The 250,399-nt window shown below is 42.5% G+C and overlaps 6 protein-coding genes and 1 pseudogene across 6 annotated transcripts in view; 3 read left to right on the top strand and 4 right to left on the bottom strand.

Annotated features, from left to right (window-relative positions):
* DND1 (DND microRNA-mediated repression inhibitor 1) overlaps positions 1-12,401 on the top strand; it is a 33,011-nt gene extending 20,610 nt beyond the window's left edge. The window contains exons 3-5 of the mRNA XM_089666972.1: positions 6,217-6,672; positions 7,605-7,982; positions 12,385-12,401. Of these exons, the coding sequence (XP_089523098.1) occupies positions 6,217-6,672; positions 7,605-7,982; positions 12,385-12,401 (851 nt within the window). The remainder of the gene's footprint in view (positions 1-6,216; positions 6,673-7,604; positions 7,983-12,384) is intronic.
* A 13,213-nt stretch (positions 12,402-25,614) lies between these two features.
* WDR55 (WD repeat domain 55) lies at positions 25,615-50,873 on the bottom strand. Its single transcript, XM_089661167.1, has 9 exons — positions 50,774-50,873; positions 44,212-44,262; positions 41,199-41,356; positions 40,418-40,518; positions 36,614-36,701; positions 35,959-36,138; positions 33,740-33,839; positions 30,619-30,788; positions 25,615-28,974 (listed from the first exon to the last, which is right to left on the bottom strand). The coding sequence occupies exons 1-9, from the start codon at positions 50,789-50,791 to the stop codon at positions 28,659-28,661; spliced, it is 1,182 nt and encodes a 393-aa protein (XP_089517293.1). The 5' UTR covers positions 50,792-50,873; the 3' UTR covers positions 25,615-28,658.
* Positions 50,874-59,022: 8,149 nt separating this feature from the next.
* Positions 59,023-115,277, bottom strand: IK (IK cytokine). The gene is made up of 20 exons (XM_089661244.1): positions 115,156-115,277; positions 107,903-107,966; positions 106,795-106,887; positions 106,602-106,661; positions 105,252-105,419; positions 104,359-104,473; positions 103,542-103,612; positions 101,435-101,481; positions 101,153-101,316; positions 98,473-98,581; positions 96,132-96,171; positions 95,573-95,816; positions 93,958-93,976; positions 90,969-91,045; positions 85,794-85,873; positions 82,124-82,181; positions 74,439-74,527; positions 73,594-73,702; positions 70,587-70,621; positions 59,023-60,070 (listed from the first exon to the last, which is right to left on the bottom strand). The coding sequence occupies exons 1-20, from the start codon at positions 115,169-115,171 to the stop codon at positions 60,043-60,045; spliced, it is 1,686 nt and encodes a 561-aa protein (XP_089517370.1). The 5' UTR covers positions 115,172-115,277; the 3' UTR covers positions 59,023-60,042.
* An 86-nt stretch (positions 115,278-115,363) lies between these two features.
* NDUFA2 (NADH:ubiquinone oxidoreductase subunit A2) lies at positions 115,364-131,664 on the top strand. Its single transcript, XM_089661547.1, has 3 exons — positions 115,364-115,523; positions 128,035-128,141; positions 131,379-131,664. The coding sequence occupies exons 1-3, from the start codon at positions 115,420-115,422 to the stop codon at positions 131,468-131,470; spliced, it is 303 nt and encodes a 100-aa protein (XP_089517673.1). The 5' UTR covers positions 115,364-115,419; the 3' UTR covers positions 131,471-131,664.
* Positions 131,583-189,921, bottom strand: TMCO6 (transmembrane and coiled-coil domains 6). The gene is made up of 14 exons (XM_089661443.1): positions 189,833-189,921; positions 186,443-186,557; positions 183,806-183,924; positions 181,911-182,020; positions 161,948-162,131; positions 149,344-149,448; positions 149,157-149,242; positions 146,170-146,286; positions 144,187-144,298; positions 143,378-143,561; positions 137,954-138,048; positions 136,273-136,440; positions 134,111-134,221; positions 131,583-131,717 (listed from the first exon to the last, which is right to left on the bottom strand). Exons 2-14 carry the CDS (start codon positions 186,522-186,524, stop codon positions 131,676-131,678), a joined length of 1,515 nt encoding a protein of 504 aa, XP_089517569.1. The 5' UTR covers positions 186,525-186,557; positions 189,833-189,921; the 3' UTR covers positions 131,583-131,675.
* Positions 168,027-168,142, bottom strand: LOC149474350 (U2 spliceosomal RNA; annotated as a pseudogene).
* Positions 189,922-197,741: 7,820 nt separating the features above from the next.
* CD14 (CD14 molecule) lies at positions 197,742-216,091 on the top strand. Its single transcript, XM_089661610.1, has 2 exons — positions 197,742-197,905; positions 207,455-216,091. Exon 2 carries the CDS (start codon positions 207,468-207,470, stop codon positions 208,860-208,862), a length of 1,395 nt encoding a protein of 464 aa, XP_089517736.1. The 5' UTR covers positions 197,742-197,905; positions 207,455-207,467; the 3' UTR covers positions 208,863-216,091.
* Positions 216,092-250,399: the final 34,308 nt, after the last annotated feature.

Below are 250,399 nucleotides of genomic sequence, written 5' to 3' on the forward strand. Positions count from 1 at the left end.
CTGTCACGTACCTGATTGGAGACTGAAATGATGAGGTCAGCCTCACTTTTGTCACTAGCCCTGACCCCACTGGAAGTGGAACAGAGGGTGTTCCACTGGAAGTGGAACAGCTGGGATGGGAGACAGGAGCAATGTCATAGGAATAGCTGGGGTCATCAATGGGCGAACAGCGAGGTACCAAATCATAAGCAAGCCAAAGTCGGGAGCAGAGCCAAAGTCAGGAACACGTATCAAGCAGGAGAGTAATCGAAGTCAGGTCAGCAACAAGAAAATCACACAGGAATGAGCAGGAAACGGGGAACAGCTGAAGACCAGTCAGCACAGGCAGAGACACCTTTTAAATAGTCAGTCTGGCGCCAATCTTCACCGTGCGAGTGCGCGATCCCGCATTTCTGTGTGCATGCGCACGTCTATTCGCCAGCCATCTCACGAGAATTCCCTTACAGCCTCGGTTTATGAAATTTTTTAATGAATTTTTTTGCAATACGAAGTGTATGTTGGTGTCTATTTTTTAAATGCAATTGCCGGCTTTTTTTTTTTTTTTTTTTTTCTTTACAATAGCTCAGAGCTGTCACTTTCCCTGGAGTTAAAGGAACCTCTGTTTCTTTTAAGAAGCTAAAAGGAAACCTTGTTTTAACTTGGGGGAAATAAACTAAAAAATTTTTAAGCTGGGGGCTGAACCTGAGCTATAGTGGAGAAAAACAAAAAGTGGTATTTACATTTAAATACCGGCACCATAATAAATGAATGAACATGGGGTCCCTCCTCCCATCTATATCAAGCTCTTCAGGTCTGGTATGGATTTTGAGGTTCACTCCCATGCCAAAATTAAAAAAAAAAAAAAAAAAAAAAAAAAATCCATGCCAGACCCTTATCTGAGCATGCAGGTCAGGAAAGGGGGGAGGGAACAAAGCAAGCAAGCGCCCCTCCTGAACCATACCAGGCCTCATGCCCTCATATGCCGCCAAAGCCAGCCCCCCCTCTCCCAAGCACCTTGTCCCAATGATGATGGGGACAAGGGCCTCTTCCCCACAACCCTGGCTGGTGGTTGTGGGGGTCTGTGGACTGGGGGCTTATCAGAATCTGGAAGCCCCCTTTAACAAGGGGGCCCCCAGATCCCACTCCCCCCCCCATATGAACATGGTACATGGTCCCGATACTCATTCATAAAGTGTAGTGTGAAAAAGAGAGGACACAGTCTTTGACAAGTCAAAAAAAAAAAAAAAAAAAGCTCTGCTTTCAGCCGTCTACCTGCCCCGGTGGTTTGACAGTTCTTAAATAGGTAATGGACAGGGCCACCCGGGGACATCACGCATGTGACCCCTACCTCATGTGACATCAACTGCTGAGTGGAAGGGGTTGTCCTAACAACTTGGGAGTCCTTACCTGAAGGTGGAAGCATGTAACATTAGTTAAGACTTAAAGGGACTTGAGTTCTGTACTTCTCTTTACCCGTTTACCATGCTTTTTGAAGCTGCAAGATTAACTTAAGTCACATGGCTAATTATCTATAATTTGTGTGTGTGGGTTTCTTCACAGCCACATATTTCAAATTAGTTGCACCTTAGACACTGCAGATGTTTCCATATGTGCAGAAATCTGTGCATCTACAAGTGTTGGCTGAATGCCCATATGAGCCTTGAGAGGCTGTTTTTGAGAATGCTTGTTTGATCACTTCTTGAAAAAGGCATCAAGAAGATCAGGGGGTTAGGTTACTCTCCTTACCCTGAAAGAGGGCTCACGCTTCTATCAGTAGGTTTTCCACTCTGGCTTTTATTGGTCTCTGGCTTTCAGCATCAAGTCCAAGACTTAAAATATTGTTCTGTAAGACATGGCTTTCCAAACCAGCCAAGTTAGGTGCCAGGGCCTATTCCCAGTTACAGGGTGCCCCATGTTGAGGGGTGAAACTAATGGCTGCTGTGCAGCAGGTTTTGTCACTGGGTTGTCACCCAGTTCTGGCAGCGAGGATGCTTTCAAAGGTTTTATTCAAACCTCTTATGGTCCTGAAGCCCAATGGGGATGTCTATCAAAATCTGGACTTGTTCTTGTGGGTACAACTATTGTAGAGAATGCAATGATGGTCACTGCCTCCCTTCTGGGGGTTTTCCTGTCCTCTGTAGAAATGAAGAATGCCTGCCTACTCATTCTCTTTTCCTCAGCTCCATATTATCTGCATTTTCGGTGGGTGACCAGGACTTTCAATTTGTCACTCTTCCTTTTCTTGCCTGTTCCCTTGAGTTTTGAAGGTGTTTGTCAGTGTTTGCTCAGCTCTGCTTTTAAGGGGGTTCAAGTTATGAAGTATCTGGGTGAAAGGATCAGTCTGTCCTTGAGACCATATTTGCCAAACCATGCCAACTACTGTTGTTTGGATCCACAATTTGAGCCTTATTCTACACATGGCACTGTCCAGAACATTCTCGCCCTGGGACATACTTCCATTCCTCTGTGCTCTCGTCTGGGATCTTGGAGCCAGAAGGATGCTCTGCTCATGCCTGCATGAGGATGCTGGATCTCTTGGTTGCCTTATTCGAAGTAATACTGTATGACCATTTTTATTCCAGACCAATGCAATTCCAACATCTGGCAGGGTGGAGCAAGTTGGGCGGCACAGCGGCCTAATGGTTAGCACGTCTGCCTTGCAGTAAATGGGTCATGAGTTTGATTCCCGACCATGGCGCCTCCTGCATGGAGCTTGCATGTTCTCCCTGTGCTTGCGTGGGTTTCCTCCTGGTGCTCCGGTTTTCTCCTACACTCCAAAGACATGCTGGTAGGTTAATTGGATCCTGTCTAAATTGGCCCTAATATGTGTATGTATGAATGTGAGTTAGGGACCTTAGATTGTACACCCCTTGAGGGTTAGGGACTGATGTGAATGTTAAATATATATGTGTAAAGGGCTGTGTAAATTGACAGCGCTATATAAGTACCTGAAATAAATAAGTGTCCTTGGAGCATCCTATGCATCTGACTCCCAGTGCCAAACTCTCCTTAGCATGGTGAATTTACAACACAGCATTGAAGTTAGGGAAGCCTTTTTCTCTGTATCCTGGAAGGCTCTCATGACCAATGCCAGGGCTAAGAGATGGTCCTGTACACTCTCGAAGTGTTGTGGACATGGTTGGTGGAGGGTCCCCTTCCCCTAGGGTCCCAGGCAAAGTGGTTATACTTCCATTGTTAGATTCCTTTCCTGCAAAGTCACTCAACAAATCTAGTTGACAATACCATAGCCATGGCCTACAGGAAACATCAAGGGGGCACCAACAGCCAATGCCGCCCAAAAGGAAGCTAATCTACTCCTCTTGTACATAACGTCATGTTCCAGCTCTGTTCACATTCCTGATGTGGAAACATTGGTAAGGTAATTTTCGCAGTCTTCAGCATGTGGGTCTGGAGATATGGCCCTCCATCCGGAGGCATTTTAAGCCCTTTACTGTTGGTGAGGGACACCGGATGTGGATCCCAGATTGTCCTGGTTCAACCACAAACTGGACAGGTTTGTCACCAGGAACAGGAACCCTCACTGGCATTCTTGGTAGATGTCTGACTCCTTGGTATCAGTTTAGTCCTGATCTATGCAGTTCTGCTGCCCTAAAATACTCCTCTGCTTTGTAGGGTTGAGAAAGAGGTTGTCCCGGTGACCAAAGCAAACCAAAGTGGTCCCAGGAGAACTTGATTCTGACATTCTCAGACTATAGCAGATGCTCTGTGGGTACATCCAGGGCATCCAGATCTCCTCCCATCCCAAGGATTAGTGTTTCCATCCTCTTCTCCATCACTGGCTTTGACAGCATGCCTGTTGCAGCCATGGTCTTGAGTGGCAGGGGGCTCTCAGGATCTTTCATCCCTACCCTTTTTGAAGGCTAGGAAGTTTTTCTCGGGTTTCTCATCACACCTGTAAGCCATGCTCTTGTGAAGCAAGGACTTTCATCTTAGGAACTACTCCATGAGCCATATTCTGTTTTTCCTCCAGTCAGGGCTGGATCAGCACCTAGCCTTGCAGTACTATCAAGGGAAAAATTTCAGCCTGGTTGTTCTATTTCAGTAACATTTTGGCTACTTTCTCATGAAAGCTTTTGTTCAGGATGTAGCTCGCATTACTATCCTTGGGAACTCACCCTTGCTACATAATTCAGTTGTAAAGCCGCAGGTGTGCGTGTGTCACATCAGATCTCAATGGGAAAAAAAGATCATGCTGGATATCTATACTGATATGGACTGGGTAACTTGTTAGAAATGTAAGGATGCCTCATTGTTTGATGAAAATAATCACCCTACAGAGGACTGAATTCAAAGACTCCCCGAAAATCAAAGTGAAAAAATTATGCAGCAGGCTAGTCCATTTTGCTGAAATTTCATCTGAAAATAGTACTCGGTAATTTGTATGGCCCCCACATGCTTGTATGCATGCCTGACCACATCAGGGCATGCTCCTAATGAGACGGATGGTGTCCTGGGGTATTTCCTCCGAGATCTGGACCAGGGTGTTACTGAGCTCCTGGACAGTCTGGGGTGCACTGGTGTCAGATGGACCGAAACATGATATCCCAGAGGTGTTCTATTGCATTTAGGGCAGGCGAGCATGGGGGCCCTTCAATGTGGTATCAATTCCTTCATCCTCTGGGAACTGCCTGCATACTCGCGCCTTGAGGGTGGGCATTGTTGTGCACCAGGAGGAACCCAGGACCCACTGCACCAGTGTAGGGTTTGACAATGGTCCAAGGATTTCATCATGATACCTAATGGCAGTCAGGGTGCCATTGTCTAGCCTGTTGAGGTCTCTGCATCCCTCCCAATATGCCTCCCCAGACCATCACTGACCCACCACCAAAATGGTCATGCTGAATAATGTTGCAGGCAGCATAATGTTCTCCGCAACAATGTTCTGGTGTTCAAAGGCAAATGCTAATCAAGCTCTATGGTGCCAGGCAGTGAGCACAGGGCCCACTAGAGGATGTTGTTGGTTTTACATAGTCTCCACAATGGGGACACATACAGCATAGCAGTAATCCCAACACAATCCAATCAAATTACAATTTTTGGCTGGAGTTCTGCTTTCTTTTAACAATTAACATTGCACACAGCTCATATTTTGAGGCGCCTCTTGTGTATGCTATGGTTTTGACATGTCCCTCTCCACATACACCAATTTATTTCTAGATTAGGCTGCTGTTGATTAAATCTGGTATGGCAGTGTAGATATACTGTAGATTCAGTGCTGCTCTGAACAGTTTGTTTTATTTTGTCAGATCCCTGCATATGAGCCACACATCGCAATGCCATCTGCCAGCTCTTAAATCACTACAGGTCACTGTGATGACATTGGGGCTGGCAGAGGAGGTGATGACCCAGGCATCCAAAACACCTGGACGTGTTAAGGCTCATGTACACTGCAGCTGCTAAACTGACGTTCAGGAGCTGTTCAGCGGTTTTTTTCAGCAGCCCCTGAACTCTCCCTAATTTTTTCATGTGTCCATGTACACAATAGTTTACAGGCCGTTAAGTTTTAGTGGTTTTTTTTTTTTTTTTTTTTGTTCCATATCCAGATGCTGTCCAGAGCCTTTTCATCATCAGAAATGCATGCAAAGCATTTTCCATGTATTCAAATAGACCCGGTACACCAGCAAAGTCAGTTCCAGGTTTCACGTGAAGCAAAAAATGGTAGAAAGTGCTGCATTATGCTCATGATGGGATCCATAGTGAACACAACCAGAAAAGACAGGTCATCTCAACACATACTGCTCTCTGCTTCTGCTCTCTTCCTCTCAAAATGTCTGAAAGTAAATTTTTTACGATTTTTCAGTGCATTCTGGGCATTTGGGAAGGGCTCCTGAGGTTCTTTTTTTTTTTTTTTTTTTTTTTTTTAAACTCTTCTAAACGCAAACGCGGCTAAAGTGACATTTTTTTTTACCTATGTTTTTTCCAGCAGTCAGTTTCCAGCATTCAGAAGAGTTTTGCAAACGCCCTGTGTACATGAGCCCTTAAATGCTAAAAAGTTTGCGATCTATAAAGTTCTTGAAGACAGCAAAGTTTATCTCCCAGACCTCCCTCCCTAATCTACCTCTCACCCCTCAAGCAACAGTTGCTTTGATTGGTAATTTTCCTTTTATCCTAAATTGATTTTGCATTCAACTAGTAAAAATGGAGTAGTTTGGTCAGCAAAATGTATCTGGTCATATACGTTATGTTTTTTTTATAATAACGCTTTTATATTTGCAGGCTGGGTTGGAGAAGATCCTCCACTTGGGACAGAAATCTTTATTAACAATCTCCCTCAAGAAATCTATGAAGATAAAATAATTCCCCTTTTTCAGACTGCTGGAGCATTGTACGAGTTTCGTCTTATGATGACTTTTAGTGGACTTAATCGAGGGTTTGGCTTTGCCCGATATACCAAAGTGCACCATGCAGAGCTAGCAGTCTCCATGTTTCATGGATATGAGATTCTACCTGGCTGCAAGATTGGTGTCTGCAAAAGCATTGAAAAATGTCACCTGGAGCTGGATGGCCTGCCATGTGTCCTGGACAAAGTCACCCTTGCCAAGGTCCTGAGGGAAATGACCGCTGACCTGGAGAAAGTTTCTCTTTTTGCTAGTCAAAACGTGGAAATGAAAAATCTTGCCATCTTGAAATACAGTTCCCACAGAGCTGCCACCATGGCAAAAAGAATCCTGTGTAAGGATTTTTTTTTTTTTTTTTTTTTAGATGCAATCCATCTATGGGCAGGCTGGTTGTGCCCAAGTCGATCTATCAATTGACTTGGGTACAGCCAGCCTGTTAATTATTTTTTTTTTTTTTTTTACATGCAATTACTGCTGCTGGCTATAGCTACTAGCAGTAATAGTGTTCTACTGGCAGGGAAGGTTCCCGTCAGCAGAATGCAATAGCGCTGTGGGAGGGTTTCCTATGTATTAGAGAAGTTCAGATTAAACAGGGAATTTTTAGCTTTCCTAAAAACTTTCAATTGGGGACATGGTCTAATCAATATTTGAATTTTTAAGGCTTTACCAGTCAACCACAATCATGCTCTTTAAGCAGTACAGTTGATTGAAGCCCTGGACAGAGGGTGTGAGACCACTAGAGACTGTAAACTGAGGTTCTGCTATATTAACCCTTGCTGATGCTGCCAACAATATTAAAGAATAAAAGTCCATATCCATTGTAGCCTGACTGTATAAAGTTGCATCATTGGTGGGAGTCTTGTGGCTTGGATATAGCGCTGTGGGTGGCAAAGCAACAGCAGGATCACTGAAGGGTAGCACAGTAGCAAGTGCGTTTTTACCTAAGTTTGCTGTGCATAATTACACATTATGTCAGGAGCTTAAAGTAGAACTGTACCAGTTTTGGGTCAGGTTTGTTAACATATATTTTTTTTTTTTATACAATCTCACTGCATTGTATGAAAAGCTTCCTAAAACTCCACCTGCTGAGTGGTTAGATCACATCATGTAATATTTCATATTTACCTGGCTTGGTTTTTTTAATTGAGCATTTCTAAAAGAAAATATGCATAACACCACTATACATTCCCTTTAACATGGCCAAAATGTGTAATTTCGACACTTTTGTTGCAATGTTTGCTGACTTCAGTTTTAATTTCTTTGCAGGTTCCCATTCACTTTTTGGTTATCGCTTCCAGGTGAAATGGATGAAGAACTCCATAAAGAAAAAACTGTACTTCAGGGCTCTTCTAAAGCCTCATTCCAGTGTCCCTCAAATGAGCTTAAATGTGGAACCTGCACCCAGTGGTGTGGAATGTCTTCGCCTCATCTGTGACCATCTCGGCCTGGGTCAGCCAGTATACCATGTCAAGTTCCTTAGACTTGGCTCATGTGGATGGTTGCGGTTTTGGTATCATGTAATCATACCAAACTATTGTGATCCATTTACTGGATATGCCTGGTTGATTGGTGACCAACTCATTCCCACTGACAAGTATGAGCAATCAAAAGAAATTGCAGCATTAAGGATACTGGCAAAACTAGGTGAGTGGTAGGTGAAAACCCAAAAAACACATAAAAAGAATAGTGTTTTTTGATTATATAGCCGATAAAAATGTTTTAGGTTTTCATCTTTCTGCCCTACCTAAAAGCAAACCCATTATATTGGAGCTTAGCAATTTTTAGATGTGGTATGTGCATTCATTTTCTTTAAGTGATCCAGCCAGTAAATCTGTCAAAAGAACAAGCTTTTACAGTTACAGGGATGAGACAAACAATTTAACAGTGATGTGGTGCTTACAATGATCAGCTTTTTATGTAAATCTTGATCCCAAAAAAGAAACAAAAATTGCTGTAGCTGCTTAAGTGTGAGCTGAAGTTTAGCTTCAATGTAACTAAATCTGCTAGTCCATCTAACACTCCCCTCTCGACTAACGAGGCTTCTTGCCAAACATGTCCCTATGCTCCTTCAACCAGAGTGGCGGCATTCTAAAACAAGAGATTTTACTGGCCAGATCACCAGAGGGGAAAAGCCTGCAAAAGAAAACTAATGTAGCCACCACGATCTAAATATGAGCTGCAATATTTAAAATTTTTGGGTTTGCCACTTTAGGAATGAAATGAAAACCCTTAATACATAACTTTTTTCCAAAAGTGTTCTCAGTCTCGTCACATGACGTATAGGGCCTCAACATCGACATCATCTGTGTTTGCAGATGCAACCATTACTATGAATTCTATAATTCAGATTTTAGTTGGGCGGTAAAATGTTGGGGAAAATGCTATTTCCAGTAATTTTACAAGAAAGCATAACCCAGGTTACTCATAAAAGCCAATGTTTTCATACAGCAAGACTAAAATGGCTGTATGTTATGGAAAAAGTATAATATTGGGATGTATCTGGGCTACACACCAGTGGTTCTGGATGCACAGTTGACCAATGGGTGAAAAGGAATGATTTTGTATGGCTCTACCCACTAAAGGTATAATCCCTTATTTTAAAGATGGGTGAAAGAATAAGACATGGGAATACCTTCTGTTCTAAGAACTTTACTGTGCTACACTTCAGTAATTTTGCCCAACACTGTTACTGGCTCAACCAAAGATATATTCACCTTGAAATACAAACCTCAAGTGTTAGGATACCCAGTAAGTGTTATCTTTTTGGTGGTGCTTTTTTTTTTTTTTTTTTTTTTTGGACCTTATTTATATATACATATATATTTTTATATATATATATATATATGATAAACATGAGTGAACAGAAATGTTTGCGTGAATGGTTGAACAAAAATTACCACAACAAAAATTAGCTGGATTCCTGCATATGGGATTGGGTTGACTGCATTATATTTTACAGGCTTGTGATCACACAAATACAGCACTGAACAACATTGCACATGCTTGCATAAGGATCAAATGTTGATGCAATAAGCACAAATGTTATGCAGCCCATCCTATGTCTTGGCAGTATTAAAGACAGTCACAATTAAGCCCAAGCAAGAATCTTTACAAATATTTTGGAATACACGTTCAGGTTTACATGAGAAATTTGGTATTTGCCAGTTTAGCTTAACTCCTTCACGCTGGCCGCATGCAAATGTGCGGCCTCCCGGCGTCTGGGCCTAGACGCCGAGCGGCCACACATGTGCGTTCATGTAAGAAAAAACATATGTGCTGAGAGCACGCACCTTGCGCGCTCCCAGCACACATGTGAGGTACTCACGTAAAGGTCCCGGTCCGCTCTTTCGATCATGTGACGTGACGTCACGGCGGCCACATGACACAAAGCCCCGTCCCTCCTGGCGCAGGAGGAACGCTTCACGCCGGGACTATCCGGCGTGAAGGGGTTAATAGATTCTAAGTGCTACAGTTTTAGCAAATCTCCCCCAGAGTGCTCTGGATTGAAACAAGTATACAATATGGGATATGCTTTGTTCACATTACATCCCAGAGGTTTTCAACCACGTAAAGATGAATCAAAAATAGTTTGATGCAATTCAAAATTCTGCACAGAATCTACCTTACCCCCTGCATGACTGCACAGGATATACTCTACTATCCCTGCTGATTGTTAGTGTGCGGCAGCCTCGGTGAACTTTATCCACATTTTGTTACCTCCTTATTCAAGTTTTCTGGACATGCGTCACAGCCTTTGTTGCCTCTGAGTACTATAAAAGTACCACTGATGGATGTGTGTGCGCTGAGGCTGGTGGATACTCTGGTGTTTCAAAGGGCTTCCAGGCTTATTACGGTTTTACGCAAGGAAAGCAATTGTACTCAAATGGAAATCTTCCGCTCACTCAACTTTTGGAAACTGTTAACATGGCTTCCCACTCTGTATGGTTATCCATTTATCTAGACCAGGGGTCCTCAAACTTTTTAAACGGGGCCAGTTCACTGTCCCTCAGACCGTTGGAGGGCTGGACTATAGTTTTAAAAAAAAAAAACTATGAACAAATGCGGACACAGTACAGGAGATGACCAGAGACTGCGGACATACATCGGCGGCGGGAATACTGGGCCGGCCGCTCCATAAGACACAGACATTTCCCCCCAAGTGTGTCTTATGGAGCGAAATAGTGCCCCATCATTGGTGTCAGTGGGAGGAATAGTGCCCCATCATTGGTGTCAGTGGGAGGAATCGTGCCCCATCATTGGTGTCAGTGGGAGGAATCGTGCCCCATCATTGGTATCAGTGGGAGGAATAGTGCCCCATCATTGGTGTCAGTGGGAGGAATCGTGCCCCATTAGTGTCAGTGGGAAGAAAGTGCCCAATCATTGGTGTCAGTTTGAGGAATAGTGCCCCATCATTGGTGTCGGTGGGAGGAATAGTGCCCCATCATTTGTGTCGGTGGGAAGAATCGTGCCCCATCAATGGTGTCAGTGGGAGAAATAGTACCCCATCATTGGTGTCAGTTCGAGGAATAGTGCCCCATCATTAGTGTCAGTGGGGGGGAGGAATAGTGCCCCATTATTGGTGTCAGTGGGGGGAGGAATAGTGCCCCATCGTTGGTGTCAGTGTGTGGGGGGGGGGGGGGGGGGGAAATAGTACCCTGTCAGTGGGGGAAGGGGATAGTGTCTGTGGGGGGGAATAGTGCCCCATCATTGGTGTCTGTGGGGGGGAATAGTGCCCCATCATTGGTGTCTGTGGGGGGGAATAGTGCCCCATCATTGGTGTCTGTGGGGGGGAATAGTGCCCCATCATTGGTGTCTGTGGGGGGGAATAGTGCCCCATCATTGGTGTCTGTGGGGGGGAATAGTGCCCCATCATTGGTGTCTGTGGGGGGGAATAGTGCCCCATCATTGGTGTCAGTAAGAGGAATAGTACGTCATTGTGTCAATGGAGGGGAATAGTGCCCCGTTATTAGTGTCAGTGGGGGGGAGGAATAGCGCCCCATCGTTGGTGTCAGTGGGGGGAGGAATAGCACCCCATCGTTGGTATTGGTGACACCAATGATGGGGCACTATTCCTCCCACTGACACCAATGACACGCAACTTGCTGACCCCTGCTCCAGCCTAGGTGCTACTGCAGCCAGCATACCTGGTTGCAGCAGCACCATAAGCACGGCACACTTACCTGTCAGCTGTCCTTCACTCCAGCCTCACTCGATGTTCGCAGGGCCGCTCGGCTCCGCCTCCTTGCAGGTGATTGGCCGCCTGTGTGCCTTTCCTGAGCTACAGTTCTGGCGCCCAATCACCGGTGAGGAGGCGGAGCCGAGCGGCAGGAGTAAGGGAGTGGCTGAAGTGAATGAAGGAGCAGCGCTTCCTGGACTGGATCGTCGTGGGACTGGGACCGGAGCCAGGTAAGGTACAGCAGCCCCCTTCCCGCCCCTGTACTTAGTGTCCCGCCCCTGCCGGCGGGCTGGATAAATGGCCTCGGCAGGCCGCATGTGGCCCGCGTGCCGTAGTTTGAGGACCCCTGATCTAGACTGTCCCAAAAATTCCATAAGGTTTGGGATATCTGGGTAGAATTCCCATCCCCTAATACTGCCTCTGATTGACCTGTTAGTAACTAAGAGTATGTTTTGATGTGACCCCTGTTCCACCTGGGTTGCCATTGCTCCATGATGTGGAGTGTATGTATTTTTTAATCCTTCCTGGCTATGAATCCTGGGTCTTTTGATTATTGCTCCTGTGAGTGTCCTTACGGGGTGGTTGAGTGCAACCTTTTGTGTAGTGTTGGGTAATTGAGTAGAGTGGTTAAGTTGAATCAAGCCTGGGAATGCCCAAAAGGTTCTGTTTAGAAATTCCATTTTAAATGTCAATAGAATTAAAAAAAAAAAATATCAAGGTCCCATGGGCTAGATGACTGCCTAGAAAATATTGTGTTCTGCTTTGTGGTTCATGCATGTGTGTATATATGTATATATAATAAACTTTTTTTTTAAGTGGCTTTTTCTTTGCACAATCCCTACATAGTCAATTTTTTTTTTTGTATTGCAGGGTACGTCGATGACTAGTGACAATCGCCTTTTCAGGATCTGGATTTTATGGTTTTTATAGCGTTGCGCAAATATCTGTTTAATCACTGTAGAGGTACTTGTATCTAAATTGTTCTTGTTGCACTTGAAGCACAAATGGCACATAACTACTTAAACTGGACTAAATTTCATGACACTACCTTTGGTAGGAGGTAGTGACTAGTCATGGAGAATAGACTTTTTGAAAGCCATTTTTTCAGTTTTTGCACTTTTGTTAAAACAGTGTTTATCACATTTTGTTTTGCACCTGGCACTTATATTTTTCAGCTTGAAGTTTATCAGTTTTTATAATCACTTTTTTTTTTTTCTTTTGCATCTTAATGTTTTAAGACTTGTTATGTAAATTTTATAAAATATGTAATACTAGATAAAATGTAGTAAATGTGTTTTTCTTACTGTTAAGACCATGGTATTTGGTATAGGAGATGGTATCTAACAGACCTCACAATGGAAACCTGACTGGGTAGTGGTTCTAGAGTTGATTAACTAAAAGTAACCTATACATTTTGGGTTCCTTCTTCAGTTTAAGTGGTTCTAAAGGCTTAAGTTTTTTTTACCTTCATCCATTCTATGCATAACCTATGTAGCAGCCCCCCAACACTTACCTAAGCCCCATCATGATCCAGCAATGTCTGAGAGCCTCAGTTCTCAGTGCACTCACTGCTGATAAGCTAAGGCAGCAGTGGGAGTCATTGGCCTCATGCTACCAGTAGTTACTGACCCTAGCCAAATGCAGAACTACTGAAAAACAGTCGGAGTAGGAAAAAAGTCAGCCTCCACCTGTAAAAACCATTCCCATTTTGGTAGTTCTCATTGTTGCCCATCTAGTGCACCTGTTAATTTCATTAACACCAAAGCAGCTGAAACTGATTAAAAACCCCCTCTGCTACTTAACTGACCAGATCAAAATCCCAGGCGTTTAATTGACTTGATGCTATACTCTGATTAAAAAGTGTTCCTTTAATTTTTTGAGCAGTGTATGTTAAAGTACCACCTTGCTGCTGGTCATTTTTTTTCATAATTAGTTTGCTTTTATTTTTAGGGTAACAAATGCCTGCCTTTTATCAAAGCCTTTCACCTACAATATTGATACAAAACTGATGCTGGTCAATTTTCCTTAAGGGTAGGAGATATTCTTACATTTCTGATGTAGCAAAACACGTGCACACTTGTGTTTCCACATTTTAGCCTATTTAACAGTTGCATTTATTGAAGATGTACAGTGGTACCATAAACCTAATCTAGCGGGCCCAAGCAAGCTATTCAAATAGGAACCTGGTGTGAGGGTAGGATTGGGGTGAGGGAAGAGGGAAAGACAGAGGGTATGGGAGGAGATTAGGCGGTACATATAGCAGCACTCTGAGGAAGTCACGTGGATCGTGATGTAAACGCGTTAAGGTACGCACTGACATCTTTTTCCGGTGGCGCGGTGACGTCGGCGCCATTTCTGGAGGGAGTGTGGAGCAAGTGGAGCTGCATGCATTTCTTAGCATGAAAACCATGGAAACACACCCATGATATAGGAAAAAGCTGATCTTTGTCATTTTACATGTGAGTGGGCATTTTATTTATATTCATGTTGTTATTAAAACTGGATTACACTATGGAGGATCTTCTTTGTTTTTAATGGTATCTTAAACGGTTTTGTGGAATCGAGTACCTAGGAGAAGATATTGGAGGGATCTATCCATACGTTCCATCCTTTGATGATACCTTGTTGGGTGTATAAGGTCACCTACATAACTGTTTGGCCCAGTGGGTCGCATCAAGGAGGTGAGGGGCCATCTTGGCCATCTGTGGATTGACCGCTCACTGAGTGGCACTGTGATCACCTCACGGAGTTTTGTTGTGATTTTTCACCATCATTGGCATTTATGGACTGCTGCCCATAGTATTCATTTTATGCGCACCTAACACTGAATATTTATTGTGCATTCTATATGTGATATTTCCATTTATCTCATTTGTATTTTAGTATAGGTTGTTAGCGCTGCACTATTTTTTGTGTTTTTACAGATAGCAGCACGTTGTTCAGGTGCTACAAAAATCTGTGCCTACATCCACCCAGCCCAGATTTTATCAAACTTTTCTGGACAGTTGTGGCTTATGTACACAAGTTTATAGAGAAGAGGCGCACCATTAATTGCTACCTTCCAACCAGAGACCATGGGTGGGGTTGGCAACTTCCCCTTGTCTAGCGTAATAAGTTGAGAAGATGACAAACAGCTTACTATGCTTGGGTGCCTCCACAAGATTAGTAACTCCCAACAGCGGTATCAGCAGGTCCATTGTAACAGACAGGTTACCAACTGCATTGATAATGTCCAATACCCCAGTCCAAAAGGGATGCAGCCTCAAACATATGGTTAAACGTGCTCTCAGCCATATCACAGCAGGGATATGCCGCTATTCTGCAAGGATAAATTGCAGCCAGTAGCTGAGTATAGTATACTCCAGGGGTGGGTAACACTGGCCCTCCAACTGTTGTAGAACTAAAAGTCCCATGAGGCATTGCAAAACTGACTGTTACAAGCATGACTCCCAAAGGCAGAGGCATGGTGGGACTTGTAGTTCACCAACAGCTGGAGGACCACAGTTGCCCACCCCTGGTATACTCTATGGATACATTTCAATTGTATCCCTCCTGTGATCTATGCCACAGATCGCTTTATATGTTGCAAAAGGCAGTTCTTCCAGTCATCCGTCAGGGATGGATGCTCCGCTTGCCATTTACTATAGCGTGACTCCAAGGAGTAGTCAGAGGGTACAGCAAAGAGTGGAGGGAGGACAAAGGTTTAGGCAGGTCTTACTTTTATCAAACTTTCTAAGGGGTCAGTTTGTTTAGTAGGGGAAGATGAAAATGTAGCTGTTGCATGGCGCAATTGTAGAAACTGTAAAAATATCTGCTTAGGCAGGCTGTAAGCGTGTTTGAGCTCGTCAAAGGAGAAACACCCTGAGGCATGTCACAGTATTTTATTGCCATACCAAGCCCACACAGCAGGATCCGGCACCATGTGCGGATGAGTAAGTGTAGGGTTGCCCCAGAGTGTGTGAGTAGGTGGTATTTATGCCATATTGAACACTAGGCTGCCTCCATACTGTCAGGTTTGTCTGCATAGGGTAGTAATGGCAGAGTTAGACTTCCCCCTATAAAAGCCCAACCGCCGTGTTCCCAGGCTGGGAGAACCACCAGCACACTGTAACGAAGACAGCTGCCCAGTAGTACAGTAGGAGCTTGGGCAGTGCCAGGCCACCGATTGACTGGTAAATGTAAGGTAGATCAAGAAAGTCTAGGAGTTGCAGGTTAGAGTAGTTTAGGGGAAAGAGGCGTCCGGTGGCAAATGTGTTCAAATAAAGATAATTGTGTGGTCAGGTCTTTATCGATGGGGGTTGATACCCAGTGCTTAATTTGTAAGTATTGGAAAATTTCTGAGGGAGGGACTTGATGTTTGTCTCAGAGCTCTGCTCAAGTGTAAACTGAGCGGCCTGTAAGAAACGAATGAATACAGTGAAAGTTGTGAGATCCACCCCTGGAATGCGGTAGGTGATTTGAGGCCAGGTGGGAACATAAGATTACCTACGAGAAGAAGGAGAGGTAAGTGATGGGAGATTAAGCTGCTAGTGTATTTTGTGGAGTCCAATATTTGCAATGAATGGGCCATCAGGGGGCTGATAGATGTGGGTCTGGATTTTCGGGGGAGCCACAAAAGTGAAGTTGATGAAACTGGGTGGCAGGAGAGCACTTCCAAAGTAACCCATACAGGGACCAATTGCGCTGTGGACAATGAGGATAAAGGTGCGATTTGAGCTTCTATGTAGAAAGAAGTTAGGAACTCCCAGGCCTCCGTGTTTTCGATGTGTGAGCATAGTGCTTTTAGTGATCCGATCTTTTATTGGCCCATATAAAATGTAAGATGTGGTTTTGGAAGGATTTCAGCGCATAAGAAGGGGACTTAAACAGGTAGAGTGCGGAATAAATATAGTAGTTTGGGAAAAAGTCCTTTTCACCGCATTCATCTTGCCCATCCACGAAATGGGTTGGTGTGCCCAGGTGGGTTTTTGGGGAACTAAAAATTGTGGGGTATAATTGGCTTCGTAGTGAGTATGGTATGAGTTTGTAAGATTAATCCCCAAGTATTCCAGATGTTTAAGGGGCCAGGCAAAATTTTAATTGTAATTTTTGTTTCAGCAACTTCACATCTGCTGCGGGGAGGGAAACGTTAAGTGCTGAAGATATACCTTCATTTACTATTAAACCCGATATGGTGGAAAATTTGGTTAGAATGGGGGGAAAAAAGTGTGGGTAGGGAGGTGTGTGGTTGGGTCAGCGTCAAAATTGGGTAATCTGCGAATGCACGAACTTGAAAAGATTGGATGAATGTGACGCCTTTTCACATCTGGGTTGGTTCTGATAAGGCAAAGGTTCCAGGGCTAAAACAAAAAGTATTGGAGACAGAGGGCATCCCTGGCGTGTTCCTCTTTGGATAGGAAAGAGGGAGGATTGTCTGGCGACGTAACGAACTGTAGCAGAGGGTCCACGATAGAGGGCTTGCACCCAGGATATAAAAATAGGTGGGAAGCCCCATTTTTTAAGGCATAGTACATATATTCCCAAGAAAGGGAATCAAATGCTTTGTGTATGTCCAGATTCAGAATCATGCCAGGTGATTTGTATTGTAACAAATGGATAACTTTGTGGGCGTTTTCTGAAGCCTGTCGGAGGGGGGACAGTCTGCTTGATCTTTGAGAATGAGATGATGCAAGAGTTAATTTGGGTAGCGAGTATCTTCGCAAAAATATTGATATCAATATTTAGTAATGAAATTGGGCTGAAGGTATGGGGATCATGGGGGTCTTTTCCATGTTTTCAAAGCATCACTATTTGAGCCACAGTGGATAACTGATGAAAATCCATATGAGCGTAGATGGTTAAAAAAAAAAAAAAGTTGGTTAAGTGAGAATCAGCAAATTTTTATATATATATATATATATATATATATATATATATATATATATATATATATATATATATATATATATATATATATATATATATATCTCGATCGAAAAGCCGTTTGGGTCCAGGGGTTTTTTGTCTTAAGTGGTTTTTTTTTTTTTTTGTTTTTTGGCCGTGTGGACCTTTTTTAGGGCGGTGATATCTGCTTTCAACGTAGCCACCATGGAGGTGGAGATGCACATTCCGGAAGAGATCCACAAACTCCGTGTGGAGGCTGCAGGGACTGGTATAAATTGGAAAGGACTGTGGTGAAAAGTGTCCATGATTTTGGAGGGATTAGCTGTGGTGATTTTGTTAGGGAGGTGTAATCTAATCGGGTTGGTGTTGTGTGCGCTTTGAGAAGATTAGCTAGCATTGGTCCCGGTTTGTTAGCGCAAGTGTTAAATTTGTGTCTTGACCATCTGAGTTGTTTCTCGGCTTTATCGTGGAGAAGGTTAAGTTCAACCTTGGTAGCTTCTAACTGTTTGCGTAAGGAAGTAGTACAGGATTGTTTAAATTGGGCTTCTAGATGTGTTAAGCAAGAGGATAGAAGTGATACTCTAGATCAGTGGTTCTCAACCTGTGGGTCGCGACCCCTTTGGGGGTCGAACGACCCATTCACAGGGGTCCCCTAAGACCATCAGAAATCACATTTCCAATGTGTAAAGAGCAGCTACTGTGTAGAAAGCAGCTGCTGTGTTGAAAGCAGCTACTCTGTTAAAAGCAGCTACTGTGTTGAAAGCAGCAGTATTGGAGGTAAAACGACACTCATGAATTATAATTACTGGGTAAATAATTTTATGGTTGGGGGTCACCACAACATGAGGAACTATATTAAAGGGTCACGGCATTAGGAAGGTTGAGAACCACTGCTCTAGATTCTTTCTACAAGAGGCGATTTGTATCAGTTTCTCTGTGTGGCTTTGTGGGCTTCCCATAGAATTGTAGGAGTTGAAGCTGAGGTGAGGTTGTCTTTGAAGTAGGTTGGAGATGGTCTTGTATGGTCCCCTGCACCTCGTGGAAGGGCAATATGGAATCCTTAAGACACCAGGAATAGTGTTGAGTGGAGGCCCAAGAGGTGAATGGTCAGATCATGGGGTGGACAATATCTTAACGTTGAGGACATTGGGGAGGAGAGCCGGGGGAATGAGTGATATATATGCGGTAAAGGCAATTGTGGGGTGCCGAATAATAAGTGAAGTCCCGCAGGCGGGGGTTGAATTCCCTCCAAGCATCTACTAAATTGTGGTCAGATAGTAGGTCTGTGAATTTTGATTGTGAAGTAGCTTCAGATTGGTTGGCAAGGAGCAATCTGTCTATTCAGCACCAGGTTGTTGTCACCCATCATGATTAGGGCACCCTTCCAATGATGGGAGAGTACCTTCAGTGAGAAGTGAGGTTGGTGGGTGTTTGGGGCATAGTTGACTATAGTCACTTCCACGTCAAAAATTGACCCCTGTAGTATTAGATATCGACCTGTAGGGTCTACAATTTAAAGCACACATGTGAAGGGGGGGGTTTTTATGGAATGCCACAAGGACGCCTCTCCGCTTCTCAAATGTTGCCTGTATACCTGGAGGTAATTTTTATGGAGGTACTTAGGGCAATAGGAGATGGGAAATCTAGTTTCCTGGAGCTCTATAATGTGGGCTCGAAGGGAAGTATAATAGGTTAAGGCACTTTGCATTTCCTGAGGGAGTTAAGCACTGTACTTTGTGGGGAAACTTAAATTCGGATGTAGCCATCATGGTGGGTGTAAAGTAAGAGAGTGACGGGATCCAGCAATAAACCATCTTATGTTGAATGTAATATGTACAGGTGCCTCAGTGTCCTGAAATGAGAGGGAAAGTTAAAAAAAAGAATAGTGAAGTAAGACAGAGGAAGCTAGACCACAGGGCTGCCAAACAGAAGATTTTCTAAACAATCAAGGGCAGCGTTTACACAGGCTGCCATGGATGGAGGGGTCACTGGTAACCCAGGCACACATTTTGTATTCATAGAGCCTCTACCCTCCCCCCAGTAAATAAGTGTTCAGGTGCCAGACGTGAAAAAAAAGGAAATAGAGGGGGGAGAAAAGGAGGATGTAAGAAGTGATATAATATCATTACTGTAGAGAGGCAGGGAGTAATCTGCCACATGGCCTGGACCATGAAAAGCCACAAACCACCAGGGTGGTGTAGAGACCATTAGACCAGGACAGTTGAAGATGGGAGGTATGAGGTAGATGTGATGAGGTCCCACTGCCCACAGTACTTTTTTTGAGCACAAGGCCGTATGGGTCACACCCAGCTCTGGGCCGTGGCGAGGAGCCCCCAGTCTTAACCAAAAGGGGAAGAAACAAAAGAACCTGAAAGGCAAACAAAAGTATGTTTTGAGTTCAGAGGTTCAGTCGGAGACATTCCGTCTAAGGGTGTATCGGTTCTAAGTCGGATGAGACCATTCGAACTTAAGGTGTTCCAAGAAGGGAGTATCGTCCAGTATCAGTCCTCTTACAGGACCTCTGGTTGAGGAGCTTGCTTGAACTGTCTAGGTGACGGTCGTCGTCTGCGATGGAGTGGCTCCCAAAGAGGAGTAAGGAGAGGTTTGTGGGGTGAGATCTGCGAAGCTCATGATCTGGTGGCAGAGGGAAGCATGAGTTGTAATCTAGTGAAAACTTCCTGAGCTTCTTACGAGGTATGGGAAGCTCCAACGGTATTTAATGCGTTGGCTTTGTAGTACCTAGACACGACTTCAGTTCTCTGTGCCTCTGAAGCGTTTGTGGGGTGAAGTCAGAAAATATTTGCGATTTTTAGGATTGGAAGGTCAAGTCCCTCTTAGACCAGGCTGCTTGCATAACAGCCTCCTTAGTTTTGTAGAAGGCTTGATGATATCCCATGGAGGACCTTCAGGTTTTTAATGGGCCAGAGCTCTGTGAATTCTAGTCGTTCAATTGGGGTACCAAGAATGAGTTCCTGTACCAGTGACTGTTGAATTTAAATCCTCTACAAATTCCGGAAGGCCTCTGATTGGAAAATTGCCTCCCTTCTTGCGGTTCTCGAAGTCTTCAAGTTTTTGTAAAGCAGAGGAGAGGTCTAGTTTCATCATGTCGAGATCTTGTTCATAGTTATCAATTACTAGAATGGCATTGTCCATTTTGTGTTCGAGGTTGTCAATTCGGGAACCTATATCTCTGATTTCACGTGTAATCTTAGTGGTAAGTTGTTCTGTGGCTGTATTCAGTTCCTTTTGAAGGAGTTTGAATTTTGCAATTAGGGCTAAGTCACGGAGTGCCATAGCCTTAGGTTCTTCTTTCTGTACTGTTAAGAGTTCATCATTAGACGAATCTAATAGAGAGCCGGTCTCTTGGGAAAGACAAGGGTATTCAGGCGAAGATTGCGGCAAGGCCATTTTGGAGTGACATCTTTTAGTAGGGTTAGCCTAAGTGGAGGCAACTGTAGATTTGGTCGCCTTGGCCAGGGTAGCTAGAGAGTTCTTCCCCATGGGGTCACCTCCCGGTGGCCAATGTGGGATAGTGTAAGCAGCTGCTCAGTATTGCCTTTCTGAGGACCCAAAACTACAGGTTCAGGAAGGGGCCTTCAGTGGGCAGAGTTATGGACCACCAGATGTGTGGGGGTGTGTAATAAAAGGTAGGCTGTGGTGAAATGTACACTACCCCCTAATGGTGCTGCCAGGGGTTCAGAAAGTGTTCAGGGTTGCTGTAGTGGCCCAGTAATGGGGACTGGGGCTAATTTGGGGGAGTGTCCAGGAGGGCCTGTGTAGATCTACCTCCTCCTCTGACTGCAGCAGGATCCTGCTTGAAGGTTGTGGCCTTCTTGATTTTCGTACGGTCTACCAGGCCTCTAGGAGTCAGGAGGCCTGGGACTGGCATAGGAGCTCTTGCCTGGAGTGTGGGACGGGGGCGGCCAACAGTGGTGAGCGGCTGCAGGGGACAGTCCAGTATGGCGGGGCCGATGTGTGTAGCTCTGGGTTAGAGGGCCGGGTGCTGGTTGTGGGAAGACAGCAGCCACCGCCTCCTTATGGGACTGGAGCAGCTCCCTTGGACTGATTCGTGTAGCTCCATCTCCACTCTCCGCCCAGTCCAGCAGATTCCAGGGGGGTTTTATGTGGAGATGAGGGGGAAGCCAGTGGGCAGGCTTGTTTCAGGCCAGTGTAGAGGCTGTGGTGTGCCTGGTGCATGAGGAGCTGGGTTAAGGAGTGGCCATCATGCCCAACTGCTCCCCTGCTGGTAAAAAATTATTTTAAAAAGCTTTAGCCAGTGGTGCTAAAAGGTAGGGAGAACCAGGCACTACATTTAGTCTACAAATGTTGCAAAAGGGAAGGAGATTTGCTGTCTAAAACATGGGTCACATTGAACCTCCCCACCTAAATATTTAAATTTGGAGACTGATTTTATAGGGACAAAAAAGGAATAGGGTAGGGTTCCTGACATGAGAGAAAAGGTTTTTTTTTGTTTGTTTTTTTTGGCTGCTGGATCTCTTCCAAAGAAATAGGGGCCTCCAATTTTTCCTTCTGGCAAGCAGAGAAAAGGTAGATTAACAAGATCCAGATACTGAGACAACTGTGAGGTATAGATAACGTTAAAGGAATATAAGGCTGCATAGTATTCATCAAAACAGTGGTTAATTGAGACTGGGTCAAGGATCACAGATTCATCTGCAATATGAATGAGTGCAAAGTTACTCATAGGAATCTGTTCTCTAGTCAACCAAGCCAGTAGATGCCTAGATTTGTCCTTGTTCAAAAATGCATTGCTTCTGATGGAGCAATGCCTTTCTAGTTGCCACTGTGTTGAAAAGGGCTTCCCTAATGGACCAGCTGCAAGTTATGATGGTTAACTGAGTCAGGGTTGGCCACATCTAGCTTCAGAAGATTCTTGCACCTGTCCACTATCTCCACCTCCTACCTTTCTTTTGGCCTGCAGACCTCATATCTGGGTGCGATACCAGGCCTTAAGGGTATTGGAGGCCCAGTATTGTTTCAAGGCCTCCCCTATGGGGGATTTAACCTCCGGATCAGTAATCCAGAAGCAGGAGAGTCTCCAGAGCTTGTTGGGGTTGGAAATTAAGTGGAGAAGTTTAAGGCACTTAAAGGCATATGACAGTCATGTGAAACATGACAGAAACCCTCTTGAGTTGGGTGTATAGTAATGCTAGGTTTTAGCAGGGATATAAAGGTGTTTCCTGTAAATAAATCTGTACCTAGCCAGCCTTTGCTACCAAGATTTAGTGGAAAGATGAAGTGTATTGGTATCTACTATGCTGAAAGGCATTGGAATGGGTCTGATTTGGAGGTGAGACTGAGGTAGTGTAGAGTTTTCCAGGCAGTAAGATGACTGTATCGAGAGGGAAGGGCTTTAGACATAGAGGTCCCCAGTGATCATGAAGTAGGCAGGCAGTGCTTTAAAAGTATAAACACTAATATGCTCAATAATAAATAATATTAAACCTATACCCTAATTTGTGAAAAATAAAGTCCCATAAAGCAATCAAAAGCTCTCAATAAAAGTCATATGTCCCTTTGAAAAATAAGTCCAAGTGTCCAAAATTATTTTGTGTCCAAAAAAAATATGTTCAAATCCTCAGCCTCTTGTAGCAACTTGATTTACCTCAAAGAAAAAAACATAAGAGCCACATAGTGCATTATCCTTAGTAAATATAAATTATATAAAGCTCCTCCAGTGATAATTCACCCAAGTGAAAAAAAAGTGTAAGCAAAAAGATGTATATATATATAAACACATGTGCAAACACAAGATGTAGTGCAAAACTGTGCAAGTGAACCACTCTTTTTATGTGCTCCAAACACACGACAGAGTACACTTCTACTAGAGTAAGGAGTCAATACCCTTACCAATGTTCCAAAACCACTTTTGCCTTAGAAACACACATCAAGAGGGCTGTATGATGGGATGAATTTTTCCTCCTGCCAGTATCCTCGATTTTCACTTCCACCTCCTAACACCATGTGGATCCATCCACACTAGTGTCTCAGACCACTCTCCGACATATCCGTCATCCACATACCCAAATATAAAGCAAAATATAGTGTAATACCGCCACACACTAGATTTCAAAAGCTTTAATGGTACTGCTTACAATGTTAAAATCTTGTTTATCGCATAGTATACATAGCTTTGTTTGCCGTCACCAATCCAGGAGAGTCCAACCGCCTGTAACAGTCCGTATTCCCCTCTCCGAGATGGCCGCCACTCAACTTCCGGTTTCTCGTTTGCGTCTGACGTCACTTCCCTCTGACGCGTTTCGTCATAGGACGTATTCATAAAGGGTACGATCGTCAGACTAAGACGCTTCACTTATACTCCTTCGTATATGATATTAATGATTGAAGAATATAGGGTTAAACCTTTTTGGAATTGTATAAAGGGTCAGTATGGATAAGTGGTTGAAGTAAATCCGGAATGATGTGGGCATTGCCCTCCTCCAAGATGGAGTTGTATATCGGCACTGTTGGATTGTGGTTTTGTCGGTATACGTTATGTCTATGGACTTCCGTCGGAAGTAGGGCATTGCCCCTCTTAAAGATGGAGGTTGCGCTAGTAATATCATATACGAAGGAGTATAAGTGAAGCGTCTTAGTCTGACGATCGTACCCTTTATGAATACGTCCTATGACGAAACGCGTCAGAGGGAAGTGACGTCAGACGCAAGTGACGTCAGACGCAAACGAGAAACCGGAAGTTGAGTGGCGGCCATCTCGGAGAGGGGAATACGGACTGTTACAGGCGGTTGGACTCTCCTGGATTGGTGACGGCAAACAAAGCTATGTATACTATGCGATAAACAAGATTTTAACATTGTAAGCAGTACCATTAAAGCTTTTGAAATCTAGTGTGTGGCGGTATTACACTATATTTTGCTTTATATTTGGGTATGTGGATGACGGATATGTCGGAGAGTGGTCTGAGACACTAGTGTGGATGGATCCACATGGTGTTAGGAGGTGGAAGTGAAAATCGAGGATACTGGCAGGAGGAAAAATTCATCCCATCATACAGCCCTCTTGATGTGTGTTTCTAAGGCAAAAGTGGTTTTGGAACATTGGTAAGGGTATTGACTCCTTACTCTAGTAGAAGTGTACTCTGTCGTGTGTTTGGAGCACATAAAGAGTGGTTCACTTGCACAGTTTTGCACTACATCTTGTGTTTGCACATGTGTGTGTATATATATATATATATATATATATATATATATATCTTTTTGCTTACACTTTTTTTTCACTTGGGTGAATTATCACTGGAGGAGCTTTATATAATTTATATTTACTAAGGATAATGCACTATGTGGCTCTTATGTTTTTTTCTTTGAGGTAAATCAAGTTGCTACAAGAGGCTGAGGATTTGAACATATTTTTTTTTGGACACAAAATAATTTTGGACACTTGGACTTATTTTTCAAAGGGACATATGACTTTTATTGAGAGCTTTTGATTGCTTTATGGGACTTTATTTTTCACAAATTAGGGTATAGGTTTAATATTATTTATTATTGAGCATATTAGTGTTTATATTTGTACGCCTCTAAGGGTAGAGGTGAAGTGTGCTTATATAGAAAATTGGGGATTCATTGTGATTATTTTATAATAGTGCTTTAAAAGGATTTCTAAGTGTACTGATCTATACACAGGCATAATCCATAGGAAAATGTAACCTAGCAATGCAATTCAAATAATTCTAGCTTTGTTTTCTGAAATAGCTGTAAACCCAACCACTAAAATCTCATACATTTTAATGTGATAATCACTTGGAAAAGTGAAGAAAACTATTGCCCTTCCCTGTATAAAAATGATCTATACTTCTATTTTTAATCCACTCTGGTCACATGATCCTACAGTTCTGACTTCCCTGTGTCAGTGAGTAGCTACTGCAAGGGAGAAGAGGGAGTGCTGACAATGGCTCAGTCATCACAGATGTGAGAATTCAAAGCCCTTGTTGACCACTCTTGCAAGAGAGTCAGAGCTGCAGAAACATGTGACTGGAGCAGGTTAGGTGGAAGGAGGTGGATGTTAAGTTCTAGTTAAGTGTTTTTTTTTTTTTCCTTTCCTTGCACTGTAATGTAATTAGCAACCACATGCTGTCTGATTAACATTTCAATAATGGTATCTAATGTCCCTAGTCACAGAATTGAGAAATAAGAAAAATGGCTGTTTTTAGCATTTGTAATGAAGGACTAAAGACACTTATCAGAATTAAAATGAAAAATGTTTATTAAATAAGGACACTTGTCTTGTAATAACTAAACTCTTTTGAGCTTTCCACCAGCTAGAATATAAATGTTTGAGGACTTGCTCATATTGTCCTTATTCTTGCACAACCTTTTGCTTTTGCTATTTCCAGCAAATAATTCCTTAGAAAATAAACAAAGGGTAACTTGACAGGTATAGAACTAGACATTAAACAGATCAGATGTCATGGTACATCACAAACCAACAAATGTTTAATCTGTATTCCATGGGAGATGCACACATTCTATAAAACACAGTATGCATGAATGCCTTGTACAAAGCAGTTTAGACATTATATGCCAATATATCCAAAGGCTGCACCTTAACCCTTTAAACTTTCACCTAATCAAACAAACAAACAAAATCTGCAGCGTGATGGATATTTCTTACCTCCCACTATCAAGTCCAGTTCTTAGGAGAAAGTTTTTTTTTTTTTTTAACTGTTGGTATTCTTGTGGGGCAGTGTTGTAAGCCCACTACAGGCACGGGGGAGCTGCCTGCAGTTCTGGTGCAACTACCAGGTCATTTTTAGTACTTGCTAAGCATTGTGAAAGCATTTTAGTATAAAAAAAAATTCAATTTTTGGATGAAAGATAAAATCTTTTTTTGTGCTTATCCATTGAGGGACACAAGAAAGCTTTGATCTGGACAATACAAAAAACAATTACTAACGGAGCAAAACAAAAGAGAACTACCTGCACCTCAAAGAGCTACCTAACAAATAGTCAAAGCTGATATGAGATGCAGCTGAAATGTTCATGTGGTAGAACTAAGAGAATGTGTGACTAGAAGGCCAGGTGCCAGCCTTGGAAATCTGGAAACCAGTTGCTTGAGATTGAAAAGCCTGAGAAGCACTCAAAAATAGTAAAGTGCAACATGACATGGAAGGGGGGAAAACACTCTCCTTGCGACTATATAGGCTTTGTAATGGGAAGCTGGTGCAGTAGGGATGACAAAAAAGGAATCCATCATCCCAAAAGAAGCAGTGATTGAGAAACTGGTACAGCCTGAACTATATACTGGAAAATTTTTTTAGTCAACTGGGGCAGGAGAAAAAAAAGATAGGAAATGTCTGAATTGAGGTGGAAGGCAGAAACTATCTTAAGGCCCAACATCTACCTTGTCCCTATGGAAAACCAGAAAAGGGTTCCCTGTTAGGATACTGCTGCCATTTCAAATGCTTTTCAGAGGTGATGGCTACAACACCCATCATGGGGTGTGAATAAGGAAAGGAGGATGGGGTTCACAGGTTTTTTTTAAATATATAAACCTGATCGCTGCCATTGACGCATGTTGTCAGCAGCAAGGCTTTTACATACACTCCTGACTGCTGTAACTAGGTGTAAGTCAACTATTTGCTTTCAAATGGAAGTGATCACTTCACAAACCCCAGTTAGTAACCCCCCCCCGATGTTGCCTGGGCTGTGTTGTCCCACCTGCAGGACCTGGGCCAGCATGGCTGGTGTCACTGGGTAGAAGGGAGGGGGGACCAGTGAATGTCCATTCTATGATCTTCCCTAGGAGGTAAGAACCTGAAAGCAATGAAGATTGTTGCACAGTCTGTGATCCAGTAGCGTCATCAACACATGTTGTGGGATCTACATACCAAGCACAGATTGTGCTGCATGTTACATATTTCCAAAAGATTCTAGGGTCATTCACAGTTAATGTTAAACTGTTAATCTTTAGAAGCTTTTAAAGCATCATCTATTAAATATTTGAATACCAAAGTTTATCACCATCGCTGGCTTGACTATGTTGGGTTTCTATTTATTTGGCACAACCACATCTTTTATATTTTCTTTGAAATATACGTGCACTAAATTTAACTTTGGTGTATTTTTTACTAAAATTTGTGCTTGAAAAATTAGTTGCTGTAATATTGTGTGATTCCAAAAATTGAAAGTGCCACCATTGTATCATTTATTAAAATAAAAAAAAACTGTTTAACCTCTGGGTTATACTGCTGCAATGGAAAATACTTTCTGGGACCCTCAAAGGATGAGAAAAAAAAAAAGATCTGTTTAAGTATTTATAATTCCTGTTCAAAGAATGTTAACAGTTCAATCAAAAGGGACTTTATAATTTTGCTGTTGATCAGATAAGCCTGCATAAACATAATGGTATGTGTTAGGTAAATACCTGTTGCATATTCAGTGGTCTAATGAAACATAGCAATCTTTAAAGTAATTGCAAACTGTAAAGTTGAATTCTAAGATTAATTTCACTTTAAATGGTTTGTTTTGGCCAAGTTGCCCCAAAAAAAACTATTTCCATTACAGAAGAATGTAGCCACTGTGTGTGCTGCAATGGACTGTAGTAGCATTAGCTACATCCAGTAAGCAGCGCTTTATGCCAGCAGCAATACAGGTGACTTCCTGTCTGCTGTAAGAAATAGAGAGTTGGACTGAGTGCTTCCTTGCCATTCAGGAGAAGCCTTGTATTTTTATCAATGAATACAAGGCTTTTTCTTTCAGCTGAGGTGGAAAGACAGGCAGACACTATCACGATTTCCACATCGGGCTCACCTGACTCCTGGACCACTTTGCACGGTGTTTGTAACAAGTCTTGTATTAGTGCCATTTGGAAAATTCCTTCAATAGCTGTAACAAGAGCCTATGTAATAAGATCTTTGACACTCAGAGACAGTGTTCTGTGCTAAAGAATTGTTCACTGTATATACATATGAATCCAGTACAGCTGTTGTCTGACATATTTTATCTATCAGTGCCTAAAATATGTCACGTTATTGAAGGTCCATAAAGATAAAATTTCTTTAGAACGCCACACAATGGGCACTTATGACTGCTCTGATATGGAGTTTTACTGATCACACAGTGGCACTGCTGTACAATAACAATGAGGCCCTTCTTGCATTTATATGATATAGATCATTTCCATTTTTTCCAGCTGGTATAGAGAAGTCCAATTGTGTGAAATAAAATAAAGAACATTACAGATCTAATAAAGGTCCATAAAGTATCTTAATAGAGACTGCTTTAGTCACTGTCGGTGTCACTGTCCTCATCGTCATCTTTGTTTTCTGATGTCTCTTCCTTTAAGTCGGCAAAAAAGTCATCCGCTCCCCCAAATGCCTTCTTACTCAAAGCTGGCAGCTGCTTGTTCTTCTTCCGCTTCCTGTAAACATCCACTTCGATGGACCCAATTGATGAAACGTCCCAAAACTTTACTTTCTGGTCATGGCCACAGCTTGCCAAGAACTTACCATCATAGGACTTTGCCAACTGCTCTATAGGTTCACCTGGATGTTGGCCCACAGTACCAATGACTCGGTTAGGTAAGATGTTAATTGCCCTGTAAAGAAAATGTAAAACATTTCTCAATTTTGCATTACATTATTGTGCAAACATTTTTTACCTGCACTTTTTATTCCATGAATGCTGAATAATTTCTCCTAACCTGATGCATTAGAAATCTTGTGTATTGAAATAAGGAATTGCACTTTTACTCATAGCTTAATAAAGGAAAGAAGCTTTTGTCAGTCCATGATAATAATATTCGTCATATCATCTATACATCATATAGGCTTCTATTAGAAAAACAAAATCTAGAATTGTTCTAAAAATCTGTAAAATTTATATGAAATTCACATCAACCTCTTCACACCAGCAAAATCTCAGACCAGAGTCACAGTGGTGGAGGAAGGAGTAAATAACATTTCAATGACTCTATATGCTATATTTACAGCACTACCCTCACATCTCAGGTAATCGAGGGAAGAAGGTTATATGGTGCAAAGGCAGACAAATATAATTCAAGTACATACATGCATTACAGCTGCAGAGTAATGCAGTTGTGAAGAAATAGGGGCAGTGATGAACCACAGTACTGGTTTTATAAAGAACAAATGTTTTAACAGTAAAGATAGGCCAATATAACAACTTGTTTACATTTTAATCTTTGATTTTTATATTTCTATCCTCTTGTGCTTTTACATGCCACAGTTACCATGATTCACAAAAAAATTTTACTTTTCATAAAGACATCACTGTACACCATTTAATACTCAGGCAAAATGCATGCCAAATTACTCAATTATCAGGATTCACCCGCAGTGAATGTCGGATTTACTGCTATACACGCCTAAAATATATATTATACTACATCAAATTTGTTCCATATTTCCTTCTAGCATTCCTCCATTCTGTTGTACATTATCCTCGTTCTAGAGCACGGGTACTCAACCTGTGGCCCACAGAGGCCTCTGATGTGGCCTCAGACCAGAGAAGCACAAGTCCATGCTCTGGGATGGCAGGTTGGGAAGTCCAAATCCCAAAGCATCAGAGGGTATGGAGCCAGTGCTGGGGGCTGAGCAAGGGAACAGGAGCATTAGCTGATGCTTCCTTTGTAGTGCTGACTCCTACCCAGGCAGAGTGGTACCAAGTATACTTTGCCTGGGACTTTTCTAGTAGCCTGGAGATTGCTGCCAGCAGAAGCTGGAAGAGGAAAAGATTGCTGTATTAAGCATCACATACACTGCACTTCTGTAATGGGCATATTAGCACTTATAATAAAGAGTTATTAGGCTGCTTTCACACTGATCTGCAGGTGAAATGCAGGGCAGCTATAGCTTTTCTGTGGGTTAGCTGCACTGAAACAGACTTGTGTTTATATCCTGTGGGTTTGGTGTGCTTTCTGAAGGTGCACCACACCTGCAAGCTGTAATAGAAGTCTATGGTTCAGTGCAGCTAAGCCGCAGGGAAGACAGGGTCACTGCACTGCACCTTTGGTGCAGGTAAACCACAGCACATCAGTGTGAAAGCAGCTTTATAGGGAGCTCAAGACCGAGGGCTCATCTAAATTTGTGGTTTGGTGGGGGGGCAGTAAAACCCATTAGTTCATTGTGGCCTGTGACCGGTTACCAAATCACTTAAAAAGGCTGAGCACCACTGTTCTAGAGGGAATTTTCTTAACAGGCTTAGAAAAAGTTTTACTGACCTGATGACACCGTCCATGGATCCTGTACACACAATATTATCATTAATTGGGATCATGCAGTCAATAGACTCTGCCTTCACTGCAAAACGATCACTTGTTGCTCCAAAGCCATTCCAATTAAACAGGTAGATTGTCCCCTCACTTGATCCACAAGCCACTTTTTTGCCTCTCTAAAGCAAAGGAAAAACACATAAAACAGTTCCATTTCATCAAAGAGTTACATTGGTTGTAACCTGACATGAAATACGAACAAAGCATATCCCTCTACAGCGGGGGTCTGCCACCAATAGATCATGATCTACCAGTAGATCTCGGCCATGTGACTCGTAGATCACGATCTGGGCTTGTTGACCCGCCATCCCAGAGCATCAGAGTGCAATGTAGAGGGACTACTTGTAAAGTTGGAGCTGTAGTAGGGAGCAAGAGCCACATAAGCCGATGCCTCCTCCGTGGTGCTGGCTCCTGTACCATGTGGAATGATACCAACTGTATTTCACCTCTTATCCCGGCTAGTGGTCTCTAGTGCAGGAGAGATCTTCAGGTCAGTGTGGAGCAATACACTGTGCATAATAGTACAGGGCTGCTTTCACACTGATGCGCTGTGATTTACCAACACCGTGGGTGCAGTGCATTGTACCTGCAACTATCCTGCAGGTTTGCTGTGCTTAGCCATAGACTTCTATTATATCCTGAGGGTTTGGTGCACTTTCTGATAACACACCAAAACTCCTGAATGCAGTTTTGTTGCGCTTTCAGAAAGTGCACCACACCTGCATGATATAATAGAAGTCTATGGTAAAGCTAACCCAGGAAAGAAACAGATGCACTGTGAGGCACCCACAGTGCAGATAAACCGCAGCACATCAGTGTGAAAGCAGCCTTATAAAGGGGCTCAGAATGGTTAGGATTCATTTGCAATTTGGGGGTGGTAAAACCTCATTGTTAACGTGTTTTTAACCACCCCAACCACACCCCTTTAGCTGCACTGGCCACTGGTTTTATACATGTCGCAGCCTCAGCAGGAGTTATACGACCTGTCATGGTCGTGGATTTAGCATCTGCCAAGCATGACTCGTTCAAGTCAATAAAGGCCACTTTGCAAATGCCCTGCAACCTAGTGCAGTACAGCATACAAGAGGTTAAAGCAGGCAGTGTTGTGTTACTTTTTTACCACCTGCTTTAAACCCTTGAACCCTGTAGAAGCATACAGTTGCAGGGTGCTTGCAGAGTGGCCTCAATTACTTGAATGGGTCTCGATTGGCAAGCGGTTGCACCCATCAAAAGCAACAGGGGGTTTAAATTCCTGCTACGGCATGTGTAAACCTTTGGCTGCTAAGAAGGGTAGGGATTGAAGGCCCAACTTTACATGTGAATGAGCCCTAAAGGTGCCACTGTAGAATCCAACTAAGGGCTCATTCATAAGTGCAGCAGGTACTGCTGCTCCTCTGGAAATCGATCCAAGTATGTTTCACAGGTGGTGAGGAGGCGATATGTTGCATCCTCACCACTTGATTTAAACCCATAATTGCTGTGCAATGCATGCGATTGTGTCATGGTAGTACGGTAATTAGAAGTTTAAAATCAGGTGTGAGGAGGAAACACTGGGGGCCACTGTGCCCAGTGATCTTTGACTTCTCCCATATTGTTCAGGTAGATCTCCACCTCTTTAAGGTTTCCTACCCCTGCTCTACAGTGTGTATTTGTCTCAATTAAGAGCACGAAGTGTCATTTCTGTCTGCTACCTCGGTTGCTCTATCAGCATAAATCACTTCTGACAAGTTTGCCTGACAACAAGAAAAAAATGTGGTATAAATGCCTGAGAGCGCCTTCTCTTATAGTGAATATATGTGAAAATTTTGTGCCAGAAATACTCTTCTAGTGCTTGGTATATATCTTCTTCCACCTTCCTCCACCACCAAGGGCCAATATATTGCACTCACCAACCCTCCATGACCGGTTTAATAAAATTGGTTTCCATATAAACATCAAGAATGCGCTCACATTTGTTAGTGCCCAATTCTTGGCACTGATACACTCAGCTTTTCTGCGCTAACCGCCGCTCCTCACTCTGGAGCCAACGTGCGCTCCAATAGCCGGAAACGGAAGTGACATCAATGGACTTGGATGTAGCGGAGGCAGATTGTCACATCTAGCTACCTCTGGGTCCGTTGACGTTACTTCTGCTGCTGGCTTTTGGAGCGCAAGCTTGCTCTAGAGTGAGGAGCGGCGGTTAGCGCAGAAAAGCTGAGTGTATCAGTGCCGAGAATTGGGCACTAACAAATGTGAGCGCATTCTTGAGGTTTATATAGAAACAAATTTTATTAACCACTTGCCCCCCTGGAAATGCAAATCATATTTTACACACACACACACACTACAGGGTGGCAGTATATATATATATGTGATTTGCATTTCCAGGTAGCCCCGCATGTGAATGATCAAACCTTCAAAATATTTTATTTTATTCTTGGCAAGCAGTGCATGTTGATCAGCATTAGCAGTGAACCATGATGGTGCTTTACCCCATTATTAACAGGAAATAATATGGATCAGAATGGCAGTCCTGAAAGCCACTGCCCATTTGCTGCTGCATGCTTGCCCTTAAAGTATATGTAAACCCCTACTTTTAGTAGGTTTGCTATGATGATTGACTATATACAGATCTCCTAAGCAAATTATTTCTTGTAAGTCTGTTGCAAAGTTTCTTACCTGGAGACCTTCCTGTTTCAGGCTGACAACTCTGCTTTGCAATTAGCAGCAATGTTGTCAGACTGCCATCTGTGCTTCTCAGTTGGCACTTGGACAGCTTATTAACTATCAGATAGGCAGCCCAATGGCAAACTGAAGGAGCACACATGACAGGGTGCTGCTGCTAACGGTTAAGCAATGGTTTAGCACTATAAGCCTCCAACATGAAGTGCTGTTATTGGCAGGATTGCCATGTAGGTAACTTTACGTCAAATTAAAAAAAAATTATTTCCTTTAGAAAATTGTATACAGTGAGAAAAACAGTGAGAAAAATGCTACGGGCCACTGCACCTTGCTACTCATCTTGTAAAATAGGTCTATCCGCACTTTTAAATTGGGTTATCCTTTATGTACATCACATCACTGTACCAACCTTTACTACGGAAATAGATGTCAAGTCTCCATTCTGGTATTCAGACAGTAGCTCAAACCTTCGTCTCTTAATGTTGAACACGCCCATGGTTCCATCTCCACTACAGAAAAAAAAAAAAGCATGTCAACTTATAGCGGTAGTGAAGGCTGCGGGGAAAAAAAAAAAAAAAAAAAACACAATCTTCTCCCTGCAGGACAATGTCAAATAGTGCTAGTAGCTCTCCAGTGGCGTGTTGTCACCACTGACAGGGCTTCCATCTTCACTCGAGTCTTCTTTGCGGGTTCACGGGCTCAAGTCACAGCCATGGTCACAGCACAGAGCTCTGAAGGGATGCATACTCATGCTGTCCCTTCAGAGCTCTGTACCGAGCGCATGCGCTGGTGACATCACCGGCTGCAGAAACAGAGAATATCTCCTAAACAGTTTAGGAGATATTCCTTGTACCTATAGGTAAGCTTTATTATAAGATTACCTGTATGTACAAGTGTCCAAGCAGTGTTTGCTACCGCTTTAACGATCAAATCAAGAAGAATATCAAAATTTATGCTGATCACAAAACTAGGATTTGACTCAAACTGGGGATGATGAATACAAACTGAAGCAAAAGTGGAGTTGTTATTCACAGCAACCAAATTCTTTGTATTAATTGACTGATAAATCCACATCAGTTGTTAAACTTTCTATCAACCAAAACCACAACAGCTGCAGAAACAGTCCTCACATTTGGCAACTTGTTCCTTGCCTCCAAGTCCCATAGAATGTCACACAGGGGAAAGGCAGCCGTGGCAGGCAGAGAGCAAAGTGCGCTGTTTTTGCCTATAGCAGTTATTTCCTACAAGTCCCTGCAATTTTACCAGGAATCCTGGCTATTATTAAATAAAAAAATAAAAAAAAAAAACAACAACAAAACCCCCCACAACTTTAGGTTTTCTTTAGGAAAATACAATATATATATTATGTACAGGGGTTGGACAAAATTATGGAAACATTACATGATTTGCAGGTGTAAAATGACATGTTTCACAGTGAAAGCGGAAGTGATATAATACTTTTTTATTTCTTCTGTGTGATGAGACACCAAACTAACAGGTGGGAAGCCTCACTTTCACCATTCTCTGCATGCGCTGCTAGCAATACGGAATCACATCAGAGCTTACTGAGCAAATTATTGGTTCCCGCTTGGCTGGTACCTCTGTGACTGAAGTTACTAATTTATTTTCCATGTCATGGAGGTACAGTATCAAAGGTTATGATGGCATATACAGTTTCTGGGAAAATAACTGTCTGATAAGCATAAGCACAGTCAACATACCGAAAGAGACAAAAAGGACATTGCACAGGATTTTAAGAAAACAACTTCTGAAAAGTTACTGCAGAGCTCAATCTCAGTCTTCCAAAGCCCATGTCCACAAAAACTGTGCGGAAGGAACTCAATAAGCAAAACAGTCTGTAAGCTGCAAACCACTAGTGACCAATATTACTGCTCAGAAAAGGGGAGAGTGTGCAACACCCATAAATTGTGGCCTTTTGATCAATGGAAGACTGTAATATGGTCCAATGAATCGAGCTTCACACTGTTCCCAACCACCGGACATGTTTACGGGTGGCGTCCCAAACATACGACAAGAACTATCTTCTGCCAACATAAAGCATAGTGGCAGCACAATCATGGTTTGGGCAGCCATATCTTGGTATTCTGCAGGCCCCATCATCACACTATGTACAAATTTTGGCCAACCATTTGCACCCCATGGTGCAAACATTGTTTCTCCAAGACAGCGCCATTTACCAAGACGATAATGCTTTGAATCACACAGCTCGTGTTGTCAAATCGTGGATTGACGAGCATGCGGATGAAGTCTCACACCTACCCTGGGCGCCTCAGTCACCGGACCTCAATATCATATAGCCATTATGGTCAATTTTGAGAACAAGGTTCAGGCTCGTTTTCCGCTTCTGGCATCTCTGCGAGAACTGGAACAATTTTTGCATGAAGAATGGTATCAGATTCCATTATCCATCTTCCAAGACTTACATTTGTCAATTGCCAGGAGAATTCAGGCTTGGATGCCAAAGATGGTCCAACACCATATTAGGTAATAATTTTCTTTTATCTGCTGTTTCCATAATTTTGTCCAACCCCTGTATATTAAGGTAACCTAAAGAGAAAAGCAATATTGTCTGTATATAAAGTGCAGAAAATGACACGGTTGAAGTACCTGGCAGTAAGTAACAGCTTTTTGTTTTGGTCAATGACCATGTCACTGATGTATTCTTCATGATTTTTCATCTCCATAAAAGCCGTACCTCTCCGGAGGTCCCACACTTTCAGCATTCCGCTCTCATCACCAGTGGCAAAGAGGTTTTCATCAATCAAAAGGAGGCTGTTCAGGGCGCAGCTGTATGTATGAAAGATTGTTTCAGAAATGTAGACTTTACAGTTCCCAGCTTCAGAAATCTGGAACAAGGCATGAGACTAGCTAGTTGTAGTATGTCACATTCAACATCTGTTCCATAATGATGAGGACACGTTGCCACTAATCCACGCAGCTTCCTCACTTCTGATGGGCATCAGGAAGTTACCGCAGCATTTCCAGCCACAAAGGTAACTCAAATATTAAAGGATGAGAGGTGAAACATCTTTAACAGAACAGAACATATCCAGTTGAATGTGACAAACTACTTCTATCTATACCAAGACCTTGATTAAAGAGAACCTGCACAGACACAACACATCTGACTTAGTACTGTCTACAAAGTCTTTCCTTGCCTTGTTTTCGGAAAAAAACAGACCCAGATGGTGCATGTAAGAGAACCATCCGAAAATGGCTTAAAACCCTGGTGACCCTGTAAAGTACTCAGAAATATTCTTACTCATGAGCTGTAGTAATGCGCTTGACCAGTTTTCCCTCCTCCACATTTAGAATGTGAATAGACTTGTCTTTGGAAACAGTAAAAAGCTCTGAAAAACAAAGAAAATCAGTTCAGGTTAATTTAGAAACAGTGTTTAAATTAAAAAATAGCCCCAAAACAAGTTACCTCCAGGATTTATAGGATCTTTATGGCTATTAAAGGAACTGATCCCCTGGGGTTCTTGGAACAATGGGAAAAGGAGCTTGGAACAGAATTGAATGCACAACAAAGGAATAACATTTTTAAATTAACACATGAGGTGACAAATATGAGCACAGTGGAAATGAATTATAAATGTTTAGCTAGATGGTATATTACACCAAACGTAGCTCACAATCAACAAGTAGATACCTCACGTTTGTGCTGGAGAGGATGAGGATAAAGGGGTACAATGGCACATATATGGTGGGATTGCACGAAAATACAGGATTACTGGAGGAAAAGAATCCAATGCATTCAGGAAATATGTGGAATGACTGTATAGAGAGACCCGTGGAGGTGTTTATTTTATCATTTTGAGCCTTCAATGAAATTATACAAAAATAGGGTACTTTATCACTTAATCAGTGTGGCTAAGGGTCCGATTCCCAAGTTTTGGCAGGTTCCTGAAGCACCAAGAATTAACGAATGGATAAATAGAGTTGAAAATATCTATAGGATTAAAGAACTATATCACATGGAGGATAAAATGGAAAAATGTAAGAAAATGTGGTGTAGTTGGTTAAAATTTAAAACCTCTGAAAGATACACGGAACTGGTTGGAGTTGAGGGGAAAGTTACAAGTCAGGAAAGAGCTCTAATGGAGAATCTGAGAGAGAGTAGTGTCAGATATAGATAGATAATTATGAGAGAAAATATAGGTTAGGAAGGAGGATGTGGATGGGGAAAATGGAAATAAGTATATGTGAAATATTTTTGCAACTGAGTTTTTTGTTCTTTTTGTTTTGGAAAATCAAATAAAAGTTTAAATTAAAAAAAAAAAGAAAAGTGTTTACAATTATTCAAGCCCACGTGCACAGGGCTCACAATGGTGTGTGTTGTGGTTGATGAGCCATTTAAAGCAGCACAGTGTGCTGTGCGATATTTTCAGTTTCAGTGTGTCTTGAAAGTCATACCTCTAAGGCTGCCTTCGCAATTCTTATCGAGGATTTCCAGTTCAAAAAGGTAAATTCTCTTAACCTTTCACTTAACCTAAAAAGAAATCTCTCCCCTACACAGCATCTAGCTTTTTACCAGGATTGGAGGCTATGCTTACTATGGTTTTCTTCTTCGGTATTACCTGTTTGTGAAGCCTGTTAATGTAGCACAGACATAAAATACACTATTCACTATAAAGACCACTGTCCCTGTAAACTGGACTTTATTCCATCAAGCACTTTAAATAATAGCAGAATAATGGCTCTGCTATTGCTTAAAAATGTTAGCATTCCACCTCTCCTGCAGTTACCTGTATTTTTCAGGACTGGGAGCCACAGTGTTTGGTTTACATGCAGTAGCATCTGACAATCTGTTCTTGTACTTCACACATTTATTTAGAAAGAATATACCTAAAGTGGACTTGGTCTGACCTTCCCCCCAACCACCCCCCTTCTAGTGCCTGTGTCCCTTCACCCCCCCCCCCCCCTTCTCATCCTGTAGCGGCCCTTTGAAGCCGGGCCACACAGGATGAGAAGTGTTACTTCTCACCCCTGCCGCGGTCCCCTTCCTCCCATCCCGCGCAGCTGGGTGGGAGGAAGATGACCCCCTGCGGCGAGATTCACACCGCTCCTGGCCATACGGCCCAGAGAGGGGTGACCTCCCGCCGGGAGGTTCCGGGACAGGGCCGCCGGCTTGACGCCGCGCACCTTCCCCAGTGGGTGCAGCGTCCCACATGGTTTTAAAAAAACTGGTACAGGAAGCAGCTCTCTCTCTTTGTTCCTGTGCACACTCCTGGAATCATCTTGCTCCCTCCACTGAATGTCCCAGGGTGGGAGTCTCTGCAGCTCTGCATGAGCCCCCTCTTCCAAGGTCAGACCCCGCGGGCCATGCTACCCCTGCTGCGGTTCCTGGCCGCTGTGAGGGCCCCTGCCTGCTGGTCACAGCCCTGGAGAAGCCGGCCGCTGTGAGGGCCCCTGCCTTCTGATCGCTGGGCCCCTGGAGAAGCTGGCTGCTGTGAGGGCCCCTGCTGCTGATCGCTGGGCCCCTGGCCGCTGTGAGGGCCCCTGCCTGCTGGTCGCTGGGCCCCTGGAGAAGCCGGCCGCTGTGAGGGCCCCTGCCTTCTGATCGCTGGCCCCTGGAGGAGCCAGCTGCCGTGACAGCCCCTGCTGCGGATTGCTAGGCCCCTGGAAGAGTCGGCTGCTGTGAGGGTCCCTGGAAGCTGCCTGCCGCTAAACGTCCACAAGACGCCCACCTCCCTGGAATCCGCCTGCTGCTGAGCGTCTGCAAGTCACCTACCCTGAGTGTCCCTAGAAGCCATGAACTGCCCGTGGTTGTGCGCACAGACTACCCGTGTCCTGCACTGTCCCTGATGTGCGCACCGACCACCTGTGTTTTCAACTGTCCCTGCTGTGTGCACCGACCACCCGTGTTTTGAACTGTCCCTGCTGTGTGCACCGACCACCCGTGTTTTGAACTGTCCCTGATGTGTGCACCGACCACCCGTGTTTTGAACTGTCCCTGCTGTGTGCACAGACCACCCGTGTTCTGAACTCTCCCTGGTGTGCGCACCGACCACCTGTGGTTTTGAACTGTCCCTGCTGTGTGCACCGGACACCCGTGTCCTGAACTGTCCCTAGTGTGCACACCGACCCCCCCCTCCCCGTGACCCCGATGTCCCTAGAAAGCTGGGTGGGAGCTGTGCTAGGCCAGACTCCACAGCTAGAGTCCCGTTGAGTCCCCGAGACCCCTGCCCAGGGGTAGGTTGCCCGCCTGTTGCCTGAGACTCCAATCCGCTGTGCAGTCACGGAGGGAGCTCAGCTGAGGCGGGACCCCCCAAGTCAAGGGGGGAGATCGCCAAAGGGGGGAGACCGCACAAGCCACCCTGCCTGGGAAGACCCCCTGTGCCTGGAATCGTCCCTAGTTTGCACACACATCACCCTCCCTGCCATTTCCTCATTGAGTGTCTGTCATCTTGTGGTCTCAATAAAGCTTTGTGTGTTCCCCATCTTCTCCGTGTGCTCTGTCCTGCCTACGCTTCCGTTACACTGCTGTTCAAGTGATCACTGATTGGTCTTGGTGTTCTGCTGTGTCTGGAGGACACAGCGGCATCGGATCGCGGTGCCGCGCATTCCCAGGGAGCATGCACAGGCAGTGAAAGTGGGGGCCGTTTATTAACCACGACCCACTTCAGCACTGCTCCCGTCCGGCCATTTATGTACATGGGCAAAGTGATTTAAAATGGCACTGTATATTGCCAATTCTTCAAGGGTATGCAAACGTTTGAGCACAATTGTGTATACATACATACACACACCTACACATGCACTATGCATCAACCCACAGACATACCAACTCTCATAAGCAAACACTGACCTATTCAGAACATTATTTTATATCAAAGCAAATCTAAAGCACTATATACAGAATACTTTGCATATCAAGATTAATCTGTTCAGGCCACATTGGAATCACAATTGTGATAAAAAAAAATTCAGGTTTACTTCCTGTCATTTTTTTTACTCCACTTCTAGTGGAGACTGCTACTACCTCCATTCATCTCAAGTTAAATCAGAACTATCCCCAAATTCTAGTGTACACATTTAAGACTTGAAAAGAAGAAATGCTTACGTTGGCCATCAGTGGAAAATGCTGAATCTCGACATGATTTGAGGTGATGTCCAGACGACCATAGTTCTTTGTTTCCATCTTCTACACAGGCATATGAATACCTGAAACAACACACTATGAATAACTGCATCAGAAGGCATGTAAGTGCCCGAACGTAAAGGTTTATGTGGGTAATTCTTAGTAGTTTATGAATGATTTTATTAAAGTGTATCCAATCACTGCAGATATTTCAATGAAAGTCTGAAATCAATAAACTGTCGCATAACAGCTCACATTTCTTCTACTTTACATTGTCCTAATGGCAGAAGAGAAAGTAGCATTTGCAGCTTGAAAAGCCAAGATAATTTCCACTAAAGTCTTCATTCATTATTAAAAATTTCAGTTATATCCATATATGCATACAAATAACAGTACTATTCTATTGGGCGATTCCATATTTCCATTTGTGTAGCTGCTACTCTGTCTCAGCACACCAGTGCTGAGGAAAGGTCTTCCATAACATCTTGGGAAACAGTAGAAACACCAGATGATGTCATCTAAAGCTTTGAAATTGAAAAACTGGCTTTGTAATGTGTTTAACTAAGATACTGTATGTTGGGCTCACTTTATTGTTAACAACAGGAGATAACCAGTTGACTTCTATAAAACAGTAAATCTGTCTAAAATCTGAGCTGTGCTTTTGCTCAGCACTTTGGAGGTCTTCTTTAAGCAAAGTAATAATTATACAGAAGCATGAAAAAATAAAGCAAACAATAATTCTTTAAAATGAATGAACACTTACACAAAAACATCTCCGTCTACATCTCCTGCAGCAAGAATGTCCCGGGTAGGGTGAAAGGAAACTGTGTTGACAGCAGCCTCAAATGTTATGTCTCCTGGTGTGTCCTTCACCCTTGGTTCTGCAGGGCCTGGACTATCATCCAACTCTTCGGTCTCACCCTGCAGAATGTGAGATTATATCTTGTTATTTATTGAATCTGCCCTCTCTATGTTCATAACTTTTCAAATTCTGATACAAACAAGGAGCAAACAAGTAAACAGGTTTAGTGATCCCTGCCAGAATAAGCATACACTTCTATAAAGAAGTGTATTTCTTAAGGCCTGTACTGTATACTGTCCTTTATTACTGCTCCCTGCATTAAAAGGCATATAGTTCAAAATATTTTAGTACCTCCAGTGCTTACACTTGGCTCTTTGTGTGCGACAGCAGCAAAGCAGGGTGTTTCAGCATCACTAAGATATGTTCCAGATTCCAAACAAAAAGAGAGTGGGATGCGATGTTGGAATGAGCTATGCTACCTGCATGCATCTCAAGTTATATTTGCAATTTGAACAGGCATGTACCATTAATAAGAGTATATTCATAGACTATAAAAGTGGGATCTTGTATAAATTTACAAACTGGACTTAGAAGACTGAGTATCTCAATTCAGTAATTACTTATTTATTTTATTTATTATAGGTATTTATATACCAAACAATATCACATAGCTCTTTTCATATACTGTATATTGTACATTCACATCAGTCCCTGTCCTCAGGGAGCTTACAATCCCTAACTTACATTCATACATACACACACTAAGGCGTATTTAGACAGCAGCCAATTATACCACCACCATGAGTTTGGACCATGGGAGGAAACCTGAATACCCAGAGGAAACCCATGCAGGCACAGGGAGAACATGCAAAAACATAAAAAACATAAGGTGCACCAGCCTAACGCATTACCTCAATATTACCTTTATTTGAATAAAAAGCAGATGTGTACTCACAAAGGACATGAAATAAATGGCATGTTGATCCGACAATACATGAGAGCGACCTCAACCCCTGGGCAAGTCCTTTTTGGGAATAGATGATCCAAAAGGCTGACACGTTTCGAGGGGCGATTCCCCTGTTCATCAGAGCCATCAGAGATTTCGGCCCTGATGAAGAGGGGATAGCCCCTTGAAACTCGTCAGCCTTTTTGGATCATCTATTCCCAAAAAGGACTTGTCCAGGGGGTGCGGTCACTCTCATGTATTGGATCGACATGCCATTTATTTAATGTCCTTTGTGAGTACAAATCTGCTTTTTATTCACATAAAGATAATACTGAGGTAATGCGCTAGGCTGGTGCGCCTTCTGATTTTTGTTTTTACAGTTGCATCTCTGGTTTCCCCTGACCTGTTGGAGGGCAGCAAAGCTGGTGCCATCTTTGATCTACTCAAAGGCCATTCACTTTGTTAATAGTCCTATGGTGCCAACACATTGCTCTTGAGCGCAGGAGGTGTTTTTCTTTGTCTGGAACATGCAAACTCCATGCAGGTAGGGCCTGGGATTCAAAACAACAACCCTAGGGCTGCCAGGTTGAAGCGTTAACCACTTAAGCCACTGTGTGACCCACAGTACGACTTGCAGAGTTCCTGCTGATTGTTGAGTTAATCATGTATCTATATACCAGAGAGTGTTAGCAACATGTTTATGAATTACTATTGAAGAAAGCTATAAATTAGCTGTTCACAATACTCAGCAGAAGCTGCCTATAAATAGAGAGTTCTATCATTCTCAGAGATCTAATCCATGGCCATTTTAATTCTGGCTCAAGCCTTCCTTCTAACTTATGCTGGTGAGATCTGGTAGTGCAGGGTTCCCCATGTGCACCATCATTTGGCTGGTTTACTGGTCCGCTATGTCCACACTGACTCAGACATAGGGCTTTTACATTAACAGGGAAAACAAGCTTTGCTGATTGCAAAGCTATAGCTCTTACATGGCAGGCGGTGAGTTCGAGCTTTATGGAGACCACTCCGTTTACATAAATTACAAGGGTCCTTCTCTGCAGTATGCTGGAAGAAGACAGGTTTTTCTGTGGCAAGAAGCTTCAGAATCTTGTGGCTGATATCGCAGGTGGTCCTGGAAAGCTGAGGTTGCTCAGCCTGTACAAAACAATGATAGGCTGACAGGTGGCGCAACTGTCTGTTGATCTTCACATGAATCCACAGCAAGTTACCTATAGCTAAGGACAGATTACCAGCCCTCGGCACAATCTGTCTGTGTCCAAGGACAGATGACTGGCCTGGATTGCACCCAGAGTTTGTCTTTTTTCCCTTGCCACAGGTAACTACTGGATGTACAACTCTCGGAATTGCTAATGTGCTTATTTTCGTTCTCAACTGAATTTTCAAGCCCTCAAATGGCTGGTGTCATAGATGATCTCCCATGCAGCATCAGGACAACTGCAAATCCAAACGGAAGCCAAATGTCTCTGTACTCAGCTGTAGAGAATAGGAGGGCTGAAGTAGAACTATAGGCAAAACTTTATTGTTCATTTTGTAGGGAGGGTTGCAACTCTTGTCAGATTGTTTTTACCATCTGTGTCTTATTGTGGAGATTTACCTTCACTGCTTGTCCCATAGCCAAACAGGAAGTGAGAGGAAATCCCTGCAAATTAAGGGAATTCCTTGGGGACCCCCAGGTCACCAGAACTAGTGTCCCCACTGTAACATTTCCCCCTCTATTACTTTTCTGGGGACAACCCGAAATTTGAGATTTTCTTTTACTTTCACATTCAATGATAATGGTAAACAGGACGAATAGAGAAGGTGAATCTCCTTAACGGATACACAGACAGCAGTAAAAACTGACAAGCGATCCAATCCCTCCGCACTCTATCCATATATAAAAATGTTTGTTTACTTTAGTTATACTTTGAGTTCTACTTTACACTGGATTTAATTTAGTTTTACATGTACTGTTTTCTACAGAAAAATAGTACTGGTCTTTTTACGAAAAACAAAATGTATTATAACCTGTTGGCTCTGCTCTTCGTTTTCCTCCTCTTCTTTGTTGAGTGGTGCAGCCTACAATAAAATAATAATTATTACGAACAACACAACCAATAATAAGCTCAGACTAAAAAAACAGCTAAAGCTGAAGCCTAGATTTGGTGATATTTGCAGTTACATTGGTCCAGCTTAATCCAATGTAAGTATGTATGTGTCATGCTTGTGGAAGCTGGAAATCACTGGAGTGGGCACCACTACTATAGTGATCTTCACTAGCTTCAACAGGGTTAAATTCACTGAGCTGTGACATCACCTGCCAGTTTTCAGTGTGCTATTTATTGTCAAGGGGGGAGAGAATAGCCTCCCACCAGCAGTAGCAAGCCTTTCACTGACACACAGCAAACAGAACTGTGCATTCACACGACTGTTCCAAGGAAGTGAAAAAAAAAAAGGTATTTACACAGATATATCACAAACATTCTGAATGGCACCCAAATGCACTTTGCCAGCAGATGTGCATTGTAGTGCACCACAATGCATGGTGATGCAGCACTGTGCATTGTAGTTCACTGTGCTGCACAAAATAGTACATGCACCTTTTCTGCTGTGTTCGACAGTCTATTTTAGTGAAAGAGATGCATTACTACATGCACTAATGCAGCATGACAGCATGAATGGGCCCTAGTAGAAATAACTTGCAGCTACTTTGGCTGAGACTTACTCTTCTCTGTCTGCCTCTCCAAATACATGAGATGCAGTAACATCCAGCCCCGAGGATGAGGAATGGTGGGCTCCTCAGTAGTTAAATCTTGCTCCATTCAAATCTCCCAGCACGGCCCTCCACATGTAGTGACAGGTCAGCTGATTACTGCTTTCACTTGTACACAAAGAGCTGGCACAGTAAGGGATCCACTAATTGCTTATTCAGCTTGGCTCTGAGGACATCATCTAATGCAGAGCCCAATAGAGATCTTTTCATCTGCTGGCTCTTTGCTTATCAGCTGAGCGATCACTGCTTCTGTGGGTCCACACTTATGGAGGTCTGAATGGGAAATGATTTAACTGTAGCATTGCCCTCCTCTCCTCATCCCTGGAGCCCAGACCATTCCCTCAGGTCACATAGCAGCCATGTAGGGTGCTCGGGAGGTAGCTCAGCCTTTGCCACTGAACCACATTTGCATACCTCAAAGATTAGACTGGGAAAGAGGGGAACCATTTGGGCCCCTTTCACATGAGCAATGTAAGGCAGCAAAACCAGGCAGTTAAGGTAAAATTTAACCTGACCTCAGCTGCCTGTCGAATGGCTGTCAGTCAGCCATATAAACATTGTTGTGCTTCGCAGCATGGCAAAAAAAAATGATGCAGAGGAGGACTGGTTGAAAGTGTTGTGGTCAGATGAGACCAAAATCAAGCTCTTTGGCATCAACTCAACTCGCCGTGTTTGGAGGAGGAGGAATGCTGCCTATGACCCCAAGAACACCATCCCAACTGTCAAACTTGTTGGTGGAAACATTCTTTGGGGATGTTTTTCTGCTAAGGGGACAGGACAACTGCACCACATCAAAGGGACGATGGACGGGGCAATGTACCATCAAATCTTGTGTGAGAACCTTCTTCCCTCAGCGAGGGCATTGAAAATGGGTCGTGGATGGGTGTTCCAGCATGACAATGAGCCAAAACACACGGCCACGGCAACAAAGGAGCGGCTCAAGAAGAAGCACATTAAGGTCCTGGACTGGTCTAGCCAGTCTCCAGACCTTAATCCGATTGAAAATCTGTGGAGGGAGCTGAAAGTTCAAGTTGCCAAATGTCAGTCACCAAACCTTAATGACTTGGAGAGGATCTGCCAAGAGGAGTGGGCCAAAATCCCTCCCGAGATGTGTGCAAACCTGGTGGCCAACTCCAGGAAACGTCTGACCTCTGTGATTGCCAACAAGGGATTTGCACAAAGTTCTAAGTCGTGTTTTGTGAAGGGGATCAAATACTTATTTCCCTCATGAACATGCAAATCAGTGCATAATTTGTTAGACATGCATTTCTTTTGAAATTTTGTGTTGCTATTCTGTCTCTCAGTGTTACAATACACCTACCATTCGATTTTTAGACTGATCATTTCTTTGTGAGTGAGCAAACATTCAAAATCAGCAGGGGATCAAATACTTATTTCCTTCACTGTATATTTGAGCAGCCCTGCCGCCCTGTAGCAGTACTTCTGGTTAACTGGTTAAAAAAGGGCTGGATATATTTTTAAATGCACAATATGTAACTGGATACTAATATGTACAGGTAATAACGACAGGAGTAGTTGATTCAGGGAATATACGATTGCCTCCTGGAGAATCATGAAGGAATTTATTTCCCCCAGTGGAGAGAATTGGATCAAGCTTTATTGGGTTTTTTTACCTTCTCTGGATCAACTATGAATATAGCATTGTATATATGGAGGTTTTCCATTTGTGTGTGTTTTTATTTTTTTTTTATTAGTTCAACTAGATGGACTAATGTCTTTTTTTTAAATCTAACTATAACTATGATTGCCCACTATTTGTGTGCCAGATGCTGCTGACAACGTGATCCACTGAGAAGCAGAGTCAGTAACTAGGCCTATGTGAATGAGGTCTAACTAACAATTATTTTAGGGGAACCTTGTCAGGTAAATAAGGGTAAAAAAGCTGTCCCCACAAAAGAAGGGAGCAAATACCTCTCTGCGTCACAGTACTCTGTAGAAGAGAAATCTCCTTCTGGGGGTCTGTTGAAAAACCCAACACTTCTGAAAATTTAGATCTGTGTCCCATTTTGAACTTAGTGGTTCCTCCTGCCAACATCTACATTACTGCACAAGTAGGGACATCCCTAGAGTTGCCACCTCATCCCTTTAGAACGGAACCCATGTTAATTACACAGGTTCTGTGGCCGAATAACGGCTTTCCTGCCACCCTATAGCAGAAATACTGCTACAGGGCACCACCGCCATTGGCGGCCTCAGCTGTTGATCACTGGGTTCCGGCTGGTGATTCCCCGCCAGCACCCGGCAATTGCTGAGTATCACTGACGGGGAAGAGACCTGTATGTAAACAATACAGATCTCTGCCCCGTTAGCTCCTGCACATTGCTTTGTATTACTCTTCATAGCAGAGCCATACAAAGCAATGTGCTGCCACAGTAAAGCACACACACAACACACAGTAAAACAGCACACAGCACACAGTTAACCCTTTGATCACCCCAGATGTTAACCCCTTCCCGCCCAATGCCATTAGTACAGTGTCAGTGCTTTTTATTAGCACTGATCACTGTATTAGTGTCACTGAAGATGTCAGTGACAGTCAGTTCCCCCCACTGTCAGAATGTCCGCCGCAGTCCCGCAATAAGTCGCTAATTGCTGCCATTACTAGTAAAAAAAAAAACAGTATATATACCGCCATTAGTAGACGCTAAAACTTTCATGTAAACCAATTAATTTACACATATTGGGATTTTTTTTCAGCAGACATGTAGCACAATACATTCTGGCCTAAATTTATGACGAAATTTGATTTAATTTTTTTTACTGGACATGTTTAATAGCAAAAAGTAAAAAATATTTTTTCTCTAAATTGTTGGCCTTTTTCTGTTTATAGTGCAAAAAATAGAAAAAAATGCACAGGCGATCAAATAACACCGAAAAAAGCTCCATTTGGGGGGAAAAAAGGGACATACATTTCAATTGGGTGCAGCGTTGCATGACCGCTCAATTGTCAGTTCAAGTAACAGCGCAGTAATGCAAAAAATGGCCGGGTCAGGAAGGGGGGTAAATCCTCAGGACAAGTGGTTAAGGTGGTGATTATAATCACTTATGCCAGCCATACATGGGTCAAATTCCAAAATAATTTTCTTTCAAAAAATTTTGTTTAAGAATTTTTGTTCGAATTTCGCACCATTAGTGGGTCACAGAAACAGATGATTTTCTTGTGACCATTGAATTTGATTGATCGGGCATGTTGGAAATTTTTTAAAAAACAAATGAATTTCGAATCAATAATGGCAGAATCGTGCAAGAAATATAAATCTGTGACCTGGAAAGAAAAGAAAATTCTTGGCTACGAAATTCTTTTCTGTAGGAACTTGGACAGCACAGTGGCTAAATGGTTAGAAATGTCCACCTGGCAATGTTAGGGTTGTTGGTTCGAATCCCAGCCATGGCACCACCTGTCTGGAGTTTGCATGTTCTCCCTGTGCCTGCGTGGGTTTTCTACGGGTATTCCTCCGACACTCCAAAGACATGCTGGTATGTGAATCCTGTCTAAATTGTCCCTAGTATATGTATGTATGAATGTGAGTTAGGGACCTTAGATTGCCCACCCCTTGAGGGTTAGGGACTGATGTGAATGTACAATATATATGTAAGGTGCTGCGTAAATTGATGGCGCTATATAAGTACCTAAAATAAATAAACATGGAGAAATTGAAGGCTTGATTGATTGAATTTCGAAATCAATGGTGGCACAATCGGATTACAAAACTTACTAAATTTCAGATTTTCTAAAGAAAATTCGACCCAAGCCTTAACTGCATTAAATTAGCCTCGAACCTGTGTAATTATTAAGTGTTTTAAAAGGATGAAGTGACAACCCTACACATCCCTGAGGTCAGAAGGAAGAACTACTGAGCACAACGTGGGACACAGGAGATCTACACTGCTGGAAGTGTCAGCCTTTCTGCAGATTTCATTCTAAATGGCACCCTAGTGTACCTTCCTAGCAAACCTTCTTTGCAGTACACCGTAGCATGCTGTAACTCACTATCATGCATTTTGCTGCGCTGCCGAAAATGCTGCAGCAACATGACATAAATCGCCTGCATTAAACGCACCACTGCAGACCTGGCTGGAGCGAATGGGTCGTTAGGCCGGCCATACATTATAACATTTTCTTGAGATTTGTGCTTTAGATGTACCAAAAACCATATAATATGAGGTCAAACCCAAACAACACTTTCAGTTGTATCCAATTAGGAAGGCCCTTGTACTACATAGTTGAAGGTAAATCTAAAGGAAATTGAGCAGAAAATTGTATAGTGTATGGCCAGCCTTATGCAGGCCATAGACGGGTCGATTATCGACTGAATTTTTGCCCACACGAAAAATCGGCCGATAATCACGCCATTAGTGGGGCCAGCCCGTCGGCCATTTTTCATGGATCTCCTCATTTATTTTTATCGGTCATGCTGGGAAATCCGTCGAAAAACAGCCGTTTTTAGCGGACATGGGCGGCAGCATCGGCAACGGGGCCGACCAATAAATGGCCCGTCTATGGCCTGTAGAACTCTCTTTTACAGGGTTGTCTTCGTAGGCTGGGACACACCCTCAGTCACAAGCACCACAAAGAAGGTCCTTCTCCTTTAGGACTCATGTACACTGCAGCTGATAAACTGACGTTCAGGAGCTGTTCAGCGGTTTTTTCAGCAGCCCCTGAACTCTCCCTAATGTTTTCCTATGTGTCCATCTACACGTAGTAGTTTACAGGCAGTTGAGTTTACAGTCGTTTTTTTTAATGCACCGAAACTGCGTTCAGGAGTAGATTTTACCGACGTTTCAAATGCTAAACGCTTGTAAATGCGGTTAACCGCATTTACGTTTAGACGCATTTTTTGACAGGTCCATATCCAGATGCTGTCCAGAGCCTTTTTTCCTCATCAGAAATGCATGCAAAGCCTTTTCAATGTATTCAAATGGACCCGGTACACCAGCACAGTCAGTTCCAGGTTTTGCGTGAGGAAAAAAATGGTAGAACGTGCTGCATTATGCTCATGATGGGATCAGGGGCGGACTGACAACTCATGGGGCCCCCGGGCAATAGGGGATCATGGGGCCCGTGTCCTTGCCCAAACTCAAAAAAGCCTATGAAAAAGGTACCAGGGGCATCTCATGGGGCCCCCTACTGACCCCGGACCCTCGGGCAGTGCCCAAGTTTCCAAATGGTCAGTCCGCCCCTGAATGGGATCCATAGAGAATACAACCAGAAAAGGTAATCTCAACACATACTGCTCTCTCTATTCCTCTCAAAATGCCTTAAATAGTTATTTACTATTTTTTTATCACTGCATTCTGGGCATTTGGGAAGGTCTCCTGAGATTATCTTTTAAAAACGCTTCTAAACACAAATGCGCATAAATGCAGCATGCAAACGCAGCTAAACTGTCATTTTTTTTAACCTACGTTTTCCAGCAGTCGGTTTCTATCGTTCAGAAGAGTTTTCCAAACGCCCCGTGTACATGGAGCCCTTATTTAATAAATAACTGACAAGTTTCTGGTCTAGATGGAATGTTCGTTCAAAATAAACACGTGTAGTTAAAGAAAAATACATGAAATTGTTTAAAACTGCATAAAAGAACACTGAAGATGAAAGGACACCAACAGAGATGGTTCCAGATGAGGGTCAGTTTGGGACTCTTGTGGTATTAGTATATCGTGTAAACAGCATACAATACACTGTGCAGCATGACTAGACAGGAATCTAAAGAACAACTCAATGATTTATTTCATAAAAGAGCTGCATCTATCCTGCTAAATACAAGAATAACAATCGCCCACAGCACTCACGCTTACCTCCATGGGCGCCGCCATCTTTACAGAGAGACACAAAGGTCCTAGCAGCTCTGTAGAGCACAGAAAACCCGTACCCGAGCGTCGCGTTTGTAGAAGATTATTCCAAAAATGCTGCTTGTATTATATGGAGTGCTCATAAACAAGCTTGTTCAGTAACAGAGCAACACGGTTTTTATTGAAGTTTTCCGATTTGTTCGGGTTCACTGCAAAGACCTTGCGGTATACATCCGGGCCAGTATTGTTCGTGCAGCGCAGGCGCACACTGATGTTTTGTGTTTTTATTTGCTACAAGATATTGTAGAGCGTTGCAGCGATTATACAGTTTGTACTGATTGTGACGTTTTAGAAAGGATTGTAGTTCAACCATGGGCGGACTGCCCAAGGGCCCGGGGTCAGTAGGGGGCCCCATGAGATGCCCCTGGTACCTTTTTCATTGGCTTTTTTGAGTTTGGGCAAGGACACAGGGGCCCCATGATCCCCTATTGCCCAGGGGCCCCATGAGGTGTCACTCCGCCCATGAGTTCAACTAAATATTATTGCAGTACCATCTGAAAGGTAGACAAAATGTAGGACACCTAACAGACCATGGAAAACAGGGCAAGGCCTGGGCGTGGAAAGGGGCACATGAGGCATCATGCACACTAGATATTTAGCCCCTGTGTCTGAGATGCTGCAATTTTTGTCTAACGTTCTTTCTTTGGGTTCTACTGAGGGACGTCACCATAGCACAGCTCACAATTTTTTGTAAAGCATTTTAGTATTTTCTAATCTATTCTATTCTTTTTTTATTATTTATGTTCTAATGTATTCTGTTCAAATTCATTCTATTCAACATTCGAATTTTGGAAGGCAGTTATATTCTATTGTATTCTGTTCTATTGTTTTTCTATACTATTCTATATTTTGATTCTCTATTCTAATCTTTTCTATTCTAGTCTTTGATTTTCTATTCTAATCTTTTCTATTCAATTCTACTCTATTCTAATTAATTCTATTCTTTTCCTTTATTTTCTGCTCTGTTGTGCTCTGCTTTATTTTCTATTCTATTCTTTGATTTCTATTCGAATGTTTTCTATTCTAATTGATTTTATTCTTTGCTATTCCTTTATTTTCTATTCTATTTTGTTCTGTTTTACTCTTTTTTTCTACTTTATTCTGTTCCTATTTTTTTATTTTCTATTCTAGCCTTTCTCAACCAGGGTGCCATTAGGTTTCTTCAGGGGTGCCTTAGCAAAATGTCTGAAAATTGGCCAAAACTTGTATACAAGCCAGCGGGTGGAATAAGCCTACCATTTCGTTACACAACGCTACAGGTTTTCATTGTGCACCATTACAACCTTCTAGCCGCCGCCATCCTGACAACCAATGACATCAGTTGATAAGGAGGATGTTGGCTGCCTGTACAGCATCCTAGTTTGACCCTCCCCTGCCCCTCTCTATTAGTGCTGGGGTCACATTAGCTCAGTAATGGAGGGAGAGGAGAAACATCGGTATACTAGTCAGTACCAGTGTGCAACAGTGTATTTGCTTTGGAAGAATAAACGCCTCTAATGTTGGGTGTCCTGCGTGTGTGGATGCTCCTGCGTTATATAAAACTATTAGAATAGTTTTTTACATTTTAGAATGGGGTGCCTCAAGACTGTTTATAATTTTAAAGGGGGCCTTGACTGAAAAGAGGTTGAGAAACACTGTTCTACTCCATTCTTATTTCCTCCATTCTTTTCTATTCTATTATTTTGTCTATTCTAATCTTTTATATTTCTTTATTTTCTGTTCTACTTTATTCTATTCTTGTTTTCAAATTTGAATTGGTTTTCAAATGTGTTTCGAATTCAAATCGATTAAAATTTTGGCCGAATTTCGTTTCGTTATTTCAGAATCATTTCAATTAGTTAATATTGTAATTCGGATACATCCAAATCTCTGAATAATGGAAAATGTGTCCAATTTTCAATTCGGAACAAAACGAACTGCGTTCCCCCGCGTTCCCACTGGAAAAAGCCCTGGTGCTTCTACCTTGTATGGGCAAGCAGATACACTCTGACAGGAAGAATCAATGCATTACCACAGCACCGTGGCAGTTCATTGAGATCTGCAAGCCTACTACAGAATATTGTGAATGAGCTGCCTTTTTTTTTTTTTAAATTGTAACAGCTAGCGGGGAGAAGATCCCCGCTAGCTGTCAAAACAAGGGGAGCAGGAGCTGGTCCTTTCGTAATATGTTACATGTTACACCCTGAATATGGGTGAAACGTTACAAAATGTGAACTTATCCTTTTAACAATTAGATTTTACTGCTACCCACAGGAGGAACAAACAAAAAGAATGTATGCCAGCCCAGGATAACCCCTCTTACTACTATCATGCCTCAGTTTTGTAGCAAGCAGTATCAGGAGCATGACCATTGACACAGAGTGGTGGGACTTCTGTACATTGATGGACCCCTAGAAAAGAGATCTTACGTGAATATAAAAATTGTATTTTCTTTTTCAACCATTGAGAGACACAGGAAGTCATTCACCTTCAGGGCATCCAAAAGCAGTCCAACTGAGGGATGGACAACAGCAAACAACCACTAACGGGTCTAATGTGAGCAAGATAACTGACTGACTGCCTGCAGTTCAAGAGTCGCCAAAAGGACCAGTACCTTAAGCTGGCACCAGATGAGCCTGAACCCTCCACCTTGTAAGGGAAACTTGAAAAAAAAAACAAGACCAGGTGTTAAATTAGCATAGGAATCTGAAATATCTGGACATGAGAGGGAAAACAGCAAACTGAACATAAGTGTGTAAACTGGTCTACCTGATCCAGCCAGAAGGGTGGAACAAAAAACAAATTCCCTACAAGGAAATAAACCATGGTCTGAACCGTAGTCAACAAGGAGAAAGAGTTTTGCTCTAAGAACTGGGATTGAACAGAGGAATTTGTGAAAGATGTCCTAGTAGCAGAAAAACCAGAAGCGCCTTAATTTGGAGAAGACCCTAAGCCTCAAATGACCTAACCCCATAAGGTTTGAAGGAAAAGTGATTACTACCAGGGAAGCCAATACTACCAGGGAAGATTACGTAGGTCTGAAGTACTCCCAAAGAGTGCAACAGGAAGGGAATAAAAGGTAGATTTATCTGAAGAAACCTGGCATACACAGGCAAGGCTCAAGAGTCAAAGCCGTGGGAGGATGGTACTCAGTAAGTACAGTACATGTCTTAGCTGACCACAAAGACCAGAAGGTCCCTTAAGGGAGTGACAGGGATGGTAGACCTAAGGGATACCTTGCATAACTGCTGGACTTCCATGTCCAGAGGAGACAAACGGTGTGTAAGAGGACAGTGGCCATTGGGATACAGTTTCTGAGACCAAACTAGCACAGGAGCTAAAACAAGGCTCTCAAGGTCCAGAAGACCCCATGGAGCAGAAGGTCTGCTACTTGGTGTGGTGACAGGTTGAAGATGTAGGTTGAAGATGACAAGCTGAGAACATATTTGGTGGCAAGCTGTCACGGTCTAGCCTGCAGATTTCTGTTTGTGAAATTCTTACCTCTTTATTGCAGTGTTCTGCTAGATCTGTGCCTCCATTTCACATGTGCTGCTGGATTCTCTGTTCGTCTATGGGCAATGCCTTATCTACTGTGGTTTTATATCCTTTTCTCTTCTACCAGTTTCTGGGTCACCTCCCAGTCTGCTTCCCTATATACTGTATATATGAAAACTGATCAATCCTGATGTACTGACTCATTTCCCAAGGCCCTAATATGCCAGGACAGTACAAATACTCCCAAATGACCCCTTTTTGGAAAGTAGACACCCTAAGGGATTTAGTAAGAGGCATGTTGAATTTTTTTAAATTGTAATTTTTTCCCTCAATTCATTGTAAAATGAAAAAAATAAAATTTTTCCCCTGACAAAATTGTCATTTTAACAAGTTTTTTGTCACACACAGCATAGGCATACTTACAAGTACACCCAAAAACACATTCTGCTACCCCTCCCAAGTAAGGGGATACCATGTATGTTTTTTTTCACAGTCTAGCCAAGGCCCAAAATCCAAGAAGCACCTTTGGGCTTTCATGGAGCATAAATTGCGCATCTAATTTCCTGACTACCTATCACATTTTTGAAGGCCCTGGAGCAGCAGGACAATGGAAATACCAAAAAAATGACCATATTTTTTGGAAAGCAAACACCCCTACGCATTTTCTATGAGGCATAATGAGTCTTTTGAACATTTTGTTTTTTGCCACAAGTGTTTTGAAAATGTGATTTTTTTTTTTTGTACACAAAGTTGTAAATCTACAACATATTTCTAACACACAGTATTGACATACCATGAAATACATCTCAAAATACATTCTGCTACTCCTCCTGAGCATGTCATCAGATTACCTGAAGCTCTTTATTGAGACCCCTACCTCCTCTGAATCAGTTACTGTCCCACTGACAGTTGATGTTGCAGTGGGACACTATTGCAGATGATAATGGTGCACTGGGACACTGTGGGAGGTGTTGATGGTCCACTGGTACAGATGTTGATGTTTATTGGAACACTATTGCAGATGTCCTACACAAGGACACCGACAGATGTTGATGTTGCACTGGGATACTATTGCAGACCTTGTGCACTGGGACACTGACATGTTGACACTGCACTGGGAACACTATTACAGATGTCCTACACAAGGACACCGACAGATGTTGATGTTGCACTGGGATACTATTGCAGACCTTGTGCACTGGGACACTGACATGTTGACACTGCACTGGGAACACTATTACAGATGTTGTACAATGGGGCACTTAACAGATGTTGATGTGCATTGTTACATGGTGACAGATCTTGATGGGACACTGGTACATATGTTGTTGTGCACTTGGACACTGTGACAGATGGTTGCAATGTGTGGAACTGCACAGTAAAACCAGCAGTTACATACAGATCCCTGACCGGCTGCAGGCCTCCACTCTCTCAGTGAGAAGGAGAGCTTATTGGTGGGCAACCAAGCATATTTTTGGTTGTGCGTCTTGTTGAGGTGCAAATACAGCTTTGTGACTGGGCGATACATTTAAAGGGGCATTAATTTTTTTTTCTCATTCTATTCCTAAAAAGGAAGATGCCTGGAGTTTAGAAGTGCACATTGTTAGAAGCCAAAGTCCCCTTTTAAAAAAAAAATAATTTTTATAATAAAAATCCACTTTAAGCCAACATCATGCAGTACAAAAATACATAATTACATCCTCCATCCCTGTGTTTACCCCCCCCCCCCCTCCCCTTATCTTCTAGGTCTTTCCATTTACTTGTTCTTCATTTGTTCTGTCTTACTATTTCCCCTCCTATCTTTTTCCTATCATTCCCAAATGTATTCATTTTCTTTTTCCACTACACTCCAACTTTTCGATTTTTTGAAATCATACCATCCTTCTCAGGCTTTCTTAAATTTTTCCACTTTGTCCTCATCTATGTGATATAATTCTTCCATCTTGTACATATACTCAACTCTATCCATCCAACCTTTTATTTTTGGGGACTTTGTTTGCCAATATTTAGGAATGACTTTTGGCCACATTTAAAAGATGGAACAGCATCATATTCTTATATTGCTTCACCGAAAGCTCTGATTTATAAAATAGGCAAACTCACGGGTCTGTCGGTACACTAATCTTCTGAATCTCTTGTATATATTACATTATCTCCCTCCAAAACTCCTGTATTTTAGGACAATCCCACCAGATATGTGTCATTGTGCCCTTACTCCCGCATCTCCTCCAACACTGGGGTGAGGCCTCTGGCCTTAATTTATCCAAAGCCCCCTTTTAATTCAAATCATGTTAATAAATAATTTGTTTACAATACCTTTTAATTAAGTTTATGTATGACAGCGTAATCATATGGACATCTGTTCTTATTTTGGTAAGTTGTTCAAATCTATGTGCAGTAAAAGGAGTAATATATGGGACGCACTGGTGTGGATGGCAAAGTGCTTTTTACAGCGGCCATTTTAAAACCTGGAAGGTGAATTAAGGCTAGGGCGATCAAAGCAATTACATGTACACTTTATTGCCAAAAGTATTGGGATACCCCTCCAAATCATTGGATTCAGGTGTTCCAATCACCTCCACGACCACAAGTGTATAAAATCAAACACATAGGCATATGCTTCTACAAACATTTGTGAAAGAAGGGGTCGCTCTCTCAGGAGCTCAGTGAATTGAAGCGTGGTACCATGATAGGTTGCCACCTGTGCATAAAGTCCATCCATGAACTTTCTTTGCTACTAAATATTCCATGGTCAACTGTTAGTGGTATTATAACAAGATGGAAGCAACTGGGAACAACAGCACGACATGGTAGACCACGTAAAAAAGACAGAGCGGGGTCAGCGTATGCTGAAGCGCACAGAAGTTGCCAACTGTCTACAGAGTCAAAAAACCAAAGACCTCCAAACTTCCTGTGGCCTTCAGATTAGCACAACAGTGCGCAGAGAGCTTCATGGAATGGGTTTCCATGGCCGAGCTGCATCTAAGCCTTACATCACCAAGTGCAGTGCAAAGCGTCAGATGCAACTCTAGAGCAGTGGAGATGTGTTCTCGGTTTGGCAATCCAATAGCTATGTCTGGGTTTGGCATTTGCCAGAAGGATACTTACCTGACTGTATTGTACCAAGTGTTTAAATTTGGTAGAGGGGGGATTATGGTGTGGGGTTGTTTTTCAGGGGTTGGGCTTGGCCCCTTAGTTCTAGTGAAGGGAACTCTTAAGGCATCAGCATACCAAGACATTTTGGACAATTTCATGCTCCCAACTTTGTGGGAATAGTTTGGGTATGGCCCCTTCCTGTTCCAACATGACTGCACACCAATGCATAAAGCAAGGTCCATAAAGACATGGATGAGCGATTTTGGGGTGGAGAAACTTGAGTGGCCTGCACAGAGTCCTGGCCTCAACCCGCTATAACACCTTTGGGATGAATTAGAGCGGAGACTGCGATCCAGGCCTTCTCGTCTAATATCAGGGCCTGACTTCACAATGCACTTCTGGAAGAATGGTCAAACATTCCCATAGACACACTCCTAAACCTTGTGGACAGCCTTCCCAGAAGAGTTGAAGCGGTTATAGCTGCAAAGGGTGAGCCAAATCAATATTGAACCCTACAGACTAAAACTGGGATGCCATTAAAGTTCATGTGCGTGTAAAGGCAGGCGTCCCAATAGTTTTGGCAATATAGTGTATTTGCTATTGAAAGCTACAATATAACTACTTGTTGACAGTTCTCAATATCATCACATTGATGAAAATGTGCTAAAATGAGAAAACTGCCAGCAAGTGAGTAAAGTGTATGTAAACTCTAGCATTTTTTCTCATTTGCCCCCCTTTGGTCAATTAAGAATACCACTGAAAATGTTTTATTACAGCTATTCAACAGGCATAAAAATAAAATAGCTGTTTATCCCACTAGAAATATTGTGAGCTGATAACTTCCTGCACTCTCTTCCTCTGGACCGATGGCATTGTCCCCTGCTATCTTTGTGAACTACAAAACACCTTCCCCTGTTATGGAAAAGAAAGGGGAGTGTTATATAGTCCTAACACACTTCATGTTCATGGTGACAGTGCTGCTCAGCACTGGTTGTTGCCTAGTACAGGAAGTGAGTTAATAGCAGAATTACCAGGTTAAAATAAAGGGGAAAAAAAAGTGTCAAAGAAAAATAATGTTGACCTCACATAGATGAACTGATATTTAAGGGGAAGACTGTACATTCCCTCAACTCTCACAATTAATTTCCCTGTGCACGAGGGGCCAATTGCTAGGTTTATGCATGGTAGGGAGGGGAGGGTTGATTAGCCCTAGGCAAATAGCGATCTCCAGAAAGTCTGAATTTGCATACATTTTTCATGGAGCTCCAGAAATAGACTGGGCAGCATGTGAAGAGCAGGCACACTATGGTTTATACCCAAAGCACCTCCCCCACCAACCTATTTTCTCATTTAGTGTCAGCCTTGTTCCATACCTTCCCTTTAATTTATTATTGTGAAAGAGAGAGATAGACTAAAAAAATAAAAAAAAAAAAAACAACAAGACTGCAATCTAGCTTTTTTGGTCTCAACGCATACTTTTACTAGATAGTGAACATTAAAGAAGAGAAGGGTAAGAGAGAGCAAGTGAAAGAAAGAAAATGAAAATCTCTAATGCCTGCTGAAATGTCTGCTGAATTTTTGTTAAAGGTAATATCGCAAAGATTTAAAAAAAAAGAAACAAGAGACACTGTTGTTAAATATTTAATACAACACAAAGTTACTAATAATACTAATCTAATAAACACTTTTATACAGCTCAGGGAATTTTTATGAGTATGGAGAATTCTGCAGAGTATGAGGCCGCATGCAGCATTTTTAGATAACATATAGCAAGATTAATATACAGCAGACTTATGAAATTATCCATTAGACAAATATATACACATTACTTGCTGGTAAGATTTTTTTTAGACACATATTCAATCAATTAAATTTCTAGTAAGCTCACTAGGCTAGAATTCATTAAAAGATTGCCATACATACACATGCGGCCTTCTGGTCCTTCCACCCCAGCTAATCAAAATGGCTGTTTAGCCTGTTTACTAGAGATGGCATAAATGGTTTAGGCTTTATTCACATGGGGGAAGATGTACTAAAACTGCTGCAGTTGTGCATAGTAACCAGTTTCTAGCTTTAGCTTGTTCAGTTAAGCTTTGACAATAAAACCAAGAATCTGATTGGTTACTTTGCACAGTTGTACCAGATTCCGTGTGCACCAGGTTTAGTAAATCTCCTCCATGGTGTTGGATGTAGAAGAGCATCTGTGTGCAGGGGTTTATATGGTCATCACTCTATCTGTGGATTGACCTGCTAGAAGCAGCTTTAAAAAACTAAATATATATTATGGTCCAAATGCTGCAAACAGCGTTAGGGCTTGCTACAACAACCACATGATGTGATGTGTGGACTGAGGCATTCAGCTCAGTTCTCACTTTTAGGCTTGGTATTTGCTGAGCTTTAGGCTGGTGTCAGAGATGAAACAAACTTTCAGATCATCTGAAAGACAAAAAAACCCCCAAAAACATCCATTCCATACCAATCATATTATTGCATTCATGTTCTGAAGCAGTTTAGAAAAAGAAGCCATCTGTTTGCCAAGGTCAGTCGGGTTCAGTTACTATTGTCTGGCAGCTGTCCACAATGGACTAATATTAAAAGTAAAGCAAAACTCAATAAGACATAAAACAAATAGTACATGTATATTTTCAGTATTTAGGCCTCTTCACTTCGACCCTGTAAATAAAAGAGAGAAAATGATTAAATGGCAAGCAGGTACATTTTTTCTTCAAATACATCCTCGCTGTTTATTAACCACTTCAATACCTGGCACTTTTACCCCCTTCCTGCCCAGGCCAATTTTCAGCTTTTAGTGTTGTTGCACTTTGAATGACAATTGCGCGGTCATGCAACACTGTAACCATAAAAGTCTTTTAGCATTTTGATGTACAGACGGTCAATATCATTTCTTGAGGCCTGAAAATGCCAGGATAGTACAAATACCCACAAATGGACCCATGGTGAGTTTTTTGAAGTTCTAATTTTTTGTTACAATTTTTTGGAAAATGAATAATAATTAAAAATAATTTTTTACATATTGTCACCGGTCCTGTACAGTGTTATTGTATAACTGGTGTGGCGGTGATCAGGGACACTGACTGGTATCAGCATGTAATTTTTTTTTTAATACATTTTTTTTCCAACACACTATGACCACAGCAATACAATGTAACCATAGTACTATGGGCAAGTGATCGTTTTTTTTTTTTACACATTATGATAGCTAATACCAATGTATTTAATTGATATTAGCAACCATTGTTCCTGAATGAAACGGACTCAATCAGTCTTTTGTTGTGATTAGCTGTGATTGGGCAAAGCTCATCATATGATACTGATGGGCAATGATTGGCATTGTCTGTACCATGTGACCATGCTTTGACCAATCACAACTGTATACAATGGATGGCATGAAAAGAACATCCATTGTTTACAACGGTCATGTGATCTGCTGTGATTTGTCACAGCAGTCACATGACACTGGCAACGAGCTGATGTAGTCATCTGCGTGAACAGCACCTTCTGACAGGATGTCATATGACATCCACTCAGGAGGAGTGTCCCCGCCCAGCCGCCAGTCTGCTATAGGCCAGGTGGGAATGTGTTCAACATACTACTTGAACTCCTGTACACTGGTTGCATGATTAATGCTCTGGAGGAGAAAACATCCTTGTACTCTGATGTCATACTTCTTTATCTGGCAGATTCTAATTCCTCTCTTACTACAGGTTCTCACTCAATCTGGGAAATTTTCAGGATTTAAGATGAACTGGCATAAATCCAGAATTTTTCCATTTAATCCCACTCAAATTCCTGTGCTTCTGCAGACAATCCCACCCTTCAGGTGGTCCTCCGGTTCCACTATCTTGGGATTCAGATCTAATTACCCCTCTAGCAATATATACCTAATAATGTTTCAGTGCTGGCGCAGTGACTGAAGGATAGCTTAGGGACGTGGGCTACACTACCACTAACTCTACTGGGAAAGATACATTTATTCAAAATTATTTTTCTCCCCAGATTCTTGTATGTGTTTTGGCATGCTCCAGTTTATATCTCTAAAAAAAAAACCTTCACGGAAATTGATGAGTTACTAACTTCTTGTTTTACGGAGGTCTAGCCATCTTAGAATCTCCTTGGCAACTCTGAAGTTGCCTGTTCGGGGGTGGGTGTTAGCATTACCTAACCTACTGTTACTGCTTAGCGGCCCAATTGACTCATATACATGGGTGGTTTTCCCCTGATCTTAATAATGCGGTGGCGAAGTCTCAGGCAGCTCTAGTGAGGCCTTAATCAGTGTGTTGTATCAGAATGGTCTGTACCCTTCCATAGGGGCTGACCTCTTAAAATATTCCTATAAAATTTTCCATCTGTGTAACTGCAGAATGAAGGGCACCCTATTAATGCAATCCCCTAATGCTCTGCTGTGGTTCAACCCTACCTTATCAGAACTGGACAGGATCCCTAACGTACAATGTTGGGCTTAGTATGGACTCAAGTATGTTCATCAATTATTTTCCCCACGGGCATTCAAATCATTTCCCACCTTAAGGGCTGAACTTGGTATACCTAATACATACTATTATTTCTATCTTCAACTCTGTCATCCAGTTGCACCCTAATTCGGACTGCAGGAAGTTTCTCTCCAGCCATCTGCACTTGAAACTGCTCTGATAGGGAAGGATGATTCTTAGTTAATATCTACATACTATCATTTATAGTAACCCCTTCATACACCTTGTGTGGATAAACCTATATTGCAGTGACAAACTGATCTTATGGCACTATGGGGAGACTCCTGGGATGAGGTGGCGGGAAGTCAGGTAATTGCTGCAAGGGATAGGGTAATCCAAATTAAATATTTACATAGGATCTATTATATAACATGAGTAGATTGCTTTCCCTAGTGTCATAGATTTCATACTGCTACTGGAGACTTATTTCATATGACATGGTCCTGCCCTAGGGTGGGATCCTTCTGGTCTTCTATTACTAAATCTATGTTAGAAAAACTAGCTTTATCTAATATTTGTTATCCTAACAGGTGTTTACTTGGAGACTTTGGGGATGAGGACCTCCATTATTATTATTATTATTATACAGTATTTATAAAGCGCCATTAGTTCGCTCAGCGCTGTACATTACAAAGGGGGACAGAACATGTGACAGAACAATACCAATACAATGTGATACATGAGGGGTTCGAGGGCCCTGCTCTTTCGAGCTTACAATCTAGGAGGGAGGGGGTGGTGGCACAGGAGGAGATAGCTGTGGGGGATGGAGTGGTCCATGAACCCCAAAAGTTCCTGATCAAGTTTCCTCTTTTTTTATTGCCAACAACTGTATTGCACTGCATTGGAGAAAAACTTACATTTCTAGTGTGGATTAGATTGGTCAATGGGACCTTACTTACTGTATGTATAAATTGACCTATATTGCTAGAGGTTGTCCACGTAAATTTGGTCTACCTGGACTTCCTCCATATCTGGGGTTATTGAGGTTTAGATATTGACGTACATATCTGGGGATATTGACAACGATTTCCCAAAGCACATACGTTAGCTAACAAGACAACACAGCTGAGGAAGATCTGATAAAACCTCATACTGAGCTGTTTGTTCATTGATGAGTCACTGCTGTGATCACACACGAAGGTTTAATTTATTAATTAATTTAGGGCCAGTTCACACTACATGTGTTTCAGTTGTGTTTTTTTCTGCATCCAAAATGCACAGAAAGTAGGTTATATGGTTGTCAATGTCATAGTTCGCACCAGTCCATGTAGTTCCAGTTGCAGAAAAAAAAAAAAAGTAGAACAGGCTGCATTTTTCCTGCACAGAACTGTACTGGAATGCGGTAAAACACATTAAAAAATGCACCAGAACGCACATGTCCCTATTTAAATTGAAGAAAGAGAGAGGGGAAAAATTGAACCAGAAAGCATTAAAAACACAGCGGAATGCACCAAAAATGCGCATGCAGAAGCGCGTCTGGACCGGTCCTTAAAGTGGAAGAGACAACTCTTTACAAATTACCTTAGTAAATAAGGTGAAGTTGTGTTCACTTTAACCATTCAGCCGATATCAAACGTCGCCTTCCCTCTTCACATTCAGGCGCTCCCTCAAAACCCATCTCTTCAGGGAAGCCTACCCCACCCTCACCTAACGGCCATTCTCCCTCTTTCCTCCCACCCCTCATTCCCCTCAGCCACTTCCTACTGTACCTTTACCCCCTCCCTCCTAGATTGTAAGCTCGAAAGAGTAGGGCCCTCTTACCCCTCGTACGTTGTTTGTTGTTGCTGTACTGTTTCATGTATTGTCCCCCCCTCTATTGTACAGCGCTGAGCAAACCCTTTGGCGCTATATAAACTCGATGTAATAATAATAATATCAAGAATCCTGTTTTTTTTTTCGTTTTTTTAATAGTTTCTCCCTCACATGATTCGGTAATCAAAATGAGCAGTTTCACTTTCTGTACTAATAGCTTTGCAATGTGAACTGCCTCTGCCCCTCTATTATTTATTATTTATTTATTTATCGAGTTTATATAGCGCCAAAGGGTTTGCTCAGCGCTGTACAATAGAGGGGGGGACAATACATGAAACAGTACAGTAACATCAAACAGCACACAAAGGGTAAGAGGGCCCTACTCTTTCGAGCTTACAATCTAGGAGGGAGGGGGTAGAGGTACAGGAGGAAATGGCTGTGGGGGATGGAGTGGTAGGAGGAGGGAAGGGCAGCGGCTGTTAGGTGAGGGTGGGGTAGGCTTCCCTGAACAGGTGGGTTTTCAGGGAGCGCCTGAAGGTGAGGAGGGAAGGTGACAGTCTGATGGATTGGGGTAGTGAGTTCCAGAGGATGGGGGAGGACCTGGAGAAGTCTTGCAGTCGTGCGTGGGAGGAGGAGACCAGGGAGCAAGATAGAAGGAGGTTCTGTGAAGAGCGAAGGGTACGGGTATGGTGGTACCTGGGAATCAGGTCGGTGAGGTAGTTAGGGGCAGTGTTGTGAATGGCCTTATAGGTCAGAGTGAGCAGTTTGAATTTAATGCGTTGGGCAATGGGGAGCCAGTGGAGGGAGAGGCAGAGGGGGGTGGCAGAGGTGGAGCGGCTGGTGAGGTGGATGAGTCTGGCAGCTGAGTTCAGGATGGTCTGAAGCGGGGAGAGTTTGCACTGGGGTAGGCCGGTGAGGAGGGAGTTGCAGTAGTCAAGGCGTGAGATAATCAGGGAGTGTACGAGTAGTTTAGTGGTGTCTGGGGTAAGGAAGGAGCGTATCTTGGCGATGTTCCGGAGGTGGAGCCTGCATGTATTTGTAAGTGATTTGACATGAGGTTGAAAGGAAAGGTTTGAGTCCAGAATGACGCCAAGGACCTTGGCTTGCTGGGCGGGATTGATGGTGGTGTTGTTGGTAGTGATGGAAAGGATTGGGGGGGGGGGGGGCACGGGAAGGGGGAAAGACGAGAAGCTCGGTTTTGGAGAGGTTGAGCTTGAGGAAATGGAGCGACATCCAGTCAGAGATGTCGTTTAGGAGGTGAGTGATGCGGGCGGAGAATGTGGGGGTGAGGTGAGGGGTGGATAGGTAGATTTGAGTATCATCAGCGTAGAGGTGGTAGTTGAAGCCGTGGGAGTGTATGAGTTTGCCAAGGGAGGAGGTGTAGATGGAGAAGAGAAGGGGTCCAAGGACAGAGCCCTGGGGGACCCCAACAGAGAGGGGGAGGGAAGAGGAGGTGGCGCCGTTGTAGGAAACGCTGAAGGAGCGTTGGGATAGATAGGACGAGAACCAGGAGAGAGCGGTGTCTCTGATGCCAAGGGAGAGTAGTTTATTAAGGAGGAGGGGGTGGTCGACTGTGTCAAAGGCTGCGGAGAGGTCTAGGAGGAGGACAGAGTAGTCGCCTTTGGCTTTGGCGGTTAGTAGATCGTTGGTGATTTTGAGGAGGGCAGTTTCGGTGGAGTGTAGGGGACGGAAGCCGGACTGTAGTGGGTCAAGGAGGTTGTTGTCAGTTAGGTGGGCGCTTAGGTGATCGTAGACCAAGCGCTCAAGGAGCTTGGACGTGAGTGGCAGCAGGGAAATTGGTCTGAGGTTGTTGAGGTCAGTGGGGTCCAGGGAGGGCTTTTTGAGTATGGGGGTGATGTGCGCATGTTTTAGGGGGGAGGGGAAGATGCCAGTAGAGAGGGAGAGATTGAAGATGTGGGTAATGGAGCGGATGAGGGAAGAGGGGGGTGACCGGAGGAGTTGAGAGGGGATAGGGTCCAGGGGGCACGTAGTGAGGCGGGCTTCTGAGAAGACTCTGGTGACTTCCTCAGTGGTATTAGGGCTGAAGGAGTGCAGTGATGGGGGGGTTACGGTAGGCAGGGCCTTGGGTGTGGTGGGGGGCAGTGCCGTTGCGAGGTCAGAGGAGGGGAGAGATGAGGGGGTGATGGAAGGGGGGAGGCTAGATGGGGAGGTAGATTGCAAGTTGACTATGTCCTTGCGGATTGCGTCAATCTTGTTGTGGAGATGAGTGGCAATCTCGTGGGCGGTGAGGTACTGAGTGGAGGAGGAGGGGGAGAGAGCAGGGAGTTGAAGGTGGCGAAGAGTCGGCGAGGGCAGATGGAGAGGGTGTTGATCAGGTCAACGAAGTAGGCCTGCTTGGCGGCGTGGAGGGAGGAGGTGTAGGTGAGGAAGGCAGATTTGTAGAGGGAGAATGCATGAGGGGACCTGGTTTTGCGCCATAGTCTCTCCAGCGCACGACTGCGACGTTTGAGGCATTTAGTATGGTCGTTCTGCCATGGTTGGAGCGGTCTGGGTTTGATGTTGCGTGTGGTTAGGGGTGCCAGAGAGTCTAGGGTAGCTGATAGTGAGTCGTTGTACGCGGTGGTGGCTAGGTCAGGACATGACAGTGGAAGGATGCTGTCGTGTAAGCGGTCGGCAGCCGAGTGGAGGGGGGCCGGGTGCAGGTTGCGGCTGGTGATGGTTTGGCGCACTAAGGGGGGGGGGAGTTAGGGGAAGGGGAGATGGAGAACGTGAGGAGGTGGTGGTCGGAGAGAGGAAAGGGGGTGTTAGTGAAGTGGTTAAGGGTACAGAGGTGGGAGAAGACGAGGTCCAGGATGTTCCCATTGATGTGGGTGGAGGATTGAGTGTATTGTGTGAGCGCGAAGGAGGTGGTTAGGTGGAGGAGTTGGGAGGTAGCTGGGGTGCTGTCGTTGATGGGGATGTTGAAGTCCCCGAGGATGATGGTCGGTAGCTCAGAGGAGAGGAAGAAGGGAAGCCAGGCAGCGAAGTCATCCAGGAAGCGGGCTATGGATCCGGGGGGCCTGTAGATCACTGCGATCCTTAGGGGGGTGGGTGAGAAGAGCCGGATGCAGTGAGCCTCGAAGGAGGAGAAGGTTAGGGAGGGAGGGGTTAGGGAGGACCTGGAAGGTGCTCAGCGGTGATAGGAGCAGGCCGACACCACCACCTTTGTGACCGCCCAGTCTTGGTGAATGGGACCAGATGAGACCTCCATGGGAGAGTGCCGCAGGGGAGGTAGAGTCGGTGGCCTGTACCCAGGTTTCGGTGATGGCTAGGAGGTTGAGGGAGCGGGAGATAAAGAGGTCATGGATGGCAGTTAGTTTGTTGCAAACCGAACGGGCGTTCAGAAGTGCAACCGAGAGAGGGGGGATGGATGCGGGGAGGAGGTGCACAGGTATGAGGTTGAGGGGGTTGCGGCGGCTGGCGGGAGCAGGGGGGTCCCTGGAGGGGGGGTTCTTGGAGGGGGGGAGAGGTGGTGAGGGGCCAGGGTTCGGGGAGATGTCCCCAGTGGATAGGAGAAGGAGAAGGGTGAGGAGGGTGGCATGGGAATGGGAGGTGCAGGAGCGTGTGGGTCTGGTAGTGGTGGCACGTGGGTCGACCAGGGAGTGGAGTACCAGGAGGAGGTGGTGAGTGCTGTAGTGGGGAGAGGGCAGAAGTGAAGGGGCAATGTAGAGCTGTTTTGGGGGGGTGGGCGGGTAGAGGGAGGCGATTTTTGGGATGGAGGAGAGGAAAACGAGGAGGAGAAGTGCAGGTGGCATGCTGGGGTGAGTGCAGTGCTGTTCGGGTCAAGGGAGGTGAAGGGATACGGGTCAGGGCGAGGTGATGTAGAGAGTCTGTATCACCGTGGAGGAGTCCACTAGAGTCCTTCTGTAGGGGGAGAGTGGGAGTAAAGTCCAGCAGCTGGCTGGCTGCAATCTGTGGGTGCAGTATGCTGGCGTCTGAGGGGTCTTCAGTGGGTCCGGTGGATCGGCGAGTGGAGGGGACGTAGGGTGCGATTTCTGGGGGCGTTGGTAGGCACGGCGCCTGGTGATGCTAACGGCTCGGTGACTGGAGATTCGCTGGGTGGTCCGGGAGATTCGCTGGGCGACGTCTCGATTCGCTGGGTGGTCCGGGTGTTGGGTGTCCAGAGGTGGTAGCTGGGTGTCCAGGGGTGGTAGATGGGAGCCTGGTAGCTGGGTGCTGGGTGTCCAGGGGTGGTAGTTGGGTGCCCGGTAGCTGGGTGCTGGGTGTCCAGGGGTGTTAGCTGGGAGCTTAGACTTCGAGTTGCCAAGCAAAAGCCAAGAAACGGGAAGGACGGGAGAATCCTCATCAACAATGCATTGCAATATCTGGAACGGCATTAAAGACCCATGGTTTTTCGGAATCCCCTCGATGCAGGTAGCAAAGGTGCGGCGTTGTCCTGGAAAGGTCCCTGGTCTGGGGCTGGCTGGTGCAGGGCGGCCCGCAGGGTGCTGGGAGGCCTGAAGCAGTTCCCAGGCAGGGTCGCCGGGTGCGAGCAGCTGGGTGCCCCGCGGTGGCGGCTGGGTGCCTGCGGCTGGACGCGGGCGGTCTGGGGTGGTCCCAGAGCTAGTAGGGAGGGCTCCAGGGAGACCGTGAGTCTGTGCCGGTTCCTGGTGGTCCAGGGTGATCAGCGAGGACCCAGGGCTGATGGGGAGGGCCCTGGGCAGGCAGGCAGGTTGGCGGGACCCGGTGGGCAGAGTGGTGACGGTCCGGGTAGATGTCCGGCGATCCAGTCCGATCACGGCTCGGCCAAAATCGAGGCCGCGGCTTCGGGTGCGCGGGTAGGCCGCGATTCCCGGAGCTCCGGGAAAAGGTCCAGAAGTGGTCCCTGGTGGTCAGGCTGGGCCGGGAGTGTCTTAGGGGCCCCGCTGGGGTCCGCTGCGGCCCGGATGGCAGCGGATTGGGGCTAGGAGCGCAGGAGCTCCTAAAGCATGTCTGCTCCCACCGCCATCTTGTCTGGATATTAACCTGGTTTACACTGTGCGGGCTGGTTGCGGGTATCACATCTGTTCCAGAACCGGAATCAAACTGCTCTTACGAGATGTTTAGGGTTGCCATTCATTCTGAATGGCAATCCTACACATCTCAGTACACAGCGTGTTTGCGGGTACAGGAACCACAGGGAAATCGCATCATCAAAAAGATCATGTGATTTCCCTGTGGCCACATTTTTAAAAAGGTGCAAGCACCTTTTTTTTGCCAAAAACGCAGGCTCGGCAGCCCATTCAAATGAAAGGGCTGCCGTGCCCACGCAAAGGCAGGCAGCATGGCCCACACAAGTGTGAAAAAAGCCTTAAAACAACCTTACTGAGTAAACAGTCTTCTTTCAGCACATCAGAGATACTGGTTCCCATTAAAAAAAAAAAACAAGAACTATCATTTCACCTGCAGCCTGGACAGAAGGCTACATAATCTCACTAAAAAAAATATTTTATATTTACCAGACTAAAAAAAATATTTTAGCTCTGACCATAGTAAAGAAAATATGTAAAAAACTACTAAATACTACCAATAAAATGAGGCCTGCATGTATATAAGAAATGTTTAGCAAAGCAGTGTATTCCTGTTCATTGGCGATCAGACCATATTCCCACCGTGCGTGAGTGGATTCTTAGGATCAATAGGATCGCGGAAATGGAGGAGCTGATCTCAGTGGCAAAAGAACACCCCGAGCGATTCAGGAAGACTTGGGCTTGTTGGACTCATTTCCAATCTACTGATACTTATCATGGCTTAATGAAGGAATGAGCGAGAAAGATTTGGAGACACGGAAAGCCTCTAGCACTTTCACCTCAGGAATAACTCCATTAATGGACTTTCACTGAATTTTATTCCTAATTATAGATAGAATCTGTTACAGCTTGGCCGATGCCAATTGATGTGCTTGGTTTGGTTATGCCTATTTAATTCTAAACCTCATCCTCCCCACCCCCCCCTTTTTTTTTTTTTTCTCCCCATCTTCCCTATCTATTTGTCCTCTATGTTCCGCCCCACCTCATTATGATATTACCTTTCATATTCTTCCTCCATTCCCACGCTCGTCTCTTTCTTTTCTTTTCTTTCTCTCTTTTGCACCCCCCTTTCTCATATTCTAAATAGCTATATTTTTCATAAGGTACGGAACACTCATAGATGTACAGGTGAAACAATAATCCACAAAACTAACCCACACTTTTCGGATATGGAAACATAGGACATATATGCCTTGAGATGATACTTTTGTCTTACACTTCATAGTCCTGTTATTTGAGCTCTCCCTACATAGAGACTTGTGTATACCGTATTTATCTAAATTACATATTGTTATCAGTTGTGCTATGGTTATACATTTTGCATCTGCCTTACTGTGGGACTTCGTTTCATGATGATATACAATTTAATCGAATGTCCTGATCCCGTCTGCGTTACGGGAGAACATGTAAGAGGATGTGCACGGACTGCGATCCGTATCTGTCTATGACTTGTTTTGCCTTTCTTACTTCAATAAAACTTTTTTGGGAAAAAAAAAAAAAAATAAGAAATGTTTAATTTTTTAAAAAAAAAAGCGTTTTTAGTTTAGTTTTCTAGAAAAGTCTGAAAAGTGAAGAATATAAAAGCTTAACCCCTTCCCGCTGTCGCCTCCCATCCTTTAACAGGATCTAAATGCAGAGGCAGACATTCTGATCACTTAACTGTTGTGACTGGAAGTCACAACGCTCCCAATCTTAAGTATGCATCTGAAGCTTTCTGTCATCCAATCTTTACTGTGCTGCAAGCGTGCTCTCAGCACAGAAACGCGTTTACCTAGGGATGCATATCTGTGGCTGCTCTGCATTAAAGCCCACCCACCAAGAGGCCGCAGATATGCGCCAGGTCAGCAAGAAGTGGTTAATTACAAAAAACAAGTAAGCCTGTGATATATTAGTATAATTGATCCTGGGTTAACTTACCCATCAGCCTCCAACTTCTTTCGTTTTTCAATGATCTAAAGAACATAAAAATTAAAAAGTGTATAAATGTTAGATGTGAACAATTTGAAACTCTTAAGCTGGCCATACATGTATAGATTTTCGTTCCAGAATTTTTGTTTCAAGAATATTCTTTTGATTTTCCGTGGGGTCAAATCGATTTTTGTTTTCAACAGCAGTGACGGGAAAATTCGAAGGGGTAGGAAGGAAAACTTTTCTTGATCAAATTAATTTTCGGCCTGTATATGTGGTTATCATTCAGAAATTACATTCATTTTAAACGTGAATGTTAAAAGCAAGATAATTTTTGAACAACATTCGTCCATTCACAGAATGTTCAAAGAATTTTCGTACGACTTTTTGTACGAATATTCTCGTCCAAAAATCTACACGTGTATTGCCAGCTTTAGGCTGGCTTCACTTGGGTGCTGCATACATATCAGCCTATGTTTTCAGGGCAGTGTTCTGCTGTCAATCAAATCACTCTTCTGGCATTGGAGTCTGCCATGGGAAGCAATGTAATGCATAATTTTGAATAATGAATAAAACAAACCTTTACTGCAGGCAGGCCATTACAAATAGGGTAAATAAAAAAAATGAGGAATATTTTGAGGCTAAAAATTACATACATTTGTGAAATGAAGAAAAAAAACAAACAAAAAACCCCAAAATATTCTCTTACCTCAGGCATGTGTGGGGATATGCAATTCATAATCTGCTTTTAAGTATGCATGTGTGTCTTGACTAGGTTTACAAGTATGTGTGTTTCTTGATTTTTTTCCCCCTTCTTCGAATAATAATGTTTACTAGTTTGTTTTCCATTTACTAATATTGCAAGGATGCCAAAAAGCACTTCTGGATTAATTCTTTGCATAAGGGGAGCCGAGTCAGGAATGAACATTCATGATCTGCTCCCCTTGGCCAACCTGGATGGTTCCACAATGGGCCCAGGCTTACCTAGGAGAGCCCAGGGACAAGGAAGCCCACAAAGCCACCCAGCCATTCACAGGCAGAAGTGATCATATGACTGCACAGGGTTTGTTTTTATGCTTTCACTGCACTGCCATTACACAGGTACACCAGTGGCTATGCATAGATTATTCAGGCCTATGGTTTTATCAGTAACCACTCAAAGTAGTAGGAAGAATTGAAAGTGGTTCTAAAAGCTGAAAGTTTTTTTTTTCATCTTAACTACTTCCTCTCCGCTCTATAGCAGAAATACTACTAAGGGGTGGCAAGGGTGCACAAAATCATGTACATATACACGTGATTTTGCAGTTCTGGTTAAGGGGCACACGCGAGCCACGCGCCCTACCTGTGTCGCCAATCAAGGCCTCGGCTATCAATTACCAAGTTCTGGACGGTGATTGCCGAGTATCCCCCACGGAGGAGAGACCTATATGTAAACAATACAGTTCTCTCCCCTGTCAACTCCAGCACACTACTTTGTATGGCTCTGCATAGAGAGCCATACAAAGCAGTGTGCTTACAATGAAACACAGACACAGCCCACATAGTAAAACTGCAAACAGTTAACCCTTTGATCGCTTCACATTAACCCCTTCCTGCCCAGTGCCATTAGTATTGTGTCAGCGCTTTTTATTAGCACTGATCACTGTATTGGTATCAATGGACATGTCAGTGACACCAAGTCAGTTCCCCCCAGTGTCAGAATGCCCGCCGCAGTCCCGCTATAAGTTGCTGATCGCCGCCATTAGTTGTAACAAAAAAAAAAAATTCCAGTATCTATACCGCCATTTGTAAACGCTTTAACTTTCATGTAAACCAATTAATATACACGTATTGGGATTTTGTTTTAGCAAAGACATGTTAAAAATCGAATTTTGTCATAAATTTAGGCCAAAATGTATTCTGCTACATTTTTTTACTGGACATGTTTAATAGCAAAAAGTCAAAAATATTGTTTTTTCTCAAAATTGTTGGCCTTTTTTTGTTTATAGCGGAAAAATAAAAAACCGCACACACGCGATCAAATACCACCGAAAGAAAGCTCTATTTGTGGGAAAAAAAGGACCTAAATTTCATTTAACTGCAGCGTTGCATGACTGCGCAATTGTCAATTAAAGTAATGTGGCGCCGTATCGCAAAAAATGGCCTGGTTAGGAAGGGGGGTAAATCCTCTGGCAAGCGGTTAATGCATTCTGTGCATTAAAGTATAAGTAAAACATTTTTTTTAAGTTTTGAACAGAGTGCAGAGATTAGAACACCTGTTTTTATTGCTGTCTGTGCCTGCGTTAGGGAGCTTCACCCTCTCTATTTGTCCAGTTTCCCATTACCATTGAAAGTAAAAGAAAAACCCAAGGTTTGTGTTGTCCCAAGAAACCTTCCAATATGGACACTAGTTCTGGTGACCTAGGGGGTCCCCCCAAGGAATTACCTAAATTTGCATAGATTTCCTCTCAATTCTTGTCTCTGAGACAGCAAGTGAAGGGAAATCTCTGCAATGATACACAGATGGCAAAAAAAGCTGACAGGGGATATAACCCTCATTGGCTCTATCCAAAATGGGAAAAAAAAACGTTTTGCCTATAATTCCACTTTAAGGTAAGAACCTGCATGCAGCCCCCCTTAATCTTATCTGAGCCTGATCTCAATCCAGCACTGTGCACAAGAGCAGACGCTCTCTCTGCTCTCTCCCTCCTCACTGGCTCAGAGACAGCAGTGAGAGCCACTGGAGCCAGGAGCACCAGTAGGGGACCTAAGAGGAGGAGGATCAGAGCTGCTGTGTGCAAAACCGTTGCACAGAGCAGGTCAGTATGACATGTTTGTTATTAGAAAAAAAAAAATTAAAATTTGAGCTTTTATAAAGACTTTAAACGCATAGTCCTCTAGAAAGCAGATTTGAATTAGCTACAAATAAAATCAATATGAATTCTGCTTGCAGTGTATTTGTGTGCAATAGTATGTCTGTGTTTTTACAACACGAATAAGCACAAGCATTCAGAATTAGAAGCAGCATTAGTCTTACCGCACTGATCTTTTTCCACTGTCTGTCAAGTTCTGCTTTCTCATTAGTCTCCTTGAATCTTCGTGTTTTACGCCCCTCTGACATTTTAATACCATACTGAAAAGCAGCTCTGTGTAAAATAATGTGCAAAATGTAAAATCGGTGACTACAGCAAACCATAGTACCAACTCTCTCCTCAACTATTCAGTGATATTCCCCTTCAAGGCCATATACTGGGACAGAAACTCTGATTTCATTTTGAGTTGCCCACTGCATACATGCTCCAGGTCACGGATTCTGAAAGTATTAAAGCCAGAGACAGCAATGCAACCAATATACTGTATTTTAGCAATAATGCAAACAGGCCAAGCTCAGTCTTTCCTTACCTTTCCAATTTTGCCTGCTTAATGGGGTTATATATATTTTCCTATGAGCAGTCCACTAGATAGATCAGGACACAGAAACCTGTCATATGACCTCTAGTTCAGACATGTTGGATAGCTCTGTAGCATTTGGCTAGTTTAAAGGAGAAGTTTACACTTCTGGAGAATGTTAAACATTACACCCATATTTAGAGTGTAACGTGCTCTAGCACATGTCATGCTCAACCCCCAAATTGCCCCAGTGACAGTGGGTGGGGGATCCTCTCCACGCATAGTTGTCACAATTTAAAAACAAGAATCTGTGAATGAGAGAACTACAAGTCCCATCTGCCACCGTGGCAGACAGCTTGTTGTTTTGAATGAACTGTGAGAGCTTTGATGAGTGCCCTTGTAGTTCATTCACAAGCCCTGCAGCTTGCAAAGTGACAAAAACCTGAGTCCAGTTCTATAATGCATTCACAGTTTTAAAACTTATATACTTACTTGGGAAGAGCTTCTTTGTTGTTCATATATTCACTGTATTCTTCTTGTGTATCAAAGTCCCACCGTCCCAAAGGACCCTTCTTATTACCCTGAACCAAGGATATAATGATAGAGTTTGAGTACAGTGTCATATCATATGCACCATTGTATCCAACACAATATTAAAAAAAATTGAACAGATAGACTTTCCACAAAGTTTAGATCAGGGGTAGGCAACCTTTGAGAGGTGGAGCTACCGGAACAACATCAAAGAGAACAAAGATCACTGGGGTTCGACTGGCTTTTTCTTTTTTTCTAATTAACTAGCAAGGCCTAACTAAATAGTAAAGACGACACAAGGAAAATGTATAATAAAACTAATGTCACTGTAAAAATATAAACTTAGCCTTAAAACTTAGGGAGGATGGGGACAGTCAGTACGGCAGAGGATGGTGACAGTTAGAAGGGCAGAAGATGGTGACAGTTAGAAGGGCAGAAGATGGTGACAGTTAGAAGGGCAGAAGATGGTGACAGTTAGTAGGGCTGTAGATAAGGTCAGTTAGTAGGGCAGTGGATGGTGACAATTAGTAGTGCAGATGATGATGAAACGCAATAGTGCAGAGGATAAGGTCAGTCAGTAGGGCAAAGGATGGCGACAGTTAGAAGGGCAGAGGATGGCGACAGTTAGAAGGGCAGAGGATGGCGACAGTTAGAAGGGCAGAGGATGGCGACAGTTAGAAGGGCAGAGGATGGCGACAGTTAGAAGGGCAGAGGATGGCGACAGTTAGAAGGGCAGAGGATGGCGACAGTTAGAAGGGCAGAGGATGGCGACAGTTAGAAGGGCAGAGGATGGCGACAGTTAGAAGGGCAGAGGATGGCGACAGTTAGAAGGGCAGAGGATGGCGACAGTTAGAAGGGCAGAGGATGGCGACAGTTAGAAGGGCAGAGGATGGCGACAGTTAGAAGGGCAGAGGATGGCGACAGTTAGAAGGGCAGAGGATGGCGACAGTTAGAAGGGCAGAGGATGGCGACAGTTAGAAGGGCAGAGGATGGCGACAGTTAGAAGGGCAGAGGATGGTGACAGTTAGTAGGGCAGAGGATAGTGACAGTTAGAAGGGCAGAAGATGGTGACAGTTAGTAGGGCTGTAGATAAGGTCAGTTAGTAGGGCAGTTGATGGTGACAATTAGTACTGCAGACGATGATGAAACGCAATAATGCAGAGGATAAGGTCAGTCAGTAGGGCAGAGGATGGTGACAGTTAGTAGGGCAGAGGATGGTGACAGTTAGTAGGGCTGTAGATAAGGTCAGTAAGTAGGGCAGTGGATGGTGACAATTAGTAGTGCAGATGATGATGAAACGCAATAGTGCAGAGAATAAGGTCATAGGGCAGAGGATGGTGACAGTTAGAAGGGCAGAGGATGGTGACAGTTAGAAGAGCAGAGGATGGTGACAGTTAGAAGAGCAGAGGATGGTGACAGTTAGAAGGGCAGAAGATGGTGACAGTTAGTAGGGCTGTAGATAAGGTCAGTTAGTAGGGCAGTTGATGGTGACAATTAGTAGTGCAGACGATGATGAAACGCAATAGTGCAGAGGATAAGGTCAGTCAGTAGGGCAGAAGATGGTGACAGTTAGTAGGGCTGAGGATGGTGACAGTTAGTAGGGCTGTAGATAAGGTCAGTAAGTAGGGCAGTGGATGGTGACAATTAGTAGTGCAGACGATGATGAAACGCAATAGTGCAGAGGATAAGGTCAGTCAGTAGGGCAGAGGATGGTGACAGTTAGTAGGACAGAGAATGGCGACAGTTAGAAGGGCAGAGGATGGCGACAGTTAGAAGGGCAGAGGATGGCGACAGTTAGAAGGGCAGAGGATGGCGACAGTTAGAAGGGCAGAGGATGGCGACAGTTAGAAGGGCAGAGGATGGCGACAGTTAGAAGGGCAGAGGATGGCGACAGTTAGAAGGGCAGAGGATGGCGACAGTTAGAAGGGCAGAGGATGGCGACAGTTAGAAGGGCAGAGGATGGCGACAGTTAGAAGGGCAGAGGATGGCGACAGTTAGAAGGGCAGAGGATGGCGACAGTTAGAAGGGCAGAGGATGGCGACAGTTAGAAGGGCAGAGGATGGCGACAGTTAGAAGGGCAGAGGATGGCGACAGTTAGAAGGGCAGAGGATGGCGACAGTTAGAAGGGCAGAGGATGGCGACAGTTAGAAGGGCAGAGGATGGCGACAGTTAGAAGGGCAGAGGATGGCGACAGTTAGAAGGGCAGAGGATGGCGACAGTTAGAAGGGCAGAGGATGGCGACAGTTAGAAGGGCAGAGGATGGCGACAGTTAGAAGGGCAGAGGATGGCGACAGTTAGAAGGGCAGAGGATGGCGACAGTTAGAAGGGCAGAGGATGGCGACAGTTAGAAGGGCAGAGGATGGCGACAGTTAGAAGGGCAGAGGATGGCGACAGTTAGTAGGGCAGAGGATGGCGACAGTTAGTAGGGCAGAGGATAGTGACAGTTAGAAGGGCAGAAGATGGTGACAGTTAGTAGGGCTGTAGATAAGGTCAGTTAGTAGGGCAGTTGATGGTGACAATTAGTACTGCAGACGATGATGAAACGCAATAATGCAGAGGATAAGGTCAGTCAGTAGGGCAGAGGATGGTGACAGTTAGTAGGGCTGTAGATAAGGTCAGTAAGTAGGGCAGTGGATGGTGACAATTAGTAGTGCAGATGATGATGAAACGCAATAGTGCAGAGAATAAGGTCATAGGGCAGAGGATGGTGACAGTTAGAAGGGCAGAGGATGGTGACAGTTAGAAGAGCAGCAAGGATGGTGACAGTTAGAAGAGCAGAGGATGGTGACAGTTAGAAGGGCAGAAGATAGTGACAGTTAGTAGGGCTGTAGATAAGGTCAGTTAGTAGGGCAGTTGATGGTGACAATTAGTAGTGCAGACGATGATGAAACGCAATAGTGCAGAGGATAAGGTCAGTCAGTAGGGCAGAAGATGGTGACAGTTAGTAGGGCTGTAGATAAGGTCAGTTAGTAGGGCAGTGGATGGTGACAATTAGTAGTGCAGACGATGATGAAACGCAATAGTGCAGACGATGATGAAACGCAATAGTGCAGAGGATAAGGTCAGTCAGTAGGGCAGAGGATGGTGACAGTTAGAAGGGCAGAGGATGGTGACAGTTAGAAGGGCAGAGGATGGTGACAGTTAGAAGGGCAGAGGATGGTGACAGTTAGAAGGGCAGAGGATGGTGACAGTTAGAAGGGCAGAGGATGGTGACAGTTAGAAGGGCAGAGGATGGCGACAGTTAGTAGGGCTGTAGATAAGGTCAGTTAGTAGGGCAGAGGATGGTGACAGTTAGTAGGGCAGAGGATGGTGACAGTTAGTAGGGCAGAGGATGGTGACAGTTAGTAGGGCAGAGGATGGTGACAGTTAGTAGGGCAGAGGATGGTGACAGTTAGTAGGGCAGAGGATGGTGACAGTTAGTAGGGCAGAGGATGGTGACAGTTAGTAGGGCAGAGGATGGTGACAGTTAGTAGGGCAGAGGATGGTGACAGTTAGTAGGGCAGAGGATGGTGACAGTTAGTAGGGCAGAGGATGGTGACAGTTAGTAGGGCAGAGGATGGTGACAGTTAGTAGGGCAGAGGATGGTGACAGTTAGTAGGGCAGAGGATGGTGACAGTTAGTAGGGCAGAGGATGGTGACAGTTAGTAGGGCAGAGGATGGTGACAGTTAGTAGGGCAGAGGTTGGTGACAGTTAGAAGGGCAGAGGATGGTGACAGTTAGAAGGGCAGAGGATGGTGACAGTTAGAAGGGCAGAGGATGGTGACAGTTAGAAGGGCAGAGGATGGAGACAGTTAGAAGGGCAGAGGATGGTTACAGTTAGAAGGGCAGAGGATGGTGACAGTTAGAAGGGCAGAGGATGGTGACAGTTAGAAGGGCAGAGGATGGTGACAGTTAGAAGGGCAGAGGATGGTGACAGTTAGTAGGGCAGAGGATGGTGACAGTTAGAAGGGCAGAGGATGGTGACAGTTAGAAGGGCAGAGGATGGTGACAGTTAGAAGGGCAGAGGATGGTGACAGTTAGAAGGGCAGTTGATGGTGACAATTAGTAGTGCAGACGATGATGAAACACAATAGTGCAGAGGATAAGGTCAGTCAGTAGGGCAGAGGATGGCGGCAGTCAGTAGGGCAGAGGATGGCGACAGTTAGAAGGGCAGAGGATGGCGACAGTTAGAAGGGCAGAGGATGGCGACAGTTAGAAGGGCAGAGGATGGCGACAGTTAGAAGGGCAGAGGATGGCGACAGTTAGAAGGGCAGAGGATGGCGACAGTTAGAAGGGCAGAGGATGGCGACAGTTAGAAGGGCAGAGGATGGCGACAGTTAGAAGGGCAGAGGATGGCGACAGTTAGAAGGGCAGAGGATGGCGACAGTTAGAAGGGCAGAGGATGGCGACAGTTAGAAGGGCAGAGGATGGCGACAGTTAGAAGGGCAGAGGATGGTGACAGTTAGAAGGGCAGAGGATGGTGACAGTTAGAAGGGCAGAGGATGGTGACAGACAGAAAGGCAGAGGATGGTGACAGACAGAAAGGCAGAGGATAAGGTCAGTCAGTAAGGCAGTGGATGTTGACAGTAGCGCAGAGGATGGTGACAGTTAGTAGGGCAGAGGATGGTGACAGTTAGTAGGGCTGTAGATAAGGTCAGTTAGTAGGGCAGTGGATGGTGACAATTAGTAGTGCAGACGATGGTGACAGTCAGTAGTGCAGACGATGGTGACAGTCAGTAGGGCAGTGGATGCTGACAGTTAGTAAGGCAGTGGATGCTGACAGTTAGTAAGGCAGTGGATGCTGACAGTTAGTAAGGCAGTGGATGCTGACAGTTAGTAAGGCAGTGGATGCAGACAGTTAGTAAGGCAGTGGATGCAGACAGTTAGTAAGGCAGTGGATGCAGACAGTTAGTAAGGCAGTGGATGCAGACAGTTAGTAAGGCAGTGGATGCAGACAGTTAGTAAGGCAGTGGATGCAGACAGTTAGTAAGGCAGTGGATGCTGACAGTAAGGCAGAGGATGGTGACAGTTAGTAGGGCAGGGAACGGTGACAGTCAGTAGTGCAGAGGATAAGTTCAGTCAATAGGGCAGTGGATGCTGACAGTTAGTAGGGCAGTGGATGCTGACAGTTAGTAGGGCAGTGGATGCTGACAGTTAGTAGGGCAGAGGATGCTGAGAGTCAGCAGGGCAGAGGATGCTGAGAGTCAGCAGGGCAGAGGATGGTGACAGTCAGCAGGGCAGAGGATGGTGACAGTCAGCAGGGCAGAGGATGGTGACAGTCAGCAGGGCAGAGGATGGTGACAGGCAGCAGGGCAGAGGATGGTGACAGGCAGCAGGGCAGAGGATGGTGACAGGCAGCAGGGCAGAGGATGGTGACAGGCAGCAGGGCAGAGGATGGTGACAGGCAGCAGGGCAGAGGATGGTGACAGGCAGCAGGGCAGAGGATGGTGACAGGCAGCAGGGCAGAGGATGGTGACAGGCAGCAGGGCAGAGGATGGTGACAGGCAGCAGGGCAGAGGATGGTGACAGGCAGCAGGGCAGAGGATGGTGACAGGCAGCAGGGCAGAGGATGGTGACAGGCAGCAGGGCAGAGGATGGTGACAGGCAGCAGGGCAGAGGATGGTGACAGGCAGCAGGGCAGAGGATGGTGACAGGCAGCAGGGCAGAGGATGGTGACAGGCAGCAGGGCAGAGGATGGTGACAGGCAGCAGGGCAGAGGATGGTGACAGGCAGCAGGGCAGAGGATGGTGACAGGCAGCAGGGCAGAGGATGGTGACAGGCAGCAGGGCAGAGGATGGTGACAGGCAGCAGGGCAGAGGATGGTGACAGGCAGCAGGGCAGAGGATGGTGACAGTCAGCAGGGCAGAGGATGGTGACAGTCAGCAGGGCAGAGGATGGTGACAGTCAGCAGGGCAGAGGATGGTGACAGTCAGTAGGGCAGAGGATGGTGACAGTCAGTAGGGCAGAGGATGGTGACAGTCAGTAGAGCAGAGGATGGTTACAGTCAGCAGCGCAGAGGATGGTAATAGCCAGTAGCGCAGAGGATAGTGACAGTCAGTAGGGCAGAGGATGGTGACAGTCAGTAGGGCAGTGGATAAGGCCAGTCCACAGGGCAGTGGATAAGATCAGTCAGCAGGGCAGTGGATAAGGCCAGTCAGCAGGGCAGTGGATGGTGAGTCAGTAGGGCTGTGGATGGTGACAGTCAGTAGGGCTGTGGATAGTGACAGTTAGTAGGGCAGAGGAAGAAGTCAGTCAGTAGAGCAGTATTGTGTGTACAGGGGCTCAAAGAAGAGTAGAACCTTTCCTCAAAGAGAAGAGAAGCGCTGGCAGAGAAGGGAAGAGCTAGTGACACAAGACTCTTCTTTCTCCTGGCGTGCTGACCCCAGCCAGCTATCCTCCCTCATCCATACCATGTGATGTCACACATAGGTGCCTGGGGTGGATGTGAGAGAAGAAGAAAGAACAAACAGAGGGCGCACAGGCCTAGTGCATTACCATAAAAAAAGTTTATTAAAAAATAAAGTATGTGTTGTACTCAAACACGAGTACAACACATACTTTATTTTTTATTAAACATTTTTTATGGTAATGCACTAGGCCTGTGCGCCCTCTGTTTGTTCTTTCCTCATTCAGTATATTTGGATTTTCCCGGTCCATTTGAGGGCAGCAAGGTGTGCATGTTCCAGGACATTCCTAATGTGGTTGTAGCCTGCATCGAGTCCATTCCCAAGTGCAGGAGCATTTGTGTTTGCTGGATGTGAGAGAAGGGCTGGCTGTGTTCAGCGCAGCATACAAGGTAGTTCCTCCCTGCGCCGCTCTGCAATGTGGGAGAAGCAGTTTGGGGGGCCGACAAAGCAGGATTGCTGATCTACCTGTCACCTGCACATGATCGACGGATAGATTACAAACGATGGGTTGCCGACACCTGATATAGATGCTGTTGTGCATCTATATGGGCACAATAGCATCTTTATGCTATTACGCTCATATAGATGCTATTGTGCATATAAATGCTACGGTGTCTTGTTGCCAAGTATAAGACACTGCCCTTGCACCACTGCTACTGTTGTGGATCCCACAGCTATCAGGGATAAGGGAAAAGAGCTATTGGTATCACTCCGCCTGACCATCCTGCTGGAACTTTAGACCAGGAATCAGCTCATGCAGCTGGCTGAGGCTTCTACAAAACTGCTGCCTTGGTGGTCCTGGTCCCTCCACATCCAGCATGGTGCCTGGAAGTAGTTCCTCAGCTTTCCATGCATCTTCATCCATGCTCATCATCCATCCACATGACAGAAGGTCGTCAAACCGAGCAAATCTACCAGTCACCTGGCTGCGTTTGACTATTAGATTGCGGTCCACGGGTTGCCAACCCGGGGTTTAGATATATTTAACATAACCAAAAGGAAAGAAATTTTAGTGCATCAAAACACACAATGACCCTTTGCATTTAAACAGAAGTTTGGACATTATAGCACTCACTGGCTTGTTATTTATCTCCAGCAACTATGATGCATTTGGTAAATTATCATGCAACAGCAATAATGCAACAAGCATCGAATGCTAGCCACCTTCACCTTTTCCTATGGGCAGTCCACTAGACAGCAAGCTATGGAATATTTCAGCTTCATGTGCCCGCTAGCGAACACAAAGCAGTTAAAACACACCTGATCCATTTTACTGTAATCCACTTCTTCATCACTGTCAACTGCCATATCATCCATGCTGAGGAGATACAAAATTGAAGCATGTTGTTAATCATTTTATATAAAAGAACATGAACTCAGAAGCAAAACTACCTTCAGAAACTTAGCACGCGACAGGTTATTTTGAAAAGCAACAGGTTGTTGTAAACTAGATGACATATGATAGATCTATTTCTAAAGACTATGGGGGAGATTTACTAATACAGGAGAATGCAAGATCTGGTGCAGCTCTGCATAGAAACCAATCAGTTTCCAGGTTTTATTACCAAAGCTTAAATGAACAACATGAAGTAAGAAGCTGATTGGCCACCATGCACAGCTGCACCAGATTCTCAGTTCTCCAGTTTTGATAAATCCCTCCCTATATTTTCAATCTACTGAGCAAGCCAATAAATGGCATCATAGGCTTACACATAACAATACTCTGCAGCTTTTGTTTTAAATGTAGAATATGTAAACCTAACCCTCCACCACACACGTCTGCTCTCTTCCCCTTCTTGTTCCTGACCCGGAAAGTGACCTGTATGACGTCACTTCCAGGTCCCCACTAACAGGGGAGGCCACCGAGACCAGGAAAGAATGTAATGCAGTGCAATCTGCACTGCATTACATTCAGAGGAGCACAGGGGAAACTTGTAAGGTTTCATTAACCACTTCAATACCAGGCACTTTTACCCCTTTCCCGGCCAGGCCAATTTTCAGGTTTCAGCGCTTTCACATTTTGAATGGCAATTGCGGTCATGCAACACTGTACCCAAACTAAAATTTTATCATTTTGTTCACACAACTAGAGCTTTCTTTTGGTGGTATTTAATCACCACTGGGGTTTTTAGTGTTTGCTAAAATAACAAAAAAAGACCGAAAATTTAAAAAACAAAAACTTTTTCTTTGTTTCTGTTATAAAAGTTTGCAAATAAATAATTGTTCTTCATAAATTTAGGCCGAGATGTATTCTGCTACATTTCTTTGGTGAAAATAACCTAAATCAGTATTTATTTAGTCTGTGGGAAAGTTATAGAGTTCACAAACTATGGGATATATCTGAAAATTGATCAATCCTGAAGTACTTGCAGCCAATCTAATTTCTTGAGGCCCAAAGATGTCAAAACAGAACAGATATCCCCCAAATGACCCCTTTTTGTAAGTAGACAGTCCCACTTATTTTATAAGAGGCATGGCGAGTTTTTTGAAGTTGTAATTTTTTTGTCATAATTTTTTTAAAAATGAATTAAAAAAAATTATTATTTTTTTTTACATACTGTCACCAGTGCAGTACAGCATCAGCATATAACTGGTGTGGCGGTGATCAGGGACACTGACTGGTGACAGTACGAAAAAAATAAATAAATAATAATTTACTACATTTTTTCTCTTTAAAGATTTTTTTTTTTCATATTGCACTATGACCAAAGTAGTATAATGTTACCGTAGTAACATTGTACTACTTTGGGGAAGTGATCAGTATTCATTTATTTATTTTACACAATTTGATTGCTTATAGCAATACCACTGCGCTGTTGAGAGCTCTGGTAGATCATTGAATCTGTCAGTGTGAAACTGCCTGCCCGTATTATGAACAAGCAGACAGAATACAATGACAGACTGCAGGAGTCCTGCATTACCCCCACAATCTGCTAATCGCTGATGCAATGCTTTCTAGTAATAGTAAAAAAAAAAAGTGAATGCACACTTTTTTACCTGCAAAAGATTTGCATTTATTTTTTTAAAGCTGAACGTATCCTTTAACAGAGCAGACACTGGAGGTTGGTTTAGCTGCTCAGCATGTGCTTGTACTGAACACCCAAGTACTTCCCTGTGCAAAGGTAACCTGAAGAAATAAAGTTTTTTTTTTTTTGTTTCTTTTTTCCGTCATTGGGGCTGGCGCCGCATTTACTTGCTCAGCAGATGCACTTCTGCTGAGCGTTAAAAAGCCCGATATCCCCCTTTCCTGATGAGCACCCAATTGGTGCTCATTACACTGCAAGCTCTTCCCCTCCCTGCTAGTCCCCGGGTGCAGGCAGGGAGGGGAAGAGGAGATAAAAAACACAATGTTAAAAATATTAAAAGTTGAAGTCGCCAAAAAGCCCTTTTCATCTTTAAAAGCGCCATATGTTCCTAAAAGCACCTCAGATTTAAACACACTTTTAGTTAAAATTATTATTTTCTTTATCAGGACAAGTAGATTGGGACCCCGAACCAGACCCTTGGACAAGTAGTTATTTTTTTTAAATTTCCACACCCCTGTGATGTGTGCCTACTGTACCATGTACTTGTACAAAAAGTATCCTGTTCTCTTTGTATTGCTTCCTTTGTGTGAAATCTCTGGTGTTCCTGACAGTCGTTCTGCTTTCCTATTAAAAACTGAACACACCAAGCAGGAGAACATACCGCGGTCAGTTATCTAGTTGTGCTGGGAACACACTGTGCTCTCCTTCGATGATCAGATTTGTCTTGGCACACCCCAGTGTCTGCTGTTTCTCCTCCCCTAGCTCCTGCTGCAGCTGAGTACATAGTTAATGTGATCACTTATAAAAAAGGGAAAAATGTTTTGTTTCTTATATCTATAACACAATTGTTTTGCCTTTAATTTCTATTTTAAACTGAATGGGTTGTTTTACAAGGTAAGCATTTACAATCACTTTAAGTGTCTGAAAGAAAGGATGATGTGGATCCAGTTGAGATGTGATTCCAACAAGGAAAGATTTTCATTCTCAACCACTTTCCAACTGCGCTATGGCTGAATGACGGCTACAGCGTGGTTGTCTAGTCCTGGGACGGCGTCATATGACATCCTCCCAGAACACACCCTCCTGCCCGCCGCCGGGTGCGCTCACCCGGCAATCTCCGTGATCGCTGTGTCCTACAGACACAGCTGATCACGTGATGTAGTAAAAGGCCAACCAGAGCGGCTTTCTACCTTGTAATCAGCTGTGTCCAATGACACAGCAGATCACCGGTAAATGCAGTGCCGGTTATTGGCTGCACTTTCCTCATGCTGTCACAGCGTGAGAACATTACTGCCGATAACAGGCAATTGTCAGAGGACAGATCGGCACCAATCATCAGGGCACTGATGATCAGTGCCCAGCAGTGCCACCCACCAGCGCCGCCCATAAGTGCCCAGCAGTGCCACCAGTCAGTGCCCAGCATTGCTCCATATCAGAGCTACCTATCCGTACCACCTCATCAATGCCGCCTATCAGTGCTTATCAGTGCAGCCTCATCAACGCCCTTCAGTGAAGGAGAAAAAATTACCTGTTTGCAATATTTTATAATAGAAAAAAAACTTTTTTTTTTTGCTCTTTTTTTGTTTATAGTGCAAAAAATAAAACACCCAGTGGCGAAAAAAAATTTCATATGGGTACAGTGTTGCACGAACGTGCAATTGTCAAAGTGTGACAGTGCTGAAAGCTAAAAATTGGCCTGGGCAGGAAGGGGGTATAAGTGCCCAGCAGGCAAGTGGTTTTATTAGAGGACATCCCATGTTAGAAGTCTAAATATCTACAGACCATTTTATAGCCAGCAAACATTGTATATGTTGTCTGTGCAGCATAAAAATTTATTTCTGTGATGAATTACAGTAACATTTACCAAATCACCAGGATCCTATGATGAAATAGGTAGTACTTACGTTGCAGGATAACACTCTGCATAGCTATTCCACATGCCAAAGAAATCCCCAACCTGCTTCTTATCTTCATGTTTCTTTACTGTTTTCAGCTGTTAAGGACTTTTTTGTAAAACGTTCTTTCACTTTACCCATCAAAAAATGTTATTGCAACTCATAATATGCTATAGCAAATTGACGACTTCTTAAAAAAATTACATCTATTCCATAAAGTTAGTACTCAAGTTAGTCATTACATGTATTTTAAATTCAGCTTGCAAATAAAAGTGCATAAATAAAACTGCATAAATATATTAACTTCCCCTACACACCAGGACTCAGACAGAGAGGAGCAGCAGCACAGGGTGCCAAGCTAACTCTGGAATATTTTAGACAAAGATAAGAGTGGCATGCACATCAGTGCAGTGACATTTCCTTCTTAATTCCACAAAACTCTGCAATGTGTTTGTGGTACCATTCACACAGCATATCTAAAAAAACTGTATTAATTATGTTTTAGTGGTTTCTTAGGAGAAGGTGTCATGGTTGCCTACATACATCTCTGAACAAGTAAAAGGAAAAAATTACTTTTTTTTTTATTGTGGAATATGTAACATGTTCCAGCTCCTGCATCTTCTCTGCTCAATCCCCCTCTCTGATGACAGCAGGTGGGGAATCTTCTCCCTGCACCGTCTGTCACAATTTAACCACTTGCCATCCTGAGGATTTACCCCCCTTAATGACCAGGCCTCTTTTTGCTATTCAGCGCTACACTATTTCAACTGATAATTGTACGGTCATGCAATGCTCCACCCAAACAAAATTTACGCTCTTTTTTTCACAGAAATAGAGCTTTCTTTCGGTGGTATTTGATCACCTGTGCGCTTTTTATTTTCCGCTCTATGAACAAAAAAAGACCGACAATTTTGAAGAAAAACGATATTTTTTACTTTCTGCTATAAAAAATATATAGTAAACTCAAAGTTATTCATAAATTTAGGCTAAAATGTATTCTGCTACATGTTTTTGGTAAAAAAAATCCCAATACGTGTATATTGATTTGTGTGAAAGTTATAGTGTCTACAAAACTATGGTATAGATACTGCAATTTACGCCATTATTTTTTGCTATACAGCGCTGCACTAATTTAACTGACAATTGCGCAGTCATGCAATATGGTACATAAATGAAATTTATGTCCTTTTTTCACACAAATAGAGCTTTCTTTTGGTGGTACTAGATCACCTGTGCGCTTTTTATTTTTGGCGCTATAAACAAACCTTTTTGAAAAAAAAAACAAAAAAATTACATTTTCTCATTTCTGGCATAAAAAATATCCAAAAAAACCCGAAAATTTCATCATAAGTTTAGGTCAAAATGTATTTTGCTACATGTTTTTGATTAAATAAATCCCAATAAGTGCATATTGATTGTTTTTTGTGTGAAAGTTATAGCGTCTACAAACTATGGTATAGATCAGTGGTTCTTAACCTTTTTGGAGGTACTGAACCCCACCAGTTTCATATGCGCATTCACCGAACCCTTCTTAATTGGAAAAATAAAATATGATTTTTAAAATTCAAAACATAGGTATATATTTATACATAGGTGCACAAAATGAACAAAACCATTAAGAACAAAGAACAAAACCATTAAAACATGATTTTCACACAAAAACAAAATAATTAATATTTACCGCAAATCAGTGTGACTTCTGCTGTTGTCTTTCAGAGGCCAGTTCAGAAATGCGCGGCATTACCTTGGCAAGTGCCACTCTCATGTCATTTTCGCAACAAAGTCTGTTCCTTTTCTTCGTCTTTATGTCCAGCATCCTCGAAAAGGATTGCTCGCAAAGATATGTTGTAACAAACGGTATGAAAATTCATCCCCCATAGTAATTCATCCCCCATATAGTAATTCATCCCCCATATAGTAATTCATCCCCCATATAGTAATTCATCCGCCATATAGTAATTCATCCCCCATATAGTAATTCATCCCCCATATAGTAATTCATCCCCCCATATAGTAATTCATCCCCCCTATAGTAATTCCTTCCCCATATAGTAATTCCTTCCCCATATAGTAATTCATCCCCCATATAGTAATTCATCCCCCATATAGTAATACATCCCCCATATAGTAATACATCCCCCATATAGTAATACATCCCCCATATAGTAATACATCCCCCATATAGTAATTCATCCCCCATATAATAATTCATCCCCCATATAATAATTCATCCCCCATATAGTAATTCATCCCCCATAGTAATACATCCCCCATATAGTAATTCATCCCCCATATAGTAATTCATCCCCCATATAGTAATACATCCCCCATATAGTAATACATCCCCCATATAATAATTCATCCCCCATATAGTAATTCATCCCCCCTATAGTAATTCATTCCCCATATTAATTCATCCCCCATATTAAGTCCCCAAGTCCCCCCTGTGTCAATTCACTTACCTTTGCTCCACGCGTTCCTCTCGCTGTATTCCCGCGCCGTTCCGGTCTTCAGGGCGGACTGTGAGAGGAGCCTAGCTCCTCTCACGTTCGTCACGCTGCCCCGCCTACACACATCCTGACAGCCAATCACTGGCAATCAGGATGTGAGTGGCAGCGAGACTGGCCAATCATTGCATTTGAGTCCCTGCCGCCCGAGAGGAGGAAGGGGAGCGGGCGCCCGGCACACAAGAGCCGCGGCTTGCCGACCACTGGGCTAAGCGATGTTGCGTGACCACCTGCAGCCAATGATGGACAAGCGGGGCATGTCATCACAAATCATATGAGTCGGGTGTGGGTCACCTCCGCCGAACCCCCGAGACTGACTCACCGAACCCCTGGGGTTCGATCGAACCCAGGTTAAGAACCACTGGTATAGATAATGGAATTTACACAGCTTTTACTTGTTTGTTTCTTGAGGTGCTAAAATACCAGAACAGTACAAACACCCCCAAATGAACCCTTTTCGGAAAGTAGACACCCTAAGCTATCTGCTGAAAGTTATATTGAGCCCATGGAAGATTTATTGTTTTTCCACAATTTTTGGGAAATTTTTTTTTTTTTTTTTTTAAACAAAGTTGTCATTTAAATTATATGTTTCTCACACATGCCATGGGTATATGTGGAATTACACCCCAAAATACATTCAGCTACTTCTTCCGAGTATGGGGATTCCACGTGTTAGACTTTTTGGGAGCCTAGCCACATACAGAAGCCTGAAATCCAATGACCACTTTGAAAGCCTGAAGGTGCCTAACTACCTAATTTCACTCCCCCACTACCTATCACAGTTTCGGAGGCCCTGAAATGCCAGGATAGCACCAAACCCCCCCTCCCCCCAAATGACCCCTTTTTGTAAAGTAGAAACCCCAAGAAATTTAAAAAGAGGCATGGTGAGTATTTTGAAGTGGGTGAATTTGAAGTGAGTGAATCCACCTGAATACCGGGTTGGATAGTGAATGGGAATGCGAACACTGCGGTTTTGTGTGCAATGTATCAAGTGACAGTGACCTACTGACAGTGCACTTGCTGGGGGAGAAGGAGAGGGGGTAAGTGTAGGGGCTAAACGCAGGTGCCGGAGCTGATCCTGCTAACGCTGCACTTTTGGGGATACTATACTAATGTGAACGCTGGTATGGTGCTGATATGATCGAAGATATTGATCAGTTTAGACACAATACTAGCAATGGAGGTTTATTGTGCATGAGCGTGTTCCTGGTAATGAAGGAGTTACATATGATTACTGGTGTACTGACGGGCAATCTGACGCTATCTGGGACTACGGGAGCGGGAAACACACACACACACACACGTGATTTTGCGCACCCGTGCCGCCCTGTAGCAGTATTTCTGCTATAGGGCGGTCACAAAGCAGTTACAGAAGCGGTTTGCATTACAGCGCTGCGGTACTTTAACAATTGCAAGATCATGCAATGCTGCACCCAACTGAAATTGGACGGGGCCCCGTACTTCTTTTAACTGCTTAACGCCCGCCCACAGTACGTTTACTGTGGCAGAGCGGACCCGCTGCGCAAAATACGTATATATACATGTGTGATTTTGCATTTCCGGGTAGGGGGAGCGTGCGAGGCATGTGACCACCCTACCTGCGCGGCCGATCGCAGCCCCGGGAGTCAGTCACCTGGTCCCGGCCGGTGATTACCCGCCAGTGCCCAGTGATTGCCAGCAAACACCAATAGGGAGGAGTCACACAGTCACACTCCCGTCACACAGTTAACCCTTTGATTGCCTCAAATTGTTAACCCCTTCCTCCCCAGTCTCATTAGTACAGTGCTTTTTTTTTGTTGCACTGATCACTGTATTGGTGTCACTGGGGATGTCAGTGACACCAAGCCAGTTCCACCCCAGCGTCAGAATGTCTGCCGCAGTCCCGCCATAAGTCGCTGATCGCCGCCATTATTAGTATAAAAAAAAAAACACAATTAATTTACACGTATTGGGATTTTTTTTTAGCAAAGACATGTCGCAGAATACATTTTGGCCTAAATTTATGATGAAATTTGATTTTTAAATTTTTTTACTGGATATATTTAATAGCAAAAAGTCAAAATTATTGTTTTTTTTTCTCAAAATTGTCAGGCTTTTTTTATAGCGCAAAAATTAAAAAAAAACTGCACAGGCGATCAAATACCTCCGAAAAAAAGCTCAATTCGTGGGTAAAAAAAAAAAATGGACGTAAATTTAATTTGGGTGCAGCATTGCATGACTGCGCAATTGTCAGTTACAGGAATGCAGCTCCGTAACAAAAAAAATTACCTGGTCAGGAAGGGGGGTAAATCCACAGGAGGGCAAGTGGTTAAATAAGTTCACCTTTTGAACATGTTACACTACCCCCCCCCCCTTCCCAATGACAGCAGGTGGGGGTTCTTCTACCCCCGCACCACAATGTGAAATCAGCACAACTGCACAGTGCTCTGCTTTCAGAACCATATCATTTATTTACAGTGATCTGTGAATGAATGAACTACAAGTCCCTTCTGCCACTGTTCCAGTTGAAAGCCTGATCCATTGATCGCATGTGCAATTTTTTGCAGGTTTCTTTAAAAAACTAAATAATAAATGAACATTTTACAACATCTCCCCAATCCATTCCCAACCAATTTTTGTCTTTTAAATGTTGCTTTAGTGTGTAGCTCTGAAAACATATGTATTGAGAAAAAGGATATTCCATTCCATCCCATCCTTGTGTTCCAGCAAAGTTATCATTGATCGATTTCAGCAAGTCCTTTGTGGATCCTGGACCTAGGAAAAGAATATACAGAATCTAATCTCACAGACAAACTGATTTGCAACCATGATCAATAGTATTCAAAGACATGAAAGCGTGAAAAGGATAAAATCACATAAAAGATCTGCGCAAGAAAGACAGATTGACAAGATTTTTTGAGTTTACTATTTTTTCTACAATGCACTCACCGCTTCCTCCTCTAACATTTGCTTAAACTTGTACAATGCTGAATTCACCATCCCTATTCCGAAACCATCGAATATCATATATTCACAGCATTTTTTTATTTTCTTTCAACTTTCTTTAACCCTTTGGTGCCGGCGCCTTTAAGGGTTTCAGAAGCCGGGAGGCAGGGCGGTGTTTAGGGTCATGTGACTGCCGTGACACGCGGTCACGATCAGGAAAGGTTCCAATCCAAATAGGAGATCGGGACCTTTCCGTGAGTACCGGACATGTGTGCTGGGAGCGCGCAGGGTGCGCGCTCTCAGCACATGGTTTTTTTTAATAGAACGCAAATGTGCGGCCACTTGGCGTCTAGGCCCAGATGCCGGGAGGCCGCACATTTGCATTCGGCCGGTGCCAAGAGCTTAACGTCCATATTGGAAAGCACTGGGTTTTTCAGAAGGTCTATATTTCAGTGCAGTGGTAGGATTTCAAGAGTCTTTAACATATGCTGGGCGCAGTGAAAATGAATATTTCCCATCCCATAATGAAGATATCTACACTTTTCATACATAGGAGGTGTACCTCGGTTTACGAACGCCTCAGTTAACGTAATATTTGGTTTACGAATGAAAATCAATTGAAAATAATGCCTTAGTTTATGGATTTGTTTTGCAATATGAAGTGTATGTCGGTACTGCTTTTTAAATGCAATTGCTGGCTTTTTTTTCTCTTCACTATAGCTCACAGAATTATCTGTCACTTTTCCTGGAGTTAAATGAAATATTGTTTCTTTTAACTTGGAAAATAAACTAACAGGAAACTTTCTTTCTTGTAGCTGGGGGGAAAATGACAGCTGACTCTCTGAGCTAAGAAAAAAAAAAAAAGTGTTAATTACATTTAAAAACCAGCACCACAATAAATCAACGTCGTGAGGTCCCCCCCTCCATTCATATCAAGCCCTTCGGGTCTGGTATTGGTTTGGAGGGGAACCCTCATGTCTAAATTAAAAAAAAAAAAAAATGGCATGGAGGTCCACCCCAAGATCCATACCAAACTCTTATCTGAGCATGCAGCCTGGCAGGTCAGGTAAGGAGGGTGGAGGGGGCGAGAGCAAGCGAGCAAGGGACCCCCCCCCCCCAGAAACAAACCAGGCCACATGCCCTCAACATGGGGGGGTGCTTTGGGGCCCCCTAAAGTACCTTGTCCCCATGTTGATTGGGACAAGGGACTCTTCCCCACAACTCTGGCCTGTGGTTGAGGGGGTCTGCAGGCAGGGGGCTTATCGGAATCTGGAAGCCCCCTTTAGCCCCCAGATCACGCCCCCCCCCCACCACGTGAATGAGTACAAAAAGGTACATGGTACCGTTACCCATCCACAAGCAAAAAAAAAAAAAAAGTGTAGTGCGAAAAAAAAAGACAGGAGACGGTCTTTGACATGTCCTTTATTAAACGAAGAAAAATAACAGAATGTCCCCAGAAGTAGATCCAGCATCGATCACGATATTCGCCGCTACCCGAAGAAAGAAGGAAAAAAAAGGCTATGCTCCTGACGCTGCCTCCTGGCCCTCTGCCTGTTCCGCTGGCTTGACAGTTCTTAAATATGTAAGGAGGAGGGGCACCCAGTGACATCATGCATGTGGCCCCACCTCCTTGTGGCATCATCAACCGGGGCATACTGGGTCAATGTCACAAGGAGGTGGGGCCACACGTGTGATGTCACTGGGTGGCCCGCCCCTTCCATATTAAAGAACTGTCAAGCCAGCTCAGAGGCAGACGGCCAGGAGCCATCGTCGGAAGCGTAGCTTTTTTTTTTTTTTTTTTTTTAATTCTTTTTTCGGGTCGGTGGCGGACATCGTGATTGACGTTGGATCTACTGCAGGGGAAATTCTTTTAGTCTTTACTTTTAATAAAGGACTTGTCAAAGACCATGTCCTGTCTTTTTTCACACTACACTTTTTGTTTTTTTCTGAATGAGTAGCAGGACCATGTACCCCATACTCATTTACATGGGGGGCAGCCCCCCTGCTCCAAATCACCCCCCCATGTTGTTGCTATGGCTCAGGAGGGGAAGGGGAGGGGGGGGGCGCTCGCTAGTCCCCCCCCTTTTCTGACCTGCCGGACTGCATGCTTGGATAGGGGTCTGGTATGGATTTTGGGGGGAGCCCCATGCCATTTTTTTTTTTTTTTTTTTTTTTTTAATTTTGGCGTGGGAGTTCCGAACGGGCTTGGTATGGATGGGAGGGGGGAATCCCATGCCAATAATTTTTTTAATTGCCAGTAATTCTTTCTTTTACATTCAGCTGTCAGTGGGGAACCCCGCTGACAGCTGAAACATTAACGCATGGTTGTCACTACTAAAATACCGCATGATTTGATAAAATAACTCATGTGATATTTTAGTAGCATTTACATTTTTCTGACCTCCGGAACGGATTAATTGGTTTTCAATGCATTCCTATGGAACACAGTGTTTCGGTTTACGAATTTTTCGCTATATGAAAAGTCCTGCAGAACGAATTAAATTCGTAAACCGAGGTATGCCTATACATACATACATACACACACCAGAACATATCGGGGTGCACATGCATCACAAGCAAACGAGAAAATCAAACCAGAGAAAAGTATTTTGTGATCAGAAAGATAAAGCGATCCTAAAATAGAGGATTCTCATTATGCATTAAAAGAAATGTAAAAAAGTAGCAATTATACATGCTTTAAAACAGAATACTTTAGGACACTTGAAGAAAAAAAAAATTACCTTTTTCGGCATCAATAGCCTGAAAGAAATTAAATAAAAGTTAAAATAAATAAATTTTTTGAAAACTTCCAATTTGACAAACAACCATCACATAGAACAGTGGTCTCCAAACTGCGGCACAAGAGTAAGCTGAGACCGTTTATTTGCATTTAAATCGGCCCCTGGGACACCATTTCATCCACAGATGTCAATGACGGGGTCCCATTCCTCCCACAGACCCCAGGACGGGGCCCCATTCCTGCCACAGACCCAATGACGGGGCCCCACTCCTCCCACAGACCCAATGACGGGGCCCCACTCCTCCCACAGACCCAATGACGGGGCCCCACGCCTCCCACAGACCCAATGACGGGGCCCCACGCCTCCCACAGACCCAATGACGGGGCCCCACGCCTCCCACAGACCCAATGACGGGGCCCCACGCCTCCCACAGACCCAATGACGGGGCCCCACGCCTCCCACAGACCCAATGACGGGGCCCCACGCCTCCCACAGACCCAATGACGGGGCCCCACGCCTCCCACAGACCCAATGACGGGGCCCCACGCCTCCCACAGACCCAATGACGGGGCCCCACGCCTCCCACAGACCCAATGACGGGGCCCCACGCCTCCCACAGACCCAATGACGGGGCCCCACGCCTCCCACAGACCCAATGACGGGGCCCCACGCCTCCCACAGACCCAATGACGGGGCCCCACGCCTCCCACAGACCCAATGACGGGGCCCCACGCCTCCCACAGACCCAATGACGGGGCCCCACGCCTCCCACAGACCCAATGACGGGGCCCCACGCCTCCCACAGACCCAATGACGGGGCCCCACGCCTCCCACAGACCCAATGACGGGGCCCCACGCCTCCCACAGACCCAATGACGGGGCCCCACGCCTCCCACAGACCCAATGACGGGGCCCCACGCCTCCCACAGACCCAATGACGGGGCCCCACGCCTCCCACAGACCCAATGACGGGGCCCCACGCCTCCCACAGACCCAATGACGGGGCCCCACGCCTCCCACAGACCCAATGACGGGGCCCCAATCCTCCCACAGACCCAATGACGGGGCCCCAATCCTCCCACAGACCCAATGACGGGGCCCCAATCCTCCCACAGACCCAATGACGGGGCCCCAATCCTCCCACAGACCCACTGACGGGGCCCCATTCCTCCCACAGACCCACTGACGGGGCCCCATTCCTCCCACAGACCCAATGACAGGGCCCCATTCCTCCCACAGACCCAATGACAGGATCCCATTCCTCTCATAGACCCAATGATGGGGCACCATTCCTCCGACACATATAGGGCACCAGATAAAAACAGTGGGGCACTATTCCTCCCACTAAAACCATTGATGCGGCATTGTTTACTCCCAGTGACGCCGGGGTGTTTTCTACTGCAACTGGCCACAGTTCGGCACCTAAAGCCCGAAGGACAGTAAACCGGCCCTTTCTTTAGAAAGTTTGGAGACCGCTGACATAGGACAACATGTTCAAGGAGCATAGAAACTATTTGTCTACCTTTGTTGCACTACAGAAGTGATTTTTTGTCAACTATAAACGGTGGTTGAAAATGAACAGCATTATACAAAATGTAGAGAATATAGCACTTACCTCATCATCAGCCTTTGGTTTCTCAAAATAGCTGTGCCTCCTCTTGTCCTCATCCCTGTCCCTTTCTCTATCCCGTGGCCTGTCCCTGTCTCTCTCTCTTTCCCTTTCATGATCTCGTTCCCTCTCTCTTTCCCGTGGACGTTCTCTTTCTCTATCTCGCTCCTTCTCCTTGTGTTTTTCTCTCTCCTTCTCACGAGGTGCTTTAGCTGTGGTTGGAACATAGTCTCCAATATCGTCAAAGATGCTGCAAGAGAGAAAAAAAAAAAAAATTAAAATCCTCTGTAAACTCACAGACTGGCAGGCTTCTTCTGAAACCTAATCAACAATACTCTGTATTAAAACACGCCTGGAAGCGGTTTCTTGTTGCTCAGAGTAACCATATATTCCTTTCATTTTCTAAAATGTACAAAAATCAGAAGGAAGGTTCTGGTTGTTGCAACTTTTTTTCACTTTCTTTGTACATGACTGGTCCATTTATACATAAAGATATTATTCTATTTCAGAAAAGGCAGTAATAAGCAGCTCATGGATAAATGATACATAAGGCATAACAACTTACTTCATATCTGCCTCTGGAGGCTTCTTTTCATCCAGTTTGCCTGCAAATATTAAAATGTAAAATCCTTTGATCAGTTTGGTTGTTTCTGTGATGAAAAGCTAGATGATAGTGGTTGTCATTGCCTGATAATTGCCACTGCAACCATTTTTTGACATAAAACATTTATATTATATATTATTTTCCACATATTTTGAAAAGGGAAAGAACATCCATCAGGTTTTTATTACTGATAAGGAGAAATTCCTTAAAAAGAGACATCCCTTGGGGTCATCGTGGGGGGAGATTGCAGAAGGGTATAAATGGAAAATTTGGCTTGAGGCTGCATCATTAGCTCTTTACATCTGACAACTTATGGCGTTTTTTTAAACATTGTCCATGAAAATATAACTACTTTCATTCTAAAACATTTTCTGGTTAAATGCATTAGGGCTGTTGGTTTGAATCCCAACCACCTGCCTGGAGTTTGCATGTTCTCCCTGTGCCTGCGTGGGTTTCCTCCGGGTACTCCGGTTTCCACGCACACTCAAAAGACATGCTGGTAGGTTAATTGGATCCTGTCTAAATTGGCCCTAGTATGTGTATGTATGAATGAAAGCTAGGGATCTTAGATTGTACGTCCCTTGAGGGTTAGGGACTGATGTGAATGTACAATATATATGTAAAGTGCTGCGTAAAGTGATGGCGCTATATAAGCACCTGAAATAAATATACACTCACTCTATACAGTAGAATCTTACTGTATTTACTAATTTTTATTGTTTCTGACAGTTAAAAAAATATTTAATACAGGTCTCTAATCTTTGCTTTCTTGCAGAGCTACACCCGCAGCAAGGATGTTCTGTGCCTGGCACTTTCTGGTTTAACTTGCTGGCTTCTACATCATTGTGTGTCCCTGCAGCCTTTTGTAGCAACATATTGGAGTAACTGCAGTTTATCCTTTGTACTGTCTGTAGTCATAAACTTACAAAGGAAACAGAGTGGGGCACCATTAGTGCATGGTTAAAAACAACACTTTAATAGCAGCTTGAAAAAGGAGGCAGGGCCTCCGAAACAAGTTGCAGCCGCCCCCCCCCCCCCTTACAGCCTGTCATGTTCCCGTCTGCCTTCCTGCTAGTGCCATGAGTGAGAGGAGAGACGCCTCCAATCTATCATCTTGCAGTGGGTCCTTGATTGTGCCCTGCAGCCCTATCAGTCCATCTAGATTGCTGTGCTCTGGCACCACCACTCTGACACCTGGAGCAGTCTACAGGTCTTTCAGATGTTAAGTGAGAAATGGAATTAAAGTGTTATTTTTAACAACACACTGCTGTTTCCTTTGTATGCTTGTGAGGGATTACCCAGATCCATTGGCTAAGAGCTGCTGGACAGGTGCATTTCTCTCATCCACCTTTCTAGCCACCCATCCATCTGCTTTGTGAACTCTGTGGATTATTCACTGTGGACTTGAGCACCGATTGTGCTTGTTTAATTACAGGTTGTACTGGTTACCACTGTAGTCATAAACTTAACTTTTTTAGGCTGCATTCACATCTGAAAGACATGTAGCGTATTTTGTGTGTTTTTGATGCAACATGTAGCTCTTGTACTCTTTTTTTGGTTTTGTTTTTAGCCAATTATAGCATGTTTTTGAATAACGCCTTTGTGCTGGTTTCTTTAGCACGTCTGGGGTGCCATTAAAGTAGTTGTAAAGGCAATACATTTTTACCTTAATGCATTCCCTGTATACCATCCTATCTTGATCCAGAGGTGTGCCCATCTGCAGCAACGTCCTCCTCTCTCTCTACTCACAGAACATAAAGGCAGCAATGGAATCCATTGGCTCCTGCTGCTGTTAAATCCTGTGAGGAGGGAGTGAGGGGAAGGGTTGAGCCATGCTGTGTGTGTGTGTGTCTATGTATGTACACAGCCCAGCTTGGGAATGTGCCTGCAGGTGCGTCCCCAAAGGAGGTGGCTTCCTATGGTGGTGGACAAAGAAAAGAAGGAGGTGAACACACCGAGCTGAACACACCGGTGGGGGACACCAAAAGAGCAGGTTTGGGGCAAGTATAACATGTTTATTATTTAAAATAAAAAAAATTGTTTACAATGCTTTAACAATGAAAAGCACCCAAACGTGCATTCCGGAATTGATGGCAAAATCACATGAATCTGATACACTGAGATGTCAACGGAACCCTAGTCAAATACAATTTATTTCCTGCAAATGTGTATATTTTAAGGATGTAAAATATGTAAACAGTAATTTGAAATAAAGGGAACAAAATAGCTGATACGCATCAGTGAATGAGGAGACTATGGAAACTTACAGTAAGGCTGCTATTTACAGTTAACAAGTAACTACCTTTGTCCTTCTTCTTCAGTTTCTTGTTACGTGTTCCTTGCCTCAGGTAAGACAAGATCTGAGTCAATTTGCTGATGACTATGTCATTTGTTGTGAGAGTTGTTTGAGCCTGAAAAAATGAGAATCACTGTAAAAAAATCTTCAATTCATACTGTTAGACAAGTATAAAGCAACCACAGAATACAGAGTATCCCTTGGTCTCTTTTGGACATCACACCAGCTTTACAACAGGTGAACCTAGGCCATCCTTTCTATGGGTTATATACAGTCAGGTCCATAAATATTGGGACATCTACACAATTCTAACATTTTTGGCTCTATACACCACCACAATGGATTTGAAATGAAATGAACAAGATGTGCTTTAACTGCAGACTGTGGGCTTAAATTTGAGGGTATTTACATCCAAATCAGGTGAACGGTGTAGGAATTACAACAGTTTGCATAAGTGCCTTCCAAAATGGGACAGAATAATAATCAGAAATCAAACTTTCACTTTTAATACTTGGTTGCAAATCCTTTGCAGTCAATTACAGCCTGAAGTCTGGAATGCATAGACATCACTAGATGCTGGGTTTCATCCCTGGTGATGCTCTGCCAGGCCTCTACTGCAACTGTCTTCAGTTCCTGCTTGTTCTTGGGGCATTTTCCCTTCAGTTTTTCTTCAGCAAGTGAAATGCATGCTCAATCGGATTCAGGTCAGGTGACTGACTTGGCCATTGCATAACATTCCACTTCTTTCCCTTAAAAAACTCTTTGGTTGCTTTGGCAGTATGCTTTGGGTCATTGTCCATCTGCACTGTGGAGCGGCGTCCAATGAGTTGTGAAGCATTTGGCTGAATATGAGCAGATAATATTGCCCGAAACACTTCAGAATTCATCCTGCTGCTTTTGTCAGCAGTCACATCATCAATAAATACAAGAGAACCAGTTCCATTGGCAGCCATACATGCCCACGCCATGACACTACCACCACCATGCTTCACTGATGAGGTGGTATGCTTAGGATCATGAGCAGTTCCTTTCCTTCTCCATACTCTTCTCTTCCCATCACTCTGGTACAAGTTGATCTCGGTCTCATCTGCCCATAGGATGTTGTTCCAGAACTGTGAAGGCTTTTTTAGATGTCGTTTGGCAAACTCTAATCTGGCCTTCCTGTTTTTGAGGCTCACCAATGGTTTACATCTTGTGGTGAACCCTCTGTATTCACTCTGGTGAAGTCTTCTCTTGATTGTTTACTTTGACACACATACACCTACCTCCTGGAGAGTGTTCTTGATCTGGCCAACTGTTGTGAAGGGTGTTTTCTTCACCAGGGAAAGAATTCTTCGGTCATCCACCACAGTTGTTTTCCGTGGTCTTCCGGTTCTTTTTGTGTTGCTGAGCTCACCGGTGCGTTCCTTCTTTTTAAGGATGTTCCAAACAGTTGTCTTGGCCACGCCTAATGTTTTTGCTATCTTTCTGATGGGTTGGTTTTGTTTTTTCAGCCTAATGATAGCTTGCTTCACTGATAGTGACAGCTCTTTGGATCTCATCTTGACAACAGATTCTAAATAGCACACTTGAAATGAACTCTGGATCTTTTATCTGCTCATTGTAATTGGGATAATGAGGGAATAACACACACCTGGCTATGAAACAGCTGAGAAACCAACTGTCCCATTACTTTTGGTCCCTTAACAAGTGGGAGGCATATATGCAAACTGTTGTAATTCCTACATAGTTCACCTGATTTGGATGTAAATGTCGTCAAATTAAAGCGGACAGTCTGCAGTTAAAGCACATCTTGTTTGTTTCATTTCAAATCCATTGTGGTGGTGTATAGAGCCAAAAATGTTAGAATTGTGTCGATGTCCCAATATTTATGGACCTGACTGTACTATAGCTAGTAAACTGCCTAGTGTGATGATTTAATCTCCCCATTATGGAGAAATTCAACTACTTGCTGCCCATCATCCTATAAGCAGCAAATCGCTTAAAATTAATCCCAACTGTGAATACTGTCAATGAATAGTTACATTTTGCACTTTTAAAAACGAACACTAATTTTTCCAATGACACATACATATCCTTCACTCTCCTTCCACTTCATTCAGTGCCAGGGGCCAAAAGCAATACCCAGGGCTTCAGGGTATGGAAGAGCCTGTGACAAAGTAAAGAGAGTGACAAGGGAGCAAAAGGAATGTTGACACATGCTGCTGAAGAAGCCTGCACTGAAGTAAATCTGTTGCTTTACCCTGTGTAGGTAAAGCACTGGTTCACTTTAACCACGTTGACTGTGTGTAGGCTAGCTGTAAGAAATGGCCTTTGTTTCATTTGCCAGTTCAGAACTGCACAGATTTTAAATCATTGTGTAGTAGAGTCATCATCCCATTTCATAAGCATGCAAAAGAGATGATCTATTAAAGGTTCAGTCAACTAAATGGAGTCAATATATAGCTAGATAGCTGGCCCATCAATCTGCCATTTTAGCATTTTAGTGTAAAATGTAGAAAATGACAAGGCATTTTTTATTGCAATATTTTAAAAGTGTAAAACAGCTTTATCTGCCCTAGACAATGTGCAGACATTTACTTTAATTTCAAACATGCTCATTAATGATTCACAGTGAATAAATATGGGACATAATGCTTTGCTACCCCGCCTATGGGACTGCCAAATTTTAGGTATAACATATTACCTCCATGGTTGGACAGTCAGCCTTGCTTCGAATGAGTGTGGTTGGAATATCTGTGTCCGCGTACTCATCATCTAAATCGACTACATAAGCCATTCGACCTGGCAGAAAGAGTTCATTGCGCTCATATGCCTTGCCTTTAAATAGGTTACGGTAGACATTTCGACCTGTTGGCAGAAAAATACATTTAGCTAAAATATATATATATATATATATTTATATTATAAGCCTTAAATAAGGCTTTAAAAAAAAAAAAAAAAAAAAAAAAAAAAAAAAAAAACTTACCTAGCCGGGTTTTAAATTCAATTTTTATCTCAGGATCCTCATCTTTCCTAGTGATAAAACAACAAAAATGTGAGGAACTAAAGTAAGACCTTTTATACAGCACATTCTAACTATAATGTGTAGAAATTAAAACCTGTAGGAAAGGAGTAATTTCCATCTATTAGCACAATTTTTATCTCCCAATCCCCCAAATCGTCTGCTGTGCATTGCAGTTAACAATGAAAAGACTATTTCAGTATTCGGTGTATAACATGACCTAAAGTGCAACCCAATGTACTTTTCATGATGTTTGGAATCAGGATTGTCACTGTGTACCAATTTGTTATGCAAATTTTTGAAGCCTCTGTAAGTTTCTCTTTTGTTGCAGGCTAATAACACTAGTCACTAGCTCTCAATTAGTAACAGTGTTGTCACTCTACCACACATTTGGGCTACCCGATCAACAAGCTACAGAAGCATTCTGTATTCCTTCTAGAGGAGTCCCTCTCTCTAAATGCAATCTGGCAGCAATAAATTTGGTTAAGGGAACACACCATTAAGCCTTCTCTAAGCTAACTGGTGGAGCAGGTGAGAGGGCTGTAATGTGTAGGTTGGTTTAAGGGACATGAAAAACCATGCAAAATATATCAACATGTTGTAAAGTCATCGATAGATGCTGTGTCTATGTATTGGTTATAACTGTATATGTACAAGGGGCAGTTTAATTCACTGATTACCTATCCTGACTCTAAATTCTACTCTGAAGGCAAAACACAATCTCTGTGCTCTTTTGCTCCTTTACTTCTTGCAAACCTCAGAGCAGACCAAATCACTGAACTCGACAAACTCCATATGTAGCCAATATCCTAATATGGATCTTGCAGTAAAATGGGTCTAGGCCACTTCCTCTTTATAATTCACTGCATGATAGCACTTCAAAAATGTAACCCGTAAAAAAAAAAAAAAAGTTTGATGATATACCTACCTTACCCATATCTTCTACTTTGCAGGGTGTAAAATTGCTTTCTTTTGGGAGAAATCCCTAAGGAATGCAAAGCAGCTCAAATCTTGTGAAAGACCACTTCAGTTTGTTTCAGGAGCATCTCTGAACAAGATTTGAGATGCCCTGAATTCCCCAGGATCTCACTAGAAGGAAAGTAACCTCACCACTGCCTAGACACGGAAGGATGCAGTGTCAATACAGATTACAGAGCTCCCTTGCTAGCCACGAATTTAAAAAACTCTAAAAGCAGTAACAGCTGTATGGAAAAGAAAGCATGTAATAGTGAAAGTAACATCAAAAATTATTTTTTTTACTGTAAACACAGAGCTAATAGCTAAAAATGTGTGCTCACTGAACACAAATAGAAAGTGCAGTTTAAGACACTTTTGGTTCAGACAAACCTTTTACTGAATACAATGAAAACGTGTGAGCTGCTATGCCAAATTCTACGTGCCAAAAATGTGATCGCTTGCACCATACACATACTCATAAAAAATGTGCCAATAGTGATAAGATATCATAAATGTGCCGCACTCCACTCAAAATTACAGCAAACTAAAAGCATACGTGCAAATAATAAATTAATCAAACACAAATATAACAAAATGTCTGTATTAACTCCTTGATTCTCTTCGATCACTGTAGTGAAATATATCAAGTGCTTCTAAGTCCACCTTTGGTGTCTATTATCAATTCAACACTTGTGCATCCCCACTAATGGCTGGACTTTACTGGCTTCACGATGTCTATGGTGAATTGTCAACATCCAAACCAGAAAAGGGTTACAATCAACAAATCATTAATGTGGCTTGAGCATGGAATTCAGAAAAGTGGAAGGGAATGGGGATGAACCTAACAAGTTAAAGCCATCTCACCCTCCCCCCAGCAATACGTTTTGAGAAAGACAACCCTGCACCATGGCCATAGCCTACAGTGGGGTCACTCCACTCACCCATTCAGTTTTTGTCCATTTTGCTTTCAGCAGAAAACTGGTTGCTGCTTTGCTGAATCTTTTCAAAGACAGCTGACAAGGGTCACTTTTTGCCTAGCAATGACCGTAATTTCACACAGACACATAATAAACATTTTATGATTCCATAAAACCAAACCATTAACACTACTCACTTGGTTTCTTTTTGAGGCTTTTCCATCAAATCTTCCTCCTCTTTTTCCTTGCTGGCAATTTCAGCACGGACCTGAAAAAAGGCACAAAACATAAAAAAGATAATAAATACAAAATAATTTAAACATGAAATGATAGCACTAAATTAAAGGAAAGAACAATGTAACCATTCTAAAAATAAAAAAAGAACCTAGAACGGTTATTGTTAGAAATCACGTTTTGAAGGTTTTTGATTTTGTTTTTTTTTTCTTTACTAAGTACTAAGACAGCTTTTATCAAAGCACATGTGCACTGTTTACTGTACTTGGAACTCTTTTTGCCTTATTACTCCAATCTGTGGTGTTCATGAACAAATCCACATACAGTAGAGTTTACATCCTTATTTTTTTGTAAAGAAACATTAACAGTGCATTCCCCCCAGCTTCCAGGTACGAGCACAAACTATCAATCCTCTTGTCCTCATGCATAAAAACGTTAGGTGTTGTCATCAGCACTTTACACAGACTCTACTACTCTAATATTGTAGAACACCTCATACATGTTTGTAACTCTGCACTGCCTAGGACTTACACACTGAAGCTACACTTCAATACCTAAAAATGTGGTACCTGACACACTGGACAGCATTACATGAATGCTCAGAACTCAAACCACCTTTAAACTCCATTACTTCTTATTGATGTGTCACCACTGGTATGAATGGTTGTCCCATCAGATACATAAAAGGGACAAGTGGTGTTCCTACCACCTGTCAGTACAAACACCAGTTCACACATGTGTACTCTAGAGGCAGCTAATTACAATTAACATCAGTGTTACCTTTTGCAGCAGGGCAAAATCCAGACCTTTCACCAAGTGAGTGTGCTCCATGTCACCACCCAAGAACTTGGACTCCTGGATCAACTGACGCCTCTTTTCTGCTGCTGATTTGTCACTGAATAGAAAAGAAAGAAGTGTTACTAATTAATCTTTTAACAATTAGAAACTGTCACTTTGCCCATTCAAGGCAAAGCAACCAATTCTTTTGAAAGAGGAGCCCTCAACCCATTTAGACTTGCCTTCCCCATAACTTTATTCCTCTCTGTCTTAGCCAGGAGTTCAAACCCTGTGTCAGATAGTTTTGTACCTCACATCAAGTTCATATGCTGCTCCCCTTCCTGATATGACAGTGCTCAGGCCTTATAATTGGCCACAAAGGCTTAAACAATGCACTCTGAGAACTCCAAAGCAGTAATAAAGTAGAAGGGGAATGTGGCAATTCTGTTTTAAGATTGCAGTTTGTGTGCTAGCTAGGGAGATTTTTCCTCCCTTCTTGTTCAAGTAATAGTATGGATTGAAGGGATTCATTGGATTAAGTGAGGAGGAAATCTTCCCAACTGGGGTACAAAGAGCAAACCTTTTCCTAATCTATATGAATGCAAAGTAACAATTCTGGTTGGAGTTTGGCTTTTGTAATTTCGTTCAAAATACAAACTACCACAGCTGTATTGCAGCAAAACAACTTAAACTGCTGCTTTTGAGTCCACTCACAGAGAATGTACTTCAATACACTTGTGGACTACCCAGTGCTGAATTAACAGCTGTATGGAGTCATCATTTGTGTAATAAATTCTGCTACTTCAGATTAGCAGGATTCATTTTATTGATTTCAAATTGTAAAGGAACTTTACATTCATGAAGCAAAAATGTACAAACTGTTCTTAGCAACTTACGCTTCAGCTGTAGGGCCTACAGCTCGGTAATTGGCTGTTGTGCTGATAAGTTCTGTTTCTTCATAGTCCTTGTTGACTCCATCACGTCGTTCCTTGGCTCTGTCTCTGTATTTCTCTGCCAGTTCCCTCTCCCGCTCAATTTCCTGCTGCCGCAACTTCGCATAGTAGCTGTGTATAAGAGAACAGGGATGTCAGAGCTGCATGACAAAAATGACTACCTGGAACTCTGCATAATAAATACATCTACCAACAACTGAGCTAGAAATTGTATTTTGTGACACAAGTAGAAAAACTGTTTTATATGATATTCTTTAGCATAACCAAATTTTCATGATCTGTATTTGAAAACTGGTAATACTGCCATCTTGAAATTTTTTTTTAATATGTTCAAAGTGTAATAAAATCAAAATATACCTTCATAATGTGGGGTGGCATTAAATTAGTGACTGCATACAAAAGAATCTATATATAAAAGACTGGTATGAAAAAGTACCTGTAACTGATGTTTTGATTAGCACAATTAAAATAAATACTAGGACCTACTTCCTTCTATTACTTTTTATTTATTAAAAACACAAGAGTAATGGAATTTTTCCTCAGGACACTTCACATTACTCTTGCCTATATTTGTCTCCCTATTCATTATAGAACCTCATTTTGCTGGGAGGTATATTCGTATATCTTATAGAAAGCAACACACTATGACTGTTGATCCCTCTCTGCTCTCATGAAATGGGTAAAAGTATAAGGCATCATGCACACTGGATGTTTTTACAGCTGCTCCTAGGGGCATCTGGTGTTTTTTCCTCCTGCCCCTAAACCCCACTATATGTTAGCCTATGTGTCCATGCACACAAACTTTTAGAGGTGTTTAGTGGTGAGAGAATTTACAGGCAGGAAAAAAAAAAAACAACATCGCCAGTGCATATAAGAGTAGCAGAGTTTTGGCATAAAAAAAACACGGCGCTGCCAAAACATATGCAAATGCGTCTAAACACCCGTTAATGCTAGGCACGTTTAGCGCTTGAGCATTCATTTCAATGGCCAGAATTATTTATTCTGGCCAATGAACTGAATTAATGTCCAAACGCTTGATGCGACTAAACGCGCCTCAACATGTTACACTCTTTTACAAGCGTCAAGCTTTATTTTGGCAAAAAAGCTGCTGCCAGGTGGAAAGGCTTCTAGGACAGCTAAGAAAATGTCCTGTGTGCATGAGGCCCAAGACCTTTTACATAGACTGTATTAAGTGATAATAATATGCAAGATAATTAAATCATGTTGCTGCACCTAGCAAGTACCAACCTATTTCAACTGATCTGTAGAAAGACAACAAATCTTAAACTTTACCTTTTTTTCTTCCTTCTACGGGCAGCTGGATCTTCATCCTCATTATATTCACGTGGCATTCTAAAAATGATAAAATATGCTGACAGGTTAATACTAGTTAAACAGCATAAAAAGTCTTAAAATAATCTGTTTTCCAAGCGAGGTCAAATTAAATAGGCAGTTTATGACCTTTCACAACTAAGAAAATACTTACTCATGATGGCGAGATTTAGTAGGGGGCGCAGAAGATGGAGTAGACCGAGGGGTCATAAGAAGTTTACGGAAATCTTCATTTGTAAGTTTTGACCTACAAGAAACAAAAGAATATGTGAAAAAAAGGGACATGAAAACTCAAAAGGAATTATATGTTGGCCAACCTCTAATTTTTTATGTTTTAGAGGAGAAAACAGGGGAATAGTGGGATAAGGCTGCAAAAACACACTAAGCCTGGGTTCACGCTATGTGGTGCGGGTCGCCACATGTAAGTCGCACAGGAATCGCAGCACATTCCTATGCAAATTACATGCAAATGCATGTGCAGTGCGATTTGAGCAATACACTTTGTATGGCTCAAATCATATCGCATCCGCACCAAAAAGGTGCAGGACCCTTTTTTAAATCCACACCTGAATCACATTGCATGGGTGTTCTCACATCGCCTTTTGCGATCCATTTCGGGGTTTCATTCATTTATCACTGACAACCACACCAGATCGCATTAACTCGATGCGATTGCAATGCGATACAGGAAACGGACAGAATTCCCAGCATCTCCGTCACCATATTGGTGTAAACCAGGTCTTAAGCAATTTTTTTTTTTTTAGTGTGAGCAGAGTGGAGAATAGTTGAAATTTCTAGCATGTTATATTTGTGCCTGTAATCAATTGGGAAGAATTTCCCCTCTCCTTATGATGCTTGTACAAGAAATGGTGGGATGCAGACATTACCAGATCAGGAAGGCACAGGTAACAATACAAATATTGTCAGTAGTTCTAACCCTTTCCCCTCTATACTAAAAAGGTGGTTTTGTCTGTTTATCTATTGAGCAAAATAAAGAGGCCAAACTGAGCCTACAACTCTATCAAACCTAAATTCTGTCATATTGTAAAATTAAAATATATAGTCAGTATAACCTAACACTCTGTTCCCGTGCCAATGTATGTTTCCTTTAGATTCATTCCGAACACGAGACACACTGCTGCATCATGTTAGGTGCTATCTCAAGGTTCCTGGGCAAACTGACTAATAGCTTTACAAGAGTTTCCAGTGCTGGAATAAGTATTAGTGAAGACAAATCACCCTATACTTGGTCTAATACTTACTGGAATGAATGCAAATCTTCCACATCATGGCCATCAGGAGCCAGAGGATTGGAGAACAGCTCACCTGGAATTTTAAGAAAGAAATGTAGTCATTAAACATACAGTAATAAAGAGAGATCACATACATAGATCCTTCTGAAAAAAAACCCATCTCCTACATATTGGGGTTTGTCTACTAAAGCAGGGGAGTGCAAAATCAAGTGCACTTCTATATAGAAACCAATCAGTTTCCAGGTTTTATTGTCAAAGCTTAATTGAACAAGCTGAGGTTAGAAGCTGATTGGCTACCATGCACCGCTCCACAGATTCTGAGTCCTCCAGTTTTAGTAAATCACCCCCTTGTCTTTCAGGGAAGATCATCCCAGGAGTCTATAACTTTTGTAAATATTTATTTTAAATATACATTAAAAAGGTGTTTTAAAAATGTTGATTCTGTGGACAGTTTGTAAATTTATAGTTACATGGAGGTCAGCTATACTTTATTAGATAAGTGGACTAGTCAAAAAAACAGGTGCACCATATGAAGTTTATACTTTTTGTCACATCATTTCCCTGCCGACTCAACTTATAAAAAAACAGGTGCGGGGGAGCACAAAACATTCTTTCCTGCTCCCCACGGAGTAACGCTCAGTGTATGATTGGCCAATCACCCCATCCCATCTGCTGTCACATGAGGTGTGGGTTGCATACATCGCCTTGTGCAAGTTTAACTTCATGATCACCACACAGCAGATTGCAGTGGTGAGCATGGGTATGTAAAGGTTGCTATCAAGTGACTCTTGCTTTGTCAAGTTATAAAAAAAAAAAAAAAAAAAAAAAAAAAACAGAATAGCTTTAAAGGTTTTTCTTTTTTTCTTAGTTTGGTATACATTAGGGAGGAATCATAATATGTGGCAGGCTTAATGTCCATCATGGAAATGAACTAAATAAAAAGGGACATTAAATGTGGAATTAGGCTTTAACAATCATTTAAACCAGAGTTCAGCTTAAAGGAAAACATTTTGTTTTCACCTGTATGTAAACCTAAAATCTATTCTTCAGCACGCTCAGCTGAGTACAGTTCTTGTAAGCAAATCATTTTCTGTGATTCTGTCGCAAAGGTTCTTACCTGGAGATCCTACCTCGAACAGCACTTTTCTGTTTCAGGCTTACAACATTATGCCACTGCCTCTAGCAGCGACTTTAGCAGCCTAACATGCACACTTCCTTCATGTGCCAATTTGGCAGGCAGCTCAAAGGCCAACAGAAGTAGTGTGCACGACACATTACAGGAGATCAGTTGTTCTGTGGCATCAGCACTTAAAAATTTTGTGGTGGATGTAGGTGAGGCCATATGTATGTTGCCATGATTTAGCACCAGAAAATTAAAAGGTAAGCATGATACATTTCCCGTTATTAAACCCCCAAAAAGTAATAGTTACAGCAGCTGACCTCAATACTTACCTTGTCCAAAGATTCCCACCTCAGGTTGCCCGCTCCCAGTGTGGCTCCACTACCCTGCAGGGTCTCATGGAGACTCCAAAGAGACACTATGATGCTGCCTGTGCCAACATACATGGGAAGAAAATAGCAAAAAAACTGGTCTTGTGTAAAGAAAACAAAAAATGTGCTACAAAAAATATAGTAGAGCTGCGGCTCTACTATATTTTTCACAGTCTAATAAAATTACACTGTGTCAAGCCGCACTATAACTTCTTTTAAAACACAACTTATGCTTATAGACTTTATTCATTAAGAATAAGCTGTGTTTAGAAGAAGTTATAGTGCAATTTGACACAATATAACATACATGGGCAGACAGGGAAAATTTGACTGGGCACACAAGCGTGGTGGTGCGTGGAAATATGGGATATGTATTCCCAAGGAAGGGGATCATGGAGGAATTCTTTAAAGCAGGGCTTGACAAATTTGCTTTGAATCTAGGAGCCACCTAAAAAAGTTAGGAGCCAGTTTTTTTTAACCACTTGCCTACTGGTTACTTTCGCCCCCCTTCCTGTCCAGACCAATTTTCACCTTTCAGCGCTGTCACACTTTAAGCCCTTGTTCACATCTGTGCAGTCGAGAGCCCATTCATTTGAATAGACTCCAGTACACCGGGACATGCAGAGAAGTCCCTGTACTACTTTACAGCCCGCACGGGAACCGAGGTTCCCAGTACAGTTGCGATTTTCAGTGCGGGTGGTGTGCTATTAGAAATAATGGCACCCACCTGCTGGTCCCACATTCCTCTGTGTGGGTGGTGCGGCTGCAGGTATTTGTGCTGGTCCCACAGCGGCACCACCTGCACAGATGTGAACCAGGGGTAAAGGACAATTGTGTGGTCATGCAATACTGTACCCAAATTAAATTTTTATCCTTTTTGTGAGACAGACAGAGCTTTCTTTTAGTTGTAATTAATCACCACCGAGTTTTTTATTTGTACTAAATACATGAAGACTAAACCCTCCCCCCCAAAAAAAAACACCTTTTCCTTCAAATAAATAATTTTTCTTTACTCGTGTGCAGTGATGGGGCTGCACTGATGAGGCAGCACCGATGAGGCGGCACTGTTTGGATTGCACGGATAGGTGGCCACACTGGCTTTCATGCCCCAAGGTAAGGCTGAGAGTCTCCCCAGAGCAGCAAATGTCACTAAGAGCCGCACAGGGGACACTTCCTGCCAGCTCCGCCTCTGACCCGCCACTTTTAATAATGTACAGCCCCGCATCTCCCCTAAGTCGCCCTTCGCATTCCCGCAGCTCCCTGCCCTTACAGCGGTGCTCCTCCCTACTCCTCAGCCTCACACAGCAGTGACACCTGCAGGCTGCCCAGCAATATTGCACCTGGCTGTGCTCTCTTATGCTACACCACTGGGGCTGACAACAGCCTAAGCGTCAGGCCATATTTTCTAGTCGCCATGGCGACATGGTGCCCGAGGCTTGTCAAGCCCTGCTTTAAAGTGAGGAGTGTGCCCTCCCCAACTTGAAGTACAGAGAAGCAGCACATAGGGACCAAGAGGCTGCAGTGGCAAAGACAACAAACTGAAAGGGTTTTTGCACTTTTCTTTAAGGTAGCATGTATTGTCATCAACTCAGTTGGTTAACAGAAATGTAATTATGTTAAAAAAGAAAAAAAAAAAAAAAGTGTGAAGCTTTAGTACTACTCTAAAGTAATAGTAAAGGGGACAATTTTTTTTTTTAATAAAAAATTTGTTGCACAGAGCAGTTGCTTAGCTACACTTTTTCAGTCCCCTGCCAGCACTGTCCGCTTCTCCTTCCTCAGGGTGCACCCTCAGCAATTCATGTACTATGGAAGCACTTGTGCGAGCGCACTCCCGAACCAGGCTGTGTTTATCCATAGACACGCGAAGCACCAATAAACCTCAATCCTACTCTTCTCCATAAGAGCTTGACCTATGGCTTCTGCTGCTTTCAGTGTTTCCTGTGAGACCAGGAACGGAGAACAGTAGCACTGCAGCCGGGACAATGCTGGATCGATGACTCAATCAGCTAAGTGTTTAGGAATGGGGGTGGGTAGATTAGGTAATGGAAAGTGCAGATGATGCATTAAAGTGGTTATAAAGTCAAAATGTGTTTTACTTTAAAAAGGAGACGTACAGCCAAGGCTTTTTTGGCTCTACTTCTCTTGTGGATCACAGGAGTACAGCACTCCTGTGACCCGTTTTCAGCTGACAGCGGACTGAAGTCCGCTGCCGGCTGACGTCACACAGCTGGTCCAGGCTGGGGAAAGATCCCGACTTCAAGGTCAGGATCCACCCCAGAGTCTGCAGCATCACCTAGCTCAGCCTCTCAGAGCTTCAGCCTCTAAAGAGCACAGCCATGCAAAGCAGAGTGATTCACAGACACAGGACATAGTGAAGCAGCACACAGTTAACCCTTTGACTACCCCTAATGTTAACCCGTTCCTGCCCAGTGCCATTACTACAGAGTCAGTGCTTTTTTTTTTTTTTTTTTTTTTTTTTTTTTTAAGCACTGAGCACTGTATTGGTGTCACTAGGGATGTCAGTGACACCAAGTCAGATCCCTCCAGTGTCAAAATACCCACCACAGTCCAGATATAAAGTCGCTGATCGCCGCCACTACTAGTAAAAATATTTAAAAAAAAAAAAAAAAAGGCACAGTATATATTCCACCATTTGTAAACGCTATAACTTTCACATAAACCAATGAATTTACACGTATTGAGATTTTTTTTTTTTTTTTTTTTAGCAAAGACATGTAGCAGAATATATTTTGGCTTAAATTTATGCCAAAATTTGATCTTTTAAAAAATTTTTACTGGACATGTTTAATAGCAAAAAGTAAAAAATAATTTTTTTTTTCTGCAAAATTTTTATAGCGCAACAAATAAAAAAAAGCTGCACAGGCGATCAAACATCAAAAGAAAGCTCAATTCGTGGGAAAAAAAGGCCGTAAATTTAATTTGGGTGCAGCGCTGCATGACCGCGCAGTTTTCAGTTAAAATAACGTAGCGCCATAATGCAAAAAATGGCCTGGTCATGAAGGGGGGGGGGGGAAATCCTCAGGAGGGCAAGTGGTTGAAAAATAAAAATTTTAAAAAAAAAAAATCACCCCTGACCCCCTTCCCGTGTACAAAGGTGAATGCAAGTGTTGGTTCCGTGTCAGTATGTAAACAGAGATTGCACCATGCATGTGAGGTATCACCATGAATGTCAGATCGAGGGCAGTAATTGTAGCACTAGAACTCCTGTGTATATCTAAATTGGTGACCTGTAAAAGGCTTCTAAAGCATCACCTATCGATATTACAAATGTATGTACTTTGTCACCATTGCACGGGCATGTGCAATTTTAAATCATGTCATGTTTGGTATCCATTTACTAGGCGTAACATCAACTTTTATATTTTGTCAAACAATTAGGCAATATATTGTTTTTTTGTGTGTCAAAATTCTAAAAAGTGTATTTTTCCCAAAAGATTTGCATTTGAAAAAAATTGTGTGGAAGGGGCATGTAAGGGAGGAAATATTATAAGCTCTGTATTGGATAGATTCATTTTTAGAAAGTGGTGTGACATCCAGGCTGATATGTCTGTTAGTAGATTAGTGATGCATGATGAGACTGATGGAATGAGATGAGGGGTAAAGAGACAGATGTGGGTGTCATCAGCATAGAAATGGTATTGAAAGCTATGGAAGGCAATCAACCTGACCAAGAGAAGCGGTGTAGAGTGATAATAGGAGGGGTGCCAGAATAGAACCTTGAGCAACCCCAATGGAGAAAGGTAGAGGAAGTCGAGTTGTAAGTGACACTGGTAGGATGAGAACCAATGAAGAGCACAGTCACTGAGACCAAAGGAGTAGAGTTTTTTGAGGAGAAGAGATCGGTCCACTGTGTCAAAGGCAGCAGAGAGGTCCAGGAGTACAGAATAGCGTCCATTGGTTTTAGCTGTTAGTAGATTGTTTGTAAGTTTGAGGAGAGCAGTTGTCGTGGAGTGCTGGGAGCAAAATCCAAACTGAAGGGGATCAAGAAGGTTATTCTCAGTGAGACAGTTGCTCAGCTGGTTGTAGACCAGGCATTCAAAGAGTTTGGAGGAAAAGGGGAGTAAGGAGATGGATCGTAGGTTAAGATTGGTGGGGTCTAGTGAGGGCTTTTTAAGTATGGGGGTCACTAGTGCATGTTTTAGAGAATTGGGGAAGATGCAAGAAGAGTGGGAGAGACTGAAGGTTGAGTTAGAGTGTAGGATAGAACCAGAGGGTGACTTTAGCATTTGCGACAGAACAGGGTCCAGGGGGCACGTGGTTAGGTGGGCATTAGAAAAATGTTTAGCAACCTTGTCTATAGTAGTGGGGTTGAATGCGGGAAGTAGCGATTGTCCCTGTGGACGTGGAGTGTTAAGTAGGGGAGGTATCTGTGCATCAGAGATCTCCTCACGAATTGTATCGATTTTCTTTTTGATAAGATTGGCAATCTCCTGAGCAGTGAGTTAGTGGGTGGAGGCAGTGGAGGATGAAGAAGAGAGTTGAAGGTAGAGAAGAGTTGATGGGGATTGGATGAGAAGGTGTTAATGAGAGTAATCAAATAGGTCTGCTTGGTAGTTCGGAGGCAGGAATAGTATTTCTGGAGGGCAGATTTATATTGGTTGAAGTCTTTCTGAGACTTAGTCTTACGCCACAGATGCTCAAGAGCGAGGCTATGTTTTTTTTAAACCTCTGGTGTCATCTATTTGCCAAGGTTGTAGGGGTCTGGGACTGACTGTGTGTGTAGTGTGGGGGGCGAGCTTGTCTAGGGAGGATGATATTGAACTGTTTTAGACACAAGTGACTAGATCTGGGCAGGACAGAGATGATATTTTGTCATAGAGGTGGTCAGTAGAAGAGAAGGGTTGAGGTGGCGAAGGTTTCTATAGGTAACTGTTAGGTGGTTGGAGGAAGAGGAGGTGGAAGACAGAGAGAGAGAGTGAAGCTAATAAAGTGGTGATCAGAGAGTGGGAGAGGGTCGTTAGAGAGGTTGCATGAAGTGCATAGATAGGAGAATACAAGGTCAAGGGTGTTGCCATTGGAGTGAGAAGTCTATATCCATTGCTTCAGGCTAAAAGAAGAGTCTAGATATATAAATATAAACTGCTAAATACCTTTTCTTATCAACAGTATATAGCAGTCTTGTGACTTCTATCAGTGTCCAGCAGAGCACTGGTTAAAGCCTGAAGGAGGACTTTTCATTCTCCCCAGATTGTCCTATGAGGCTGCATGACCCCTGACTCTCTGTCTGGACAGTGCTCATTGGCCCTGTGCTGATCACATGCACCCTCCCAAAGGAAAATAAACTCTAGTAATTCTCAAATTGAGCATGTGCAGCTTACCCCCAAGGCTCTGTTCTGTAAGCACATGGTTGGGGACAGTAAAAGGGGGAGGATCAGAGAAGTCAGGATTAAACAGCCTTTTTGCACAATGCGGAGGATTAACCCCTTAGTGGCTTCACAGTGAGTATAACAAGCATGCTTTGTTGCATATACAGACTGGTTTTACTGTTGAGTGTTTAGGAACACTGTATACCACGAGGTTTTGATGCCAAACACACTGAGCCATAGATGTTAGGCTTACATAGACTTTAAGGCAGAGGAATGAAGTAAAGGAGGGTAACGCTATGCATATACGTGTGTTATACTTCAATGCACACACTCCGATACCGAGCACCCTTGTTTACTGTATGGAGAGCTCCCCTGTCCTCTACACACCCACAACACAGTATACCGCTCCGTTCAATAACATTAGCACTCATATTTACTACTTACTGTCCCTCTCAGGCATCTTTGCAGTCGTATCAACAGCAAACCGGAAACAGGAAGTACCACAGCGTTTCCCAAGATTCCCCGAACACGGACACGACCACCTGCAAGCACGTGACCTGCAAAAAGCTTCCTATTGGGGCAATCGGTGAATGAGGGGGAAGTACTGCAATTGGGCATCGTAGAATTGCGATTGACTGAGTTCGCTGTCAGTCACAGCTCTGTAAAAGTTTTGATTGGAGGAGAGCTGGGCATGTGTGTAGAGTGAAAATGGCGGCTACCATAGTGAGAAACATCGGGTCAAAGCTAGGACGGAACCTGAGGGAGGTCAGGATCCTTCTGTGCCAGAGGTCTTCGGAGAGTCAGGGGGTCAGGTGAGGCTGGTGGGGTGTAGGCTTTCAGGACTGGGCTGAGGTACTGCAAGGACAGCTGTGTCACCTTCCTGGCAATGTCATATAGACACAGGCAGACTTGTTATTGATAAAGATGTGAGGGGAGAGGGACCTGTACCCACATGCATGACATCGGAAGTGTAGAATGATCCAGACTTGCAGCATGCTTTGTAATAAAGACATCCTAGGACTCAGGAATACAGATGCAGAAGAGCAATGTGTTTATCAAAAGAAACCAAAACTGAACGCAGATCCTTTTTGTTTTCTGTCAGCCCATACTGAGATCAGAATCAAGATCAGTGCAATATATATGTGTGTACATATACTACATACTGTACATGTGATTGCATGGATGGTTATGTGTCTGTCCACTGATCCCATGCTGAGCAGAGGGTGGATGACAGCTCTTTGGCCATTCAGTTTCTGCAGAACGAACACAGACCGCCCGCTCTGCTCTATGGGTGGTCAGTTGGTAGGGTTACCACCTCATCCCTTTAAAACCGAACACATATTATTTACACAGCTTCTGGGTCTGATTAACCACTTGCCTACTGGGCACTTTTGCCCCCTTCATGCCAAGGCCAATGTTCAGATTTCAGCGCTGTCGCCCTTTGAATGACAATTGTACGGTCATGCAACACTGTACCCATATATGACATTTTTATCTTTTTTTTTCACACAGAGCTTTCTTTTGGTGGTATTTAATCACCGTTGGGTGTTTTATTTGTTGCACTATAAACAAAAAAAGAGCAAAACATTTGAAAGAAAAATGTTTTTCTTTGTTTCCCTTATAAAATATTGCAAACGGATAATTTTTCTCCTTCACTGATGTGAGTTGATGAGGCTGCACTGATAGGCAGCACTGATGAGGTGGCACTGGTGGGCATTGATGATACTGCACTGATGATTCTGCACTGATATGTAGCACTGATGGGCATTGCTGGGTGGCATTGACTGGTGGAACTGCTGGATAGCACTGCTGGGTGGCACTGGTCATCTGGACACTGATCATCAGTGCCGATCTGCTTTGTGACAGCTGCCGATTATCATTAGTACTTTCCTCACACTGTGACAGCAACTGTATTTACTCAGTGATCTGCTGTGTCATTGGACACAGCTGATCACGTGGTAAAAGGCCACTGTGATTGGCCTTTTACCACATCACATGATCAGCTATATCCGTACGACACAGCAATCACGGAGATCGCCAGGTGCGTGCCGCTGGGCACTTTCTGGGAGGACGTTATATGATGCCTTCCCAGAATTAGACAACTGCGCTGTAGCTGTCATTCGGATATAGCATGGTAAGGATGTGATTTAAGGAGGTAGTTAAACTCACTAGATGTCTTATCTACATTAAATTAACCTCAGAACATGTGTAATTAATATGTGTTCAGTTTTAAAGGGATGATGTGGCAACCCTAGCGGTCGGGTATAAACGGACTGTGCTGTGCTGTCCATTTACACACAATTGTCCTCCAATATCAGGGGTGTCCAGCTCACGGGCATAATGCAGGAGATTTATTTCAGGTACTTATATAGCACCATCAATTTACGTAGCACTACATATATATATTTTATTTTAGTACATTCACATCAGTGAAAGGGTTAGTCACCTTAGGCTGGCCATACATTATACAATTTTCTTGAGAATTTTGCTTTAGATTTACCAAAAACCATATAATATGAGGTAAAACCTAAACTACACTTTCAATTATATCCAATTAGGCAGGCCCTTGCACTACATAGTTGAAGGTAAATCTAAAGAAAATTGGACAGAAAATTTTATAGTGTATGGCCAGCCTAACCCTCGAGCTTACAATCTAAGGTCCCTACTTCACATTTATACATACACATACTAGGGCCAATTTAGACAGGATCCAATTAAGCTACTAGCATATCTTTGGAGTGTGGGGGGAAGCCGGAGTACCTAGAGGAAACCCACACAGGCACAGTGAGAACATACAAACTCCAGGCAGGTGGTGCCGTGGTTGGGATTTGAATTAATGACCTTAGTACTGCCAGGCAGAAGTGCTAACCATTTAGCCTCTGTGCTGCCCTGGGAGATTTCAGCATGCGGTCCAGGGCATATCTGGAAGAACCCCATGCAAGAAAAGCCACGGCAGCTAGCACATATGGAGCGTTGCAGGGGATACCGTGTATACCCATTTGCATAGAAGCCACAGCAGCACAGAGAATGCAGGAATGAGCAAAGCTAAAGGGATGCCAGGGGTGCCCTCTTTGTAAAAGCAACAACTAAAGCAGGGACTCTACATAGCACCAGGCAAGTCAATGCCGCTGTATTGTGTGTGTGTGCCTACCACCTCCCCTCACATTTGTCAACTGTTATTAAATTCACAGTTTGTAAAATACATGATTTTTACATCTATCCATGAATGTCTATTACGGATAGTCACAGACAGATGTAAAAATCACAGATTTTTACAAGTTCACACTGCTGCGAGTTTTGTGATGATCAGATACAGTGTAGGTACAGATAAAGTGCTTTAAGATATGACTGGCAGCCCTGCACATCTGTAAAGAGCAGCGTGTTTTGGTTGCAGGTGTGGGATCAGCTGAGATACTTGCACCCAAAACACGCTGCTCTTTACCGATGTGCAGGGTTGCCAGTCATTCTTAAAGGGGATCTACACTGTAGCTGAACACCACAAAACAAAAACACTATTTAATTAGTTTTTAGTATTCAAAGCAAAATCCCTCATCCATCCATGTCTCCATGTGTTATTTTGCTGAGAAATCACTTTGAAAAACACTCCCCAGAATTTTTGGCTGTGGCCATCTTGACTAAGGGCAGATGATTCATGTAGCATTTACTTTCTTGAATCCATCTGTGCTTAGCTCAGGTATGCAGGCAGGAGGGTGTGCTTAGCTGAGAAAACTGCTCCTCCCCTCCTGAAGACTCCTGGGATGTATGACCAGCATAAGAACTAGGAAGTAACTGAAGAAATAGATAAAAAAAGTTTAAGGGCTAGTTCAAATTAGATGCAGAGAAAAAAAAAAACCCTCGCTAGACTGCATCAAAAATGCATGCTTAGGGTTTTCCATGTATTCCAATGGCCTTCGTTCACACTAGTGCAGTCAGTTCCAGACAGTTTCTGGTGCAGAAAAAAAGTAGAACGTGCTGCAGTTTTTCTGCACAGAATTGTACTGGAACATGGCAAACTGCATCAAAACTGCACAGCAACGGAGTGCGGTGTGAACTGTTAGCAAAAACATATCCGGAATGCATCCAGAGTGCATTTTTGTGGTGTGAACTGGCCCTAAAACAAGTAAATAGAATATACCTTCCTATCTATTTACTAATGCTAGCAGCATGATTAGAAATCGTCAATTTTCATTGAGAGAGTGAAGTTCCGCTTTAATGGCATATAAAAATGCAGCACATTTTCAGGTGCGGGAAACAACTGGAAATTTCATGGTGGAAAAGCACCATGCAACTTCAGCGCATCTTCTGTCTGATCTAAATGCAGCCCGTTGTCTTTAATGGGCCTGTGTACACAGGCATGTAAACTTGTAGATCAGTATAAAAAAAAAAAATCTCCATTGCTGGGCACTATTGTACATTCAAATACACATGTATGAAACAACCCAAGAAAAGCTAGAATAATTTTTACATGCATGTACGCTTGCACGTTTAATGTACAGGCCATCCTCTCGTTTTTATGCAGGAAGTTCCTGCCATGAATTGGATGTTCATTTCATATATCAGTACCGTGTGCAAGTCCTTCTTTTTTTTTTTTTTTTTTTGCAGGATCTTTCTACCAGCACAATCCTTCTTTGATTATCAATTTTATGGTTCTGTGTGCATGTACAGTTGTCATTTACCAATCCCTAAATGTGGTGTCATTAGTTTTCTTTTTTCTTTCCTTTATTTTTGCCTGGTGATCCAGCAAATAACACGCTTCCTGTTTAAGGGTGTCTCCTGTTTAAGGGTGTCACCCTATGACAGAAGCATTGTCAGTCTGGGGAGAAGGTAGAGTTAGATGTATTAGCAGATGTAGAGGTGTAGATGAACTTGATTAACACATTACAGTGTAATTCCAGGCTAGAATGAACTAAATTTAAAGATGAGCTCACCTTCCCTAACATCTTGTATTCAGGGTGTAACATGTAAGCACTCATGCCCAGTGGGTCTGATCATGGGCACAATGCGTTCTAGGCTCCTAGTAAAAAAATAATAAATTAATGCTTTTTTTTTATTTGCAAGAGGATGTGGATTTATTCTTTTTTTTGTACAAAGGTGAACTTATCCTTTAAAACTATTTCCACCCTCCATGACCAATTTCCCCCCCCCCCATTCTTCCTTTAACATCTATATTTATTATCCTGTGGAAGAAAGATGCTTATACTTACCAATTTTTAGGGTTCTCTGGTCTGGTCTGGTCAGGTCAGGCAATCGGTTCCCAGCAACCGGCTTCAGGAGAGGAGAGATCACCGACAGCTATGGAATGCATGGACGGTGTTGCCACCCATAGGCTTACTATGGGGTATTCATTGTTGGCTGGCCCTCCTCTTTCTTGAACCGGCTGCTGGGAGCCAATCATGAGACTGGAACGGAGGTCCCTGAGAATAGGTAAGTATACACATCTTTTGTCAACAGCAGGGGTCTCCAAACTTTCCAAAGGGCCAGTTTACTGTCCTTCAGACTTTAGGGGGGCCGGATTGTGGCCAGCGGGGGTAGAAAAAGTCTCAGGGCCAACATCAGTGAGAGTAAACAAGGTCTCAGGTGTGTTCAGTTGCATAATGCATGTGGTTAGTAAGGGTAGTGCCCCATCATTGCTATCACTGGAAGGAATATTAGCCCATCACTGATGTTAGTGGATGGAATAGGGCCCCATGATTGATATTAGTGGGCAGAATAGTGTCCCATTGCTGGTGTCAGTTGGGGTAATAATGTCCCACTTTTAGTGTCAGTGTTATGCAGGCCATAGACGGGTTGTTTATCGTCCGATTTTTCGTCCACGGAAAAATCGCCCGATAATCATGGCATTAGTGGGACCAGCCCGTTTTTCGCAGATCTCCTCATTTATTTTTATGGGTCATGCTGGAAAATCCGCGAAAAACTGCCGTTTTCCGTGGACGTGGGTGGCAGCATCAGCAACGGGGCTGACCGATTTTTCGTTTATCGGCCGATAATTCGGCCCGTCTATGGCCTGCCTTAGGAATAGTGCTCCAAGGGCCAGATAAAGGCTAGCAAAGGGCTGCAGTTTGGAGACCACTGGTCTACAGGGTAGTTAGTAAAGGTGTTAGAAGGGGGGTAGGGTGGGACTAGTTTTAAGCTTAGTTATAGCCTGAAATTCCATTTAAAGCTGAATTGTTCAGCTAAAACTTTTTAAACCGTTGCAGCAAACAGTTTTTTGTTTCCTTTTGTGATAAAGGTTTATGAAAATCAAACCAATCTAACTATTGTAAGCACCCCATCACTGTTAAAGTGGAACTAAAGTCCGCAGTACTTACATCTGTTTTAACAGTCCTCACTGGCACCAGCATCTTTACCTCCGCTTCTTCTTGGCGCCAGTCTTTGCTGTCTTGATTGGTCATCCCACGATGACATTACTCCTGCACATACGCAATGAGCCAGGATGTAAACTGAGCTCAGTGTACATTCTACAGATAACTGAGCAGGCAGGCAGCTTTATTTTATTGTAGAAAAGACATTGTGCATGTCTTCTGCAATAAAGAGCTTGCCTGCTGAATGTTTTTTTTTTTTTTTTTTTTTTTTTTTTTAAATTTAAGACTTTAGTTCCACATTAAAGTGGAAGCTAAGCCCTCCTATCCTTTTCAGCCAAGGAAGCTGCCATGTTAGCTTCTGTTTGATCTGCAACTGCCATGATGCTGCACATGTGATCAGTTATGACTCCAGATATTTGATGGTTTGACAGTTTGGTTGAGAGCAGAAGCAGCTGTGACAGTTACAATACTGTGCAAAAATGACAGGCAGGTGTGAAGAAATTATGTAAAGTGAGAATGATTTAAAAAATATATATTTTAATAGTTTATTTTGATCAATTTGAAAAATCTAAATCAAATCAATAGTTGGCGAGACTACCCTTTTTGGCTTCAAACCAGCATCAATTCAATTCATCAAGCTTTTTTGAAGAAGCAGAAAGAAATGGGCAATGTTGAGGACTGTAGATGCAGTGATCAGCCAAGGAAACAATGCAGCAGATTACTTCCCTTTGACAACAGAAGATGTCCAGCAGTGCCATCAGCACAGAACTGGTGCAAACCAGTGGGACCCAGGTACACCCATCTACTGTCTGGAGAGGTCTGGCCCAAAGTGGTCTTCATGGAAGAATTGTGACCAAAAAGCCATACCTTTTGATGTGGAACAAGGGTAAGCGACTCAACTATGCTCGAAAACATAGAAACTGGGGTGCAGAGAAATGGCAGCAGGTGCTCTGGACTGAGTCAAATCTTGGAATACTAGGCTGTAGCAGAAAGCATTTTGTTCACAAAGGGCTGGAGAGAGGTACAATAGTGAGTGTCTGCAGGCAACAGTAAAGCGTGGTAGATGTTTCTTGCAAGTCTCGGTCTGCATTTCTGCAAATGAAATTTCGGCCACCGAAACATATCAGCCGAAAATAGCTCTGTCGGCATTTTGCCATTAGGAAAAATTTAGCCAATACAGGGGACTGTGTGTACTGCAGATGTGGGGGGTGGCGGTGAAAGGAAGGAGAGGAGCAGTGTATACAGTGACTGGCTGTCACTATTTGTCGGTGCCGGTTTTTAAATGCAGTTGCCGGGGGTTTTTTTCTTCACTATAGCTCAGAGAATCAGCTGTCGCTTTCCCCGAGCTAGAAGAAACAAAGTTTCTTTTTAGTTTCTTTCCCAAGCTAAAAGAAACCGTTTCCTTTAGCTCCGGGGAAAGTGACAGCTATGTAAAGAAAATAAACAATCTGGCATTTATGTTTAAAAACCAGCACTGACATATAGTGACAGTCAGTGAGGGAGCCTGTCTGTATACACTGCTCCTTTCCTGCCCCCTCCTTGCACACACTGCCCCCTTAGAAAGAGGACCTGTCACTTATATGCTATCACAGAGGGTACTATTGGACCCCTATGTGATAGCAATAAAATGATCAGTTAAAGAAAAAAAAATATATACATGAAAATAGAAAAAAAAAATTGGAGCCTCCCCCCCCCCCCCCAACATACACAGACGTTTCGGTTTTCGGCAACATGCATTCTGAATTTTCGGTATCGGTTTCGGCACCAGAATTTCCATTTCGGTGCACCACTACTTTAAATGATGGCAGGTGTAAACTGACTCCTATTTAACATGATTTTGAATGTGATTGATTAAGGCTGCTTTCACACTGGTTCGCCTCAAAAACGCTTGAAAAATGACTACCCTTTTTTTAAGGGCGATTTTCAAGCATTTTTCAAGCGTAACATCCTGGACATGTTACTTACTTTTGTAGCTCAAAGTGGGCAGATTTGCACATTTTAATTCACTAAAAAACGCTGCTAAAATACCGCATGAGTTATTTTATCAAGTCATGATAGTGAAAATCATGCGTTAATGTTTCAGCTCTCAGCGGGGTTCCCCACTGACAGCTGAATGTAAAAGAAAGAATTGCTGTCAATATGTAAAGGGTGGGGCCATCACGTATGTGAGCCTGCCCCCATGTGACATCATTGACCCAATATGCCCCGGTCGATGATGTTGTACGGGGCGGGGTCACGTGAATGATGTCACTGGGTGGCCCCGCCCCTTACTTATTTAAGAACTATTAAGCCAGCGGAGCAGTCATCGGCTGCAGGCATCGTGATTGACGTTGCATCTACTTTGGGGGACATTCTTTTATTTTCCTTCTTTTAATAGAACACTCGCTCATTTTCCTGACCTGCTGGCCTGCATGCTTGGATAAGGGTCTGGTATGGATTTTGGGGGGACCCCATGCCATTTTTTTTTTCTATGATGGGGGTTCCTCTCAAAATCCATACCAGACCCAAAGAGCTTGGTATGGATGGAGGGGGGGACCCCATGCCAGTTTTTAATTTTTATTTGCCGACAGTTCTTTCTTTTACATTTCAGCTGTCAGTGGCGAACCCTGCTGACAGCTGAAACAGCCAGATCTTCCACATGTGCGGTGTGTTTTTGGGGCGCTTACTATGTATTTCAATGGGAAGATGTGTTTTTGAGGCTTTTTTTTTTTTTTTTTGCAACTCCCCAAACATGCCTCAAAGATGTTTTTACACCACAAGTGCATCGCCTCAGTGTGAAAACTTGCATAGATATACATTCACATACACAAGGAAGCAGTTTTCTTGAGCTTTTCAGGGTTTTTTTTGTTTGTTTTTTTTACGCAAAAATGCTTCAAAAACTCCTCACTGTGAAAGCAGCCTACATCCCCTGTTATAAGAGGGTGTGCACACTTATGCAACCACATTATTTTAGTTGTTTTATGTTTACTCCACCCCCCCCCCCCCAAAAGATTTTAGATTGTTTTTCAATTGATTTGTACAGTTTATAGGTCACATTAAAGGTGGAAAAAGTTATGAAATTATTTGTCTTTTCTACATCACAGAAACCAGACATTTTAACAGGGGCATGTAGACTTTTTATACCACTGTACCTGCTAAGTTCCTTGAAAAACCGTGTGTGTGTACCTAGAAGAATTGATGCTGTCTTTGAAGGCAAAGGGTAGTCACACCAAATATGGATTTGATATCTGTTCATTTAGTTAACTGATAAAAATAAACTATTAAAACTTCTATTTCTGAAAGCATTCTTCATTTACAGCATTTTTTTCATAACTTCCTATAACTTTTGCACAGTACTTTACATTCCGGGAATGTAACTGTTTTTTGAAACTGTTCAATCAGTGGGTTCAGTCCTTCCTTAATTTGTGTCTCAACCCTCTAGCTTCTACTTTGTCTGGACAGCTTGGTCTGTTAAAAGAATTTGAAAAATAACAGACTTACTTGCTGTGTCACCAGGTGAATATAAAGGAAAAAAGCCTTCGCCTGGGTTCACACTATGCGGTGTGGGACATTGCATGTAATTTCCACAGGAATCGCACCACTTTCCTGTGCAAATTACATGCAAATGTCTGTGCGGTGTGATTTGAGCCATACATTTTGTATGGCTCAATTTACATCGCATCCACACCAAAAAAGGTGCAGGACTTTTTTTTTTTTTTTCTTAAATCTGAGCCTGACTTGTCAGGGCTGCAACTATGGGAACATGTTACATGTTCCCAAAGGTGAACTTATCCTTTAACCATTTACTGTACAAGTAGGTTATACTGCCATTTACAGGAGTATGTGCACCAAAAACGAACCCAGGCAGCTCAGTTGGTTGGCTTAAAGCCCAACTCCAGGTAGTTATGTTTACATTTTTTAAATGTTGCGATTTTTTTTAAAAAACCTCATTTTATAGTAATGAAGTAGAGGTGTGTAAACCCCACTGAGCAGCTACTGGCCACATTGGCATAGTGTCTATTACATAAAATAGAAATGGTGTTGTGCCTCTTCCTCTTCTATGATATTCACACAGACTGTGTTTAGCCTGTGAATAGTTTTAACAAATATGCTCTTTGCTGGTGGTCATCTCTTTAGTGCAACACTGGATGACATTTTTAAGAATTACTCTTCCTACATATGCCTTGAAATAGGAGAAAGAACTTGGTCAGCATCTAGAAGTGGAAGACTGGATCCCAAATTTAGCGAATGACAAAATTTCATCTCCCTCAATAGAATCATACTTTAAATTGCTCTCGGCAGTTATTTTCCTAAAATCTTTCCCCCCTCCCTACAATGTTTCCTGGAATGTGATGAAATTGGCACATTTTAACAGATTTGGTGGACATACCTGCTGGCGTGCGCTTTGTCTGAATTCCTAGAGCAGCCATTCTCAATCAGGTTTTGTGGAACCCTAGAGGTGACTTGAGTTGTGGTCAATTGACTTCCCATTTGATAGCGCTTGCATAATATCAGGATCAGTGCCAATTGGCAAAGCCAGCAGCATGACATAAATTCTCTTTTTAGCTATCTGTAAGGATTGTATTCTGCCTACCACTCTAAGTGTTGCATTCTTCCAACTAACCATCTGAATTGGTTTTAGTTGGGGTTCCCTGAGAACTGAAAGGTATTTTATGGGTTCCTCTGGGGTAAAAGGGTTAAGAGAGGCTGACCTAGGGTATGCCAAATATGCTTTTCCAACAACATTTCAATGAGTACCCACAGACGCATTACACCTTAAGCAACATTCGGAATCCAGCATTCTCAGTTTAAACTAATGACATTCTTCATGGCAAAACTGGAACTCCTATAACTTAGATCCACAAGAGCTTATATCCAGAGAAACATGGATTATGTGCAATGTTTCTGAATGATGAAAAATGACCCTTTGTGAAGGTGTGGTCCCCCTCAATCGAATGTTACCTCCCCCAAATTTTGACTGCTGCCTCTTGAACTTTAGACTGTGCTAAAAATCCCCCTACCCCTCACCTATTTTTCCTCACTTCTATGCTTTCCTTCTGTCCATGGATACTTTTGCGCACTACTTCACAATAATACAAAAGAGCTAATTGATATTGTGCATATCTACGTTACATTGGATGGCATTATATCTGGTATACCGTAACCCTGTCTATGTTCTCTTTTATTCCTTGTGTTTTAACTTAAAACGTCAGTAAAAATAATTAAACAAAGGCTTCTGTCTTACACTGACTTCTGGGTCAGTTATATTTACATCTCCTGGGTTCAAAATTTGTTTTGTCAGTCTTTTCAAATATAATCTCAGTCCATTCCTGGGGAATCAAATGAAAAGAAACACCACTTCAAGTTAGGCACTATAAGCCCTTCACAGTCCTCCCATGCAGGTGCTCACCAAAGTACACACTGGAACAAGGTAGATAAATGGCTGCACACCACCATCGGACTGTTCATTAATTTATTCCATAAAATATCAAAAAGACAGCACACCAACACCAAGGATACAGAATAGCTGTTGACGCGTTTCACACATTGCTGTGCTTACTCATAAACAGTTATTAGTAAGCAAGGCATTGTGTGAAACACACCAACAGCTACTTTGTATCCTCTTTGTCAGTGTGCTGTCTTTTTGATATTTGATGGAATAAATTAACAGTCAGACGGTGGTGTGTAACCATTTCTCTACCTTGTTTCATTCCCAGGTAGCAGAATGTCTCACAATGAATTCAGAGAAAATAAGTACAAAAATGGTATTATCAAAGCTAACCATTACTTTCCTCACCCACTTTCTACTATTGACCCCTACCCACCTCATTTCATACAATTGCACATTTATTTTATTTAAAATACTCCCTCTCCGCACTTCCAGGAATCTAGTTTAGGTGAGATCGCAGCCTCCTGGGATGCTTGCATCACGTATCCCAGGAGGCCTCACGGTAGACTACAGGGCCTGCACTACTGTGCATCATCGGGGGGACCCGGCTGCAAGAACCAGGAAGAGGCAGCTGGCTCCTGAGCTTAAAGTTCACCTTTGGGAACACGTTACATGTTCCACCCGTTTTTACATGTTCCTATAGCCGCGTCTGCCGCCCATACTATGTCAGATTTGAAAACAGCGTAGCCCCAACCACATAGCCATGTCACTCATCCAGAGTTCTCTGAATTAATGCCTACAAGTCCCAGCAGCCTTAGCGGCTGTCGGCTTGTAGTTTTCAATGAACTACAACAGCACTGTGGAGCGCCGTAGTAGTTCATTGAAGCTTCCTGTCAATATCTGCTTGCTTGTATATACCGTATGGCAAGCAGATATTCTGACAGGTCTGCAGGAGACCTGCATAGCATCAGCAATCTACTGATCGCTGGTGCAATGCTTTACAGGCTGCTTTGGACAAAAATAATAAATGCACATTTTTTTACCTGCAAAAAAGTGCATTTATTATTTTTGTCCAAAAGGTGAACTTATCCTTTTAATTGAACAAGCTGAAGTTAGAAATGGATTGGCTATTATACACCGTTACAACAGATTGTGAGTGCTCCAGGGTTAGTAAATCTCTCCCATAGTATGAAGGGGCCATAAATACATTTTTACTTGTAGAGTTTGCAGAGTATCCTTGAAAATGTGATTGTTTTCCTGTCTTACCAAAATAATTTGTTTTCTCATTCGTAAGATAGTTCTGGCCCTTGTAAGACTTGTGCATGTTTCCTCCTTTTCTAGGCATAGCTGACATGTCTGCTGTACACATGTGTTCAAAGCATATTTATTTTTAAAACCTTTTTTCTTCGTCACATTTGAACCAGTGAGTACTGTTGGTTGCAGTCAGTACAGGTATGCATTTGACTTGGCGCAGGAACAGCAACCTTTGTAATAACAGGAACATTAGGGGTTTGCATTAACACACATAAAATACACATAACTTATTCAGCCATAGTACTGTTTTGCTTTTTCAGCATTTTTTTTTAAAGTTATATTTTTTGTGTTACCAGAGATTCGATATCCTTGAACTGAAATGCTCCTTTCTTTCTTCAGAGACTTTATTGAACAGAACTATGTGGAGCTGAAAAAGGCTAATCCAGACTTTCCCATATTAATCAGAGAATGCTCAGAGGTTCAGCCTAAACTATGGGCACGATATGGTAAGTGTTTGATAACTTTAAACACTGAGTAATTCTACAAGTTCTGCTTTCCATAGAAAACCCTTATGCTTTTCCTTTTTTAAAGGGACTAAACGCTTTTATCATCTAATTACACGTTTACAGATTGTCAAAATAATTTGCATATAGTGCCATTCAATGATTGAGAAATATTGGATAAAAGTGCTCATGTGGCCCAATATCTACAAGTATTTGATTGTGAACATGGTTTGTGATGGTTTTGTGCCATAGGAGTTTATTGATCATTCCTTCCTATGTGAAGGAAAAGGGCTAGCGAGATCTAGAGAAATATTAAGAATACTTTTTAAACGAATGCTACTTTTTATGTTGGCTTTACAGGCCTACTTATGAAGGATTATAGTTCCTGCTTATTTAGCTGCAGTTTCAAAACAATTGCTGCCATTCATTAGGCTGACATCATGGACTGCAAGAAAAAAATGAAAGACGCTGGGATTTGTTTACTACAGGGGTTCAAAATCTTCTCTCAATAAATTGTAACTCTGTAACTCTGTTCACTTTTAAAACCTATCCACATGCAAATGAAATGAACAGGAATTTGCTTTATGAAGTGAAGTGAACACAGTTTAAAGTGAGCCTTCACTCATAATATGGACTTCTTTTCATAATACCTTTTAATTTGTTGCATCCCACTGCCTCCTGATTCCTAACCTAGGCAATGGTGGAAAAAGATCGCCCCTTCCTAGGTTTAGTGTTTCACTCAAGACTGAAGTATCGTTCAGATTCGATCTTGCTCAGACATGCAGAAGGTCTCTGCCATGTACAGGGGTTGGACAAAAAAATAGAAACACAGGATTTGCAGGTGTGAATGCAATATGTTTTGCTGTGAAAGCGAAAAAGATGTAACATTCTTTTGCTACCACTGTGTGATGACACCTAGCTGTCGCTAGGTACAGTATCAAAGGTTGTGATGGCATATAGTTTCTGGAAAAATGTTGTCTGATAAGCATATGTGTGGTCGACATGGTCAACTGATCAAAAGAGACCAAAGAAAAGAACTGCTGCAAAAGTGACTGGAGAGCTCATATCATCTCAAGTGAGATGATTGCTGTCTTCTCAGTCATGACTAGGCAACAACCTTTTGGCTTTGGGCACTGACAGAGGCTGTCAACTGGGATAAATAACGACCAGAAAGGTCATAAAATATTTCCCAGCTCCTGCTGTGTCCCAGAGATTTCCTGGCCTTTAATAAAAAAAAAAACAAAAAAAAAACAGCCCTGATTGTAAGAAAATAGGTGCAGGAACTCGCGCCCCCCTTCTGAGTTACTTGTCTCCGCCCCCTACCCACCTCCAAGCACTGTCCCTTGGTTTCACCCTCTACCCATCTCCCATTACCATCCCTTTTAGAGAATACAGAGCCAAGTATAATTTTGTAGTGTTAAGTAATTTGTATGGAATTTGTTATTGCTAACAAAAGCAGTAAAATAGATCTACCGTGGCCAGCAGCAATAGGCCCCCCTTCCCAGCAACAATAGATTCTCCCAGTAATAATGAACCTCTGCAACAAAATACCACCCCAGCAATAACAGACCCCCAGCAGCCAACATCAATAGACTCTCCAGCAGCCAGCAACAACAGACGTATTTACCACAAGGTACACAAGGAATTTGCCTAGGGTGGCATTTTTCAGGGGGGGCAGCAATGCACCCTGGAAAAATGAACACACACCGCATGGGGACCAGGTGGGATCCAAGAGATCCTGTGCGCTGCTTGACGGTGTATGCAGAGCCTGACTTTCATTCCCAGGGATGTCCGGAGCTGTGAAGGTGAGTCTCTATGAGTTTCTCCCTCTTGCCAAGGATGGGTGGGGGGTGGCAGCGGGTGTATGGGGGAGGTGGTGGTAGTGGAAGGCTCTCTTTAGCTGGGGGGGTTGGTGTTGGTTAGTGTCAGGCTCTCTCCTTTGGGGGGGATGGGTTGCAGGTTGGGGGGGGGAGGGGTGTTGTATTGGTCAGTGTCAGACTCTCTCCTTTTGGGGGGGGGGGGGGGTGTTATTGGTCAGTGTTATGCTCTCTCCATAGTGGGGGGTGTTGGTCAGTGTCAGGCTCTCTCCGCGGTAAAGGTTTGGGCGGCCGATTTGTGTTGCCTAGGGCAGTACAAAACCTAGATGCAACAACAGATCCCCCACTAGCAACAATGGACTTCCCAGCAACAACAGACCACCATGCAAAAATAGATCCTCTCCAATAACAATAGATCCCCCAGAAGCCAGCATCAATAGACCACCTAGCACATCCCAGCACCCTCCTTGCCATTACATACATTCAGTGCTGGAACTGCGTTCCTGCTGGAAAAAAAAAAAAGCCCTGGTTAGAATTATCAACATGTCTCCTTCATTACACCATAGCATCAACAAACCCTTAGGCATGCTAACAGTTTAAATTTATGTGTAATTCTTGAGCAAAACACTTTCAGAAATCTAGCTCATGCCTATATTTCTAGTAAACATGTGATTTTTTTTTTTTTTTTTTGGCTAGCATTAATCCAATGAAGCTAAATGGAGGTGCTACAATTCCACATTTAACCGGCAGATGGCGCTGCTAGAAGCTGGAATTACAGTTCTCAGGCCGGGGGGGGGGGGAATAAGCTCAGTAGCTACTAAAGGGTTTTACAAAATAGTATGGTTACTAGAGTTTGGACCTCTTATTCATTGTATTTTTTGAAGGACTAAAGCGGTTTTATAAATATCACAGCCTTTGTAATTATATATGGCAGGATATTTTTGTTGTATGGTCAGCATTAGAGTAACTGCATACTGGATTTGCATTCATGTGGTCAAAAATGCACAATGCATCAACATATACTTTAAACATCCTTAGTTGCTATAACACCTGTATTTATCAGTCCCATTCATAATACTGGAAATGATACCAGTTGATAAATTTTCATGGCTGTTCAAGGAAAATCTGTTTGCAATCAGTTATGTTTTGGTTCTGCATGTATGGTCTTTTACAGTGTACTGTCTCAACAGCACTACATTGTGTTTAATACAGAATCAAGTTCCCTCCGTGCTGCCGATTTCACTAAACTCCATGGGCATTGTCTCTGCCAGTTTAGTGGGTACTTTTGAGCCATCAGTAGAAAAAGCGTTATCCTTCTGAATGGCACTGGGTACTGTCTGTGCACACCGTGACATCATATTCTAATTGTAGTGTAAGCAATTTAATGCTTTTTGGTATAACATATACAATTTTCTATTTGCAGAATTTGGAAAGGAGGTGAGCGTCTCCCTTAATAATCTAAAGGCTGAACAAGTAGCCAAAGCCTTAGAGTCTGTTGCGAACAGCAAGCCATAAAGCATCCCATTTAATCATACTAATGGATACAGTTTACCCTGATGGACTCCATGGTAAAAATACTTTGCATTTTGGACTGTATTATATCAATCACATCACAGAAATCAAACGCTGCATTGAACCATCTTTAACTTTATTAGAAAAATATAAATGCATCTTGAACAAATGACAATAATAAAAAATATTCTAAAGTCCTCCTTTTTGTTCACTCCATAGCTTTATGTCCTTCTGCACTGTGTTCTTTGATCTGCAGGGAAGAAAATTTCACACAAATATATTTCAAATGTCTAACTGACTTGTGGCAATTTCTTTTGAATATATGTTTCTTCTCTGTAAGAAGATAAAGTATGGCAAAATGCATCTTTTAAAGGCATTGAAAATACTTTGTGGTTAAAGCAGAATTCCACCTGAAAAGGAAAAAAAATAAGTCAGCAGCTACAAAAACTGTAGCTGCTGACTTTTAAAATACAGACACTTACCTGTCCCTCGGTCCAGCACTGGTTTCACCGGACGTCTTCTCTCCCTGGCGCCAGCATCTTCAGTGTGGGCACCCGGCTGTGACCGCTTGCAGCTTCACAGCCAGGTGCCCACTGCGCATGCCCGAGAAGTGCTGCACTTTGTGAATGGCCCCGTAGGTTTCTGGGACCTGTCACGTGTCCCAGAAGACTACGGGGAGCGAGGGGGGAGGAAAACTTCCGATCGCCTAGGCGATCGCAGTGGAGGTGGGTAGCTCCCCAACTTCCCCCCCGCTTCCCAAAAGTGCCAATCCTTATTTATTTCAGGTACTTATATAGCACCGTCAATTTACGCAGCGCTTTTACATAGATATATTGTACATTCACATCATTCCCTAACCCTCAAGGGGTGTACAATCTAAGGTTCCTAACTTACATTCATACATACTAGGGCCAATTTAGACAGGAGCCAATTAGCCTACCAGCATGTCTTTGGAGTGTGGGGGGAAACCGGAGTACCTGGAGGAAACCCACGCAGACACAGGGAGAACATACAAACTCCAGGCAGGTGGTGCCATGGCTGGGATTCGAACCAACGACCCTATTACTGCCAGGCGGAAGTGCTAACCATTTAGCCACTGTGCTATCCTAATCCTTAGTGGGGAGCGGGGGATGAAGGCTTAAAGCAGAACTTCCCCTTTTGGGTGGAGCTCCACTTTAATCTACAAGCTCTTTCCTACATTTTCACTAGACTGAAATTTAATGTGGATTACTATACAAAAAAAAAGCATAGATAGATCTCTCAATTGTCTGGGATACATCAATGTAGCAAAACAAAAGGATTCTCTCCTACCACAGTTGCTTGTCTTCATGTCCTATTATTTTGCCTGTGATTGGTGGATTGGAGTACGACAAATAAGGGGGGGGAAGGTTCACAGAGAATTGCGAGAATTTGGAGTTGTTATGCGTGGCAACCAATCAGCTTGTTTAGTTAAGCTTTGACAATGAAAGAAGCCGATCTGTTGTCACACAACTGCTCCAGTTTGATTAATTCTACTCAATAGCTTCAAATTATTGGAAATCCTAGTAGTAAAAAAAAAAAACCCTCTGTGATAATGCCTGGAGTGGTCACAATCATGTTTGCATCTTTCTAAAATCCTGTAATGATAGAAATATCATAGACAAATATCAAAAGTGTTCATATTTTGAGGTTGCACTATGATCTATTCTCTTTATATTTGATCATATACACCTTAATTCCATTGGATATCTGAGAGCATGTTCCCTTAAAGGGCCAGAACTAATGAAGTAGCCACTAAGTATCGGCAGTGGATAAGCAGAATTTGGTTTCATCCCTAAGCATGTATGACCTATTGGTTAGGTCAGGGAAGAAGGTGAGTGCATGGTGCACCTACCCGCTGATGGGAAACATCACAATATAGTCGGCACGGTGGAGTAAAGCATATATGTTCACTATAATTCGGAGTTACATATTTGTTTAATGTGCGTGGATAACGTAACACGTTTTAATTTTTGGTTATATAAACCGGTGTTGCACTATGGTATGTTTTTGTTTTATTTTGCACGGATCTGGAGTTTAAAGAAGCATAAGACGTGGAAGGAACACGTCACCTATCAGAAATTTGGAGACACATTTTCCTTATAAAGTGAGTTTTTGGCTTATTAATCGGTAGGTCAGTGGTCAATGTGAGCAGGGAGTGGGGCCACAAGTTAATCATGGTGTTGATTATTGCTGGATGATAACACAACATATATTGGACATTTTATTATTGGAAAAAAAAATTTTCTTGGACTATCACTTTGTGTTTCTAAAGCTTACGTTTCTATTTATGATAAGATCATGCACCACATTTTTTTTTCATTTACAGAAATATACTTACTCCACTGACCTGGAACAAGCATGCGCTAAAGAGGAATTGAGGCAGCCGACCCGATACTTGCTCCAGAGCAGTGAGAGACTTTAATACTCTGACCTGGCATAAGCATGCAGAACTCCTCTCCTGCATACTTATTTCAGATCAGTAACTTAGAAAAAACTGAAGCCACTGCATCAACATGACAGCCAATAAAATAGTATTGTTGGAAGAATAAATCAACAATGCTTCCTTTAAAAACACATGAAGAGGTGCAGCAGAGTTATGTTGCTGGAAAACTACACACTCACCGCTGAATTGCAGTAGTTCCAGACTGCTTGTATATGTTGATTAGTTTCAGGATGATCTTTATAGGCTTCTAGAATTTGTAATCCAGAAAGCATCTGGGAGTCTTTTGCCACCTTAAAGAAAACAAGTTATTTAGGCAAATTTTGGAATTATCAGACTTCAGTAACTTTCATTAGCAAACCATGTCTTTAATGGTCATGAAAGCAATCTAGTTGAGGAAGCCCATAAGGTTGAAGAGAATGAAGGAGCATCCAGCACTTTTTGTAAAGCCATTTATGCCTGACTGTGTGTTTAAGGTGGAAGAAAAACTTAACACTTAAACCAGTCCAATCAAGTGTACCTGCAGCTCTAGCTCCCCTGTGTCAGTAAGCAGCTGCTGCAAGGGAGCGCTGACAACTGGGTCATGGAAACCTATGGGTGATATCACGGCTCCTAGAATTAACAACCATTATTAAGCACTCACTTACACAGAAGAGCCAGTGTTGCAGAATCATGAAACTGAACCAGATTTAAAAAAAAAAAGTAAGTACACAGGTTAAGCACAATAGGTGAAGGTGTGGGAGAGAACATTTTTAGGAATAGTTACTGTTAGACTTTTCTTCTATGCGGAAAGTGCTATACCAGTAAGATCTTAAAACTGATTGGAGACTGCAGTAAACATTCCCAGTCCTGCCTAAAACTCATATAATTAGTGAACCACTTGGCAAAATCAAGTGTACACCATGGCCAATTTGCTGCATCTTACTGCTACATTTTGGAGTTTTTTGTACAAACCCTCCAGAGACTCTCTGGTCTGACAGAAATATACAGAGGGGCCGATTTACTAAGACTGGAGAGTGCAAAATCTGGTGCAGCTCTGCATATAAACCAATCAACTTCTAGTGTGTGTGTTTTTTGTTTTTTTTCTTCTTCCAAAGCTTAATTGAACAAGCTGAATGGCTACCATGGACAGCTGCACCAGATTTTGCACTCTCCAGGTTTAATAAATTCAACCCCAGAGACTTGCACATGCAACTGGTACAACCTATTGGCAGCAGTTACAAAGATACATACAGCATCTCTTTTGTACAGCAGAGAAAAAAAATGGATAAGGAAAACAGGGAGACTCTTAGACCACTGACAGGCCAATAGTTCTAGCAGCCAAATAGCCAGGAAGAGGAAAATATGGGAGATGAGAGAGGCACACTGACAGACTTCTCCAGCACAGATTCTCCCAGTCTTGCCCCCTTGGGCAAAAGAGAGGTCTCGGCAGGCCAGGGTCCAGAGTAGCTATACAGGGGAAAACAGTCAAACACAGTGCTAATCGCGAAAAGTGGTTAACAGGGTAGGCCCATTAGTCATTTGTATGTGGAGCCAGCAGCTCAAGGTGGGTGTAAATTTAGAGGGGAAGTCATGTGAAATGCAGATTCATTTTTTCCATCTCTGCAAATTTTAAGTAGGCAGACAAACCATTCTGACACGGATGGCATGTGGGTCAGGCCTGATTGCACTGTGATGCACAGTTTGGCGGCATTTACCGTCTGCATTACTAATGATTTAAAATAGACATTATTGGGAAGGGAAGAGTGATGCAGCTTTTTTTTTTCTTGCTATTTGTGCATTTTGTGTGCTTTCATTATCCTTTGCATCAATTTCTAATAAAATTCTTCTCTAATGTACACATCATTTATAAGTGTGTACTTACTGTGAAATGTGAGAATAATAAAGGACGTTGCTCCGTCAGTACTTGTACATGTAAATCTCCCCAACTGACCCAAATACTGAATTTCACAAAAACATGAGCATACCAATAAGTATCTAATTACCTCTGCAAAGTGAAACAAAAAACAAGAAGCGCACCAACCTTGCGCATTACCTCAGTAACAGAATTTATTAATAAAAGATAGGTACTCACAAACAGCGAATACAATCAGGCATGTAGTCCTCAAAGGGACTTCAAAGATAAGAAGCCAGCGCGAATCCCATCATGCGGGTAGACACTCAGTATACACTGATGGTTGGTGCGCTTCTTGTTTTTTGTTTCACTTTGCAGTATTGATCGGGCTTCCCCAGCCCTGTTTTGGAGCTGCACAACCTTGAAATATACTGGTGGTCGCTTGCTCTGGTGTTGGTTCCATCTATTTGGGCCCTAGAGCGCAGGAGAAATCGCAGCTGGTCTAATTACCTCTGGACAGTGCTGTAGAAGAATGATCATTAGCTCCAAGCAGCAAAGTATCACCTGGACATCAGCTGTCTCAAGTAATGGGATTACCCTGGAGAGAATGGCTTTCTCTTGAAGACTTTGGCAGTAGGCAGGTCCAAGGTCAGCTACGTTACATAATACTGTGAGAACCTGCACAGGGATAGTATTAAGTCTTGTTAGGAAGAAAAATCTTATAAGCAAATAGCATAAAAAACACATACTGTATATTTAATAAACTACATAAAGATTTATAACACTTGGCAGACATACTCAATAAATCAGAGCCAGAACTTCTTTAGTCCTTTAAAAGAAGGTACCAAAGAATGTAGTAAAAACAATGCCTTAGCTCTGTTTTCGTCTCATGGGCCTGTGTAAGGCCACCTTCACATTTAGGGAACGCACACAGAAATGTGCATTTCTGCATGAGTTTCTAAAAATGCACATTGTGCTTGCGGTGCCATTATTTCTTAATAGCACCCCAAACGCGGCTAGCAGACACACATTTTGTCACACACAGAGCATGCAAGGCTCACTGCCAAAAAATGATGCAGAAGCTACTTTAACGTTTGTTCACGTGAATGTGTTACCTTATGCCAATTCCCAAAAAGCCTATCGAACAGGCATGAATGGGACCCAAACAGTTACTTGTTTGCACTGCAACCGGAGAGCAGGCAAATAAGGCAGGCACCTGCTCTAGCTACCTGTTTGATTCAATGCTTTTAAAGCCATGAGCCACCGATGATGATTTCTCTGCTTCACTGCACTCAAGTAATCAATGGAGGCTACAATCTGCTAGAAGCGGGGAATCCCTGCATCAGTTTAAATACCTTGCCAACTGCTCAGTCATAACTTCTGATTTCAGAGTCAACTATGCAAAAACACATCTAGGAGAAATCTGTGGTAACACCCTTGTTCTTTGATGTGGTCTGCAGACATGTACTCTCTAAACTCTAGACTGCAGCAAAACTAAGGCTGGCCATAGATGGATTGTTTTGTTTTTTTGAACAGTCAGCAGTCTGATTGTAAAAACAAAAAAAAACAACAGAATTCGCCATCCACACATGCAAGATGAATGGAGGAATCCTCCCTGCTGTGCTTTTTATTCTGACAACTGGAACTCCACTGCTGTCAGAATACACTGATCAGTGATGCAGCCGATTTGGCTGCCAGTGGTGACTGAATGAAAAATGTTCAGCATTCCCGTTGGAGAGTCTACCATTAGATCAACTTCTCTAGAGTGTGGAATCGCCATAGATGGATCAAAATTCAGCTGACCCCTGCCTAACCTGGAAAAATGTTGATACATCTATGGCAAGTTTTACACAGGGTCTGTCTGCTTCTGGCAGTTTATTATCTGCAGTCATCACATGGATGCAGTGCAGCATTAAATCATCATTTATAGCAGATGTCTTTGTTTCTTTGCCAGCAGCTACAATGCAGATGCAGACAGACTCAATGTAAACAAAACAATCTTACACTGGCCTGGAGCTGCCATAACAACTCTAAAAACTATGTGCACATAAAGCAGAAAGAATGACCAGATAGATGACCCATCATTTTGTGCATATTGCTAGAAAGTGTAGTTAATGGTAAAAGTATCATCTTTTAAATATCTGTTTGCATACAGTATAAATAAGATTAAAATGTTAATATTAAGATTTACCAGCAGATTGATGTCCTTCAAATGGCCCAATAACTGCAGCATAACTGGAATCAAGTTAAAGTGAAGCATAGCTGAGCATATGGTGGGATTGTTTACTGTAAAAAAAAAAAATATTTTTTTTTGTAGGTGGTTATAGTAGAGAGATTTTGGAATGGAATGCTATCCAGTGCAAATGACAGCTGTGTGTACAGTTTTTGTGGCAAATTTATCATTATTATTTACTCAGATGGGTACTTCTTGACACCGAGCACACGCAAATATGTGGCCTCTCGGCATCTGGGCCTTGACACCGAGCAGCCGCATATTTGTGTGCCATTAGAAAATACATATGTGCTTAGAGCGCGCGCCCCACGTGCTCCCAGCACGTATGTCCGTGACTCACGGAAAGGTCCCGATCTCCCCTTGCAATTGGGACCTTTTCCGATCATGTGACCGGCAAATCACGGCGGTCACATGACCCTAAAACCCCGCCCGCCTCCAGGCTTTTGAAACTCTTAAAGGGTCGGGAGGTGCTGGCGCAAACAGGTTAAAGTGTTACTAAATGTACAACAGTAAAATCAGTCTGTATATGCAGCAAAGCATTCTTGTTACCCACTGTGTAACCTAAGGGGTTAATCCTGTGCATGGTATAAAAATGTTTGTCCTGTAATTGTCCTGTAATTGATGTTCATCCTGTCTCCTCTGATCCTCCCCTTCTTCCACGGTCCTCAATCCATCTGCTGCTAGTAAAGAGCCCTAGGAGGCACTCTACACACTCAGTTTGGTGAGTATTGCTACAGACCTTTTTTTGGGGGAGAATGAAGCCTCACAGGACAGTCAGAGGAGAATGAAAACTCCTCCTACAAGCATTAACCAGTGCTTGGCTAGACACTGATAGAAGTCACAAGACTGCTATATACTGCTAATGAGAAATTGTATTTAGCAGTTTGTTTACTAAAATAATTGCATTTCCATGTTCTGTACTGTGGGAGACCAGATATAGTGAATGCAGGGTCCTGGGTTTAGTAACACTTTAAGCCTCTTGCACAAGGGCACCTGAGCCCGTTCAAGAAAATGTTCTATTTTTTTTCTTTAAATAACCATACGATATACTTGTGCTTACAGTACCATTATACATATAGAGTCTATGGGAGGCAGTATGCAGCACCTGGGCTGCCTGGCAAGCATGGCCGGATCTAGGGGGCTGCTGGGGTGGGCTGTGCCCCCTCCCCCTCCCAGATATCAGTTGTGCCCACCCAGGCAACCCAGTTGAAGCTGTGTGCAAGGGCTAGCTGCATCTATCAAATCTTGTGTCTGACACAGCCCAGCCATCACACGCCCCCTTCACTGCCCTGCACAGACAGGAGAGATTGATGTGCCCCTCTTCTTGTGTAAGCTCCGCCCACACTGCAATTCTCAACCAGGGCCGTACTTGAGAAGATGTGTGGGTGGGAAACTTGAAGCTCTACAGCTGGCAACTACATGGTGGCTGCAAGATTGAAGACTGCCTGAGCCACCAGACCAGCCAGGGATGAGTGACCTAAGCTCTGCCCAATGCTGAACTGTCCCCACCCCCCCCTTCATGTCCAGTTAACACTCAGGGACAACTTTAGTACTACTGCGTATAGCTGGCAATCTGCTAGTTGGCTAAACTGCTGGGGTTTTCACTTGTGATGCTTCTGTTTAAACACCTTTTTGCCCATCCCCAGCATGGCTTTAGGGGCCTGTTTACATGAGCATTGGTCTCTGAAGAGCAATCTGCATTCAGATCGCTCTTCAGAGAGCATTTGGCAGGCAGTGAGGTGTTGTGTCACCTCCTCAACATCTGGTTTAACCGCATCCCATCCGCCCCATAGCAGGGCGGCATGGCTGTGCAAAATCACATAAATATATACGTGATTTTGCATTTCTGGGTAGGAGGCGCACACGAGCCGTGCACACCCCACCCGCTCTGCCGTTTGCGGCCGCGGCTCTCGATCACCGGGCCCCGGCCGGTAATTACTCGCCGGTGCCCGGTGATTTCCGAGGATCTCCGGATCCAGCCATCCAGAGCAGTGTGATTACAGTGAAGCACACAAACACCACCCCCTAGTAAAACACTCCCAGCACACAGTTAACCCTTTGATTGTCCCTCATGTTAATCCCTTCCTGCCCAATGCCATTAGTACAGTGTCAGTGAATGTGGGTATCCTCCTGCGCTTATTATGGAAGACGCAAATCTAATTATAGCTGCTGCCACTCAACTTAAACCAATAAGTGTAGACACAAAATATAAATATATAGTGAAGCGCTATAAATCAAATCTAACGTATGTGCAATACTCTCGTGCTATATAATGCTAGCCATGCCAACACAATAGTGCTCAGTGAGAAAAATTGCAAAAAATTACAGTTATAATTATTCAAATATAAAGTGAAAAAACCATTAAAAATGTGAAAAAGTCCAAAAAAAGTGTGATAGTGGTTCTTTAAAAGAAGGGGAATAACATCCTGTGACTTCATTATGAGGTACGTGACGCAACGCGTCGGTATGCCATTTCCGGTACGAGGTGACGCACTTCCGGACGCAGCGGCCATATTGCTACACCCAGTAACCATGCAGTACACCCATAGGATGTGGTGACAGGCATTTCTTACTGGGAATACATGTGAGTGCAATATCAAGTTTATTCACTTTCAAATAAAAAAGATTACTGCACTATGGAAGGATCTTTGTTTTGTATCTCATGTATGTGGCCTTAAGTGGAGGTGGAGTGGATAAGATGCACTGGGGAGAAGTCTATATTCAATCCCACGGTCCCTGTGATGAGGAGCGGAATTAAGAGGATCTGGTATTGATAATTATAGCCTTCTGGCCCTGTGCGGCTCAGTGGGTGGAGGTGAGCAGGCATTGCTGCCATTTGAGGATCTTTTTTCTTTTTCACTGGAGTGAAGATCACGTTGGCACAGTTTCACTTGCATGTATGTTCCAAATTACGCAGATGTTTTTTGATTATTTAATGTTTTTTTCATATACAGTGTGTTTATATTAGATATTGGTAAACCAGCACGGGATGTTATTCCCCTTCTTTTAAAGAACCACTATCACAATTTTTTTGGACTTTTTCACTTATACCATTAATGGTTTTTTCACTTATAATAATAATTATAAATGTAATTTTTTGCAATTTTTCTCACTGAGCACTATTGTGTTGGCACGGCTAGCATTATATAGCACGAGAGTATTGCACATACGTTAGATTTGATTTATAGCGCTTTACTATATAGTACAGTGTGTTTTTTTTTTTTTTAGCACTGATCACTGTATTGGTGTTACTGGGGATGTCAGTGACACCAAGCCAAGAGTATGGTTTGGGTGATATTTGGAGACAAGATTGGTGATGTAATTGGGGGCAGAGTTATAAATGGCTTTCTACATTATTGTTAATGTTATTCGTTGGGCAATGGGAAGCCAGTGAAGGGATTGGCAGAGAGGGGTGGTAGATACAGAACGGTTAGTAAGGTGGATGAGTCTGGCAGCAGCATTCATGATAGACTGAAGAGGGGATAGCCTACGATGAGGTAGGCCAATGAGGAGGGAGTTACAATAGTCAAGGCGAGAGATAACAAGGGAGTGAATAAGTTGCTTAGTGCTTTTTGAAGTTAAGAACGGGCGTATCTTGGAGATGTTGCGGAGGTGAAGTCTATTATTTTTTTATTTTTTTTTTAGCAAAGACATGGAGCAGAATACATTTTGGCATAAATTTATGACGTAATTTTAATTTTTTTTTTTGGACATGTTTTAAAGAAAAGTCAAAAATATTGTTTTTTTCTCAAAATTGTCAGACTTTTTTTTTTTATAGCGCAAAAAAATTAAAAAGCACAGGAAATCAAATACCACCGAAAGAAAGCCCAATTCGTGGGAAAAAAGGACATAAATTTCATTTGGGTGCATAATTCATGACCGCGCAATTGTCAGTTCAAGTAATGCGGCGCCAAAAACGCAGACCTCATACCCTGTGCCCCCCTGACATTTTTTACTGCACCCCCACATCATACTGGCTAGATCCGGCCTTGCTGGCAAGGGGGTACAGGAGGTTGTCATTTTTGCTGAATGGGCTCAGGCGTGCAAGATCCCTTAAACAGCGGGGAAAATAATGATTTGATCCCCGCCAGATTTTGTACGTTTGCCCACTTACAAAGAAATGAAGAGTCTATAATTTTTTATATAGGTGTATTTTAAATGATAGAGTCAGAATATCAACCAAAATTCCAGAAAAAACAAACACATGATATAAATGTTTAGTGAGTAAATAAGTATTTGATCTCCTACCAACCAACAATAATCCTGGCTTCCACAGACTGGCTGTGCTCATGTGGTACACAGATTAGTCCTGTCAATTTAAGAAGGTGCTCCTAACAACAACTCATGCGTATAGAAGATGCCTGTCCACAGGATCTCTTTCTTCCATTCAAACCTGCCATCATGGTGAGGGTTGAACCACATAATTATTTCCCCACTGTACCTGGCAAGACGCACGTTTTAAATTACTACTAAAATAATTGTATTTCCATGTTGTGTGTACTGTGGGAGACCAGATATAGTGAATGCAGGGCCCTGGGTTTAGTAACACTTTAATTTCTTTTTAAAAGTTGTTTCAGATATTATTATTATTATTATTATACAGAATTTATATAGCGCCTACAGTTTGCGCAGCGCTTTACAATATAACGGGAGACAGTACAATTACAATACATTTCAGTACAGAAGGAATAGGAGATATTATATATATACAGCTTTCATCCTGGTCATCCTGCTATAAAGACCCTTTTTCAGGTATTTCCTGCTATGGAGTGACAACTCCTAGTTGTGCCTATGAATTGTTACCCTATAACAGTGTCTTTACCTCTGTAACATTTAGTTGTTGTCATGTTACAAATGACACCAAAAAGCTACTAGTATCTCACTTCCTGGTTATCTCTCACCTTGAAAACTGCAACTCTCTTCTGGCTGGCCTACCTTTACACAGGTTATCCACCCCTCCAGCTCATCATGAATGCTGCTGCTGGACTCATCCACCTCATGAACCATTCAGTGGCCACACCCCATCTCTGCCAATCCCTCCACTGACTCTCGCTTGGTATAAACTTTGAATTGCTAACAGCATACAAGACCATTTATAACCTTGCCTCTAGCTATTGTACATCATCAACCTCATCTCAAAATATCACCCAAACTGTCCACTTTGCTCCCCCAAGACCTTCTGCTCTCTAGCTTCTTCACCACCCTATCCCACCTTGAGATCCCTGAAAACTCATCTCTTCTGGAAAGCCTTTGCCTCCTCAACCGAAAAAAGTAACTTTTATTTTCTTCATCAACTCATACCTGCAGAGTTATTACCTATTGTATTGCTTGTGCCTCCCTTTTAGATCGTAAGCCCTCTCAAGCTTTATCCCTTGAGTTTACCTGTCATGTTATTCAGAGTCCAAAGGCATTCCCGAACCACAAAGAGATGTTCTTTCTGAAACTGCTGAATGAAGAGAAACAACGCCACAAGTAGGCGGCCATCTTCTTGATTCAAAGCTTTCTTGCCTGCAGCATCAACTTCCGCTAGCAGGTTTCCCAAGCACCGTACTAAGGGGCAAACCAACTATTTTGTGAAGGAAGAAAACCTGACATTCAAAATGTGTTTTTACATAATAGAAAACAATGCATATTATACAATAAAATACAAACACAAACCTAGAGCAAAGGCTCATTTACACCAGATGCAGTCAAATGCATTTTTAAACGCAGTATGAACACATAAGAAAAATTAAAGTATTGCAATAAACATAGTTTACCATTGCAGCGCTTTCATGTGCATTAAAAAAATACAGTATGCGGAATGTTATTACGTGTAAACGTATCAAATGCAGGTAAACACACCACAAATGCATTTATATGCAACTCATTAAAAAAAAAAATCATAATGCCTAAGAAACATGATGCAAATATACTGCACTCAAATTACAAATGCATGTAAAGGTACATGCACAGTAGGAATATTCATTGTGCTGTTGTGAAGTATATGTAGACTAATGCAGTAACTCTCATCTATAAGTTTTCAATGCGGGAACATCAACATTTGTATACAACAGTTGTGATTAGTAGCTAGCTAACATATATAGCAAATTAGTCATGAACTAGCTGACATGCTGTACATAACAACAATAATACAAATTAAAGTCAAGAACTGTTCATTTCACAAAATTATAATTTTTAGATCAACTTACCAGCTCAGAACCAGGAAAACTGGTGTTTGCAAGAAATCCAGCTAGTTTTGTCAGCAAGTGTACCATTTTGGACACAACACCTAATGAAATCAGCAGTCCATTGTTTACCTGGCTGACAAATGAGAAAAACATTTTAAAAAGAAAAATACTTACTTTAATAAGGTATTACTGTGCCACACAAACATGTACGATCAAAAAATGTACTGTATGTTTAGTTACCATTACGGTTAAAAAAAAATAATAATTAAAAGCAGAATAAAACAAAGTGGAGTTAATTCACTTAAAAATGATTTAAAATAAAGAATACGAATAACAATTTAGAATAACAAACATTAAAGCCATTTTGGGCATATGAATACATTTAGAATATGTGAACAGATGTAGATTTTTCAAGTCTCTACTCCATCACGTATGAAAAGTGTTTTTTTAACTACAACACTGCATCTAAGATCTTCTCAACATAACCTGCCAAGACAGCATAGCCTCTGCCTCAAAACTTTCAGAAATCTTCAAATATGCATGCCATGGCTTCCATTTACATCAATGGAAAACCAGCATGCAGTCTGACAAGCTGATAGCCGGGCCTTCCATTGAATATTCCTGGCAGAGGATGTGTGGTACCAGGCAGACTGCACAGAAAAGATCTGAAAAGTGGGGTGGTAGGTAAACATAACATATGAGTGTTCTGGTAACATGAAGGAGAGAAGAGACTCTGAATGGCGAGACAGTACCTACGAGTAAAATCAATCTATACACAAATGCCTTTACACCAGAGCGGTGCAATTTTCCTTCATTCTAATTCTGCATGGTGCATCTGTTAGCTCAGTTTCCCAAGCCAAGACTATAGTTAGAAATATATGATAATTGTTAGCAATATTACTGGTCCTACAAGGTTGTGCGTTTACAAAAGTGTATACTCCAAGCTTTTCTTTGTATTTTTACATAGATAGAAAGGATTAAAACCCCTGTCTGTGTCTCTGAAGGGAAATGCACCATCTCTACAGTATTAGACTTGCTGACCATTGTTAGTAAGACAGAAAGTGAGGGAAAATCTCTCTCTCCTTCTCCAAATTATTTAGATGTTCACTGGCCAACTTCAGATGGGCCTGTACATGTGCCTTCTTGAGGAGGGGGACCTTACTGTGTTACCAATAGTTTCTTTGGTGACTGTGGTCCCAACTGCCTTGAGATCATTCACAAGCTCCTCCTGTGTAGTTCTGGGCTGATCCCTCACTTTTCTCATGATCTTCCTTACCCCATGAGGCGAAATCATACATGGAGCTCCACACCGAGGGTGATTTATTATTATTTTTTATTTCTTCCATTTGCAAATAATCGCATCAATAGTTGTCTCCATCTCATCAAGCTTCTTGCTGATGGTCTTGTAGCCCATTCCAGCCTTGTGCAGGTCTACAATCTTGTCTCTGATGTCCTTTGACAGCTCTTTGCTCTTGCCCATGGTGGTGAGGAAGAACGAGATTCTATTGACAGGTGTCTTTTATACGCAAAACGAGTTATCATTAGGAGCACCTTCTTAAATTGACAGGACTAATCTGTGTACCACATGAGCACATAGCCAGTCTGTGGAAGCCAGAATTATTGATAGTTGGTAGGGAATCACATACTTATTTTACTCACTGAACTGCAACTCAATTTATTCCATTTTATATTGTGTTTTTTTCTGGATTTTTGGTTGATATTCTGTCTCTATCATTTAAAATACACCTATGATTAAAAAAAATATAGACCGTTCATTTCTTTGTAAGTGGGCAAACTTACAAAATCTGCAGGGGATCAAATAATTATTTTCCCCACTGTATATATGTATACAGTGTATAGATGCTGGACACACAGGCAGATATTTTAGTAGCAATTTAACAAAAGCATTATTTGGAAATTTACAGGTGTTGTTTCTATTCTAGGCCAGCTTTAGAAACTTTGCTTAGGTAGCTGGGAGAATACCATGATAATGGATGCACATACCTGCTGACAATGTAATGAAGACACCAAGCAAATTCAATCATCATCCCAAAACCATCTTCAGGATCAGAAGCTAACAGTCTAAGTATGTCCTGTGCTATTCCAGCCTCTAGAACAGTTCTGCACAAAGGTAACAAATTCAGTAATTTCGCCAAAAACAATCCTGATATGATATAAAGTTGAAATAAAAGTAAGTGGCAATAAAACTAGCAGGACAGAACATAAAATGCTAATAGTAATTAATATGACAGGCTAGGCCTAAAAGGTGAGATCAGCACTCGTTCTATTCTTAGTGCAGGTTTGGTGTTCCTAAAAATTGTAAAAATCCTTTTCTTTGTACATCCGATTGTTCAAAAAAAAGGATCCAGAGAAGGCATGTGCAGATTACTGTCACCACCCAGTCATTAGTGACTACAAATTTCAACATCTATTGTTATAGATGAGTATTACATCACGTGCTTTGGCCTGCATTGGTCAAAGTCTCAACACATGAACAAGGCCTTGATTTCTATCATGTTGGTTCAACACTTTGTGGCCTAATGGGTGTTACTTCCTCACCTGCCCAAATGCTGCAGAATCTTTTTCACTAGTAAGGGAGCAGCAATGATGCATCATCTCGTAATATTTTGGTCAATGAAGGAATAATGTCTTGGGGAAAAATAAGTAGCATATTTGCAATCCTGATGCTGGTAGCTAGATAAGAATGGTCAATGACTAAGGACCCATTTACGCTGTTGTGTGCAGTAACAAATGCATTACTGATGTGCAAGTTGACAAACATTCCATGTGTCACATACAAACAGAGATACAGTTTCTTTCCCAGAGCTCTTCTATCCATTACCCCATCATGTACAAACTCCCAAGAAAGGTAATGCACATTGGTATTTTATCTGTTATATGCAAATATTATGTTAGTTGGTATTTGATCTTTTATATGCAAATATATATTAGTATCTTTTCTCTTACTTTTAAAATATTTACATTGCTTTGAATGCATTTCTATTATTTGCATGGGCTATTGCTTACATTATATTTATCTTAGACTGTAAGCGCTAACGAGCAGAGCCCTCAGAATCCTCCTGTATTAATTTGTATTGTAATTGTACTGTCTGCCCTTATGTTGTAAAGTGCGTAAACTGTTGGCGCTATATAAATCCTGTATAATATGAATGTAATGTATGTATACTGGGTCATATGAATGTATATGTGAATATGCATGTATTTACTGCTGTTGTCAGATAAATCTTATGTAAAATTTGGTTGTACTTAATACAATAATTGTAACACATCTAATCAAATGTGTCAGTGAGTTGCAAGGCTGTTCATTTTTATTGGAACCCCATTACATTAACCATTAGCCGCCCGGCCAATGGCCGTTTGGCGGCTTCAGATGTGCTCCTCCATTCCGGGTGCACGCCATTTGGCGTGCTCCCGCACATGCGCCGTTTGCGCTAGTGCAGAGCGGCGCAGCAGTGCGATCTGTCGTCGGCCGTGCACCTCGGACACGGCCAATGACAGATCCGAGTACCGGCTCCCGTTGCTGGTACCATGTGACCTGCTGTGACCAATCACAGCAGGTCACATGACAGTTGTATACATGGATGGCTTCATTCATGATGCCATCCATTGTATACTAGTGCCTAGCTGTGAATGGTCACAGCTAATCACATGCACATGTCATGTGATTAGCTGTGACCAAATCACAGCTAAGCACAAAAAAAAAAAAAAAAAAAAAGCTGAATGAATCGATTTCATTCAGGTAAATGCTTGCTTATAGCAAAGTAATTCTTTGTTATAAGCAAATTGTGTAAAAAAAAAAAAAAATACTGATCACTTCCCCAAAGTAGTACAGTGTTACTATGGTAACATTGTACTATTTTGGTCATAGTAAAATATGAAAAAAAATCTTAAAAAAATAAAAAAAATGTAATAAAAAATTAAATATAATAAAAAAATTAAAAATTTTTTTTTTTTTTTTTCATACTGTCCCCAGTCAGTGTCCCTGTTCACCGCCATGCCAGTTATATGATGACGCTGTACTGCACTGGTGACAGTATGTAAAAAAAAAATAGTGAAAATAATTTTTTTCATTTTTTCATTTTCGGAAAAATTATGACAAAAAAATACAACTTCAAAAAACTCACCATGCCTCTTATGAAGTACGTCGGACTGTCTACTTTGCAAAAAGGGGTCATTTGGGGATATCTGTACTGTTCTGACATTCTTGGACCTCAAGAAATTAGATTGGCCGTCAGTACTTCAGGATTGATCAATATTCAGATCTATACCATAGTTTGTGAACTCTATAACTTTCCTACAAACTAAATAATACATCCTAATTTGGGTTATTTTCACCAAAGACATGTAGCAGAATACATCTCGGCCTAAATTTATGAAGAACAATTATTTATTTGTAAGCTTTTATAACAGAAACAAAGAAAAATGTGTTTTTTTTTCAAAATTTTTGGTCTTTTTTTGTTAATTTAGCAAAAAATAAAAACCCTGGCGGTGATTAAATACCACCAAAAGAAAGCTCTAGCTGTGTGAAGAAAATGATAAAATTTTAGTTTGGGTACAGTGTTGTATGACCGCGCAATTGTCATTCAAAGTGTGAGAGCGCTGAAACCTGAAAAATGGCCTGGGCAGGAAGGTGTAAAATTGCACGGTATTGAAACGGTTAAAGGAACGCAAATGTGCTGCAATGCAACACAAGGCACAGTAAAATGCTGCCATGCGTCCGTTGTGATAATTGTCATTATAAAAATGGTGTATATTTGGTTTTTGGACAATTTGATGAAACACACCAGTAAGCCAAGATGTGAATCGGCCGTAACAGGAATTAATGTATTTTTGAAGGCCCACTCTGTTTTGCATTTTCTTTATTCCCACATTTCTGCCATTTAGTTAATATCTGGCCTTTGAACGTTTGAGAGTTCCCCAGATCTGCATGTTCCTGTATATATGGGTATGTTTCAAACATGGCAACTTACGGAACTATATTCTGAGGAGCTTCTTTTGCTTGCAATAACTGAGAAAGTGCATATCCAGTGGCTTCTAATGCTGTCATATGAGGAGACTAGAATAGAAAACTGATTATACATTCTGTTGCATTACTTAGTCCCATGTATTACACATTGTGGAAACAAGTGATATAATAATAGATACAGTACACCTCACCTGCATGCACACCGCAAAGGCAGGAATAATTCCTTGTAAGAGTAACTGGTGCCTTGCTGCCTCACTTTCCACAATAAGGTTACCCAAGGTATATAAACATAGCTCCTAGAAAGATATAAACAAGATAATTTTACTTTCCATCCAAAACTGATATTTCAAGCAAACCTGCCACACTTTTTAACATAACACAGTGATAGAGCTGATGGGTAGCAATCACCCTCTAATACTTTACGGTTTCTGATCACATCCCTTCTGCACTGCAGTCAGACAACCTCAACTTCCACATATAGAGCAAAAAGTTCAGCCTCTCCCCTGATTTTTATGATACAGTGTTCACGGTCAATGCATTTTAATGCGTGCAAATACAGGTTTTTCAGAAAGTCTACGTTTGATCTTAGGGAGCTTGAGATACACTGTGGTACTGGAGTGCTGGCTACTAATCTACATTTGTAAAAACAACAACACAAACACTCTGGGTGTACCAACATTTAGACATGCAGCCAGGGCCGGATTTATATCTCAAAAGACTAAAGGCAGAGAATTCTGAGGCGCCCCCCCTCCACTTTTTTTCTTGATAAAATATTTTTATATGTGTAAAGTGAAATGCTGTCGACTTTGATGTAAAAGGGAACACTGTAGACTTTGTTGTAAAGGGGAACACTGCAGACTGTGATGTAAAGGGGTACTCGGATGTGCGAGGGGCTCTGGTTACCAGAGCCCCCCCCCCCTTACATAAGAGTCCCCAGAGTTCCCCTTACACCAGAGTCCTCAGAGTTCTCCATGACTGCGGATATGATATAAGACATAGCCAGAGATAGTGGACGTGATACAAGAGATGGTTAGAGACTGCAGGCATGATGCTAGAGATGGTCAGAGACCGTGTACATGGCATAGGAGATAGTCAAACTGTGGACACGGCCCAAGAGATGGTCTGAGACTGCAGACATGGTGCAAGAGATGGTCAAAGATTTTGTACATGATACAAGAGATGGTCAGAGACTACGGACATGGCACAAGTGATTTGCCAGAGACTGCGGATATGGAACAAGAGATGGTTAGAGACTACAGCCATGATACTTGAGATGATCAGAGACTGCAGACATGGCGCATGAAATGGTCAGAGACTTTGTACATGATACAAGAGATGGTCAGAAACTACAGACATGGCACAAGAGATGATCAGAGACTGCAGACATGGCACAAGAGATGGTCAGAGACATTGTATATGATACAAGAGATGGTCAGAGACTGCAGACATGGCACAAGAGATGATCAGAGACTGCAGACATGGCACAGGAGATGATCAGAGACTGTTGGCATGGCACAAGAGATGGTTAGAGACATTGTACATGATACAAGAGATGATTAGAAACTGCGGACATGGCACAAGAGATGGTCAGAGACTGCAGACATGGCACAAGAGATGATCATAGACTGCACACATGGTGCAAGAGATGGTCAAAGATTTTGTAAATGATACAAGAGATGGCCAGAGACTGCAGACATGGCACAAGAGATGGTCAGAAACTTTGTACATGATACAAGAGATGGTCAGAGACTGCAGACATGGCACAAGCGATGGTCAGAGACTGCAGACATGGCACAAGCGATGGTCAGAGACTGCGGAAATGGCACAAGAGATTTGCCAGAGACTGCGGACATGGCACAAATTACTTGCCAGAGACTGTGGACATGGCACAAGAGATGGTTAGAGACTACAGGCATGATACGTGAGATGATCAGAGACTACAGACATGATGCATGATATGGTGAGAAACTTTGTACATGATACAAGAGATGGTCAGAGACTGTGGACATGAAACAAGAGATGGTCAGAGACTTTGTACATGAAACAAGAGATGGTCATAGACTATGGACATGGCACAAGAGATGATCAGAGACTGCAAACATGGCACAAGAGATAGTCAGAGACATTGTACATGATACAAGAGATGGTCAGAGACTGCGGACATGGCACAAGAGATGATCAGTGACTGCAGACATGGCACAGGAGATGGTCAGAGACTGCTGGCATGGCACAAGAGATGGTTAGAGACATTGTACAGGATACAAGAGATGGTCAGAGACTGCAGACATGGCACAAGAGATGATTAGTGACTGCAGACATGGCACAGGAGATGGTCAGATACTGCAGACATGGCACAAGAGATGGTCAGAGACTGCTGGCATGGCACAAGAGATGATCAGATACTGCAAACATGGCACAAGAGATGATCAGAGACTGCTGACATGGCATAGGAGATTTGCCAGACTGCAGACATGGAACAAGAGATTTGCCAGAGACTGCGGACATGGAACAAGAGATGGTTAGAGACTACAGGCATGATATGTGAGATGATCAGAGACTACAGACATGGTGCATGAGATGGTCAGAAACTTTGTACATGATACAAGAGATGGTCAGAGACTGCAGACATGGCACAAGAGATGGTCAGAGACTGCAGACATGGCACAAGAGATGATCAGAGACTGCAGACATGGCACAAGAGATGATCAGAGACTGCGGACATGGCACAAGGGATGATCAGAGACTGAAAACATGGTGCAAGAGATGGTCAGAGACTTTGTACATTATACAAGAGATGGTCAGAGACTGTGGACATGGCACAAGAGATGATCAGAGATTGCAGGCATGAAACTAGAGATGGTAAGAGACTGCAGGCACACTACTAGAGATGGTCAGAGACTGGTTTTGCAGACTTGCCTGGTTTACTCACTGTGCCTGTGTCCCTCTTCTCAGAATGGTGTGTCCTCTGTGGCATTGCTGAGCTGGCACCACGTCATTCTGCTTTAGTGTCATCCTGTCAGGCTGACGGGAGGAGACTGCACTGATGAACACAGTGGGACTAAGGAGCTACTGGCAGAAGACAGAGCAGCAGATCCAGGTGGTATTGTGGGCCCAGGGAGGGGATCAGCTGTGGGACGGGAGCTCCGGTGAAGTGGATGCTCTCATGCCGCACTTGGCCACACCCCCTCCAGCCCTCCTTAGTTATTTGTAAAAGGTGCCAAGCAGCGCCATGACAACACTGGCTGTACGCTCCAGTTGTCCCCATGGACAGATGTTTGGCAACCCTGCACCCGGGCCCCACACATGTGCATCATAGGCTGTCCCGCCCTGATGGCAGTCCTGCAGATAGGCGCCCCTCTAGGAAGGACACCTGTAGGCACATGCCTACAGTGCCTATTGAGAAATCTGGCCCTGCATGTAGTCCACTGACCAAACTGGCCTGCATGCCTAAGGATTACACCTGTCCTCTTTAGAAGTATAAGGGCATGTGAGAGCCCTGATTTGTCCACAGCAGCTGAGGGACTCTCACAGCTATAAAGAACAGCGTTTAACTGATGAGTTTGTTACTGGGAGAAATATGTCAGAGGGTAGCTTGCTCCAAGTGCCCTGACCAAAAGTTTCAGCTGTGCTAGTCACCAATGGGATGTAACTAAACAAATGACCTGGCTAGTAGGGCTAAGTGCTGACAAATTAGTTGGGTGGGCTTGCAGTGAAATGCCCCCCCCCCCCCAAGCACCTACATCTTATTTACAACTGGTGAGCCCTGTGTCATTGCCCTGATTTCAGTAGATAATAAATAGCTGAAACATCCACAAGGTTCCTGTATCTGTCAGTTATTCCAAGAACCATGGACATAATGGGTTAGGCAAGGGCTTCTCACTTTCCCCATTGGATTTGCTATAAACTAGAATAAGTGGAGGATCTGACAACTGAATCAGAGACCCCTTGTACCTACCACCATAGCAGGTGAGGAGATCTTGCTTCCAAGTCCTCAAGTAGCCAGCAAGTACTGCAAGCACCCATTCAAAACTGAACCAATATGTTTAGGGTGGAAATAGACAGACAATATAACTTTTATTTAAAAGCACCATTTAAACTAAATGTAAAATTTGGGTGGATGGTAGTAGACAAAATTAATAGCTTGCATCTTTAACCATCTGGAAAGTCCAGTGAAGACATCTTCCTGACAGAGTTTCTATTTCAGCCTGCCCCAGCAACTTCATCATGGAAATAATGACATTTTAAATTCCAATAGTGACTATAAGCCTACTCTAACAGTTGAAGCAAATAAATAGGAATTTATCAGTACTAAGGTCCACTGCTTCTTGCAGCCTCAAAGAATCCCCCCCCAAATCCAAAATAACAGTTTTGGAAAAACAGATCTTTTAATAGAAGACAATAATAAGATAAAATGCTGGTAACTGATTTTTTTACATGCTGTCTAGGATGACCACTGAACTTTCAGACTTCCACATTTCCAGGAAAAAAGACTTCTTGTTAAGCAATAACAAAGCTATTTATTTTAACAATAACCAACAATTTAAAATTTGTTGAGACTCAGTTCCCCATTTACAGAGATGGAAAATTTTGGTCTAACTAGACACAGAACAAATGATGTTTTTGAGAAATATGCCAAAACACAGAACAAGTGTTAAAAACATGTTATTCAACATGTAGTTCATAGTATGAACATTTTTTTTTTTTTGTCTTACAAGTTGTAACAGGACATATCTCTGCATTTGCCTTGCGAGGTGTTAAATTAATATTAAACCCTTCCTAATTTAGAAGCTGAGGACCAAACTCACCTAATTTGTGTAGTCATTGTCCTTTAAAATGCCCATTTTTGCTTGTCCTTGGGGGCCCCAAAACTGTTTCCCCCTCCTCCCTGTTTTTGGGTGTCTCCTTTGGCGACACCAATGAGTGCCTGCTCTCATCCTGGACCTGTGCTAAGATGCGTGTCCATAAACACACGCAGCACCTAGCAAGCCACACCCCTGCTTTCTCCTCCCAGCAGTTTGATTGACAGCAGCAGCCTATTGTTACAATGCCCACAGTGTCTATTGTAGAATAAGGAATTTCGGGGACCTTCCTGATCGATCCTGGAGCCAGAAGAGGTGACAAGGACAGTAGGTAATTGATTGGGGGCAGGGGGTAGCACATGTACTGGGGTGTTTACCTTAATGCTTTGAATTAAAACTGAAGTCCAGGTATAGATTTTATTGCATAGTTACATTGGTCTGACCAAAGTAAGTATACAGTACATATTTCATGTATGGAACAAGTGTGGAATATGTAACTCTGAAATAAAACCACACCTGTTATTTTTTGTGTTAGGAACCTGTAAAGCATTGCACCAGCGATCAGCAGATCACTGGTGCCATGCAGGCCTCCTGCAGATCTGTCAGTGTATCTGCTTGCTTGTACATCCCGTATGGGAAAGCTTATACTTGCTGACAGGAAGACTCAATGAACTACCATAGCATCATGGTGGTTCATTGAGGACTACAAGCAGACAGCAGCTAAGGCTGTCAGGGCTTGTTTTCCATTCATTCGCCCACACGGCCACGCTGTTTTTGAAAACTGACAGCTAGTACAGGGAACTTCTCCCCGTACTTTTGTCACAGGGAGGGGGGGGCAAAGGGTGGCGGCTGCAGGATCGGGAACATGTTACACATTCCACCCTAAAAACGGGTGGAACAGGTTTCCAAAAGTGAACTTATCCTTTAAGCTTTTAGTACTACTTTACAAATGGCAGGAAGTTTTATTGTGTGGTTAAGCTGGCTAGAAAAAATATCCATAATATGGTCAGTTACAAAAATCAGTAAAAACTAGTAAAGATGCAATATAGATATATACAGTTGTGTTCAAAATAATAGCAGTCAGACATCACTAACCTGATCAATCACTGTTTTTGGTAGAAATGATATTTCTACACGGCAAATAATTTACTAGCAGGTGTAGTAGAGTCATAGAAATCCAACAGACCCAACAGTCATGACATGCATGATGCTGATTCTGTGTAATTGAATCACTAATTGAAAGGGGCATGTTCAAAATAATAGCAGTGTGCAGTTCTATTAGTGAGGTCATTCATTCTTTGAAAAAAAGTGGCAATTATTGCCCTTATTTAAGGAAGGAAGGCAGCGAATGTTGTACATGCTGGTTACAGTGTATTTCTCTCTGAGGAAAATGGGTCGCTCCAGACATTGTTCAGAAGAACAGTGTACCTTGATTAAAAAGTTGATTGGAGAGGGGAAAACATATAAAGAAGTGCAGAAAATGATAGGCTGCTCAGCGAAAATGATCGCAAATGCTTTAAAATGACAACCAAAACCTGAAAGACGTGGAAGAAAGCAAAAAACTACCATTCGAATGGATAGAAGAATAGCCAAAATGGCAAGGACTCAGCCAACAATCAGCTCCAGGCAGATTAAAGAAGGTCAAAAGTTACCTGTGAGTACTGTTACAATTAGAAGATGCCTATGTGAAGCCAAGCTATCTGCAAGAAGCCCCCGCAAAGTCCCACTGTTGAAAAAAAGACGTGCTGAAGAGGTTACAATTTGCCAAAGAGCACATTGACTGGCCTAAAGAGAAATGGCGCAACATTTTGTGGACTGATGAAAGTAAGATTGTTCTTTTTGGGTCTAGTGGCCGGAGACAGTTTGTCAGACGACCCCCAAACACTGAATTCAAGCCACAGTACACTGTGAAGACAGTGAAGCATGGTTGCGCAAGCATCATGATATGGGGATGTTTCTCATACTACGGTGTTGGGCCTATTTATCGCATACCAGGGATCATGGATCAGTTTGAATATATCAGAATACTTGAAGAGGTCATGCTGTCTTATGATAAAGAGGAAATGCCCTTGAAATGGGTGTTCCAACAAGACAACGACCCCAAACACACCAGTAAACGTGCAACATCTTGGTTCCAGACCAACAAGATTGACGTTATGGAGTGGCCAGCCCAATCCCCGGATCTTAATCCAATAGAAAACTTGTGGGGTGACATCAAAAATGCAGTTTCTGAGGCAAAACCAAGAAATAGAGAAGAACTGTGGAATGTAGTCCAATCATCCTGGGCTGGAATACCTGTTCACAGGTGCCAGAAGTTGGTTGACTCCATGCAACACAGATGTACAGCAGTTCTCAGAAACAGTGCTTATACAACTAAATATTCATTAAGTGATTCAAAGGAAAGCAAAATCTTCAAACATTTTTCAGTTTATATAGTGAATGTTTGAGTTTGTAAAGAAGAATACAAACACTGCTATTTTTTTGAACAGTCTAATATTCATTATTCTTCAATTTTTTTAGAGGAACAACACAAATGTAATATGTTTTTCTTCATGTTTTGATTTGGAATAGAATGTGTAGTGTTCCCAATGCATTTGTGTGTATGGAAATAAAAGCTATTAGAAGGATTTTGAGCTTTATTCACTTTTTTCAACACATTGCTATTATTTTGAACACAACTGTACTTAAAAAATATGGATTACAGTCTCTTATGTCATGAAGAGGCCAAACGCCTTGCAAGTTACTAAATCCAACACAATTCTTAAGGAGAGACTGTCTGCTTTAATGTCAAATGTGCTTTGTCAGGCCAGTATAGTATATGCTATACAACGCTGCTATGCGGCAAGCCATTGATCACCTTCAATCTTTTCATGTGTAAGAGAGCCTGCATTGTACGCTCCATTAATATGCTTTTTGGCTTTCTTTCCGGAACTCCAGCAGGGAAGAATTAATCTGCTACCACATTGTCCTTAATCAGCAGATTTGCACAAGATCCTAATTAGCCCTAAATACTAAGTAATGGTTTAATCACAATGTGTTTCATCCAGTACATTAACAATTTATTGCAGCAAAGAACAGTTTATTGAAGAGTTTGTATAGCATATTTTGTGTCACCTAATAAACCCTTGTTTTTTTTATTTATGAAGGTGGGGGGGGGGGTGCAAGCACTGCAAGCAACCAAATATTCAGGTGATGGGAAAAAAATGGGGAATCATTAATTAGGAAACATCTGTGTGTTTTGCAGATAATGGACTCGGTATGATGAGGCAATGCCAGTCTGTAGATTCTAAAGTTAGTAAAATACTCTGTTATATTAGACTGTTCATGATCAGAGGCCATTAATACTTGGATGCATACTAAAATAACTTATATTTTTAAAAGGACTTGTGTATCTTATGTGGTACACCTTTTTTTAGGCTGACAAACACACAAAAAACAAAATCTTTTTTTGGTTGAGTTTATTTTTTAATGCAGCCTCTAGAGGCCCGGGGTGGGGGTGATCAGTGATATCTCACATAAATTGTTTGTTTACCTGACTAGAAAATTGCCCTGCATGTTAGCCTGGAATGGGACTTGGGGGAGGAACTTGACCTATCTAATTGGAGGTCTTGGTCACCTCAGACATATACAAGTATTATGAATACTGCTTTGGTAAAGGTGGTATACAAGTTACTTCCCAGGTGGTACCTGTTACTGGACCACCTCTCTAAAATGTACCAGGGGACTTTCCCTTTGTGCTTTAGGGGGTGCAGTCAGCCCGTTATGATGTTCCATACCTTGTGGGCCTGTGCTAAGGTTCATTGGTTTGAGGTGAGCATTCAAACTCTGATTTACACTGTGACTATGGTGAATATAGTGAAAAACCTTGAAGTGGTTCTCCTTATTGAGCCGGTTCCACACATTCCCAAACACACTCAGACCCGCATTTATTTTGTTTCTTGCGGCAAAATTCGCTATAGTGACCACTTGAAAGAAACCAATAGCAGATCTAGCTGTTATGGAGTGCAAACTGAATCAAGCTTAATGAAAAGCTGGTCAGCATATTGAAAGATAGATCTTCTAGGTTTGATTGCGTTTGGGATCCCTGGTTTAAATACCTCAAACCTCTGGTTCACTGAGGTATCCTTAATGAAGAAGTGGGCTTTTGGATGGACTTTGTTTTCTTCTTCTTCCCCTTTATTTTGTTTTCCTGTTTTTTCCTTTCTTTTTCTTTCTTAATTCTATTTAGCCACTATGTTAACACTTTCCTATGGAGCATTTTCTGTATCCTTGACCTGTGGCGACTGGCCAGTGGGTTGTGGGAATGTTGAGATGCTATCTCCTTTTGAGTCCCCTACGTGGGATTGTTGTATGCCTTGGTAGGGTCATTTGTAGCTACGTTAAGATCATACTCTTCCACCCTGTCCGTTGCCCCTGTTGAAGATGTCTTGGCGTAACATTTTAATAACTTTATCTTCATCATTAGTATTTTGCTGTATTCCATCTGCACTGTGGGACTTTATTATTTACCTTTTGATATTGCAGTTTGTTTATGATTTGTATACTCCTTTGAAAAAATGTATTAAACATATTGAAACAAAAGCCTCCAGCCTGCATGTGACATAGCTAACATAATGATCACATGATTAGGAAATGTAGGAAACACACTGATTGGTTCCTGATCATCAGAGGGGACCGGAGTTGTCAGTGACAGCCAAGATTGAGAGCTCCTAGCTGAGCACAGGGTCAGCTGCAGGCTTTGAAATGGGAAACATTTATAAATGTACCCTGGCGACAGTAGACATTAGATAGCTGCGCATAGCACCTTTTAAAACATTTGTTTTTCTATTACAGCTATTTTGTATCTAATAAAGCCCATTCAATAATCATGTTCACCACTTACGTACAGTTGCAAGAAAAAGTATGTGAACCCCTTGGGATTACGTGGAGTTTTGCATGAATTGGGCATAAAATGTGCTCTGAACGTCATCTAAGTCACAACAATAGAAGAACACAGTCTGCTGAACATAATACTACACAAACATTAGATGTTGCCATGGTTTAATTGCACATAACATGTAAACATTCACAGTGCAGGGAGGAAAAAGTATGTGAGGCCCTAGCTTAATGACTTCTCCCAGAGCTAATTAGAGCCAGGAGTGAGCCAACCTTGACTCCAATCAGTGTGATGATATTGGATGTGTTGCTGACAGCTGTCCTGCCCTTAAAAAACACACACATGTTTTGGGTTTACTGGTTTCAAGAAGCACTGTCTGATGTGAACCATGCCTCGCAGAAAAGAGCTCTCACAAGACCTACGATCAAGAATTGTTGACTCGCATGAAGCTGGAAAGGGTTACAAAAGTATCTTCAAAAGCCTTGATGTTCATGTGTCCACGGTAAGACAGACTGTCTACAAATGGAGAAAGTTTAGCACTGTTGCTACTCTCCCTAGGCGTGGTCGTCCTGTAAAAATTACTGCAAGAGCACAGCGCAGAATGCTGCATGAGGTAAAGAAGAATCCCAGAGTGTCAGCTAAAGACCTACAGAAATCTCTGGCACATGCTAACATTTTTGTTGACACATCTACAATAAGGAAAACATTAAACAAGAATGGAGTACATGGGAGGACACCATGGAGGAAGCCATTGCTGCCCAAAAAGAATATTGCAGCACGTTTGAAGTTTGCAAAAGAGAACCTGGATGTTCCACAGCACTACTGGCAAAATATACTGTGGACAGATGAAACCAAGATTGAGTTGTTTGAGAAGAACACACAACACTATATGTGGAGAAAAAAAGGCACAGCACACCAACATCAAAACCTCATCCCCACTGTAAAACATGGTGGAGGGAGCATCATGGTTTGGGGGTGCTTTGCTGCCTCAGGGCCTGGACGGATTGTTGTCATTGATGGGAAAATGAATTCCAGAGTTTATCAAGACATTTTGCAGGAAAACGTACGACCATCTGTCCGCCAACTGAAGCTCCGCAGAGGATGGGTGATGCAACAGGACAATGACCCAAAGCATACAAGTAATTCAACAAAACAATGGCTGCAACAGCACAGAATACGCCTTCTGGAGTGGCCCAGTCAGAGTCCTGACCTCAACCCGATTGAAATGCTGTGGCATGACCTTAAGAGAGCGATTCACACCAGACATCCCAAGAATATTGCTACACTGAAACAGTTTTGTGAAGAGGAGTGGTCCAAAATTACTCCAGATCGTTGTGCAGGTCTGATCTGCAACTACAGGAAACGTTTGGTTGAGGTTATTGCTGCCAAAGGAGGGTCAACCAGTTATTAAGTCCAAAGGTTCACATACTTTTTCCTCCCTGCACTGTGAATGTTTACATGTTATGTGCAATTAAACCATGGCAACATCTAATGTTTGTGTAGTATTATGTTCAGCAGACTGTGTTCTTCTATTGTTGTGACTTAGATGACGTTCAGAGCACATTTTATGCCCAATTCATGCAAAACTCCACATAATCCCAAGGGGTTCACATACTTTTTCTTGCAACTGTATATGTTCATCACTTACATATATGGCACTTTTCCCTGAAATTACAGCACTTTTGTTTAATATTTTCAAATATCATGTTGCTGTTTTTCGAGTATGCCAAATAACTATTGATACCTTTATAAATGCATAGAGAATGCCTGGCATAGAAGTTCCCAGAAGTGGTGTGGAAATTGCATCAAACCACTTTTTTATACTGTATATATGCCCCATAAACTATAAACATACATATTTTTCCCTGCACAAAAAAGCAGAACTCTATCTTGAATATGCTGCTTAATTGTAAGTGCATTTCATTAAAAAAAATCCAGAACTGCAAAGATGGCAAATAAAATAAAAAGGTGCATGGAAGTCCATGGAGGAAACATTGAACTGAATTCATTCACCATTATATACTACATTAATATATATACAGCAGACATCTAGTCTGTAATCCCACAGGGGCCAATCATTTGACCCCGTGGAGTATGTTAGTCTGAGCTCTGATTCCTCTCTATATCAAACATTCTAATACCTACCTCACCTCCATCATTACAACATTCTCAAGTTCCCTCACTAGCACTGACATCTTTGTCCGGTTTTCTGCCCGCACAAGCACAACTTGGTGTAGATTCAAAAGAAGTTTGCAAGCAGGTAAGCATGCTTTACTGTACATCTCTTCTGCAATACAAAGCATGCCTGCTTACAAACATATTTGTTTTGGGGGTGGGGGGTAAAATTCTGCTCTGACAAAGATGAGGCATGTGCCTTGGCTTTTCCTTCTTTTTTGCCTTTGCAATAGTCTTTTTATAGTATTCTCTTGTAGGATATTTCACTTTTTTGGACAGTTCTTGACATACATTTAGGTAAAATAGCACTTTTTAGAAACTGAAGATTTTTTTTATCTACCGTTTAGGAATCAATGAAGTAGAACCATGGTCAAACGATAAAATCTTTCTGATTTTCTACGTATTCCTGGAACATTTTGTAAATACCTGTTGATCCTGCTAGTGGAGTTATTGGATAGGAACTTCCTTTTAAAGGGTAACAGCGATCTTCTTTCTGCAGTGAAATCACTGCAGCGCCGTCAACCTTGCTGCCCCTGTAACTATGTAAATGTTGGCCCCATTGATAGACCTATCAGTGAACAGCCAAACCTAACCCAGTTCACAGCCATTTGGATTGAGAGCACTTTGCTCTATATGCAGGAACTAATGTAAAAGCCCTACTCTGACCGTTCTTCCCCCTCCAGCATTCTTTTTCAATTGTTGCAGGGTAACGCCACTCAGTATTGCTCACTCTAGCAGAACTTAAGAGAGAGCCTCTCAGCCTGATAACTGTCCAGAGACCAGGGGCCAAGATCTCACTATTCACTTGCTACATTGTAGACTTATCTAACCAGATAATGGTGAAGTTGCTTATTCAAGGTTTTATGTAGTAAAGCTGGACATCTGAAATAGTAAGCTGTTAACATTTTCATATGATAACGGTTCATGTAAAATGAAAATAAATACCGTGAGCTCTGCACTGCTTCCTGATAAATATGTCAGAAGGTAGGAGGTAGCTGGCAGACACGATTTGGACACAGCTGGGTCATCCGAGTGAGAAAGTTCATGTAGACACCTGGCAGCCTCCATCTGAATTTTGGCAAACTGACATGTGAACAATCCAATCAAAACCCGCATGCTGCCTTCGACCCTAAGGAAAGAAAGACAAGTGGTCCACTAAACAAGGCTAAATAAACACACATTACCAATTTTTTAAAAAAAGTTTTCAAATCAGAACTTTGCTGACCTACAGATGGGTTATTCACAACATCTAATATCAGCAAGAGATTGTCACTCTTTTTGACAGATACAGCTGGGGATCTACACATTAAGATTCCCTGCACACTAGCGTTCTTTTAAGCTCAAAAAAACGCTGGGGAAAATGCTGGATAAAAAACACTGGTAATAACGTTTTTAGTAGCATTTTAGGAGTGTTGAGAAGTGTTAGGAGCGTTTTAGTAGCAATAAATGTTTTTTTTTTCTGCTCAAAAAATGCTCAAAAAAACTCTGCAAAAACTGTTTTTTTCTGTTTCTAGATGCTGAAGTTTAAAAAATACCAGTAGCCTAAAGTAGTGTGCATGGGCACATAGGATAACACCATTTAGCTTTTAGGAGCAGAAAAAATATGCTGACAATAGCTTCTAGGAGCTTAAAAAAACGCTAGCGTTCATGGAGCCTTAACTTGTAGGTAGATACTACCTAACACTATGTACTAAAGTGTAAGTAAAAATGAAATACAGCCTAGTTTAGAACCCACAATAATGAAGTCAACACTCCATCAGGAGGAATCTAGTGTTAAAGCCCAACTGAACCTTTTGTTTAACCGCTTCCCGACTGCCCTATAGCAGAAATACTGCTACAGGGCGGTACAGGTGTGCAAAATCACGTAAATATACATGATTTTGCATTTCCAGGTCACAGACGTGGCTATCAATCACCAGGTCCCGGTCGGTGATTACCGAGGATCTTCCACAGGGAGGAGAACTGTTTGTAAACAAAACAGTTCTCCTCCCTGTCAGCTCGTGCACACTGCTTTGCATGGCTGTGCACAGCACAGCCATACAAAGCAGTGTGCCTACAGTGAAGCACAAACATATGGCCCCATAGTAAAACACACCCAGCACACAGTTAACCCTTTGATCACCCCTCATGTTAACCCCGTCCTGCCCAGTGGCATTAGTACAGTGTCAGTGTTTTTTTTTTAGCACTGATCACTGTATTGGTATCACTGGTGATGTCAGGGACACCAAGTCAGTTCCCCCCAGTGTCAGAATGCCCACCGCAGTCCCACTAAAAATCGCTGATTGCCACCGTTACTAGTAAAAAAAAAAACAAATTCCAGTATATATACACTGCCATTCGTACACGCTATAACTTTCACATAAACCAATTAATTTAAACGTATTGGGATTTTTTTTTATCAAAGACATATAACAAAATACATTTTGGCCTAATTTTATGACAAAATTTGATTTTAAATTTTTTCACTGGACATGTTTAATAGGAAAAAGTCAAAAATATTGTTTTTTCTCAAAATTGTAGGTCTTTTTTTTATAGCACAAAAAACGCACAAGCAATCAAATACCACTGAAAGAAAGCTCAATTAGTGGGAAAAAAAGGACGTACATTTCATTTGAGTGCAGCGTTGCATGACCGCACAATTGTCAGTTAAAGTAATGCAGAGCAGTAACGCAAAACATGGCCTGGTCAGGAAAAGGGGGGGGGGGGGGTAAATCCTCAGGAGGGCAAGTGGTTAATCTAGCAAAATACTGTATATTCCAGATGCATCAAAACAAAGGTGGACAAAGTCTAACATTTTGTTTTATTTAAAAAGCAGCCACAGCATGAGAAGAAAAGCCATTTTCCTGCATGAATGCAGTAGGACCCTTGTTCTCTGTGTGGAAGCAGCAGTCTCTATGTCTCTGACACCCTCTTTAGAGTCAGAGCTCTTTAATCAGCAGGGAACATAAGGTTCACAAATTGCAGAGTTGCAAGTCTAACTCAGTAGGGGTGTGTGGGACTTCTTCAGAGAGACCACTGCTTCCATACAGAGAGCAATAGTCACACTGCAGCTGCTGACAGAGAACTGGCTTTTCTACTCAGGCTGTGACTGCTTTGAATGACATTTAACATCTTTTGTTTTGCTACACCTGGAATGTATTTAGTTCACACTGTATAAACTGACGGTTCAATTTAAGTGAATAGCACTGTGCAATGTAGCAGAGCCTGATTGGCTTACAGTGCTGCCCTCTCACCTGGTCTGAACGCTGCTATAGAAGGAATTACAGTAAGACATAGTCAGGTATTTATTGACCTTTCTGATCAATTCATAACTAATATTTTTTTATTTTTTATTATATTCAGTTTAGAACATTTAATTTAGATTTTATACTTCTATCCATGAAGGTCTTTACAGTCTGTTTTGCATAAAAAGGGCAGGTAAGGTAAGAGTATTAAAGTGTAAAGGAGCTCATGTGCAGTACTGTACATCTCTGCATGCACATTTTCAATTTGTGTTTTTAAAAATGCTGCAAGAACAGAGAAAAAAAAAAAAGATTGATCGTACCTGAAATGCTATAAGCTTCTAACTTCCTGTAGTGAGTTGACAACACTACCGCCTATGTTTACTGTACTCTTTGTGTTCAAAGAAATAAAACATCAAAGCACTGGGAAAATGTGCATGTGTTGCAGAAATGTATTATCCTTATCTTTTTTGAAAGCTGAATAAATAGAATAAAAAAATCCTCTGCATTGTGTAAAAAGGCTGTTTGATCCTGTCTTCTCTGATCCTCCCCTTCTTCTAGTGTCTCCTAAATATCTCCTGATAGAACAGAGGCTTGGGGGCAAGCTGCACATGCTCAGTTTGGTGTGTATTGCTAGAGAGGTTTTTTTTTAATCTTGGGAGAGTGCATGTGATCAGCACAGGGCCAATCAGCACTGTCCAGACAGAGGTCAGGGATCCTGCATCCTCCTACAAGAGAATGAAAACTCCTCCTGCAAGCTGTAACCAGCTCTCTGCTGAACACTGATAGAAGTCACAAGATTGCTCTAACTGCTGATGAGAAAAGGTATTTAGCAGTTTATGTTTAGTAAAATAATTTCATTTCCATGATATGTATACTGTGGGAGACCAGATATAGTGAATGCAGAGTTCTGGGTTTAGTAACACTTTAAGTGTGATTTTTTTATTTTACCCAGACACACATTTTATATTATCTAAACTAATAATTATTCATCTGCCAGCTTAGCTTAAATTGATGGGATCAGAGTCAGATGGTGCGATCACTTATTCTGGCAGTTCTTTATTAGTATTCTGTGTCTTGATATTTTGTTTTCAATGTTCCTTTCTTAAGCCTCTACAATTTGTATAGTGCTGTCATACTTGTCAGATGATGTAAGATATAAAAAAAAAAAATAACCAGCTGTCCTATGTGACCCTCATCTTGGAAAGTCAAACATATCAAAGTAATTTAAATCCTTTCTACTGATGAACCTAAAATGTAATTTGTCTGGGTAAATCAATACTGTGATGCTGCATAAATATGCCAATGGTCAGCCCACTTAAAAATGAGGTTTTCATTTTGGGTAGGTGTAGTGGATTTAAAACACAGTTGGCTTATTACATTTCAGGCACACTGGGAGGGAAATCTTTCTGCAACCAGATTCCCAAGGCTATCTTCCCCAAATCTAAGATGAACATTATACGGTTTTATGTTACACTGCATTTCTACATTGAAAGTTAAGTGTATTATTGATAAAAAATGCATCCCCAACATTCTCATCTATTGCTATAAAGACCCCAGATACAGAGGGAACCTACTGCTGAATCCTGTGGCCTGGCTGCTGCACAGAGAAACTCTTGTTATTATACTGTGTGATTGGATGTTGGCATATGGGTATTGCTGCCAAGACTTCAAACTGCATAAAGGCTTGAACATAGAAAGAATATAGTATTGCAGTTTGGGTTTAATTTGCATCTGAAAGCTGTAAAAATATAGACCTATTTGAGGACAAAGAGGGGTTGCTTAAAATAAATTGTCTACCATAAGAATACATATAAATAATCTGACACTTGAGTATGAAAGCAGTGTGTATGACCATTGTAACGGCTGGGTTTGACTTGCTTTCCATTACGGAGTTACTAAACCCCAGACCCTGCAGCATTCACTACATCTGGTCTCCCACAGTACACAGAACATGGAAATGCAATTTTAGTAAACATAAACTGCTCAACAGCTTTTCTATCAGCAGTATATTGCAGTCTTGTGACTTCTATCAGTGTCCAGCAGAGCACAGGTTAAAGCTTGTATGAGGACTTTTCATTCATTTCATTCCTGATTTTCCTATGAGGCTGCAGGACCCCTGGCCCTCTGTCCGGACAGTGTTGATTGGCCCTGTGCTGATTATATGCACTCTCCCAAGAAAAAAAAAACTCTATCAATACAAACCAAACTGAGCATGTGCAGCTTGCCCCCAAGGCTCTGTGCTATCAGCAGATGGATCAGAGACTGTTGAAGAAGGGGAGGATCAGAGAAGACAGGATCAAACATCCTTTTAAAATAATGTGGACGATTAACCCCCTTAGTTTCCACAGTGAGTAAAACAAGCATGCTTTACTGCATATACAGACTGATATTACTGTTGTGGGTTTAGTAACACTTTAAGTTTTATTTTTTTTTAATTCTATTTATTCAGCTTTCAAAAAAGATATAAAGCTTACAAAACAGAGCCTCTGGGCATACCCTGGCTGGGCACATTCCTTAAATAAGAACGCATATCAAACAACAACAACCTACAAAAAGTAGATAAACCCTCTATTGGGATCCACAAGGTGAAAGGAGGACATCTACAGCCCTGGCCAAAAGTTTTGAGAATGACACAAATATTAAACGTTCACAAAGTCTGTTGCCTGAAATTAATTTCAAAGTCCCTCTTTTGCCATGAAAATGAACTTAATCCAAAAGTAAACATTTTCACTGCATTTAAACCCTGCCACAAAAGGACCAGCTGACATCATGTCAGTGATTCTCTCCTTAGCACAAGTGTCAGTGTTGACAAGGACAAGGCTGGAAATCAGTCTGTCATGCTGAGTTAGAATAACAGACTGAAAGCTTTAAAAGGACGGAGGTGCTTGAAAACATGTTTTCCTCTGTTAACCATGGTTACCTGCAAGGAAACACATGCAGTCATCATTTTTTTTTTTTTTTTTAAGTCCGCAAACGTGCAACTATAAATGAAAAACCCGTAAGTGTATCACAAAAAAAGTGCAAGTGCAAAACACCACACGAAAAAGTGCACTTAGGGGTGTGCTGTGTCCTACCCTTAAAGGGGCTTGGACCACTTACCCTGATCCCCCGGGGCACGAAGCTCCTGACGGGGACAAGGTTCCCAATTGGTCCTCCTGGCCAAAAGGCCTGGTGGACCACCGTTCCTTGTGTCCAGCCGAAGCCAGACACACAGTACTTGGTCAGGGGGCTCTCCCGAAGAAAAGCCCCCTAGGGATCAGGGGAGGAAGGAACCAAAAGGCCACACATCCTCCCCCTAGACTTCAGGGTAGGCCCGCGGACCCACACCCTCCATCCGTGAAAACACACACATAAGCAAAAGAAAAAGTGACAAACGTGGGAGGTGTAAATAAATGAAATAAATAGAAAATAAAAAAGTGGTACCGTGCCAAATAGTGCACAGACCAGGCCCTGAGGCCCGTAGCAAAAATTGCCCTGGACTTAGCCAAAAGGCCTGGTCCTTAGGGCGCTGTGCAAAAAGAATGTAAAAACAGTGACCATGTGCCATGTTCACACAGTGGGGTCCCACACCCAGGTGTTACTAGTGGCACCCCTGAGAGCGTCTACTCAGGGGGCACCGAGTTTGCGGACTTTCTGCCTCCTCAGCCCCTGGCCAGACCAAGGTAGATCCGTCCAAATCAGGAGGTACTGGGTCTTTCCAGTCTTCTCGGAGGAATTACTCCCAGGGCCCCAGCATAACTCGTGGCGCTCCCCGGTTTCTGTCCCTCCGGTACTAGCCTTCCGGACCCCCATCATACCAGTGAGGGTACTATACAACAGCCATCCCCGCAAAGCTAGAATGGCCGGGAGCACCCCCACTGGACACTGATAAGAACATATACTACACTTGATCTTAGCCAAAAGGCCGAGAAGCGACATGCAGTCATCATTGCTTTGCACAAAAAGGGATTCACAGGCAAGGATATTGCTGCTGCTAAGACTGCACCTAAATCAACCATTTATCAGATCATCAAGAACTTCATGGAGAGAGGTTCAATTGTTGTGAAGAAGGCTTCAGGGCAACCAAGAAAGTCCAGCATGTGCCAGGACCATCTTCTAAAGTTGTTTCAGCTGCGGGATCGGGCCACCACCAGTGCAGAGCTTGCTCAGCAATGGCAGCAGGCAGGTGGGAGTGCATCTGCAAGCACAGTGAGGCGAAGACTTTGGAGGATGACCTGGTGTTAGGAAGGGCAGCAAAGAAGCCACTTCTCTCCAGGAAAAACATCAGGGACAGACTGATATTGTGCAAAAGGTACACTGATTGAATTGCTGAGGAATGCGGTAAAGTCATTTTCTCTGATGAATCCCATTTCCAATTGTTTGGGGCATCCGTAAAAAAAACTTGTCCAGAGAAGAAAATGTGAGCGCTACCATCAGTCCTGTGTCATGCCAACAGTAAAGCATCCTGAGACCATTCATGTGTGGGGTTGCTTCTCAGCCAAGGGAGTGGGCTCACTCACAATTTTTCCTAAGAACACAGCGATAAATAAAAAAGGGTACAAAAACACTGTGAGAGCAAGTTCTCCCAACCATTCAAGAACAGTTTGGTGATGAACAATGCCTTTTCCAGCATGATGGAGCACCTAGCCATAAGACAAAACTGATAACTAAGCAGCTTGGCGAACAAAACCTCAATATTTTCGGTCCATGGCCAGGAAACTCCCCAGACCTTAATCCCATTGAGAACGTGTGGTCAATCCTCAAGAGGCGAGTGAACAAAAAACCCCCCATACATTCTGACAAACTCCAAGCATTGATTATGCAAGAATGAGCTGTCATCAGTCAAGATTTGGCCCAGAAGCTGATTGACAGCATGCCAGGGCGAATTGCAGAGGTCTTGAAAACGAGTCAACACTGCAAATATTGACTCTTTGCATAAACCTAATGTAATTGTTAATAAAATCCTTTGACACTTATGAAATGCGTGTAATTATACTTCCGTATACCATAGTAACATCTGACAGAAAGATCTAAAAACACTGAAGAAGCAGACTTTGTGAAAATTAATATTTGTATAAAATTCTAAAAACTTTTGGCCACAACTGTAGCCATAACAGGACTATCTACCCACTCATCCCACACACTGGAGGGGAAATAAGGGGTGAAAGGGGTGGAAACAAATAAGCAGTAAAGGCCATGTGGCACAAAAATGAGGCAACACAATACAAGACCTCGAACCTTGTTCCTCAAAATAAGAGGTTTTATTTGTGTTGGGCGATTCAATCCAAATATTCCACTTTTTAACAAATTTGTTACGGTAGCCACGAGAGATATATGTGGATTAATACAAGGGTATAGCAGAGTTAACTAAGGATTTCCAGAAGTTTAGGGAGGGTGCCTCAGGCGGTTTCCATTTCAACACTATGGCCTTTCTAGCATACAACAAGAGCAGGTTGAGGAGGGTCCTGGTTGTTCGAATGAAAGCTAGCGAGCCCACCAATCCGAGCAAGCAGATCGCTATGGTCAATGGAATGGGAATAGTGGTCAGGGTAAAATGAAACTAGTAACCTCCCAGCAAAAGCAATGGACCATATGGCAAGACTAAAACAGGTGGAAAATCTGCAACAATACTAGTACATTTCCAGCAATTAGGGTAAGCTGCAAGATAAATGCTATTCAGTCGTTGTGGTGTTAGATAGACCCTGTGCAGCAACTTAAACTAAATCAAACGATCCCTGACCGCCACCACATGCAGGAAGGAATACTCCCATATTTCTTCCCAGTCTTCCCCATCCATATCTGGAAAGTCTGCCCGCCACTTGGAATGAAGGCCTTCCAGGCTGACATGAATTGAGGGTATATGTACCTTGTAAATTAGGGATAGGGGCTTAACCAAAGGATCCCCTCGCAGTAGGGATTCAAAATCAGTGTGCGACAGACTTAGGCCCAAAGGAGTTGGGAAGTCCAAACTTCTGCTTCAAATTATCAAAGGACTATAAGGTTCCCCCCCTCCCCCCAACCACAAATGTTATCAAGCATTCTTATCCCCTGGGAGGTCCTATTTACTCTTTTTTAACACAACATGTCCTATTTAGAGCTGTTTGTATTGCAGGAAAAGCAGATCAAACACAGATTAAGCAACAATGCCTGTCTTCCCTTTATCTTGTAATCTAAACAGAGCTTTAAGTGGTTGTAAAGGCTAAAGGTTTTTTAACTACCTGCATTCTAAGCCTCATCATGATCCAGCGATGTGAACAACAGCCTCGGCTGTCCCGGGTCTCTGCCTCCTCATTAGCTGAGACAACAAGCGGGAGCCATTGGCTCCCGTTGCTGTCAATCACTGCCAGCCAATGAGGAGAGAGAGGGGGTGGGGCCAAGCCATGGCTCCATGTGTGAATGGATACACGGAGAAGCAGGTGCCCCCATAGCAAAAAGAAAAAAAAATAGTGAAGCGCTTATATCACATAAATAAATAAAATTAAGTGCATTCAAAAAAAATATTATAAATTTCATATTCTTTTGTGACAAATCTATATAATACACACTAATACCTCCCTCTAATTTATAATATTTTTTTTGAATGCACTTTAATTTTATTTATTTATGTGATATAAGCGCTTCACTATTTTTTTCTTTTTGTTTGGACTTGTTGGTGTAAGTTGAGTGACAGCAGCTGTATAATAATCATTCCATTGAGCGCAGGAGGATTTTTTACATTTTGCCCCCATAGCAAGCTGCTTGCTGTGGGGGCACCCGACAGGAGTAAGGAGCCATGAGAGCCTGCGGGGGACCCAAGAAGAGGAGGATCCAGGCTGCTCTGTGCAAAACCACTGCACACATCAGGTACGTATAGCATGTTTGTTATTTTCCAAAAAAAAAAAAAAAATAACCTTTAGAATCACTTAAAAGTGCAGCTAAATGTAAAAACTAAAAATGCAACCAGCTAGGCTTTTTATTGCAGTAGAGACAAGCTTCTGCAATAAAGTATATTTACCTGCCTGTTTGCAATGCTTTGCAGAATGTACACTGAGCTTCGCATGTGCAAATCCATGCCAGTGTGCCAGGATAACTTCACTCTCACAGATGCACAGGAGTGATGTCATTATTTTGCCAATCAAAATGGCCAAAGACCAGCATCTGGAAAAACCTGGAGAGAAGATGCCAGCAAGGAACCTCATAAGCATTTGACCATTAGAACTAAGTTACCGTAAGTATTTGTTCCTTTAGTTCCATTTTACGATCTTTTACCAGGAGCGCTTGCATCCAATATTGCACACAAGATGGGCAGTAAACCATGTTTTACCTTAATCTAAATTGCACATCAATCCATAGCCTCAGGTAAGGAGACAACTACTGTACTAGGTTTTTAATAGAGACTTAGACAACACAGTGCTATAAAATGAAACCAGGCCTTTAAAGTCACAACTTGCTTCTGTTACTAGTGGGTAGAATGTGGAACTGCCAACATAAGAAGCAAAATTCAAACAAGCAAGAAATTAAATAATAATAAAGGCCTGAAAAACATACTAGAGTCAAATAAATGTCCCATTTGTGGGATTAATAAAATAACAATTTACAGAGGCGATGCACTTAAACAATAGCACATCTCACCCACTAGGAACTAAAATTGCACTTTTATTCTATTCCTATATGCTGCAAAGAGTAAACAGAAAAGATAGCAGAAGTGTTCTATACTGGCTGTAAATAAATTCTCCAAATCACTTATTGCTTCCAAAGCCCTTGAGTATCAGCCAGGTATATACTACATTTCTGACCTTCCTATGTATCCATAAATTGAGAGTACATCTCTACTCTCTGATAAAAATAAAAGTGCCAAATGCAATTAAAGTGCCCCAAAACAGCTTAAAGAGAAAGTTGTATCAGGGAAATTGCTGTGCTGACATATTGCAAAATTTACAAAACACATGTACTGTATTTGCATTGCATTGTATTGGCAACTGCTGCAGCACGCACTTGTCACTATGGTACACACGCATATACGTTGATATGACTATGCACGCGTGTTATCAAGACATCGGTAACTCTTCAATCCTGGCTATTTATTTTTGTCATTTTCAGCTCTAACATCGTCATTTTAAATTTAAAGGTCCCACCCATTTCTAATCTGTCTTTTATATGTACACACGCACGCACATCAGCCATAACTTTATGACCACCCCCCTAATATTGAGTAGGTCCCCTTTTGCCACCAAAATAGTCACTTCTGCTGCTAAAACAGCCCTGACCCATCACGTCATGGATGCCACTAGACCTCTGAAGGTATACTGTGGTATCTGGCACCAAGCCATCAGTAGCAGATCCTTTAAGCCTTGTAAGTTTGCAAGAAGGGTCCTTCATGGATTGGCCATGTTTTTGCAGCATGTCCCACAGATGCTTGATGGACTGAGATCTGGAGAATTTGGAGGTCAAGTCAATACCTCAAACTTGTCGTTGTGTTCCTCAACCCATTCTTAAACCATTTTTGCAGTGTGGCAGTGAGCATTATCCTGATAAAAGAGACTACTGCCATCAGGGAATACCATTTCCACGAAGCGATGTTCTCAGGCACTAACAATGTTTGGGTAGGTGTTAAAGTAACATCTACATGAATGGCAGGACCGAGGTTTCCCAGCAGAAAATTGCCAAAAGCATCACACTGACAATGCCGGCTTGCGTGCATCCTCATGCCATCTTTGCACCAGGTAACTGATGCACATGCAACCGGCCATCCACATTTAAAATATAATGTGATCCATCAACTTAGAGCAAGGGTTCTTAACCTGGGGTCCATGGAACCCTAAGTGGTCAATGGATGGGTTTCAGGTGGTCAATGTGGGTCAGATAAATAAAATAACACTGAGGGACTTAAGGGGTAAGGTCTTTTTTATAATGATGTGGATCGTGTGTTTCCTGTCTAGGTGGGAAGGGCCTCTCTCTCGTGTAAGCTGGAAGATGACTTGGGAAAATCAAATTTATATTGACTACACATCCCTCCCCCGTGTCCCATTTAAAAAATCTAAGAAAATGCACCCTGCCTCTGCTTTTAGAGCAGGCTGCTAAGCGTCTCTTGACCTGTTGGCCAATGTTTACCATTTAAATTTGTATTATTGTTCTCTGCACAACCAGCATCTTGTGATACTCCATAATAGCAACTGCTAATTCTCATTTTCTAGTAGTTGTAATAGTAATAGTAGATTTGAGCAGAATTAAAATTGTTTTGTTTAATTAGCACAAGATGAGTGTATTGCATTTTTGTAATGAGTGGCCATTACTTTTCGCATGAAAAGGAGTGAGTTTTTCTGTCAAGATTGTTTACGTTATTCAAACTTTGTGTATGTCATATGAGGCAATCAAATTTCAATAAAATAAACTACATATATTGCAAATGCAAATGACATGCTTATGTGAATATTTTTTGGGAGGTGGTCTATAGTATTCATCAGATTCTTAAAGGGTTACATGACTCAAAAAAAGGTTAAAGTGGTACTAAACTCTTTTATTTTTAACTTTTACCTACATGTAAGATTATAAAGCTTACCTGTAGGTAAAATGACCATTCCCTAAATGTGCACTGTTTAGGAGATATTCACTCTCTTTGAGAGCCGGCGCATGCGCTCTGAAGGAACAGCGTACTCGGAAGGAAGACCAGGTGAAGATGGAAGCCTCTGCAGTGGTGACAGCACGCCGCTGGAGGGCTTGGTTTTAAGGTAAGCCCTTCATAATGTGCTTGTATGCAATGCATACTAGCACAATATGACATTACATTGCAGGGGAGTTTTTGATTTATTTTTTAGCAGTGATTTACTACTGCTTTAAGAACCACTGAACTAGGCCACCTTCTTCCATTGCTCCATATTGCAGTTATGCTGCTCACATGCCCATTGTAGGTGCTTTAGGCTGTGGACATGGCTCAGTATGGGCACCCTGACCAGTCTGCGGCTATGCAGCACCAAACACAACAAACTGCGATACCCTTTTTTTATGCTTTCAACACATCAACTTCATAAACAACATATGCACTTGCTGTCTAATATATCCCACCAATGCCACTGTAACAAGATAATCAGGTTTATTTACTTAACCTGTCAGTGGTCATAAAGTTATGGATGACTGGTATATGTACCAATCACTAGCAATATGTCTTATATCATTAGTATGTATTAATGGACTCAATATTGCGGCCATCATTAAATTCGGGACCTAGCTCATATTATTTACAATCGATTTGCATATATTTAGAATACAGCAGATGCATTTAGGACTCGTCAACTCAATTATAGCTACAGAGGAAGAATCTCTTCAGTCTAAAAGATTAGATTTGTTCTTTAGTCACAATGCTGGTTCCATACCATTTAACAAGATAATTAATGCAAATGTCAATTATGCCTTTGAGAAAGAGTTAAAGCTGTTTTAGACAAATGCTACAATAAAAAAAAAAAAAAAAAAATCACATGATTTCAAAGGAATCTGCCCTGTCTTGAAGAAGCAGCAACTATGGTTCTATTTCACATGACCTTGAAGTCTCTTCTAGCATTATAACACATGGAAAATTAGATATAGGAACCTAGTTTTTGTATCCTCACCATCTGTTGTGGAATATTTTTGTCTGTCTATGTGTTTCTGTGAATACACAGGTCCAGTCCATTAACCCACTAGAGCATATACCACTGCAAATCAGTGGTTCATCAATGTCACACTATTTCCTAAAACTCAATCTATCCAAAACTGAGCTCATAATATTTTCTCCCCCACGTGTCTCTTCCCCTGATTTCTTGGTCAGGAACAATAACACCACTATCAAACCATCCCCACATGCCAGGGTGTTAGGGGTGACCCTGGATTCTAAACTATCCTTTCAGGCCCACATCCAATCCCTGTCCAAATCATGGCGCCTCAACCTCCGCAACATCTCCAGAGTATGCCCCTCTTTAACCAATGATACCACAAAGCTCCTGATTCACTCCCTAGTTATCTCTCGCCTCGACTACTGCAACTCCCTCCTCATTGGCTTTCCCCCTTCCAGTCCATCATGAATACTGCTGCCAGGCTCATCCACCTCAGCATCCGCGTTCAGTGTCTGCCAATTCCTCCACTGGCTTCCACTCGCCCAACGAATAAAATTCTAAATACTAAACAACAACTTACAAAAACATCCACAACTCTGCCGCCAGCTACATCACCAACCTGGTCTCAAAATACCAACCTCACCGCTCCCTTCGATGCTTCCAAGACCTTCTACTCTTTAGTTCCCGTGTCACCTCCTCCCATGCTCGCCTTCAGGACTTCTCCCAACCTATGGAACTCCCTACCCCAATATGTCCAGCTATCTCCCAATATATCCACCTTTAGACGATCCCTGAAAACCTCTCTTTAAAGAAGCCTATCCTGCTTCTAACTAGTAAACTGCCTTTTATTTTCTCCATCAGCTCATCCCCCGCAGCTAATACCTTTTGTATCACTCATCCCTTCCTCCTAGATTGTAAGCTCTTACGAGCACGGCCCTCTGTTCCCTCTTGTACCAAATTGTAATGTAATTGTAATGTCTACCTTCATTTTGTAAAGCGCTACGCAAACTGTTGGAGCTACATAAATCCTGTATTATTATAATAATAATATTAATAATAATGTCTATTTGTACATGCTCATTAGTCCACTTTATCCATGCAAATCAGTGTGTCCATTTGTATCTGTCATCCTGAGTTGGGTTATGTTTGTCTGTCTTTAATGAATGACATTTAATGATAATCTGGCATTACAGTTTTACCAGTGTCAGTCACTGTTACTGTATACCCATTTAGTGTCTGTCTTCTGTCTATCTGTACTAATATCAATCACTCGGTCCATGATTGCCAGATAGAATGTCAATGTCAATTGCTTTGTCAATAAAGTAAGATGGTGGAGTGCTGGACTCAGGGCTAGGTGGATATTCAGGTCTAATAAGGCAATCTTGCACGGAGGCAGCTTTCTGAAGCTCGAGGGGCACTAACTTGGCTTTCAGAATAATAGTCTCAGACAGAATGAAAGGAAAGGAGCTCTAAACTGTAGGCGACAGTCCAAATAAATTTCTTTATTCACCATGTGAATCAAAATGTTAAAATTCTGTAAAAGCCTGTAGTACATTTGTATGCTTTGCTTATGTATTGCACACTGCGCTCATATTCTGCACACAGCACTAATAATGTTTTGATTACATATTCACATTCTTTGGACTGATAAGAAATGAGCCTGCGTAGGCTGACCCCCTTTTAAAGTCTTTGCAGACATAGGCCCCATGCTCCGGGCTTAATCTCTCTTGTCTACTTCGCTATTTGTTCTTATAGAACGCCTCCAGTTCGTTCTTACCATCAGCATTAGCAGTCGGAGTTTAGGGGAAGTCTGGATCAGCAAGACTGGCGGATCATGACCCATTTTGTCTAAATGTTCAAGGAATGTTATTATTTTAGAAAATGCCTATAAGGTTCTTTATAGATGGTATTACACGCCTGCCAGTCTGCCTCGTTTTATCCCCGCATACTCCCCAACTTGCTTTCGGAGTTTCGGGCACCATGGCCCATATTTGGTGAATTGCCCCAAGGTTTGCAGGCTATGGATAAGGGTTTATGCCCTTCTCCGCACTATGTTTCACACAAACATTAAGCGCAACCCATAAGAGGCGCTATTATTTAAACAATTAGTGGGCCTACTTCGTCCTGAGCGGCAGCTGGCATCACATCTATTCATGGCTACCAAACTACCGATCGCGAGGGCTTGGAAGACCCCCCCCCCCCTCCTCGGCTTTGAAGCAGTCAAAAATCGGATGAATTTTATAATGGTAAAATGAGAAACATCCAGCTATGCTGTTAGACACTCACCCGAAGTTTCTACAGATCTGGTGTCCGTGGCTTGATATAGCCCAACCGTCTAGATTTGACTAGACCCTTTTGTCGATATAAGATTTTTTTCCATTGCAATCCCCTGCAGCCCTTTCTTTGTCTTTTCTTTCTTCGTTCCTCCCTTTCTCTTCTCTGTTCTGCCTGTTTTCATGATATTTGTGCTGATTGTAACTTTTTTTTTTTTTAAGAACCATACCAGCAATACTACATCTACCTGTTGGACTTCCTCAGGAATCCTGGGTGTGGAGTACCAATGTGCATCCAGTGAGGCTCCGTGTTCTATTTTTCCTGCCTTCTGTATGCGGATTTTGTGCTAATCTTTGTTTACTAATTCATTGGTCTCTAATTGTCTGCCATTTTGGCAAATTATTATGTTTTATTTTCTCTCTTCATATACTGCGCTTGTGTACTCAATTTATTTCCTGGCCTATACTTCAGTGCATTTATTGTATTATTCATCAGAAAACTTGTACACTTTATTTTTGTTGGTCAGTGATCTTATTTATGACCATTTCTCTGATGTTGTCTATTCTATAATAAAATGAATTGTAAAAGAAATGAGCCTGCCTATGTACTGCCTACAATTGTAACATTAATATGATACCTACATAAGCATGGTTAAGAAAAAAAAAAAAAGCTTCAAATGTGCCCAATAAATAGAACAGTTATTTGGAAAGATGCTGAGTGTATGTTTTTGGGTCTGTTCTCTACTGCAGTAGTTGAAGTGGTTGTAAAGGCTGAAGATTTGTTTACCTTCATGCACTCTATGAATAAACTTTCTGTGTGCTGCTCCCTCCACAGCCCCCCCAATACTTACCTGAGCTCAATCTCAATCCAGCGCTGTACACAGGAGTCTCTCCCGGGTCTCTCTCTCCTCATTGGCTAAGACACAGCAGTGGGAACTATTGGCTTCCACGGATGTCAATCACAGCCAGTGAGGAGCGAGTGGGGGGCAGGGCTTGCTCTAGGAGCACTCAGAGGGGGGGAGGGGCCGGGAGCACCAGTGGGGGACCCTTGAAGAGGAGGACCGTGGCTGCTCTGTGTAAAACCATTGCACAGAGCAGGAACGTATGACATGTTTGTTTGTTTTTTCAAACCTGAGCCTTTTATATAATTTTACTAATTTGGAACCACTAATCAATATTAGGATAGGAGCTATAGAAAAATCTATATGGAAATGGATAGGAAGCTGGCTAAAAGATCGTATTCAGAGAGTAGTGGTTAATGATTCATACTCTGAATGGTCTAGGGTTGCCAGTGGTGTACCCCAAGGTTCAGTGTTGGGACCCTTACTTTTTAATATATTTATAAACAAAATAGGGTCTGGGATTAAAAATACCATTTCAGTCTTTGCAGATGACACCAAGCTGTGCAGTGGAATAACGTCCTTACAGGATGTCTTCAACTTACAAGCTGACCTCAATGCACTGTTTAATTGGGCAACTATGTGGCAAACGAGGTTTAATGTTGATAAATGTAAGGTTTTGCACTTGGGGGCTATGCATGCATCCTACATACTGGGGGGGGGGGTACAACTGGGGGAATCAATGGTGGAGAAGGATCACGGAGTTCTGGTTAATCACAAGCTTAATAATGGCATGCAATGCCAAGCTGCGGTTTCTAAAGTGAGCAAAATCCTCTCTTGTATTAAAAGAAGTATGGACTCCAGAGAGAGAGAGATCATATTACCCCTGTACAAATCATTAGTAAGACCTCATCTGGAATATGCAGTTCAGTTTTGGGCACCAATTCACAAAAAGAACATTGGGGAATTGGAGAAAGTACAGAGAAGGGCAACTAAACTGATAAGAGGCATGGAGGAGCTCAGCTATGAGGAAAGAGGATTAGAGGAACTGAATTTATTCTCTCTTAAGAAGAGGAGATTAAGGGGAATATGATCAACATGTATAAATACATCAGTGGTTCATAAAGTGAACTCAGTGTAGAGTTATTTACCCTGAGGTCATCACAGAGAACAAGGGGGCACTCTTTACAAAGAACCAGCAAACACAAATGCTCCTGCGCTTGGGGACGGACTCGATAAAGGCTACTACCATGCTGAGAATGTCCTGGAACATTCACACCTTGCTGCCCTCAATAGACCTGGGAAATCCAAACATACTGAATGAGAAAATAACAAACAAACAGAGGGCGCACAGGCCTAGTGCATTACCATAAAAAATGTTTAATAAGAAATAAAGTAGGTGTTGTACTCAAAAACAACAATAAAGTCAAGGCACGTCATAAAAGAGCAGCTGGGTCAACACCGCGCTGAGTAACAGTACGCAATAGGGAGTGTAGACATCCAATAGGCTGACGCGTTTCAAGGACTTGCCTATTCTTTAGAGCCACTGTTTACATTTGGAGGAAAAGAAACTTAATCTCAATACACGGAAAGGTTTCTTCACAGTAAGAGCTGTGAAAAAGTGGAATAGACTCCCTCAAGAGTTGGTTCTGGCCAGCTCAATGGATTGCTTTAAAAAAAGGCCTGGATTGTTTCTTGGATACACAGAATAAAACTGGATACTAACATTTATAGGTATAGTTGATCCGATTGCCTCTCGCGGATCAGGTAGCAATTTGTTCCCCTGCAGGAGCAAATTAGATCATGTTTTGCTGGGTTTTTTGCCTTGCTCTGGATCAACTCTGGGTTTAGAATAATAACTTTTTTTTTTTTATGGTTAAACTGGATGGACTTTCGTCTTTTTTTCAGCCAGACTAACTATGTAATTATGTAAATAAATCATAATAAAAAATTCCAACAATGTCAAGACATTTTTCAATATTATTTTAAATGAAAAATAATAACCAAGTGTCATATAGTGTCCACAGTTCATAGGTTGTGCTTTCTGTTTTTCTTCCAAAGTAATCATGTACCACCTCCTGTGTTACTATAAACATGCACACAGTGTATCCACCACCCTTGAGTCCTGCCCTCACCTCCACTCTTAGACTTGTCCTCTTACAGGTCATAAGCACTTGTTTCCCTTTGATGGGATCCTTGGGTCAGCTCCTGTCCTCCTTATGGACTCCCCTCGCTTTTGATTTTCCATCCCAAGATCACTTTATGATGCACTTTAACTCTTGGTGTCTAGCCCTTTATGTATGCGCTCCCTGTCCTGGGCACAGACTGTCATTAGCCCGGCTGTCAGTTCTCCTCTTCCCTTCAGCAGCCACAGCTCTCCACACACCACTCCAGTTATGACACTTGGTTATGATTTTTCATTGAAAAATTTCTTGACATTGTTGGAATTTTGTATTAGGATTTATTTCATTATTTATTTATGGTGAGGAGTTTGATTGCACAGTATATAAACTTATAATTACAGAGAGGAGCAATATCACAGTTTTTGGAATTGCTAGATTTATTGTGGGAACACTTTGTTGTTTGCAGCCACCCTTATTACACTATTTATATTACTTTTTTGTTGGTTTTCAATGCATTGGTATTTTCACAAATGTATACACATACAGTGGGGATCGAAAGTTTGGGCACCCCAGCTAAAAATTTGTATTAATGTGCATAAACAAGCCAAGGAAAGATGGAAAAATCTCCAAAAGGCATCAAATTACAGATTAGACATTCTTATAATATGTCAACAAAAGTTAGATTTTATTTCCATCATTTACACTTTCAAAATAACAGAAAACAAAAAAATGGCGTCTGCAAAAGTTTGGGCACCCTGCAGAATTTATAGCATGCACTGCCCCCTTTGCAAAGCTGAGACATGCCAGTGTCATGGATTGTTCTCAATCATCGTCTGGGAAGACCATGTGATGTCAATCCCAAAGGTTTTAAATGCCCAGACTCATGTGACCTTGCCCCAACAATCAGCACCATGGGTTCTTCTAAGCAGTTGTCTAGAAAACTGAAAATAGTTGACGCTCACAAAACTGGAGAAGGCTATAAGAAGATAGCAAAGCGTTTTCAGATGTCAATATCCTCTGTTCGGAATGTAATTAAGAAATGGCAGTCATCAGGAACAGTGGAAGTTAAAGCAAGATCTGGAAGACCAAGAAAAATATCAGACAGAACAGCTGGCAGGATTGTGAGAAAAACAATTCAAAACCCACGTTTGACTGCACGATCCCTCCAGAAAGATCTGGCAGACACTGGAGTTGTGGTACACTATTCCACTATAAAGAGATACTTGTACAAATATGGTCTTCATGGAAGAGTCATCAGAAGAAAACCTCTTCTACGTCCTCACCACAAAAATCATTGTTTGAACTTTGCAAATGAACATATAGACAAGCCTGATGCATTTTTGAAACAAGCTCTGTGGACCGATGAGGTTAAAATTGAACTTTTTGGCCGGAATGAGCAAAGGTACGTTTGGAGAAGAAGGGGCACAGAAATTAATGAAAAGAACCTCTGTCCAACTGTTAAGCATGGGGTTGGATCAATCATGCTTTGGGGTTGTGTTGCAGCCAGTGGCACAGGGAACATCTCACGAGTAGAAGGAAAAATGGATTCAATAAAATTTACAAGCTGTGATACTTGCCAAAGGGGGCAGTACAAGATATTAACTCTGCAGGGTGCCCAAACTTTTGCAGACGCCATTTTTTTGTTTTCTGTTATTTTGAAAGTGTAAATGATGGAAATAAAATCTAACTTTTGTTGACATATTATAAGAATGTCTAATCTGTAATTTGATGCCTTTTGGAGATTTTTCCATCTTTCCTTGGCTTGTTTATGCACATTAATACAAATTTTTAGCTGGGGTGCCCAAACTTTCGATCCCCACTGTATATAGGTGGCGTGGGATACATTTAATACAATACTGAATAAATGTTTATATAAAAAGACTACAACTAAGTTTTGAGGTTTACCTGATAAATGAGAGCTGTGTGTCTTTCTTTCGGAGTCCATGACGAAGATCAGTTAGAGACTTTAACTTGTCAGCAGTCCCATGCTGGATATCTCTAATCAGCTGTAAAACCTTGAAAAGTACAAAGAAAGAACCACAGCATTTCCTTTAAAAAATAATTGGAAAATTTAAATGTCAGCCTATACAAGCTGTAGAGTAAAAAGAAAACCTTAAGAAATTTCAACAGTTAACCAATGCAAAAACCTTTGGGAGGTAATTCTGACAGGTTTCTCTGAGGCCACTTTGAACTCATTTGCTTTTTCAATAGTTTACTCTTTAAAAGAGATGTATGGAGTTTGATAGGAGTGATAGGCAGTGGAGGGGGAGAAAAAGCGGCTGGCTCAGGTTCTCAGCAGCTTGCTGAGAGGCTGAGCCATGTGGCGCTCCAGACTCGGGTGGATCTTGACTTTGAAGTCAGGATCTTTCCCTAGCCTGGACCAGCTGAGTGACGTCAGCCAACAATGGGCTTCAGCCTGCTGTTGGCTGAAAAAGGGTCACAGGAGTGGAGAACAAACTGCACACCTGTGATCCACAGAAGTACAGCCAAAAGAGCTTTAAAAGAAGCCACAATTATATTTTTAGTCTTCACGACTATGGCTTCAGTACTTTTTTAGTTCATAAACTAAAGCAATAAGGATGAGAGTTCTACACTTTCAGATTCCACTGACTGCTTGTTTGTTCCAAGTCAGTAATGCACTTTACAGTGAAGCACGGATCAGAATAACGGTCTATAACTTTAAAAGCAAGTCCACAACAGCAGCTCTCATATTTCTAGTCTCACGATTTCTATTTAAGAACACATTTCTTTCAGTTGCAGATCCAAAGCTATCCAAAGAAAAGCGCATGAGGCAAGCTGCACAAGATGAATGCCCTTATGTAACACAGAGCCACCTATCTCAAATGATGTCTGCTTGGAGTGTGTATAAATGTAAAGGTTTTATAAAGTGCACCTTTAGGAGTGAATAAAACATTGAAAACTACTATGAAATGAAGTGTGGCATTTCAGGTGAAAGAATAAAATTGCATTACTTACTTAAAGGATAAGCTCACCTTTGGGAACATTACCTGTTCTTAGGATGGAACATGTAATATGTACCCACTGCTACAGCAGCTCGCCGATCCCCCCCTCTTCCAGTGACAGCAATACAGGGAGTTCTCTGTACAAGCTGTCACTTTTTGAAAAGAATGCAGCCATACAGGGCTCCGCCCACATTCATTCACAGCGTTCTATCAATTAATCAAACACAAGTACTGACATGCTTTGCAGCTGTCGGTTTGTAGTTCTCAATGAATTAGCACGGCGCTGTTGAGCATCCTAGTAGTTCATTGAGTCAGAGTGTAACTGCCTGCCAATGCGATGTATGGGCAGACAACTTGTGCTGACAGTCTGTAGGAGTTGGCAAAACCTGGAAAAAAAATGTGCATTTATTTATTTTTTTTTAAAGGTGAACTTATTCTTTAAGACTCTTAAAAACCTGACAGCACCATGAAGGTACTAAATAGGTAGCTACTGGTATCATTACATGGCCCTTCCAGTGTTGTCGAACCATTGTAATATGGTAGTTCGACATTTTTAAATATTGCTAAAGCCTGGCTCACTAGCCTATCCTTCATCTTCCTTTTAGCCCATTACTACAATGGGAGTCCTTACTGGTCATGGAAATGTGCTGGAGGATGAAGGACACAAGCCAACCATAAACAAGAGCGGTTCAAGATTCAGGATCCCACTTGCACTAGAAAGGTCAGGAGTCTTGCAGCCTATCTAGCACCTCCAGGGTAGTTACTGGTTTACTATAAACAAAACTGAAAAGCAAAATATTGTTCCTGGGGATTTAAGACATCAGTGGCTTAGCAAACCTGCTGCTCGGAGAGGTAGTGGTGCTGCAGATTTTCTTCCAGAGATGCCTCATCATCAGTGTGATCCCGCAATAACCTTTTGCTTATCAGCTGCTGTTCTCTTCGTGCTTTCCTTAGAGCTATTTAGAAAAATAAAATATTGTTGCTAAGCAAAGGAAAATCATAATTACAGTGTAGAAAAGTAGTCCAATTTCCTTAATTACACATTTTTTGGAGTAACTTACTGCTCACAAACAGCAATGAAAACCAGACAGATGTTTTATACCCTCCCTACTGTATCTAAAACAAACATAAAATGGTTTTAGATGGAGTTCAAATGCCACATGACTGAGTAGGATTTCTATCCACCTTGATAGATGCAAACTACAACGTATGCTGATTATCAACAGTCAAAGTTCTTATGGAGAATAGAGACTGGCTAAATGTAGAGATATAAAGGACACAAAGATGCAACTCTGTTTTCATTAACACAAACTGAAATGTGTTTTCTAAGTGCAAGCCAACAAGAGAGAGAAGCAGCAGCTACAGAAGGAGTCAATCTGTTGTGCTGAAAAGCAAAGAACATGCTGCTAGGAGGAGAAAGCAGAATGCCAAAACAGATGAGCTCATCGGTCTTCTGCTTCTCCTATACCAAGCATCACTAAATGGCGAACCGGGGTCCGGATGCGGACCGAGTCACTGTCCCATCTGGACCCATGCGGTCCCACCATTTTGGAGCCTTTTCTTCCTCTAGTCGTCTCGCGGACATCCTCACAGGGCTGACAGCGGGAGGCAGGAAAGTTCTGGATGGAGAGCGGGAGGTTAACAAGTTGGTGATTGGTTGCTAGGATGAAGGGCAGTCCTAGTAATCAGTCGCTGTCGGTCAATCACTGTCTGTGTAAGGTAGGAAAGTGGGGGGGGGGGGGGGGCAGTGGGGAGGTGAAGTTAAAGGGGCTAAACACATTAGTGTGAAGGGGGCTGATGTGAAAAGGAGCCGAGGAGGACAGAATGTGGGCATTCGTTGGCACTCCTAGGCAGGCAGCACTTGAAAGCAGACTGCCCCAGGTAATGCCCAAATGTGATGCTGATCCTCCATGATAGAAAGGACTGAAATCCAAAGAATTGAAAGGAGTGGGCAAAGGACAGAAAGGCTGGGCTGGAAACGGTCAGATGACGTTGTACATCCTTCCAAGGAAATGATGTGGGCACAACCTGACTTGCTGCAGCTTCTAACAAACTCTGAGAATCTCACACTGTGCAGTGAACTCAGTATGCAATTTCTGTACAGGACTGGAGCAGCCTAATGAAGAAATCTAAGGCATCCTGAATGTTTGCACTTTTAATAACGTAAAGTGTTACTAAACCCAGGACCCTGAATTCACTATATCTGGTCTCCCACAGTACACACAATATGGAAGTACAATTATTATTTATTAAATATAAACTGCTAAATAATTTTTCTCATCAGCAGTTAGAGCAGTCTTGTGACTTCTATCCATGTTCAGCAGAGCACTGGTTAAAGCTTGTAGGAGGGGAGGAGTTTTCTTTCTGCTCTAGGAGGATGCAAAACCCCTGACCTCTGTCTGCACAGTGCTGATTGACCTTGTGCTGTTCACCTGCACTGTCCCAAAAAAAAAAAAAAAAAAAAAAAAAAAAACCGTTCTAGCAATACATACTAAACTGAGCATGTGCAGAATGGCTATGGTTCAGTCTGTCTTATCAGGAGATTTGAACAAGAGGAGAGAAAACAGGATCAAATGGCCTTTTTACACAGTGCAGAGGATCAACCCTTTAGGTTCCACAGTGAGTATAACAAACATGCTTTACCGCATATACAGACTGATTTTACTGTTGTGGGTTTAGAAACACTTTAAAATAGAAGTTCAGTCAAATACTATCTAAGCTTAAACCTGCTCCCACCCTCATTCTAACTACTCTGTTAAGGAAAGAGGTCTATACTTACCTATTCTAGGGGCGTTCTGGTCCGGTCACGTGATCTCTCCAGCGGCTGGCTTTCCTGAAGAGGAGAGATTGCCAACAACGGTCACAATGCCTATATGGTGACATCCCCCACAGGCTTTCTATGGGGCATCCATGGTTGGCTGACTGTCCTCTGAAGCTGGCACTAGGAGCCAATTATGTGATCGAATTGAAGCACCCTGAGAATAGGTATATACATCTTTTCTTTGCAGGGTACTTAGAATAGGGCTTAGAATAAAAAACAATAAATTACATCACTTAGGCTACATCCACACCGGCAACTAGGACCACTGCAGGAATCAGAACTTCGTGCTGCAGCCGCTTGCCCGTTCACTGCGACAGGTTGATGGCGGTCAAAACTAGCTGCAGCTCTCTGCACAGTCAGTGATTACTTTTGTGTGCATCCAGCAGCAATCACTGCAGGTAATCGCTGGCTATGCAGAGAGCCGCAAACAACTGCAACCGCCAGCAACGTGTCATTATAATGAATGGGACCTGCGGCTGCACCTAACCTCTCAGAGCCGCAGCAGTAACTGCCACTGCAATTTGTACGGCCCAGTGTGAATGTAGCCTTAATCTCCTGAATTTCTGCATTGATCTTTGGCTAATACAACATAATAATACTCTGCTACAGCACAAACCTCATAAAATACCTCACTAAAAAAAAAGAAAAATCACCTGTTTCTCTTTCTCTTTGCTGTACCCTTAACTCTTCCAATCCCAGGTGTGATTTCTTGCCAAGCTTTCTTCTATTCCACATCTTGTATGGTAAAATCACACAAGTATGTATAGCCTTAGTAAAAAAAAAAAAAAAAAAAAAAGACAATGTCACAAATCTCCTTTCCTGTATAGAAAAAAAAAGCAACTAAAATATCAGTGCAAAGCTGGCCATGTACAATAGATAGTGATGGGTAGTACATGCATAATAGAACCACTGAATAATCTTTCCTCATACTGACGTATGCATAAACACAGACACCCTGGCAGCATTTTCATTTAAAGCAATTGGGGGAAAATATACAGTCCTGATAACATTTCCCCCTTTTCCCCAAGATCTTTTAGCCAGGGGTATCGGCAAACTTGAAGATGTCCAAAGACCCTGCTTAAATAAGCCAGTGCAAATAACGTTTTCAATGCGATTCTTAAATTAGATGATCATGATTTTTTTTCCCCATCAGTGTTCCATTTAAGAGATTTTCCTTCACTCCTGTCCTGTAGACACAACAGGAAGCCACGGACAAAGTGAGGTATATCCAACTTCAAGTTCTCAATAGGACAACTGTCCCCACTGGAAAATTTCACTTCTATTCCTGTTCTGGTGTTCTGGTGACGACTCAAAATTTTGGATTCTCCCTCACTTTAAGACCTGGTGACTATGGAGAAGAATGCAGATACAGAGTTTTGACTCTTTGGTGCTCCAGATTTTCTGAACTGCATCTTTATTCTAAATCACGGCTGACAAATTTTTAAATCAGAAGGTTAGCATTTTAAGAAGACTGACAGCAATGATGGCCCTCTTATTTGTCATGACAGGTTTACTTTTACGAGACTCTTTAAAAGAAGAGGGAACTCAGTACTATAAGCCTTGGTGGGGGACTGCCTGTCACTAGTGCAGAGAATTCAGCCATTGAATGAGGTGAGTATGCAGTAGAATAGGGGTTAAGTGTTTGGGGGAGATTAAGGGCTCATTCGCAAAAGCACATTGGCCCATACAGTATGAAGAGCCATTTGTTTATCTGGTACAAGTAGCGCAGAGCCGTGGGCAGGCAGCCTGTCTGTCAATGGAAACAAAGCAGGTGTACGGATTCACCCGCAGCTCCAGTTTTGCTAGGTACACAGGGACAGGTGCCTGGATCTGGATGAAGACAGTGTGCATCCCGGAGCCTCTCTTGCCTCTTCTCCCCAGCTGAAAGACAGCTCTGAAGAAATGGCAGATCAGCCCTGCTGACTGTTTACAATGGGAAATCAGTATAACCAGTGGGGCTCTACTCTCCCTGGTCTATCCCTGCTATCCCAGCAAGGCACCAAACTAGGAGAGATGATCTTCTACTGTAATATGCAATGCTGAGTTGTCAGCAGACAGTGGACATCACCACCCTGCCTCTCCACCTCATACAATCAGAGAATGTCTTGTTATGCAGTAGGCAAGCCAGTAGTCCCCAAAATCCATAAAGGATATATATCCACTTTGTGCATACCAATTGCCTTTGCAGTCCCAGATAATACCTTGCAAAGGAATCAGTGACATCACTGTGCTGCAGACTGTGCTGAGAACAGAGCTTTGGGAGGGTCCCAGCAGGCTACCTGCAGAAAACTAAAGGATGGGCAGATACAAGACCACTCACTCTGCACAAGAAGAAAGAGCAACCATGACTGGTCTGTAGTACAGGAAGATCTTGTAGAGAGGCAACTTCCTCTGACTCCTGCACCCTGAAGGGCCAATCAGATGAAATAACAGTCCGAAGTGCAAATATGTAGTGTGGGGCCAAAGATGGAATGTCCAGCTAACCATATAAAAGCTTTTGTGGCTTATACTTGGGGTTAAGGCCGATGCTTTTGCATAATAGCCTTTAAACAGGCACATGCACTACATGCTCGGAGAAAAAAAACTTCATATGAGTGTGTGATTCTTGGCAGTGTATGGTCCAAATTGGCCATGTGAATGAAGCCTTTTCTATAGTTTCTCAGGGCTAGTAGTATGTGTGTAAAAAAATGTCTGACAGTAAAAGAGTTAAACAGAAAAGACGCAAATTCATGGCTGTGATGTATCAGTCAAATAACATTCCCTTTTTGAATGAAGGCTGCAGAATGTACTGAAGATGCTCAAAGACATGGTAAACACTACCCAGTACAGCTGAAACAAACATCTTTGTCCTTGGGCCAATTTACACCTCAGCCATTACGATGTAAAAGAAAACTTGATTCATCAGACCAGGCCACCTTCTTCCACTGTCCCATGTCCAGTTCTGATGCCCACTGTAGACACTTTTGGCTGTGGACACAGATCATCATGGGCATCCTGACCAGTCTGCAGCTACACAGCCCTGTACACAACAAACTGTGATGCCCATTTTTTCTGCTTTCAACACATCAACTTCATGGACATGTTTACTTACTGCCTAATTAATCCCACCGACTTTCAGATGCCATTGTAGGGGGATATTCAATGTTATTCACTTAACCCATCAGTGGTCATAAAGTTTTGGCTGATTGATGTAGATCCATGCATTGTGGCAACGGATGTTACATGTGCTGACGTGTTGCGGTACCACTCATCCTGAATAGCATTCCAGTGCATTAAGGCTACATGCACACATTGCACTGCATGGCAGTAAACTCGTTTGGTGAAGTCTGATTTTTGGAATATTTTGGTGCATCGGAAGCTCTTTGATTTTAATGGGATGCCCAAATGTATTGTGTGTGTGTGTGTGTATATATATATATATACACACACACACACACACACACACAGGCGTACCTTGGTTTACAAATTTAATTCATTCTGCAGGACTTTTTGGATTGTGAAAAATTCGTAAACTGGAACGCGGTTTCCCATAGGAATCCATTGAAAACCAATTAATCCGTTCCGGAGGTCAGAAAAAAAGTTAAAAAAAGTCTATCTTTTCAAAACTCTTTATAAAGTGCACTTTAAAGGCAAAAAAAATACTGTAGAGGGACATGATAAAAAAATTAATTTGTAAATGCATTGAAAATCAATTAATCCGTTCGTATTGCGAAACAAATTCGTAAACTGAGGCGTTATTTTCAATGGATTTTCATTTGTAAACCGAAAATCGTGTTAACCAAGGCGTTCGTAAACCAAAGTATGCCTAGATATATATAATTGGGCCCTTTGTAAGTACCTTTCCAAACAACTACACAGTATTATAACAACCAATATGTACATAACAGTAAAGTCTGAAACAGAGTCAATAATTTGACAATTGCTGTGCAACGCCATAGCTGCTTTCTGCTAAATAGTTGTCTTCTGTTAGTTCCCCCTCACCAGCACTTCTAGATCTGTTATTTTTTATTCCTGAAACCGTTAAAATAAATATTCAGACATACCTTCTTACATTTCCTCGCCAGGCTTGTGCCGTAGCACGGCAAGATCTGTCACAAGAAACTAAGAATGTCCAGGAAAAGTAACGGTGGCGGCCATTTTTTTGTAGACTCTAAGTCATTGTGGTCTAAGAGACTGTCTGCCATAAAATGGCATCCCAAAGGAAGACAAAGTGCTAACTACATGGGGGCTCTAGTGTTCATAATGTGAAATGCCTGCCCATTGCAACACATCATTAGAAAGGGGAAGATATGAGGCATTTGAAGGTTTTAAAGTTGTAAAGTTTGCACTGCAAAACAGACACCTCATGTATACAGGGATACACAGTTCAGACAGAGGACAATAAGTTAAAAACAATCTTTTAGTCCCCACTGAGCGTTTTGTAACACAAAACTTCAAAACGTGTAACAAGCCAACGCTGACATTTCAATTTCCCTGTTTACAATGAAGAGTTTGGGTGCCTGTAGCTCAAGCTGGAAAAGAATGGGGTATTTTTTTGCCCCACTGACTTAAGTACGAGCGTGGGAACAAAGATATAAATGTGTGTTGCGCGCATTTATTTGATCCTCCCAAAATAATCTTTGGACCAAAAACTCTGCCTCAAAGAAACACCTGTATACTTCACATGCAAAAAGGCACTCAATGAAAAGCCTTAAAGTGGAGTTCCACCCAAAAGGGGAAGTTCCGCTTTAAAGATTGGTCCCCCGCTCCCCATTAAGGATTGGCACCTTTGGGGAGCGGGTACCTGAATTTGACAGGTACCCACTCCCACTTCGATCGCCTAGGCGACTGGAAACGGAAGTTGTCTTCCTACCCTCCCTCCCCAAAATATTGTGGGACATGTGACAGGTCCCAGAAGACGACGGGAACATTCAGGAAGTGCAGCGCTGCTCGCGCATGCGCAGTGGACACCCGGCTGTGAAGCCACAAGCTGTCACAGCCGGGTGCCCACACTGAAGATGCCGCCGCCTAGAATACAGGACTGGCGGTAAAACGGGCTGCGGCGGGGGCAACGTGGGATCGTGGGACAGGTGAGTGGCTGTTTTTTAAAAGTCAGCAGCTACAGTTTTTTAGAGTGGAACTCCATTCTAAAGCCCTAAAATACCCTCCCCACACTATGCCGAGGTCTGAGTGGGGGCTCAATACTAACTGTGTGTTCCATAGTATTGTAGTGAACATAGAGGGAAATATAAATTGTAATATATAATATACACTGCTCAAAAAAATTAAACAAACTCTTTTTAATCAGAGAATAGCATCAAGCCAATTAAACTCTTGGGATATTGATCTGGTCAGTTAAGTAGCAGAGGGGGTTGTTTCAGCTGCTGTGGTGCTAATGAAATTACCAACAGGTATACTATATGGGCAACAATGAGACAACCCCCAAAACAGGAATGGTTTTACAGGTGGGGGCCACTAACATTTTTTTCCCTACTCATCTTTTCTGACTGTTTTTCACTACTTTTGCATTTGGCTAGGGTCAGTGTCACTACTGGTAGCATGAGGCGATACCTGACACTACAGAGGTTGCACAGGCAGTTTAACTCCTCCAGGACGGCACATACTGTAAATAATGTAATGAACAACAATCACTCTCAAAATATAAACATTTAGCCTGCATTTACACCTGAGCATAGCATATTCCTGGTGATTTTGAAGTTTTTTTTTTAGTTTGTTTCCTAGAGGAAGTTCTTCAGGCATAAACACGCGCGCTAAAATGTACAAAAACATGCATAACATGTATATACAGGCTTTCCTTTGAAGACTATAGAGCCATGAACACCTATGTACTTTTTTGAGCATAGGATGTAGAGCACTGGGCGACTGAGCATATATTTGTAAACAGGGACAATTAGAAAGAATGGGATTCTGCATGCTGAGCAGAGTTAGGTAACCTCAAGTGTAACAATCTGCTGGCCTCTACTATCACGACCATGAACACCCATGTTCCAAAGCACTTACAGTATATTCCAAAAAACTCATGTAATTTTTTGAGCATAGGATGTAGAGCACTGGGCGCCTGAGCATATAATTGTAAAAAGGGACAATTAGAAAGAATAGGATTCTGCATGCTGAGCACAGTTAGGAAAGCTCAAATGTCTACTATCTGTATTTGTAAATGTCTGTAAGCTATGTATGCACTTTCTGGCTCTCAATTTTTGGGTAAAAAACATCAGAAGGAGGAAGTGGAGGGACAGAGAACTGTGACATTACATACACAGGAACTGTTACTGCAGTTGTATTTTACCCAGATCAGAAGCAGAGACTGTTAGGCAAGAATTCCTACATTCTAGCAGTTTATCTGCAGTTGCCCATAGCTTCTTTAATGTGTATCCGAATCCTTGTGACAGATATAGCTCTGTCCAGTTGTAATTATCTCACATGCACAGAGCCAGATACCTAGGTCCATGCTACTATATGTATATAGTGGTCACCTTGCTGTATGTTGGTAGTCGAGCCTGTTTATTGCAATAGAGTTTATATGCAGCAACTGTTATTTTAGCTACCCTGTCCCTTCTGGTCTGGGATTTTATAGCTAGTTTTAATTCAGAGCACAATAACCTGCATAGGCTAGAGATAGGTTGGGCATCCAATGGCTGCTTCTGGTAGTGAAAAGTCCACTTTCATGACAGATTAGATCCTGCCAGGGACTAGGGGCAGAGTAGATAGGCTGACTCTGAGTTCTAGTGCCACACCACAGTTCCTGCCAGGTAAAAAACTGTGTTCCAGGCTGGTTGGACAATGGCTCAAGTGTCTCCTCATCACCACAGATCTTGTATATGAAGAGGATTTTTGGGGTATAGAAAAAGTGCAGAGACGCTGGAAGGGATGAATATGAATATGAAATGTAATGTATCTCAAAAAGAAACTCACTGGTGAGAATTTACAAAGAATCTTGCACCATTATAATGCCGCAAGAAACTGGCACGAGTAACATGTGCCAAGTTAACAAAGCAGATAGACCTGTTTCAGGTCTATCTGTGCCATCCATGCTAGTTTCTGTCTCAGTGTGAAATAGAATTTGGCATGGATTCTGTGACTAATCAACAAAACGATCTTGACGCACCCACAAAATCATGCCTCCATTTTTAATATATTCTCAAATAATTAGTCACAAACATTTGGGACAGGATGCAGACATTCAAAATATAAAGACCAAATGAGAGCAGATTTAAAAAAAAAAAAAAAGAGACACCAATATACACTATATTGCTAAAAGTATTGGGACACCCCTCCAAATCATTGGATTCAGGTGTTCCAATCACCGCCATGGCCACAGGTGTTTAAAATCAAGTACCTAGTGTCGCAAACCCGCGCATCAGAGATGGACACGGCTCAACCATTTTGGCTTCAACCTCCATCTTGGCAGAGGAATTAACCCTCCTGATATATGTTATTCCCTCATTCTCATTCCCCCTCCTTTCCTGAGAGGCACAGTGACAGATGTGTGTGTGTTAAAAGTGTCACAGGCCAGATACCAGCAGGGAGCCACGTGGTACTGCACTGCTTGGGGAACCTGTGTAGTTTCACACATCGTAAAACAGATAACGAGCCTTCCCAGAAGTTGAAAGAAATGCTGACCTGATGAACCTAGCGCAGCATAGGTGACAGAATTAGATGAACACTTCTCAAATTAAATTTTCCCCTATGTTTCATATCTTGGAATATGAGAGAGCTACATAAAAACCGAACCCCTCGTCAGATGGCCAATGAGCAGATGAACAGTTTGATGGGTCACTCATTTATCATCAGGGAAGCCGGAACATAGAACTCGCGAACCATGCCACATATAATTTCATAATTCATATCTAAATAATCCTCAGGCTTATCTGCATAATAAAATACCCGCGGGTGGACTGTCGCTTGTGCAGATGGAACGTTATGGAACAGAATATGAATTATGAAAGATGTTGGCCCCAGTTTAGGGTCCCGCCTGACGACCCCTCCCTGCACAAGGGATTGATTTGTTACTTCAGAACCACCCCCTGCTGGGAAACTTTAAAACAGGCTGTCAAGCCTAAGGAAGATAGAATTGAAGACATCTCCCATTTTTCCATCGTAACAGCGGGAGATCAAAGCACCATTCTGCTCTAAAAAACTTGGATCTGCTTACATCAAAGGCTTGCTGGCAAGTAACGTAACCGTTTAACTTCTCTCTGTTATCTCTTTGCTGTTCTATGCTGTTTCCTGTATATGTATATATGTATATAAATATATATATATATATATATATATATATATATATCTTAGCTACATCTTCTCTGTAAATATTTTCATTGCACCTGTTTGACCCTATTAGTAATAAATCTCTCTTTCTGAAAAAGTGTTGAACTGTTTCTATAACTCTTAATTGCAATTTACGAATCCCTGCCTTTAAAGAGACGCTACTGTTTGTTTAACTCTCTGTATAGCCGGCCTGTGTCAATGACCGGGTTATGCGGACGATTATTTCAATTATTATAGTGTTATAGCGATATTGCGAGTTTCCTCTTTCTCTGTACAAAAAGGAGGTGGTGGCAGTTTGAAGGGTTAATTGCGTAATTAACTCGACCCAGTAACAATCGCTCAGGTTGCAGGTACATAGATTGTAGTCCATTAGCTGGAAAATCTTTGTGCAGGGTGCGGCTGTGCGTGGCATTGTTACGCATGTCACATCGCGGTTTGGATCGGCCAGTCCTTCGGTCACGAGTTTGGTGAGAAGGTCTGGGGTTTGATGCCACGATCGTGACATATTGGACATCGCGATCGTGAGATTGTCGCATTTTGGTGGCGGCAATCTTGCGATCCGTGACACCTAGGCATGCAGACTGATTCTTTAAACATTTGTGAAAGAATGGGTCGCTCTCAGGAGCTTAGTGAATTCAAGCGTGGTACTGTGGTAGGTTGCCACCTGTGCAATAAGTCCATCTGTGAAATTTCCTTGCTACTAATGTTCCATGATCAACTGTTAGTGGTATTATTACAAAGTGGAATCAACTGGGAACAACAGCAACTCAGCCACAAAGTAGTAGGCCAAAATGACAGAGCGGGGTCAGCGCATGCTGAAGCGCACAGTGCGCAGAAGCCAACTGTCTGCAGATTCAAAAGCTAAAGACCTCCAAATGTTGTGTGGCCTTCAGATTAGCACAACAACAATGCATAGAGAGCTTCATGGAATGGGTTTCGATGTCCGAGCAGCAGCATCCAAGCCTTACATCACCAAGTGCAATGCAAAGCGTTGGATGCAGTGATGTAAAACACGCCGCCACTGGACTGTAGAACAGTGGAGACGTGTTCTCTGGAGTGAGGAATCACACCTCTCTGTCTGGCAATCCCATGTCTGGTTTTGACAGTTGCCAGGGGAACAGTACTTCTCTGACTGCATTGTGCCAAATGTAAAGTTTGCTGGAGTGGGGATTATGGTGTGTGGTTGTTTTTCAGGGGTTGGGCTTGGCCCCTTAGTTCCAGTGAAGGGAATTCTAAATGTGTCAGCATAGCAAGACATTTTGAGCAATTTCATGCTCCCAACTTTGTGGGAACATTTTGGGGATGGCCCCTTCCTGTTCCAACATGACCAAGCAAGATCCATAAATACATAGATGAGCGAGTTTGGGTTTGAAGAACTTTACTGGCCTGCACAGAGTCCTGACCTCAACCCTCTAGAACACCTTGGGGATGACTGCATCTGATGGAGACTGCGAACCAGGCCTTCTCGTCTGCCATCAGTGCCTGACCTTACAAATGTGCTTCTGGAAAAATGGTCAAACATTCCCATAGACACACTCCTAAACCTTGTGGACACCTTTGTAGAAGAGTTGAAGCTGTTATAGCTGCAAATTGTGGGCCAAATCAATATTGAACCCTACAAACTAAGACTGGGATGCCATTAAAGTTCATGTGCGTGTAAATGCACCTACCAATACTTTTGGCAATATAGTGTATATAAACATAGTCAGGAGGGACGCCTTGAAGATATCTAGAAGATAAATGTAATACACTTGCTAAGCACATGGAGGTGTATCCAAAAAGGGGGTGTACAACTTGTAATATGGGACTAACAAATACTGTATAATTATAAGACCTTATCACTGCTCGTGTTCATCCAGAAATAAATATACACCAGTGCAATCTGTAAAAGTTATAGAAATATTCTATTTGGCATATTCTACTGCATATGTATTAGTTATCCCCCTCAACACTGTAATTACTCTCTACTGCCAGTTTAACTATTGTATATATTCACTGTTTACTTTAAGGAGTGTTCCATATAAGTGTTACTCCTGAAATGTTGTTGTTACATGATGAAGATGCAATGGGCTAACAAGTAGGGAGGGATACATTTTAGACCCCATGCACACAGACATTCAGCAGTCAAGGCACAAAATCCCCAGTGTTTTCTAGCGCCCAGGGGGCCGTACTTGTCTGAACGCAGCTGTCCTTGGGTAAACACCCAGCATCAGCATTTACCTGCATATGAATGTCTGTATTCCCTTCCCCCCCCCCCCCCAAGTGTGCCACTTTCACATTTTGGGAGAAGTACTACATACACATGCATGGGTTGTCGCCAATGGCAAAAAAGATTGGCATTTAGTTGACCACTGCCATACACATGCGGTTCTTCAGGAGAAAGCACTGGCGATTTTACACCTCAGCACCTAGGAGTTGCTAAGTGTCTATGCGCATGAGGCCTTCATGGAGAAAGTAAAATTTTAGTTTGAAGGAGGAAGCAGGATAGGTCTTAAACATATAAGTTTTCAGGGATCACTTAAAGGCAGACAAAGTGGGAGATAGCTTGACAGATTGGGGAAGGGAGTTCCAGAGGATTGAAGAGGCTCTGGAGAAGTCCTGAAGGAGAGTATAGGAGGAGATGATGAGGGAGCCAGAGAGCAGCAGGTCTTGGGAGGAGTGAAGAGGGAAGTTTGCACAATATTTTGAAATTAGGTTGTAGAGAGGTGCCTAATTTATATTTATGTGGCTACCTCACCTGCTATTGCCCCATATTGTGTTTGAACAGATGCTTTTGAAGGCAGAGGAGAGACCAGGGGTCTAAAAGTCTATCACAAGGAATGTTGTTCATCCCTTGTTATAGCAATAAAGTTAATATAAAAACATTTCTTAAGAGACAATGAAAAACATCAAATCAAATCAAATAAATAATATATATATATTTTTTTTTAAAGTATCCCCGTCGTTCTGTACAAATGCAAGTGCACACATAGGTCTCACACGCATATGTAATTGGCAATCGCACCACACGTGAGGTATCACCATGAATGTCAGAGTGAAAAGAATAATTCTAACTCCAGACTTCCTGTGTAACTCCAAACTGGTAACCTGTAAAGGCTTTTAAAGCCTTGCCTATGGAGATTTTTAAGTACCGCAGTTTGTTCCGATTCCCCTGGCATACGCAATTTTCAAGCATGAAATGTTAGGTTTCTACTTACTCTGCGTAACATCATCTTTTATATTTTACCAAACATTTTGGTATTATATTGTGTTTGTGTGCATTAAAATTCATTAAAGTGTATTTTTAAAATAAATAAACACCGTGCAAATATTGTGTGACATAAAAAAAATTGCAACAACCAACATTTTTTTCTCCATGGCCTTTGCTTCCAGAAAAAAAAAAATTATATATATATATATATATATATATATATATATATATATATATATATATATATATCTTGGGGATTTTAAGTAACTATTTAGTAAAAAAAAAAAAAGAAGCAGATTTTTACATGCATGAGAGAGGTGTTAGAATAGGCCTAAGAGTAAAGCTTGTGAAATTGTCATAAAAATGTGTCTCTATATAACTCTGGAGTATGTAACTTTAACTTTTGTTCCCGCCCCTAGCCTATTAAATCTTCGATGTAACACCTTTCCGCAGACTCAGATTCTTTCCTGCAGCTCAGTTACGAAATGGGAATTTCTGAAAAGGAAGTCTGTCCTCTGCATTTTTCCTGCCAGTGCTTTTTTTTCTACTCCCAACTGAAGAACTGCAGAGAAGAAAATGAGCTGGCTGCCTTTCAGAAATGCAGCGCAGAAACTGAAAGGAAGCACACAACTTTGACAGCACATCTATACAAGTCAGAGAAGTAAGTTGTTTTGGAGATATTGTCTCTTTTTTTCTTGTTTTTTTTTCTCTTTACCATGTATATAAAGAGGATGTGTGAAAAAAAGGATATTCAAAAACCAACTGATTAATTACCTGAAAATAATCCAAAAACCCCAGAATGATAAACAATATTTTAACAAGTGTGAATACATATATAACAAAGTATTTTAATCGGAATACTAATTGCAGTAATGTTGTAGCCGAATGAGTCTTCTGATATAAGGGAAGAACTGTCAGCTGAGACAACGATACAGACAGCATGCTAGACAATAGATTCAACAGATTTCTTGTTCCAAAACAGTTGCAATCCATAGTTTATTACTTATCAGTTATGCAGAGTAGAGTTCAAATCTTTGCCGACTAATGGAAAACTAATTGTACTTACCCTTTAAAGCTTATCACACATGTTGGTCTGACTGTGCAATCTTTTTTATATCTTAAAAGAACATATTTATGGTGCAAGGGCCTGTTTGATCAGATGCAGATTCATTGTATTGTTTAGGTATGTCCTCATATCACGTTTTGGTAAATCTAAAGATGATTGTACTGTCATATTGTAATGTGTGTAGTAAGCATAAGGGACTTGTCAAGACAACGGACACCCACACAGCCGTGGTCTCCATACGCCCACCTGGCCACGTCATTTATTTACAGAGTTCTGTGAATGGGAAACTACAACTACCATCAGCCTTTGCGACTGACGGCTTGTAGTTCTCAGTGAGCTACCAGAGAGCTATGCCTGTATGAGGTACTAGCGTGAGCATACAGCTTACCAGCCCTGCATTGCACATGTGATCTGCTGATCACGGGTGCAATGCTTTACTGGCTCCAAATAAATAAATAAATGCACATTTTTTTTACCTGCAAAAAGATATGCATTTATAATTTTTGTAAAAAGGTGAACCTGTCATGGACACTGGCTGCAGGGACCTTCTCTGCCCACATTCACCCTGTTAGTTTTTATTGTCATATTTCCCTTTCAGTGACATTTTTGAAGGAGTATGTTCTTGTATCTGCCCTAAGGAATCTATCACTCCATGTTCCTCCTACAGCCACTGAATGCCTGTGGGAGGGAAAGAAGGATGAGCTGGCATGAACATGGACACATTAATTCCTCTATACGCAGCTGCCCCCAACACTCCTGCTATCCACCTTCTTTCTGCTGCCATCTGTACACTCTGGGGCCCCTCATGCTCTCTGGTGCCCCTCTGTGCTCTCCGGCAGCCCCCTGCCATTTCCTGGAGCCCCCCATGCTCTCCGGAGGCATCCCGCGCTCTCTGGCGGCCGCCACTTTGCTCTCTGCCCCCCCCCTTTGCTTTCTAGTGCTCCCTCATGCTCTCCGACCACCCCTGAGGTCTTTCACAGCCCCTCTTCTCCCCCACAGGTTCCCCCCTCCCCTCTCCCACCTCCTGCTGCAGGGGATACTGTCTGGATGGAGAGCGGGGAAGGGACTGGTAAATATGTAATTTACCAGCCCCATCCTTTTCTGAATGAAATCCTTTTCGGTATCGATCACTAATTCTGTCCATGCATAACTGAGGCATAGTAAATTGTGTTTACTATTTATTTATTTTATTTATTTATTTCAGGTACTTATATAGCGCCGTCAATTTACACAGCGCTTTACATATATATTGTACATTCACATCCGTCCCTAACCCTCAAGGGGCGTACAATCTAAGGTCCCTAACTCACATCCATACATACACATATTAGGGCCAATTTAGACAGCAGCCAATTAACCTACCAGCTTGTCTTTGGAGAGTCGGAGGAAACTGGAGTACCCGGAGGAAACCCACACAGGCACAGGGAGAACATGCAAACTCCAGGCAGGTGGTGCCGTGGTCAGAATTTGAACCAGCGACCCTAGTACTGCCAGGCGGAAGTGCTAACTATTTAGTCACTGTGCTGCCCTAATTTACTGCCACAATGCCTCAGTTTGTGAATGAACAGGAAGCTCTCTACAGAGCTAGTCCTATCCATTTCTGTGTAGAAGAGAAGGAGATTGAGTGCTGTGTCCTCAATCTTCTTTCTCTGTCTCAAAATGTAAACATCAGAGGTCTGTTTAGACCCCGGATATCTCACCAAAGCCCCTCCTCCCCAATGAGGCTCCAACAAAAATTTCAAAGAATAATAAAATAATAATATTGTAAAAAAAAAACCCAAATTAAAAAAAAAAACTATTGGCATGAATGGCGAAACTACCAGGGTCATTAGGTCGCACTTGTGTCCAACCCTTGCGTTCTGTCAACGGGCCAGGGGGCCTCTCATGGTTTCTTGCATTGAGGCTCTGAAGGTTCTAATTACACCACTGTAATCAATGCTAGTAGGCTTTAAAACCAAATTGAACTTTACATTTATATCAGCAAAATACAGTTCAGGCACATCAAAACAAAAGGGGTGTGAAGCCTTGCAGTTTGATCCTTGAGAAGGCAACCACAATCTTGTAGAAAGTCCTGTCTCCTGCCAGCATGTTGCAGAGTAGGACCTTTGCACTCTAATTGGAAGCAGTAGTCACTTTTCATAGGACTGACACACTCACGACTAAGTCAGAGCCATTAGCTTTTCTGTTTGGAGAGCTGTAGATCTGACTAAGCAGTGGGTATGTTGGATCTCTGCAAAAAGATTACAGCTTCCACACAGAAAGGATGAGTCCTTTTCTGCAGCATGATGACAGGGGACAGGCTCTTCTGCTCATATTATAGCTGATTTGCAAAAAGAAAAAAAAACATAATATTTTGAGCAACTGTTGTTTTGCTATACCTGATTTAGCAAATTTAAACTGAAAGTTTAGTTCAAATGACATTAAACATTGGTTTAAAAAATGCTATTCAATTCAATACATCAAAAAAGTACCTTATATTGCTAGTAGCCGAATCTTAATTTTTTTTTGGCTGCTGCTGTTGCTGCTGTCATCTGCCTTACTGTTAGAAAGTGGTTATGTTTGTTTCCATGGTCCCACTGTAAGTTGGAACATAGCCACCCTCTTTTGCTCACTTCCAAGATAGACCAGGCACTTGTAGATTTGTATTGTGGATACAGCAGTGCACATGACCACAACTAAAGTGAACTGTTCCTTCCAAACAGACAGAAGAAAAGCACAGGGCCATTAGGTAATGAGTGTACTGTATATTGATTATTTTTGGAGAATTAATCGTTTAGTATCACTTTAAGCTTTAATGCTGAAGATTAGGTCATGCAAATTTTACAAAGGTTACATTGGTCAGATTGGAGCAATGTAAGTATATATATGCCATACTTATGGGATCTCTGTGGAAACCGCAAATCACTGTAGTAGATACAACTACTACAGTGATATCTATTTGCTTCCAGGTGCCATTCAGGAAACAATTTGCATTATCTCAATGAACACAAAGCGTTCTCTGAGTGGACAAAGTAGAGAGCCAAATTCATAGAGAAAGTGTTCTGTGAATGGCGCCTGTGCTAAGCATGCAACCTCCTCTGTTCATTCTGCAGCAATGCAGCCACTCAGAATTGAAACCGGAAGCTAGTGCGGATCACTGTAGTAGCAGTGTCTACTACATTGATTTCCAGCTTCCACATGGATCCAATCAGGGTCCAATTCATAGAGAAAGTGTTCTGCGAATTGTGCCTCTGCCAAGCATGCAACCTCCCCTGTTTACTAGGCAGCAGGGCAGCCACACAGAATGGAACCCGGAAGCTAGTGGGGATCACTGTAGTAGCAGTGTCTACGACATTGATTTCCAGCTTCCACAGGGATCCAACAGGCATGGCAAATACATACTTACATTGCTCCAAGCTGGACCAATGTAACTAAGTAAAGCCTGAAATACCTAAACTTCAGCTCTAAGTTACTGAAGTATTACATTTGAAGAGCAATAATATGTATGTTGAATATTGTGTAAATTATTGTGAAATGATGCCATGATGGAACTTACAGTGCCTTGAAAAAGTATTCATACCCCTTGAAATTTTCCACACTTTGTCATGTTACAACCAAAAATGTAAATGTATTTTATTGGAATTTTATGTGATAGACCAACACAAAGTGACAAATAATTGTGAAGTGGAAGGTAAATGATAAATGGTTTTCAAAATTGTTTACAAATAAATATCTGAAAAACGTGGCATGCATTTGTATTCAGCCCCTTTTACTCCAATACCCCTAACTAAAATCTAGTGGACCCAATTGCCTTCAGAAGTCACCTAATTAGTAAACGGAGTCCACCTGTGTGTAATTTAATCTCAGTATAAATACAGCTGTTTTGTGAAGCCCTCAGAGATTTGTTAGAGAACATTAGTGAACAAACAGCATCATGAAGGCCAAGTAACACACCAGACAGGTCAGGGATAAAGTTGTAGAGAAGTTTAAAACAGGGTTAGGTTATAAAAAAAATCCCAAGCTTTGAACATCTCACGGAGCACTGTTCAATCCATCATCCGAAAATGGAAAGAGTATGGCACAACTGCAAACCTACCAAGACATAGCCGTCTACCCAAACTGACAGGCCAGGCAAGGAGAGCATTAATCATAAAAGCAGCCAAGAAGCTTATGGTAACTCTGGAGGAGCTGCAGAGATCCACAGCTCAAGGGGAGAATCTGTCCACAGGACAACTATTAGTCATGCACTCCACAAATCTGGCCTTTATGGAAGAGTGACAAGAAGAAAGCCATTGTTGAAAGAAAGCCATAAGACGTCCCGTTTGCAGTTTTCGAGAAGCCTTGTGGGGGACACAGCAAACATGTGGAAGAAGGTGTTCTGGTCAGATAAGACCAAAATGGTACATTATGGTCTAAAAGCAAAACATTATGTGTGGTGGAAAACTAACACTGCACATCACCCTGAACACACCATCCCTACCGTGAAACATGGTGGTGGCAGCATCATGTTGTGGGGATGCTTTTCTTCAGCAGGGACAGGGAAGCTGGTCAGAGTTGATAGGAAGTTGGATGGAGCCAAATACAGGGCAATCTTAGAAAAAAACCTGTTAGAGTCTGCAAAAGATGTGAGACTGGGGCAGAGGATCATCTTCCACCAGGGCAACAAACCTAAACATACAGCCAGAGCTACAATGGAATGGTTTAGATCAAAGCATATTCATGTGTTAGAATAGCCCAGTCAAAATCCAGACCTAAATCCAATTGAGAATCTGTGGCAAGACTTGAAAATTGCTGTTCACAGACGCTCTCCATCCAATCTGACAGAGCGTGAGCTATTTTGCAAAGAAGAATGGGCAAAAATTTCACTCTGTAGATGTACAAAGCTGGTAGAGACATAGAAAGACTTGCAGCTGGAATTGCAGCGAAAGGTGGTTCTACAAAGTATTGACTCAGGGGAGCTGAATACAAATGCACGCCACACTTTACAGATATTTATTTGTAAAAAATTTTGAAAACCACTATCATTTTCCTTCCACTTCACAATTATGTGCCACATTTTGTTGGTCTATCACTGTCACGGAGTGCCCGTGCCTTCCCCACCCCCCTTTGCCTACTGTCTCTCTGCCGCCTCCCTCCTCCCCTCCCTCCCCCCTTGCAGACTCCTCCATCCTGCCAGCCTACATCAAAAGACTGTGCAGGACAGGAAGAAACGCCCCCTGTGGTGCGGTTAGCATCTCTCCTCTGGCAAAGCAGCTAGAGACAAAGGCCGCGCTCCTCCCCCGCGTGGCCGGAGTGAGGGGGGCGTGTCTCGCTGCCCCGGCAACGTGGTGCCGGGCCGGCTGTTGCCGGGGCAACCCGGAAGTGTCCTGCACGACTTTAAATAGGCTGGCGCGGGACCAGGCCGCCCTCTCTGCCCTGTGCACACTGCTGGAATCATCTCCCTGGAAGCCGCTGGGAGGTCCGGGTGGGGACCGGGCCCCCACAGCCATCCCCGCTGAGCGCTCTGCATAAGACTCTCTTAAAGGTCAGAATCATCCCAGGGACAGACCCCGCACCGCCAAGACCCTGCCGAGCCCCTGCAAGCCTGCTGTGCCCCTACCTGCCGAAGCCCGCTGTGCCCCTGTCTGCTGATCATGGGGCCCCTGGGAAGCCGTCCTGTCTGCTGATCGCTGGGGGCCCTGGGAAGCCGTCCTGTCTGCTGATCGTTGGGCCCCTGGGAAGCCGCCCTGTCTGCTGATTGCTGGGGCCCTGGGAAGCCGCCCTGTCTGCTGATCGTGGGGCCCCTGGGAAGCTGTCCTGTCTGCCGATCGCTGGGGGGCCCTGGGAAGCCGTCCTGTCTGCTGATTGTTGGGCCCCTGGGAAGCCTCCCTGTCTGCTGATCGCTGGGGCCCTGGGAAGCCGCCCTGTCTACTGATCGTGGGGCACATGGGAAGCCGTCCTGTCTGCTGACCGCTTTGTCCCTGGAAGCTGCCTGTTGCTGAGCGTCCGCATGTCACCTAACCCCCTCTGGAAGCCGCCTGCTGCTGAGCACCTGCAAGACGCCTATCGTGAGTGTCCCTCAAAGCCATGAAGTGTCCCTATTGTGCGCACAGACCACCCTTGTCCTGAACTGTCCCTGTTGTGCGCACAGACCACCCGTGTCCTGAACTGTAACTGTTGTGTGCACAGACCACCCGTGTCCTGAGCTGTCCCTGTTGTGTGCACAGACCACCCGTGTCCTGAACTGTCCCTGTTGTGCACACAGACCACCCGTGGCCTGAACTGTCCCTGTTGTGTGCACAGACCACCCGTATTCTGGACTGTCCCTATTGTGCACACAGACCACCCGTGTCCTGAACTGTTCCTGTTGTGTGCACAGACCACCTGTGTCCTGAACTGTCCCTGTTGTGCGCACAGACCAGCCGTGTCCTGAACTGTCCCTGTTGTGCGCACAGATGACCCGTGTCCTGAATTGTCCCTGTTGTGCGCACAGACCACCCGTGTCCTGAACTGTCCCTGTTGTGCGCACAGACCACCCGTGTCCTGAACTGTCCCTGTTGTGTGCACAGACCACCCGTATCCTGGACTGTCCCTATTGTGCGCACAGACCACCCGTGTCCTGAACTGTCCCTGTTGTGCGCACAGACCACCCGTATCCTGAACTGTCCCTGTTGTGCGCACAGACCACCCGTGTCCTGAACTGTCCCTGTTGTGCGCACAGACTACCCGTGTCCTTAACTGTCCCTGTTGTGTGCACAAACCACCCGTGTCCTGAACTGTTTCTATTGTGCGCACAACCCACCCGTGTCCTGAGCTGTCTCTATTGTGCGCTCAGACCACCCGTGCCCTGAATCGTCCCTAGCACGCTGTGTTGAGGCCAGACTCCACAGCCCAAGTCCCGTTCAGTCCCCATGAGCCCGATGTCCCTAGAAAGCTGGGTGGAAGCTGTGCTGAGGCCAGACTCCACAGCTAAAGTCCCATTGAGTCCCTGTGAGCCTGATGTCTTCCCTAGCACGCTGTGTTGAGGCCAGACTCCACAGCCCAAGTCCCGTTCAGTCCCCGTGAGCCCAATGTCCCTATAAAGCTGGGTGGGAGCTGTGCTGAGGCCAGACTCCACACCTAAAGTCCTGTTGAGTCCACGTGAGTCTGATGTCATCCCTAGCACACTGTGTTGAGGCCAGACTCCACAGCCCAAGTCCGTTCAGTCCCCGTGAGCCTGGGAAGCTGTCCTGTCTGCTGACCGCTGGGGGGTCCTGGGAAGCCGTCCTGTCTGCTGATCGTTGGGCCCCTGGGAAGCCTCCCTGTCTGTTGATTGCTGGGGCCCTGGGAATCCACCCTGTCTGCTGATTGTGGGGCCCCGGGGAAGCCATCCTGTCTCCTGACCACTTTGTCCCTGGAAGCCGCCTGCTGCAGACATCCGCAGGTCACCTACCTCCCTGGAAGCTGCCTGCTGCTGAGCGTCCGCAAGTCGCCTAACCCCCTCTGGAAGCCGCCTGCTGCTGAGCACCTGCAAGACACCTATCGTGAGTGTCCCTCAAAGCCATGAACTGTCCCTATTGTGCGCACAGACCACCCGTGTCCTGAACTGTCCCTGTTGCGTGCACAGACCATCCGTGGCCTGAACTGTCCCTGTTTTGTGCACAGACCACCCATGTCCTGAGCTGTCCCTATTGTGCGCACAGACAACCCGTGTCCTGAACTGTCCCTGTTGTGCGCACAGACTACCTGTGTCCTGAACTGTCCCTGTTGTGTGCACAGACTATCCGTGTCCTGAACTGTCCTTGTTGTGCGCACAGACCACCCGTGTCCTGAACTGTCCCTGTTGTGCGTACAGACCACCCGTGTCCTGAACTGTCCCTGTTGTGCGTACAGACCACCCGTGTCCTGAACTGTCCCTGTTGTGCGCACAGACCACCCGTGTCCTGAACTGTCCCTGTTGTGCGCACAGACCACCCATGTCCTGAACTGTCCCTGTTGTGCGCACAGACCACCCGTGTCCTGAACGGTCCCTGTTGTGTGCACAGACCAACCGTGTCTTGAACTGTCACTGTTGTGCGCACAGACCACCCGTGTCCTAAACTGTCCCTGTTGTGCGCACAGACCACCCATGTCCTGAACTGTCCCTGTTGTGTGCACAGACCACCCATGTCCTGAACTGTCCCTGTTGTGTGCACAAACCACCCATGTCCTGAACTGTCTCTATTGTGCGCACAACCCACCCATGTCCTGAGCTGTCTCTATTGTGCGCTCAGACCACCTGTGCCCTGAATCGTCCCTAGCACGCTGTGTTGAGGCCAGACTCCACAGCCCAAGTCCCGTTGAGTCCCCGTGAGCCTGATGTCGTCCCTAGCATGCTGTGTTGAGGCCAGACTCCACAGACCAAGTCCTGTCGAGTCCCCGTGAGCCTGATGTCCCTAGAAAGCTGAGTGGGGCTGTGCTGAGGCCAGACTCCACAGCTAAAGTCCCGTTGAGTCCCCATGAGCCTGATGTCATCCCTAGCACGCTGTGTTGAGGCCAGACTCCACAGCCCAAGTCCCATTGAGTTCCCGTGAGCCCGATGTCCCTAGAAAGCTGGGTGGGAGCTGTGCGGAGGCCAGACTCCACAGCTGAAGTCCCGTTGAGTTCCCGTGAGCACAATGTCGTCCCTAGCACACTGTGTCGAGGCCAGACTCCACAGCCAAGGTCCCGTTGAGTCCCCTTAAGCCCACTTACCGTGGGTGTCCCTACAAGCCGCATGCTGCGGAGTGCTTTGAACTGTCCTGATTGAGTATCTTTCATAGTTCAATAAAGCTTTGTGTGTTCCCCATCTTCTTTGCGTGTTCTGTCCTGCCTACGCTTCCGTCACAATCACCTAAAATCCCAATAAACTACATTCACGTTTTTGGTTGTGACATGAGAAAATGTGGAAAACTTCAAGGGGTATGTATACTTTTTCAAGGCACTATATAACCACTATACTTTCATTTGATATTCTGACAAAAGTTTGCTCTTATAAGTTTTTAGGCATTGATGTCTGAATGAATTACCTATATCCTCAGATTCCCCTGCAGTTAGAAGTGCCAGAATGTCATCAGAGCTTTCTAGTGTTAACAGAAAACCCCTTTAATAGTATGGGCAAATATTCAATTAACTTGCTTTTTTTAATCCTTTTTTATTCTTGTGTTTTTTCTTGCGCTATTTTCCTAGAAAACGTTTCACAATGAAGGTCGGCCATTCCTTTATTGTCATCTTTTTATTTGCTCAGAAGATCCCAGCTTCAGAAGCAGATTGCACCTATGATCCCTCCCTTAGACATTGTTCCTGTTTGTTTCTTGACTTGAACAACATCTTGTCTATCATTTCATGCATTACGGCTACCAGCTTTGAATTCACTGGAGGAAGCTACGTGAAAGCAGAAAATTTTATTATATACAACTTGGAACTGCAGCAAGCTCAGAATGAGGTTCAAGGTCAGTTAACCAGGATCAGCTTTGTAAATGTCGTTTTGTCTGAGGATTTTTTGTCTGGCTTTATAAAATGGTTGCAGAAGATTCCAATCACTTTGCTTTCATTTGAAAACACAACTTTTGTGGGCCAATATAGTTGGACAACAGAAGCAAAACAACCTCATATATCGTCTCTGCAGTTCATCAATGTGTCTTCACATCCATTAACACAGAGAGATACTGTGTTCTATGGTCTTGGAAACTGGATGTCCACACTGGGAAAGTTAACAGTGTCCAAGTGCAACTTGATGACTTTTCCATGTAACATCAGTTTGAATTTTAAATATATGTCAGATCTAGACCTATCGGAAAATCTTCTTCAAGAGGAAAGTCTCTCTTCTTCTTTTTGTAGTGGCACATTTCCCATTCTCAAGATATTAAAACTTCAGCATAATAATTTAGTTAATTTTGAATCTGTGTGCCAAACACTAAGGAAGTACAACCTATTGGCGCACTTAGACCTAAGTCAGAACAATTTCTCAAACATGTCCTATTCTCTTTGTGAATGGCAGCCATCATTAATTCGCTTAAATTTGTCTTATACTGGCCTGAAGCATGTTGATATTGGTTTGCCTAACAACTGTGAAGTTCTTGATTTAAGCCACAACAAAATCGAAATGCTAAATATCTCATTGCCTAGACTGAGAGAGCTTTATCTGTCCTACAATGCATTTACAACTATATCCCCAATGGGTAATCTTCCCTTTATTCAAGTCCTAGCTGTTGATGGAAATCTTATTGAAACCATAAACAGAGGTCAGCTACAATACTTTGAACATCTAAGAAGTTTTAAAGGAGATAATAATCCATATACCTGTTCATGTTCTTTCGTGATTGAAATGAGAGAAATTGCAGAAACTGATTGGGTAGTTCAAAAATGGCCTGAAGGATACATATGTAATTCCCCCTCTTCAATTAAGGATATGTTGGTTGATGACGTCAATCGTTCATTCTTTGAGTGTCATACTCATCTCCTAATACTTTTGATATGCATCATAATATTATTGTTAAGTATAGCAATAGTAATTTGCTTTGTTAAGATTCATCGGAGTAACAAAACAAGATCTCCACGGACAGACAGCAGAAATTCGAACAATGTGCAGTTTTAATAGGAATTATTTTTTTTCTTGAATCGACTGGATGCAGGTGAAGCAGTTTATAAAATGTACTTTCAGAAGACATCTTTATCAAAAACATGGCAGACTGCTTTCATTGGTGACCATTTGCAATTAATCAAAGGTGGTTAAAAGCTAAACCCAGAATAAAAACATTTAAATATTGCAGCTTATCAGTTGTTAGGTGAGGTGGCTCCATTAATTTTCTGCAAATCCAGCGAAGAACACACGTGCTGTTTCTGGGTGGCTATGCTCATGCCTTCACTGCAGTGTTTCTGGAACTTTTTTTAGGCAAAATTATGTACAGTCTCGAGCACCCTTTAAAATTATAGACGGTCTTGAAGCACCCCATTCTAAATTGTAAAAAAACTATTCTAATGGTTTTATATAGTGCAGCAACATCCACTAATGTAAGACGCCCAACGTTGGAGGTGATTAGTCTGCCAAAGCAAATACACCTTTGTCACTGGTACTGACTAGTATTCCAGTGTTTCTCTTCTCCCTCAGTTTTTCTTCATCACTGAGCTGATGTGACCCCAGACTGATGGCGAGGGGCAGGGGAGGGTCAAACAAGGATGCTGCGCAGGCAACTGAAGTCCTCCCTATCCACCGCTGATATCATTGGTTGTCAGGACGCTGAAGGCTAGAAGATTGTAATGGTGCACAATGAAAACCGATGGCTTTGTGTAACTAAAAGGCAGGCTTGTTCCACCCATTGGCTTGTATACAAGTTTTGGGCAATTTTTTGGCATTTTGCGTACTAGTTCCAGATCTGTGACTCAAAAAGTATGGAAGCCAGTGGGTCAGCATAACAACCAGGTAATTAGCATTTTAAGAGGAGGTTAACAATGACAATTCCTATGTTTCACTTACAACAGGCTTACTTTAAAGGACAACTATAATAATATTATTGAGTCAATTTTATGCGTTTTGTTTTGTTAAGGATTGTAAGATTTTAAACTGCTATTTTATATACTTTTTTACGATGCATTCAGTATTTGTTCATAAATAAAGACATAATATAAAGCAGAGATTTCCCAGAGCACTATGGATTAGTTCAGGGGTAGTTCAGCCCTATGGGCTTTTTGAGTCCTTTGGTTTGCTTGTAATGAAGTTGAATAGTATTAACGCCCCGCAAACGCCTTGAAAACACCCCGCAGACACCCCGCAAACACCTGCCAGGCATTTGAGGAGTGTCACCATAGACTTGAATGGGAAGCGTTGAAAGGCTTCAACTCCTCCTGACTGGACATGAGGTGTCAATTTTGCCACGACCCTAATGCTTCAGTGTGAACAGTACTGTGTGCGGCCATGCGTATAATTTTCATAGGCATTTTAGGAGTGTTAAAAACACCCCTCAAACGCCTGCAAAATGCCTGCTTACATCCCTACCCTCTTTAGCTGCTGAGGCAGCAGCCAAAGGTGTTTACATGTCACAGCAGGAATTAAGCCCCCTGTTGCTATGGGTGGGTACTACCACCTGCCAATCATGACCTATTCAAATAAATGGGGCCACTCTGCAAGCACCCCACAAGTGCATGCTTCTACTGGGTCCAAAAGGTTAAAGCAGTTGGCAAGAAAGTAACACACCACTGCCTGTTTAACCCCTTGTGCACTAGCACAAGGTTGCAGGGCACTTGCAGAGCAGCCTCATTCACTTGAATGGGCCATGCTTGGCAGGTGCTACACCCACCAATCATGATGACAGGGCATAGAAGCCAGCACTACAGAGGAGTAGTAGAGCTGTAGTAGGGAGCGGCTCCTGCTCCCTACTACAGTTCCAGCTTTAAAAGTAGTCCCTCTGCACTGCATTCAGTTTGATGCTCTGGGATGGTGGATCAGCAAGCCCTGACCATGATCTTCCAGTCACCTGGCTGAGATCTACAGGGAGATCACGATCTACTGGTTGCTGACTCCTGGGTTAGTTTATAGAGGCATGAAAAGTGCCGCAATGCAGAGCACAATGACCAAAGTTCACATTCCAGGTTTACCCTGCAAACGTCAGTCCAGCAGGGCCCTGGTACGGCCTCCAAAGCTGCTGCTGAGGGAACAACACTCCAGAACGTTGTCGGGTACAGACAAGCTCAAGCAGCATTCCTCGAAGTCGTGATTGAAATCAATGAAAGAAATAAACAGAATCTTAAATTAAATAAAAATAAAAGAGCAAAACAACAGTTTGTCTTTCTTAGCAGAGATAAAGAAAGGGTGCCCAACCTACTAGGATACTATCAAAAAACTGAGGTCTGGAGGTTGGAGATATGGGTTCTACAGGTCCAAGTCTCCCGAAGGTGGCAGAATTGCCAGTTGTCTAAGAATTACTACGTTCCTGTGTTTGTTTATTACATTATGAGGCTAGTGCAGCAAATAAATGTATATGAGACTTGTTTCATAGGGTCTTTAGTTGTACTGTACATTTTAATTAAGCTGTAATCTGGGCCAAACAAATATAGTCTAAACACAAAAGGCATGTGTATTTTATATATGAGAAAATATAGATGCCAGATTTTTGTTATCCTAAGTGTTCAATCCCTAAACTCATTCCCCTTATGGTCCCGTCACATAGGCCACCACCTATGTATTTCCATATCTTCCAGATCTGTGTGGGGAGGTGCAGCATGGTGTGGCGGCAGAGTTCGGTTGCAGATAAACTTGAAACTTGTATTTAGCAGAATGCCAATGTTACAGACACCCTAGCAGGAGAGCGCTGCTTAGGGAAATAACTCACAGTTCAATGCAGTCAAGACGTGGTTGAGGAGAGGTTCCAACAGCGTCTGTTTCAGAGGGTGAAGTGCGGCCTGGCTGGTCTGGTCCCAAGAGGGGAGCCTTGCTTCCAGGTTAGTGAGTCCCTAGCCTGTCCTGCCTCATTAAGGACTTTTCCCTACTGCTAGTTACTTTCCCTAACAAGTGGGATCTCTCTCCCTACACTAGCCACTCGCACAATGTGAACCAAAACCCAGGGGAAGGGACTTAAATAGACACTGGTTACCCAAGATGGCTGCCAAGACTCCATTGACCCAGGAAACACGTCATTAGCAATAAAGGTCTGCACACCACTATTAACTGCACCATTCTGCAACCAGCAAAATATTATTATTTAGTGTGCTTAAACCTCTCAACAGTGTATCAGTCTGTTAGAACAATCATTTTTATTGTATAGATTAAGCACACCACATAGCCAAATTGTTTTAGCAATAAGTTTGTATTAGGCATACAGTATACTGTACATACAATCACCTAACAGGTACAGATAACAAGTATGTCATCTAACATGAAGCACAATACAACAAAGATGTACATTCCATTTTGAAAAACTGCAAAGAACATGCATGCACATAGGTTCAATGAGCTACACTTAAATTGTTACTAAACCCAGGACCCTGCATTCACTATATCTGGTTTCTCATGGTACACAGAACATGGAAATACAATTTTAGTAAATATAAACTGCTATATACTTTTTCTCATCAGCAGTCTTGTAACTTCTATCAGCGTCCAGCAGAGCTCTGGTTAAAGCTGGTAGGAGGAGTTTTCATTTTCCCCTGACTGTCCTATGAGGCTGCATAACCCCTGACCCTCTGTCTGGACAGTGCTTATTGGCCATGTGGTAATCACAAGCACTCTCCCAAGAAAAAAAAAAATATCTCTAGCAATACACACCAAACTGAGCATGTGCAGCTTGCGGCCAAGGCTCTGTTCTATCAGCAGATGGATGGGGGACAGTCAGGGGCGGACTGACAACTCATCTGGCCCCCGGGCAATAGGGGATTATGGGACCCCTGTGTCCTTGCCCACACTCAAAAAAGCCTACAGTTGCAAGAAAAAGTATGTGAACCCCTTGGGATTACGTGGAGTTTTGCATGAATTGGCATAAAATGTGCTCTGAACGTCATCTAAGTCACAACAATAGAAGAACACAGTCTGCTGAACATAATACTACACAAACATTAGATGTTGCCATGGTTTAATTGCACATAACATGTAAACATTCACAGTGCAGGGAGGAAAAAGTATGTGAACCTTTGGACTTAATAACTGGTTGACCCTCCTTTGGCAGCAATAACCTCAACCAAACATTTCCTGTAGTTGCAGATCAGACCTGCACAACGATCTGGAGTAATTTTGGACCACCCCTCTTCACAAAACTGTTTCAGTGTAGCAATATTCTTGGGATGTCTGGTGTGAATCGCTCTCTTAAGGTCATGCCACAGCATTTCAATCGGGTTGAGGTCAGGACTCTGACTGGGCCACTCCAGAAGTCGTATTCTGTGCTGTTGCAGCCATAGTTTTGTTGAATTACTTGTATGCTTTGGGTCATTGTCCTGTTGCATCACCCATCCTCTGCGGAGCTTCAGTTGGCGGACAGATGGTCGTACGTTTTCCTGCAAAATGTCTTGATAAACTCTGGAATTCATTTTCCCATCAATGACAACAATCCGTCCAGGCCCTGAGGCAGCAAAGCAGCCCCAAACCATGATGCTCCCTCCGCCATGTTTTACAGTGGGGATGAGGTTTTGATGTTGGTGTGCTGTGCTTTTTTTTCTCCACACATAGTGTTGTGTGTTCTTCCCAAACAACTCAATCTTGGTTTCATCTGTCCACAGTATATTTTGCCAGTAGTGCTGTGGAACATCCAGGTGCTCTTTTGCAAACTTCAAAGGTGCTGCAATATTCTTTTTGGACAGCAATGGCTTCCTCTGTGGTGTCCTCCCATGTACTCCATTCTTGTTTAATGTTTTCCTTATTGTAGATGTGTCAACAAAAATGTTAGCATGTGCCAGAGATTTCTGTAGGTCTTTAGCTGACACTCTGGGATTCTTCTTTACCTCATGCAGCATTCTGCGCTGTGCTCTTGCAGTCATTTTTACAGGACGACCACGTCTAGGGAGAGTAGCAACAGTGCTAAACTTTCTCCATTTGTAGACAGTCTGTTTTACCGTGGACACATGAACATCAAGGCTTTTGGGAGATACTTTTGTAACCCTTTCTAGCTTCATGCAAGTCAACAATTCTTGATCGTAGGTCTTCTGAGAGCTCTTTTCTGCGAGGCATGGTTCACATCAGACAGTGCTTCTTGAAACCAGTAAACCCAAAACAGGTGTGTGTTTTTTAAGGGCAGGACAGCTGTCAGCAACACATCCAATATCATCACACTGATTGGAGTGCACATTTTATGCCCAATTCATGCAAAACTCCACGTAATCCCAAGGGGTTCACATACTTTTTCTTGCAACTGTATAAAAAAGGTACCAGGGGCATGTCATGGGGCCCCCTACTGAACCTGGGCCCTCAGGCAGTGCCCGAGTGCTCGAATGGTCAGCCCGCCACTGGGGACAGTAGAAGAAGGGGTGGATCAGAGAAGACAGGATCAAACATCCTTTTTACACAATGTGGAGGATTAACCTCTTAGGTACCACAGTGAGTATAACAAGCATGCTTTATTGCATATACAGACTGATTTTTACTGTTGTGGGTTTAGTAGCACTTTAAAACATATAAGAGCTGATGTTCAGAAATACATACAAGAATACTAAAGAGGATCCAAAAAAAACTTTAAAACATATAAGAGCTGATGTTCAGAAATACATACAAGAATACTAAAGAGGATCCAAAAAAAACCCTTTCTCAAGAACCTCCTACCTGGTAGGAGCTCATTATAAATACACAAGGCCGACCACAGATGGATCGAAATTCGGACGGTTCAGCAGGAACTGTCTATTGGCAGGCTGGTTGTACTGGAGTCGATCGACAGATCAACTTCAGTACAACCAGCCTGTTGGGTTTTTCGGTGTGATGACTATCTGCAACTACAGCTGCCAGCAGTGATCACTGTATTCTGACGGTGGGGAAAATTCCCACTGTCAACTCAGAATACAATTGCACAGCTGGAGGGATTCCCCCATCAACACTAACTGTGATGAAGGGGGAATTGTGTGATCTTCTTTCCTTCTACCTGCGATTGGAGAAAAGAGAATTGTATAACCTACCTGTTGGCTGCTTGACAGTGTGTGTGTGTGTATATATGTATGAATGTATGTGTGTGTGTGTATATATATATATATATATACACACACAAACACTTGTGTCTTTGAGCTTTGGGGTGTACACCCTAATGCAATAGGCTGCACACACTTATGCCTAAAGGCTTCCTGTTAAAGAGGAGTAAAAAGTCCCCGCTGATGTCCTACTGAGTGTGGGAGGAGGACGAGGACAGAGCTCAGGCCTCCCCCCTGGCCTGAATGGTGTACGCCATTGTAGCAAGCGTGCACACAGAGATGGACGCGGTTCAACCATTTTGCTCCAACCCTCCATTTTGTTAAGAATTCCCAATGTTGTCCCATCATCCCCCCTCCCTCTCTGTTAATTTACAGTGACATGTGGCCTGAGTGATGAGGAGTGTCACAGGAGGCCAGAGCACAGTAAGGAGCTCCGAGCTATAAAACCCCCAAGGGAGCTGGGGCCTCCTGTCTAAAGAACCTGTGCAATCTTGCACATCGTAAAAGGATAATTCAAGCCTTCCCCTGAGTTCAAAGACATTCCAGAGGAGTAAGAAACTAGATTACACTTTTAAAATCCATTTTTCCTCTATGTCTCATATCTTGGAATATGAGAGACTTACATAAAAAACAGGCATATCTTCAGATTGGCCACGAGAAGACAAACAGTTTGATATGTCACTCTCCTTGGCTGGAATATATAGGAAAGCAGAAAATTACATCTCTTGAGCCATTCAGGTATGTATATCATATTTCATATCTAACCGTTCCTCAGATGCGTCTGCATATTAATTTACCTACGGGTGGTATGGTACTTGTGCCTAGGAAAAGTTATTAGCCAAAATATGAGCTAGGAGAGGTTTTTGGTTATAGTTTGGGTCCCCGCCCAGACAACCCCTCCCCAAATGAGGCATTGGTCCTTGGTTTCAGAGACACCCCTTGCTGGGGGACTACAAAATAGGCTGTCAGACCTAAGAGTTGAAGAATTCTCCCTTTTAACATCAGAACCAACTTCGGAGACGGTGCCCTTTTGCTCTGAAACTTGATCTGCTTACCCCAGGACTTTTTGGCAAGTACTTATCTACCTAACTTTCTTTCTGTTATCTTTTTTGCTGTGCTGTTGTTCTCTGTATGTTGATATATAAATTGGTTACATCTTTTTTCTGTAAATATTTTTATTGCACCCTTTTGACCTTTTAGTAATAAATCCTACTTTCTGAAAGTGTTGAACTGTTTCTACTGCTCTTTATTGCAACTTGCGAATTCCTGCCGCTGAAGAGTGCTACTATGTGTGTTTAACCCTCTGTATAACCTGTCTGCGGTGATAATGGTATACAGACGATTATCTAATCATCCTAGTGTTATTGCTGATATTGCCGAGTTTCCTCTTTCTCTGTACAAAAAGGAGGTGGTGGCAGTGTGAATGGTTAATTGCGTAATTAACCTGACCCAGTAACAATCGCACTTAGGCTGCCGGTACATTGATTTGTGGTCCATTAGCTGGAAAATCGTTGCGCAGGGTGCAGCTGGGCGTGGCATTGTTATGCACGTGACATTGTGGTTTTAGATTGGCTAGTCCTTTGGTCACGAGTTTGGTGAGAAGATCAGGGGTCTGACACCGCGATCGTCACTGGCTGGCAGCGTACGTGGGATAGTTGCATTTGAGCTTCAGTGCATTGTTAGGAATTAGCTCTGCACTGAAGGATTGTAACCTGTGTGGAAACAGTCCTTAGAAACAAGCTGTGCATATTTTATATAAATAGAGAGAGAGAGAGAGAGAGACATATTGCAACAGCTCCTTCCTTTTTATGCTTCCTATTCTATCTTTGCTTGCAATTATGCCTGCTAACGCAGAATACAAGAAAATGAGCAAAAGTGATTTGAGTGCAGAATGTGCCTCACGGGGAATGCACGTCGGTCGCAAAACTCGTGAAGATTTGATTCAGGACCTACAGGAGCATGAAACTTGACCATGCAGGGGTTCCCGCTATCTCTGATCCCAGTGGCTCAGAGACGGCCTCGCAGGATGGGCATATAGAGAATACAGAGGAGCGCAGAGGGATAGGTGGGGGGCAGTGGGGACAGATGGGGGGTAGTGGGACAATGTAGGGGACAGGAGGGGGGAAGTGGAACAGGTGGGGGTCAGTGTATCGGGGGACAGTGAGACAGGAGTGGGGAAGCACCAGTCCTCCAAGCACTTACCTGTCCAGCAGAGGCTCCTCCAGATGGTGTCAGCATCACTCCAGGACGGCTGCCTGTGTCCCTTCTCCCCCAGGACCTCCGGTGGCAAAAGAGCAGGCGGGCTCCTCCACCCTGACCTCGTCCTCTTCTGCTTCCTCCTTCGCACACTGACAGCGGGCCCCGCCCCTCATGTGCTCTGAGCGCTCACCGCTGATCCACCCACCACTCCGCTCTCCTCTGCAGCCGGTCCCTTGGCCTGGGTGACCCTCCTTGCTGTACCCTCAGCCTTGGCGGCCCTACCCCTTTCCCATGGAAGCCTCGCTTCCGTGGGAAAGGGGGGGGGTGCACTGCCGCCGTGCCCCCTGAAAAGTGCCGCTCTAGGCAAATGCCTTGTTTGCCTCGCGGCAAATACGCCCCTGTGTGTTACAGCACAGTGAATTATATAAGATAGATAATAGATAGTCTGTTATACTGACTCTACTCCGACTCACAAGAGGACTCAGCCATTATTCTCTGTAGTATTTTGGATCTGTGGGGGGCAGAAGAAGGTGAACCTTATTAACCTACATGAAAGCATGGATCCATCCTGCCTTGTATCAACGGCTCAGGCTGGTGGTGGTGGTGTAATGGTGTGGGGGATATTTTCTTGGCACTAGCAAGGTGTACCTAATAAAGTGGCCAGTGAGTGTATATAGAAAGTTGCTGCGGGAGAACACAGTGATTATTGCTATTATCTATAGCTCCTGGCAATAATCACATGAAAAAATATGACAGGCTGGTTGTAAGTAAGTCATACAATAACTGAATTGGGTACAATCAATAGATGGTTAGAATCTCGACCGGACCCTGTTGAACCTGCCAAGATTCAAACCATCTATGGCTGGCTTAAGGGAGGATATCAGGCTAAAGAGATTGTGAGAGTATAAGGGAGGAAATGAAGCCTGAGACTGTGTTTTACGAATGACCTGGAGGAAAGGGAGGAGAAGACACTACTGTAGCGCTGGGGTCTGTGAGACCTGCAGGACTTACATCTGATGAACAAATGAAATGAAAGTGGTTGTAAAGTGAAGTGACTGGCCTCAGGTGATACACAATGATGAAAAAATACTCCTACATAAGTTGTACCTGTCTATCTGCAGTCTTCTCTACGTCGGTCAAAGTGCTGAATTTATAAAGCTTATCTGAGGTTCAGAAGAAAGAGGGTGGAAAGCTCTGCAGAGCTCTGTGATGACAGCTCTATGAGCTGATTGGTGGAAAGAGACACACCCCCTTCACACAGAGCACAGGAACAGAGCTGAGGCTGTCAGTCACCAGCTGTTTGCTGGAGATCCCTCCCCTGTCACCTTTTTTCTCTTGGTGTCAGGAAAATTGTCAGAAGAGATTCATGCTGACAGCAGAGGAATGAAGCAGCAGACAGAAATGGCACTTTGTGCTCTTAATTGAGACACATCCTATAGAGGGATATGCTTTGTTCATATTTCATGTCTGACATGACAACCACTTTAACATTACCCAAGCTCCTCGCATGCTCACACCATTGCTTAAGTACTAGAAGTGTGAAACATTCTGGACCAATGAAAAAAAGGCATCCAAGAGGCGCTGGGACTTTGATATGAGTTTAAACAAGGTAGTGGGAAGGCAAAAAAGATTTGAAGAGCCGGTTGGCTCAAGTAAGGCTGCTCACAACAGACAAGGCTACTCTCCCTTGGGTACTCCAGCAGCTTAGCAGAAGAAGACGTACATATATGGAAGGAGCGCCAGACCAAAAGATAAAAGAGTTAAAATTCATTTATTAATGTTGTGTTAAAAGACAGCCAACGTGTTTCGGGGCTCAAAGCATCAGCTCCTTCATCAGGGCTACAATATAATTATAAATATAATTGTGACTGATAAAATCATGAGCCTAACAATCATAAAACATCATGGATAACATACATTTACATGTGTGTAGACATACAGTATGTGCATCCAAAAATGTCCACAACTACACAAACATGCATACATGCAATGAAATGAAGATGAAGAGATGAGGAAACATCAGATAGTATGTGATAAGGTGCAATGGGTTCATTTTCAAAATTAATATTATCAGATTCTACTTAGTTAGTAGATGCCATTGCACCATTGTATATATAATTGAAATAATACACATGAAAACAGAATTCAATACAAACCAAAATTTGTCATTGATGCACAGATGTCTAAAAAAAGAAACTCATAAGTTAAAAGAACTAAGCAGTTCTTAGAAACTAAGTAGCATATGTTATACATTACGTTTTATGCTTGTTGGGCTCCATGTACGCGAGTCTACCCTAAGGCTGCATTCACATCTGAGCATAGCCTTTTTTCAGCATTTTTGCCGAGTTTTGTCAGGCACAGTTTTTGTGCATTTTTGAACGTTTTCATACAGTGTTTTTGAACTTTGGCATTTTTTTTGTTAGCCAATAGAGAAAAATATCATCTGTTATATCATTTGTTGCTAGGTTTTTCTTTTTTTTTTAGTTCTTCCGTCAGCTTTAGTTTTTATTATTATTTTTATTATTATTGATTTTTTATTATTTTGTTTTTTGTTAGGGTAAGGGTTAGGTTAGGGTTAGGATTGGGTTTAGGTTGGGATTAGCATTTTATTTATTATTTTCTTATTATTTATTTATTATTTTATTTATAGTATTTTACTTATTATTTATTTATTGTTAGGGTAATAATATTAATAATAATAATAATAATAATAATAATAAAATGAATAAATAAATGTCAAATAAATACACAAATAAATACAAATATTCATAAATAAATACTTCTAATAGTAAATTAGTATATTAATAATAAATAACCCATAACCTTAACCCCAAAACCTAAAAAGGTAATAAAATAATAATAACAATAATTTGTTATTATTATTATTGTTATTACTAATAATATATTTTTTGTTTGGGTGTTTATTTATTACTACTATTATTATTATTTTTTGTATTATTATTATTAATAACAATAATAATAATAATAAATTTAATTTTTTAAGGTTAGGGGTTAATTTTTCTTTATGATCTATTAATCATGATTTTTTATTTATATGTGTACTTATTATATTTATTTTACATTTATTTGTTCATATACAAATTTTTTCAGTTGAGCAGAAAATCGCACAAAACGCATGCAAACACACGCACAAATGCACACAAACGCGTCAATCACGCATTTCTATTCTTTTCTATGGGAACAAAAACGCACCAAAAACGTGCACATCTGCCCAAATTGAGCTACAAAAGTAGCTCCAAAACTTTTTTGATCTTCAGGTGTTCTGCTTCAGGGGACTTTGATTGGAGATGTGAACCATCTCCATAGAGTAATATTGATTTTTTTTCCCCTGAGCGTTTTGGAGCATTGAGCTTCACTCTACAAAACTCTCAGGTGTGAATGTAACCTGACCTCGGTACTGCGATCTTGCCGGCGTTTGCATTTTCCCACGGTCAGCGGTCAAAGGGCTTATGTACACGAGCAGCTGTTAACCATGAGTTTAGGAGCTTTTGGCATTTTTTTGCTAAAGCTTCTAAACTGAACTCCATAAAAGCCTGTGTGTCCATGTACACATTGGCTTTTAGCAGAGTTTAGGAGCTGCTGCGGTTAGGTGAGGTTAAACCTCCCTCTCCTGAAAGCAGAAGAATCGCGTTCAGGATAGGAACGTTTTGACCACTGGCTGTGGGAAAATGCAAAACACAGCAAAATCGCAGTACCGCGGTTGCCGCGTTTTGCTGTGATTTGTGGTTTCCTGCAGTTGGCGGTCAGGGTAGGCTCGTGTACATGGATTTTATCAGTCACAATTATATTTACATTGTATTATGTTTTATTGTAGTCCTGATGAAGAGGGAGTTCCTTGGACCCCCGAAATGCATTGGCTGTCTTATCTTTTGGTGCTCCTTCCATATTAGCAGAATGAAACATTCTGGTGGCTTTGAGTACTGAAGGGGAAAAATGCCATTTTATTTAGAAAATATTTATAAATATATATAAAATATTTTGAATAAGCAGACGTATTGCATACATTCTGTATTTAGAAAACATATTTTTTGTGTAACATTCTGTATTTTATCTGTATTTTTTTTATTATTTGTGTTAGAATGCAGAAGAAATGTCTCTTCTGCAATAAACAGCCTGTCTGCTCGTAAATTTTGTAATGTTGAATTTAGTTCCGCTTTCATTTCTCCCATGTAAACAAAATCAGAGCTGTGGTAATACCGCAACTCAGAGTATGCTTATTCATGCTGCAATTACTAAATGTGCCCTGCTAATCTTCCTTATAAAAAAAATTGTACGAGAAACACGATTTGAGTGCCTTTTATAAAATGGACAAATCACATAATTAAATGTAGTTAACCCAACTTTTTTAACCATAAATTTTGTAATTAAATCTTAGTTAATCCTTGTTATTTTTATTGAATTTAAGAGCTCAGGTGGTAGGAGGAGCACACTTCGCAATGGGTGCTAGAGAACCTTGTAATAAAAATGATTATATGCATAAAGCACAGAAAAACATAACAAAAACACATTAGCTTCATTTAACACTGTCTTAGTTCCTACAGAATTTCCATATGTTCCTAGGGTGCCTAGGTTTTACAGGAAATTGTTTGCAAACCTTAAAAATACATGTAGCGCTACTCCCATAGGAGCCGCAGGGATATTGTCCAGGTCCTTCGCCAAATACTTTGACCCGCAGCCAGGCACATAGGCTCATTCACTCGTTTCTCCAATAATCAGTCTAGGGGTGTTGTTTTTGTTGTTTTTATTTTTGAAGAATTGGGATAGGGGTGAAGGAGATGAGTGGGATACTCCAAATTAGGAACTTTGTACATTGAGAATTTTGTCTAATCTTCAGGGCATGCTACATTATTATTATTATTATACAGTATTTATATAGCGCCAAAAAGTTTGCTCAGCGCTGTACGTTATAGTGGGGGACAGTACAGTGACAATACAATGCACGAGGGGTTCGAGGGCCCTGCTCTTTGGAGCTTACAATCTAGCCATCAGAATCTGTGCTTGAATCAAACAGTGTACTTCAGCTTTACGGCCGGTTCACACTATAGAAATGCAGTCCAGATGCGTTCCGGATGCGTTTCCGCATGCACATTTTTGATGCGTTCTGGTGTGATTTTGATGCTTTTTTGACATGTTCCAGTGTGTTTTTTATGCATCCCAGTTAATTTTTACCCTCTCTTTTTCTTCAATTTAAATAGGGACATGTGCATTTTTTGGTGCATTTTTGTGAGTTTTTTATGCATTTTACCGCGTTCCAGGACAGTTCCTGACAAAATGCAGCATGTTCTACTTTTTTTCTGCAACCGGAACACACTGGAATTGCAAGCACTGATGTGAACTATGACATTTACAACCATATAACCTAAAAGCAACTGAAAGGAATGTAGTATGAACTGGCCCTAAACCAGTAGCAACAAGTAGTAGCAGTTACAGCAGTAACTCCTTTAGAGCTCCAGAGAAGTGTCCCTTTAAGTAGTAGTGGGCTCTTCTGAATACCAGCCGTTTCCCCTTTGCTAAACCCACAGCTGACTTCCTAGCATCAGAGGGGGTTTAACAGCACACATTTTTTAAGATCCTTAGGGACGTCTGCACTCACAAGGCCCAAAAGCAACTGGACACCATCCTCTGTGATACTCTAGTAGCAACTCTGGAAATACCAGGTAAACTCTGGACACGAACTTGAGGAAACCAAACCTTTTATTTACTAGCTGGGACTTAGCCAGACAGTGTCTGTAAAGCTAAGTGCCTTCAAACGCCTCTTACATGGTCTATATACCAACAATTACATCACAATGCATATATCTGCTCTTTCACTTTCTGTACATTCAAAAGACTTTCTAAACTGTGCAGTATATGGCCTTGAGTACCAGCTACAGATAAGAATACCAGCTACAGATTGGAAAACATTACTTCACAGGAAATAAGGGAGGGGGGAAGTGAGCTGGTGACCTTGCATTTGCAAACAGAGGCTGCTAGATATGATAAAGTTTAAAGGGGAACTCTGCAATATTTGGGTGCTGCCACAATACCAGACCAGATCTTCAGTAGATGGCCCCTTTCTCTGGGATAGGCTGAGGCTGTATCAATATTCATGCTGCCATCTGCATAGCTCCACACCTATCATTCAGTAACTTCTGCAGTCTCCTGGAAACAGAGAATGCTAGGCAGACTAGCAGCATCTGAGCACACAGAACAGACCTCACTAAATGATCACAGCTGACTCAGTACAGTGAGCTAACTATACTTTAACCAAGCACCTACCTAGGAGGGTGCTACATAAAGATAATATCAATTACCTCTCTACCAGAATAAATAATTACAGCTTTTAAAAGGTTGAAATTTTCAGTACAACAAAATAAGAACTTCACATGCCACCTGCTGAAGCAACTTGTGTGCTAACCCGTTTGATGGAACATTCACCTGGACTCTGGGGATATGGTAAAATTCACAAAGGGGAGGGGGCTGTCTTCCAGAGTGACAGTTCAGAACTATCCATTTGAGTTTTAAACCAGCCCTGTTTAATGTGAACAACATAATTGTCCTGATACTGGTCTAAGCAATGTGCAGCGGGCTGCATTAAAAAACACAAACTGTGTAAGTTGATTTTTTTTTTTACACTGCAAGGTTGTCTTAAACATTTTTATATTTTTAACAGTTTTGGTTTTGAGATCAAAGGTACAGGGCAGGCATGATATTAAATGACAGTTCATTATTAAGAGAAGAAATATTGTTGTGCAGTCCTGTTCAGCTCTAGCCACAGGAAACATGCAGCACAAACATGATACCTCTCCATGTAGAGAAGCCTTATTAAATATTAAGAGGAACTTCAGACTGGCCTACAAGTCACTTTCTCTCACAGCAAAATGGACACGGGAAAGGTAGGTACTTTCAATTGTTCAGTTTGAAAGTTGAATTTAGGTTTATGAGACAAGGAGGATTAGAGTCAAAGTAGCTATATATATGGTTTGTCTTCACGATCAAGGATTGATCATAGAAGGTAAGTGCAACTAAATATCTCAGATACCCGAGGTCCTTACTACTCCAAAAATGTGTGATATACTGTATGTCATGGAAAAGAACATTTCAAACTGCTGTACTGTTAGATATTTGGGCCTGTTTAGTTGGGTGTTTACAGCCCTACTGACAGCCCAACCAAAATCTGCCTGTGCTTCTGCTGCTTTAGTCCTCATGCACACTGGATGTTTTTACAGCTGCTGTTTTTGGATTTTTTTTCTACAGCTAGTAAACACCCCAGCATGTTATCCTATGTGTCCATGCACACATAGATGGATAAACGCCGCAAAATGCTAATGCAAAAACGCTAAAAAAAGCTGAAAACTCACGTATTTAACGTGACTTTACACAGCTAACTTTACCAGCGTTATCAAAATGTCCAGTGTGCATGAGGACTTATGCAGGCCATAGACAAGTCAAAAACCGGCCATTTTTTTTTTTGTGGTGAACCCTCTGTATTCACTCTGGTGAAGTCTTCTCTTGATTGTTGACTTTGACACACATACACCTACCTCCTGGAGAGTGTTCTTGATCTGGCCAACTGTTGTGAAGGGTGTTTTCTTCACCAGGGAAAGAATTCTTCGGTCATCCACCACAGTCGTTTTCCGTGGTCTTCCGGGTCTTTTGGTGTTGCTGAGCTCACCGGTGCGTTCCTTCTTTTTAAGAATGTTCCAAACAGTTGTTTTGGCCACGCCTAATGTTTTTGCTATCTCTCTGATGGGTTTGTTTTGTTTTTTCAGCCTAATGATGGCTTGCTTCACTGATAGTGACAGCTCTTTGGATCTCATCTTGAGAGTTGACAGCAACAGATTCCAAATGCATATACCACACTTGAAATGAACTCTGGACCTTTTATCTGCTCATTGTAATTGGGATAATGAGGGAATAACACACACCTGGCCATGGAACAGCTGAGAAGCCAACTGTCCCATTACTTTTGGTTCCTTAACAAGTGGGAGGCACATATGCAAACTGTAGTAATTCCTACACCGTTCACCTGATTTAGATGTAAATACCCTCAAATTAAAGCTGACAGTCTGCAGTTGAAGCACATCTTGTTTGTTTCATTTCAAATCCATTGTGGTGGTGTATAGAGCCAAAAATGTTAGAATTGTGTCGATGTCCCAATATTTATGGACCTGACTGTATGTACCAAAGCAATTTTTTTATGCCATTCAGTGTTGAGTGGGTTTTTAAAGGGCAACATTAAAATATGAAATTCCTTTTAAAAAACCATGCACGGGGATTATTTAAACCTGCAAGTGAAGTTGCCTAGAGCATCAGAAAACAGAAATAAAAACTATTGCTTCCAAATGACATTTTCCAGTGGAAAAGGTACCCCTTAAAATCTATACCACTCAATTTACCAGCTATCTTCGATCTGTTTGTAAAAAATAGCATGGGGCCCCTTCAAAATTCATACCAGTCTTTTATGCAGTGGATAAGGTCCCCCTAAAAATCTATACCAATCCCTAATCTACTGGATAATGGTCTGGTGTGGTTTTTGAGGGAAACTCAGGCTAAAAAGAAAAAAATGGTGTGAGGTCCCCCAAAATCCATACCAGACCTTTATCCAGGCATGCAGCCTGGCTGACCAGGAAAGGGAGTGGCAGCTAATGTGCGGCCCTTCCCTTCTGAACCATACCAAGCCATGTGCTTTCAACATTGGAAATGTACTGTGCAGAAATGGGGGGCACAAGCCCACCCCTACAAGAATAAGTGATACATTCTACCCCTTGTTACTCATTACAAAAAAGTGAATAGTAAATAAAAACACAGACACTGTAAAAAAAATCCTTTATTAACTGCTTCCCGCCTGCATTATAGCAGAAATACTGCTACAGCGTGGCACGGGTGCGCAAAATCACGTATATATATATATTTTGCTTTTCTGGATACAGGGCGCACGCGAGCTGCGCTCTGTCATTCGCGGCCACGGCTGTCAATCACCGGGTCCCGGATGGTAATTACTCGCCGGCACTTGGTGATTTCCGAAGATATCCAATGGGGAGGAGGACTGTTTTGTATACTAACAGTTCTCCTCCCTGTCAGCTAGGGGACACACTGCTCTGGAGCTCATCCAGAGCAGTGTGATTACAGTGAAGCCCCCTAGTAAAACATTCCCAGCACACAGTTAACCCCTTCCTGCCCAGTGCCATTAGTACAGTGTTGGTGCTTTTTTTTAGCACTGATCACTGTGTTGGTGTCACTAGGGATGTCAGTGACACCAAGTCAGTTCCCCCTGTGTCAGAATGTCCACCACAGTCCCACTATAAGTCGCCGATCGCCGCCATTACTAGTAAATTTATGACAAAATTTGTTTTTTTAAATTTTTTTACTGGACATGTTTAATAGCAAAAAGTCAAAAAAAAATTTTTTCTCAAAATTGTCGGATTTTTTTTTTATAGCGCAAAAAATAAAAAACGCACAGGAGATCACTTACCAACAAAATAAATAAATGAAAGTGACAAAAGTGACTATAAACAGGAGTGAAGCGCATATGATTGAGCGCTAAAGTGACCACTATGCAATGAAGTGTTTCGCCAAGCAATAGCGAGGATGGTAGTGATATATATAAATATATAAAGGTGACAATGGTGAATAGTCCAGCATGAATATAGGGTAATGCAAGAAAAATAATGAACAAAGTCCAATGTATTCAAGTGAAATATCCATGCACGTGACTCTGTGCTAAGGGATTGCTGTATGAATGCACTCACCAGAAGTGCATTATAAATGCGCATAAAATCATATCCAAATCCTCCGAGATGGAAGTATGGACCCAGGAAAGGAACTCCACTGGCTTATTTTCAGCATACAGGGAAGACACCAGACATCAAACATTGGCCTGTCACAGCATACAGGTATAGCTCCAATGGTCTCTCTCCACCATAGATAAATGATGTCACAATTGATGTGTTCCACCTTAAGGGAAATGGCTCGCATAAACAAGCCACAACAGGAATACTGATAGTGTAGTAATTTTATTATTGATAAAAGCAAAGCATCCACGTGGGTAAAAGCATAGAACTGGCAGCTCAACACTCACAAAAATGGCCGCTGGCTGCTGGCATGACGTCAGTACGGCAAGGCTCCTCCCTGATGCGTTTCGTACGCATGCACATTGTCAAAGAGATCCGCATGGAGGGCGGGTGGCCATTTTTGTGCTTGGTGAGACACTTCATTGCATAGTGGTCACTTTAGCACTCAATCATATGCGCTTCACTCCTGTTTATAGTCATTTTTGTCACTTTCATTTATTTATTATATCATATATCGCTGCATTTTACATTTTAGTCATATTTGCGGATATAGGGGTTCATCCTTTCATACTAGCTGCTTTATTGTATCGTACGCTCGCTTGTTACCTTTTTGTATGAATGGGCTGCCCTATGCACGTAGCACGAAAATGTATGAAAACACGTAACAAAAGTGTGAAAAAATGTGCGTTCACAAAACACTAGGTTTGAACCTAGCCTAAGATTGTAATTTTCAACGCTAATCTGACTCTGAGCTGAAAATAACTGTCACTTTAAAAAGCAGTATACTTATTTTAGTGTGTTAGCTTTGTGAATTGAGCCTGAAATGTTACTACTACACTGAGGAGCCACAGGTAGTAGTTTCAGTTTAAAAAAAAAAACCTAACCATCATGTTTAAACGGCAATAAAACAAAAACTGACAGGTCCACTTGTTAGGGCCACATGTGAAAATGCTTAGGTATATATTTAACTATTTCTGAGTGCAAAGTAGGCCTTTCTGTTTTTTTTTTTTAATAATTAATGTGTTGTTTAAGTGCTTTTTAATATTCTTCATATCAGAAGCGCTGACAATAGAGAAACACATCTAAAAGCCTCAATAATTCAACGACTTGACAAAATAAAACCTCAAATATATGTTTTTGGTCAGCTGTTTGTGATAATAATATTACATTAATAGAGACATGCTGGGGACTTCAAGAAGGTTCTTAACCTTACATGATAGATGTATAAGCATCGCAGCACAAACAGGAAATCTATAAATTAAATATTGACGTAGTGAAAATAAATAGTCATTGCATTATTGTACTTCAATATTTAAGCGAAGGGTTGATCTAAAAAAGTTTTTAGAGACTTTAGTGAAGAGATCACTGGTGCCCCAATAAACGATGGAACCAATGTTAGGGATACAAGAGGGAAGCCTTAAGCTGGCCATAGATGGATTCAAATTTGGCTGGTTCAGAAGGACTGTGATTGTTAGATCCACTTCTGCTGAACAGGCAAGTGGGAAAATTTTGTTGATCAGCAGCTGCAGCCACTGATCAGTGTATGCTGGTCTTGTTGTCACAGTACAATGTCCCGGCAAGGGGGGATCCCTCAATCTACCTCATTTGTGTGAATAGAGGAATCTATTCATTCGTTTTCATTCAGCCCAGCTGGCCGTACTCATTTAAGGCCAGCTTTATGGTTCATGCACATGAACAATGATAGACATTTAATATGCCTAGTGTACATTTCCCTGCATTTTCCTATGTCCAGGAAGATGCATGTGCTGTGTATTGGCCTGCCACAAAAATGAATGGCTGTATGTGGCCAAACTTTTGTAAACACTGGTGCATCTTTGCATCGGTATTTACCTGTGCATGTGCATCTGGTGTATTTTCCTACACATTATACACATACAGCCATTCACTTATATGGCAGGCTGTACTGTATGTGACATGTGCTGCTCCCTGACCATGGAAAAGGGCTATCCGTGTACATGATCGCTAAAAGCCCTGTTGGATTTTATTGCCACCTGCATCCCTGTTAGATGGCATCACCAAGGGATATATCTATGGCAAGCACTGATATTGAGTCCCTGTCCGAACATCTGACACCCAGTGGCGGCACTATGGGGGTGCAGACAGCACCCGGGTGATAACCACCTGAGGGTTGACACAATCCCATCCGTGACAGCGCACTGATTGTTGGCTGCTCTGTCCTGCTTCTGCTGTCAATCTGCAAAGGCAGGAAAGAGCCCTGTGGCAGGCTAGAGGGGAAGCGTTGCTGGATCTAGGGGGTGCGGGGGTGGGCTGGGCTGCACCCCCCAACATTTTGGTCTTGACCCCCTGGCTGGCCCTCCTCAGGGCATTGAGCCTATGCCTGCTGAGCTCCCTCTCCCTATCCCCGCACTCAGGGACAGGACAAGGAGAGCAGCCAGCACAGTAAAGTACAGTAAACTCGGGACAGGAGAAGTGGCAGCAGTTCAGGATGAGCTGTGCTCTCTCTCTCCTGTCATAACAGCAATCCTTCATCATACAACAGATAATACTGGATCGTTCTAACATAAGACTGTCCATTGCCCTGCTGACCCCTGCCCCCCTGACATTTTTACTTTACACAGTGGTGCGGCAAAATATGGGGTGTGGTGGGGGGGTGACACCATGTTTTACCGCACCAGGTGACACCAACCCTAGTGACGCCACTGCTGACACCGTATTTAGAAAACAGATCAGAGCCCCCCTTCTATAAGGCTTGGTTCACACCAGTGCAGTGCGTTCCTCTGTGATTCGCATGCAATGCAATGGAATGTGATTTGAGCTTGTTCATTTTGAATGGGCTGAATTGTACTGCAGCACACCAAAAGAAGTGCATGAACTACTTTAAAAAAAAGTCACTGGAACTGGATTGCATGACACTTCTGCACCATGCAATCTGGTGCAAGCAAACGACCTACATTTGGGGTGTCGCTACCTGTTAAACGAAGTGTTACTAAACCCACACCAGTAAAATCAGTCTGTATATGCAGTAAAGCATGCTTGTTATACTCAATGTGGAACCTAAGGGATTAATTCTCTGCATTGTGCAAAAACGCTGTTTGATCCTGACTTCTCTGATTCTCCCATTCTTCCAGTGTACCCCTCTTATCTCCTGCTAAGACATATCGTGTGGAATCACTCTGCACATGCTCAGTTTGGTGTGTATTGCTAGAGAGTTTTTTTTCTCTTGGGAGAGTGCATGTGATCAGCACAGAGCCAATCAGCACTGCCCAGACAGAGGTCAGGGGTCCTGCATCCTCCTGCAGCAAAATGAAAACTCTTCCTACAAGCTTTTACCAGTGCTCTGCTGGACACTGATAGAAGTTACAAGACTGCTCTAACTGCTGATGAGAAGAGGTATTTAGCAGTTTATATTTACTAACATAATTGCATTTCCATGTTGTGTGTACTGTGGGAGACCAGATATAGTGAATGCAGGGTCCTGGGTTTAGTAACACTTTAACATTGACAGTAGCTGCAGATACCAGCTGCAGTGCATTTTGAATGTGGTGCAGGAAATGCGCATAGAACGTAGGTTTCCCATACTGCGTTTTGGTGTGAATGAGCACTAAGAGCCCCCCTTTACATCAGACTCTCCATATCTTCCAATTTTTTAACTTGACAATGAGGAACACTTTGTGAAGAGGAGGAATGCATTGTGTGCAGGGCCCTGCAACCAAATGTCTTTCTCTATCCTAATGGGAGATGGTAAGGGGAACGTTATCATATACCTGCTGCAGAAAGGTATATGAAGTATAGGGGAAGTGAGCAGGCAGAGACTTGAAGGAGGGGAAGGGAGGCAAAGAGCAGAGAGAAGCTGGACTGCAGTGTAGGGTCTTTATGGGGGATGCCCACATGGAAGAAAAATATATTTTAAATATATTTTTAAAATATTCTTCCCAAATATATTGACATATATTTGAAATGCTACAATTTTGGCCATATTCAATATATTCCAAAATATATATCAATATATATATATATATATATATATATATATATATACTGTGTATATATATATACACAGTTGTGTTCAAAATAATAGCAGTGTGTTGAAAAAAAGTGAATAAAGCTCAAAATCCTTGCTTTTATTTCCATACACACAAATGCATTGGGAACACTACACATTCTATTCCAAATCAAAACATGAAGAAAAATATATCAAATTTGTGTTGTTCCTCTAAATAAATTGAAGACAAGTGAATATTAGAGTGTTCAAAAAAATAGCAGTGTTTGTATTCTTCTTTACAAACTCAAACATTCATTATATAAACTGAAAAATGTTTGAAGATTTTGCTTTCCTTTGAATCACTTAATTAATATTTAGTTGTATAAGCACTGTTTCTGAGAACTGCTGTACATCTGTGTTGCATGGAGTCAACCAACTTCTGGCACCTGTGAACAGGTATTCCAGCCCAGGATGATTGGACTACATTCCACAGTTCTTCTCTATTTCTTGGTTTTGCCTCAGAAACTGCATTTTTGATGTCACCCAACAAGTTTTCTATTGGATTAAGATCCGGGGATTGGGCTGGCCACTCCATAACGTCAATCTTGTTGGTCTGGAACCAAGATGTTGCACGTTTACTGGTGTGTTTGGGGTTGTTGTCTTGTTGGAACACCCATTTCAAGGGCATTTCCTCTTCAGCATAAGGCAGCATGACCTCCTCAAGTATTCTGATGTATTCAAACTGATCCATGATCCCTGGTATGTGATAAATAGGCCCAACACCGTAGTATGAGAAACATCCCCATATCATGATGCTTGCGCAACCATGCTTCACTGTCTTCACAGTGTACTGTGGCTTGAATTCAGTGTTTGGGGGTCGTCTGACAAACTGTCTCCAGCCACTAGACCCAAAAAGAACAATCTTACTTTCATCAGTCCACAAAATGTTGCGCCATTTCTCTTTGGGCCAGTCAATGTGCTCTTTGGCAAATTGTAACCTCTTCAGCACGTCTTTTTTTCAACAGTGGGACTTTGCGGGGGCTTCTTGCAGATAGCTTGGCTTCCCATAGGCGTCTTCTAATTGTAACAGTACTCACAGGTAACTTTAGACCTTCTTTGATCTTCCTGGAGCTGATTGTTGGCTGAGTCCTTGCTATTTTGGCTATTCTTCTATCCATTCGAATGGTAGTTTTTCGCTTTCTTCCACGTCTTTCAGGTTTTGGTTGCCATTTTAAAGCATTTGCGATCATTTTAGCTGAGCAGCCTATCATTTTCTGCACTTCTTTATATGTTTTCCCCTCTCCAATCAACTTTTTAATCAAGGTACGCTGTTCTTCTGAACAATGTCTGGAACGACCCATTTTCCTCAGAATTTCAGAGAGAAATGCACTGTAACCAGCATGTACAACATTTGCTGCCTTCCTTCCTTAAATAAGGGCAATAATTGCCACCTGTTTTTCAAAGAATGAATGACCTCATTAATAGAACTCCACACTGCTATTATTTTGAACATGCCCCTTTCAATTAGTGATTCAATTACACAGAATCAGCAGCATGCATTTCATGACTGTTGGGTCTGTTGGATTTCTATTACTCTACTACACCTGCTAGTAAATTATTTGCCATGTAGAAATATCATTTCTATCAAAAACAGGTTAGTGATGCCTGACTGCTATTATTTTGAACACAACTGTATATAAATATATATATATATATATATATATATACTGTATGTTGAAATGCATTTTTATTACAAAATATATGAAAAATATTTTAAAAAATACATTTCAAATATACTCTTAGATTGTAACCCTCTTGTATTGAACTGTATTGTTGCTGGATTGTCTCCCGTTATATTGTAAAGCGCTGAGCAAACTGTTGGCGTATTATCATTATTAATATTATTATACAGGATTTGTATAGATAAATCCTGTATAATAATAATAATAATATACTGTATGCCTTTAAAAGTCCACATTTTTGGAATGCATTTACAAATATATGTAAAAATATATGTTAAAATTACTTTTTTATCTGTTAAAAAAAATCTGAAGAATATATTTAAAAAATAAATATTTTGAAAAATATATATTTAATATATTCTTCAGATTTTTTTTAACATATAAAAAAGTAATTTTAACATATATTTTTACATATATTTCTAAATGCATTCCAAAAATGTAGATTTGTATTTTTTAAAGATATACAGTATATTTGAAACTTATTTTTAAAAATATTTTTCATATATTTAAAAAAAAAATGCATTTCAACATACAGTATATGTGTATATATATATATATATATATATATATATATACATATAGATTAAATATGGCCAAAATTGTAGCATTTCAAATATATGTCAATATATTTGGGAAGAATATTTTTTAAATATATTTAAAATATATTTTTCTTCCATATGGATGGTTTATTCTTCGATCAATTTTTGTGCATCTTACATACTAATAATTATTTTTGCTAATTTAGTTTAGTTTTTTTTTTTAAGTTTTTAGTTTATTTTGAACATGTAAAAAAAAACATTAAAAAATGGAAGAAGTAATACAGTAGTACAAAGTCAAAAACAACTAGTTACAAGAGATCACTAACAGCTAAAGAAAAGTTTTAGTATACATATCCGAAAAGGAGTGGGAAGAAGTACAAACTTATTTAATCCCAACCCTTCTCCATAATTATTAATAAATTATTCAGAGTCCTATCACTATAATTGGCTCACTATATGTAACTCTTTCCCCCAAGCCGGGTGGGTAGAACAGCTCCCCAATGGAATATAGATAGTAAAATAATAATTAACAGGTGTTTTAATCTTCTATACACTTTCCAAAAGTAATAAATGTATTTTGGCTGTATATACACATTAATGTTGGTCTAGATATTTTTCAGGACAATTGTATAGTGTATGCCTTTCATGGCCCCTTCACTTCTTAATTCTCACAGAATTATTTTAGTTTTAGTCGGTTCTGTTATTGGAAGCTATCCATGCTAAAACAACAATGATCCTGTCAGCTCAGTTTATGGCAATTAGTGATCCTTACCCTTCCAAGATGAGGAGGACACAACTGAATCAATGTCTGTACCATTGTCAAAAATGTATTTTTATTCAAATGCAGATTGTAATATAATAACGTAATTTTGTTTTTTGTTTCCAGCTTGGACAAGAAGTGTGCGTAAAGGCTGCTGTAGGATTATGGCAAGCAGAAGGTAACGTACACTTTAAAAAAAAAAACATATTATTTATTTATTTATTTATATATTTCAGGTACTAATATAGCTCCGTCAATTTACGCAGCGCTTTACATACATATATTGAACATTCACATCAGTCATATAAGCTTTCATTTGTATCTACTGTATATTTTCTGTATTCAGCAAAGACATTTGTATGAAGGCTGATAGTTACTTTCATTCATTCAGAAGAAGCACAATGCATTGCTGTCTTTCTCTGTAAATAAACCACCAAGTTCACTCAGAGTGAAAGCTATATTTAATTCAGCTACTGAGTTATCATTAATAATCTATATTTATACTGATTTGCTCCATACCAACTAAAATCAGGTTTGCAGATTGGTGAGAGGGTGGTTATTTAGATGGACATACAGAAAAATTCAGAGTATGTTGGCATCACCAGTGCTATGCTGTTCACTAGTAGCCCTAAGAGGGGATGGTAGACAGGTCAGTGGTCGGGTGGTAATAAAGGAAAATCAGCCTTTGAAAAATGCAACACAGCACTATAGATGTTTAGGGATCAAATGAGTGGGTATCACTTTATAAATATCTTAGCAAATATCTTATCTCCTTTATGGGCTCATGTACACAGAGCGTTTGGAAACCTCTTCTGAACGATGGAAACTGACTGCTGTAAAATGTAGGTTAAAAAACGGCAGTTTAGCCATGAGACGGAGGGTAGGCAGGACAGAACACACAAAGCAGATGGCAAACACACAACGCTTTATTAAAGCAAATGACAGTCACTCAATTGGGGTCTGCAGGGAGTGTGGCAGTACCCGGTATGGGGAAGTGGCCAGGAGAGGGCTCAGAATAATTGTAGTCCGGCCCCAGGGGCAAAATTAGAGTCTGCACAAAAATTTGTAATCCAAATGGGGAAACGGGGATGGAGTGCAGGAACAGTTTAGGGGAATAGAACAGGGGAACATACACTCATGGATCTGGCAGGGATACCTGGGGTCACAGCGGACGCCAGCCAGAGGGCGACCCTTCTCAGCCCACAGCAGGGGGTCCTGGCAGCTGGGACCAGGCTTGACTCTCTAGCAGCAGTATGCCAGCACTCCTGGGTGCAAAGCAGGGGCAGTACGACAGCGAGTACTTGCCCTGAGTCCTGAGTATGCGTAGCGTAGCCCATGGGTAATAATCCTCCCCAAACCTGGGCTAATGCAGGGTGTCAGCAGGTAGCAATTCTCCCCCAAATCCTGGGTAACTGCAGCTGGTGTATCTCTCCCCCAAATCCTGGATAACAGCAGTGGGCAGCTGGCGTATCTCTCCCCCAAATCCTGGGTAACTGCAGAGGGCAGCTGGAGTGTCTCTCCCCCAAATCCTGGGGCTGCAGAGGGCAGCTGGCGTATATCTCCCCCAAATCCTGGGCTGCAGAGGGCAGCTGGCATATCTCTCCCCCAAATCCTGGGGCTGCAGAGGGCAGCTGGCGTATCTCTCCCCCAAATCCTGGGGCTGCAGAGGGCAGCTGGCGTATCTCTCGCCCAAATCCTGGGGCTTTTGCAGAGTGGCATCTGGCGTATCTCTCCCTCAAATATTAGGGCTGCAGAGGGCAGCTGGCGTATTTCTCTCCCTCCTAATCCTGGGGTTATTGCAGAGTGGCCACGAGAGTCTCGCCTCAGCAAAGACCTCTCTGTGGCTTGGCAGCGGAACGAACGATCGGGGATCCCGGCATCGGCCTTCTTAAGCCAATGCAGGATGCTCCCCGGTCGTCCTGGCAACCGTGGGTGGGCCGTGGGCGGCATTCCTCGTCGCCCGGCAATGAGGCATGCCCCCCTTGACACGGGCTCTCGAGAGCGTGGCCTTTGTCCGGCAGTATCCGAAAGCGTGGGAACTTTTCGTGCCCACACTGCGGATGTCGGGGCCGCACGGCGTCAGGCTGACGGTCACGGCCCAGAACATCCCCGCGGGAGGTTCGCACCTCTTCGCGGAGAGGTGTAAACCTCACTGTGAGGAGACTATCTTCTTCCCTCCGGCCTAGCCGTTTACACGCATTTACAAGCGTTTGGCGTTAGAAACGCTGGTAAAATCTACTCCTGAATGCAAGTTTGGTTTTTTTAAAAAAAACGATTGTAAATTCAACTGCCTGTAAACGAATATGTGTACATGGACACTTAGGAAAACATTAGGGAGAGTTCATGGGCTGCTAAAAAAATGCTGAACAGTTCCTGAACGTCAGTTTAGCAGCTGCAGTGTACATGAGCCCTATATGTTTTTCATGTACTGTATGAATTTTGACTGCTTTTTAATGAGAGTCAAATGTAAAGTTGAAAAAATTGTTGCGTGAATATACCTTTGGGTCTGCTGCCTTGCAAGCCTGCTTTATAAACAAATCATTCATGGAGAATAATGCCACTATAAAGAGCATCTAACTTCACATTATAATAATTACTTTAAGGACAAATTATTCCCCAAAAACTACAGTTGGCTATACAAAACTAGTAGTCCACGAACAGTACCCTGCATCCATCCACTGCAACCAGTTCAGATGTTTCTTATGTCAGCTGGTCAGTGCATGGGTAAACTCTAAGGGGTCTAGGTATAAAAAAAAAAAACGCTGTGCGACTGTTTATGAATGGGCTCCTAAGCGATAATGTACACTACGTAATGAGCAGCCTTCCACAAGTTATTGATTGCACCACTGCACATTATTTGAATTCAAACATTGGGCTTGATTTACTAAAGGTAAATAGGCTGTGCACTGCAAGTGCACTTGACTTAGATCCGAGAGAAGCTCTGAAATGAGGCAAAGCTCTGCTGATTTCTTTAATCTGATCATGTGCAAGCAAAAATGCTGTTTTTTTATTTTCCTTGCATGTTCCCCTCAGATCTAGAGCAACTGCACTTCCAAGTGCATTTGCTGTGCACTTCCAAGTGCAATTGGAGTGCTCTTGTGGCGTACAGCCTATTCACCTTTAGCAAATCAACCCCATTGTATAAACAGTGGGCCAAATTGTAAAAACAATTGCAACAGGGCATGGTGGTGCTTGATTTTTAGGAACACATTTTTTCCTGTATAACCAAAAAGACAGTGTATCAGTATGTTAGTTAGGGGTGGGGCATTAATTTATGGGTGTGACCTAATAAGAAAAAGAGGATGGCGCTGTGGAAAAAAATGGGTGTGGTTTAAATTACACTAAATATTGGACATGGTTTAAAGGGGTGTGGTTAAACAGGCTGAGATTCTTTTGGGCCCCTCCCCCCATGCAATTTTGCTCTCCACCCCAACACCCCAAAAAACAAATAAACACAATCATAGACTAATCTCAAAAAAATTAATGCAAACATAAAGAACTGGTTCACACTCATTGGTTGCTAGAGGTTACAGCACATAATTACCGCTCACTGATTGGCTTCTAGAGGTTACTGCAATTAGTAAAGGACTATGGTCTGAGACTGCAGGCATAGTATAGAGGTTGGTCAGGCATTGGCTCCCGCTGCTGCCAATCACAACCAGTCAGCCAATGAGGAGAGAGAGAGAGGATGCGGAGCCAAACTGCAGCTCTGTGTATGAATAGACACAGGAGCAGTGGGTGCCCCCATAGCAAGCTGCTTGCTATGGGGGCACCCGACAGAAAGGAGGAGCCAGAAGAGCCGTTGGGGGTCCCGAGAAGAAGAGGATCCAGGCTCCTCTGTGCAAGACCACTACACAGAGCAGGTAAGTATAGACATATTTGTTGTTTTACAAAAAAAAAAGAACCTTTAGTAATGCTTTAATCACAGTTCGTGTAGGGGTCAGTAATGGATTTGGTTTAGTTGAAGCAGCTAAAGGCACCAACGTTTGTCTTTATGCAACTTGAGCCCCTTTAACACAACACAAGATGGGTTGAGCTCTTCAGGATACCAGCTGGTACCCCCTTTTCTGCACACACAACTGACTTTATAGCACCAGATGGGTGGCAGCAGCCCACAGTCTCTAAGATCTCTCACACAGTCTGTACTCATAAATGTCCTCAGAAGAATGGATGCCTCCTTTCAGTGTCTTCCAGACACTTCTACCATTGACCTCAGACCAGATCCAACAGATGACAGTGCTTCAGTCAGCCTCCAGGCCTCTAAGCTAGCCCAGCTGAGGCCTCACGATCAGCAAGCACATAGCAGGACTGCCCAAAGAGCAGCAGGCCCTTCAGGCTCGATTTCTTCTTTCCAGGACAAGAGAAGAATGCTCTAAGTCTCAGACAGTTTATATCCACTTCCCAGCAGCCATCTTGGCAGGCCCTAAAGAGATTGGCTTGGTAAGGATGAATATTCATGTTGGCCATTTACATTATTTCACACTTATGTTCCATAACTCTCCAGGAGTTTCTGAAGATGCAGTGGGATTGATTTACTAAAGGCACATAGACTGCATTTTGGAAGAGCAGTTGCTTCAGAGCTTAGTTATTAAGCAAAAGCTCTGCTCGCTTCCATCATCCAATCAATGGCAAGCAGAAATGCTGTTTTTTTTTTAATTCTCCTTGCACGTAATTGGGAATTCTTTGCAAAGTAAAGCTTTAACTCATTTACTAAGCTCTGGAGCAACTGCACTTGCAGAGTGCAACTGCAATTTTCAAAGTGCACAGTCTATTTGCCTTTAGTAAATCAACATCAGAGTGAAAGCAATTAAATCTGCAGCCTGTGAGATACAGAACAAACCCTACCACTCACATGCAGCTGCAATGACTACGGTGAGCTACAGCTAAATTTGCCTAACCCAGAATTGCAGCCACACTGATTACAGTGAGACAAGCTAAATTTACCAACTTTAATGGCTACAGTGAGCCAGAAAAAAATATATCTACTCCTAGCACCCATCTAGGAGGGTGTTACACCAGCATACAGGGCTGATGTCTGATGTGGTTTTTAGCAAAAAAGGGGAAAAGTCTACTTTCATATTGCTACTCTCCTGTGAAAACCTCACCTCCTTTCTCTGTTACTGTCTGGATATTTCTTCTCTGTAGCACCCTCCTAGATAGGTGCTAGGATTAGATAGATAGGATTAGTTGTGTTTTTGATAAATTTGGTAAAATTTGGTAAATTTAGTTGCCGCTCTGTAGCCAGAGTGTCTGTAAATATTTCTAGGTAAAAGCATAGTTAGCTCACTGTACTGAGTCAGCTGTGATCATTTAGTGAGGTCTGCTCGGTGTGCTCAGGTGCTGCTAGTTTGCCTAGCCTCCTCTGTGTCCAGGAGACTGCAGATGTTTCTGGATGATAGGTGTGGAGCTATGCAGATGGCAGCATGAATATTGATACAACCTCAGCCTTTCCCAGAGTGAGGGGCTCTAAGGCATGCTGGGCAACTGTATATATTCAGTGAGCACGTGGAGCTCTGGGTCTTTCCCGGCTAGGATTGCCCAAGCCCGGGAGAGGGCATGTTGCCCTCTCAGACAGTTGCTGCCATAGGCCTCAGGTGGGCTACCAGAGGGCCTGAATTGCTGAGATTGCTATACTGACTGAGGGGCTGTCTCCTGGAGATCTGGTCTCGTATCACGGAGAAAAGCAACCAGCTGCTCTTGGGCCTTGACATCCCTAAGGATCTGGTGCTAGGAATTCAGCTGCAGGTTTAGCAAAGGGAACACCTTAATGTGTTCTGAAGAGCTTCTTCCATCTGTCCACTGTCTACTGCTTAAAAAAACACTGCTTTGGGGCTCTAAAGAAGTTACTGACTGCTACTGCTCATTGCTACTGCTTAAAGTTGAAGTCCACTGTTTGATTTAAACACAGATCCTGACAAAGCTTGTTCTGAAGACCGGACAAAGTCCTCAGTGTACACAGTTCCTAAGCTGGAGTATCCTACTCATTTCCTTCTTCCCTATTCTTCAAAAATAAAAACAATGCACCTAGACTGGTAATTGAAGAAACACAAGTGAATGTACCTGGCTGCTGATCAAAGTATTTGGTGAGGTCCTGGACAGCATTCCTGCGGCTCCTACAGGAGTAGCACTACATCTCTCTTCTAGTTCAACCTTGGTGTCATCAGACCAGAACACATTTTCCCACATGTTTTCGGGAGACTTCAGATGTGTTTTTGCAAAATTTAGCCGGGCTTGGATGTTTTTCTATGTAAGAAAAGGCTTCCGTCTTTCCTCTCTACCCGATAGCTCAGACATATGAAGAATATGGGAGATTGTAGTCACACGTACAAGACAGCCAGTACTTGCCACTTACTGCAGCTACTTTAATGTTGCTGTAGGCCTCTTGGCAGCCTCCCAGACCAGTTTTCTTCTTGTCTTTTCATCAATTTTGGAGAGACGTCCAGTTCTTGGTAATGTCACTGTTGCGCCATATTTTCTCCACTTGAAGATGACTTTCTTCACTGTGTTCTATGGTATATCTAATGCCTTGGAAATTCTTTTGTACCCTTCTCCTGGACAATCCCTTTAAACAATGAGATCCCTCTGATGCTTTGGAAATTCTCTGCGGACCATGACTTTTGCTGTAGAATGCGACTATGAAAATATCAGGAAAGACCTACTAGAACAGCTGAACTTTTTATATCCACTGTATACTAGGTTTTCCTATTTATATCCAGTTATTTTGTTGTTGTTTGCTTGGTAATGGATTTGAAAAATGTAAACTGCAAGCTCAGTTTATTTATTTATTTATTTATTTATTTTATTTTAGAACAAGAGAAAACAATCTGCATTAATGAAGACTGCAAGAGTTTAATATTTAGAGATAAACATGACACAGAAACAAAGGTAAAGCTATGCTCCAATATATGATACAGTGCAGCCGCTGTAAAATTTGGCAGGATAGCTAGGGTCTGCCACACTTACTAGACCACAGTAGGCATGCGAAACCGTTTGCATATTTTTTGTTAATTTTGGAACTTTCTAATTAATCCTGCTGGAATACAGAACACCTCCCCCTTATGTGATAGAAATATGAAGAGGTGTTTGTATTCCAGCAGGAAGGACTAGCCAGAGTTGATAACACCGTATGGTTCTTGGTGCAAGAAAGGCTGATATTTAAAGGATTTTCTTTAAATATCTAATGATGTGAAAAAAAACCCTTGTTAGGCTTGGCTCATATATATATATATATATGTATATATATGTGTATATATATATATATATATATATATATATATATATATACACATTTTGCGTTTGATGCTTCTTGCAGTATGTTTTGCGTTTTTTTACATGTGTTTTTGACGTGTTTTTGACATGTTTTTACCACATTTGATGCTTCTTGCAGTATGTTTTGCGTTTTGTTCAGCTCTTTTTTTTCTTAAAGTGGAACTTTTTTGTTGCTGGGCAGAAAAAAAAACAACAAAAAACGCAGCAAAAGCGCACTACCATGCAGCTTCTCTATTAAACTCTACTGTGGCAAAAACACTGCTTTTTGCTTTTAAAAAAGTCCCTGACCCTTTAAAAAAAATGCAGCAGCTCTAAAGAGCAATGTGAGCATGTTCCATAGGAAACCATGTAAATTGTCCGTCATGCTTTTCTGCAAAAAGCACTAAAAACGCATTGGTGCAAACGGAGCCTTATTGTGCTAATTTTCTGGAATCTCTCAGTATGTTAGCCTGATTGTATTGTTAGCTAAAACCAGAGATTAAGGGCACCCTGGAAATCTTGAAGATCAGCGGGTTTTTTCTGTAATACTAGAGAAGCAAAACTGAAATGCAGAGGTGTAATGCATGTTTTTTTTTGCCCAAACTTAGATGCATTAAGATTTAGCAGATGTTTCTCATCAGAGACTTTTCAGACAGCTTTTTTTGCATTAAAAAAAAAGCAGAAGAAAAACATGTGTTTATGTAATCCTATGGAACTCTTCACAGTGATCTGTTGTGGGTTTGATTCTTTTTTAAAATCCTGCTTGCTGCATTTTTGTTGCAGGTTTGGTGCAGTGAACAAAAAAAAGCACCAAAAACACACCTGCCCACTGAAATGAATGGAAAACGCGGCAAAAACTCTTTAACCATTTGCCCTCCTGAGGATTTACCACCCTTCCTGACCAGGCCATTTTTTGCGTTATAGCACTGCTTTACCTTAACTGATGATTGCACGGTCATGCAACGCTGCACCCAAATGCAATTACCGTCCTTTTTTTCCTACGAATTGAGCTGTCTTTTGGTGGTATTTGATCACCTGTGCACTTTTTATTTTTTGCGCTATAAAAAAAAGACCGACAATTTTGAGAAAAAAACTATATTTTTTACTTTTTGCTATTAAACATGTCCAGTAAAAAAATTTAGGCCAAAATGTATTCTGCTACATGTCTTTGCTAAAAAAAATCCCAATACGTGTAAATTAATTGGTTTACATGAAAGTTATAGCGTTTACAAATGGCGGTATAGATACTGGAATTTTTTTGATCAGCGACTTATAGCGGGACTGCGGTGGACATTCTGACACTGGGGGGAAATGACTTAGTGTCACTGACATCCCCAGTCACACCAATACAGTGATCAGTGTTAAAAAAAAGCACTGATACTGTACTAACGGTACTGGGCAGGAAGAGGTTAACATGAGGAGCAATCAAAGGGTTAACTGTGTGCAGGGAGTGTTTTACTAGGGGGCCATGTAAGTCACTGCTCTCTGCTCTGCCCCTCCCTAGAGCGCTGGGCTGTGGAGGGGGAGGAAGCGTCTTGCTCAGGCTCTCAGCGGCTTGCTGAGAGGCTGAGCTATGTGCCGCTCCAGACTCTGGGATGGATCCCGACTTTAAAGTCCTTTTATGCCCCCTGTCAGCTGAAAATGGGTCACAGGAGTGCAGAACTAACTGTGCTCCTGTGATCTACAGGAGAAGTACAGCCAAGAAAGCTTTAGCTGTACTTCTCCTTCAAAGCAGACATTCAGTCAAAGCCTAACTATACCTAAACCTGCTGCCACCCCTATTCTAAGCCTATTCTAACAATCCTGTAAAGGAAAGATGTCTATACTTACCTATTTTGAAGATGTACCAGTCCTTTCAGATGACCTCTCCAGCTGCCTGCTCCAGTGAAGTGTAGGGATCACCGACAACGGCTGCAGAGCCTGGGCTGTAACTCATCCATAGGCTTACTATGGGGCATCCATTGTCAGCTGTCCCTCCTTTATACTGAAGCCAGCCCTGGGAGATGATCATGTTACCGGAATGGAGCACCCTCAGTATATGTAAGTACACACATTTTACCGTTCACTGGGCTATTAGAACAGGCTTAGAATGCGGATGGCAGCAGGTTTAAGTATAGTTAGGATTTGACTAAACGTGTACTTTAAGTTTAAATTTTACAGTACAGTAAAACTTAAAGTTTCTTTTAAAAAATTATTTGAGTTATGCTTTAGCAAGACTGTCAGCTCATAAGATGCATTCCAGTATGAAGGAGATGTACCAGGTAGGTATGCTGTGTCCTTAAGTGCAAATTCATGTTTGGAGTGTACCTGTAAATATTACTGTAACAAATTATAGAAAACAGCCTACAGCATTTTTAAAACAAGATAAACATACTAAAAGATGCATAGAGATCTCAAATGAGTATATTTATGCTTGTCACATCAATACCATTTTACAAGATGATGAATCTGTTATGGCCTTTTTGCTTATTGTACAATTCTGCTGACAGAATTAACCAAAGTTTAACAAAGCTGTGTAGTTAGCAACATAGTTAAAAACTATATGTTTCTTTTATATTACATTGGCCCAGAAGCAGGCAAGAGATGTTCTAGCTCCTGCCACTCTCCCACTGATCCCCCATCCCTTTGATAGCAGGAAAGGGTTCTTCTAGATGCATCTGCTGTCACTTTTTAAAAACAGCGTTGTTGTGGGGGGCTCCACCCACACAACTATGTTATTCATAGCTGCCTAAGTAATGGGAGCTATTACTATGGGGCATCCATTGTGGGCTGTCCCTCCTTTATACTGAAGCCAGCCCTGGCACCCACCCTGCCAGACCTTCCAGGAGACCCTGACACCCCACCCTACCAGACCTTCCAGGGGGGCTCATAATTGTAATGTTCAGCCCATGCTGCAAGGAATGACAGGATAAAGGGGGATTGTGAGGCTAGCGGTTTTTATGGAGAGGCCCCCCGACAGCTCCATGTGTAATGGTAAAAAGTGTACCAGTAAACAAAGGAGGAGTGGTAGTATGTACTTTTTGGAACATATGGAATTACATTGGTGGAAAGTGAATTTACCCTTTAAATATGCAAGTATTATACTGAAAGCAGATATTATGGTCGTGAGTGGAGTAGGGTGGTGTGTGATCTTTTTCTGGATTGCTAAGTAAGGTTTGGGATTTGTGGCAGTTCTTTTCTAACCTGTTCTGTCGCTATCTTATCATAGAAAATCTGTCTGATATATTTTTTTTTTGTAGTTTTTATACAGGACTGCTATCCTAATTTACCCATGTGACCAAAATAGTTTATTTTTAGCTGATAGATTGTCAAGAAGGTAATTTGCATTGTTTCAGGAATACCATTTTACTTTTGATTGTGTCTTCAATTCTAACATGGGACAGGTAAGCCATAATCTTATGTGTGTATTACATTTAAAAAAAAGTCAATCAAAGTTACCACTTGGCTGTTTTAATTTGAAAAAAAAAGTTTATTCTCCTCTCCTTGTTACAAGAGGTTGGGCATGTAGGGAAACCTTTTCTGATTGTTTTCTTTGCACCTTATAGTTCAGCACAATATCTATCAACGTACCTCCCTGATCTCTCTTCATAGGGTAAACAAGAATAGGTGCGCAATTAATGTTTCAGGACCTGACAGTTATATCATATGGACCTAAAGGGGGGTTGTGCCTATTGCCTATAATGGCCTTTTTTGTGTTTGTACCCTAAAAGCAAAAAAGTAAGATAAGCTAAAGCCCAACTTGGTCCAAATATTTTTTTATTGTATTGTACAGATTATGGAAGGGTTAGAAAAGTGTTTTTTATTGCTGTGTCCCCAACGCAGAGATTTAACCTCTGTACTTTCCCAGTTGAGAGGGCAATAAGTAATAGTACATTTTTCTGATTGGGAACAGGGAAAGTAAAAAAACAAAATAGTAAAGTGGGGAGGAGTTAAAACATTTGTCAGGTTTGTATTGCTGTGTGTATTTTGAGTGACACACACATCCTCTCAATTCTTTTCCTGGTGTCACTGGGACAGATAGTGAGAGAAAATCTGCTCAGTGAGGATATACAGTAATGAAAAAACTTGACAGAAGTTCTGAATCGTACCCAGGGGCAGACTAACAACTCATGGGGCCCCCGGGCAATAGGGGATCATGGGGCCCCTGTGTCCTTGCCCAAACTCAAAAAAGCCTATGAAAAAGGTACCAGGGACATCTCATGGGGCCCCCTACTGAGCCCGGGCCCTCGGGCAGTGCCTGAGTTTCCAAATGGTCAGTCCGCCCCTTAGAATTCATACCTGCTCTAAAAACACTAAAAGAAAAAAAATTGTCTGGAGATGGACTTTAAATGCTTGGCCCAGATTTGTTGGCTTAGGCTACTGTCGCTATGTTCTAGTCCTTAAGACCCCTTAACGTGAGTATTGCCCAGTTCTGTTAAAGTGAAGATTTGCTGTGTTATAGGAAACATCTAAAATATTAAGACCCATTCACACTTGTGCAACTTGTAATGCAACTTTGGACATCAAAGTTGCATAACAAACCATACCCCATGTTTTCCAATGATAACCATTCATATATGTGAATTAAAGTTGCACTTCAAAGTAGTTCATGCACTATTTTGGTCCAATTATCATGCAACTAGAGGGCCACAGACTTTAATGTTAACCCTTGAAAGTGCATGAAAGTCATACCTGAATGTTTTACATGCAACAGTGGTGCTAAAGTAGGTCCCACTTTGCAGAGGACCAAGTCACATCCAAGTAGCACCCATCCAAAGTTGCTTAAAAGTTGCAACAAAGTTGCACTCCTAAGTGGCGCAACTTTTGAGTCGTACAAGTGTGCATAGACCGTAATTGTGCCTATGCAGTACTGTGAAAAATTTACATTTGTGTCCTGAATTCCACCTGAAAAAAAGCAGTGCACTATGTGAGGGTGCCTAGGCACCTGTAACCTCTGGAGGTTTAAAGTGAAATTCGGCGATTTCACCCTCTGTCAAGTAGTCAGAGAGTCAGTTAAGCCATTTTTTTCAATGAACATTTGAGATTTCCTTTGAAATTCAACTGCCAATGTTTTTGAATGCGCTGATCACTTTCAGTGCAGTTTTCACTGAGGGCTCCTTCACACCATGGTGCAGAGAAGTCAGTTTTTCTGCATGCATTCTGCAAGGGCACAACAAATCAATTGTTCTCTATGTGGCCTGTTCACACCACAACACAGGCATCATATGCAGATTTTTTTCTGCACAGGAATCTGCAATGTGTATAAAACTCACTGAAGCGCCCATGAAAACTGATGTAAACTTATGTCTCTGCAAGTGAAATCTGCACGTCAGTTTCCATCAGTTTTTCTGCATGTATGGTGTGAAAAAACCCTCAATGTAACCTCTGCTTGCTGTGACTTTTTAGCAAGTGCATGGTTTGAATTGCCCAGGTTTGTTATGGGAGTTACTGTGAAGTCCTCTGAAGTAGTTAACTCTATTACCACTAATCTGTTTGTTGTAGGATAAGGTGTTCTCAGAGCTCATTCAGTCCATGCTGAACACTGTTACTTCTGGATACAATGTATCTATTCTTCTGTATGGATCACTAAGGTGTAGTACTCAATTTCTGCATGGTGAAGATGGAAATCAGTTTGGATTAGTATATCAGGTAAGAATGGTTTTCCTAAATCTTCACTTTACTTAATTGTACATTCTGTTACATTCTGGTGGAGAAACTAGAAGGGTTTCATAATAAATGTATGGAGTATCTAAATTTTTAGGTATTATTTTAGTAAATGGGGGATTGAGGTAAGTTAGAGTTAAGTTAGTCAGGTCCCCAAAACTAGCACAAGTATGCCCCAAAATAGGAAATCACAATCAGTGATTATTTATTTTCCGATCTGACAATAGTAAAAAGAAAGCTGATTGTTTACTATGATTTGCCGCACTTCACATTTTATAATTCTTTCAGGTGCCCATTGACTGTAGAGTGTAGTTAGCTATGCAGGCGCAATCCAACTACCCTATGTGCAGAGGTGCAGATAACACAATGCAGTTCCCACACGGGTAAATCCAGATAAAGCACAGATACTAAATAATATGATCAGCCTCTTTCTAGTCTTTTACAGACTTTGAGCCCCCTGTCTGTTCTGTCACAGGCAGTGCTCACTATTTCTGCATCAGAGACATAGTCAGAAACCCTTGTCTGAGTGCAACCGCTTCCTTTTTCTGAAACAGTTCTAGTTTGGCTGGTTTGTTTTAAGCTGTCAATACTCTTTATTTCCCCAAACTAGTTTTTCAAATGGCATCTGTCACATACATGTAGCACTACCCCCTTAGGAGTCGCTGAGTTTTAGGTTCCCCTACAGCTCTGCACAGCCAGGCAACATACATTTTCTTCCAAACATTGCATTCAAAGTCAGTAAACAGTCCTTGAGCTTGGTTTGTGATTTTATTAAGGGGTTAATAACTTGGATGGGGTTGAGGGGTGTATAGGATGCCCAAGGAAACTGCAAACTTGAAGACAAACGCCTTAGCAACTATGTACAGATGTGGACAAAAATAGTCTCTCCTTTAAGAGCAATACAGCTCTCTGGTGTACCTTCTCAGGACCCCAGATGAATCCTCCTCTTCACCCAGCTGTAGTGAGGGTATTCCCTGGGCAAGGGGGCCCAGAAACTGCTGATTTAGCACAGCAGCTAGTTGGGATTTCTGCCTGACTACCCTCTCCACTTATGTGGTCCAGGGGGTGTAAGAGTACTCAAACTGTCCTTCCTGATTAATGAGTTAGTGGCTGCCTTTCGCTGGGCTGGCTCCTTCCCTGCTGCTCAGGATATCCTCCCTTGAAGATGATGGTACAGTGGAGATCCTCTTCTCTAGCACCTGCCTGTAGCTAGGCCCCTTTCCTGTGCCCCTCCAAAACCCCACACTCCAGCTTCTCAGTCCATCTTCCACCCGACACTGACCTGCCAGGCTCTGTAATCCTTAAGGGTTACATTGGTCACCATGCCCAGCCTCTTGCCAGGGGATTGGCCAAGGTTCCTTAAGAATGCAAATCCAAGCTTCCTCCCCTCCTCCATCCTTCCTCCAGAAAGCTCTCTAGTTTCTGGAGAGGTGGGAGGGCTCCATAAGCTCTGACCTTAGAGCCTCCCTAGCTTGTGCTGAGATAACCTCTCTACCTCACTCCCAGGCTGACTCATCCCAGGCTGCTACTCATCCTCTGCCTACAAAAAACCCCCAACAAAACTATCTAGCTAAGCTAGAGGACATTACATACAATACATTGTACACTTAATTTCCCAGTATCACTAGTCACATATACACTAGATGGCCTATTTACAGTGGTATTATTCCACACTTCGGACTGCATTTTTTATTTAGCCCATTCATAAAATGCAGGCCACAGTGTGGAGCCTGCGATATGTCAAAGAGGCACTTTTCCCAGCTTTTTTTTTCCTCCTGTGTTTTATTAATGTGCATATCTATGACAACACTTACAAGATAAGCTGCAGTTACAAAGCAGCCATCTCCTTTCTTATGAAGCAGCCATCTCCTTTCTAGCTATTGTTGTATCAGCCACAGGGGAACGATGTGTGGAGCAAGTTGGAACACATAACTAGTCTTATAACACATCTAGTAACATGGGACAAAGTACTACATGTAATGTTCCCATAGGAGAACAGTAAAAAAAAATGGAATTATAGATCTTCTTTAAAGGTCATGCTAAAAATAGACAAACACAGGTGATATCATTGCCTTGAACATGCCTAGTAGGACCCAGGCCTAAACATATATTTAAATAAATAAACATTATATAATGTATATATGATGTATACGGTACTGTACTTGATACACTGATGCCTAGTTGTATATCAATATAATTTTACTCTCAAAATTTGGTTGCTTTGTGAGCTGGAAAGGTATAATTACAGTGGTTTTGCTGAATTACAGTGATGACATTCCCAAGCGTCTAGCAATCGGTTGTTTTGAAATGGGTGATTCCCCTTAATAGCCTGAGATTAGTCCTCTTAAAAAAGACTTATCTTATAATGATCATTAACTTTTTTTTTTCCCTTTTTTTAGATACTGGAACAAGTTTTTCAAGGCGTTCATTCGATGAGCAATGAGGAATTTCTTATTACAGCAGCATTCATGCAGGTATGTATCATTGGTAGCTGTGGTAAATAATCCATTATGCCCACAAAACGTATTCAGCAGAGTTCATGCAATACCTATATTGATATAAGAGCTTGAACCGAGCAGTTGTGTACTATAACCCATAGTAGCTGATCCAAACCAATATTACTCTGAACATTCCATAGCTGCCTTTTTGTGGTCACAGAATAATTGATTTTAAGGATTTAAATATTGCAAAATTCCATTAAATATGACTCCAGCCTTGTTAAAATAACATAATTGAGGAGTAGATCATTCGGGTCTGTATTGCCAGACAAATATATAACAAAGATGTGTAGCATCATATGAAATCTACCAAGGGCAGTGGAATGACTACAGGACAAACAGTAGAACCACTCTATCTGGGGATTTGCTAGTGCCAATATGGGTTAGAGCATGGATTAATGCTTTTGGGTCCCAAATGAGCATTTGTGGATCAGCAGGGGTTCTATTAGTGGTTAGGGTAATGTTAAGTTTAGATTTGCCCCCACTCCTGCTCCCTCCTCACTGGCTGTTATTGATAGCAGTGGGATCCAATGGCTCCAGCTGCTGTGACAGAGCCAATGAGAAGAGAGAGAACCGAGAGAGACTCTTTTCTCCTGCACATCACTGGGTTGAAATTAGGTTCAGGTAAGTATAAGGGGGGGGGGGGAGATACTGCATGCAGAAGGTTTTTTACTAAAAAAGTCTGCCTTTTCAGCCACTTTAAGGGTTAGGTTAAGTGCTAGGAGGGAGGTCGAAGTTTAATTTCAGGGGTTTGGTAACATTATCAGGTTCAGATGAAAAGGTGGTTAAGTGTTAGGGTCAGTTTAAGGTTTCGTTAAGGCCTGAAGGTCAAGGAATGATGGGAAACTTTCTTTTTTTACATGTTTCCGGTGCCAGAATCCCTTCACTGAGAGCTATCAGTACCACATTCTTGCAATGAATATAGATTCTAGTGGGAGTGCTGGTTGCAGCTTTAAAGTGGTATTAGACCCAAAAGGAACCTTTTTTTATCTTGCAATTTTCCAATTCTTAGATGTAATGATTGCATTAGTTTGTTTTTTTTTTTTCTTTTATTTTCGCATGGTGATCCCACTAGTAAGTCTGTTCTGCAGATGTAGCAGTTAGAGGGCTGTCACAAGCCATTTACCTCTGACAGGGGTGCTTACAATGAT

Source organism: Staurois parvus, unplaced genomic scaffold (genome assembly GCF_062004578.1).
Source record: "Staurois parvus isolate SC_StPar_1 unplaced genomic scaffold, SC_StPar_1.0 ptg000006l, whole genome shotgun sequence".
Classification (NCBI taxonomy): domain Eukaryota; kingdom Metazoa; phylum Chordata; class Amphibia; order Anura; family Ranidae; genus Staurois; species Staurois parvus.

What these genes read in the sequence shown, in the direction of transcription:
- TMCO6 (XM_089661443.1), bottom strand. Translation starts at nt 186,524, where the DNA reads ATGTGGAATAGAAGAAAGCTTGGCAAGAAATCACACCTGGGATTGGAA. An exon ending in GAAGCAGTGCAGAGCTCACG is followed by an intron (nt 149,449 to 161,947) that starts GTATTTATTTTC and finishes ATATCTTTCTAG; the next exon opens with GAGCTATGTTTATATACCTT. An exon ending in TGAAGGACATCAATCTGCTG is followed by an intron (nt 136,441 to 137,953) that starts GTAAATCTTAAT and finishes ATCCCTGTGCAG; the next exon opens with GTTCTCACAGTATTATGTAA.
- CD14 (XM_089661610.1), top strand. Translation starts at nt 207,468, where the DNA reads ATGAAGGTCGGCCATTCCTTTATTGTCATCTTTTTATTTGCTCAGAAG.
- NDUFA2 (XM_089661547.1), top strand. Translation starts at nt 115,420, where the DNA reads ATGGCGGCTACCATAGTGAGAAACATCGGGTCAAAGCTAGGACGGAAC. An exon ending in TCGGAGAGTCAGGGGGTCAG is followed by an intron (nt 115,524 to 128,034) that starts GTGAGGCTGGTG and finishes TTCTTTCTTCAG; the next exon opens with AGACTTTATTGAACAGAACT. An exon ending in TAAACTATGGGCACGATATG is followed by an intron (nt 128,142 to 131,378) that starts GTAAGTGTTTGA and finishes TTCTATTTGCAG; the next exon opens with AATTTGGAAAGGAGGTGAGC.
- WDR55 (XM_089661167.1), bottom strand. An exon ending in ACGAAGAGCAGAGCCAACAG is followed by an intron (nt 41,357 to 44,211) that starts GTTATAATACAT and finishes CACATTCTGCAG; the next exon opens with GGTGAGACCGAAGAGTTGGA. An exon ending in ATTTTCCACTGATGGCCAAC is followed by an intron (nt 36,702 to 40,417) that starts GTAAGCATTTCT and finishes TTTGTTTTTCAG; the next exon opens with AGCTTTTTACTGTTTCCAAA.
- IK (XM_089661244.1), bottom strand. An exon ending in GTAGGCCCTACAGCTGAAGC is followed by an intron (nt 104,474 to 105,251) that starts GTAAGTTGCTAA and finishes TTTTCTATTCAG; the next exon opens with TGACAAATCAGCAGCAGAAA. An exon ending in TGAATTTAAAACCCGGCTAG is followed by an intron (nt 101,317 to 101,434) that starts GTAAGTTTTTTT and finishes TTCTGCCAACAG; the next exon opens with GTCGAAATGTCTACCGTAAC.